Raw genomic sequence first — 285348 nt, forward strand, 5'->3', positions numbered from 1 at the left:
GCCACTCGTGCTCCCCCGCGGCGGAGCCGAGTGCGGCGGCGCTCTGCGCCGAGTACCTCTAAGCCGAAGGCTGATCTTCGGGATACCCTTATGGCTAGGAGGTCCTCGGCACACAAGTCCTGATGGGCGTGCTCCAGGACTTCGGAGGGCGGCCCCTACTGGGGTGGAGCGGCTTACACCGCGGTACCCGGTGACCGTCTCCCCTCGGTGCCCTCCGGGGATCTGTCTGTCAACCCTGCAGTTCCAGGGCACAGTAGGTCCCAGCGAGTGCTGTTCTCAGAGTTCCCTGCCGGTTCTGACTGCGGGCCTGAGAAACTCGCCTCAAGCGCCAGAGACCGCGTCTTCCTCCGGAGAGCCGCAGCAAGACAGTGGTCTGGCCATATCTCTAACACCAGAGGTCAGTCTCGAGAGACTGATTCCCTTAGTAGATCATCTGGCGGCCTAGCAGCGGCTGCCAGATGTGTCTCTTTGGGTCCTGCGGACGGTAGAGCGTGGTTATTCCATCCAGTTCGATGGGCCACCTCCGCCGTTCAACGGGGTTTGCGTGACTACGGTCCGCCCCGAGCAGGCTCTGGTTCTGGAACAAGAAGTCGAGAATTTAGTGAGGAAGGAAGCCATCGAGTTGGTTCCTCCTCACGAGACTCACGCCGGCTTCTACAGCCGATACTTCATTGTCCCAAAGAAGGATGGGGGGCTGAGGCCCATATTGGATCTGCGAGCTCTGAACCGCTCAGTCAGAAAGCTGAAGTTCAAGATGCTTACAGTCAGGCAGATTATATCTCAGATCAGGTCCGAGGACTGGTTTGTCTCGATAGATCTCAAAGATGCCTATTTCCATATATCCATCCTTCCCTCTCACAGGAAGTTCCTGAGGTTCGCTTTCGGGGGGAAAGCGAATCAGTATCGGGTTCTTCCTTTCGGCCTAGCACTCTCACCCCGCACTTTCACCAAGTGTGTGGATGCGGCACTGGTCCCGTTGCGACTGCAGGGCATCCCCATACTCAACTACATCGACGATTGGTTGATTCTCGCTCAGACAGAGCAGTTGGCGGTTCGGCATCGAGATGTCGTTCTCGCCCACATGAGAGAGTTGGGGTTGAGACTCAACGCCAAGAAAAGTGTGCTGTCTCCAGTTCAGAGAACCACTTATCTAGGCGTGGTATGGGATTCGACCACGATGCAGGCGTGGCTGACCCCTGCTCGGATCGAGTCGATTCTCACGGCAGTCAAGAGAGTGCGTCAAGGCCAGCCATTCACTGTCAAGCAGTTTCAGAGGCTGCTAGGGCTTATGGCAGCAGCGTCCAGCGTGATTCCTTCTGGCCTGCTGTACATGAGGCCCCTACAGTGGTGGCTCAAGAACAGGGGGGTCTCCTTGAGGGGAGACTCGCTCCGCGCTGTCAAAGTGTCACGCCGTGGTGTCCGTGCCTTAGACATGTGGAGAGATCCTCAGTTCTTGATTCAGAGCCCGGTGCTGGGAGCTCCGTGTCGCCGTGTCTCGCTAGTGACGGACGCATCCCTCACCGGTTGGGGTGCGGTCATGAGTGGCCACCCTGCCCGTGGTCTGTGGAGTCGACGCCACCAGTCGTGGCATATCAACCTGCTAGAGATCCTAGCTGTGTTCCGTGCACTCAAGCACTTCCTCCCGGACCTAAGAGACCGCCATGTGCTGGTGCGCACCGACAGCACGGCAGTAGTCTCTTATATCAACCACCAAGGAGGTCTGAGGTCGTGCCCCTTGTACAAGCTGGCGCGCCAGATCCTGGTGTGGGCCCAGGGCAAGCTCCTATCCTTGAGAGCTATTCACATCCCTGGGCATCTCAATGTGGGAGCAGACGTTCTGTCGAGGCAGGGGCTGAGGCCCGGGGAATGGATGCTTCACCCAGAGGTGGTGAAGCAGATCTGGAAGGTCTTTGGCCAGGCACAGGTGGACCTCTTCGCCACTCGAGAGTCAGCGCAATGTCCCCTCTGGTTCTCTCTAGCTCCGCCAGCCCCGCTGGGTCTGGATGCTATGGTACAGACGTGGCAGAGGCTGCGTCTGTACGCCTTCCCCCCGATCGCTCTGCTCCCGGGAGTTCTGGAGAGAGTGCGCTGGGACGCGGTCAGTCTACTGCTAGTAGCACCGTTCTGGCCGGGCCGAGTATGGTTCTCGGACCTGATTGCTCTTCTCGACGGCACCCCGTGGCCGGTGCCTGTCAGAAGAGATCTCCTCTCACAGGCAGGGGGCACCATTGTGCACCCCAGCCCGGAGCTATGGAAGCTGTGGGTATGGCCTCTGAGGGGGCGCAACTCGTAGCTTCCGGTCTGTCAACTGAGGTTGTTGAGACCCTCCTTCAATCCAGAGCTCCCTCTACGAGGAAACTGTATGCCCTGAAGTGGAAACTCTTCACTTCCTGGTGCGGAGACCGCCAATTTGACCCAGTTAACTGCCCAGTTGGTACAGTGCTGGAGTTCCTGCAGGCCCGGTTCTCCGCAGGGTTAACCTACTATCTACCTAAAGTCCCGACAGTCGTACCACAGACGGTCGTATTGCAGGCCTTCTGTCCTCCTCCCTTCAGGGAGCCTGACCAGGAGAAGCACCACTGTGTGTGCCCAGTGCGAGCACTGGGCGCATACATCCACAGAGCTGCCCTGTGGAGAAAGACGGACCAGTTGCTGGTATGCTATGGTCCACCTAAAAGGGGTCTTCCTGCTACGAAGCCCACTCTTAGTAGGTGGATTGTGGATGCTGTTAACCTTGCTTACGAGGCCTCTGGGCTTGCCCATCCGCTGGGAGTCAGAGCGCACTCAACTAGAGGTATGGCAGCCTCAAAGGCCCTTTGGGCAGGTGTCCCAATACGGGACATCTGCGACGCTGCGGGATGGTCCACGCCCCTGACCTTTGCGAGGTTTTACAACCTTGATGTCCGAGCCACTCCGGGCTCCTCTGTCCTCTTGTCCTGACACAGACAGGGACTTGTCAGTATGGAGGCGTTGGTATAGCGTTCCCATAGCGTCTTCGGACGCAGCTCGACGTTCCTGAAAGGGAACGACCTAGGTTACGTATGTAACCCAGGTTCCCTAAGGGAACGAGAGCTGCGTCTCGCAGCCATACTTCCGGCATCCCTGCCAGCGCTTGCTTCATGACATGGAGCTAACGCGGGCGCCGCCTCACGTGCTTATATACTTCCTGGTCGTGACGTCACCCCGCCCGTGACGCTTCGCCCTTCTATTGGACTGATTGCATACGATATTCAGAGCGGAATGACGCTGAGAGCGTTCCCATAGCGTCTTCGGACGCAGCTCTCGTTCCCTTAGGGAACCTGGGTTACATACGTAACCTAGGTCGGTTTTTCATAACTCCAAGAATAAAACATTTCCAAACTGGAAATCAAAAAGTTGGTGCATACGGGAGAAAATGTGGAAATGTAATGGCTGAGCATTTTCACATCTTTTGGGACTGTAATATTATTCGTACTTACTGGCAAGAGCTTAATAGAGAGATAAATGCAATAATGGGATTGAATCTTGAGTGTAATTTTAAAACAATATACTTGGGAATTTCTTCTTCAAAAATAACAAAGAAGGATGTATACCTCTTTAATATATTATTAGCAACCAGTAAGAAGGCCATTACAAGGAAATGGCTTAAAGAAAAATCCCCCATCTGTATGTGAATGGCAGGAAATTGTAATTGATGTGTACAGTATATGGAAGTACTGACCCTTTCCTTAAGACAACAATCTACAAAAATGTCATCATGCTGGGGGAAATGGTTGAGAAGAGGAGAAAAGTTTTAATCGGTTTTATTCTTCTTCTCCTCTTGTCTCTCTCTGTTATGTCATTTTATATGAATCTGAATCATTTTTGACTCCTAATCAATAAACTGTGTCAGATATGTAACTCTTAACATAACTCTGTATGGCTAAATCTGATCGAAAGCTAAATACTCATGAATACACTACAAGTTGTATTTGCTGACCGTTTGTATGCATATGTCTGTTATGTTTATAAGTTGCTCTTAGGAATGTGTTCTTTTGTTCTGTATTTGTTTGGGGGGGAAAATGGAGAAAAAAATAAAGTAAAAAAATAAAATGTACAATTTGGTCCAAAGGTTTGAGACCTAGTGATCGTGCTTCCATTGCTATTTAATCATTTAAAAAATTCTTTAATTTGTGGTATATTAGGTGGCAAAATGTATTATTGTAATTGTTGCATTGCAAAACACATTTTCTGCTATTCAGGTGGAATTGGGGTAAGGTTAGTGATAGATTTGGTGGTATGGATGGGTTTAATGGTGGGTTAACCAATAGAGGAAGGGTCAACAGTAACAGAAATTATTTACAGATGTAATAACATGCAGGCATTTTTTAAATACATGAACAAAATAAAAACATGTAATTACACAATAAGTGTATTTTATCAAATTATTACATTCAATTTTAGAAAATAGTAGTTGAAGACACTTAATATAACGTGGGCCCCAAATTTGAGTCAAAAATTTTATTTAAATTAATTTTATTAATTTTAAAACATCCTAGTAATTGGTGTCATGCATCTGATGAAAAAATACACATACGCTGATATTTAACTTATTTGATTTGTACACCCAAAATTGTGTAGAATCATATATATATATATATATATATATATATATATTGTTTTGTTTTTGAAAATCATAAAACTTCAATTCCATATTTAAATAAATTTGATTTCATTTTCTAAGGGTAGAGTTTTGGATCCCACTGTATATACATATTACTTAGACTAAATTCTAACATATTTCCCTGGCTCAGTATTAGGGCGCAAAGAAAAAAAAAAAAAAAACATTGATAATATCTACCTTAGTGTACCTATAAATACACCTTTGTGTTCACATTGTAATAGTTTTGGCATTTTGACATTTACATGAATCATTTGATTAGTTCTATTCAATACAAAAACACAGGCATTATGTCTAACATGACAAAGAATCAATGGAGATGGATGTTAGTGAGCTGCAGGGGGACATTAAGCATAATCTTAAACACAGACTGTTCATAAATCACAGATTGATTTGATAATCAAATCATAGCGCACTAATCAATTCAAACTCTGTTTTAGCTAATATAGTCTCTCAAAGGCATCTCAGAATCATCTCAAAGGGTAAAAGGCCATTGAGTAAGCATGTATATGTGTGTGTGTTTGTGAAAAGTGAAAATTAGATAATTACCATCAATGTTACCTTATCTCAGTCTCATATGTGTCTTATGCCTTTCTAATGTATTCGGTCTTTATTTATCTAGCGAACAATAAACAGGAGCTTTAAAGGAACCAGAATATCAGTGACTTGAGCTGGGCTCTTTTAACCTAGCAACCGCTCAGAACATCCCAGCAACTGCATAACAATGTCATAGCAACCACAAACAAAACCCTAGCATCATGGGGTCAGCTTTTGCATGTACCAGCACCACAAATGTATTCAGCTCAGGCAATTTAAACCTTCACCATCCTCCCCTGACTCTCACCAACAGAGAGAGTGGTTGTATTGTTAAATGAGATTTATCCCCCTTTACCAGTCTGCAGATACCCTCCTGCGGTGCAGGTTTTGAAGGTCAGTACAGTGGCACTGATGGCAGTAAAGTAAGTCATTCCTGGCTGCATTGTGACAGGTCTCAGGGTTCTGGGTCGCTCTCCTGGGAAGAGCAGGAAACTCAGAGGAGAAAATGTCAAAACCCACCAGGGACATGGAAACAATGACATATCCTTTTAACTATACAAGCACTCATCTTAATTGCACATACTGTTAGATCTTCTCCTATGGTTAATTAAGACACTCTGCAAACCAACAGATGCCTTGAGATATGGAATGATGAGTAGAGTCATTACGATTTTATAAACAAAAGAACGCAATTACTAAAAGTTAAGGAGACTGACCATATCTTTGTCTCAAACACATAAAATATTTATACATTTTGGGTATATTTAATGTTGTTGATAAATAAGGTTTCAATTTAAATACTATAAGTATTAATATTGTTGCATTTGAATGCTTCATTGTAGTTTTTACGCATACATTATTGTTTAGCACTAATAAAGAATAGAAAGCAAATCTATTTTTACTGAGTTCTGTGTATGAATTTTTAAAAGACACTGAGCTCTAAAGAGAGCTTGCAAATATTCATGCATTTGTAATGAAAGAAAACGAGCAACGAAATGCTGCCTTCCAGCTCTCTCCTCTTTCTCGTGTCTCACTCAGCTCTTCCAGTGCCGATAGAAGAGGTGTGTCTGTGTATTCTCAGCCTCCATAAACATCCTCTCGGAGATCATTTACTAGTAGCATATGTGCACACACAGCAGAGGCCGTCTCAAAGTAACACACAGCAGAGCCCCGAGCTCTAGCATACCACATATACTTCAGAGAACAGGATTGCATTGAAGAAGGACAACTGTCTGTGGAAATCATCAGAAAATTAATCTAAGACAAGTCTGTGCCACATTATTTTTTGTGAACAATTATTTTTTATTTTATTTAAAGGCAAACTCAAACACACACAAAAAAATATATAACATATAGTGATACAAAAACTACACATCAAAAAGAAGAAAAAAAACATGCACCGAGTGCACCCCGTGGACATAACCTGCAATTTGGGAAAGGTGATACATGCACACAGAAGTGCCCCAAAGGGGACAGACAAGGTCCAAGCAGCAATTTCAAATGGATCATCCGATGATCTGGGCTCTTTGAGGATGATGTGATTGTCTCCCAAATCCGATCAGAAATCAAGGTTTGTAAGTCACCACTGATGTCCTTAGACCGGATAGTTGTTATGGACAATGGTCTGCACGATTGTTCGAGGAGAAAAGAGCAAACAACTGAAGCAGAAACAACAGAATTATCAGTGAGGAGAATCACTTTTCACAAGGGATGTACAGGCAATTCTGTCAGCATTATCACCATTTCTGTCTAAAATGGAAATATTTAAATTTCTTCAAACAGTTATCAAAACACCTTTAGTTTTATTGTCAGTCACAGCAAAAGAGACCACCTCGTAATATTTATTATTGCATCTATGAACATCATCCTTCCACAAATAAGCTTTCTGGATCAAAGCAATGTCAACCTTTTTTCGTCGCAGTAATTCTAAAAAACTTGTACGTTTATGGGGGCCATTTAAACCATTGACATTACAACTTAGTATATTAATTTCAGTCATTACTATCAAACAAATAAGTGAACTGAACAAATGAGAGAAAGTTATACCACTGCAAATGACTTAACTCAAGTCTGCCTTTAAAAACCCATTAACATTAAGAAAACCCACCCCATAAAACTTTTACAGACTGGGGTGAAAACCCCAGGCTGCCGCAGTCCCCTGTCTTAATCAGTGATATAAGAGAACAGAATGACTTCGAATTTACACGAGTAATAAACTGGGGTAAAAAAAAAAAAAAAGTATGTATGTATACTTTCCATAACGAGGAAACAGACATAAATAATTGCATCATGTACATTGAAAACTGTACATTAGTGATACTAAGTTTCCTAGCTTACAGGAAGAACTGCCAGTAGCCAATTGTTACATGAAGTTCTAGATCAGTAAATCAAAAGTTGAGTCACACGGTATTATCAAACCTTTATGCCACATCCATCCCAGGAGAACGAGGAGCGGGAATGGAGCTCAGGAATTGACGCGCTTCGTCCGGTGAGTGCATTAGTTTGGTCTCGCCATGTTTCATGACGATCTTCAGAGTAGCTACTGAAGAAAGGTCTGCAGACCTGCCTCTTTCAATTCCTTCCGTGATCAGTTGAAGCTCTGGAGTAAACTCGATGTGCACGTTCGATCTCAATATCTCTGCCCGCAAGTGCTGGGATCCAGATCGGCAATGACTGTTTCAGAAAGCCAATCAGGTCATCCTTCTCGGCCCCTTCAGGTAGTCCCAACAACCGGAGATTACTGCGTCTGCTGCGGTCTTGTAAATCAGTCATCTGCTGCTCGAGGGCATCCAGATGGCCAGTGTGTTCGCCGATCACTTTTTTCTGCTCTCTCTGTTCCCCCGATTAAAAAGTCAACTTTAGAGCATATATTCTGGATTGTAGTCATGTGAGAGGCGAATTCGGTGCGCATTGCTGCTAATTCGGCCTTTAAAATGTCCTCAAATTGCTTTATAGTGATCGCCATATTGTCTTCCATGTCTCGGCCCACCGCGGCCACTGGTTTTGATGGTGAAAGATAAGCAAATTTCCGACTGTGTGACATCTCCAGATAACCGGCAAATGGAAAAACTACCCCAAATGTAAAAAAAGAAGACAAACAACAGTAAAAGACGGGTTATATACACGGAGCTTTGCTAATGTGCGTCTTGGCTCATGAAAGCGTCACGTGATCCCCCCACTTTTTATATTCTTAATGCTCTTCAATTCTTCAGTTTTCATATGACATTGCATATGATATTTGACAAAGGTGACAAATTAAAATATCTGTCTTTTTGTCTTCTAGATTCACAGGTCACACTACTGCTCAAAAGTTTGGGGTCGGTAAGATTTTTTTCTTTTAGAAATTAATAATATTATTCATCAAGGATGCATTTAATCAATCAAGTAAATGCATTTATAAATGTTAAATTCTATTTTAAATAAATGCTCTAAATGTTCTTTTAAACTTTCTGCTCATCGAGGAATGCTGAAAAATTGCATCACAGTTTCCACAAAAAGTTTCAGCAGCTCAACTGTTTTCAAGAGTAACCAAATCATCATATTAGAATGAAGACTGGATTAATGGCAGCTTTGCCATCACAGCAATAAATGACACCTGGAAATATATTAAAATAGAAAAGAGTTCTTTTTAATTGTAATAACTTAACAATATTGATGTTTTTACTTTATTTTTGATCAAATAAATTCAGCTTTGGTGAGCATGAGTGACTTTTATAATTTAAAAAATCTTATAAACCCCAAAACTTTAAACGGTAGTATATATTATGAATGGAATAGTTACATTTGGTTTTAATGTAAAAAAAAGACTAAGATATTTTTTAATGACTGAATTCACAACATAATAATAATTCACAACAATCTAAATATTTCATACTTAAAGTACCACTACTATTAAAAATGCATAACTGAAGAAAAAACACCATGTTACCTTGATGGAAACTTAACATCAGTAAACCACGGTGCCACCACAGTAATTTTTAGCAAACAGTATATTTAAAAAAAGAGTATTTAAAAATGTATTTGCTTTCAAAAGAGACATATTATAAGCCTTATTAGACCTCTGAAAAACAAATCACTGCAACTTTTACATAAGCCTTTAGATTCATGGTTAAAGATCCAGCCTTGTAATTGAAACATTGTAGATTCAAAGCCCAATAGGATGCCAAATCAGAGTTACATAGTAATCTTATATGGGGCACCAGACCAAAGTCACACGCTTGTGTACAGTTCACCTCACATGGGATATTCTCAGTCTCCTGTATCACGTCACGGAGAGAAATCCTATCTCTAATGCCAACCTTACATTAACCCAATGTTATCCTTCATCCTGGTGCATCCTGGTCAGAGCTAACATGTCCTTATGTCCAGCCTAAAGGTGTTGATCTCTGTACTTTCTGACTGTGGGGGCTTACTAATGCGCTAACGTATAGCTAAAGCCTCTCACACTGCGACCCGTGCTTAAGCTAAGGAATTCCTCTTGATGACTATCTAATATTCCCTCATAAAAGCAGAAGGAAATGACATTAAAAAGCATGAATAAATATCAGTAATTTTCTTCAAGGGCACTGAAGCTCATCTAGCCATAGAAGTGATTGGTATGAAAGGACCATAATGGTAGTCTTAAATTCTAACCTTCAGGTGTCAGCTTTCTCAGAAAGCTCTGGTCTCGGCTCATCCCTAGACCCTAAGCCACCTTGTTGGCATAATGCAGATTTAACTCCAGCCGATTAGCGTCTTAGCTTGTCTGTTAACATATATTGTGTCAAAGACTGTTAGTAGGATTTCGATTGTTCCAATGTACCAGTAATACAGTGATTATAGTCTTTAAAAAGATTTGTGTAGCTTGTTACAGCTGATCTTTGCTTTGTTATATTCTAAGTCATTTAGCAACTTTAGAGAGAAAACTTTGTACAGGTAGAATGGAAATATGTTGATATATCTTCCACTGCCTTACACACAGACATAAATAAGGGACATTAACCCCCCTTTTGGACTCAAACCCAAGAAATGGCATACCCAGACTAAAATTAATACCTTCATGAAACCTGTGGACTGCAAGCATAATTAATAGCTACCTGGTCTCATGGCATAAACGTACCAGGGCGCACTTTTTAGCAAGAAGCGAAATACTTTCCAATAAGTACATATCACTGCAGTTTCCAAAAGAAATGAACACTAGAGGCAGTAAAACTCTGACGCCTTTTATTCCTTTTCACACAAATTTACGATTAATAAAGCGTTTCGATTAATAAAGCATAATTTTCGCACAATTACTTGAAGAATATCATGCTATGTCATCAAAACAATATTAATATGCTGGGAAATTTGAAAACTGATGCTTTAGAACGTTAGCATCACACATATCCAGCTTCATATCTATGGGTTATCATAGACAGTAGGTTTGTTCGGTAGGTCACAGAGTACGGAGATGTACTTGAATCCCGTGTAACTATGGTTTGACAAAACAGTTCAAATCTGCATATAAGGAAGTTCAAATAAACATGGTTGCATCAACAATTGCGTTTTTATATCAGTTTTGCACTTGTTAACACTATCGGGTAGGTTTAGGGTTGGATTTGGTGTAGGGCATATTTCCAACACGATAGAGCATTCATTTTTAGCGACGGTACCCGGATATATGAATTCTGAACCATCGCGATACGTACCTGAAGCCACGTAATAAAAACACAGCAATACGTACCTATATCAACGTAACAAAAACGTGCCAAGGTTTATGTATTGAACCCGTGTTTTAGTGCCACTCAGAGGACATTTCTCTTTGAAACTGCAGCGAAACGTGCAGTAAGGTACTTAAAACGGTCTCGCTAAAAAGTGCACACAGGTACGTTTATGCCATGAGACCAGGTTGATTAATATGGAGCTGAAGTGAAGTGAAATATTTTCAGGGTTGAACCATGTGTTGCTAATAACTTTCACTCTTAAAAATTAAGCTTCCAAAAGGGGGTTTCACAGCGATGCCAGATAGAAGACCCATTTAGAAATTCAGAAAGAACCATTTGGTAAACAGTTCTTAAATAATTTTTATGTTGTGAAGAAGTTAATAAGAACGATTTTCCATCAGAAAGAATCTTAAGTACAATGGAAATGTTCCATAGATGTTAAAGGTTCTTCATACCACAGATGCCAAAAAATAAAAATGTATTTATAAGTATATAAAAAAGTATATCAGTTGTTTTAAACAAGTGGACAAAAATGATGTTATTAGCTTATGAATATCAAAAAGAAACACATTTTGACAATTATTTAACATATAATATCAATTTTGGCAAAGAAATATCGCACTTGTTGATCAAATTCGATTTTAAACACATCTATATATGTTCATTGATAAAACACAGAAATGACAGGCCACTTGTCCTGCTCATCTATTTCCACAGCGAATAGATCACCACATATCTCAAAAGCCCAGTTATCCACGATGCAACCAAATGTATTCTGGGGTTCTCCTCCAGACAAATTCACATTCATGCACAAATATGAATGTGCACATGACACTTCATAAGTCACTTTAACGTTTCATAAGTCACTTTTGCATTGCCACTTTAAAATTTTTATATATATATATGCCCTTATTTGTACAGTTTATTTACTAGTTAAATTTATTTTCTTTTGTATTTCTTCTCATTAATATTTTTTAAGGTCACTGGCTGCCGTACAAGCATTTCACTGCATATCGTACTGTGTATGACTGTGTATGTGACAAATAAAATTTGAATTTGATTTGATTTGAAATATATTCCCTGAATAGCATCCTAATTCAGGCTATCATAATTGTTTGTATCTGCATGGCCCTCCTTTTCTTATTTCGTGACACATAACAAGGAAAAGGAGAGAAATGTCAGTAGCAGTCATTTATTCACCCATCTTCCACTCTTAAATCACTAAGTGCGATAGACCTCTGACAGAATTTCAGCAGAAAGAGTGGGTAGTGACAGTGTGACAACCCTGGCCAAAATCGAGTTGTTTCTGGTTGGCTAGTGAGATGTCAGCCTTAGGCAATAAAAATAAACAGAAAGAAAAACCATCACTCTCCACTTTGGATAACTTCAGCAAGTCTGTTAGAGGATTGTTCACAGCTAGTATCTACAATAAACAGCCCTACAGCCTAGAACCAGCTGACAACCACGGGGCAGCAAACAATATAACCTGAACAAAAAGGATACAAATTAAGCTACTCAAGGAAAGGTCACCAAAACAATAGTATTGCCAAGAAACTATAACTGACCAGAAGGCCAATTACACACTGCAGCTACTGTAAATAGAGTTGAGTGCTTAATCCTGTTCAGAGTTCGGAATAGTCATTATATCTATAGTGTATACAAAAGTAAACTGAACAATTAATGTAATGGCGCAATATGGTGCAATTTTTGAATAATAATACACAGCGAATTCCGGAAATGTTGGGACAATTTTTAAATTTGATTAAAATTAAAACTAAAAGACTTTCAAATCACATGAGTCAATATTTTATTCACAATAGAACATGGAGAACATAACAAATGTTTAAACTGAGAAATTTTACAATTGTCTCCACTAAATGAGCTCATTTCAAATTTGATGCCTGCTACAGGTCTCAAAAAAGTTGGCAAGGGGGCAACAAAAGGCTGAAAAAGGAAGAAATTTTGAAAAGATTCAGCTGGGAGAACATCTAACACCTAATTATGTTAATTGGCAACAAGTCAGTAACATGATTAGCTTTAAAAGGGGTGTTTTAGGATGGCCGCACACTAGTGGATTTTAAGCCCGATTTTAAGGCCGATTTGCACCCCCGAAAGATTGGGGGGTGTGGCTCGATTTACCGCTTGTCGCAAGCAATTTTTTTTTTCCAAAAATCCTCTATTGTGTGGTGGCATTATGATTCTTTATCTGCTCCTGATCGAGACAGAGCGTCACCAAACTCAAACTCTTGATCGGGCTGTCTCTGATGTGATACCCACAATAGCCAATGAGAGCGAGCAAGTGTCACTCACTGGATGTTGCGAGCTTCTATAGCTGAAACCTAGCAGCCACAAACATGCTGTGAAAGCATAGAACATAATCCATATTCTTTTGTACACTTTGTTTTTCACTGTGAAACAGAACGCACGCCAGGAGAGCCAGCTGACAACGGCGATTGTCCTCTATTTGTTTTTCTTCTCTAGTCACGTTTGATCTCACGAGTCTCTGTGAGATCACGTGTCACTTAGAAATTGTTCCTACAATCTTCAAGTTTGCAGTCTCACGGTCTGGTCTAATCATCTAGTGTGCGCGTTCAGAGGATTATAAGTCTAAAAATCGGTTGAACTGTCTTCATGTCTATGGTCTCTTTTAAAATCGGTTTAGATTTGAAAATTGTCTAGTGTGCAGCCAGCTTTAGAGAGGCAGAGTCTCTCAGAAGCAAAGATGGGCAGAGGCTCTCCAATCTGTGAAAGAGTATGTAAAAAGATTGTGGAATACTTTAAAAACAACATTCCTCAACATCAAATTGCAAAGGCTTTGCAAATGTCATCCTCTACAGTGCATAACATCATCAAAAGATTCAGAGAAAATGGAGAAATCTCTGTGTGTAAGGGACAAGGCCAAAGACCTTTGTTGAATGCCCGTGGTCTTCGGGCCCTCAGACGACACTACATCACTCATCGGCATGATTCTGTAATTGACATTACTAAATGGGCCCAGGAATACTCCCAGAAACCACTGTCGGTAAACACAATCCACCGTACCATCTGCAGATGCCAACTAAAGCTCTATCATGCAAAAAGGAAGCCATATGTGAACATGGTCCAGAAGCACCGTCCAGAGCCATGTCCTGTGGGCCAAGGCTCATTTAAAATGGACTGTTTCAAAGTGGAAAAGTTTTCTATAGTCAGACGAGTCCAAATTTGACATTCTTGTTGAAAATCACGGACGCCGTGTCCTCCGGGCTAAAGAGTAGGGAGACCTTCCAGCATGTTATCAGCATTCAGTTCAAAAACCAGCAACTCTGATGGTATGGGGGTGCATAAGTGCATACGATATATAGAGCTTGCATGTTTTGAAAGCCACTATGCATGCTGAAAGGTATATAAAGGTTTTAGAGCAACATATGCTCCCCTCCAAACGACGTGTATTTTAGCAGGACAATGCAAAACCACATACTGCAGCTATTACAACAGCATGGGTTTGTAGTAGAAGAGTCCAGGTGCTGAATTGGCCTGCCTGCAGTCCAGATCTTTCACCTATAGAGAACATTTGGCGCATCATTAAACCAAAAACACGTCAAAGACAACCACAAACTCTTCAGCAGCAAATTCCAACACCAAAACTCCAGACACTCATAACCTCGATGCCCGATGCTTCAAACTGTTTTGAAAAGAAAAGGAGATGCTACACCATGATAAACATGCCCCCGTCCCAACTATTTTGAGACCAGTAGCAGGCATCAAATTTGAAATGAGCTCATTTTGTGCATAAAATTTGTAAAATGTCTCAGTTTAAACATTTGTTATGCTATCTATGTTCTATTGTGAATACAATATTGGCTCATGTGATTTGATCTTTTAGTTTTCATTTTATTAAAATTTAAAAAACGTCCCAATATTTCCGGAATTCAGGTTGTACATTGCCAGCCAATACTTCTGCCAAAAACAACTGACAACAAACAAGCTGCCACTAATCACATTTCTTGTTCACAAGACAGGACATATTGCTATGGTTAGCAATATCAACCATCACAAGTTTAGTGTTGGAGAAGCGACTCCTTTATTCTGCACACACAAAAAAAAAAATGTTTTCACTCAGGCAAATAAATGTAGTTTTCAATTATGTTAAGTGTGTACATTATTAGATGAATACATACATTTACTAACTCTTTATGATTAAATAATCTATCAATATTGTTTTATAATTATTCACCCCACTATGAAACAAAGTCTACTTTTCACAAAGAGGCTAGGATGAACATGGATGTAAGTGATTTCGTTGTCATGGAAATGACTCATCTCTTTAGAGATCAACCAATATATTTACATTTACACATATTCAATAAAAAAGAGATTTGATCATTCAAACAGCTCATCTGAAAAACATTTCTCTGGCACTCTGTAAGTCATCTACTGGGATTAAGTTTTTTAGAAAAATATTTTATTTTATTATATGTTACAAAATATAGCATAGACAGCCTTCAGATTTTTCTGTCACAGCTAAAAAAAATAATTCAATGACAGAAACGTTTCTGTTAACGTGACCTCTGGTATATATATAGACCATTTAAACTCACTACCAAAAAAAAATGTTTTTTTCATCATGTTAAGGCAAAAGAATAACCTCTGCATCGATATCTCCTATTTTCTGAACAACTGGTCTCTGTCACAATAATTGTTTCATGTTTTTCACTTCATTTCATTGCTTTCAATACCGAGGGTGTTCAAAATGAACATCACAAAACCATCCCTTAGTAAGACTGTTGATTTGTTACAGGGGGTAAATTGTCAGACTAATGGAATTACTGACTAATTATTTCATGTTATAAATCCACAGCCTTTGTCTATACTGTCACTTCACCTCTAAAAAGGATGGAAATAAAAGGGAAAAAATCTATTACTATGATTGCCAAGACAGTGATAAACCTCAGAGCAGGGCGAGAAAGAAAAAGATATGAAAAGATGAAGAAAGATGATTGTAAGCTGTGACAGGAAGAGTGTATTGATTGGCTTAGTGCGCTCATGGCTTTTAATTTCCCTGACTGGCTTTCCACCCTCAGTCTGTGATGGATGAGAGGAGGCTTCAATCACAATTCACAACCTGATGAGACACGTACGTGCACACACACTGACAACACATCACACATACAAAGAAAAATCCATTCTGTAACACACCGCATTAAGAGGTTTGCCAGAAGTAACTGCACTGTGCTGACTGTTGATCGAAAGCTACTGCAATTTAACACCATCTCAGCTTGACATGCATCCACATATGCACACGCAGCACAAAACACACCATAATATACTGTTACAGGGCTGCTTAATAATAATAATAATAGCAATAAATCCCACAAGTCTTTGCCATTTTGATTTATGGACAGTCATTTATTAGTCCAGAACAAACATTTACATATATGAATAACATATGAACCTATGAATAATTAACATATGAATAATTAACAGGCTCATTTCTTGTGGCCTTCTGATGAGGGTTGAGGTTCTTGCATCTCTAACCCTTCCAGTGCTCACAGAAAATTGGGCAGCACGAATTTCAGCATAGCATTCATCAAAACACCTTTTCTGCATTTTAATTTTTTTGAATCGGGGACACATTGGATGAGGTGATCTATCTTGTTCGATGGAGGGAGGCAAAGACATGAAGACATGAATTCTGATGAGTGGCGGGATCGGCTCAGAGGAGGGTGTGTGGATATGCACGGAGAGGCCGAGGTAATTAGAGGTCTTTTAAAGTAATTATTCAGTCATAACAGAGGGGATCTGAGAGGAGATGTTTAGTCCAGACCTCTCATGTGAAACACTAAGGGCCATACACTGATTATACACCATTACGCTGTACCACTCACACTGCAAATAATGTTTATGCTGATTTCTGCCTGTCCATGTGTGTATTTATGACCATGGATTTTATAATGGACATCTAGGGTTTCTTAAATGAAGATCTGCATTTATTTAAAAGCTTTTACTGATACCTTTGATCAATTTAATCCATCCTTGCTTAATAAAAGCATTCATTTCTTTAAAAAAATCTTACTGACTCCAAACGTTCGAACAGTAGGCTGTAAATATAGCTTGGGCATTTGGTTTCTAAATGAATTTCTATGGTTTCATGCTCTTGGCAGCCAACAATTCATTGCACAAAACACTGTGGTCATCCCAAACCATGTTTATCCTCATTGCGAGTCTGGGTCATATTTTCTTTTTTTGTTCTGGGTTTTGAAGATGCGAGCACATCACGTTATGTCCATGTTGGCAAATATACATAATTTGGCTGCTGCTATCAAGAGAAAGATGTTGTGCTCAAACTACAGTCAACAACAAAACCATAGTATGGGAAGCCTTTGCGGTAGCACTTTATTTTACAGTACGTGTACTTCCCTGGTACATACATGGTAAATATCTTGTACCTACAGGCAAATGAGTGGTAACACAAGGTACTTACATGAAGTGTATGTTCATGGTAACAAATAAGAAACACGGCTGTACTTAAAAGTCATACATGCTTGGTAATTAGTTTGTACATACAGACAAGTGTGGGTAAGAACGGTCACTTAGAGCTAGTGCCTATACATGGTAACTAATTAGATGCTTTACTGTACTTACTACTGTATATGCACGGTAAATATGTAGTACTTACGGACAAGTGGGTACAAACAGGCACGTCCTTACAATATCAGTATATGGTAACTAATAAGACACATTACTGTATATACTAATGATATGTACATGGTAAATGTGTAGCACCTACGGAAAAAATGTACATAAATGTACCATGTACAGTGCCCTCCATAAGTATAGGAACAGTGAAGACAAAATTGCTCTGTTGGCTGTGGAGTCAAGACATTTGCAAATATGATTAAAAGATGAATATGAGACAAAACTACAGAACGTCACATTTTATTATTAGCCGTTTCAACACAAACATGTTTTACCAAATAAAAAGAACAGCACTTTTAGAGTTCATCCCACTCATTGATGTGAGCATAAGTATTGGAACAGTTGAACATAAGGCAAATATAAAAGATTAAAAGCTATTATTTAGTTGCAGATCCCTTGCGCCCAATCACAGCAGTGAGTCTGTGACCCATAGACATCACCAGACTCTCGGTCTCATCTTTTGAAATACTTTTCCCAGCCTTTAATGCAGCCAATTCCAATTGTTGCTTGTTTTGGGGAGTTTCTACCTTTACTCTCCTCTCCAGCTGGTGAAATTCATGTTCAATCGGATTTAAATCTGGAGATTGACTTGGGCAATCTAAGACTTTCCATTTCTTTTCCCTTATAAATTCCTTGACTGAACTGGCAGGGTGTTTTGGGTCATTGTCCTGATGCAATATGAAGCACTTCCCAATGAATCTGGTGGCATTTTCTTGAATATTGGTAGGCAAGATGGTTTTGTACCCTCCCAAATTCATTCTGCTACTGTCATCATACATTAAGTCATCAGTAAAGTTGAGAAGGCCTGTTCCAGAGGCAGCCATGCATGCCCATGCCATGACACCACCTCCACCATGCTTTACAGATGAGGCTGTATGCTTGAGATAATTTGCAGTTCCCTTTTTTTCTCCACATTTTTGCTTTCCCATCAAAGGTTCGTCTTTGTCTTATCGGTCCATAAACACAGTTCCAGAACTCTTCTGGCTCACCTTTGTCCTTTTTTGCAAACTCTAATCTTGCCTTTCTATTTTTGGTGCTGGTCAGAGGTTTGCATCTTGCTGTGTAGCATCTGTAATTCTGTGTCAAATTCTCCTGAGGACAGTAGATTGTCAGAGCATCACCCCAGCTTTCTGGAAGTTGTTGGTGATTTTACAGACACGTCTTTTAGGATTCATTTTCACAGCTTTTATGATTTGTCTGTCATCAACTACTGTTGTATTCTCAGCCTATCAGTTCGTTGTTGGTTGCTGGTGTCGCTGGTGGTTTCCAAACTCTTGATTTCTCCATGCCCTTTGTTTTTGCTATAGCTCTAATTGACCTCCTCTTTTCTTTTAGCATCCAATTTGCTTGCTTTTCTCTCAAAGTCAGCTCCCTCGTCTTCATCCTGGTTTGTGTGTGTCATCATCGAATGCAATATTCAGAATACAGAAGTAATGGATATAACTGATACGACACATTCCCTGCTTTTAATATCTGAAGAATTAATGCAACAGGACACAGCTGATCACTTATAAAGACCTGTGAGGCAACTGTTCCAATACTTATGCTCACATCAGATAGAGGGATGAAACTCTAAAAGTGCTGATCTTCATATTTGCAAATGTCTTGACTCCACAGCCAACAGCAATTTTGTATTTACTGTTCCAATACTTTTGGAGGGCACTGTATATACATTAGTAAGTACAGTAAAGTATCTAATTAGTTATATGTACGGGCACTACCTGTAAGTGACCGTTCTTACCCACACTTGTCTGTTTGTATAAAGTAATTACCAAGCATGTATGACTGTTAAGTACAGCCATGTTTCTTATTTGTTACCATGAACATACAGTTCAGGTAAGTACCTTGTGTTACCACTTACCACTTATATTTGCCTGTAGGTACAAGATATTTACCATGTATGTACCAGGGAAGTACACATACTGTAAAATAAACCTTTAAAACTGTATTCATATTTATACAATTTTTTACAATGCAACTTAGACAGGCAACTATTTACTCTTTAGACAGGCAACTATTTACTCTGCTCAATAATTATTTCTTAAGTATGTCTGATGTTAGTTGTACTGTATTAGCAATGTTTTTACCCTTCTGTTCACAACTCGGATCTGAAGTGCATTTTTTTTGCTTCACAAACAGCCAGTTATGTAGCACAGTTTTAGGCAATGATGTTGTATGTTGTTCAAGATAGTGATGTTTCATGAAGTGCTTTTTGGCCTCAGGAGCACTGTACCAGGGGAAAATAAAGTCTAAATTAAATAACACAATGAAGGTCTGGGGAGCATTCACCATTTACAGATCAGCATTAGTAGCACAGAAGGGTTTGTACAGTGATAATCCTAAACCTTTTAACTCCGCTAACTTTATTCACTTTGATGATCAGACAAACCTCTCTGACCCACCTACGAATGGTAAGTGGATATAGGGTGGAAGGTTAATTCACAAGGGCAGTGCGGTGAAGTGACATTTCAGGACAGAACATTGGTATAAGGAGTGACAAAGAGGCTCACGCGGAAACTTTGCATGCAGAAATTTTCATAGATTAAATATATAGCTAACATTTTATAATAAGGTGTCATTTGTTAATTTTGGTTAATGTGTTAACTAACATGAACGAACAATGAACAATACATTTATTACACTATTTATCTTTGTTAGTTAATGAAAATACAGTCATTCATTGTTTGTTCATGATAGTTCACAGTGCATTAACTAATGTTAACAAACACAATTTGTGATTTTAATAATGCATTAGTAAATGCTGAAATTAACTAAGATTAATAAATGCTGTAGAAGTATTGCTCGTTATTAGTTCATGTTAACTAATGTAGTTAACTAATATTAACTAATGAAGCTTACTATAAAGTGTTACCAAAAAATAAATAAATCTCCCAATCATTTGGCACGTTCATTTTATTTTAGCTTTGGCTTTTGATATGGGGCACACACACACACACCAAAAAAAAACTGTACTGTTTTGCTCTTGAGTTTTTTTCCTGCATCACAGCTGTTTTGTAGATTTTACCCTCAAAAAATTGCCTGTATTTTTCCTATATTCCCATTCATTTTCGTTTTTTTTAATTTTTTTTTACCATGAACGCTATTTGACTATTTTTCATTTTTGTTTTATTTATTTAATTGTGTGTGTGTTCACTTAGCAAGTGCCACAAAAGTGTTTAATACCATTGTGATGAAGTTACGATTTATTTTATTTTATCTATTTTGGTCTAAAATGACCGAACAACACCAGAGGGTTAATTGCATCGTCTCTAGTGCTTTAATTGTGACATGGCACAGGATCTGGCATACTGCATACCATACTGTAGCCTGTTACAGCTGATTAGCACCACAGCTTTTCCACTTTCATAGGACATAGTACAGAATCCTGTAGAAACCTTTCCCCTTCCATCTGCTGGTTAAGGGTAAGTGGATAAGGTGATAATCCTTTTACAGTCAATACATTTAAAAAGAGCAAGACTATGAGAGATTTCCATAACAGCAAAATGTGTTACTTGTGTCCTAGAAGATTCTTCACAGCTGGAAAGTGAGGTAATGAAAAGAGACTAGGGGGATAAAAGAGAAATAAATGATAAAAGCAGGAGGACTGCGAGAGTAAAGGACAGGAAAAGATTGAAATGAGAAATTACAAAGAGCAGGAATAAAGGGTGCACTGAAAATGGTAATGCATAAGAATTGGCTTTTTTTAAGTCAAGTTTCAATAGAATGGCTTGCTCCAAGCTTAGCCCCCTTTTTTTCTTCTGCAATTATGTATTTTTAGAGTTGTACAGCGCTCATGAGTTTGAGCAGCATATCAAATATTCTGTGTAATCTGTTTGAATCTTGAGAAACTTCATAACATCCGACTACAGATACTGAAAAAGTAAAACTGTAAAACGTCCTTTCACTGTTTTGAAATATTTTCAACTAATTCAAAATTCTCTTTTTTGCGATACACACACACGCGCAGACCTCAGCTCATATGTTGTGTAACTATATATGTGAAAAATCACATAAAACTTTTTCTCTGTTTGTGGGAAAATATTGATCGCCCCTTTCATTTTTCACCCGGGGCAAAATTGAATTCTCTGCCTTGAAAATATTTGCCTCCCTTGAACAAATCAATTAATCTGTCCCTCCTGACTTACTCTCTGACTCGCTGAATTTGTCTGAAGTGGCCAGCACTTAAGAAAGCAGCTGCCTAACCCTATTAAGTTCTTCTGCAAAAGCCTGTTCTTTGGACTCCATTCAACTGTAAGAGCGTGTTGGGAATTTATCCAGTAAACTCCTTCTCCCTGACATCTTTACAATATATTACGTAATGAGCTGGGCACGACTGCTTCAATTACAAACAGTACAGTGCTTTTAACTCATTTGAACAAGCTCTACCTAAATATTCTTGAAATCTCTCTGATCTTTAGAGGATAACGGAAATGAAGCAATGAAGAAAGGGAGTATAGAGGTGAATGCTGGACACTCAAGAGTGCAGGGGCTTTGTTCTCACATTTGCACTTAGACTTTTCACCACCGGGGGACGGTGAGACAGACAAATACAGTCTTATACACCTTGTAACGTGTAGCCTTTTATTTGAATTCTATTTTAATGCAGTTTGTATTTACTTTTTGCTCTACGTCAATTTATACAACGTGTGAACATTTAACAGTTTTTATTGTAACCTGCTTATTAACTTATTGTCTTTAGCTAATGAATAATAGGCCTGCATTTATTTCTGAAAAATAATTAAATAATATCATAATTAATATGCAAGTATTAATCTGGGTTATTTAATTAGTTTTTTCACATGCACTCCATGCAGCAATGACTTACATTGACAGAGACAATAGATAGAATGGTAGAATAATAGATAGAACGACAGATAGTAGTAGTAATAATAATAATTATAATAAATTATTGTTATTACTGTTATACAAATAATAATAATATAAATTATTGTTATTACTGTTATAAAAATAATAATAATAGTAATAAATGTTCAGATAACAAAGATAATTACATTTAAAATAATATAAATAAATAAAAAGCAGCCATACTGGAGAATGAATCAAATGAAATTGATACTGAATAAAATATACCAGGTCTGTCTTTGTATGGCACATATCTCAATCAAATACTGCCCTCCCATGGCTTAACCATGTAACCATCAATACAATGCAAAGGGGATTTTTATTCTTTGTTGGTCATATATTTAGTTGCTAAAGGACACCCAGGTGTGTCTTAGTCCTGAACTGTGCAGTCTAACACAACCAAAGCACTAAAAAAATACTAAAAATATTTGTTCAAGCAGCAATGCAGCGTGGAACCTGGAGTCTTGGTTTCACTCTTACTGTTTATATATTTACAGGTTAGGATACATGATGCTTTCACATATAGATGAATGGACAGAGAAAGAACAAGAACAAGAACTAAACTAATTAAACTTTCTTTTTCAGTGCTGAAGTCTGAACTTAGACCTTCCTCATAGATAGGCAGCCAGACGGGATTTTCAAAAACACAGCACCTTGATGAATTATTAATAATATCAAGACTGCAGAGTCTTGGGGCAAACACACGAACACTGTTGATTCTCAGCTATTAAATTTTAATGTTCTATCAGTACTGTAATGTAGAAGATGGTGTGACCAGAGAGAGGAGAAAATAACAGAGAGAAAATAAAGGACACATCAGTTGAGCGTTAGAGGCCACGCCGAATCTCAAGAGAGACAAGAGTAGGAACATCTGTGTTTCTGGGGCTTGAGAAAAGAAAGGGAGCAGGGAGACCACCTGCAGGTGTGTTTGAGCATATGTACATGCAGGTGTGTATGTTTTGGAGGGGTTTCTCTCTCACCTTTCCCCAGGGAGCTGGGCTCTCGTGCAGGGAAGACAGGATCTTTTATCTTGGCTGATGTCCCAATCAATCAGAGTGACAGTGATGGAGACCCCAATGGCCAGACCCTCATATAGACCCAACTCTCCCATCTGTCATTATTAACCCCTACTGAGGGAGAGTTTTGAGATTTAACCACAACTATTTATTCAAACAACATGAGAGAAAAATAAAACCATTTCATAAACATTATCGTATCTACAAAGCAGTTCAACAGAGAAAGATACAGCAAGAAAAAAATGATTTTCTATACCAGTACCAGACCAGAAAGTTCACCTAAAGTTGACAAACTTTATAACTTTTTTATTTTATTTTATTTTCAATAATTGATTCTTATTGGTCAATCGTGGAATTCATGCTGTCAAATATGACTTCAAACACGGCGCAGAGTGCAAGAGGGCGGCTATATTTACAAAATCCACATATTTCTCACACTTATTTGCACGTTATGATTTACGTTTTATGTATTTTGAATATTAGGCTGCTTAGTTTGGAAGTGACCTTTGAGTAAGCGCCACACCTCACCTGCTCAGGCCTGCGATTTCCTACACGTTCTTGTTTCATGTCTTGTATATTTTCGTGAATTCTTTATCATAAAATAATTTAGCTAACTAAAATCAGTATTTCAAGACTATTTCTTTATATTAAAGTGAAAGTAAGCACAAAAAATACGAATCAAGTGTGTGAAAGACTTCTCTCTGCATGAACTCCACGTGCTAACAACGCAGTGCAAAGCGTCAAACACATACCGCTTCTCCAGAAGACTTTGGTTTTGTGGTCTTCCATTTGAAACATCAGGATATGTCACCCATTGTTTCTCAACCTCAACACAATTTCCTAATCGATCCATATTTAATATTAAACCAAACTTCCCTCCAATGAAATTCCAATGTGGGCGGAGTTACCTTGCTTCACCTGAATATAACCTGATTTTCCTACAAAACTATAATCATAGCTAATTAATAATATAGTTTTTTGTAAATGACTTGCTATAGTCCTCCAATCTACATGAAACTTTTGAATTCACATTTGAATTCTAACACTGAATTTCACAATGTATTCTGTCAAAATTTAAATTATTTAGTATCATATAAAATGATATTAAAATGAACTATTGAATCATTCATGTTCACAATCTGCAATGTACTCGGTTTCTGTCAGGTTCAGGCCTTCCTAATGACCCACCAGCCACAGTTCAGTCACAGTTTCTTTTCTGCTATCAGAACATGCTTTCAGATCCTTTCTTTCGCCATTTCCTTGGCATGCAGTATTAGGCGAGCTGAAATCCCAATACCCCACTCTATTTCTCTTCTCCACAGGCTAATTTATTGCTCTCAGCAACTGAACTTTCACACTATTTTCCTGGCAGGCAACATCAAGTCTGCACACTGTACAGGTTATGGGTGTGTGTGCACATTCATCACACAGAATAAGGCTCATTAAACGTGGCGCGTGGTACCACAGAGAGCAATTAGCCTATAATGCAACTTCCACCTGCCATTCTTCTATGCCATACTATAAGCAGGTAAAACTAATTGCTAACATCTAATATCAGATCAAACTAATGAAAGCATTTATTATGTATCCTATTATCTAGTGCACCTGAGTCAGTTTGGAAGGTTAACGTTCAACATGTGGCTCATGCTCGTAAATAAGATACAATGATTCATGTACCTGCGTGCAGACTTGTCACATTTAAATTGAATCAATAGGCAGTGAAACCTTTTCTTCCTTTCCATTTCTTCGAGAAAACTTGGAAGTGAAAAAAAAAAGTGAGAGGATTGGGGAAAATAAATTCTGAAATAGGGGAGAATTATTGCCCCCCTGAGGCCCTGCCCCCCTTCGCTTTTCTTCTGAAATCCATTTGGCCTGGCCCCCCCATTAGGCTGGCTGTCAGGCAGTGGATGCTGGGATGGGCGGCTGTGTAGAGAGAGGCAGGAATGGAATGAATTTACCCGGTCATGTAGAGCGGGTGTCAGAGGCAGACTCAGCCAGCAATCCATCAGTGGCACCAGCCTCCTGTCAGAGGGGGGAGGGCCGAGAGGAAGAGACACATTGGGTCATCGGAGCATCTTCATTCTCTAGCGGTTCGCGTGCCATGGGGATGGTAAGAGAGGGGGGTCTGTAGAGCAGGTGTAAGTGTGCACATTTTCAAAATGTATACTTTCTTAATAGGCCTGCTGATAGTGAATGAAGGCAAGACAGGGTCCAATTATCCTCTATGGTTAGCCAGCTAACCTTCGACCCCTTCGTCTTTGCCCTCAGGGCATAACAGCTCTCGAACATACGCTCAGCCCATCTAAGAGGCCCGGGAAAACACACTCACCAGAATCTAATGGACTTCATTACTTTGTCTTGTCAATGCCTAGCGTTGGCATGCTATGCCTGTTAAAATGGTGTTTACGTCTTATGCCGACAGTCTTCTGCATTCATTATGGCAATGAATTCCCTGAAACAAGCTCATGACAGGTGGGTGAGCAAATACCTAAATAACTGTCCATTAGGGATCCATTTAACATGCTTAAAGTAAGGGGAAATGAGCTGAGAGTGAATTTTTCAACGCTCTTCTTTATTTAAAACTTGCTTCCTATGCAACATTGAGCAGATTTAACTGCATCATGGAAAATGTCCCTAATTTTTAATATGGTTTTTATTTATTTTTTACTAAAGAACATCCAAGTGAAGTGTTTAATAGAGCTTTAGAGACCAACTACTTTTACATCTGTACTCTAAGTACAAGAAGAAATATATTTTTACAGTTTCACTTCTGCAGATAAGTATTATACTTTTGATATTCAGTGTTGTAGTTCTGTTCGTTCAAGCAATGGAAGACAGGCATGTTTTAAACTTGCTTGAAAAGTAATTTTTGCAATTCCATTCCAGATGAAAAGCATTCTCTTGAATGCAACACTATTATTCATTTGCTGTCAGCAACATCTTTGGTAGATCCAATTTAATGTCTCACATGAATAAATACAAGCCACATGCTGAGGTACTTTAAAAAATCTTTATTATTCATAAGGTAGGATTAACAACAAACATGCGTCTTACCACAATAGAAAATTGTAAGATATTGCACTGGTTTAACTCTAGCAGATTTTTTTCTTTGCCCATTTATTTTCACTTGTGTCTGTACAACCACATTGTCTCCTTTAGTCTTGGACAAAGCATGACTGACACATGGACAGTGCCCTAAATCCATAACACCACTGTATCACCATTGACTCCCTTGTTACTGAGTGTCAGATCTTAAAATACACACAATATCTAGTCATTGTCCCATTCCATCTATGCATCATGTCTAAGGCAGTGGCCATTGCACACCAAATAACTTCAATTCTTTTCATATTAAAGACACTCAGAACACCAGACTTAAAAATATTTACATGAAAGTAAACCATCCCATCTGTGCTGCCATTTGGGTCAAACACAAACAGACATTAGGAAAGGGCAGTGGTTGGACATCGAGTCTATAAGCGTGTTTATGGTAGGCAGATATAAGTAGTGCGTGTATGTGTGCTCCAAAGGTGTTTTCGTTCAAAGAGCCAAGCTATACCACAGGTGAGAGGTGGCGGCTAAATTTGCTCTAGACGGTGTGCGAGATTACATTTCACTAGTGCGTGCATGGTGGCATGTGGCTACGGGACATTGACGGATGACCACTGCAGGCTTTCTGACACCAGACTTCAGCTCAACAAATAGCCCAACCATCATCATCATCATCCCCATCACGTACATGAGAAGGCAGTTAGCGTTCACTTTTACAGCCCAAGGCAGCTCACGACTTTAGAAAAGGGAGCAGAGATGAATTTAACATTTACACACGGTTTTCATTTTTTGTTAAGAGCACAACAGGTAGAATGTGAAGCAGAGACTACATGTAAAAAATTAGTGAAAAACTAGATACTAGGCTTATCGAGTGAATGCAACAACTCCTTAATGTCTTTACACCCTGTAAAATCTCAAATGCAATACAGCCAGAAAGGAAATCACTAGTGGTCTGCCATCATCTAAGCTACAAAATGTGCCTGAACACTCGCACTACACGTATGACACATTTTTTAGACATAATGCACTAGTGTGCTGTTCACAAATGATCTTTCAAAACACATGTAAACATTTAAGGGCAGTTTCTATAAGCCCTCCCAATTTAGTTTAAATGGAGATTCATTTTGGGGTTTGAGAATGATAACTTTGGAGTGGGATTCAGTTGTAAGTCATCACTTGTGGACATAATGGTTAAGTGTTGTTCTTAACTGTGTATTTACGCCTTGACCACTAGTATGTAGGATGTTCTCTAGACCCAACAGGTCAAACACTCTAATAACCCTGACTGCCCACAGATGCATTTCCAACTTCATCCAAATGGCATTCTCACCACAAGTTCATTTATCACTGATCATGGTGCCCAGGTTAATTAGGTTAATCAGGAATTAAGCTTCAGGCTGCAATGCGATCAACAGCTCCATTCCTTAAAGTGTGCAAGACATCCATTCACATTTTGTATGGACAAAACATGAATAAGGTTATAGCGTAACTGTACATACCATCATCATGTGACTCAATCACAATCAGTTATAAAGACCAACTAAAAACACTTTACATTTCTATGTGGGCAAGGTCAAAAGGAGGGCAGGAGTGTGTTGGAAAGAGCCTTTACTTTAAGGATTGACTTGCTCTTAGCAACTAGACCTTTTATACAAGTGGCAAGTGTCGAACACTGAGAAAAAATGGAGAGGTAAACTGAGTGGAAACATACAGACAACTGGTTTTGATTATAGATGTAAAATGTGGTTAAAACATCAAAGTTCCACAGGTTAACCTTTAAATAAATTAGTGTGTTAACACATTATGTCAAGATAATATGACAACGTACCACAGTCTCACTTACTGGTCAAACCCCTCAAGACCCCAACTGGGATCTAACCGGATACTGTATTTATTGGTTTTCATATTATTGACACACAAAATAAAAAAGGGTTTGTGCAAATACATCTTTGCCTGGTATATGACGAAGGGCTGAATCAGACAGAGCTGATATGGCAAAGATAGGACACCAGTCAAAAACACACTCCCTATTGTTTAGGGCATAAAACTAACAAATAACAGACTTTTTTAAATATGCATTATATAAGAGCCCACACAAACAAACACTCAAACATGCTTCTGTACACAGGCACACGCACACACCACAGACAAGTCTGCTGAAATAAGAAAACAAAAAAGCAAACAAATATACAGAGACAACAGCTAATTGGTCCAGATATTAAAATGAGAGAAAATAAAACAGGCAAGCTGAAGAGCAAGAAATAAAATGGTCCGCTTGAAATTCTGAACAAAGACAAAACAAAACAAAACAAAACCTACACATAATGATGTGCAATTTACAAGTAATGTCTTTAGCTAAAATGTAGCTTGACATAACTTTATTGGGATCTGAATGATGGCCAAAGATCACATGATTTATTATACAGAGTAATTCCAAATAATTTCTAAAAACATGTTTATTTCTTATTAGAAACAATGAGTAACATGTAAAGAGGTAATTAATGCAATTAATGGCCATCATTCTCCCCATTATACATCCAAATTTCAGTTACCATATACAACATTAGTGATGGCTGTGCCAAAGGGAAAATCTCAGGTTGAATTTTCATAGACAAACATCTCACAGCTGTCCAACACAATTGAAAGCTGACACAAGTACAAGTGAGAAAGATGGAAAACGCAGTTTGGTTTTTCTTTATATACTACAGATGTGATGAAATCAACTTTGTGTGTTTGTGAAAATTGCTCGGGATACGCTACTCTTATTGCTGCAATATGTCTTCCTCCAAAGATGAACAGGCAGAAAGAAATACAAGTGAAATGCTGAGGTGTTGCTTTAAGGCACAACTATACCTACTACAAGAGAAGATTATTAAAGTAATATAAAGATAATATGAAGAGGTAATATACTGTAAGTGGACATGGTTTCTGTCTCTAAGGGCCCAGACCGAAGCAATTTTCCAGGTTTTCTAGCTGCTGAGAAAAATACTCAAAAAGAAGGAACAAGAAAAACTAACAATTATGAAGCCTCAGTTATTTAAATGGCAGAGCATAAAACATTCTGAAATTAAGCTGTTGAGATCATCTGTAAACACCTCCATCTCTTCCTCTGTCTTGTCTTTCCACAGTCTTTTCACAGGGATATTGACATTAAACAGGACAACTACTTTGTGTTACAATGTGTATTTGTCTGTCATAGCCAAGTTAAATTAAAGCTGGAGAAAGCTGGAGGTCTTTCTGCAAGGCTGCTACGTTGTCTTGTTGGATTTGTCTCGTGAAGTAGTGGAACTAGGCTTTGCTTGGGCCTGAGATTGTGCTTCAGACCTAGGCCTTGGTGCGGGGCCACTTCTCGGAGTCCCTGGTCTATCCTGATGTTCTTCCTCAGCTTGGGAGTTTGGAGGAATTGACCTTTTGGAAGTCCCTGGGACCTCTAAAGATCTCTGAGAAGTTGAGGCTGGCTCAGATTTAGATGATGTTTGTTTAGAGGGAGATTCAGTCAGCTGTGGAGACTGGGAGCCAGAAGCAGCAGATGGACTCAAGCGGTCAGGAGAATCAGGACGCTCCGGACGACATTCTTTTATCTTTGGGTGGGTGGGATCTGTCTGGGGACGCTGGTCCTTTGTCCGCTCTGAGGCCTCTTTAGTACCTGGGATGTTGAGTTTGACAGGGCCAGGCACATTCTTAGCCACAGTGGCCAGTTGAGACACAACTTTGTCCATTCCACTCTCAGAGGGAGTTGATGGAGAGGCTGCAGCAGCGGCAGTAGCAGCAGCGGCAGCCTGTCTGCGATTGTCAGCCTCCTTCATTTCCTTGGTGATGCCTCCAGTTGGTGTGGTAGCAACAGGGACATCCCTGGTCACTACAGAAGCAGTGCTAGGATCCATTTTACCACTGGTTTTGGACCTGGGCTCAGAAGTTTTGGGGGTCCTCCGAGGATCCAGTGGAGGTGTGGTGGGTTTGACAAATGGGTCTTTGTTGACAGAGGTAAAGGCGCTACCATGGGTGGAAAAGGTGCTGGATAGAGGGATGGGTTGAGGTGGAGAAGGCCTAACACTGAATTGAGAGTCCTGTGCCGTTGACCCTTTCTTTTTTGACTCTTCAGCTAGTGTTGAACTGGAGACTTGGGCCACAATAGAGGTTGTAGGATTCTGTTCTGGGGGCTTGGCTGTACCTTGCATTGACAGTGAGGCTGAAGTTTGTGTCTGAGATTGAGTGGTACTTTGGCTTTCTATCTGCAGTCCTCTGCTGGGCTGAGGTAAGCCTGGGGGTGCAACCGTTGAGGACAACAGTCCTAGTGTTGGTGGAGCTGCTGGTCCCATCCTGATTGTTTGGGGAGAGGCCATTACAGTAGTAGGCCTCAAGACATGGCTCGGAGGAACATAGCTTATCCTACGTCCATCTTGGCTATCTTCCGACCCCTCATCTGTCTCATCCTCTGAGGAGTCCACCTCGTGGATTGCATCCTGCTTTTGAAGAGACTCGCGACGCTCAGCACGATCCTGGCGTATGGCAGAGAGCTTGTCTTTCAGTTTACTCTTCCCAGAAATAAGTCCCAGAGTTCCAGTTCCAGACTCAGGACCTTCTTGCCTGCCCAGTTTACGAACTGAACTTTTCTGCAGGCTGCCCTTTTCTGCTGGAGACACTCTTCCTCCCATTAGAGTCTCACCAGCTGACTCCTGCAGGCTCTGTAGACTGGGGTCTCGCTGCAGCATCTCTTTTTTAAAATCTGAATGTGAGGTATCAAGACTGTGTTTGCGGCTGGCACCAACTGGCAGCTTTTTATCAGCAGCAGAGGATGGAGAAGGAGAGGAGGATGAAGAAGAAAGAGAGGATGCAAGCTTCTCAGCCGATTGGACACGTTTGAGCAGAGGAGAGCGAGGAGGGTCTGCACTCTTTGGGCGGGATATCTGTCTTACTAATGGAGGTGAAGAGTGGAGTTTGACAGGGAAAGACTGGCCTATTGAAGAAGTGATGAGTGAGTGGCTTGGCAGGGGTGAAGGAGAACGCTGTGGGGAGGTGCTCTGAGGGGTGGGCGATGGTGTACGAGCCAGAGGGGATAATGGGATATTGCCTGCTGACTTCCGGCGGGGGGAGCGGTACTGGCGCTGTAGTTTGGGAGCCAGACCATGCAAGGAGCTGGGTCTGATCTGACCAGAACTGGCAGGAGAGTTTGGCACACTGGAGCTAGGTGAGCTACTTTGGGAAGAGTTCCCACCAACTGCATTAAAGAAAGAGAAAGTTTAAGGTTAAAGATTAAAGATTAAACTTTTAAAAAGAAATATGAAGATCAATGAAATTACTTAAGACAGGATATTGATTTCATAATGGGGAACTAATTACAATAGTGTATCTAGATAACAACGTTAAAGGAAATGAGAAAATGATTTGAAATGACATTACATGCATCAAAATCATATTGGCATTAGTTTGTATGGAGCTTCACCTGAGTGGGCAGAGTCAGGTGTGGAACGACAGCCCTGTGTGGGTGAACGAGGGGACATGTGCGTGGGAGACCCTGGGACACTTTCACCTGATGAGACTGAGCGGTTCAGAGAGGACAGGCTACGACTGGTGTGGAGAAGGGTCGCCTGCTTGGTGATCTTACGAAACAGGGAGTTTCTCTTCTTACTGTAGTGGATATACAAGTATATACAAACCATAAATGGAACACCAAATATAAGTCTGAGGAACTGAAACGGGAAGAACTTTGTGTGACTTAAGCATTTGGATTTGATGGTAAACGTTAGGCTTCACCTGTCTTGTCCTTCTCTGGTTTTGGTTCTTTTGTTGCGCCGGGCCATTTTGGAATTGTGACTGGTTTTGCGTGCAGGGCCAACTTTAATAGATGTATTCTCAAAGGGCGTAGCAGAAATGGACACCTTACTTCCACTCTGCAACATAAAAAGAAATTAATCTGAAAATCATTCATTTCTAAAGCAACAATGTTCATCAGATTAGGGCTGCCAATGTACCTTGAGAATGAGCTCTACAACTTCTGTATGCACAAGTCCATGGACAGGCTCTCCATTAACATGTGTGATGAGATCTCCCTCTCTCAGTCCAGCCTCATGAGCAGGTCCCCCATCTTCTACGTGCTGCAAAGCAAATATTAGAGCACTCAAAAACAAAAACTGGTGCAGTCTAACTGCATCATGAAGAATAACAGAATCACCCATACTCATGCCATACTCACCCAAACCATGTGGTGCACAGTATAAATGTCTGTGTCTCCCATGTAAACCCTGATGGCACGCAGGGTGAAACCGTATTTCTTGCCAGCTCGGTGGATGACTATGGCGGGTTTGACACTGGAGACAGCTGGGGACAGGTCTCGGCTGGGTGAGGAGTCACGCGATGAGGGGTTAGACGAGAGAGAGTGAGGGGACATGGGGCTGACCAGAGGAGAGGCACCGTGGTGATCTGACATGACAAGAAAAAAGAAACTGTGCTGCAGTTAAAGTGTGACAGTCCATCACATACATTTTTTCTAAAAGATAGAGACAGCCAATTCAATCCAATGACTAGTAAGACATGGTCCATGTTGGTCCTGGTAAAATATTTCTATCAACAAGTCATAAGGATAGCAGAATAATTAGTATTGTTAATCTATCGTCATATGTCTTCCACAAAAGAACAATTTTTGCATGGCAAAATCACAATGATCATTGTGACTTACCAGTAGGGATCATAAGTGAGAGGGTAGTTGCTGAAGCTGACTTGATAACTTTGTTAAGTGGACGTGATGCGTGTTTCTCTGCATCTCCTGACAGTAGTCTGTGGCGAGCTCTACGAGCTGCCAAATCGCTGATGGCTTTAGGAGTAGAGTTTTCAGATCCTTCAGCACTGTAGCGAGAAGCTCGATCCAACACGTCACCAGAACTACCAGCTGAAATCAAACAAATGAAAAATTTGCAGAGATATGACAACAGAAAATAGCAACCTATCAGAATGGCCCATTATGGGACACTTCATTTCTAGTGATTATCATCAATTTGATTTCACAGATACTATTTAACTAAACTGAGCTAGACAATGACATCTCTGAATTCAATAATGAAATGCCTTTAACTGAAAATTGAGTGTTTAATCTTATTATTATACATTACTGATACGCTTTTTTTTTTTTTTTTTTTTTACACATCTCATTAAGTCTAGAGCCTGTCTTAAAAATATTTTTAACAATTTCCTGTTAAAGCTAGAACAGATATTAGTTCCCAGAATAATTCAAGACTGACGTGTGACTGTGGATTGGTTGATCTGGCTGGAAGTGGAGCCTGGTGTGGTTGGTGATTCATCCAGCCTGAGCTCTCTCTCCACAGGGAGCTCTGGTATGGCCTGAGGCAGATCTTCCCCACGAGGGCCCCTCACAGGTGTCTTCCTGCCCCCCACACCACCGTCCTCTTCGCTGGAAATGGCGAATCGAGGCATCTCGATGATGGCCGAGCAGCAGCGTCGACGTACAGTCAGAGGCGGGCTGGAGTCGCTCTCGGTGTGAGATGACTCGGAAACAGAGAGTCGCTTCCTTAGGCTACAAAAGACCAAACGTCCAGTTTATTACACCATGTTGAACAAACGGCGAATGTATTTTTAAAAAATACATGACTATGAAATCTATGATTTGTTTATCAGAATCATTTCAGGTTATTCACTCACATCTCAGGTGAGCCCACCAGCCAACTCCGGTCTCGAGACTTTAGGCCACTGAGACTATTAATACGCTCTCCTCCCTCTTCACTAAGACTGCGCTTAGTGGGAGGAGGGGTGCGCTTTTCCTCATGCAAGGAAAGACGCTCCATACTACTATATACCTGAAAAAGGCAGACCGACAGGTAGAGATGGAGAGGAGAAGACAGATTAAGTTCAAAAGGCAAACAGAAGAAAAAGCAATACTGAAAAGCAGTACTTTTGCTGTTGTTAAGAGTGTTAGCATGTGTTACTTCACACCTTGCTGAATCGTGGTGAACAGGAGGAGAACTGACGGATCTCCAGATGGTCATCATCATTTGTGTCGTCCTCTTCCTCCGAGTCCACGTGATGATACCGATCTGAGCGTGCTATAGGGTTGTAGAAAGAAATTTCAAATAGTGCTAAGAGAATGTAAACCCATGTGGTGTGCATCTGTATTGCAGGTAGAGAATAAAGTGTCTTTTTATAAATTTCTCTACAGTCTCTGCAGCCTGAATACGTACTGTCAAAGTAGCTAGTGTCATCCTCCGACTCCAGCTGAGGAATGAACTCTGCCTTCTGCCTCAGGAGACTGTTCCAGTCCAGACCAGTAAAGAAACGGTGCTGTTTCACCTCAAACGCACTCCCTGTAAGACAGGGAGAGAGAACATCTCTTCAAATATTTCTCAAAAAACAGAGATATAGGATAGCATTGAAAAAAGTCCTCTTTCTGTTCAGGTTCATTCATACACTATTAATCTCAGCAGATCAGTCAAGTCACTCTTCTAAGACTTAACCAGGGAGGAGATCAAAAAGAATTCAGAGTCTGTGTAAGTATTAGTTTGTGTGCTAGAGGACCTGTTCCCAGACGCTCCAGGGGGTTTTGCCGCAGTAGTTTGGAGATGAGATCTTGAGCATCTAGAGGCAAAGCTTCATCACCTTCTGGCCAGATTATCTCATCTATTGAATCACACATACAGAATCATATTTCTGAAAGTACTCTCAACAACAACAGAATTAGGTTCACAGAGTATTTTGATGGCACAAGAACAGCCTTAATTTAGGAGTGTATTAAGATTTTCAAAATGAATTACAGACCGGTAAAGCAGATTACACTGATTAGGAAAGTAAGACTAATAATAATAATAATTGACTTCACATACCATACAAGTCAAAAGTTTGGGCACTCAAATTTGTATAATGTTATACATCATGTTTCTCATGATGAAATTTTTAAGAAAATATTATTTTTGGCATTTTTTTCCAGATACGACACTAACCACTGATGACTTGTCCAAACAGTTCCTCAGGTGTATCCCCAAAGAAGGGAGCACATCCCACAAGAAACTCATACAAGATGACTCCCATAGCCCACCAGTCCACTGGCTTTCCATAGCCCTGCCTCAGAATGACTTCAGGCGCTATGTATTCAGGAGTACCACACACCTGATGGAGAGAGAAAGAAAGAGATTTTGAGACTCCACAGTTTCCTTTTAATAAATCAGTAAATAATGAAAGAGACAAAATGCAAAATCTCTTTACCTGTTTGTCCAGAAATTCTCGGGCATCTTTTTCAATGTGGCCCTCATATAGATTGGTTGTTAAGCTCATTAAACCAATCTTGGACAGGCCGAAATCTGTCAGTTTGATGTGTCCCATTGAAGTAATCAGGAGACTGTTGAAAAACAAGCCATTCTTTATTCTGACATCAGTGAATATGAAAAGGCCATCCATTTATCTAAAAAGCTATCTAAATCAAAGACAACTGATCTGTTCCAGCCTAACAAGCATGTTTTTATATTCTTAGAAAGTGAGATGGAATTTAAAGAATAAATGAAAAACCCTTAAATCAATGACAGAAAGTCAACTACAAACACTGTGGTTTGGTTTTACATGTGCTTACTTGTCAGGTTTGAGATCTCTGTGCACGATGCCGTAATTGTGAAGGTACTCCAGTGCTAGAACAGTCTCAGCAAAGTACATGCGTGCCATGTCCACAGGCAGAGCCCCAATGTGCTTCAGCAAAGTGGCACAGTCCCCACCTTCAGACACACACAAACACTTTCAACTACAGCATTACTCTGTGGTGCATCCTATAGTGATGTCCTCCATGAACATAGTCATCCTCCACAAAGTGTGTTTCTTACCCTCCACATACTCCATAACCATGCAAAGATGTCTCTTCGTCTCAAAAGAGCAGAACATGCTGACAACAAAAGGGTTCTCTGCAAATGTCAGGATGTCTCTTTCCACAAAGGCCTGCTGGATCTGGTTTCGCAGGATCAGGTTCTGCTTGTTGATCTTCTTTATGGCAAATCGCTGACGGGTCTCCTTATGCCTCACCAAAAACACAGCCCTGAGTGGAGAGAGGCATGTATTACTATTGAGCTTTTAATGGCCTTCTAACTCTATGATTATTAAAAAAAAGGGTAGAGAGCCAATTAGACAATTACACATTTCAAAGGTCTTAGGTATTTTTAGTAATTGCTGCAGTAGTGAAATCCTACTCTCTTACCCATAGGCTCCATTACTGATGAGTTTAATGGTCTCGAAGTCTTCCTCACGTGGAGTTTTAGTTTTGGATTGAGGCTGAGGCTGGAGTGGTTGTACGGTGGCTCCTCGACTCTGCATATGAATACAAGCACTTGGTCTTAGTGGAATGTTATTATACAGAATCAACAGAGTCATTGAAGACTTCAATTCTTTTAAAGACTCAATTCTGTTACTCACGTCTGTGGAATCTGTCTCTGTCTCTGGTGTTTCAGGGTTACCGCTGTCATAGCTGCTCAGCTGGGCCATTTCTAGAGAGCGAGTGTGAAAAAATGGAAAGAAAGCAAACAGATGTCATTGGAAAAACAACATAAATGTCATTGTAGTTCCTGATTTAACACAACAAACCTAATAACAGAGTTGCTTCATACAATCCCCAAAAGCTTTTGGACACTTATGCCACACTTAAAAATGTGTCAATGTATTAGATAAGAAAGCATTAAATCAAGTAGCATTTATTTCTGCAAATGACACAGTTTTATTTTTTTTGTATCTCGTACAACTTTTAAGTGTAGCCTACTGTTCAAATGCTTTTGAGGCCACTTTAAGTAGCATTCTTACCCTCAAGGGGGTCCCTGGTGAGGCCCAGCTGGCTGATGATGTATCGTGGGATGTCAGACTTGATGCCCTGACCTTCTTTAGCATGACCTTCAGCAGCCTCTAACAGGTGGTAGAACTCTTCTGGATCAAACTCCTACAACACACATAGGGAGAATATTCACATGACATGAATATTAAAATCTGACATCAACTCAGTCCCACTCAATCCCCAATCATTTAATTTATTCTAGAGATGTTACTCTATAATTAATTAAGGTATTGGAAACATTAACATTAATTTATTTTAGAGATATTACTCTATAATTACATTATAATACATATATAATTACAACATTTTTGTACATTTCTGATGCTGTCTGGAATATAGATCAAACATCAAATATGTCTGAACAAAATTTTCAAATAATGATAAACTTATTACTTGTTTTTTAAATCCTGATTTCAGACAAATATTTATAATCATTATATTCATAGGACTTCATCAACATTTTGTGACAGGTTAAAAGCGTCTTCTTATTCAGGGTCATTCACACAAAAAGTTGAAGTAATTCTACATATACAGTTTTTCTACAAAATATCATTAAAAAAAATTAAAGACTGGAAAGAAAATAAGAGCCAGCCAAACAAACAAACAAAAGGCCCAGCAAGGGCCAATATGACTGTCATTCATTTAATGAACAGTTTAGAATATTTTTTGTGCGTTTATTGAGGCAGGTTTGTATCCAGGTGCCACACTGAGGTATTTGGGATGCATTGTGCACACATGAAGCAGAATAGTTTAACAGCTCATTGCTCTCTCAGCTGCTGGTCCTCCATCAGTGCTGAGCTGAACTGTATGTTGTCATATTACTGAATGCACCATATTACTCAAAATACACATATGGCCACAGACATGGAGCCCTGCTGCTTTGTGTGGTAGTCAGCTTTTGTATTTACATGTCTTTCTATAATGTCTGGCGTGATTTTTTTTTAACAATACAGCAAATACATGCTTTACAATGTGGCCTTGGTTCAACATGCACATTTCCTCAAGGCAAATCTAGCGTTTTAATTATACGGTACTAAGCATGTGCTTCATTAACTATGGAAAAGCATAGTTTGCTCTGAAGCCTCAGTACAAATGATGTCCAGATTAGAGCCCTTTAAATGATCAGTTCTTACCAAACACTCCAGCAGACGGGCGGGTCGGGCGATGATTATCATCAGCTTTTTAACCAGCTGGGTGACAAATGTCACCTCCCCACTTTCTGAACGCTCATGAGCCTAGCAACAAACACAAAAAAAACAATAGATTTGAAATAGCATACTATCATACTAAATCACAGTATTCAGCGTGTACTTTTATGAATTGAACACCTTAATGATCTACATTTGTTAAAATGAACAATACATATTATATACAAATTAGAGCACACTGGGTGGAATATTATATCCTAAAATGTAATGCTTTTAACTTGACCTTCCGCTTTCACAGTGACAAATGAGTCAGAAGCAATACCACTGGAGATTTTTGATACTCAAAGCACTACAATAAGAGATAGCTGAATGAGGTGTACAAAGAGAGTACATAAAAAGGAAGAGTGTAAAGCAGCAGAAAGGAGAGAGTTCATCAATAGGATAGAGAAGACCTGTTCAGAGTAGATGGTTAAACAGCCGGCTGACAGTAATAGAGCCATCTCTGACAGACAGCACTGCCACCTCAGGGGATGTCTAATCAGCCTCTGAATAATTTATTCAGGTAATGAAACCGCCAGTGAATCACACACACTCAGTATAATAAAAGGTCTCTGCACTATGAGTAAATACACTATAGACAAACAGAAGTACTAGCAGTGAGAGATATAGGATAAGGGAGGGATCTGGTTTAGCATACCTTAAACTAGATGAAATGAGATACTCTATATTAAGTTATACATAAGGTCAATAAGGTCAAGCGAAGATAAGGTCAATAGAGGATTCTCAGGATTCCTCTAGGGCCAGACGTCATGGTGACAGCCAGGTCACAGCCAATGACCCAACCTTGAGATTGGCTCCTGTGGTTTTTAATGATGCAACCATGGGAGACTGAATGATACAGACTGGTCATTTAAAAAGGTAAAACTAGTCTGACCTTAAGACAAATGTCCAGTTTAATAAATAAAGCCTATAAATGAAGATAAAGATCTTATAGAAAGAGAACCAAAAGAAAAAAAAGAGAAGATGAAAGGAACTGTTACTAAAACATCGTACAATACGAATTAGGGATCAGTTATGAGCCAATACTAATGATTTTGTGTTCATTTATTACTATTGGTCAATATTAAATATATATTGGCAGTCATTTAATTAAGCACATTTTTTTCAATATAAAATAGTGTATAATTATAATCACGATCATATTATCAAAATCAGTATTATATTGCTGGTATCACCCAGAATGTTAATAACTAAATTCTGTAGTCATTAACTATAACGCTGACAAATATTAAAAATAACTTTCTACAGTTCACAATTTGATTAAAGTAAACAATAGCAGGTATCAGGCATGAAAATATTCTAGTCATAGTCCATGTTTTGAGTGGTAAATTTCATACCACTGGTGTGTCCACAATTCTAAAACATAAAACAGCAGCTATCAGACTATGACCTTCAATGCAACTCTGCAAAGTAAAAACAATCAGGAACTCAACTGTTAGATCCACATGGTTTCTGACCGCGCTCTGCTCCCAGCGCTCTAAAATCTGCTGAAGAACCTCCTCTTCCTCCAGCCGCCTCTGCCACGAAACACGGGACATCCTCTCAGCGAGCGAGGAAGCGTTAAATGGAGAAGTCAGGAATGCTTTTCTGAGCGCACCTGCTGAAGATGCGGTTTATACCGCGATCCCCGTCTGGCCCACCTGTCACCATCGGCTCCCAAACTAAATCAGCCAATTAGCACGGGCTGGATGATGTCATCCCTACTCGCCTGAATGCCAAGTACGGCTGCGGTGATGGCGCGGCGACTGCATGAGATCACGATGTGCACATTTTCGATTCTGGCAGGCAACAGCTACGGGATGGTAATGGACAACCAACCGAAAGAGGGGAAAACCTGACCTGATCCCTCCCTTCCATTCTCACTCCCTCCCTTTCTCTCTCTCCCGCCCCGCACCCTCCTCTTGGGTGCCTAGGATACTCATCCGTCACCAGTGGTGGTTACTGGAGTGTGAAATTAAAATCAGGAAGGTGCTGCACCCCCACTTCCAACCCTACACAACAAACACACACTCTGGTACATTCCTACACACACATGATTTGTGGAATCGGAATGGGACCTCTGGGAGTCATAACGCTGCCCCTGTGGCACTGTGACTGAGCTAATCAAGACATCAGCGACCTGTATCCTGACTAATGCAGATGTGACAGGTGACCACAGACCCAACAGAAGAACGAACAATCGTGAGGGAACCAAATTCACATGAGATAGAGCTGTTTATGACACCCCAGCTGTCTAGAGATGACCTCTGCCCTGATGTGATGACATCACCACTTTGGCAGACATAAATTTATGTTTAGGGATCCACAAGCAAGACCTTGCAGGACAAGGAGTCAATACCCTTGCTGACAACTCCTTACATACTCTCCACATCTTTGCATACTCACATCTTGGTGTAGCTTCTCAAGGTTCTCCTGTAGTTCGTAGAAATAGCGGGAGGTGATGAGACCCTCACGGGATTTGTCCAGGCAGTCCCGAGCCAATTCTATGACCTGGTGGTGGATGAAGCTCAGGACGCCGTCAGCTAAAGGCATGACTTTGTCAGGAGCTGAGGAGGATATGAAATCAGCCAGTCGTACCTCCATCTGAGCAGTAGCCTGTGGGACAGAAAGGTCCTGGTAAGTGCTAGGTTGAAAAAAAGGTCAAGCCATGGAGAAACAGAGACATCCAGCCACCCACAATTTGTTACTGTACATTTTTTCAAAAACACTTAATTGTTAGTTTCATTTATTAGTGGCCAAGCACCGAAGGTGCTTATGCACCTATTGTTTTTGTTGGCGTTATTATTATTCTTCTTCCGCTCTTGAGTCTATGGCAGCCCATAGAACCGATTGCGGGAAAGTTGTAAAATTTGGCACACTGATAGAGGACAGTCTCAATACTAACCACAGCAAGTTTGGAGTCTCTAACTAAAACTCTCTAGCGCCACCACTTGTCCAAAGTTTCAATCTTTTTATGCTAATAACCTTTGAACCGTTAACCACAAAATGAAAATTAATTTTTCTTCTGAATCCTTGGCTTAAGCGGAGTCAAATGAAGTCCAAAATTAAAAACTCATAAAGTTAATTTTTTTCGCCATTTTCAATTGTTCGTAAAACCTCGTCCTAGACGGTTCGTCCAATTTTCACCAAAATTGGCTCAGATCATATACAGACCATGCTGGCAGAAAGTTATGGAATTCAAGTCGATTCATCCAAGCGGTCTCGAATAACATTAACGAATTCGCCGAAAAGCACGCAAAAATGGATCTGATGCTATATCTCTGCAATGGTTTGGCGTATAAGCATGACCTGAGGCCACTGTGCCACCTAGTAGTCAGGAGATACGAAAAAAAAAAGCATATTTTTGCTTATAACTTGTGAATGGTTTGGCCAAAAATCACAAAAAAGGTCTCTTTACATTCGGTGCTTCTTGCCGAGTTTTCCCATGTCAGCCATTTTGGGCGTCGGCCATGTTGAATTATGTCGTAAAATGCTATATTTTACGAACGCACTGATGTATCGTTAGGAAACTTTGTATGGGTCATCAGCACGATGCCCTGAAGGAGCCTGAGAAGTTTTGAGGCAGCGCCACCTAGTGGTAAAATCAAATATTCACATGCTTATAACTTTGGGTGGGGTTGACTTATTTTCAGAGTCACCTTTTTAGACTCCTGAATCCTTGCCGAGTCCAGCGGTACCAAACTTGCCAGGTTTTGCCTTATGATTTGTGCTATGTTGCATTTTAGCGCTTAAAAAACATTTGCCAATATCTTAGAAACCGTTACTCCAATCGACACGAAACCACCGTAGGAAATTCAGAAACATAGTGTGCCGGCAATATACTAATGCCCAATTGACAAAATTTTGATAGTAAGTGGCACAAAAATGCAAACAAACTCATCAGTAAGTCATTTTTCATCTACTCGTATACAAACATGTCTATAACTCCAAAACAAAATGAGATATTTTCACTAAATTTGACACACATATGTATGGGCACATTCTAAGGACACATAAAAAAATTTGGCGGGATTGTGGCTCTAGGTGCCTCTCATTATTGCGCTATAATTGAACAAAACATGAAATTGCCATTGACTACAATAGAGTATTATGATATAAAATGCTATATTTTACGAATGCATTAGTGTACCATTTCGAAACTTTATATGTACCATTGAGACCATGACCTGAAAGTACTCTAAACGTTTTGAGACAGTGCTACCTTGTGGTCAAAAGTTATAATGAAATTTCTAATAAATGCTAATAGCTTTCTGTGAATTCTGCCTATTGTAATTAGTAAAGTAAATAGTGTAAAGACCATCGACTCTACCGTGCGACTCCACCGGGCAGGGACACCGGCAAGGGATAGTAGTAGCTTTTTATTTAATTTTTTTCATTGATATGTTTATTATTGAAATGTTGTTGTTATATGCATGTGTCAATTTTATTTAATTTCTTTATTTTCTTAAATATGTGGGTAGATAGTATTTATAGAGTTGTAACTTTTTAGTTTTAGTTACTTTTTCTTATTTGTAAGTCGCTTTGGACAAAAGCGTCTGCTAAATGACAAAAGTAAAAAAGTAAAGAGTGTAAAGACCATCGACTCTACCGTGCGACTCCACCGGGCAGGGACACCGGCAAGGGATAGTAGTAGCTTTTTATTTAATTTTTTTCATTGATATGTTTATTATTGAAATGTTGTTGTTATATGCATGTGTCAATTTTATTTAATTTCTTTATTTTCTTAAATATGTGGGTAGATAGTATTTATAGAGTTGTAACTTTTTAGTTTTAGTTACTTTTTCTTATTTGTAAGTCGCTTTGGACAAAAGCGTCTGCTAAATGACAAAAGTAAAGTAAAAGTAAAAAGTAATGAGACTGCCCTTTTGATTTTCTTTAAAAACATACTTTTTCTAACTCCTCCTAGACCGTTGGCCTGATTTTCACCAAAATCGAATCATATCATCTTCAGACTATGCTGACAAAACGTTTTAATAGACAAAATCGTTTTCGCATACCACAACAACGAATTTGAGGCATGATGCCAAAATGACACTTGAGGCTGTATCTCTGCAATGCTTTGGGATACTGACACCAAACTTTGCATGTGTAGTTGTCACCTCACACAAAACACACCACATCAATTTGATAACGGTGCCACCTGTTGGTCAAAAGGTAATAGTCATTACTAGTAGTTTTAAATTATTTTTCAGCCATTTGGACTACAATAATCTTAAAATGGCTTCAGTTACTCATTGCTGCAGTTGGTCTGATGCTCCATACTTAGCTCCTCATTTTGCCGCTGATGTGCTTGGCCCCGTAATTGCTGCTTACAGCTATATTTTATTTTTGTTGTTGTTCTTGCACCAATACAGCATACTTCTGTGTTTATAAAGACCCTTTCTCTCACCCACTTTTTGTTACAAGTTCTTTTATTTAAAAATTAAAGAAAATAAGTCACATTTGTTAATATTATCCCTATAGGCAATAAGAAAAAAAGTTTTTTTTTTTTTTTACAGGTATCAAGCAACAGAGAGTGATTTATTTATTATTTATTTATTGCTTCTATACATTCACGCTAATTAGTGTCTTGCTCTTTTTATTTTAATGTTAAACATTATTTATTTTTTTAATATGTATATTAATTAATATGTATATTATATATTTACATATGCATATTACATATTTAATATGTATACTAATTCATTAATATGACATTTTCTCTTTCTCTTCTGTCGCTCTGGTTAAAAAAGAGGCACTGTCTCATTTTGTGAAAATGAGACTATCCGGTATACTTGTGTTGTGCAAGTTCATCAGTTTTAGACCTCACCTTAGGGAAACGCTCCTTGTAGACATGGTTCATCATGACGATCTCATGGTCAAATGAAATAGGTGAGCGTCCAGGGCTGAAGAAGAGAATAAAGAAACAAAAATAAGTGGAGGAAGAAATCAAAAAATGGGACTTGGCCGTTTTTCTTTTTTTTTAACTAATCATAGCCTATATTTTCAACACTAATGTTCCTCTGCCTTCTTGCAGATGTTGTTTGGTGGCCTATACCTGTAATCTAACGTGGATGATAGACTGGATCACCTGTATTTTCTGACATATCCAACCTCATTCATGTCAAAGTAGCATCTTCAATCAGAGATGCTCCACAGAGAATACTGAGACGCACAACTTGGGTAGATAAGCAAGTACGTGCGCGTTTCAGTCAGGGACACTGATTACAAATGCAGCTGGGACCGCAAGAGTCACTCCTGTTAGTAAAGGTAAGCTGGTCATGTGACCTTGAGGATGAGGTAATGCTATAAGTCATCAATCGAAGGCTTGTGCTCCATATTAGACCTCCTGATAGAATGAAAACATACTAACAATAACACATCTGATCAACCTCCAGGGTGCTGTTGAGAAATGTGCCAACACACACTTACACACTAAATTGGCTCATCTACAGGCATGTCAGTATCGATAAGCGACGGGGAGAAATATTCTAGTCAAATCTTCAACTTACTTGAGAGCCATTTCAATCAAAAATTATGATCCGACCAGCGCTGCAGTAAAGGTTAACTCTGACAGAGATTGATTCGCAGCCGAAGGGAGCTGCATTAACAATCACACTGAGAATATTTCTCCTGCTGAGTGAGGTAGAGAGAAAAGACAAGGGGGGAAAAAAAAAAAATGCCTTAGAGCGGATCCTTTACTTTTATTAAATAAGGAATTTAGCGTGTGCAAAGAATCAATGTGAACCTCCTGCGGCGCAATAACATTCTGCATTTAGACAGATGATAATTAGTGAATGTAATTATTTTTCTCTGATGGATGCAGAAATGTCCTTGCAGCCCCAAAAATCATCATGTTTTTGAGAAATGACCTTGTAAAAAGATTCTCATTATAGTTTTTAGCCAAATGGATTTAATTGATGTAGATGTTCTGTTCAGGATCATACTGGAAAGAACAGTGGAAAGAACAGCTATTCATATGTGATTATGGGACAAAACAAAGACTGTTCACTTATTCTAGAAAGCATAAAAAGAGAAATAGAGGAGTAAAAAGAGAGGAATATATTTGAACACATTCCCTAAGTATGAAACTTTGACATACCTACACAATCTGATAATTGTGACTTTGTACTCACAATTCTTACATTTTCTCTCGCAATTGCAAGCTTACATCTCACAATTCGATCTCTTTTTTTCTCAGAATTGAGAGATATAAACTGGCAGTTGCAAATTATAAAGTCAGTGTTGCATGATATAAACTCAAATTTGTATGAAAAATGTTTTTGAAAAAGTTTATATCTTGCAAAATTAAGTCAGAATAGTGAGATACAGGCTAAACTCACAATTCTGAGAACATAAGAGTCTTTTTCCCCCTCAGACTTGGACTTTATGACTCACAATTTTGAGTTTTTAACTCCCAATTCTGAGAAAAAGGTCAGAATTGCGTGAAAAAAAGTTAGACTTGCGAGATTTCAACTCGCAACAAACTCGCATTTAGGCGAGAGCGAGAAACAACTCGCATGATAACTCACAATTGCGAGTTTATATCATGTAGTTCTGAGAAACAAGTCAGAATTGCAAGTTTGTATTATGCAATTCTGAGAAAAAAGTCAGAACTGCAAGCTAAAAAGTCTCAAATACCTTTTTTTTATTTTTTATCCAGTGGCGGAAATGAGCTTCCATAGATAGCTGTGCTCTTACTTTTCCAAGGAATTTTGACTTTTTTGTGTCTAAATATGCCCATGTCCTAATATACGGTTAACAAATAGCAGTCTATAAAATGTCAAATGTAGTATTCCTAAAACAGGAAGCAGACAACATCCAATTTTTCATTTAAATTTTTTAAAGGTGCATGTTACACCCACCAAGGGTGCATGTCTTTGATCAAAAACAGTAGAAATAAAATATTGTGAAATTTGACAATTTATTTAAAAGCATTTATTTAAAATAGAAATCTTCTGTAGCACAGTAGTGCATTCTGTCCGTATTCTATTCATGCACACAACATACTTTATTAAAGTATCTGTAAAGTATTTTGTCACAGGAGACGGCCTCGTATTTTGTCACTTACATCATCATGTTTAGGATATAATAAGGGAATAAAGACTGTAACCTCCAAAAGCACCCACAACATCATAGTGCTGAAAGTGTCGAGTGTTGAGAGAGATACTATCACATTAAACAAAAGGCAAACAAAGGAAGGGACTGCCAGAGAGAGAGAGAGAGAGAGAGGAGGGGAAGAGAGTGTGTAAATGTGTCACAGTTGAGCACAGAAATGACCTCTAAATCCCTCCGAGGAGCTGGAAACCAGGGAAATCAGCTAGTTAATTGGCCGTGACAGAGTGGTCTGCACTAACACAAACACACACACACAATTGGATGACATCACCAACAAAGCCACATACACCATCATAGTCATTTTATATTATGTGAAAGTGTAAATCAAAGTTAACGTTAATTTCAAGAAATAAAAAGCCAGCAGGAATCAAGAAAGTGACCGATGTATTCTGTCACTGAGGTATTTATTTAAATAATATTCTAATCTCCAGCTACTGCTACAAAATCACTTGACATATGGATGATGGATGGTGACCACTGTACGTTGAGCTCATTACTCCTCGAGTGTGTGTCTGAGTGAGTTAAAAGATATAAAGAGAAAGAATGATGGAGAACGGTGTATAACCCACGGCATGAAGAAACATCCCTGTCAATTCTCTCTGCATGTCTGCTGTCCGGGGCATAATTAGCATAATACTGCTCCATTTCCTCATCTCTAATTAACCAGTTCTAGCTTTGACTGCAAGTCCACTCTACCTCCCCCTCCGTCCAGTCGTTTCATCCTTCTCTCCCTTCATTCAACAGTAGAAATGGATAATCCTGGGAAACTGTAATCTGTAAAATGTGGCAATAGCAAACCTCTCTACCTCATCCAATATTTATGGATCTAATTCTGGAGTTCTGAACCCCCTGCTGTGTGTGTCTAGATACTAAAAGAGGCAAGGCCAGTGCTTCCTGAATAAGTCATCTTAACTGAAAAAAAGAAAGAGCCAGAGGGGAAAGAAAGAGAGGAAGAGAGATGTGTTTACAGATAAGAAGCTCATGAAGGAGGTCTCTTTTAGAGCATTGAGGAAGAAATGATTCAGTCTGTCAGGTCCTGGGCAGAAGTGTGAGTGACTAACATACAACTCTTCTGCAGAGAAAGAGAGTGGATGAGAATCAAAAGAAAAAAAATTAACATTTTATGTTGAAGCCTATTTTAGGACCATTCAGTTTTTATTTATGTATTTATTTATTTGGATAGCCTGACATATTTCTTATTTCTTAAAATATATTATATTATTTTCAAAAATACATTTCTCCTCTATCATTCACATTAACCAAGATGAATTTAGACATTTAACTTATGAGTTTGTTTTTTTAGTGGTGGTGATTCTCATTCTCTCATTATTGTAGTACAGTTTTTTGTTATGTTTTTAAATCACAGCATTAAAATAAGTAGAATTTAATTAAATCAGAATAAAGTCTGTGACATTTTTGGGATATTATTTTCACAACAACTACGCACGTCCCATCATTCTCATCAATCATGATGAATTTGGACATTTAATTTTTTTTGGTAATTTTCATTATTCTCTGTGCCTTTTCTTATTATTGTAATGTTTTCTTTTCTTTTTTTTAATCAAAGCATTAAAGTAGCGGAAATTCTTCCGAAATTTAGGGCCAGATTTACAAATTAAGGCGAACTACAGGAGAGCGCAATTCCAAAACAGCGCAGATGGGGGTGTTTCTGCAGGTGATTTACTAACAAAGCGCAAATTAAAGAACAAGACACAACATCTCATTTACATATCGACCAAAGCAATATACCAAGCGCAGCATAAATTAGTGTAGTCGCAAATAAACAGAGCTGATGCTAATCAGGTGCGGGTGATCTACTTATGACACAGGCGCAGATTGTTACATGTAATAATGACCAAAAATTTAAGTAAAATGGCCAAAAAATACGTTGCAAGGAGTTTTGATAGCCCTGGTATTGTGTGATTCCTCCTACTTGAGGGTTCCAAGTCGTTCTATATTTTCTGAAGCAAATTCAAAATAACTTGGTTTGGCAAACAATATGTTCGGATAATGTGTTCTTCTGGCATTCCAAATAAATTAATAAGTGTGGAAAAAAATCCTCTCCCTTCTACCACGCATTCTCTGTGGTGCCACCTCCTAGCAACAATTGCTGCCATTTCAAGTGCAAAATAGTTTAAGACGCTTTTTTTGGGCGTTAAATAATGGTGCAAATACCAGTCATTTGAGGAGCGCAAACATTAGTAAATCGCTTTGCGTGTGATTCATTATAATACTCTCCTCCCATAAATTTTGCATCTGAAAGGGAAACTCCTTGGATTACACATTCAGTAAGGTCAAGCACAAAAACAACTGTCCATGCCTTTTCAGTGCTAATTCACTGCACGTCTTTAGTAAATCTTGACAGTACTATTTTAACGCCAAAAGACAGTTTGTAAGTATACTTTTATGTAAGTTTCTTTTAAATTCAATAATTACAGATGCTTTGCTTTAAAGTAATGAGAACTGGTGGAATTAATTCATCAAATTCATTTCACAACTGAAAAATAATAGATTTCTCATGCGAATAAAAAGTTATTTATTTTATTTTTTTTGGGAGAAATATGACTTGGACACATTGACAGGCAGAGAGCAGCATAAAGAAAGTGTGAAGACAGAGGAGTGAAGAGGCATCAATGTGAAGGGCACAAAGGCTGAATAATATGTCTGCTACCTTGGAGGAGTCAAGAATCTAGAGAATGAGGTGTGGCAATTTCCTGTCAGAGCTCAAGATTTGGCCTTTAAAAGTGAATGAGTGAGAGCCTGATGGCCCAGCTGACATCCCAAACTCATAACATCATGTTCACTTGAAGGGCAACGTTTGATTGCTGCGAAATGGGAATCTGTAAGTGTTTGTACCTGAGACTGCGGGAGCGCGGCCGCATGGCTGGAGATCTTCTCCCATCCTCATCCGTGATGCTCTCCGAGCTGAAGTGTTTGGTGAGGAAATGCAGCTCATCTGCAGTGGGCTGGAAGGGCAACTGGTGCAGCTTCTCCTGAGATGAACATGATGACTGTGAGAAGCAGAGAGGGAGGGATTACAAGGATAGAAGGCATTGCATAGGCTGCCCTGACTGTCAATCAACTGCCTTTGTTGGCATAATGTTGTTGATTGTTAATTTGACTCTTGGCAGGACATTTTTCCTCAAAACATTCAGGCCAAATGGAAAAAAATACTGAGAATACAACTTAAAAATTTGCAGTAATATAGCTTTTTTAAAATAACCAACTAAGAAAATGTTAGGTTATATTATATTTCAACTAAGTTACTAATTATATTTTGCATAAAGGAAAAGAAGCCTAATTTTAGGACCATTAAGCCTTTCTGCATTGTGACATTATTTAACTTCTTATTACTTTAATACCAAAAGGAAAAAAGCATTATCATTACTATAAAACATAATGATAATTGCTATTAAAATAATGTCACACTGTAAAAAAAATCTTAAATGACCCTAACAATAGGCTCTATTTCCATTATGATATAATTTCTTATTTCTGGACATTTTTTGTGAGCTTCACCCAATTAAAAAAAATGACATTGGTTCTTAATGAGTAGATTTTTCCCCTTGTGTTTAGAGTTGAATAAAAGCTCTGCAGCCTTTAGAATAAAAATTTGGCCTAAACAAGAAAATGTCTTTTTAACTTTCTGCAGAGACTTTAATGGGGCTTGTGCGGTTTGAACTGATTCCCCAATGAAAGCAACAGCCAGACTGAGTTACAGTCAATTTTCGGGGACAGAACTCTTTTGAAGTGAATGCACTGATATGAAGCCACTGGCTTCACTTCAGGCTAAAGGTAGCTGCTTTGTACCTAGAGTTTATCCCACTGCAGAGTCAATAGGATAAACCTTCTGGGAATGTTAAGGCTTGGGATCAAATGCAATACCAAATAGACATGCATATATCTGAGGGTTGATACAACAACACAGAGGGACTACAGAAAGAACATGAGCACAAACACACACAGACACTCACTGAGACTGTTGAGCTGGGGGTGTTGGTTCCATAGCCAGAGGAGGGCAGAGAAGCAAGAGACCAGCGACGACCATCCGTCCTAAAAGGGTGGATATCGGAAAAATGAAAATCTGTTTTTTAAAAATTACTGCTGATATACTTCAAAGTACCAGCAGAAATAAGCAGCACTAAAGAGCTTTCAGAGAAGCAATGATAAACTATCACACAATCAGAGGAGAATAAAGCACCACAGATTAAAATATCCACATTAACTGACATTTGAGCAATAAACAATAACGATGATTATTACATTCAACTGTGCAGCTCAATAAGGCTGGCATACAAGAGCCATAAGCATCTGCGATAATGGCTAAGCTGTCTGTACAGGAACTTACATGTACTTTTATTGCAGATACACATATGAAGCCTTTTCATCCAAACGACACAGTGTGAATTCAATGGCTTTATGACTTTAAATCACACAACAGCAAAATGTTCACTTATCACTCAAACACATGAACCAATGATGATTGACATTAGGAATTTAACAGACTGTCAGCATCCCTTTACTTTGACAAAATAAGGAACTTTAATCTGCTTGACCCCTGATTGCAATGTGCAGTGTGCAAAACACACACAAGACTGCAATGATTTTAATACCAAATTACAAATAAGCAAACAAGCAAATAAACACACTAGTGTTCAAAAGTTTGGTGTCAGGAAGAGTTTTGAAAGAAATTATTACTTTTATTCAGCAAAGGTGCATCAAATTGATAAAAAGTGAATGTAAAGACATTTGTAATGTAACAAAAGTTTTCTATATCAAATAAATGCTGTTATTTTGGAATTTTTGAACCATCAAAGAATTAAAAAATGATCTGTTTCCACAAAACTACTAAGCAGCACAACTTTTCACAACACTGATAATAATAACAAATGTTTAGTGACCAGTAAATCAGCATATCTGAATGAATTCTGAAGGATTGTGTGACACTGGATTATATTTTGAAATATACTGAAATAGTAAACAGTCATTTTAAAGTCTATAATGTTACAATTACAATAAATTTCAAAATATTACTTCTTGTGCTATATTTTTGATTAAATAAATGCAGTCTTTGTGAGCATAAGTTAGTTCTTTCAAAAACATTTAAAAATGCACCAAAACCAGACTTTTGATTGGTAGTGTACATAATCATAAATCGTTCTGATGAAAAAAATATTCCACAAGAAAACCTGCATCCAAAATGTTGCCATATTTTTACTTATAAGTAAAAAGTATTTACTTTGTATAAACTATTTATTTTGGTGAAAAATAAAATGATTTATGCAAAGCACAGAAGTCTGTGGAATATTTTTGAAGATTAAGTATCAGTTCTAAGCACACAGTCAAGCTGTTTGTATCCAGCCAGCTGAAGGAGGTGGGATGATTAATAATTTATCATTCCGATACATGAATTAAGTTGTCTCAGATGTTTTTAAACAGATCTGACTGTCAGCTCTAATGAAATGGAAACATGATGGTTGGTATAAACAGCCATGCTGGAAGCACACACATGAAATTATGTTGTAAAGGTAGCGGGCGATTATTACCTGTCAGCCCTGTGTCCATGGCTGTATGGAAGAGAGTAAAGCATTAAAAAGTGATGCTGCGAGGGCATCTATGTGTGTGTGTGTGTGTGTGTGTATGTATATGCACTGATCTAATGTATCTCTCACTATGACCTTCACAAACTAGAAGTTTCAGCTCTTGCTCACGTTGAACGCAGAATTTATATACACCCGAACTGGATTCTTATTTCTAAAAACCACTTCCATTATCAGAGTGCTGTACTGTGTCCATTAGGTGGCACTGTTGGTCCATGAGCATTTTGGACTGAATGACTCAATGGTCTTGCTCTATGGCTGACATTCAAAAGAATCCTTTTAATTAAGCCTGGGGTCATCAGCTCTGTGTGTTCTCTCCCAGTTGTTAAAGCATTATCATCTTTTGCTGCTCAATTACCAATTCAGATTCACTCATTAAAATTCTTCGTGTCATTATTCAGAGCCACAGTGAAGGATTATGGGATATTACAAATTAATTGAAAGTGGGGTGCTTAATAACCAGCAGATGAGAAGCAAACTATGACAACAATATTTGCAAGAGGAGAGAAGAGATATTACTTACTCAAACTTTAATTTGGAAACATTTTAAAGCTCATTCCTAGAATGTGGAGTATTTTACGATTAAATGTTTTGAGCTATAAGATTCTGATAAAGTGTGAGAGATCGACCTGTGATGTCACTCACCTGCGAGCTGGCACAAAAGAGAAGTGGGCCACAGTGTTTGGAGAGAAATTACGTGGGCTGTCCAATGGGCTGCTTCCTGAAAGAGACCAAAAATGTGCCATTTAGTGAATTATTCACAACAATCAAGTTCAACTACCCATTATCAGGCCAGGCTGGTACAAATAACTGTCGAAATAAGCACAGACTTCATACTTCAGCCCACCAGGAGACACATTATGCCCGTCATAAATAAACGCAATTGCCCTAAGGGTCTTACCTCTTCTATCCTGCTCATCTTTCCCATTTATTTTATTCATCAAAGCCCTTTTGAGATAACAAAACCCTTTAGAAGAGTGGGCTTCTTATGTAGGCCGCATTGAGACCAGAGGTACAGGGATAAAACACACTTTAATCACGGTCTTTTTTTATTCTCCTGCACAGCTCTCTGAGAATAGATTAGTGCTTAGAGAGAAGCACTTACAATGTTTAAGTGCTTTAGACAACAGGCCTCTCCATTAAAAATGCCTCAAGTGGAGTGATATTGCATAATGAATGTTATTTAATGATTTACAGACCATGAGCAAAGAATCCTTTTTTGATTAACTCAAGCTCAAATTCATATTCAAGGGATTTTGCCAAGAACAGACTCTTTATCTCTATTCCACTGGTATTTAAAATGGCAAGAAGATTTCATATCCTGGGCTTGATCACTGTGTGGTACATCTTTACATCATAATTTAATATGAAATGCATAAAGAGTATAGCTTATAGATTAAAACGTACATGACTGCTATGACTAATGTTACTAGATAAAAAAAGAATAAAATTTGATCTAAAAACCACTATTGCTAGTCATGTGTGAATTAAGGAGCACAGATGCAGGTATCATCAATCAATCCAGTCAATCCGAGCAACGGGGCGCTCCTATCTGGACTGTGTAGTATGGCGCGGGTCACAATCCCCCATGCATTAATTATGCATTAATGCATTCATCAAGCGGCCTATGCCAAATCTTAAATATTAATGAAAGCATAACTCTTTGTCAGGAAGTGACTGCAGGAACAGCTGCGCACAGCTGGACTGGGACACGGAGCAGTGTGAATCTGTCATGGAGATGCATTCATTTAAAAGGAGATTCCCGTCACGGAGAGTGTAGGAGACGGCACAATGGTGTGCTACACAGTGAAGCACCTGCTTATTTTTCTTCACGAAGACTGTAGTGGATGAAGGATTCGCTGAAGAGATGCAGACACCCTCTCATACGATACACAGCCGAGAGAAGAAAACCAATCAGCACCCTGTTGAATTACACATGCTACGTTCACACCACAGCTGAATGTGGTACGAATGAGGTTTTTGGATGATTAGTGTGAAATATCACACAAATTGTGACATTTTCAACTTTCCTATGTGGAAATAAACTGCATACTGATTTTATATTTTTAAAATGTGACTTCAATAAGAACACAGAGGAATTCATGCAATGTTTAGTCGTTGTAACTCACCATTCTTTATAACTACTACATGATTCATTTATCCTTCCTTCACTCATAATAGCAATGTATATATTGCACAATATTAAGTAATATACAGAAAGGTCCAAAAAATACAATTACTATATACATCAAATGTTGTGTCACATTTGCTTTCAGAAAAAAAAAAAAGTGTTAAAATATGAATGGTAAATTTACAAAAGTGAAAGTCCACTGTTCTTTGAATTTATAATAATAATAATAATAATAATCTAAAAATTATATGAAATAATAACCATATCATATTAAATAATAATACAAAATGTATTAATTAAAAAACATAATAATAATTTTAAATAATAAAAACCATGACATCAGGCTTTACTTTTAACCAGGTAGCAGGATATAAAAAACAGTGCTGCTAACACATATATAGATTATCCGGTTATCCGGCTATCATAACAAATCAGATGTTTCCCCCACACAGTGATTAATTATTATTATTATTTACACAGATTAATCTAATATGCTTACTGAAACAGCAGCATCACATCAGTAGTGAGTTCTTTTCTTGTCTCAAGTGTAATGACACCTCACAAAGCACTGCAGTATCTAATTCTTGTGCTGCTGGTGTCATAACCTGGCAAACAGCTTCCTGAAACAGACTGTAATGAGCGCAGTGCAAACCCCCTGTTGACTGTGCTCAGTTGAGTTTGAAATAATTTAGCCTCCACTGCTTTTGTTGGCAGTCGCATTAGAATGCTGCTAATGGCTTTGAAGTGCTTAAAATGAAGCCGCATTTGGGTTAATGTTCCATTTTAGATTTGTTCATTTATATATTGCAACCTCACAACTTCAAGCGATGCCTTCCAAAACCTGCTTGATGCAGTATGGACCAACAAATCTCATGTGGGTTATATCAGGACTGGGCACTGCAAAGTACAAAGTCATTATAAAAACCCTGAATCTTAATTCTACAGTGTTAGAGTGTGCTAACCTACGCTCTTGGTGTCTCTCTTCAAACTACATGTACTGTTTGTTCTGGTGGTTTAATCCAGTAATTCAGTGAATAGATGGACTTGACAAGCAGACGTCAATGATCAGGACTGCAGCACATTATTTATCATTTATAAAGCCCTGCTGAACAGTGTGAACATGATGTGTGTGCTTTGTGTGCTCATCACCTGAGATCAGTTTTAAACACACATCTAGTCATCTCCTTAATCTCTCTCTCTCTAGACACACACAGAGAGAGAGAGAGAGAGAGAGAGAGAGAGAGAGAGAGAGAGAGAAAGAGAGTATTGCCTGCTGGTTTGACAGCTGATCTCTTCATTTCTCTTTCCTGCTCAGATTTTCCACAATGTGGAAGTGACACAAGGGATACACCCACTGGAGAAGCAGCACTTTTATTAAATCATCTTTTATCACCAGCTTCAGCTTTATTAAAGCATTACTGTGACAACTGAAGTGTTACATAGTGCTTTGCAAAGTATTAAGCATTTTTCTTGTTTTTCTGAATGACAAATCTCTGTTTTATTGTACAGTATTACTCTTTTTTACACAATGAAACTTTTATTGTCATTAGTTTTATAATTATAAAATATTTTAAACATATCTATAATCATAAAAGCTTGAATTATAAAATATAAAACATTAAAATAAATTTTACATATACAACATTCCAAACAAAATACTGAAAATAGTCATTTTCTTTAATAGCCTATTTTTAAGTAAAGTTTTAAGTTGTAACATTTTCCAAAAAGGATAATTTTGCTAACAGTAGTTAATGCATTAGCTATCATTACCTAACAATGAACCATTTTAAAGCATTTATTATTCTAAGCTAAATGTTAATGTGAATTATCAGGAATATATTTATAAACTCACACTAATAAATTCATTGTTGTATTGTTCATTGTTAGTTAACAACAACATAATATCCAATTCATTAACTAATGTTAGCACACTGAACTTAAGCAAATTACTTCATAATATCTGGTTTGCTGTTTGCAGTCACTGCCATGTTGAAATACTCCAAGCTCAAGTTTATTAGTGGACTGAGAGGTTCTACTGCAGCATTCCCTGTATTTTGCACCATCCATTCTTCCTTCTGTTTTAATAAAATGGCTAGTGCCCAAAGCATGAAACTACCATCATCATATTTCACTGTAGATATAGTGTTTTGTGGCCAGTGTTAGATATTAGATTTCAAGTAAATCGCATTGAATTTCAGTTAAAAAGCTATATATTGGTTCATTTGACCACAAAATATCTTTCCCACATCACAAATGGGTCAATATTATAGTTTTTGGCAAAACCCTGATGTGTTTTGACATCGTTTTTCTTGACTAATGGCTACTTTTAGCCACCCATAGATTCTTTCCTTATGAAACATTTCGTAATTTAGGCCTACTCTTCTTAGGAATGCTCTTCAACCTATTTATTTTCACAGCAGTTCTTTGGACTTGCAATCTAAATAATGATCCTTTAACTGTGGGGTTGTTATCCACATAGGCTATTGGCTACTTAATGATCATTCAATGTTATTTTAATGCACATGCAGAGGACAATACAGCAAATATGTCCCCATTAGAGCAACTGTCATTTGTGCTTCTGTAAAATTAAATGGTTGCTTACTCTCATTGACAATGCACTCACCACACATACACAACTACAAATCACTCATCTCATCTCTATGATGACTTAAAATGATCTTTTCCTTATATAAACACTAGTCTGGTCTGTGTGTATGTATAAAGCCCGGTACACACCAAGCCGACGCCGACGAACTAGTGGCGACGAAAGCAGACTGCAGGGTTGGCCGACGTCGGCGGGGTCTTTGTCCAAAGTTGCCCTGACACACCAAGCCGACGCTCGACAAACGATGGCCAAGTAGGGTTTTTTTCTCGCGCACTGGATCGACAGCTGAACAGCCAATCAGAATGATCAGATGGCCCGAATAACCGACGAGCTCCGACTCAACATGTCGAATCGACCGAAACAAGCCAACTTCAGCCGACGGCGCGGAACACACTGAGAAAACTGCCCGACAGCTGACCGTCAGCTTGTTGTGTACCGGGCTTAACACATGTATTTGATTTCCCGTGTTTTACAGGGAAAGGTTAATAAGAAGATTTTGAAACTCAGAATGACGTTTTTCAGACAAGATGGAAAGTATAAATCTGCTATCCCTAAGGAGGCATACAGAAAAATTGTATTAGAAAATGTCAACTGTCAATCCATTCATAATGCACATGAATTAGATGAGAAATCCCTACACCACATTAGAATTACTCTATGGCAAACTGAGATTTGATGGTTGCTATGGAGATTTAATGTAATATTTTGTGAACAGCTGCCACATCGCTTTCCATTTGTTTGTGCGACAAGACAAACAGCATGTGTGTGTCTTGTGAAGTGTGTGCAGTTTGTATGGCTCTAGTCCAGACTCTAGTAAAATGTCTACAGTCTACATAGCCATCTACCTACTAAGACAGCATCCTAACAGAAAAGACACCTTGAAAGTGACTGAAAATCTAAATAGGCATCAACACTTAAAGGACAACTCTGTCGATTTTCAACAAGCTTTGTATTGTTACAATATCAGTAGTATATGTAATAGATCAATCTGTACAATGTTACCTACACCCAGATATCTCAGTTTGTTTTTAGCACTTCTGCCAACAAATAAATGGAGGAAATGCAGAAAGAGACACTGCTGAAAATCAAGTTTGAAGTAGCATATGTTGCTAAGCTAACAACAGGAGACTAGCACAAACAAACTAAACTACTAAAAATGCATTTCTAATCATTATTTACTCAACTCTGACCTTCATCTTAAGTGATTTCCACTGAAATTTGCAATCAAAGTATCTTGTAAAGTAGCATAATGTTTCTGTCTATTGTTTGGAAGAGGTAGGCAATATCTTTTACCTGGGTGTCCGTGCAGAGGTGAATGGGGGCGAGGCAGAGTGGGAGAGGTGCTGGATGTCACTATCAAGCTCTTCCTATTGCTGGTCCGACAACTGTAGAAAAGAACCAAAAACAAATTCAGAATGCAGAATGCATTTATGCATAATATTGACTAAGTACAGTAGATGTATTGCACTATGGTGCCAAAGCTGTTATTGAAGATGATGATCTTTAGATTGAACCAAATGTAAAAACCCGAGTCAAGACATTGTAACATACTGAATCTGAGAGCATGCCCATTCAGAAAGATTACATACAGCAAAGTAGAAAGAGCTTCACCTCTCAATGGCAGTGGAGTCATATGGTCACTGTCTAATTCAGGTCACACAAACCTGTCTCATTTTATGAGGCTGAAAGTGCACAGTAATATCTGCTCTCTTTCTGGAGTAAATGCTAAAAGCCTCCAGCTCAAGCTGACAGGGAGAAAAACGGCCACCTACAGCTCAGAACTCAGCTCAAATGAACCTTGAGACCTCCAGCTAGGACAATACAGCCTCACGCTTCATTGCAGAGAGGAGAGATGACAGGCTGAACTTTCAGAACTGCAAGACGGCAAGCAGTGTAGTGAAAAGTAAGGGATGAGTGGTTATTGAATGTGAGCAAAATATTGACATGCACGCACACACAGCAGAGCGATCAGAAAGGCAAGCTGTGGCCTTTACATCACGCCACTGCTGAATCTACAGTCTATGCCATGACAAAAGAAGTTATATTTCGCCAGAGTTTTGAGCTTGCATATAAACTGACATAAAAAGCCTGTGCTCCCTGAAATAATGCTAAGACAAAACATAAGACAATGTTCTCACCAAAATTTATTTGAATCAACAGTAATAATCTTTCACTGAATAAACTCAGAATAGTCAAAATTAGTCAATAGTTACTGAATGCCAAATTCTGTCACATCCAACTTAAAACAAAGCAAGAACTGTTTTGTGTAGTTAGGGTTGTGAAACTTAAATCATTATTACTAACTGGTATAAAAATGCAAGTTCAAACAAACACAAACAATAATAATTTTAATAAAAAATATAAAATAAAAAAGCATACGCAAAACTGATGAAACGAACCTAAATGAAATATTTAAAACATTACAGCATGTTACCAAAACTATATATAGTATCCTTAAGCATTTTCATACATTTTTGGAGTTCCAAAAAAAGAGAGGTTTATATAATTAACTATATATAGTTTTGTTTTTACGAGTTCTACTCCCCTCTCTTGCTCCAAGCAGAGCAAGTGGGGGCACAGCTCTTACCACCTGGCCTTTGTTAAATGTGCTATAAGTCTTTAAAAACAAATGTACTGATATTCAAAGACAATACATTTTCAAGTATGACATAAGTGTCCAAAAACTTTTTCGGTAATGGGTATGGTGTGTATAAAAACTGACATCTGCATCTCACGCTGAAGGAAATTGGCCATGGCTGTGAGCATTTCACACATTTTACAGTATGTCATTCCTGTTCTGTGCCTTTTCCGACCATGACAATGACATTAAAAGTGTTTTAAAAGTAATTTTCTGGATAATTGCATGGATGCTTCTTGGTCCAAACAGTGTTGCAGAAAGAGTAACTATCACAGCAGAGACCAGCGCCACTTTCACAGTGGCAGCCATCACTCAGTGTGTAATGGAGGTTCAGAAGTGAGTAGAGTCACAGCGGGAGACATGGAGAAAAAGGGAAAGCAAGGGGTGGGAGGAAGAAGAAAAGCGAGAAACCAGGAGAAAATCGATGACTCACGAGCTAACGCTGGCACATTAATTCTTAAAGAAAGGCCTTTCTTCTAAAGTGGCTGATAAGAAAAGATTTATTGTTGTGCTGGCTTAAAGATTTGATTTTTTTTGGAGAAGAATGTTAGGTGTACGAGACATCAGAAAAGCACTGTGATGTTGTCTGCCATGTGCATGCTGACCGCAAAATGCTTAAAAACGGTAAGGATCAAGAATTCTCACATCTCCTACTCATGGGAGAAGCTATACCACATCCATTTATTCTACAAAAAAAAACCTCTAACGGCAGTGTGCTCTCATTCAGTCTGTTAGTGTCAAACCAATGCCAAGCAACCTGCAATATTAATGAGACTTCAATGGATTTATGCTGATATTAACAAAGAAGACCTGTACCATTTCATGCCCCAATAAAACAGGGCTTCTATAAAGTAGTCTTATCTAAAAGAGTGCTTACACTGACAACGATCTGCTGTGACCTCAAGCCATACATTTTCAATGAGAACTGGTGATTTCCAGAGACATAAGTGATAGCACCCACTGGTGACAAGATGAGAGTCTCAGGCAGAGAAAAAAAAACATATCTATGCAAATGTATAAGTTTTTGTGTATATGTATATATATATATATATATATATATATATATATATATATATATATATATATATATATATATATATATATATGCAGTTTCTTACAGGTACATTTTTCCATAAAGACACTTTTAATAAAGATATTTTCTCAAGAATTTATTATACACAAACAGCCACAACCTGTCAGTGCTGTCATGAAAGCTTAACGCAGCTGAACACAACCTGACAATGGCCAAGAAGCTGTTATCCAGAAAATTTCACATTGTTTAGGTGAGTGTGTGGGTGGATATTGACATGAATTAGCAATAATGAACAAAATGAAAGTGCATTTTGGAATAAATTGAGCTTGGATGTGAAACTCCGGGAGGTATGCTGCTGAAAAGAGCTGTACACTCTCATTAAAACATGATTCCATCATCAGAAAATAAAAAGCGGAAAAACATGGCGGCAAAAAGCCCCAGTACAATTTACATGCTAATAACATGAGCAGCTGTGCAGGGTTCACGCATGCGAAAAGAAAGTAATCCCTTAATTACACTAATTGCAGAGAGAATTGCTTCCCAGTGACTTCTAAACACCAAAAAATGTCAATTTTATTCACAAGCAAACTTGCTTGTTTTCATTTTCATCTGTGCTCATTTTAGTTTGTTTGAGTTGATTAAGCTTCATTTAAACTAATTTCTGGATTTGTTGTGGGCTGTTTTGAATGGCACATTATGTTTGGTAGAATGCGTTTATGTTTGGATACAATTAACAACATGAACGAAGTATATTTATGAATCTGGTGTCTCTAAGCTTTAGTCAACAGGTTATGTGTGTTTAAACTACAAATGATGCACCTTGCTAATCAGAGACTATATGCTTGTTTTAGATTTTCATTTAGTTCACATCAGTTCACACGCACATGCGGCTATCTGAAAGTGGGCCACTTGAACCAAGCAAAAGATAATCCACTCACTTATCCTAGATTAGATTGTACACAACAGCACAAATACTCTAGCATAAAGCCTACATTTGAGAATAAACACACTTGCAGGCATACTGCATAGCCTTGAGTACAAATCCTGTCGATAAAAGATGCAATAGTGAGGTGTTTGTGAGAAACTGTCAGAGCTTTTCCACTCTATCCATCTAAACTTGATTTTAGATAAGCCAGATAAGATGCTGTAAAGGCGGATCTTCATTCATGAGAAATGAAGCAGAGTCTCAGTAGATAACAGAAGGAAATTGCAGTTCTCCACACTGCTGGGCAGGATGATTTGAACTGAACTGCATTTACTTTGCTTTGTGTACTGAGCTGCAGAATAACACCATGTCCAGATGCAACCTGACAGGTTTCCAGTGACAAGTAATTTTTCTATTCTTGCTGAAAGCGAAGACAGCGCATGACGCCACACGATCACAGCCAATCAGAACTTATCTGAGGTTTAAGTTATGGGAAGCGTGATTCTGGACCAATGGGATTTCACTGTAGGTAGAACAGAAATCAAGCTGAAAAAATGTCTTGCTGGACAGATATAGGGGACAAACTTGGATTTTACACAATAGATAGTATTTATTGCTTGCCACTTTGTCGCATTGCACCTAGAGTTTCTTCACATCTGCACTTCAAAACATTGATGATTGTGACTGAAATTCCCTGTGAAATGACAGATGTTTATAGCCATATGTGCCTCCTAATAAAAATCTAAACACACCTATGTACACAGATTGATATCCCTCAACAGATGGTAAGTAATACACTTAGAAATGCACAAACAAACATGCATAAACAGAAAAGATAGTTAAAATATTATGGAAATATCAGTTCTGCTGTTTAGCATATCAAATGATTATCCACCTCATGGACTGAGGAAACAGAGTGGTTTTTGGACTCACACTGCCAAATGCCATGAGCTGAATGGTGTAATTGCCATGAGCAGATGCAAGGAGCCAATTAATACTGAACACTGCAATTATGAGCAAACACCTGCTAGCCTAGCACTCCACCCCACTCAACACTGTGGACAGGTTGAAAAGGGGAAAATGAGAAAATAAACAAATGCATAGTTATTATGTTGCCTGTGACATTCCTATGTGGGTAATTAAAATGCAAACAACCATCAACCACTGTCTGAAATACAATGAATCAATGACTGAGACCTGCTTAGATGTACTTAAGAAGGCTTTCCACAGGCTACGTGGCTATATTTAGCGCAAGAAAAGATGAAAGAGAAAAAGAGAGAAATCAAATCGCACATTCCATATCATCAAGGAAGAGGACAATTTAATAGTCTGAACGATATGAACTTGGTTCTGCTGAATGTTTCATGAGAGACTCAAAAGACTTTTTGCATGCGCACACAGACTGAAGTGTCATGGGGAGTGACTATAATGAGAAAGCTGAAGGGAGGCTGAACGATAGAGGCAGACATGGAGGCCACAGATGAAGAGATAGAATGATGGAAAGAAAAGAAGAAAGCATATAGGGAGATAAATGGTCTTTAGTTATTATTATACCCAGCAGTGGATGTAACAGCTTCACATGGGCTTAAAAAGCCACTGTTGAGAGGCTGTTAAGCCATTCTGCTCAGCTTTACATTTCTTTACATTTACTGTACACTTTATAACATGTTACACAGACCACATCAAGACATGATACCGCTGGGAAATTCTATAGTGGAGTCATGTGAGTTGATGCAAGTTGATAAGTGAGGCGTTAGACTGCAGCTAGTTCGGCAACACCAAGGGGACAGAGGAAGAGGAGACTGGTGAGTTATAACGGCTTCACAAACACACACACACACACATCAAACACTTCGTACTTGTACTCTGTGAAGAACACTTGCGTGAGAGCTCAAATGCTTGTCTTAGCAGAAATATTTATGTAAACAGTTTTTCTTTTCTAAAGTGGTTGTAAACAGGACAAAAGTGTGATGTCAAAATAAAATATATTTTAAATAACAAATATGTTCATTGAAAACAGTGTTGTTATTGTTAACTAAAATTAGAACTATTAAAAATACATTTAATTGAAAAAATAAATAAATAATAAAAATAGCCAGTCCTATATATATATATATATATATATATATATATATATATATATATATATATATATATATATATATATATATATATATATATATATATATATATATATATATATATATATATATATATTTGTTATATATATATATAAATAAATGTTATATGAAAACCGTAAATATATATTGAAATGTCACTTTGGTAATGGAAATCAAATAAATTTAAGATGAAAGGCTAATCTCACTCAAATTTAAATAAATTAAAGCAAATTAGAAATATAAACAAAACAAACAAACAAACAAACAAGCAACTAGTAAAATTACAAAAACAAACAAAATTACTAAAACTAAATTTAAAATTCATCTATCAATTTTCCAAACTGCTCTGTAGGATCATTAAAATTAAAATTAAATTTGAAAAAAATTAAATAAAAGACAATGCAAGATATGAATAAATACTATAAACATACATAAGAACAATAATGATTTAAAATGTTTTAAATTATTTGTTTACAATTATTACAATTCTATTTATAATTATTCGCATACATTTTTAACTACTGAAATACTTGAAATAAATAGAAATAAAAAAGCAAATCAACAGCAAATTTGTTTGTTGCAATATATAAATTGGTATCAAGAATCATGAAATTTCATTGATATCGGTACCAGAATACTGAAATGCTGTTATGATGACAACCCTAACTGGTGTGTGTGTCTGTGTGTCTGTGTATGTAGGTCCAGCTCAATCTGCTACAAGCGATGTATTCACAGGAGCCACAAACCCTCTCAACACATATACATTATATTAATAATATAGAGTTATCTTCTCAGAAAGGGCAGCAGGTTATCATAGGGACAGGGGTCAGGGTACCTGGATGGAGAGAATGAATGTACGTCACAAGATGCCAGACACCGTTATAATGACAACTGAAACAGGCCTGTTGACAGAACTTAAACTGAATTAGGAACTTGTGAATTATATAGAATCTGGAAATGATCACCAATACCCAGCCACAATACACTACCATTCAAAAGTATGGAGTCTTTTACTGTTTTTAAAAGAAGTCTCTTACGTTCATCAATGTTGCGTTTACTTCATAACTAAAATAAAACTGTACCACTGTGAAATATTATTGCAAATTTAAGATCAAGTAAATTTAAGATAAGTAATCACATTACTCCAGTCTTCAGTGACTCATGATCCTTAAGAAATATTTTTTTAATATTCTGATTTGGTGCTCAAAGAACATTTCTTATTATTCAGTGTTGAAAACAGTTGTGCTGCTTAATATTTATTTGAAATAGAAATCAAATGTAACGTCTTTACAGTCACTTCTGAACAAATGAATGTATCCTTTCTGAATAAAAGTATGTACGATAAAGTATAATAGCATATACAGAAAGCAAATGTGATTTTTTTTTATTTTTTTATTCTCCAATAAAAAAAAAATTGGATCATTTAGAAAAGTATCAGTGGACCTTTCCTTTACAAGACACGCAATTCAAAGTCTTAATCATACTTTCATGCATGATTCACACAAGGCTCACTGCGCACTGCACCAACGTCACAGCCACGGAATGATTCAGACATTTAACATCACTGTGAGAATGACACTACAGAGATAGACGTGGAGTGAAACAGATCACTCTACAACAGTCTCAGCTCTGTTGCTATGCAAGCACTGTGCCCTCCCCTCATCTGTCTCTCCAGGCTACAGGAAGACAGGAAGAACACAAGCAGGGAAGGATGGAAAGCAATTATAGATGATCTGTCTAACTCAACTGCACATTTGACCACATCTGCGAGCAAGTTTACTTCAGCATGGTAGGTCAGAGCAGAACAGTCCGCTCTCAAACATCATGTTGCTCTCTTGCATGTCTGGCCACGTCATAATTTGCGCCCCTGGCTGAAGGGCGGTCGTTATCTTTACGCACACTGACTGAGAGGAAGGAGGGTCTGAAATGAGCATGACCACCGAAATCCAGCAAAAAAAGAGAGAAAAATCACAGAGCTCACCAACATAAGCAAAACCTCAAGACAGCCTGCAGCATGCCATCAATTACAGCTCATATGACTGAAAAAAAACAAGTTACCTGACTCTCAAGAAAAGACAGAAAAGAAAACAGAGATGAGAATGGATAGCTGTACCTTTTGGATCGGCGGAGCATGCTTCTCTCCGGCAGGGAGAAATTGGAGAGAACGGTCCAGAAGGAATCAGACATGATATCGGTGCACTAACATGGCTGTCATCCAGAGATCAATTGCGGTAAAGTGCCAGAGAAGGAAGAACAGCTGGCTAAATGAGCGTGTTTCCTGTGACACTACTAGAGCTATCGTGAGATGCTGGCATGTGCTTTCTCTCTCCTCTACACCCTCCCTCCTCTCTTTCTCTCTCTCTAACTCAAACACACAGCAGTGCATGTATAAAGATACAGTAACACAACCTCTAAAATAAGCATATTACTGATGCGAGTGTCAGAGGCTGTTAGTAAAACTAAAAATAATGTGAGAAATAGTGATATGTTTTAATGCCAAATGATCTGTCAACCAGAAATGGCTGGATTTGTCAGTATTCAATACAACGTCCCAGGAGAAAGTGACAGAATGACAGGAGATTAAAGTGTGTGTGTGCACACACACACACACACACACACACACATATATGCAGGATTATTCGGTCAAATGGAACAAGCGGAAGAGAGATTTTTCTGTGTAGTCCAAACTGTTTCATCATTAGTCGATCAGGTCAAAGGACTCAACTGAAGGAGGAGGAAAAAAAGTGAAAAATGAGGAATCATAAGTTAAGCAAGGCCGGTTGAAATCATATGCGTGTCTGTGTGCATATGTGTGAGCAGTTTTGCAGCAGGGTAGATGCAGGCAGGCATGGCAGCACTGGGTCACCTTGAGCTAACCGACAACATGGGCTCAGTCGCTTCAGACACACATCAAAGAACAAACAGCTAGAGAGAAAACACCTCCACCCAATACCGCACACATTCATACACACCAAACAAACATAACAGCAGGCAACAGTGCTGACATTTTATATTTGACGGTATTTTCTCTGCGGAAGCAAGGTTTTTTTTTGGCTTCTGCAAAAAATCAAAAATAAAATAAAATTTAAAAATGTATAAATAAAACTACATTTTACAAAACAGAAGTATGAAACACTCATTTTGCTAAAACAAACAGTCCAACAGTGACACCAACTGATTAAGGCTCACAGGAAGGCAGCACCTCTTTGGCCTCCCTTGAGCTCATTGTATTGTCACTAGCCAAAAATACAGGTAACGAGAAGTGGTTATAGCTAAATATAGGTGGAGTCAAGTAAGAAGCATTCCTACAATGTTTCCATAGCGGGCGGATGGATGAAATGTGTATGCATTTCAAATTGGATGAAAGCTCTTATGTTATTGGTTCCCAATATTTACCTAATCAGAGCAATGGCAGTAACTTTTTAAATAAAAAAATAAGTAATTAAATAAATAAATAATAAAAAATGTAAATATAAAAATGTATATATATTCAATATATATATATATATATATATATATATATATATATATATGTATATATATATATATATATATATATATATACACACACATTTTATAATGTCTAGTTTTATTATATAACAAATCTACGCCTATGTAACATAAATGAATATTTCAATCAAATAAATAACGGAGTGTCTATTTACACTAAGTGCAAATAGCCCATCTTGTTGGCAAAGGCTATTTACACTAACTCCGCCCACTAACGTGTGATTGAGTTAGTCAACATTAAAAAAAGAGTTTTAGTTTAACATCAGTTTCAGTGGCGTAGATGGTAAGGCGCATGCATTTTGACGCGATCGACCAGAGTTCGAGCCCACCTTTTGCCAAACATTTTTTTCTCCCTTTTCAAATCTCATATCGCATCAGAAAGGCATTTATTTTCAATAAAAATGAAGGAAATAATCAAAAAGTTGAAAATAAAGTATCGGGTAGGGTTAGGGTAGGTGTAGGGAGGGCTTTATTGTCCCAATAAGGTGGCATCCATTTAATAAATTTGAATTAAAATTATAATTTACACTCAGTACGTTATTATTGCAAACTGTTTTATAATGTACTACAAAACTGAGGTGCAGATAATTGCCACTATTTGCAATAAGTAGTATAAATAGCAGAAAATCTTGCTATTTCAACAGTGTAAATAGCATCTATTGCTATTTGCACTTAGTGTAAATAGAATCCATCGCTATTTGCACTTAGTGCAAATAGCCGCTGCCAATAAATAATGGCTAATACCAGTATGAAATATCTACCAATATGTAGTTAATTCGTAAATGTAACATTTGCATTTTCAGTACTAGTGCAAAAACAGTAGACAAAAGCAGATTAATGCTCAATGAGCAGGTAATTACCAGGTTTATTGTTGTTTGTGTGCTTTAAAAAACATTTTTTTTAAATGCTAAAAGTCAGCATGATGGAAATTCTGTCTGAATGCACCTTAATAATTTGTTTCATTTTTATTTATTTATTTTTATTCGATAATAAAACGATTATCAATGCATCTTTTGTTTTAATACATATTTTCTTTTTTCTCACTATCCGACTATTAAGGCAAAGTATCTGTCCCATAATGAATTTACTTCCAAGATATTTTATTAATAAAACTAATGGAAGTGATTTGTCAAGTCTACAACAAGGTTACAAAGAACCAATAGGAAATGAAACGTACCTGTAGCAGCATACTTGTAGCAAATAAATACAGACTTATGCAAATTCTGAACCACTGACCCAGCGATGGAGAAAGGAAATAAGAAGAAGCTTTTGGAACAGTTCCCTGCCTCTCTCTTGGATGTCATGTTGAGTTGAGCTCTGAAAGGTTTTAAGACTTGATTTCCTGCAGCTTCTCTGTAGGTCTAAACCTGTGGGGAACTGCAAAACACAGCCTTTCCACTCATACGATAACATCTTTTAGAAATGGGAAATGGTGTCTGGTGCATTAAATCAATACACAGGGGAAATGAGGCTTCAAGGGAAAGGAAAATAATTTTGAGCACATTTTCTATTATTGTGATCACGATCAATAGAGGAAGACAGGCCAAAGGAAGGCAAGAAAACAGTTGTGCATGAAAAAAAACTAAGCAGACTGTAATGATTTCCTCAAGCTTTACTGAATGTGAATGGAAGGTCAGAGTTTCCACGTTGATCTTGATGATCACTGTGCTCTCTAAATATCCTAAAATGTGACCTTGCAATGCAAAAGACATGCACACATTGTGGTCCTACATTGTGAACGAAGATATTCTTAACCCACAAGTTAAAAACGACCGAGAGCAGACTGTGCTCAGCAATTTGTGTCATCAAACAAGAGATCAGTGAGGGATCAAGGTGAACACACACATACACACACACAGAGTCAATTGGGACAGAACATGGTGTTCTGACATTCCAGAGCAGCTCATTAGTGCAGAATCACTCTCATTATGCTCCACAGGCTTTGGACACACACACACACAGGTACACACACTCTTGTTAATGAGCAGGGCTTTCACAAACCATATCAAAGCTTATTGGCAAGTATATTTGCTCAATAAGGCTAGGCAATAATGCTAATAAATACATTATCATTCAAATGTTTGGGGTCAATAAAGGAATTCATACTATTATTGAACAAGGATTGTAAGTTGCTTGTAAATTGTTCATTTCTATTTCAATTATATTTCACAATATTCCTATTTTATTGTATTTTTGATAAACAGATGCAGCTTTGCTGAGCACAAGACTTTATACGTAAAAAAAAAAAAATCCTGCCTATGCTTTACTTCAAAGTTAAATAAAAACAAGCCAAGCAACAGGCCACTGAGGCAGCAGTTTCATCAATACAATAAATGCATATGATTAATTAGTTAAATCATACTGTATTCCCATAAAAGCAACATCATGAGTTGATTCTTAAAATATTATGACTAAGTAATGTTGCAACTTTATTATTTCGGTAGCCTAATAGATTCAAATCTTTAACAAAAAAATGATCTAGACAAATCGACAAAAATCTAGGTAAAAACCATAAAGTTATGTTTTCCACTGACTTCTTCACTAAATGAACACAAGGAAGCTTTGAGGGTGTTTTTGGGCCCCGAAAGGGTTTTGGCATATCCTGACATTTGTGCTTTTTTTCAGTTTCATATAAAAACATTAATGTTTGAAAATTGAAATCACTGCAATGTTGCTTGTATATTGTCAACAAAATAATTTGAATATAACATAAACAATAAATATATCGCCTGATTGTACTGCACTAGATTTAAAAAAGCCCAAAATACCCAAAATCTTAAACCATTTCACAAGCAAATATCCATCCATCCATAGTAGCAGAAACTGGCCCAGACAGAATAATCAGCCTACGGTTATTAACAACTAAGTAACCAATAGACATTTAGAATTTTTCCGGGTTGCTCAGCAAAGGAAGTCGTCATAGTTGGGTAAACTTCGAGAGCAGTAAATGGGAAAGTACCACAAATATATAATTTTTGCATTCCCATTCCCGGCAGACGGAAGAGAGAACGATGTCAAATTTACCGTCACCCCCATAGATGCATAGAAACACCCACGCATTTGCGTTAACTCGTTTTTTTTTTGTAATTTGATGCAGATGTGATAATACGATGTATAGTGTTATAAATGTACATACAATTTAAAAAAATATATATATAAATATAAAAAAACTTTATATTAGAGCAGTTATGAAGCTTATGACCGTTGAAACGCGTCATCACAGTCTTGAGAAAAGGGTCCACACAGGAAAAACTCTTTTATGCTTTAATCAAAAGAGACATAGTATATTTATATCATAAACAATCCCTTTGAGTAACCTGGGGTTAAGTGCATTGTTCAAGAGCACAGTGCTGAAGGCACAATGCAGGTACATGCAGCCTTCAGTCACCTGCCATGAGCATTTATCCACTAAACCATATCACCCTATTAGGAAAACCAATTAGATGAAACAGGAACCGCACATAGTTATACAGCATGCTGTTGAAAAGGAGGTTGGATCAGGAGCAAGTGCAAGTGCACTCTAACATCATAACCTTACCTCCACAAGAAGGGGTTGGCGCTGGGGGCAAGGACAGGGGCGGACGCAGGCCCCTCGGGTCCACCCAGGGACGGGAGGATGAGAGCAGATGGGGAGGTGGTAGGGGAGAGGAGATGCTGCAGGAGGCTGCTGTTGCCATGACAACGGTACTGAGCAGTTGGCCAGATTCTTTTAAGTGAATACGGCAAGAGAGGAGAGCAAGGAGTAATGTGAGTGGTAAAAAAAAAAAGAAAAGCTTTGAGTGTTTGTCCTTGTGAAGGGCAAGGAAAGGCAGGATGACCTACGGCAGTTCATAAACATGACCAAGGCAAAGGCTTAATATCACACCGTCAAATATTCTGTCTCAGTGTATATCCACACTTCAAACACTGTGAATTAAACTTTTCCTACCTCTCAGTTCCATGTCTACAGACTCTAAGAAAGCATGTGGTAAAACAAGATCCTGTTTTGAGCTCTTTGTATGAGAGTCAGTTGCCCTGGTATTCCTGAGAGATGCTGCTGACAGGCCGTTTCAGCAGTTCAGCACACGCACACTCAAGCTAAAGCTGGTTGGCACTAGGATAGGATGACAGTTATTTCAGGGTCTACCTCTGTTCCCTTTAGGCAACATTCTCAAGCAGAGAGAAAGGAGAGACTCCATTCTCCAACATCAAAACTTCCACAAAATGGGACATACACAGTTGAGGGGCAGAATCTTGCCCCCCCCAAACACAAAAGGTCTTTATACAACCATACCACAGTTCTGACTGTAACTGGCTATTTGGATGATTAATTTATATCTACTTCTCACTATTTAGCCTTATTCACACAATAGTGACATTACAGCACAATGCAACTAACAAAAAGATGTTTTCTATTTACTGTGCAAGCCATAAATCTTTGTGTGTTGGCCTAAGGAACTGTTGAATATATAAATGAAGCTAGAATACGATAAGTTGGAAAACAGATTTCATGCAAAAAATACAACCCATCACTAAAATATGAACAATATGTTGTCAGTCTACTAGAATGAAACTGTTATAGTGTTATAGTGTGTTAATAGTAGTATGACAGAGTAATACAGGAATACATCAAAATGCAAAACAATTTACAACCCTAGGATTTCTCCCTAGGGTTGAATGGTCTGTTATTGGCTTATTTGGAAGGGTCATGAATAATAATGCTGTGCTCTGCTCTGATTGGCTGTTTCACAGTGCGGCTCAATGTTGAGCTCTGCTCTAATTGGCTGTTTCACAGGGTGGCTTATTTCAGTAGCTCACACAGCAAGAAGGAAACACAGGGAGGAAAATATATATTTCAATATTTTCTCTCGCAGTTATACTGTCGGGTAATTATACTGTATATAAAATGAGGGCATCAGGGAGCTATTTTATTAGAACACGTTATTTGCTTTCCATGCCTTTCTAAATACAGACACCAACCCATCCCTGCACTTCACATCTCCTGCACAGCCTGGAACATAACATTCATTTCCATGATCTGCCATTTTCGCTGTTGTCCTCGCTTGTTTCGTGACAATACCTGTAGAACTTCTGATGATTCGGCTAGGCAGGTCCGGCTGGCCTAGAACATGGGCGTGTATATGCAAATGTTGGGGGCATAACTATTAATGATCACGACTGCTATGTCACAGTCGGTGTTATGTTCTGATTCACCTATTTTTCAGTGGTCTTTTTTATTCACAAGATTTACATAAGGAGGAAACAATGGTGTTTGAGGCTCACTGCATGTCATTTCCATGTACAGAACTGTTATTATTCAACTATGCCAAGGTAAATACAGTTTTCCATTCTATGGCACCTTTAAATTAGGATATTTAAGCAGCTTTTATAAAAATGCCTAAGAAAAAATAAATAAATCTTGAGACAAAACAATGGCACTGACATATTTTAACATATGTCAGTGCAAGTTATTTTCAGTTGAGAAAATATGCATTTTAGTCTGAGGCTGATGATACACTGGGCAACTTTTTGAGCAATGTTGCCAGGCAACGGGCAACCACAGGGCCCATGACCGAGCTAAGGTATCCAGATAGAATTTGTTACCTTTTCTCAATGGGAAAGTGGTCAAGCAACATTGCTCGAAAAAAATTCTGTCTGGCAAAATTGCTCAAATTTTTTTTTGCCTCGTATATCATCAGCCTGAGATTAGCCTTAAGCCTTATTTTTGAAAGCAGAGGTTAATGTAATAAAGTAAATGGATAAAAACCAACCGAGTTCTAAAAACTAAGGGGAACTCAGTCTGGAATTGAAAGTATGCCATCATGCTAGACAGGGAGCTGTTTCAGCCAGCCAAGACACAGATGTGCTCTCAGAGTGGAGTGGAGGGGGTAAAAGAAGCTGACCTGGCAAAAGCTGGTCTTTGACATGATTGAATCATGCACAAACACACAAACTCTGCTGAGTAAAAACTTCCCTTTGCTTGAATCTTTCTGCCATTCTGATGGGTTGTGTTTGGAGGCTGTAAACTGAGCTACACACTGTGGCTGTCAATCAACCAGACGAGAGCTAGAAATTCAGCCACTACTCAGAGCATGAGGGGAAAGCAGGTATCGGGTTCCCAGACAGACTGAGAGAGGGGAAACCTAGTGCTTAACCGTCAAGGGGGTCAGAGTCTGCGGTCTGTTTGTGTAAAGCTAATGCTGTGGTCATGTTTAGAAACCTCAACGCATAAAATTCATGCATTACAAAATGAGTGACAGTTAGCTGGATTCAAGTAAAAGTTTAAGAATAAGGAAAGAATTAAGCTTCTGTAAACAAACACAAGCAGAATTTGTGGGTTTATACCAGGGCTGCATGATTAATCAAAATAAAACAAATTGCGATATGGCTTAGTGTGCATATCAAATAGCAGATGCTGTGATTTAAATAAATTAATATACTGTATGTGCTGTGTGTTTTAAAGTGATGCAAGGCACTGTATTCTTTTACATCCGAGTAGCTCATGATCCAGTGTTTTCAATGTCTCAGATTGGCTTGGTTTGCAGTAAATGATGCTCAAAATCAACTCATCTGCTCTGAGTTTGAGTCGCTTATTAAATGCTTTCCTTACATGTAATGAGAAGTGCTTATAAACCAGCTACTGTCAACAAAATAAAAGCTTTAAGAGCTCCCTGCAGCTTCTTGCCAAAATTAAAAACTTGATGGTTTAACATTTGAAAATAGATCAATTAAGACAGTCATAAATATTAGTACTGTATTTACACAGATGTACATTAAAATTAAATTATTATTATATTTTTATTACTCATTTTTTACAGTGAATAGTAATAATAAAACAATAAAAAAATTTAATGTTCATATTTCTAAAATATAAATACAAATTTTGTTTGCCAAATTGTGCAGCCCTACCACAAGATCTAAATCAACTCTTACTGTAAGTGTAGGTTGGGGGCTCCAAGTCTTTCCTTTCTTTTCTTCATTTTCATGAGTAAGAACCATTTTCAGAACCATCAACTGTCAGATCACGATGTGTCTCAGCTTGTCCACGGCCGGAGTATCCACTTCTGTGTTAACTGAGGTCATGACAGTATTTGTTGTTAAACGAAAATCCTCTAAATCTGTATCCAGGAGCATTCTGTCTGTCTGAGGGCTGTGAAGTAACATGATACGCAAAGAGAATGTGAAGAGCGTGACGATCTAAATTAAAGGCAAATTAGAAGAAGTTTCACTCCCCTCCGAACTCGACTGATAGTGTGTGTGTGTATATGTTGGCAAGACAGTCAGAGACACACAAACACACCGAGTAATGAGGGAGAGGGCATTCTCGTGATATCACAAGACCCTGGGGAAGAGGTGCAGCTGTTGCCCCTACCTCACACCGGCCCATCTCTGTACACACAGTTCTGGAAACCAAGAGAATATCAGTGTCCAATCCACAGGTGAATGCTTTTGGCTAAATGTAGCCCCAAGGAGACAATAGGCAGGATCAGAGAGCAGAGAAACACCAACACAAACTTTAAGCCTGACCAATTCAACATTGACACACACTGCTGCAAGAAAGCCTAATGCAATTACACGGAGACAAGAGCTACAGCTCTTACGTGTATGCATAAAAGGATAGTTCACTTAAAAAAACTAAAAAACGAAATTCTGTCATGATTAATTCTTACGATTTTCTTTTACACTAATTTTGCTCTGTCAGACCCATATTATATGCAGTATGAAAAATGTATCCTCAAAATGAGATGTGCTTAAGATTACATTTAACAGTGTTAATTTATTATTTTTATTCATTATTAATGTTAATAATAATTGTTATTATTATTAATGTTTTTATAGATTACCGGGCATTAGATAACATAAAACGTAACCCTCATGGTGCTCTTTCATCCTTTGAACTTGACAAAGTTCATAAAGTTGCTTTAATCGTGTGGACAAAAGCAGAATGTTCGATTATACATCTTTTGTGTTTCAGAGAATAAAATCAGTTTTGACTGACATGAGTGTGAGTAAATAATTACAGAAGAAATCATTTAATTTCCTCTTTACAGAGTTCCCACACCAAGTGAAAAGGTGAGATGGAAAAGAAGGAGATATGAGAGGGTGAGTCACAAGGTACCAAAACCCTAAATGAATGAGTGCTAAAATGAGATTTCTCCAACAAGCAGTGTGGCTGAATAGAGGGTTTGATTCGATTAAGTCCTGTAATCCCGTGGCGGGTGGAACAAATTCCGTGAACCCTCACAAAAGCCTGCATTCTGCCCACCCCTGCCAGTCACTCTGAGCTATACAAAGGCGATAAAACCCTGAATGTGTATAAGAAAGAACACAACAACGGTTTGCTCACACTGCCTTTGCAGCTCTCAATACTACACCAAAATATTGTCTGCCATCCACTAAATCACATGATGCTGATATTGTGCTTTCTTATGATTGGCTGTAAAGAGCACATTCTTTGCTGGCACTAGGTTAAAAATAAATAGAAAGGAAGATATAGATAGGTGTGTCAGAACAGGAACCAAAATACTCAGCTGTCAGAAAAGGCCTTCAGTAATCTGCCTGTCACTGCCCTACCAGTCACCTACGACCCCCGTGATCCTGTCCATGTGCAGTAAACAGTGTTGACACTGTGATCTAGTAGGAATGCTAACCCTACTAATACAGCAGTGTGTGAAATATTAAACATGCAGCATTACCAGGCAATATACAGATGTAGGAAGGCTTTAAAGCTAGTCTGAAATAAATGACTGAAAATATTTCGGTTTTCTCTAAAGGTTAAGAGGTTATCAGTCATGATTCTGTAATGCTAATCTCACAATTGCAGCAGTGTTGTGTTGAATTATACATGATAATATTTCCTTAATATTTGCCAATCAAATCTGTTACTTTGAACTTGTCACAAGCAAAACAAAGTAACTGCAACATGAATAATACATACCTGAATTATTCAGTCCTTTAATTCCTTTTTACTGTATTTAGCTTTCTATTGTTTAATAACAATAAAACATTTCACACAAATGTTTCCTGTATTTTCCCCACCGTACTCTTTTAAAACAGATTTAAATCACACATAGGATGTCCTAAAAGTGTCATTAGTATAGGTGATCATAACTAAACATCTCTTTGCTGAATGGGCATAGCATCCTCTTCACAACATTTGTAATATAATTTCCCACGGTCTGATTATTCACAATAGACCATGGATTTCTCTATCCACAAGAAAAATAAGAAATTTGAGCACTTACAAACTGCCTCTTCTGGGAAGACTCAGCTCCTTCTGAAATAAAGAAAGAGAAGAAAAAAAGATGAATTCTGAATCAAATTCTACGACGTCTGGGTCACAAATATTACACAAATAACAGAACTTGTAAACTATATAATAGAAACCTCAATTTGATGCAGACTCTAAACCATCCACCAGGTGGCACAATTCAACCACCACAATTCAACTCTGGTCACATGGTATGAGCCATATTTACATAGTTTAGCTTGACTGAACTTGATTGAACAGACTTTTCTCTTTATCACTCAGTGTTATATTCAATATGATTCAACTAAAGATTAAGTGACACAATGGCCTGTATAAAACCACACATATAGAAGGCAAAAAGAAATACCACTAGATGGCAAACTTGAACCAATGTTACACACAGCTAGATTTACCTTCGAGCAGTGCATGCCTACTGTTAGCTGGACTGAGAAAAGACAACTGATTCAGGTCTGGAAGACCCACGGGACAGAAAGGACAGACAGAATAAGGCCATTCCATCTGTCGTCCATAGTCAATCTCCTCTCTAGTGCAAATATTCAATGCACAAACTCTTAAATTAAAACACTGTGTTTGAGAAACAGTGATCTATGAAGATAAAATGTTTAAATAATAATAGCGCTGTTATAGTTACTGTACTGAAGCCAATCAAATTTTCATTTTTTCTCCCCATTACAACACTGATGTTAGATGCACATCCCTAACTAGAAATATGTTTGATTAAATTTAAATTTATAAATTTGTGTGTGATTTACTTTCACTTTCAAATTAGCGGCAATTCGGCCTCAAGCAGTTGTTTGTTTTTAGTTTGCTTGAGTTTTCCCTCTTTCCCTCTGCTTTTAAATAGCTTGTAAAAGCACCGTGCGCATTTTACTTTCACTTTTAAATTAGCGGCAATTCGGCATCAATTGCTTGAATTCAATTTAAGCAACAACAAAATACAACGTAAAACATAACTTTTATTAACAAAACAAATAAAAATACACCATGCTATATGCCTAATATAAACTAACAACTGAAAATCGGTAAAGACTGAGGAACAAATAATTATAAAACGTAGAACGTTTATTAGCAATTAAGAAAGTTTGGAGGCATGGACTGCATACACCTTGATGTAAAATAATGTGGAAAATATCACAGTTTAAATAAAATAAAAATCAGCAAATACTGTGGAACCAAATAAATGAGAAATGAAAAAACTTCCAATATCACCTTAGATAAATGGCAGGTCAACAGGCTTTTCAAAATACAAAATAATTTTAAAACAGGCGCTTTTCCATTTGGTTTTGAAACTCTTCTGCTATCGTCTTGTCTATCTCACCTCACTCTTCTTGTCAGTCAGCTCGACTCACTCTCATGTGATAAATGAAATCTGATCTGTGATGCGCGACTGTTGTTCGTTCAGTGTGCTTCACTGAGCAGCCACGTTCAGTTTTAATTGTAATGTCTGTTCTCTAACTGAACTAAATGATTTTATTACTATTAAAAAAATCTAAATGATGGTGAGGGACGGTGCCACGGTGGGCAAGTGACGTAACCAGTGTTGCAGCTTAACACCAGTATCACCGCCAACACCGTCTCATCGCAGCAAGCCTAGTGTAGAGAGTTAAATCTTTCAATCAAAACAAAATCTGAGCAGCACATTAGCATTCTTGACAGATAAATAGCCAACTCAAACAATGGCTTTTAGATAAGTCATTAAACTCAATTATGGCATGTGTTTACAGGGCCCACCATCCATTAACAGTGTGGGTGTACGGGCAGGGGCCACATGCCGTACTGATCCTTACAGATTCAACTCATTCAGTTACACAAAGCAAGCGTTTGGTAGTGAGCACATTCTGTTGACACCATGTTTTTTTTTCATCTGGCTTAGCTGTCACTTTCAAATAGCTCAGCATTGAAATCAGAAGTGTACTGTAACAGTACACTTCTGTTTGTACAATACTGTTGTGTGACTGTACATGTTTCAGAGTTTTGTTACCGTTCTTTGCCCATCCTCCGCTATTTCCAGCACTTAATCAAGCCACTCTTCTTTAATACATGAGGACGTTTTATTTCACATGTCATTGCATTTGCGTCGTCTCTCGTGTTGAGCGCACCACAACCATTGAAGTATTCAGTTTCTACAGCGACTCATTTGGTGCATATCGTTCTCTTTCTATGAAACCTGTAAACCACATTCACCGGTTCTAACTCTGTCGTGACATCAGCTCGATAGCAGTTTGCCCGAGCATTGCTATTCTTTCCCTTTTACTGGCAGCAGTCAATCAAATGGCTTCCCAACTCATTTTTGTGTGCGCGAGGCACATTATTATTGGGGAAGTTGTGGCCTAATGGTTAGAGAGTCGGACTTGTAATCCGAAGGTTGCGGGTTCGAGTCTCGGGCCAGCAGGAATTGTAGGTGGGGGGAGTGAATGTCCAGCGCTCTCTCCACCCTCAATACCACGACTGAGGTGCCCTTGAGCAAGGCACCGAACCCCCAACTGCTCCCCGGGCGCTGCAGCATAAAATGGCTGCCCACTGCTCCGGGTGTGTGTTCACGGTGTGTGTGTGTTCACTGCTGTGTGTGTGCACGTTGGATGGGTTAAATGCAGAGCACGAATTCCGAGTATGGGTCACCATACTTGGCTGAATGTCACTTCACTCACTCACTCATTTCTTCTGCACGGCCGCGGCGGAAGAAGAGCGCGGTCGCGCGCATGCTCAGCTTAGAGGGAACATTGAGTGGAAGCCCTGTATTTAAGGTAGCCCGTCGGGCAGGGCAGCGATTCATTTTGGTAGCCCGACTGGAAAACACAATAGCCCCAGGACGTCGGGCTAGCGATCTTGCGAGCCCTGAGGTAGCTGGTAGAGCTTTTCAAGTGCACAGTAAGAAAAAAACAAAAAGAGGAAAAATGTATAATGCCCTGGCAAAAAAAAATTTCAGTACCTTTCCATGAGGTTTATGACCACTTCCTTCATTCCTCAAATAACAATGCAATACGTAACTCAAATCCATTACAGAAGAGTCCTTCATATTAACATGATACATTAGGGCTAGGCTGTATTTTTGTATTGTTTCCTTTGTGGTTATGCAAAACATGGCTAATTTATAATTTGTCTTTATAATATAACTACCTATTAAGATCTATATCTATAACAGCTGTTACACATACACAATACAATACAGCCTCTCAAATGTGACCCTGGACCACAAAACCAGTCATAAGTAGCATGGGTATATTTGTAGCAATCGCCAAAAACACATTGTATGGGTCAAAATTATCGATTTTTCTTTTACGCCAAAAATCAATATCTTATGTTCCATGAAGATATTTTGCAAATTTCCTACCATAAATATATCAAAACTTTCATTTTTGATTAGTAATATGCTTTGCTAAGGACTTCATTTGGACAGCTTTGAAGACAAATTTCTCAACATTTAGATTTTTTTTGCACCCTCAGATTCCATTTTCAAATAGTTGTATTAAATATTGTATTTATTCAGCTTTCAGGTGGTGTATAAGTAATGCATAACAGGTTTTGTAGTCCAGGGTCACAGATGTGATAGCAATGCTTCTAATTGTGGCTGTCAATGGACTGTTAAAGACATGTTGGTTCAGAATGATTCTTGTTTCAGTCCAATCTCTGGCTGAGAGTACAACTCATTTCAAGTGCACAAAAAAAAACCTTTAGCCTCACACTGAAATCAGCTCTTAGTACTGCAGGGATACTGGACAAAAGTGGAGAAAGAACATATTAGACAACAGAACAAATTCAACAGTGTACTGAGCAGGAGAGGAACAGCAGGGAAAATTATGAGGACAGAGTGAGCTGTAGCTGTATTCAGAGCGTGTCTGTGAGACATCTGTCTCCCCACATCGGTGGAAGACTGAGCCAGGCAACCTTCACGTCCTCCTGACCCATCTGCAGAATATTAACACAGCAACTTCTCAAAGTGCAGCCTTAGCAAAACACGAGCCTACTTTTTAATTAGCAACTCCACCGATACCAGCCTGATACGCCTGGAGGCTTCATATATGGCAGTTTTCCTGCTTTTCATGTCAACTTGAGATCACTTTCCCCTGTGCTGTCAGAAAAAGTGCATCTCTCCTTCTCTCTTGTCCTCTGTAACCATCTCCTCTCTCTCTCTCTCCATAACAAGCCTGAAGTGCTCATCAGTGCATTCCCACTGCTCTGACTGAACTCAGGTATAGATGCATCAGCCTTCAAGCACGGTAGATGGACTAAATCTTGTTAGCTTATGTGTAAGATGAAGTGAATATCTACACTCGTTGCCAAATCTGATTAGTTGTGGAGCAAAGCAGCGCTGTCTGATATCTGTATGGTATGTATGTGTGATAGTGTTCAGGGGAACTGAACCCAGCTGCGTTATGAGTGGCAGGAGGGTGAGCGTGCCATAGAAATCTTCATTCCTATTATCTGTAGCTCTGCTCTGAAGACAGAAAAAAATAAGGCAAAGCCATACTGAGGATGTTTTAAAAAAATAACCCAATGTAGACTTTTGAGACAGTACTTTGGAGGCTTCAGCGCACAGCCTAGGTTTAGTTCATCTCTACACTAGCGAGAAGTGCACTGTGATTGTGCAACACAACTAGATACTCTGATTATAATCATTGGAGCTGTCCACTGCCCCATTCATATTTCAGTAGTTCTACTCCAGACACTTTCCCCTTATCTATCTCTAATAACAACATTTTAAATTATTTTGAATCATTTTATTGTAAGATTGCTTTGCTTTTTTCTAATAAATTAATTACATGAACAACTACAAACGTTTATATCAAAGCAAGTTTGAGATGTTTCTATAAAACTGTCATTCAATAAACAGCAACATCCATTGGATGAACAAGGAACCTGTATAGAACACAAAGAGCTAGATAAAGCCCAGTTTAAACAGGACTAGTTTTCTAAATAATATCTAAGTTGTTTCTTGTATCAATTCAGATGGGACTAAGAATTCCATGTTTTTTACAGACAGATGTACAGATGTATTTATGTGCATAATGCATGATTTATATGTATATTTTAATGAAATATTTATTGATATAATTGTAATTTATTATAAATAAACTTCACGTGTTTATATAATTGGCTACTTATCAAAAACTACGCTGATACTAAAATGGCCAGTATTAGAAGTTTCCATGATTTGGCGCTCTTTGTTTATTTGACTTTTTTTTTTTTTTCTTTTCAGAGACAGTTCATAAAGAAATGTGCAGTATGTGGAAGAATGGTGCACAAACAGTAGCTCAGGTAAAAAAACAAAAAAAAACAAGAGAAGTGTTGGGACAGTACAGTATCAGCAATCACAGACATTCAGATGGGACCCTTCCCTAACCTAAACAACCAACAAAACAACAAAAACAGAAAATACATTTTTGGTATTAAGTCATATGATAAGCAGGATAATAAACTGGCCATCATCACAAAACAAAACCCTTAAATACAGACATTTGTCACAGCAAGACATAACCAACCAATTCCACCCTGAAACAATGACTGAGTAACTACACTGCATCTTCTACTTTTCCCTCTATACTTTGGGGAAAAGTAGACTGTGTGTTTCAGTCTCATACAAGTATTTAATACTGAAAAACAATGCTATCTGATGCGCTGAACTCTGTTCTGGCAGGCTGATTACATTAAGGCATATGGAGGGTGGGGTCTGAAGGAAACCAGGGAGCAGTTGCACAAAGCCACACATACACACAACAGCATGCTGGCCAAGGCTCTGTCATTGCCATGGGCTAAAAGGCTAGGCAATGAAATTAGCCAGAGTGACAGTTTGGAGCAGGTCCCCTGCTCTCCCACAAAGGCAATCTCCCCAATGGAGCCCATTAATATTTCTTAAGTTCATCCAGCATGACAGGAAGCCGCAGTGCAGGGAAATGTAATCAGGGAGATGGGCCGAAAGCAGCATCATGCTGCTCAAATGGACTCCTGGAGACAGTTAAAGCCATCAGGAGCTGCAGCAAGATAAGCAACTCTTTGTTTACACCGCTTTAAGAGCTTACCGGAGGTGGCAGGTTTCAGGTTTGAAGGAGTTAAACAGTATGTCGCATCACGATGCTGTGCAATTTTGTTGTGACCTTGGGTAGAGTTGAATCTGATGGGACAGGGTTATCCTGAGCAACAGTTTTATGTTTGACTGACAGCTCTAAATCTCTCCCCGATTAGTGCTGACTTGTGGTGTTGTGCCCTCCAGCATAGATTTCAAGCTAGCTGAGCTAATTACAAAACCCTCAGAGCTCTTGAGGCTAAGCAGCCATACATTAAGACAAAACACACACTGAACATTAGTTTAGCGTCATTAAGATTCATTACAGCCAGAGTCAAGCTCCACTTTCAGAGAACTGAAACAAACCAGAGCTGCTCTGACTGCAGGTCAAAATGCTAATTTGTCGTTGTGACTCCAAACACCAGCCAAGAACAACACCAGCCTCTCCTCACATTTCTATGGATACACTTCATATATATATTAATATACAAATGTTTTTAAAAAGTCCAAAAAGTACAGAAATTCTTTAATGATTTAATAAAAACACTTCTTGCTACATTATTTGAATAATTACATAATAATATGAGGCAAACAATATTGCTTTGGTCTACTAAGCAAAATTAAATCTATGGTTTTCTATTTATATTTTTAGGTTTTAAAATATAATTGTTTAAATATATATACACTTTTTTTTAAATGTATATCTGTGAAAATGAATTAAATTAATTGTTCACACTATCATTCAATTTTTTTATGTCTCTTATGCTCACAAAGACTGCATTTATTTGATTGAAGGAAGGAAATACAATATAAACAAATATTGTAAAATATTATTGCACTGCTACTGTCAGTTGTGAGCGAAAATATACATTTTAAATACTTTCTTTGAAAAAATCTTTTGAACAGAAGTATATAAACAATTGTTTTCTTTACAATAAAAATGTGGAACAATAGCTGGAGATTATACAGCTGTAATTTAACTCCAAGACAAATAAACTGTGGAAACAGACAAACAAAGTGGGATGAGTTATATGCTGAAGTTTAGTAGTATAAAATGATATATGGTACAGTAGTAACAAGGATGTTTGCTTAGCAAGCCCTACTAAAAAAAATGCAGCCACATGAACTTGATGCATAAAGAACTGTTGACAGCTTTCAAAGTGCTGACCAGTCCCAAGCTATGTACAGTGTCCAAAGGCTTCCAGGATGGAAACAGACAACTCTGGCCAAAAGGTCAGAGCACGCTGGTTCCCTCAAGACCTCACCAGGGACACTGGAGAGCCTCTGATGGTGACAGGCTGTGTGCAGGACAGCACTGCAACAACGGCGGCTCTTTCAGTCTTTGAGTGAATTGCTGGCATATTCCCTCAACAAAGAATTACAGATGCTGATGGATAAACTTGATGGATACCAATAATGCTCGCTTCTAAAATAGAAAATATGACATCAGTACTGTACATTAAACTGCTGCAACTTCAACCAATTAGGAGATATTTTATATTTAATGCACTGTTGTACGGAGCAGGCCAAAGAAATCTCACAGTGGGCGGTAGTAGAATGAAGCAGAACAAAATGCCCCGCTGCTGTTTGCTTGTTCAAATTAACAAGGAAGAGATAGCTTTTATCGCTTGTAGCTTTATCCAGTCACACCTGGTTAGGACATTTCATTACACCGGACTAATGAACTAATTACAGTGGGCCCAGGGGAGGCCTTGCTCCCGGTCTGAGTTTCTAGGGAAAGGACAGAGTTATGGAGCAACAGAAGCGCTGCAGAGATGAAAACATGCCACTAAAAGCTCAGCAAATATAACCAACAGCTTTGCAGCTGTACAGTAGAAAAATTAAATGTGGAATGCAAAATCTCTCTATTGACAACTATCGAATAATAGGTGTTCAAAGGCAAAACCTACATTGCTAAATTTTCACCAGCTAATTTTTATGGAGGCTTTTTGTCAGTGTCGGTGTCAGTCATACAATTTCATGCATCCTTGTAGAATAAAATACATACGATATAAAGGCAATTTGCATGCACAGTAGTAAACCTACATTAGTGTCCCATTGTGAACTCTTAGACAGCGACAAGCTTCCTGCCACTATACTTAAACAATAAAAGGTCAAGAGGGTGTAGTCTAGTGTTTGCATGAAGCAGATCTAAGGCTGATTAATCATTTCATGGAGCAAATGGGGCGTAGCACTAAGCCTGTCGAGACTAATTGCTTGCAATGAACAAGTAAACGAAAGTGATGGAGGTGAGAAAGAGAAAGAGAGGGAAAGGCAAATCAAAGAGTTATATGTACCAGGAGGATATTAATTAACTGGGTCATTGTAACACAGATAGAACAATATACATAAGGAGAATGTGGCAGAGCAGACATCGTTATAATGAGTGATTGAAAACTGTTGGGCTGGAACAGAGGATGATGGACTACTGGAAACTGTGCCAAACAACAAAAAAGCATAATAATATGTTTAGGTTTACAACGTACAAGTGCAGGATCATTAAGAGCGCCATAAAAACATAAAAAAAAAAAAAAGATTTTTATTCAGAATATGAATGATCTTTTCCCGTGTATTACTCACCATCATAAAGTGTTGCAGATGGTAACCAAGGGGTTGCTATGCGGTTTCTAACATCTCAGCATTCCCATAGTCATCATTTACAACAGAATGCATGGAATAGACTGAAAGCAGTTGCGTATGAGAGAAAAGTGTGTTTCATTTGGGTTGTAGCTCATTCATATTAATTGAAGTTGGTGCTGGGAGTATGTAGGACAGGAAGATGGCTGAGGCGGGGCCATGGGGAAGAGGTTTAGGAGAGGGAGAGAGTGAATAAAAGAACAGAGGGAGGGCAAGCGGAAGGATGCAGATAGAAATACTGTGAAACACTTCTGATAGAAGCAGCTGCAGATTTTAAGAGATGCCTCCATCATCATCACATACAAAGACAACTTGGCTGCCGCCAGCCGCCTGTCATACTGTGTGAGGAGGGCTAAAGCGACACAATTAGCAGTCGTGATATATGAGGATATCCTCGTGTTGTTAGACAGGAGCACCAAGTAATTATTCCAACTATTGTAGTACGCTTTTGGCAGAAGAGGACGTCTAGCCCTTAATTCACTCTTTCTGTCTTCTCCTGCGCTCCCTCACTCAGATGCTAATCTAGTGATCAGTCTAGCTATTCACACTGACGATCAAACTGTGGAAATTAAAAAAAAAACATGAAAAACCCCACTAATCCTAATTAGAATTTGCATATTCAAATTAAAACTACATTCCTCGATGAAATGTCTAAGTGGAGATAATGGAGAGTGAAGAAAAACACAATGCTGGAGTGAAGATTGGCAGATGTGGGTTTGTGTTTTTTTTTTTACCTTTGAAGAATTAAAATGCAGTAATGATGTACCAGCATGTCAAGCAGGAAGCGTGTTTGGCACTTCTGTGTGACAGTGTTGCTTTTACCTTTATTTGAACTTTAGCACTTTATGCTATCGGCAGCACTGTTTTCTCAACAGATCATTTTGCATTAGCATTGAGTTAACAGTACAATGCTGGAGCTACGTTCTGTCAGATCTCTGAAAAGCTCTCCACGTGCTGCAGCAGGTTGTCTCGTTGGTATATCTTGCCAGCTGAGATATTCAAAGAGACCTCATCCGTCTCCTACATATAGGGTGACAGTCGTCATCCCCCCTTTGCAAATGGAGGAGCTTCAAAACACAGTGTCGGCAGGATTGTTCGTTACCGCGTATTGCCTCACCACAATGGGGTTTGAACAAAACAGTGCAGAACTTGGTTTGATCGTAATGATATTCAATATTGTTTTGCTCTAAGTGACAGTTGCAGGAATAGAACATCACATTCATGAGTGGGAAAGTATAAAAAAAAAAAAAACTTGGCCGTTTGAGGTTACCAAATGCATTAAAAGAATCATACAGTGAAAAAACTTTAAACGTTGACCCATTTTTGAATGACTGAAAAGTCAGTGCTGTCACAAACTACATTAAGCATTATAGATGTAATATTTCCAGCTTCCTGCTAATTTTGCTTTGCAAAAAAAGGAATTGGTGATCAATAGAAAACTTGACACAAAAAATGTAATTACCTCCATCAAATGGAAAAAAAATTAAATGCAAAAATATAACAAATATACAGTGCCCTCCAAAAGTATTGGAACAGTAAAGACAAAATTGCTCTGTTGGCTGTGGAGTCAAGACATTTACAAATATGATTAAAAGATGAATATGAGACAAAACTACAGAATGTCACATTTTATTATTGGGTGATTCAACACAGAGATGATTTACCAGCTAAGAAGATCATTCTTAAACTGTAAATTATATTTTTAGTAAATATGACAATTTGGGTTCGGTAAGATTTTTTTTTTTTTGTAAGAATCAATACTTTTGTTCTGCAAGGATGCTTTGCAGGGTTAGTTCACTCATGTTTTACTCACCCTCAAAGCATCCTAGGTGTATATGACTTTCTTCTTTCAGACGAATCCAATTGGAGTTATATGAAAAAAATTCTTGCTCTTCCAAGCATTAGAATGGGAGTAGGCCGGTGTTTTTGTTCAACAGTCCAAAAGTACTCAAATATCGCACGCATCCATAATAAAACGTGCCTCACATGGCACCGGGGGGGTGAATAAAGGCCTCCTGTAGCAAATTGATGCGTTTTTGTAAGAAAAATATCCATATTTTTTCTCTTTTTTCTCACTTCTGCTGACTATCGTATGCAGAAGCTGTTTGGGTGGATGACGTAGGATGTATGCGTGCGTACACTTATAGAACTTAAGTTAATGATAATGTTTTATTTATTTATATATTTAGCTAGCTAGCATGTGGCCATATAACACTAAACACTTAAAATATAATGTTTATTTACCAAAAGGTTTGGAGAACGCATTGTGTAAAGGAAAAGTGTAAAGTGTACTTTAAATTATATAATGCTGCTAAACAAATCCCATGTTCCTCTAGGAGAGTAATGAAGTCATATTTGTCCCATCTTTGCTTCTGACATTCCCGCACTCTTCCTCCTGTCCCCTATGACTGCGAGTGAGTCTGACTTCATTACCAGTAGGCGAACAGGCACTTCTCCTGTCGTCAGTATTCGACTCCCAGGTGCTATCAAACACACAAGCATCTTCACTTTACACTTCTGGCATATCCGCCACCCCCCATAAACCCTGAACACAACAATGAAAATATAATGGGAAGAGAAAATAGACTGAGAAAACAGTAGAAGATGGCAACACGCCACACCCAGATGAATAAAAGAGCCAATGTAGAGAAAAAGCCATCAAGGCATGAAGCCCATGAACGTGCTATGGACGGCAGAAGAGACGCCAGATACACAGAGAGACAAAAGGAGCAATGGTGCTCATTACTAGGAGCTGAAGGAGAAACGGCTGTGTGAGGGTAAACGGAGGTCTGGCTCCCCAGGGAGGACATCACACAAGAGGCAGACGATCAAAAACCGTCCCCAACTGCGCAAACAGACAGACACGCTACCAACTACTGAGATCAGTGACTTCAAGTGCCAGACAAAAAGAAAAACGAGAAAGAAGAGAACAGAAGGGGGGCTGAAACAAAGCAAAGTGACTGTCACAGTATTATAGTTTCGATCAGGAGAGAATTGTTAGTTTTAAGTGTGATAAAGAAGTACACTGTCCTTGTTTGTCCAAATGTGTTGTTTTTGTGAAACTGTGTTTGGAAACAGTATTTAGCCTACGGCCAAGTGTGGGCAGGGGGCTGTCTAGACACTATTCTGACATTCTCCTCTATTCTTCACCCACAAACCAATAAAAACTGTCTTAATGGGCAAATTTTACTGACACTAGAAAATCAAGATCAGTGCAGAACTGATTTAGTTTCTCTATATCTGTGGCAGGCTTTTTATAAACGCGTATTTTTTATTGCTGCTTGTCTGGGTCCTTGATGAAGTGTCTGAAAGAGAACAGCTTCGGTAGGCACTTTATTTAAAAACTCTCGTTTAACACTAAAGCCAACATGAAATCAGAACTGACCCCATTTACTGTACTTTCTTAACACATGTTCCTGGTCTTATTATAAATGATTTATTAGGGCATGTCATTCCAAATGAATTTTGTGAAGAAAAAAAAAAAATAGTTTTGTATCTTTCATCAAAACGCAATGACTAATCATGGCTCTGAAATTACCTTCCTTTTCAGTTGATGAGGTCTAGTTCATGCAGATACAGAGAATGTTCAACAGCCAAATAGATAATGCATTTTGAGGCTACTATTGTACTTGATGCAAAACATGATGATAACGCAACGCTGTTAACAGTGCAATAAACATTATGGCAATAATAGCAAACAATAATATATTTGACAAAGAATAGGACATATTGAGACGCATACTCCACAATTGACTGGAAACTTGATCAGGCTCCATTCTGATTAACCCTAATTCAAGTCCCTCCCTACATTTTCTTCTTAGGTGAATATCTTGTTTCACCGTAAAATGTCACATTACATAAGCACAATTGGTTACAGTTTCATGCTGACTTTGGATCTTTTCCACAGCTTGTGATCTGCAATTATGATAAAACTGGATTTTTAACCCATTTGTCATTGATTGAATGTCTTTTACTATCTATCTTAATGGCTTATCTCAAAGACAAGGGGGACAACACTGATTAAGGCCGCTCGAAGAGCAGAATTCATTACCATGAAGTAATACTGTCTGCTGTGAAGCAACCAATCCAAGTCTGGGTTTGTGTATGTGTGCGTTTCAATCTCTGGCAGCTGAGTCCACTCTCTTTCTGGCATTTTCCCCTTCACCCCTCCTTCTCTATTCAATCGAAAACGATGATCTCATGCTCTCACGTTGGTCTCAAAGTGAGCTTATTGCTGTGCTCTTAATGCATTTATCCAAGTCTTTGACGGGGGGCTGGCAGCATTGCCTCACTACCCCAAGTAGGATCATGGTGAAATGTGTAATGTAGACAACAGTGCCTTCATTCACACCCCTTGCGCTTTCCAGGTTTGTTAAGCAGTCTCAACCATCTTAGGAAAAGACAAGGCTTTACTGTGCTGACAGAGCAACCAAAAGTATATAGCACAACAAATGGATGAGATGCAAACAGAATGTTGGAAAAAAATTTGATGGCATTTTATATTTTGTTCTTTTTCTTCCTTCTCTCATTTGTCTTGCCACAAGTACACAAACATACACATTTTTTTGCTATTTTTTGTTCCCTGGACGTTGATAATCAGATAATCATGAAACAGCGCTATCATATTACAAAAACATGCAAAACAAGTTCCAGGAAGGAACTTATTTTCAGAGAAACAGGTACTAGGAAAAAGGTAAAGTGAAAAAGATCTTACCACCTCTTGAGTGTTTAGAGTGCACTGTACCTGTTATGAGGACAGACAAAACTAGGACACAGGCATCTCTGCAGTCTGAACGACCTTACAAAGTGAGCTTACTTCAATCAATGTGCAGGGTACTAGAGGAATATGACTTCCACAGTGGTGGTGTTAATTCGAGCATGTCTCATGCAGGGGCTGAATAGGGGGTTAGGACAACGCATTGGGAAACATGGCACATCCATTCTAAACAGCTATTCTTAGTGTACACTAAGTGACTGCTGAAACTAATGGGCCTTTATCCTTTAATTATGATATCAAGATATTCTTTAGACTAATGCTGCATTAAAAGTGAGATATTAATGAGAATGTAAATCTCAGGGGAAACTAGACTAATGCCGGTTCTAATACATTGCTGAGTCATTAGAAACTATCCCTTTAGCTTCTTAGTAAGCGGCTGTTCTGATTAGAGTGCGGTCACGAGTTATTTAGCAGCTCAATAGCCATGAATGTTGTTTTCAGTGACAAAATACAATGCTGCGTCAGTAATCACAAACTGTCAGTCATGCCTCCAGCTAGGAATTGACTAAGAGACATAAAGAATCAAAATGACAAGATGTTGATTTGGAAATTCATGTTATGGTTTTCTGAGCTGAAGGTCACAAGAGCACATCAATAAAAAGAGAGCAGCAATAATGGGGTCCAAGCAGATTGTGAAACTGAAAAACATGACCACAATTGCCAAATTTCAATGTGGATGCTGTTGTGTTGGTAGTAAGCTTCAACATTATGCATGACAAATATCCTGTGGTTTAGACTTCAATGGCTTCAGAAAGCGTTCTATTACTCTAGCATGGAGATCATTCCTAGAAATTAAATATCATATCAAGCACGCAGCACAACAAAAGGGAAGATCTCTTTGTCATAGTTCTTTTGTTGCTTGATTGTTTTCTGTTGTTTGCTTGTTTTTTTACACCAAAATACAGATATAAATGTTGAGAAGATTAAGAACTTCATAAAGTATAGTAAAATGAAACATACACATATTGAAATATACTAACAAATCCAGTGACAAAAATTATACTTTTAGATGGCCCCAAAAATTTATTCTCACACAGCATTTTCTTTTAGTGAATTAAATCACTGCTTACAAAGCCTAAATTTCTCTCTTACCTGCCCAGCCTGAGATTCCCTGAGAATGCACAGTCTGACTCCGTACCAGCTCACTGAGTGCCTGCAGGCTAATGGCCTTCTGTTCTCATCACTATCTGTTGGTAGGATCCTGGAGCAGGCCATAACCCTCAGTGTCCAGCATGCACTCCAAACACCAGCCTTACACCATTCCTTTTAGAACAACTGTGCCTGACTGAGACACCTTGAAACCTTTTTGACTACTTTTAATCTGCTAAAGTAAAAGCAGATTACTTGTTTTGCAGCTGTTTTGCTTACACTGCCCCAATATGATAATTCCTTGATGAATTAGAACCTTTTGCTTCAGTATTGGTAGTCTGCCAGAAAACAGATTTAAAAAAAAAAACTGAAATAAGGTGTAAAAGAAAGTGGGAACCAGGAGACTGAGATTTAAAACAACAAAGGATTTCTACACACATACACTCCCTCTTGATGATCAGGAAGTTCTATGTTTGCTTTTTGTGTGTGTTATATATATATATATATATATATATATATATATATATATATATATATATATATATATATATATATATATATATATATATATATATATATATATATATACACACACACACACACACACACACATATATATATATACATATATATATATATATATATATATATATACACACACATACACACACACACACACACACACACACACATACATATATATAAAAAGTTGGTCCAGTTGAAAGAAGGGAGAGACAAGCTGTTTATCAGGGCCAGCAGTTGAAAGTGAGTAAGCATAAAGTGGGTCGTTGCACCAGACTGTTGCGGTTAATAAAAAGCAATAGGAGTCCAATGTGCCATTACAACCTCAACTACCTCCTAAAGATCTCATCCCCCAAAAGCTGCACCCTCTCCATCACCTCCTCCATTTCTTTTCCGATTCAATATAGCCTGCAGGTACAATCTCCTGATGTCTGAAATCCTCGCCAAACGCACCAGGGCATAAGAACAATATAACACTCTAACCTGTCAGGAAATGGGAGAAACACAAAGATCAAGATCATAGCGGCACCTCTACGCTCCACTCCTCCACAGCTCATCTGCACCTGAAGACCAAAAGCCCCAATACCTCTATCTGTAGCTCATCAACACAAACAATAGAGTTGGAGAACCGCGACCTCCATTCCCAGTGCTAACGTCTCAGTAAAGGGCAACTTTACCTTTTTTTATCTTAACAACCCATTCGAAGCAATATAGGGGCATCTATTACAGGTCCTTCTCAAAAAATTAGCATATTGTGATAAAGTTCATTATTTTCTGTAATGTACTGATAAACATTAGACTTTCATATATTTTAGATTCATTACAACACAACTGAAGTAGTTCAAGCCTTTTATTGTTTTAATATTGATGATTTTGGCATACAGCTCATGAAAACCCAAAATTCCTATCTCAAAAAATTAGCATATCATGAAAAGGTTCTCTAAACGAGCTATTAACCTAATCATCTGAATCAACTAATTAACTCTAAACACCTGCAAAAGATTCCTGAGGCTTTTAAAAACTCCCAGCCTGGTTCATTACTCAAAACTGCAATCATGGGTAAGACTGCCGACCTGACTGCTGTCCAGAAGGCCATCATTGACACCCTCAAGCAAGAGGGTAAGACACAGAAAGAAATTTCTGAACGAATAGGCTGTTCCCAGAGTGCTGTATCAAGGCACCTCAGTGGGAAGTCTGTGGGAAGGAAAAAGTGTGGCAGAAAACGCAGCACAACGAGAAGAGGTGACCGGACCCTGAGGAAGATTGTGGAGAAGGACCGATTCCAGACCTTGGGGGACCTGCGGAAGCAGTGGACTGAGTCTGGAGTAGAAACATCCAGAGCCACCGTGTACAGGCGTGTGCAGGAAATGGGCTACAGGTGCCGCATTCCCCAGGTCAAGCCACTTTTGAACCAGAAACAGCGGCAGAAGTGCCTGACCTGGGCTACAGAGAAGCAGCACTGGACTGTTGCTCAGTGGTCCAAAGTACTTTTTTCGGATGAAAGCAAATTTTGCATGTCATTCGGAAATCAAGGTGCCAGAGTCTGGAGGAAGACTGGGGAGAGGGAAATGCCAAAATGCCTGAAGTCCAGTGTCAAGTACCCACAGTCAGTGATGGTCTGGGGTGCCATGTCAGCTGCTGGTGTTGGTCCACTGTGTTTTATCAAGGGCAGGGTCAATGCAGCTAGCTATCAGGAGATTTTGGAGCACTTCATGCTTCCATCTGCTGAAAAGCTTTATGGAGATGAAGATTTCATTTTTCAGCACGACCTGGCACCTGCTCACAGTGCCAAAACCACTGGTAAATGGTATTATTGTGCTCAATTGGCCTGCCAACTCTCCTGACCTGAACCCCATAGAGAATCTGTGGGATATTGTGAAGAGAAAGTTGAGAGACGCAAGACCCAACACTCTGGATGAGCTTAAGGCCGCTATCGAAGCATCCTGGGCCTCCATAACACCTCAGCAGTGCCACAGGCTGATTGCCTCCATGCCACGCCGCATTGAAGCAGTCATTTCTGCAAAAGGACTCCCGACCAAGTATTGAGTGCATAAATGAACATAATGGCCATTCTTTTATTGGTCGGATGAAATATGCTAATTTTTTGAGATAGGAATTTTGGGTTTTCATGAGCTGTATGCCAAAATCATCAATATTAAAACAATAAAAGGCTTGAACTACTTCAGTTGTGTTGTAATGAATCTAAAATATATGAAAGTCTAATGTTTATCAGTACATTACAGAAAATAATTAACTTTATCACAATATGCTAATTTTTTGAGAAGGACCTGTAGTGTGTTATGTCACATCAGAGCATGTAACATGCAAACTGAAGTTCTATGAATACTTTCACTTAAGTAATCATGAGGAAAAATCAATCCTAACATCACCACAGATAAGAGCGACGAGCAAAAACAGCTTAATCAGCTTCTACCTCTCTGGAAAAAAAAAGAGATTATTTATTTCACTTTGAATTCAAATGAAATTCCACTTCTAATCCTTAGAACTGTGAGATGAGCTGGATGGACATGTTCATATTTTCTAAAGAAGTATTTCCAAAGAAGGAATAAAAGAGAGCACAAAACCTGAAATGATGTAACAGGACAAACTCTACTTAACCTTTGAAAATGACTGAAATACTAAGCTTTCATGTTTTTAAATAAGGTGTTTTTAAATAAGGATTTAAGACTGCAAAGTATTTAAAGGTTACATCATACATTTTTATTTATTTAATTTCAGGTTAACTTTAATGCTATTTCTTGCTAGTCAAGGTTTCTGGCAACAAAAAACGATTTAGTTTTACATTACCATTTTAAATGTAAAATGTAATACACTTTTACCCAATACAGTTTATATATTTTAGGGCTGGATATCATCTGGATATCATCAACTACCTCAAGAAACACTACACATTGTGATACACGTTGATCAAATACATTGTGTATAGAGAGCTTAAAATCCATATACCAATGCACTACAAAGCCAATGTTTATCTAACATGAATTGTGTTTGAAGCACTAAAATGATAATAACTGAACACCTGTGACTCCATATTCAAAATTAATGTGCCAGGTTGCTACATTGTTAAGCAAACAGCCTACACGTAAGCTACATTACTTGTCAGAAACATAGTTTATTCTGATTCATTAACAAATTAAAAACTTTGATGAGGGCCGTCACGCCATGCCTTAGTGCCTAATGAACCTTAGCTGTGACCAAAGAGTGTTTGATTGTCAGTGGCATGTGGATGACCACTGACACTGAGGAAAAAGCATTATACAGGCCTGGGCCTCAGGAGACCACTCAGAAGCATTACAGAGATTTAGTCTCCCCCTCAGCCTTTAACCTCTTCCCATAAACACTGCCAAATATGGCTTTCCAGGGCGTTGAGTCTCGCACTGGCCAGCAATATTGGGCTTGGTCCCCATGTGACTAACTGCCCAGACCACTTTAGAGCAATAAGGGGATGCGTGGCTTAAAGCCATAATGACCTATTCATCAGCAATCAGTCAATATGTTCATAAAAAATATGAATCTCAAAAGACCCCAAGTGAATATGTGCATAAACTACCATTCAAAAGTTTGGGGTAAGAAAAATGTTTTGTTTTTTAAGAAAATTAATACTTTTATTTAGGATGGATGCATTAAATTGATCAAAACTGACAGTAAAGAGTTTTACACTGTTACAAAAAATATCTAAAAATATATTTTACTGTATATATAAAATCATAAAAGTATATTTAGATCTCATTTGAAATTGTAATACAATTTCATAATATTACTGTTTTTATTGTAACTTTTAAATAAACGAGCACAGCCTTGGTGAGCATAAAAGACTTCTTTCAAAAATATCTTATTGATTCCAAATTTTTTGAACACTAGTGTATGTGTTTATAGTGGTGTTGTTCAGATTCTGCTGACAGACTCGGAGTGATTGTAGAAACAGGATATGAAGTTAAATGAGATGTTACAGCAGATAGCAGAATAAGGCCGCTGCTTCATCTCACTGTCCGGTTCTGGCAGACAGAAAGCCCTACGGTGGATTTACCGAGACAAAACCTCCCCACTGCACAGCTGAGTGAACAGACACAACACAGAGTTCAGCTCAACCACATCCATCCCCCACAGCCAACAGGCAAAAACACAGACACCCTAGCACAAAAGACAGCACTGAGAACCACAAAGTGCCTTAAAACCCCCACTATTACACAGAATGGAAAGGAACTGCGCCCGTGCTGCTCTTGATGCTTGTAACACAAAAGTAAGCACACCATCAGGAACAACAGACCTCCTGGATACAATAATACTTCAACAGCGAAATGCCTTTCCAATGAATGACACTTCAGTGCAATCTTGCACCGCTCCATTTCACATGAGCTTTTTAAATATTATCTGAATTACAACAGGACATTGTCCATTTTCTTTTCATCTTGTTTACCAACATCTTATCTTCCCCCTAAAAACCCTGCGGCCAAGGAGTTCAATTACACAATCAAATAACTTCTGCATTGTGTAGATAACGCTGTAGTTGATACTGAATATATGAAAAACAACATTATATATCTCTTGACAGTGCACTTGGCATCAAGGGGCGATGTTCTCAAATTTAACAGAGCAGCCGTCATCTACTCGGGTTAACTAGTGAATTGACAGTGAATGCAGTTACACAACACACTCTTGGATTGTTATAATATTACAGAAAAAAAACAAGACTGAAGAGTGGAAAGATGTGGGCGTGCAAAAAGCCAGGAATATATTTGTTGATGTGTGCGATTACACTCCCTAGTTTAGCATCTGCGTCAGGTGATTAAGTGTTAATTTGTGTCTATATATATACACAAGCATGTTTGTGTTGTGTCAGACAAGTCAAACCCAGAATGCCTCACACTGTTCTTGTCACACAGGGTGGGAGGAGGTGTGTACTGTACATGATAACTGCCCCGACAAAGAACTGAGTTTGGCCCCATGTAGAGGGGGATTTGAGGTTTACTACAGTAGTTATGGTTTCTGCTCCTCATTTCTAGCATTACTGGCAGTCTAAACCACTTTATCTGTTCACATTCTAACTTAGTCTGCTTCAATCTTTGTTCAGCTGTCCAAACAAAAAGTTTGTACCCATATAAAACATGTCATGATGATGACTATTGACACAGCTCCTGTAATTCAAAAAGGAAAGCTAGTAAGCAAATCATTCAAAGAATGAGAGACAGACAAGCAGATACAAGAAGGAAAAAATGCTGAATTTAGCCCTGAATTAATTTGAAATTAAGCACGGCAATCTGTTATCACCGAGACACATTAGAAAGGTTCACACTGCTTGACAAAACTGGATAATTTGATCCCAAGGCAGAGTTTTCTTGCTTTCTGCAGTGCTTAAAATGTATGAATGTGCTGACACATCACAGCAACAGTGAAAACTAAGAAAGGATGCTAATTGAAAGGATAAAATGTGACTAGTCGGACAGTTTAAACCGAAGCAAAACCTTTTGATTATGTTAGATGTATCATTCATCCTTACCTGAAGGCCTCTCCTCCTTAATATACTGGAGTCATCCATTTTATTGTCTTGTATCTGATCCCGACTTTAGTGAAGTTATCCTACTTTCCTATTCAAGGATAGTCTTCTACCCAAGATTTATCAGAATTCCATGAGGCACAAATGATCTGTCAGAGACCCGGCTTTGGTTATCAGTACTGGGAATTCGCTCTTTGCTGATGTCATGCTCATCCACAGCAAAAAAACAAATGTGATCATCCTATAAGATTAGCAAATGACTACTGAACAATTTTTCCCACTACTACAACAATCTTATTTGTAACTCTTCTCATCTAAAAGTGACGGGCACTCATGAAAACAACCATGTCCTAGTATAGATTTTTAACAGGTATTCCAAAAACTTAAAGCATACAGTTCAACATGAGGACATTTGAGTACGTCAACTGACAGCAGGAGAGCATTTCAGCACATGGCTCACATTCTTGTTCCCCGTTCACTGTTTGCTTCAGGCGAGTTCAGAGAAAGGATAGCTTTCAGAACAGTGCCTCAGTATCTCTCGGTATCTTCGCTTCCTTGGAATGACGAATGGCTGGAAAATATGCGTCTCCCTGAAACTCTTCCTTCATTCATCCATTCAGCTCAGGCGACCTCCACTATCATCAAAACATCTTTTCACCCCAGGCTTAAGGAATCACAACCAAGTTCTTTTCCTGTGTCTCTCTTTTACCTCACTCCGACCCACTCAGAGATTCCCAGATATCTTCATTTCTATGGAAACTACAGCCTCTGCATAAACGGTGGACAGTTAATGATAAAAATGGCACCTCAGGGGATGAAAATAGAAAAATATTCAGGCTAGCGCAGTCCTCCAGAGATGCAGAATCAGGCACAATGGACTGCATTAAACCGACTAAGTAAAGTTTAACCCCCCCAGTGCATCCATTTACCTAGTAGGTTAATTTAAGTGATCAAGTAAGTTGTTTAACTTGCTTCAGCCCGAGAGTGGCTAAAAGTGGAAGGGCGGAAACAAGCAGAGAATATTTTCAGCCTACACTCTTGAGATAATCTAGAAACAGTCAGTAGCAGCAGCAGAAGAACGCAGGCACTGGCTGCCCACTGACAGCACAAGGCAAACAACAACTCCAGTCAGAGCCGCATGGCTGGATTCCATTCCCCTCGGCCGAGAGGCCTCCGTCTCATTCGCCAGGAAGGCAGGCGAACGACAAAAGCCGTGCTGGCAGAGCTGTCTTTTCAGTGGCAGGTCATTGCTTGTCTGCTTTTTCTTCGCATATCTCCCCTGCTTTATTCAGCTTCCTCAGCTCAGCCTGATGAACTGGACTACAACCAAGGTTGTTCTCCCGAAAACGGTTGAGATCGGGTGACAAGATGAAAATTCCATGCAGGAAGAGTGTCACTCAGAATCTCCTCATCTTCTCCCCTGTCAAAGCGCTTGAAGCGGTCCGCTGTTTGTGAATGGGCTGCCTGCCGGAGGGGCTGCAACGGCAGAGTCACAATTCAGCTACATTCAATCTTGTCATTTAAATCTTCCGCTTGTACTGCCTTCTATTAGTGCACATGCAGGTGATTAAAGGAATAAAACAGCTGTATTTCTTTTCTTTGCTTGTGCTGTACATAGAAGCCTTCTGTATCTTCGGTTTCTCGCTCTCTTGTTCCTTGTAAACTCTCCTCCTCCTCTTCCCAGCGCCTCACTGCTGAATGCTGCTTTATCTGTCCTATCAGCCAGCAACACATCCAGCCAGCCAATCAGACGCACACAGACTCAGAGCTATTTGCATAATATGAATGGGGGAGCAAAAAGGCCCCACCCCTTCACTCCCTTCTGTGCCATTCTGCTCACAACGCTCTGCTTTACCCCAAAACGTAAAAAATACACATGCACACAAAAATACACATTTTCTCATCTTACAATTCAACCATACTGCTGCAACCAGGACAAAATTCCCTATTCTTTATGCCTCTCCTTCCTGTCCAAATATGGCATCTGTGTTTTGTACAAGGAAAATAAGTGAGCCTAATACCAGTATATTCAGTAATGACAGTCTAATGAGATTGTGCAGGGCTTTTCTTCAGTACAGTGATGCATTAGCAGCGGCTCAGTTCATCTCAAGGGACTGCAGGAACAAAAGCAAGAGGGATTATCGTCCATAGGCAGAACACTGCCATTGCCACTGCCATACATACAGTATATATGTGTATTAATCACCCACCTCTCCTCTCTCTCTCCCTGCCTCCGACATCATAGAAGAAACAGAACAGAATATCAAACACGGGCATAGAAGAAAATGCATGTGTAGTGGAGAGAGAGAGAGAGAGAGAGAGACGTGGAGAGAGAAGCTCTTTCCTCCCACACACACAGTGAAGAGCGGACAGAGAGTCATTATATGATCAGGTGAGTACCAGAGGAAAAGCAAATTATGTGTTTGGATGTGTGTGTGCACATACCTTTGTAGTAAGATCACATGCAAAACCATATTAACTTTAAGTGTGTAGGGTCAGAGTTTAGTGGAATGGACACCGTGAAAACAATGAACATACTAAACTCTTCATTCACAAGTAGTTAAAAAAAAAAAAAAAAAAGTAATTACTAGCTTTGTAATTTGTAATTGGCAGTTTTGTAATTACTTGGACTGTCAATTTAGTATGATTCATTCTAAACAAGAAATGAAAAAGAAAATTAATGCACTTAATCATGCTCACTGACCTATACATAAATGTAAAATATCTATTTAAAAAAAAAAAACTTTAAAAGACATTGATGGCAGCAACAGAATCTCTGAATATATTTTCCACAGAAAGATAACTGCATTTCTGACATATTTACTTAATAATTGATCACACATTACATTGTTCTTTTTCCAAACCCAAATTTTGCCTGTCCTTGTGATTCCACATGCAAAATGTCATGTGATAAAAAAATTTCCACAGTATTTTTTTCATTGCACATATGTTGATATACATGGATGTAAACATGTACTGGACCAAGCGAGAACCCACACACAATTACCCAAAATCAAATATTGAAAATACCAACGCTAATTCTAATATTTAATACTTAATGTCTATATGGCCCTGCAATTATGAGAGGAGAAATAATAGTGATTCAGTGATTCACAAAATAAATCAGTGACTGACTGTTTATTAACAAATAATTCTATATCTCCAAAAGAACCATTCCCATTCATACCTCCAATGTTCTATGTAGAAATTCCTAAATATAAACTCCAAAAAACTGCATGCAGCGTTAAATAAACTGTCCAGCTAAACAAGCAAGATAAAGCAGCTAATGTGACCTCATTGCACCCTTTACACACACTCTTAGATAGAGTCTCTAATTGATCACATCTAAGTTCAAGGATCAGTGGTGAAGTCAAGGACCAGAGAGGTAACATAGCCCATAGCTACAAGTCTTATCAATGACAACTGTTCTCTGAAAAAAGAGGCGCTATCTCATGTGTAGTTATCCAGTAACTGAAATTCTGCCAGTTTGCCAAAGGTGTGAGAATGAGGCATCTGTTATTGGAGGCAGCATACATTCCTTATATAAACATCTTCAGGAGTGTTTGAAGGATAGTGTGAAACATTGGGTCAAGTATTTTTAGCCAGTGTTAGCATAGTACAAACTGATTTATGTATCTAAATCAACATTAATAGAAATGATGCTGTACTGGGTAGTGTAAGTCAATCCATACTGTAAACATTTTATAGAGATCCTTCACAAGCCATTTAACTGTTATACATATGCTCTACGAAGACTGCTTAAAAATAGCTGGGTTTCCATCCAGGAATTTGTATGCCAGTTTTGGAATAATGCTTAAAATATGTTGGATGAAAACACCATTATTATTATTTTCATTTATATTTAAACTAATCTCTTTTTAATCTTGGATTCAAATGTATATTTAAAGAAATCTATTCAGTATGAAGACTGCAATGTAAATGCATTTACCAAATAAATTCCTAACTAAGATGAAAAGCAATAATATTTTAGCTAAATAACTTGCTCACAGAAAAAAGAAACCCTTTTCCAACCAATTTCCCTGAGAAGTGATGTTTTTGCTCTCTTGAACAAGCGGAATTGAAATTGTGCTTTATTCACAAATTGTTTCCAAATATTTAGAAATTTGTTGCATAAACTGAATTTACAGCAACATAGAAATGGACTCCACAATGTAAAAGAATGATTTTTGAGGTTGTAAATAAAACAAATTATTGGAGTACATTTTACAAGAAAATACAAATTCAGCTTTTCTACTCCAAAATTTTATGGTAAATTTAATGTGTTACTTGCCTTGTCATTGCAACTGACAGTTTCTACACTAAATCTTTTTTCAGTGTGATAAATGAGAGGGTGGACAGAGGTCACATGATTATGACTGCTTGAAATTTGAGTGTGTCCCACAATTAGGGTAAAATAAAGGACTTGAACCACATTTCACTTAGTTCAACACTGAGGCAGAAGAGTCATATTGCATTGTTAGAGACGGGAAGGAGGATTCAAATGAATTGTATGCTGTAAATATACATTACTAATGAACCCGCTTTATTGCAACATTCTGTAAGGCTTCAAATAACTGTATTACATTACCAATGTGAGTCTGGCGTTGTTACACTCGATGACCTGCACCTGGGAGGCCCTTCATGCAATTAAAAGCTGACGCATGACAAATATTCAGACTGTTCATGTAATAAGATAGTCCTGACCTAGCACACACTCCACAGACACTGCTCCTGTTTCAAACGAGACATGGACCCCACAAATCACATTCTGCGCTTTGGTCCTGAGGGACACAGCAGAAAATCTTATTGATCTATGCATGATTCTAGAAAAACAGACAGCACGTTCACTATTATTGATCTGAAGGGATCATGAGACTGACTAACGGTATGAATTCTTAAGGTTGCACGCTTAGGGCACAAGTATATGACACACTGCAAAACATCAGCATCAATATCTGAAGCTACAGGTGTGTTCAAAATAACATACTACCATATAAGCCCATTCTCATCAAGATGCATACACAATATACCTACATACAGCAATCATAGCATTTTCTTCTGCCACACTTTAAATTACATGTGAATGAGTCAGGGTGTTTGTACTACTCATTGAGTCATGGAGTGATGTTCCTGTGCCATTCGCTGGGCACGTAATGAGGGAGTCAAAGAGGGCTAAAAGCAAACCTGACAGCAGAAATGGATGCCATTAATCTAGTGCACCATTAAAAATCTGTGATAGATACTGCAAACAAAAATATTTAGACCTACCCGAGGGAAAGAGGAAAGCAAAAATTAATTTGATGCAACATAGCTACAGGAAAACATTGCTGTAAAATCAAATCTTATTCCAGAGCCGCCAGGGTTATAATTGGGTGTGCCTATTGAGAACTAAACCATAAATTAATGATGAAAGCACAGACATTAACTTGAAGGCTTTTCATTAGCATTTAGTAAATTAAGACAGGTTTGAAATATTCATTTAAAAGACATACAACATTACAAACAGGTTGCTGGCTTCATTTAAAAGCAAACAGGTGAATGAGAACTTGAACTGTAGGTAAAATGCATGAAGGAAAGTGAAATTGCATGCTATTAAATCTACACTACCAAAGCACTGAATCACACACTTTCAATTCCCACCGAATGTTAAAAAGATGTTCAAACTAAACCAGACGTCATCTGATTCCACTTGAGCAGTTTAATAGTGACGAGGGGCCATTGAGGGCAGGTTCTGATTAGAGAGCTGATCAGACTGCAGTAGAGGGTGTTATCGAGGGCTCAAAAGAGAGGCTCATGTCTCAAAGTTTCTGTGGAGAGCAGGCACAGGCTGCTTCCAAGAAACAGCATCGTCAGGGGCACATAATAATGAAGTGCTGAGCAAGCTTCAGGCCAAAAAAGTGCACACAAGCCATCTTTTTAACTTGGTGAGCTACGTTTTGCGAATCGTGCGAGTGTGTGCTTAACATGAGTGTTTATGAAGAGCTGGTAGAATAAGTCGAAAATTGTATTCCAGCATTAAATCCTGAAATAAATGAAATACCCAAAATACCCCTTATAGAAACATTTCCTATGAACCTCCTTGGGGGGGTGGGGGGGGATTTAAAATGACAATCTCCAGTGATTCATGGTCCACGGAAAATTCTGAATATGCTGAATTAGATTTTTTGCCTACCTTTTTAGAAATACTGCATATTTGGACAAAGTTCAAAAGTCTGAGGTCAGTAATATTTTTTTAGAATGTTTATAATGTTACAAAAATCATTGCAAATAAATGTGTTTATTTTAACCTTCTTTTAAAAAAATGCACTAAATTAGACTGATTTCTAACAAGTAATTTGATGTTGAAGACTGATACCTGCCAAAAATTCAGCTTTGCCATCACATAAGTACATTATAAAATATGTAAAAAATAATAATAAATTAAAACAGTTGTTTTAAATTGCAATAATCTTTCACAATAGTTCTGTTTTTGATCAAATAAATGCAGGATTGGTGAGCATAAGAGACTTTTTACATTGGTTATTGGCTTTTACATTGGTTATTGGCTTACATTGGTTATTGGCTATTTCTTGTTATTTTGTTTTATTACCTGTGTCCTGTCCTGTTACTGTCTTTCTGTTGCACTGTGGAGCTTCTGTCACTACAACAAATTCCTTGTATGTGTAAACATACTTGGCCAATAAAGCTCATTCTGATTCTGATTCTGATTCTCTTAAATAGTGTAGCAGGGAAGAAGCAATATTCAGATGTTGGGCTGTTTGAAAGCTCATATTACACACTTCATATTTAATAACCTCCTTCCTTTATGTGCACAACTAAACAAACAAGCTTCCTTTAGTTCCATAATGATGCAAGCATTTTCAAGAATCGGAGAGAACATCAAGATAGGTCCTATGATAATTTTTTTTTCTTTCTACTTTATCTCATCACTACTGAAAGTCTAGTCATTCAACTCAAAAGTTGTCAGCCCGCTCCCTCAGGCAAGCAGGAAAAAGTATGGCAGAGATTATTAAAAAAACAAATGCAATAAATCATTGACAAAGATGGCTTGTTGGTAAAACAGACAAGAAATTAAAGATTGAAAGGCTGACAGAAAGGCTGATGACCATACAACACGCATAACTGTTTCAACTTTTTTTTTTTTTATAAGAATGTGAAGACAATTCTGGAGCGTTGCCAGTAAAAGCACCGTCAAAGAGCACAAAAAAACGTTTAGGTTTAGCCTACTTTTCCACAACCGTTTACAAATGATAATTCTGTTTCTACAAAGCATTGTCATACAGGGAGAGATTAACATGTTTATGAGATAAAAGCCTGGAGCAGGGCTCTCTCTTCTTAAAAAGAACACTTTGAGCTAGAAAAGTTGATTTAGAAACAAATGGATAGAAAAAAACATATCTGCTGAGAAAAGAAAATGAATAACCACATTATTTAGCTGCATATTCATTTACATTTAAAAGAATTATGAGGAAGCTGTAGTGATTTCTCTGGACGATCAACCACATGGAATTATTATAACATCTGCTGGGTTCAGACTGAGGTTAAAAGCAAAGTGAGTTGATCTGCAAAGTTTATATATGTTCAGGGAGTGCATGTTGCAAGTTTTCAGTCAATTGCATCATTTTTCCTATCTTGTACCTATTGAAAAACATGATCGTTTTACTGCACTCAAACCCGCATAGGGAGTCGTATCACTAGCTAAGCACTTTCTTCAAGGATGTTTTTGGGTTTGGTAAGCATCCAGTCAGACCATCAATACCAGACTTCATCCAGCATAAGAAAGGCTCATCTATCACTGCTCATGAAATAAAGACCACTTATTCACCTGCTGACTACCAAATGCATGGGGGTAGTGGGAATGACAGAGCAGTTGCCATTTGTTAGTGATAAATCGAGTTTGCTACCTTGAGTGACTGATCCTACCCAGCACTGCTGTCAAAGGTGTTAAGAATACAGTAATTTTAAGCAGTGCAAGCCACAGAAGTTGTGAGTTTTTACAAATAAATATTTAATAAGTAACAGTTTTTGCTGTCTAGAATTCTTTTAACTAGAAATGCTCCAATCTCTGGATTATCTCTTAAATACTTGATTAAAACCTTTAAATGCATAAATAGTAAAAAACCAAAAAAAATTATTCTTTAAATCACTTACCCTCATGTCATTCTTTCTTCTGCAGAATAGAAAATATGATATTTTGAAGAATGCTGTTAACTAAATGCTGTTTTGGTTATCACCTGACTTCCATTGTATGGACAAAAAAACCCACACATTTCTCTATATGTCCTATATTAGGTTCCACAGAATACAGGTTTGGAACACCACGAGGTTGAGTAAATGAAGATAGAATTTTTTTCTAGATAGAATTCTATAGATTTCTATATAATCAAGACTGGTGTATCGCCCATTTCATATGACAAGAAACTGGTCATCAAATTTAGCTGTAAAAATCTCATTTACTTTATCGTATATAAAATATGTACAAAATGATTTCAGGCTGGAAAAAAAAACATGATTTTATCTGTTTATTTTGCGATAATGAACAGTCGACTGTATGTTATCCTGAGTTATTTAACAAAAATAAGTAGAACAAATGTATATGAAAAATTTTGATATTTGTTTTACTCTTTTTACAAATAACTATATGGTATTCACCTCAAGTAAACTCCACAGCTGAGCTCTCAAGTTAAGCAAAAGCACAAGACTGTGTGTACTCTCAGAGCTTAAAAATCCTCTCTCAACTGGAGAACGAACACCTTTAAATGAATGTCTGGAGGGCCGAAAACCTTGCTGGCAGGAAACTGCATCCACATTAAATTTGTAGCAGAGGAGAAAATGCAATAATTATTAATGGCTTAGAGCGTGAGTCAATAGCAGCCTGTAGGACACTGATGGATTGGCAGATAACAGTTTATTCAATGAGATTTTTTAAATAAAAAAATAAATTAAAAAAATACACATTATATTATGTTATATTATATTATATTATATCATATTAGGCCTATTTATGTATACATGTATACACACACACACACATTTACATTTAGTCATTCAGCAGACACTTTTATCGAAAGCAACTTACAAATGAGGACAAAGGAGGCAATCAAAATCAACAAAAGAGCAATGATACGCAAGTGCTATAACAAGTCTCAGTTAGCTTACCGCAGTACACGTAGCAAGGTTGTTTTTTTAAATGATATAATACAAAGAAAACAGATAGAATAAAAAAAAACAGTTGAGCGAGCTAGTGGTAGAGGCCTTTCATAATTGTATAATAAAAGAAAAGAAAACGGATAGAATACAAAAAGACTTGAAAATTTGAAAAGCGAGTGTTAGTTTATATATATATATATATATATATATATATATATATATATATATATATATATATATATATATATATATATATATATATATATATATATATATATATATATATATATATGTGTGTGTGTATATATGCATGTATATGTGTATGTATATATATATATACACACACACACACACACACAGAGAGAGAGAAGGTAATAGGATCTCAGAGGATGAAAAGATCAATAAATCTCAAATATCCACGCTGGGAAGTCTGTGATGGGTCAAGATCACAGGGAAGTGAAGAAAGGAGGAGTGAGGTAATACATCAGATGTACAAATAATACAGAGCCTACAAAGGAATCAATAGAGTATAGATTATTCTCTAGGCATCAATTCTATACACAGACTAAAAATAAGAAAAATGAAATAAACAGCCAACTCAAAAAATCTATTAAGTTTGATTGCTGATTTGCTGTAGGTGGGCATGAATAAACAACAAATCACATCAAATTATTTGGCAACATTAATAGATGCTGTAAGGGAAAGGTCCTGGGAAAGAATCTGATGAAAAAGTCAGAGATTTCTATCAAGGCAAAAATGCCTCATGAGATATTTCAGCCAAAAAGTTCTGCATTTATGGGAAGCTGGTGGGGCTTCACCATTACTGTGATAAATGAGACGGCTTTTTAGCACAAGAACTATCCTGACAGACAAGCAATAGAAGTGAATCAAGACAAAGTGTGATGTCATTTTATTGGATGCTTAATAGCTCTCTCTTAATTAAAACTCAAGTATAAATCACATCTATAGATAAATCACAGGGCAAACTAAAACTCCCACATATGCGACGTTAATGTAGAAGCACCAAGCATTTTCACAGCTACTGAGGTTTTTGCTGTGCAAAAACATTGAGTTAAATGTTCTTGACCCAGCAGTCAGTCAACATAAAATATGTTCTATTAGAATCACAAAAACATAATCACAAAATTACTGATTAGTTTCTGAATATACTGCAGCCTGGTGATAGACGGTCTCTTTCATCCTCCTGCCTCATTATAGAAGATGGAGCAACACAACCAACTCTGTCATTATGACATATTCCCCCTCTTTTTATGGTTCTCCGGAGAAAAGCTTCAGAGATGCTTTTATTCCTTACTGCAAAATTTTCAACGTAGCACTTTTTCTACAACTGAAAAGCCTAATAGCAGAATTATGTTTGTGCATAAGCGTCTGGAGGGATGTAAATGAAAAAGTGGAGCTTGTTTGCCTCAATGTCTGTTATTTCTTGGTTAGACATTGGGCTTATAAATGGTGCGAAATCTCGGCTTTGAAAGTGTGAGACTCCACAGCGCTGGATGGTAGTTAATTGACCAGACTTTCCATGAGGCGACTCTACCATTGCACCAACCGCAGATCTGCTTCCATACAACTAAATTAAACCAGCAGTGAGTAACATGGGACTGACATCAAATGCAATGGCTCTATTTATTGTGCAGATGACAAATATCAAACTATTTGTCCCAATGGGGTGAGCTTATTTACACAGTCTTACAGTGGCGTTCAATGAGACACAGGGCTGGCGGCTGTATTGACAGATTGTCCGAAGCTACAAGCAGGTTAATTAAAAGGGAGACATCAGTTCCTCTCTGGCTGATCCAGACTTGACTCAATCAATCGCTGTACAAACTCAATAACTGTTTTCTGGCCCATCACATCCTGTTTGAGACCATCTGATCAAATAGGCAAGAAGTTGGACACTGTCTCAGTATATTTAAGCCCATATTTGGATCTATGCTCCAAAAATCAAAATTAATAATGAATGAGAGTGTCTCAGCTGAAATAAGGAAACAACAGGGTCAGCAGTATGATTAGAAAGCTTGGTTTTTCTCTTCAGTAAGAATCAGAAAAGCATAGCAATTTTTTTTTTCCTATTAAAAATGATATTATCAGAACCATTATATTATCCTACAGTGTACATTTTGGATAAATCCAACTTTTATTTGTTGAATGCCACAGCAAGTCTGTCCCCATGTTTTCTCATTTACTGTGCAATAGTCACAAAAATGAAGATCCATTTTGATGCAACTACCTAGAACTATGTAAATGCAGATGCTGTTATAAAGTAAAGGATGGATGCGGACAGACACGCAGAGGATTCAGTCAGTTTAAATAAATAAGTCTCAACCCTCAAATATTGCAATTGATTGTAACTTAGAGTGACACAGAGCAACAGAGAAAAAAAAATGGAAATGTGAATCAATTCACAAAGAGACAACATTCATAACAGCCCTGACAGTTTCCACGGCAACCTCACGTGGCTTTTATCCATGGCAGTGTTGGCTGAAGAAATAGATCTGATCTATGAGTGAAATGGCATTCAGGTAGAGTTGACCTCAAATAAGCACCTGATGCCAGAGCACACAGACAGACACCAACAAAGATAAATTAAATGCAGGAGAAAGAAGAAAGTGCATGTGCTTTCATACAAGTCAGACTGAAAGAATCAAAATCATTTAAGCAACTAAGGGTGTATTCACACCAGGAAAGTCTCACTTACTTTGGTCCGGACCAAATAGAATGTTTTTTTTTTGTTTGTTTGGTGCAGTTTGCTTTCACACTGCCCTTTTTGCAAGTGAACCAGAAATTGTAAACAAAACCACACGTGTGCCAAGGTCATCCATTCATTGGACAGCAGTTCTCGAGAAGGGAAAACAGGAAGTGCAAAAACAGGCTAATCATGGAGATCTTTCGTAGTGCAATTTTTATTCTTTTACTGATTTGCTGTTATGAGATACTAACGGAATATGAAGAAACTTATGAGCATCAAATGAGACAATGTCATATGATGTAACTACGACTTGCCGAAAATAAAATCTATAGATACAAAATAGGCTACTTAAAGCATATCAAAATTTTAGTTTAAACATTTAACCTAGATAAATGTGAGCTAGGTGCATATCCAATCATTTATGCGGAGAGTGGAAGCTGAAACTCGCTTCAGGACATCAGTGGAAACAAATTATATACTCCGCAATTGTTGCTCATAAAGATAAGAATAATACATCGTTCGAAACTGTAAAGGGTCTATTTTTATTTGTGTGCACTCACAAGATCAAGAAGACGTAGTGCTTTTCTAAAATAAAGAAAACTAGTAGGATGCGCTTGCTGCCCCAGTCTTGAACAGGAGTGCTTCACAAAAATGAACCGAAAATCTGAATATTTTCCTTACAGACATGAATATATCTATAGAAATCTTTGAATTACTACAAAATGAAATAATTCATATCCAAAACAAAAACTTTCGTTATAATCTGTAAAGAAGCATTTCTTTCTAAAGAAGCATCCAATGAAGAGATGGCGAGTCAGCATTTTTAACTTCATCTTTGTGACACTGACTCTGAAAACACTAGTTTATTAATAAATAATTAAAATATCTCCTTACTATTTTCCCAAGACACATTCATTGTAGCTTTTGCTGGGGCTTTGCGGCAAGCTTTAGCCTATTTAGTGCGCTCATGTCACGTTGCTGAGGGCGCTATGGTCACGAAAACACATAATTTGCACGTCATTTTAAACACTGCGATTTAAAAACAAGCGATTTAAGCGACTGAAATGCAAACAACAGCACTACATGCGCGAGCTGTGTGTTTCCAAGCGTGCTTTCCGCAATTGGGTCGGATCGAGGCCGGTTCATATTCACACCTTAAACAGACAGTACCAGAGTTCGTTTGGAACCGAACCGAGACCACCTCTTCAGCTGGGTCTCGGTGCGGTTGTTTGGTGCGCACCAGAGTGCGATTGCTGTATTCACACCCGCCCAAAAGATCTGCACAAAAGGGGGAAATACACCCTAAGAAGGAATAGCATGATATAGAGACCTTTTAATAACGGCCAAGATTTCATTTGAAAATGCCAAGATTAAACTTACAAAACACTTCTGCGTTCACAGTAAAAAAAAGTCTTTCAGGCAACATATTTAAAGGTGGGGTATACATTTTTTCAAATACGCTTTAGAAAACGAGTCGGGGCCGAGTACGAAAACAAACTTGTAGCCAATCACCAGTAAGGGGCGTGTCTACGGTCATGACTCATGAAAACATCTGCGGAACAAAAGAAGGCTTACACCAGCCACGACAGTTGTCCTGTCCGGTCTGTCTACACTGGACACGACAAAGCGACCGTTGAAAATTATTTGAAATTTGTGTCAATATGTCATAAATAGAACGAGGCAGCAGTTTACTGTCGGGGATTTGGCGTGTCGCGGCGCAGCATCCAGTGTAGACAGCATCACTGATTATAATGAGTTCTATAGTATTTTGTTGCGCCACGCCACTCACGTCCGGTGTAGACACAGTGTTACGATAAGGCAAGAAGTAGGACCCGTGTAAATATCAGATCAGCTTTCCAGCGCTGGAGAGAACTCAAGGAGCGGGAAGGCCTGTGATCGGACGCCGAGGTTGCTTTGTTTCTTCTCGATAGGTGAGTAACATTGGTTTGTTTCACAGAACTAATCGTTTTGCTTTGTTTCACAGAACTAATTGTTGCCTGGGATGTGTACGTATGTGTAGAGGCGGAGTTATCAAAATAGAGGCGAGACCCTTTTGGGGTAGGGGCGTGTTTGTTTTGGTGATTTCAAATGTCAATATGGGCAACCAGAAATCGCTTACACCACCTGGGTCAACTGGAAATACATTGACTCACCAAACTGACATTAAATACTTTCATGATCTTGATGCAAAGAATATTCACAAGAATGAGAATGTTAAGACAGATTTTAGTATGTCTGCTAAATTTGAATCAGCCTGAATCAGCTCATATATGCAAATCAGTTGAAAGGTCTGATTCAGTGATTCATTTACAACATTTCTCAGTCTTCTTGAAGATTTTCTATGCTGCATTTGCTTCATATATTAAAATTGAATCTCAATTTAAACCATTTCCGATCTTTATATAGTTTAGTTAAATCACCCAGCCCCATCTATTAAAGCAGACCTATCATGCCCCTTTTTACAATATGTAATATAAGTTTCAGGTGTCCCCAGAATGTGTCTGTGATGGTTCGGCTCAAAATACCCCACAGATCCTTTATTATATTATTTTGAAAATGCCTATTTTGAGTGGAAGCAGAAACACACCGTTTTCGTGCATGTCTCTTTACATGCAAATGAACTCCTGCTTCCCGCCCCCTTTTCCAGAATAGGGCTATGCCTTTACAGCTCATTCCTCAGATAATCTGCCAAAAAACATTTGTTTGGTTTAGATTATGATGTCAATCACGCTGAAATCATTAAATTAGTTTAAACTTCTGATATACAGTTTTCTGAGCACACACATCCGAAGCACAGACACAGAAAGCGGCTGTCACACAGCGTGAGTTCTAAACTAATCTTTTTCATGTCTTTTTGCCCTTAAACTGTCAAATACACAAGTTTGTTAAAAACACACAAGTTGCAAAAACTGCTATCTTGTCTCCTCTGCGGGTGGGACTGTAAAGTGTTCTGTGCTCATAAGTGCAGCCGAAGACAGAACAGTTAGCATGCTTTCCTCAAATTTTTGCCACCGTTGTCATTTGCGAAAACACAATGGTGGCGCTGTGGGTGGAAACTTGCAGATTAAGGGGCGGTATTATTATAAGATCCCCTTTCTACATCACGGGGGGAGCGAAATCTGAGTGGCTCATTTTTTCACAAGTTTGCAGAGAAAGGCTTGTCAAACAAAATTTACTGGGTTGTTCTTTTTAATGTTTTATGGGTTGGTAGATGCACCGGGGACCCGTTTATAGCCCTTAAACACGGAAAAAGTCAGATTTTCATGATATGTGCCCTTTAACACAATTGACAGAAATTTGTATTTCTACTAAAACATCTGTTTTAAGATTCAAAGTCTCAGCTACCTGCTAAATTACACTATTTAAACACAAGGTCTGCACAAAAAGGTGAAACATAAATACGGTGTCAATAAATAACAATTAAGATGCAGAAGAACAGAAATGCCAGTGGGTTCAGACATGTACAGCAATATCATTCATCCAGCCAAAGGTTAACACAATCCAGTCAAGCCAAAGCCTTAGGCACAGACAATCATCTGCCAACATCATCTGCTTTATGCAAGAAAACCACCTCTAAGGCAAAGAGCCTGTTTAACAAATGCTAATAGATTTATACATATTTACAAGACAGCTGCATACTTTGAAAGCAGACACGCAGACCATATAGTCAAGCCCTTCATCACAAGAACATGAACTGTGTACACAGTATGAAGCATTGTACATGTAGTAAATACACAGATCCTTGAACAGATGGGTTGTGAGATCAGCAGGTGAGCTGAACCAGACATCGGTGCTTGCCTTAAGGCAGAATACAATCCACCACTGACAGCAATTAAACAGCCTCCCTGAGCACCCAGCTAATGCATTTCAAATCAAGCTCTCACAAAAACCATATCAAGCATGCTATTAGAGCACATAAACACATTATACAACACTTATTTTAATTTAACCACACGCTAATTGAGCCTCATACTCTAAATGCATGAATTCAAAGTAACAAGGTTGTAATATGGGCAAAAACAATGAGAATTCTATGACAACAATACTAGAGAGAGGGAAAGAACATACTACGACAGTCTGGCTCATAGCACTTGTTAAGCCTCTTGAGAGGAACAATAGCTATTTCCATCTCAAACTAATTTCAAAACTGACAAAACAAGATACCCCAGACCCAACGCCTTGTCATAGGAGAGAGATGAAGAGTGTATGATATTTAGGCTGGTGTGAGACTGTATCCTTATTATGACTGTTATATATATTATGTCTACGTATACGGTGCAAATGTTTGTGGTTGGTCATAGTTTTGAAATGTTTTAAAATAAATCTCTTATGCTTAACAAAGCTGTATTTATTTGATTAAAAATACAACAAAACCTGTAATATAGTCATTTTTTTATATTTTAATGTTATTACAGTCTTCAATGTCACATGATCTTTCAGAAATCTTTCTAATTTGCTGATTACCAATGCTGAAAAAGGCTGTATTGCTTAATATTTTTGTGAAAACTATTTAATTAATAGAAAGTTCAAAAGAAAAGCATTTATTTAAAAAATAAAATCTTTTCCAACAATGCATTTAATTCGTACTATCACTAGTGATCTAGTTAATGTTAGTCTAATGATCAACTGTTCATTACTAACACTATTTATTAACTATATATTAATTTATTCAAACAAAAGAAAATCTTACTGACCCCAAACTTTTGAACTTGTGTGTGTATATATATAAATTTTACATTATTTTTTAATTTATAAAAATTATTAAAAAAAAAAAAAAAACTTAACCAGTGTAGCTAAGTAGGGCTGGTAGTCATCTCTGCATATTAAGCTGGAAGTATTTTTCAAAAACTATTACACTCTTCACCTTTTGAAATTTGTGAAAAATGTAAAAACTACATACCACTGGGATTTCACAGTGAACAAAGGTTGAATTTTATGCCTTATTATTTGTACCTGTCAATCTCAGAGTCTGTCAGTAACACTCATGCAGTGGCAGAAGGACCAAAGAGCATGAAATGCAATCCCCATATTGTTAATTAAGGCACCTGCAGAAAATATGAAGCCAAATTCCCAGCACAAAAGATGAAAGTCTCTTGCACTCTTGCTTCAAAACACAAAGTGGAAAGGGTTTCCTTTAGGAATATGACTCGTTTAAGCCCTCCACCAGTACTGGTGCTCATAGTCCTTGAGGAACAGACATAGAAATAAGCAAAACAGGAACAAGAGAGCTTGCAAAAACAAAGCGAAAAACCTCGTCGGCCAATTCTTTTTGGAAAATGAGTTGCCGGAAGCCAAGAGTAATGTTGTGTTTATTGACTCTGTGCTCCAAATGTGCGCTGATCTCAAGCAGACGCGTTTAATTTTTCATATGCATCGTAATTGCTATCTGGACTCAGTCAACCAGAATCTCACCATGGGGAGGAAGATAGACAAAAGGGCTGCATGAGTCCTGTGGAGACCTGGGTAATTAACTAAATTTGGATCAGCTCATTTGAAAGGAACACCCAGTGTCGACAGTCTCAATTATGCACCTTAAAATGAATTCAACAAAATAACTCATAATAGACATACAGTATAAGCTTGCATTTGAAAGCTCAGATATTAATGACTAACAGAGTATTCAGAACTGGTTCATAATTACGAGGTCAAGCGGTCATTTCAGCTCTAGAACTTGTCATATTCTGACCAATTAAAGTTTGAATCCAGCTCCTGTGTGAGTTTTAAAAGGTCACAGCTTTGACAAATGAGGATAAGAACATGTTAGAAAGAAAAAAAGATACAGCAAGAGGAGGTGATGACAGCAGAGACAGTGGGAAAAATTAAGAGGTGGTAAGAAATAAAGAACATTTTTTGTTGACCGTTGCAGCATGTGCATTTTCAAAACATCAGCTTAAAAGGTCTGTTATTTTGCCTTTTAAACATACTGAGACGACTTTATGAGAACACCATGCCAAAAAAGGGCAAAGCCTTTTTGAGAGGTGCATAAATTAAAAATCAATAATAAATCAGATTGTATGTTACTTAAAAAAGGGTTTCTACTTTCAAGAGTTGAATCAAGAACTCCAAGGACAAAAACTACAGCAGCTGTGGTATTCCTAAAAAAGTAATTGGCATGATAAAAATTCAGTACATCATGGCACTAACAACACAATGGGTTTGATTCCCAGGAAATGCATGAACTGTTGGTACTTGCAATGCATTAGCATTTGCATAATTGTTTCAGGCCTAGGTCTGAAGAAGAAAATTACAATGAAAATGCTACATTGCTTTATTTTCCCAGTACATAAATGATTGGTTAGGAAAATTGTGCCAGTTTAGGACACACACTCTCATGTGAGGCTGTTACACAAGACCGACATCACACATTTGGGATTTTTGACTGTATCATCTCTTTGAGTGCCACGCTGTAACGCTGTTCTAGCCTAAATCCATTCTGCAGGATATAGGCTAAGTGTAACTATCCTCAGTTTCTGACTCCAAACACAATCAGGTACATCCAGTCTACTTTCAGAGATGAATTATGAATGTGTCCTGCTGGCTCAACAGGTGAAGTTATCAAGGGCAGTAAAAAGAAAAGTATCACTGTTTTTAGAATGCGTGTTTTCTCTTCTTGCTTCTCTCTCTTCACTGGCTATTGAATGCGTAACCTTGAAGAGAAAGCGTGAGTCAGCATCACTCCCTGTGGTGACAAGGACAATGGGAGCTTTGCAGTTTCTGTGTTTTCCTTTTGGATTTTAGAAGTAGCACTGACATATAAAATGACTGAAATCACTTTGATGTATATGTTTTAGGATTTATCTACCAGTGTGAATTAGTGATCAACCAATATAGTTTTTATTTATCTTATTTCATTTTATTTACTATTATGAATTTTTCGATGGATGATAATTATTTTTGGATAGGAACACATGCACAAAAAAATACAAAGATAATTTATGTAATTAAATTCATATTTATTTTACACAATGTATTAAAATTGATTAAATTCAATTATTTGAAAATTATTTGGAAACTTTTTTTTTTAATGTTTAAAATAGCAATATCTTGATTCTGTAATCCTACTGTGGCATTTTCCAAAAATTATAAATTGTTTAAAAACAAATAATAATAAAAATGAAATAAGCATTGTCATCAACAATGCAGTCAACAATCTGGTAGGTCTGCGCACAGTGGTAATCATTTTCTCAAATAAAGGGCAGGGAACACTAATTTTACAAATAGAACACTGTGAATATGACATAACAGCAAACATTATATAGTGCAGGATAATAGTTTACAGTTATGCTCAGGCACTGTCAAAAAAGTCCTACATTACACTGTAATGCCAAATATCTGTCGTCCACACTAGCGTCAACTGTAATAAATTGTTAGTGTAAATAATTAGTCATGTACATGATTCTAAACATTTTTCAAAAGGAGCACCATTAATTTCTTGATGGATAAGACTTTTAATAAGGAAATAATGACTGTGACTATTACATTATGCAGTACTTTCTCATTAACTGTTAAACTTTTTATGTAAGCCTTACTGTTATGTAAAGATTCACTGATTATCGTTTAGTGAGGCTAATACAATGTTTTTCAATAAGCAAAAAAAGACAAGCACAAATTGCTTGATGCTTATCTAAATGACAGTTGAACTGTCAATGCTAGCTCTTGTATTAAACTTAAAATGTGTTCTTTCTGTCAGCAAGATAGGCTAAAAACACTGCAAATAACATTGGCAAGATTTAGATCAGATATATATCTTTTTTTTTTTAAACGTTAAAAGGTGCTTTTTCCCTCCAGGTAAACTGCTAATATTTTGTTTCATTATTTTGCATCATAGATCACGATCAGGATCTGGGCCAAATGCAAGGAACATCAGATTAAAAGCCTGAAGACAGAAACAGAAGGTGCAAAGCAAAAAGCAAAAACAACTGTCATACCCAGATAAAGAAAACAAGCAGAGAGGGTAAATACAAAGCTAGGAGCAAAGCTACCGCTGCCATGAGTGTCGTCACCTTGGGTTGGTCGGCAGCACAGTGGAGGGTCTCTTTCAAATAATTATTCATAATTGCCTTTTGAATATTTAATCCTGTACATAGCCACTCACTTCGGCTGTTTGTGACCTTGATGATGGGAGATGAGCGAACATACTGGTCTGGTGTTTTTCTTTGTCTTCTTTCTGTCCGTTAAAGCCTATTGCCTCTGGGTAACATTTTTCAAAAATGAATCGATCAAGAAAGAGGTATAGGCGTGAGCTAAAATTTTTAAAGGATGGAACCAGATTTCACTCTCCCATTAAAAGATTACGTGACAAAGGATTGACTGTGTATTCATGAGAGCCGCAGCTACTTATGCGGGTCTCCAACTGCCTATAAAAGCTCCATTAACCACACTAAAGACCAGATTCCCTGGGAGGGGAAAACAAATCACCATTTAAAATATACAACCACTGCACAATTTAAGTCTGGTATCCTCTGTACAAAAGGCACTTTAACTAGGAATCTGCTTCTTTAGCCGTTCTTCTTTAGCTGATAAAATACAGTTTTAGATTTCAATAGCAGACTAGCTGTTAAATCTTAATATTTGAACATCAGGCTAGAACTTCAATAACATACACAAAAAATAAGAAACAGGAATGAATAAGAATATCGCCTACAGTACTAGAACAACCTTGCCTTTTCCCCCTGCCTATATGCAAATATTATGCAAATATCACGGTATGTTAATGCCACTGTTGACTTACTCCAGCCTCACTGCCATCTCAATTTAGACTGAGCACCAAAGGACGAAAACAAAATAACCTTTTTCTTCCCTGAAGGTGTGCCATTAAATGATGTGAACAGGCAACAGCGACCTGTGTGTGACCAAAAGACAATTTCCTGCTATCATATCCCTTAAAAACATAAGAAAGAACCAACTAACACAATTATACATATTGCACAAAATTATACATGTTGCTATGTAACAAATTACTCAGGTCCTCCCTTCAATGTAAATCTAATTGTTTAATCGTTTCATCGTGTCCTAGATGTAAGTCTGATCACTTACATAGGTAACAAGTTAAATACTTATGGCGTTTGCTAAAATCCCTTAGCTCAATGAGTAACACTATTTCCAGCACCTTGTCTGCCCCTTCTGGGTAACTTGTTGGCAGAACAATAAATCTTATGAAAACCAATCAGATGAATCACTTTGCATAATCAGTTATGGTTCACGTCACAAAAATCACATACCCAAAACAATTTTTTTTTAAATTTGCTTGCACACTCCACTCCATGCTTGTAGTTGGAAGGTAAACACCATCTGCCTGTCCTGCATGGTTCCTTTTAAGTCACTCCATTCGCTCTTCTACGTCTCTCCCACGTCTCACACAATAAAGCAGCACAGAAGCAGCACCCCCGGCCCTCACAGCCTGGATCTGAGGATTATGAACTACATCACCACAGGATAAACCAACACCGGGTCATTTCCTTTACCACATTATTACGTCTATGAATGAGAAGAAAAATAACATACTTGCAAAGCTCAGTGGCATTAGCCATAATTGTGTCAACCAGTAAAGATTTATATCCTGTTAAAAATGTTGGATATCAGTGGGCAGAATTGAAAATCCAGGGCAAGATTGGTCCCAAACAAGTCAAGATGAGGACCTGATAATCAGAGTCTTTCATTTGCTATGGATAATGAAATATTTTAGTTGACGTCTATCTGTCACGGTGCACACACGAGGGAGGACACAGGAACACGCAGACGAGGATGTAACTTCAAATCATAGTCTTTACTGATAACATCAAGGCAGGGCAAGACAAGGCAAGACTGACACAGACAGGAACACCGGGGAGTAACGAGTAGACCAGACCCAATCTAACTCAAGAGACAGGACTATAAATACACAGGTAAATCCTAGATAACGAGACAAACACAGCTGGACAAGAATTAACTAATGATTACATATAACAAGGACAGGAAACAAACCAAATATGGACACAAGAGGCGGGAACACATGACACACACGACAGAGGACTGACACTATCATGTTCCAAATAAAAAGAAAAAAATAATCAAATGAGATCAAGTAATTTTTATCTGTAATGTATTTAATTCACTAGATTGCCCAATAGATCATTTATAAAATTAATTATTTTTCATTACATTTTCCAGCCAAAATAGCTATTTTTGATGTATACCGTTACAGTAATATCAAATATTGATACTGTGATACAAGATTTCATACTGTCTCTCAATATTTTTTAAACTGTACTTCTATTGTCAACTCCATTCACCGCAATATGTCTACAACACATAATTTCCTAAAAACCAGTATGTGCATCTACAAAGAGTGAGACAGAAAAAAATATGATTTTGTAAATAAAGAAAAAGAAGCAGAAGCAGCTCAGCAGGTTATATACTAGCATTTTTTTTCTGGAAGCTGCTTTATATAGTATTGCAATCTATTTGAAAAATTATTTGTCAAACAGATTGCACTCATATGAAAATGAATAATTTTAAAACCTTGATATACTGCTGCATCATGATGGATATCATATTTATGATGCTGCTTACTTGATGCGCATAGGAATTTATCATCCAAAGGCTGTGTGTCATATAAAACAGTGATGAATTCAAATCAACAAGCCTTTAAATTACAGTTGAGATATGCTGATGCAGTCATTTTAATTGCACAAACAAACTTTATATTCTCCAGCATACTGGCACACAGTATAAAAGGAGTAGTCTTGCAAGTTGCAACTTTAAATAACTGTGGACTATTACATCTTAATATCAGCATGCTACTGTTTGCTGGCACATAACGCCTAATAAGCAGCAATTAGTGTGTTCATGGCTTCTCTTTCAACAGACAAGGCCTTTTAAATAGGGTCTGCTGAAGTACTGGCATATTAATTACTACTTTATTAGGACAGTGTGCTGCACTGCAGTGCTGAGTAAATTATTCATTTATAAACATAAGGGCTGAGATAATCACACAGCCCATGTGTAGCACTTTATCAATCGAAATTTGGACCGTTTAGTTTTACATCAGTGGGCAATGCTGGATGTGGGCAATGCTGCCACCTCATGGTTATAAACAACCATGAGCATCACAGAACTCTGTATTATGTACAAGGCTTTCTTCAAGTTCAGCATGCAAACAAGAGCAGTGTAAAGCAAATCCATGCAAACACATTGTGACTTGCAATTTTTCAGACAGTAGTGAACTTAAGGATCTGAAAATAGCAAACACAGTATAGGGAATCACGAATGCTTTACCTCTGTTTGCTACTGTTTACAGAACAAATCTCAAACCTGATTAGTATTAACAGGCCATTTCTATCTAGTAATCGTACTATACAGTCATTAAAAAGGTCCAGCATGCCACAAAAGACTACATCCAAAAAATTTCAATTGGGAATGTTCAAGTAGATCAATAAGAAAAAAAGATTTACACACACACACACACACTTATTACTAATAGTATGCAATTATATACTGTATATAATTATAAATTATTATATACTTATTATGTAATATAAATTAATCAACATATATAACCAAAACTTAATCATTGGGCTTCCCTTTTGCTGTTTTCCGATTTTCAATGGTGTAATACAAGGCTTGGACAGCAGATGTAGCTATTGCACTAGGCTTTAGATTGCACAACAAAATGATTGCAAACACATCTTCTGCACATACAGCAGGTACAAGACCTCATCAGATAAAGGTATATTGCTGTAATTGACACATATACTTTCTTCATTCTAAACCTCCATAAACTCACACAGACCAGCCACACCTAACACTGCCTTTGCATTAACTCAGATATACAACGAAAGTAAAACAGATCAATACAGAATTTCTGCGACGTGACCGGACTCAAGAGGTACTTGGAGTAAATTTGCATCTGTGAGCTACTGTATCCTATTCATTCATCAGCTTGCCATGTCAGTGGCAGTTATTTAAAATTCACTCCTTTGATTTTAACCTTTTGCCACCATTGTTATTTTAGTAGAATTGATTACTATACTATAACTGAATTATTTTCATTTTTATATTTTCTGTTTTCATTTTAATTTAAAGTATTTTTGTTGCATGTTTTTAAATGTCTATATAGCTTTTATTCATTTTTATTTTATTCTAGTTATAAGTTATGCTAAATGAAAATAAAGTTTTTGGTAAAACTTTAGAATAAGTTTCATTAGTTAACAACATTATTAAACATGAACTAAGAATGAACAATACTTCTACAGCATTTATTAATCTTAGTTAATGTTAATTTCAGCATTATTAAAACTATTACTAATAAAAATTATTACTAATGCATTATGTGTTAATGCACTGTGAACTAGCGAACAATGAACAACTATTTTCATTAACTAACATTAACAAAGATTAAATAGTGTAATCATTATTTGTTCATGTTAGTTAATACATTAACTAATGTTAACAAATGACACCTTATTGTAAAGTGTTACCAAGTTTTTTATTATTTTATTTAATTTCAGTTAACCTGAAATCCTTGACACTTTTACTTGCATTTGTAAGATTTTCACTTGCATTTTGGGTCATTTTGGACCCTGTGTTTGCATCTGCTCATGTTGGATGGAAACAGATAGAGTGGGTTCGTGCGCATGTGTGGTGCACATGCACTCACCAGTCCTGCAGTGAGAGAGGGGGCAGACTGGCCAAAGGATTGACTCCTCATGCGGACCAAGTTATTGGGTTCTCCTGAATGCTGCTGCCAGGCGAGCTGACTCACTCCACCGTGCATGCTGCTGGACAGAGGCAGAAGCTGCTTTCCTGCGGCACACAGAGGAAACAGAATTAGGACATAGTCGTTTCTTGTTGTATATGTGTCTGTGTTCTGTGGTCAAAACCAAATCAAAGCCAAGCCACAGATTCTCTCTGACAGCTTTTATATAATGTGAACCAAATTCTGCAGTCTTTGTAGATCGCTTATTGAATGAAAGCAAATTTGTGACCTTAAAAATTGCACAGAAGGTCAAATACTCTTGCTTCCATTGAAGCACATGGTGTGCTCAAATCATGTTGCATAACGTGATCATCAGGATTTACACAAATTTCTGAAGTTTTTAAAAGCAAAAGGGCGGGGGAGGGGGGATTCTCACCGGTGAGGATGCCGGCCATACTGCTGCGTCGGGCTCTGGTGTCATCCTGACTGAGCTGCCGCTGCAGTTTGATCTTTCCTGCGGCAGGAGACAGGTCGGGGTTACTCAGCTTCCTGAACAGCAGGGGAGGCGGCGCCGGCAGCTCCTGCTGAAACACAGAGATTAGAAGGTTTTTCTTCTTTTCAATGACAAGAGACTACTAAACCTTGGAATAAGACACCAATGTGGCACTGCAGCACACATTTTTATCCACCTATTTTTATGCGCATTTTGGAATAAAGCAAAAAAAATAACGCTGGATGGAAACCCCAAAATGCCCATAAATTCTGAAAATGCGCATAAAACACTTATATACACAATTGAGTAGGATACATTTATCTGATAAGAAAAATGTGCATAAACTACAATGGAAACACATTTACAGAATAAATTACACCTTGCGCATCAAAAAAGGTCACGTGACTTTGCACAATGGTACAGGATAACTTGAGGAACCAGTGGACTGATCTCGTCGCACAGCATCTGAAATATTGTTTTGGTCATTATGAAATGTCTGAGCAAAGTCTGTCATCAAAGTAAATCTGTATAACTGACTTATCCCCAAACAGCAGAAATCCACCCCCGAAAACAATGACCACATTTATTGCGTTTCGTCTGCTCGCTCGGAACCGCAAGTAATTCATCGTAAATTAAAATGATTAAATTAAGTGGCTTCTCTTACTTTTCTTAGTGATATATAGTGACAGTTTATCAGGAAGTGACGATTGTGTTCTCTTTGACAAGTTGGATGGAAACGGTGCTTTATTCACAAATGTTTTATGCGATTTTCAGATAAATTCAGTTAAATTCGGATCTTTGGATGGAAACATATCTAATGATGACTTGCTGCCAAGATTTAGGCTGGGGGGCATATTCTATTATTCACAATTCTTCAACGATTCTGAAACTCAGAAATTCAGAATTCATTTAGTTAGAAGTACAACTAGATTGCTTATCCATCTGAGGCAGACAAATTAGCAACTTGTGAAATGCAAATAAGAGCCATCCAGGTGTGAATGTTGCTAAGTTTATTGGGGTGGTGTTGGCACAGTGGATAAGACACATGCCTTTGGTGTGAGAGACCCGGGTTCGAATCCACTGTGAGACACCAATGTGTCCCTGAGCAAGACACTTAACCCCTAGTTGCTCCAGAGGCGTGCGACCTCTGACATATATAGCAATTGTAAGTCGCTTTGGATAAAAGCGTCAGCTAAATGAATAAATGTAAATGTATTCAATTTATGGGTTTTCTACACATTTAAGCATAATCAAGCTAAATGCAAAGGAAATAGACTAGGCAGTTTCATTTTTAAAGGCAACACATAATAATAAAAGAAAATACAACAAAGTTTTGCCTTGGCACAGCAGAACAATCAATAAGAAAAAGTGTGTTTTGACATGTGTCAAAAAAACAAAACAAAAAAAAACATCATGAGGTGTCTATAAATTATCATCCCAAGCCAGACACCTGCAACGGTTATTCTGTTGTCCTATATTTTGCTATCAGTACATTAACAAGCCACAAAAAGATAACAGCAATATGAAGCTGTCATCAGCACAAAAATTATGGCAGGACAACAGAACAATCAAATTTAAGAGGTAAGAAATATAGACCCAAACTGCCAGCCAAATAAATTTCTCTAAAGACGCCTGCAGATTCATTCATATTCCCTGTGTTCTTTGTCAGGATGGGAAACAGACGTTGCCATGGAAATCTGGCAGGAACTCTGCGCTGGTCACATCCTCTCTGTGGTGTCACGAAATTCCAGAAACATCTGGAAGGCCTGTTTGTATCAAACGTGCAGCGCTCATAAAACCACACCACAAGGCCTAAAAAGTAAAAAGCCTCAAAGCAAACAAACGTCAATGTTGTCACTAACTCACACACACACAGAGAGAGAGTGAGTGAAACAACAAACCAAATGCAATCCTACCAGTGACCACTGGAGACACAAGAAAAAAAATGACCCTGAAAGAATACAAAGGGTTGTAAACAAGTTTCACAATCACACTCAAATTCATTCACTACTGTTCAAAAATTGCTGTTTTATTTAAAAACTATTATTTTGCTAGTACACTTTAAATTGATCAAAAGGGACAGTAAAGGCAATTATAATGTTTTTATTTAAAACATATGCTGTCCTTTTGCACTTTGTATTCATCAGTGAATGCTGAAAATAAATGCATCACAGTTTCCACAAAAATACTAAGCAGCACAGCTGTTTTCACCATTGATAATATTAAGAAAGCATCAAATCAGCATAATAGAATAATTTCTGAAAAATCATGTGAAACTTCAGACTGAAGTAATGGCTGCTATTGCCATTACAGGAATAACATACATTTCACAATATAAGCAAAATAGTACATTAAGGAACACATTTTTTACTTCACACCACAAACACAATACTTTGCATCCCTTACCTTGCGCATGTTTGATTGCTCTTTCTTTGTTTTTAATTTATAGACACAAAGGTTCAGACAGGTCATTCAGTGGCACCAATTATCACTTATGCTATTCTTAAGATTGCTACATCTATCATATGCTCTCAGCTCCTAAAGTGCAGCTAAATTTACAGCCAACACCATCCATTTCTCCAACCGGCTATAGCCCAGGTGAGCAAGTGCACACTCCATCAATGACAGGCTGGACGATGCAGCCGTTGTTAAGTCCTGCCTGAGAGGACAGCATTGTGTGGCATGGGGGGTTGGGTGAGCATGACATCAGTGTGGAGTCCCGAGGCTAATCAGCTGAAGATCAGGGACACAGGTGAACACACGTGAGAAACAAGCCTGGGAGGGACACACTCACCTGCCTAGGGATATGCATTGCACACTTAAATTTTAACTCCGTTTTGATGGCCCGAGCAAGCAGCACTTGAGTCAATGGATCATTACTATGTTTGGAAAGAATGGAAGAATGTGAAATAACTAGTACTTTAACTGACAGCTGTATATAATAAAAAAAAAAAACACTCAAGAATGTTTGCGCATGGCTAATAATAACTACTGTGTAGAAAGCAGAAAGTGCACTTAAAAGGTATCATTCACACAAAGACAACAAGTCACCCTTGTGCTGTTCAAAAACCATATGACTTCCTTCTGTTTTTCTCTGAAAATCTTCCCCCTCCAGCGCAGCTCTCAACTATAATTTGCTTCTGCACAGGGTTAATATTAACTAAATCTAAACCATAAAAATCACTTTCACTGACAAACAATAACTGGAATAAAATATAAAAAAAAAACCTTAAACATTTAATTTTAGCTAAAGCTACAGTGCTAAAATAAATAAAACTAAAACTAAAAAAGACATAAAAATACGACAACATGGTTCTGCAACCATATAAAGGAGAGTAAATGAATATAGTTGTTTGCACCAGAATCACTGGTTCGGTCAGTCGTGTTTTGACTGAGCATGAAAGAGAAAACTACACAGTTAACTCATGACCTCAGAATCTAGAGGCCTTAATGACTCTCCAGTGAACACTGTATGTTTATACCCAGCTCACGTTGCACACTTGTAGCAGGGCTAATTTCACTTCCCCAGATGTTTTTCCAGAGGTCTCCTCTAATCAATCTCTCCAGCCCACTCTCACATCCAGGCATTTCTCTCCACTTAGACCCAATCAGACTGACTGATGGTAGCTCACTGCTCATGACTAAGAATGGATCAACAGTCTAGTGAAGAAAGATCACTGATCACTGGTAAAAGACAAGGGAAATGCATTGACTAATCACTGGAGATGACTGATTGGGTTTGACCTTATTTACAATTTTTTTTAACTGAATGGACTGAATGCAAGGGAGGATATGACATCGGAGGATCAGCAAGACAAAAAAGGGCTGAGAAATCACATTAGAATGGCAGAGGTATATCAATAGTTCAGGGAGACTATTATTTTGTGAGGCCAACAAGTAGCTCAATGCATATAACATAATATCATATCATATAGCACCAGTTTTTTTATTTTATATTTGCATAATGTTATATTATACTTTAATATTATATTATAAATATATAGTAAATTAAATATATAATATAAAATGAAATTTTTCTCTATATTATAATAATTTTATTATATTACATTATATATATTTTATAATATAATTATAATTTAACTTTGTAGTTTATATATATATATATATATATATATATATATATATATATATATATATATATATATATATATATATATATATATTTTTTTTTTTTTTTTTTTTTTTTTTATTAAATTATTTAACTTTGAAAGAAATGTGTATGCCCCTCTAAGCTTAATTTAAAAAATTAAGCTGAGCTTTAATTGGGTAACACTGAAAAAAAAAAAGTTTCTTCCTAAATTTGTCATTTAAAAGCACCACCACTACAGCCATACACATGCAGACAGAACTGTGAAATGTGACTGTCTGTAAAAGAAAGAAAAAAGACACAGACTGCCCTTGGTCAGGATGTGATGGATAAGAGTCGTCACTGTGCAGTCACATAAGGTCAGTGCTCAGCACTGTAGAACCACAGAAGAAAAAAAAAAAAAGTGTCTGAGCTGCAGCTTGCATATGAAACATAACGTTACAAGTAGCACACAGTGATTATTGAACAAAGACACATTTAACACTCTGACTTAAAAAGACTCTGGAGGAAGTGTCTAGGCAGAGGGAAGTCTGGGCATCTCTGCTTAGACTGCTGCCCCCGCAACCCGGCCCCGGATAAGCGGAAGAAGATGGATGGATGGATGGACGTACAGAGCTAAACTGCAAGCCAACTCCCAAGCCAACTGCAAACCTAACAGAACTAATCGGTTAGATCCTGTAATGTCACACTCCAGTGCCATGCCACCAGCAGCAGGACCTTTGCCCCATAGAAGCTGGGATTATAGAGCAGTGAGGACCTTCACTTCAGGGTCCAAGCGTAATGTTGCCATGCTTTAGTTGGTTTACAGAAAACCCAGAGCTAACCCACAGACAAAACAGTGCAAAACAGCCAACGTTAACACAAGAGTAACTCAATCAGGAGCAAGAATCTCCACAGAGAGAATGCTTAAAATCAGATCTCAGAGATATACTTTCAACACCTATGTTTGCAGACTCGGTTTAAAATTATTGATTGTGTTAGGCTGCTCGCAGAAGCATGACTGCTGACAAACAAAGCTGAGGTGTTGACTTGGGGGATGGAGGTGGGGGGGGGAGCACCTGCATCCCAGTCTTGCAGTAATCCTACTTAATAGTCACACAGCATTTTTTAATTAAGACACTAGATTAATTCAAATCCCCAGCAAGGACACAAAACTAAATAAAACAAAACAATAAAAAAACAATAAAATAAAATACAAAACAAAATAAAATAAAATAGAAGCCAAGGAGCCCGTTTCTTACGTCTAAAAGCAGTTTTGATATCTACTGTTGCAGAGAATAGACGTAGTCATACCAGCCAGCCCTTACTCACATTATTGCTCGAAGTCGTCATGTCTGACTTTCTAACCAAACAAAGCACTAGTTTGAAAGTGCCACAAGGGAAATTAACCTACAAATGGCTTATCCATAATTGTAACTGTCCATGAAACTGGTATAGGGGAAAGTATTTTAGCACAGAAAACACAAACCATTAACCAATGAAAGTAAGCTTGCGTGATGGCTTATTCACCTGCTAAGATTATTCTAGTAGCAAACTTTTGTTTCCAACCAAGCAATGAAAGAAATGGTGAAAAATAATAAAGTTAAAGTTGAGCCCTGCCTTAAAGAGTTTTGCTTCATACTCTGATCAATAAGAGTCAATAACAATGAATTGCATGAGAGAAAAATGTCTTGTGCCTTGATTTCAATAAAGTATAGATAATAATTCAAGGCAACTACAACTGCTAATGAACATGTTTAAAACATTTTCCTCCATTAACCTCCATTTTTGTCAGGTGTCATTGTGCAGCTCACTGGGTTCATAGCATCAGTGTGTTTGGGTTCAACATTGACTCATAAACTGTAATGAAATACAGGTTTATATCTGTAATCCATCAGTTCTGGCAGGGCATTTTCAAATCTAAACATTTGTGTCCAAGTGTGATTCACTCTTGCTTCAAGACAATTCAGGCTTTTTCTTTCCACCCACTCTGCTATCTAACTCCTGGTTCCACCCTGTGGAGAAAACACTGTTCTTATGAATACCAATGACAAAACAGACTGCAACCAGCTCTGCACTATACTCAGACACACAGGGGCCACTTTCTGTAACAACTTCTCTTTGAACAAACAGCAAATAGGACAGACAACGACAAATAGATGAGTAATGGCCAAGGAGCTATCAGAAGTCTGGCTGTAATTCCCAAATTTATGGCAATTAGCCTTTAAGAATAAGTAAAAAATGATAAATGATTTCCCTCATACAGCTGGAATAGTCCAACAACCTCCTGCTACATCCACACATCCACCAGTCAGAGCAGCACCCGCTGCGGTACACAAAACAGCTCATAAAACCAGTCAATCCCTCAGGAACACCAACATAAACACACTCACTCCGCCGGGCAGCCTGCCATGCCGTGGTCTAAGAGCTACTGGCCTTTCTGTTTGCCCAAGCAGGTGAGGTGTGCTATATACCAGATCAGAGTCCACAACCAGAGCCTAAACACTTCAAATAGAAGATAGCTGCTATTTATTTTCTACATGATGTCAGCAGCAATTCATGCCAAGCAGAAGAGATTTTATTATAGATAAGACTTCTCCAAATTTTATGTTTATTTTTGTCCCAATCAACTGCTTCTTCCAACTTAGTTCCTACTTACACATCTATTTAAATCTATTACTCAGACCTTACTATTATAGCACAACCCATTGATTTTATATAAATTTTATATAAATATAAGTATCTAGGGGTCAGAAGGGGAAGTAACAATATACATGCATTGTCTCAAAAAATAAAAATAAAGTACAACCCACAAGAGACACTATGAAATAAACATTTAGCATGGTTATCTGGAAACTTGGATTTCTGAGTCAACTCCTTTCAAGACATGAGTAAAATGGGTGAGTAAAAAAAAGGCCATTTATTTTCCAGAGGGTGGAAAATGGTCACATAAAGCTAAATTACAAATATTTTTGGTGCAAGAACCTTATAAGACATTATAAGAGGACCTTAAATGAAAACTAAAATAATAAAACGCCTTTGTGATACTACCTGATTCATTTTTCCACTCAGAAGAAATATAAAACTGTACAAATGCAGCACGTCCTCAACAGTGAAAAATGAATGATCGAGAACAATCAAAACTGCCATGGTGCTGAAAATTAAACCTTTGTGGAAGGAACTAAAACCAAGGAAAAATACATTCTGAAAAAAGATGGAACTTATGCAAACAAATATGGCTTCAGCCAGTTCCTCTACTTTCTATTCTCTCATTCTTCACTTATCCAGACACAAAATTGAAAAGAAGGGAAAAAATTTTTTTTTACTCTGATGACTTGGACAATCCTTAATCATCTCCAGCAGACCCGAGTACGTAATCCTATAATCCTCAATCTAATCCTCTCTGTTTCAACTTCCCAATGAGATGTGACTTATCGACGTTTGCGTGTGTCCATGTTTAGCGTGTAATGCCTACTGTACATGTGCACACAGCCAGAAACACAATGTCCCATTAGTCAGTTTGTAGTCTATGTGCTGATGTCTTCCAGATGTGCTCAAGGTATCCAGGGTCTGCTGAATGAAAGAGTGGATGTTTGTGCACTAACTCCATGGGAACGACAGGATGATGTTCTCATACGCTGGGGCTGAGCCAGGGTGTCGGCCCGACTAGCCAGCTGGGATGGCCTTGAGAAGTCATTCAAGAAAAGCTTGATACTAGCATTAACGTGGATATGTGAGAAACAGGTCAAACTGTACTTGAAAGTGGCAATGTCTTTGACGGCTGTGCTGTACAACATACACTATTGTTCAAAAGTATGAGGTCAATAAGTTTTTTTTTTTGAGAAGAAACTAAAAATCAATAGTCAGCAGGCCTGGGTACATTACTAAAAAACTGTAGTCCATTACTGATTCCAATTACATGAAAAAATTGTAGTTAGTACAATTAACGTAAGCTATTACATTACACATTTTACGGTCATCAGACATTTTTGATTACTTTTAGATTACTTTTAAGTCGTTTATCACAATGATTTAAATAGGCTTCGATTAATTGCACAGCCCTACATTAAACATTACATTATGTCAAGGTTTCCCAAACTGGAGTTCGTAAATTAATTGATTACGGATACATGCTTTGGTCTCACCCCTAATCAATAAAAAGTAACTGTAGTCTGATTACAAGTATTTTAAAATGTAATTTAATCTAACAAGTACATAATTTTTGGAATCTGATTATATAATCCAGATTACATGTAATCAGTTACTACCCAATTCTGATAGTCAGCAAAGATGCATTAAATTGATCAAATGTGACAGTAAAGACTATTACATTGCTACAAAAGTTTTAGATTTTTTTCATTCGAAATAAATGCTTTTTTCATTAAAGAATGAAAAAAAGAAAAATTCACAAAAATATTAAACAGCACCCATTTATAACATTGATAATAAGAAGAAATGTTTCTTGAACACCAAATCAGCATATTAGAACTATTTAAATTATTGTAATTTTTTTCAACAATATTTTTACTGTATTTTGATTAAATAAATGCAGCCTTTTGGGGCATAATAGACTTACTTCTTACCAACCCCAAAAAGCAGTGTACATAAAACTATTACTATAAATTCATCAATAAGAAAAATTATTAATTTGCTTATCTTTTTTTCTGTAGTTCATTTGACTGTTAAGGTCAATGAGCAACTCTGGACACTTTGTACTAGAGTAATTTGGCAGAGTTAGTCTTCTGTGGGAACTGTGCACAAACTAACATTAAGTCAAAAAACTAAAATTCCCCTTACAGTTCCTGGTTTCATAATTTCACAATATGATGCCTGCATCCAATTGTGTTAAATGAAACCACTGAATGTGCAAACACCTGGAGTATTACTGATATGTTTTCTCACTTCTAATCTAATGTTTCCATTTTCACAAAATGTATATGGTTGCACCCACAGCTTTTATGCATCCGTTACTTCACTTCCTGTAGTGATAAATGTGCAGTTATTATATTAGCATGGCACACATAATACTCAATAATGCTCTCTCAAGAGGCCATGTAGATGATATTTCATTTCATTTATTTAATCAAGGACAATGCACATTAATAATACATACAATATGTAAAATGCACCAGATTTAGCCAACACTGGCTAATTTTCATCCGTAGTCCCTTTTGGCAGGTTGATGTTAAGGACAGGAAGAAAATATAAACAAAAAATATTAACACACCAAATTAAGAACAAGAAGAAAATATGAAAGCAGAAGAAAAAATAAATAAATAAATAAAAAATAAACTAAGACTATTGAAACAGAATTACAGACTACCATACCATATCCATAAATCACTATAAATGATCATAATTTTGATGAGTCAATAACCATATTTTCAGCTTTTTCGAGAAACCAGTGTCCTGTTAAATGTTTTAATTCTTTCTGCTCTACTGGGAGTCTATTCCGCTCATGTGTTCCTCTAAAAGCAAAAGATAATTGACTAAAGGTAGTTCTTCTTAATGGCACATTACAACCACCTCTAATACCGGCACGTGTATTGCCTACCTGTTATCTGATCTATATAATCCTTAATCCTTATAGGTGGAGCAAAACCGTTTAAGAATTAATAAATCAAATTGAATCAAATGTTCCCAACTCAAAATAGAAAACTTAGTTAATATGCTACAATGGTGAAAACTGTTTGGTTTTTTATCCAAGACCTTAAGAGTTAGTTTATAAATAATTTCAACTGGTTTAAGAAAATACATATTTGTTTGAGTCCAGGTAGTCATGCAATATGTGATATGAGTAATAAATCACTGAATTCTTGAACAGAACTGCTGCTTCATTGGTCAAACTATTTCTAATAAATCTGAAATTTGCTCAATTAAATTTTGCTATATTTACCACTTTCTTCACATTTTTTAAAAGAAAGTTGAGAATCCAGTAGATGTTTTTGTTCCTGGACAAATACATCTGCTTTCACATCATAATCTGGCCTTTTAGTAAAAAAACATACAAACAGTTTTTCTGACATTAAGATGTAAACGTGAATTGATAAGCCATTGTGCAACTTGATTCATAGTGTCAGTCAATTTCTGTGAAGCCTGTTGTTGAATTTTTGCATGTACATATAACACAACATCATCCGCATAAATTGACAAAACATACATTTGGTAAATTATTTACATACATACTAAACAATAATGGGCCTAATATAGAACCTTGCGGAACTCCAATATTATAATCCAAGTAATCTGATGTAGCATTTATAACCCGTACACACTGTTTTCTATTTTCTAAATAAGATTTAAACCTCATAACAGCCTCAGTTGAAAAATTTAAATTTAATAACCGGGAAAGTAAAATCTCGTGATCTACAATTTCAAAAGCTTTCTTAAAATCCAGGAATACAGCACCAACTACTCCTCCTTTATCCATCAAAGATTTTATATTTCCCAACATAACACAATTTGCCGTTTCTGTAGAATATTATTTTCTAAAACTGAATTGCATAGGATAAAGGGAAAAGACACTATTATCGAGATATGAGATTATTTGCTCCGCTACCCATTTTTCAGCTGCTTTCGACATTACAGGGAGAATACTTATTGGTCTATAATTACTCATTTCTGTATAGCTTCTAGGGCTGTGTATTGGCAAGAATCTGGCGATACGATACGTATCACGATACAGGGGTTGCGATACGATATATTGCAATACATTGTGATACTGTAAGCAAGGTGATATATTGGGATATTTCTTATTTTAGGAATAGGATATATATTTTTTAGGAAAGCTGTCATTAACAATACACCACCATATGCAAACCTTAGCAAAAAATAAATAAATAATAGTTTAACCAGAACACACTGCAGAACACACTGGGATCTGCATTTGCAATAATCAGTCCTTACAACATTCAACATTATTGAACCACTTTTTGTGCAGTACAAGTAAAGGGGGAAATATTCAAGTGCTTGCATGATTCTTTAGTTAAATGTATGTATAAAATGTATTTTATAAAAAGATAAAAATATATATTTATAGACTCTACTTTAAAGTTTCACAGTTTAAGTTTACAATTGTGACATGCAATGGCATAACATTTGATCTGAACAAAAAATTAATATCTGCTTAATGAAAAATAAAGTGCTTGCAGGATTCCTAAAGAAAACAAAACAATTGTAAAACAATCAAATAAATACAGATGTTAAGCATTCTCAGAACTTTTCAACTTGGATTTCACAGGTTTTTCAGTTTGTATTTATGTTCCGCGTGGAATCGCCGAGACTGCGACGCGAGCACCGCCCCAACTGCACAAAACGCCCCTGAATTACGAGAGAAAGCTGCAGCTGCGCGGCGACTCTACCGCCCCCCGCACAAAGGCTCTTCAACGCGGAATGTGGCAAGCGGCAGAACCGAGGTTGCGCTCGCGCCGCGGTACCGGGGCGGACATTACCGCAAAAGCCCAAATGGTGCCACACTTCAGCTTTGTACATCGAAACGAGAACTGGAAAAATTCTTTCATCCTCCATTACTGGCAGCGAACTATATTAACACTAACATTAGTGGAGTGCCCTGATGCTAGTATTTCCTGTCACTGTTTAAGTTCAGAGATGAAGACTAGCGGTCGGGATATGAACTCAAAACGAAACAACTGCCATGAATCTTGTATGATTTTTTTTTTTTTTTTTTTCGATATTCCGTTTTGGAGAATCGATACAGTATCGCCAAACAAAATATCGCGATACTCACATGTATCAATATTTTCTTACACCCCTAATAGCTTCCAGATTTATGAACAGGAGTAATTACTCCAAATTTCCATGCCGAGGGAAAAATTCCTTGTGTTATCGATAGATTGATAATCTGAGTTCGAGGTCCGGTAAATAATTCTTTGTGTTTTTAAAAAAAAATAGTATCTAATCCATATTTATCTTTAGCTGTTGAATTTTTAAGTGAACTAATTATTCTATCAACTTCTCTATTTGACACCTGTTTAAGAGTAAACTTGGAAAAGACACCATCCATCAATGCAATGCATGGAATATCCGGACAAATAGACTTAGTAAGAACCCTTATTACATCTATAAAATAATTATTAAAAGTATTTGCTATCATAGCATGATCGCTAATTCATTTTCCTTCTAACTGTAGTTCTATATTTCTCATTTCTGATTTTTTTATGTTTTCCTGTTAAATTTCTCAGATTTTCCCATATCAATTTAGTATTTCCTTTTCCCTGCTCTATTATAGAAATATAAAAATTTGCTTTTGCTTTTCTAATCTTATTTGTTACTCTATTTCTTAATTTATTAAAATTTTGCTTCTCGCATTCCATCTTAGATTTTAAAAACTTTCAATGCGTTATCTCTTTGTTTCATAAGTGACCAAATATTTTAAATTAACCAAGGTAGGCAATTTTTCTTCCTTGGTATACTTTTAACTTGTCTCATAAAACTATTCACAATAGTTTGAATAACATCCATTAGAACATTTGTATCCCTTTCAACACAATTTTGAGAAAAATGTTCTTAACACTTTATATCTTCTAATGCCCTTGGTTTAAATCATTTTTTGGCATTCTAAAATTCCATGTTTTTCTATTCATAGTCTGATGGCTAAACCTCTTCTTTGTCAGTTTTCTTACTACCAAAGTTAAATTATGGTCTGACAATCCTGTAATCATATTAAAAGTCTTAAGTACGTAATCAGGTTTATTTGTAAAAATTAAATCAATTTGTGTTTCAGACGATCTAGTTAATTCTTGTGGGTCCTTTTACAAGCTGCTTCAAATCAAAGTTACTGGTTATATTTTTCAATTTCTTCCTTCCTGTTTTATCTGGCCAATTTACATTTAGGTCTTCAAGTAGAATAACTTCTTTGGTAAAATCACAATTTAAGAAGCTTATATAATTTATCATAAAATTCATTTTTTGCCGAAGGTGGCCGATAGACTGCTATAAATATAAAAGACATTTATGGACATTTTAAGTGTAGTTGGAAGAAAATGTGTTTTATAATTAAATGATTAAATTCAACGCAGCTCTAGAATTCAGTCTATGATATTATCTGACTTTTGTGTTCGGTTGTTTCTCACACAATTTAGCTCTAAATTCCTTTTCTGAATAAAACTCATTGTCAAAGAATGCCAACTGTACAAAAATCTGTCAACCATGATTGCCCAGGGCTTCACCTCTGAACTGTGAAAGAACTCTCATCAGAGCTTAAACTGCTAGGCACATGAGTAATGGTGCAGCAGTGCTTCTGCTATTCTGTTAAGTAATTGCGTGTTACACATTGTAACATGACTCTGCCAGTTCTCCAGTTGAACCTCACCACCCTCTAACTTCCAAAGCCAAAACAAACCAATAATGCTGCGTGCAATGGAGAAGTGAGAAGACAGACATTGAGCCAAGACCTGAATGTGAATTGGAAGATTGGAATTCTGACTTATTCAAAACAAAACCAGGCTTATTATTAGGCCACTGCCTTGTAACGCAGGCCAAGTTTCTTTGGACCAGTTCTCTATGAGCGGAGGTCTTGAATAATGGAAGTTTATGGAACCTTTACTGATTATTACATAAATGTCTGTTTGTCTCACAAAACTTCACAGAACAACCAAACAAAAGGAAAATTGTTTATAAGTGTTTTCTTGCCATACTAATTAAAAGAACACAGATGGTGTAAATCTGTTTCAGAGCGGTTTAAAAAATATTATTATCCATTAAAGTAGCCAAACTTGACAATTTATACTGCATGAGCCAGTGTTAAAGCATAAAATGGTGCATTTTTAAGAATTTTTCTTATATTTATAATAAAATATGTTTGCATATTCCTACATGTTCAATGCAGTGTTTCCCCTGCCATTATCTTAGGAGGGCAGCCTGCCCTCCCAACGGCCCCCCCGCCCCCCTTGAAGGTCAAGTTCATGTTATTTAATTTTGTTTTCTCTATAGCACCAGATCACAACAGAAGTCATTTAAAGTTACCTTTCCAATAGAACAGGTCTATACCTTGTTCTTTTATTAAACATACTTAAATAGCCTTACGTTATTTGTCTTATTTACACGACAGCATGTTATTTCTGTCTCTAACGTTACATAACATTTGCGCGCTCTGTATACGCACAGCGGAGTTCCGCCCCGATGTACACACAAGTGAGCCCACTCCCACTAGTATTTGTAAATATTAAGCCGCAAAACGACTTGTTAAATATGACTTCTGCCTGTCTCTGTTAATGTATGGCGCAGACGCGCGGTTTTGTTTGCTACTCATACAGAAGCGCGCGTGAAATTTGCGGTGATATTAACATCTTCCGCTTCACTAAATGAGGACATGAACAACATCCAGAACTGCTCTGAGAGTCACTTCATGAGCATTTACCGTTTCATTTGAGTAAAACTATCCTCATATCATATACACACAGAAATGTAAAGGTATTCACGACAACCCGTCAAAATAAAAGTTTGGGTTTTAATTGTAGACCTAGCGGCACAAATATATTCCTATTGTTCAGAAAGTACGTAATAGCATACTAAAATATATAAAAAAGGAATAATCATAAAATATGTCTTCAATGTTTTAATTGTAATATTAAATCCCCTTTATCCCCCCCCCCCAAATTTTTTTTTTTAATTTTCATTAATTTAAAGATAAATTAAATTAATATGTTTATGCCGGGAAAAAAACGGAACACCCTCAGCACCCCCACCCCGCCAAAGCCATAAACCTTGGGGAAACACTGCAATGTGTTACATTAAAGCTGCTTACTGTTTCAAAGAAAAAGGATTAGTCTCCTGAGACAAGTCCTGACAGATGCGGAAATTAAAGATGAGAATAGCGATTGAGAATGTTCTATCAAGACACAAAAGTCAGCTTTAGAATAGAGTCCTTCCAAATAGACTTAACATACCCAAGCAATAAACAAAATCTTTACTGCACACATGTATGTCTGTAAGATCTGATTAAAGGAGATGATTACATAGAAACAAATTCAAGACGTCTCTGTAGGGCCGAGGTCTAAGGTAATACCATGCACAGGCCCTGAGAGAATCTGCTGACTTTTTTTTTAAGCATTTTTGGCACTGATTTCTGCAGAATAGATTTATATATGGTCAAATATGTGAAATGGAGCTGAAAGTACTACTAACTTATTAATAGCCAGAAACATCATCAAATTAGTAACAATATTTACTGAACAAGCATTTAAGGAATTTTAGAAAGACTGTCTGTTTCCAACTCTATGGTAAACTACGGCTTTCTGTCCATGTGGACCTGTCCATGAGCAGAACTGCTGCTCCAGTGTTTAGAAAGGAGACAATCCTATCATTAGAAGTTCTACAGATGAATAAGTGGAGTTCCAGGATTAAGCTGGGACGTTGCAATGCTTTGTACAACATTACAGGGATATGATATCCCGGAAGGCAAGCCTCAAGTTTAGCCGCATCACCCACATCTGAATCTCTCAGAGGAGAGAAACACAACTGAGACTGGTCATTTAAAAGGGATTAATAAAGATCCGGCCACACATACAAGGGACTGATCTTTTGGGGCAAAAAAGAGAAAAAAAAAGCATGATGGCAACTGGCATTTATTTTCTCCCCCACACAAATTTATGCAAGTAGAAGTAGTTATTAATAATTTGAATTATTTATATACAAAAATTATATCATTTGATTTGATCAATAAATAATAACAGCAACAACGGTCCCACTTTATATTAGGTGGCCTTAACTACTATGTACTTGCATTTAAATTAATCATTTGATACAATGCACTTATTGCGTACATACGTGTTTTTACATTGTACTTATATTTTTTTTAAATACCTACATGTAGTTACATCTGTAATTAATTTCTGTAATTACATTTATAATTACTCTGTTGACCCATCCCTTACATCTTAACGCACCCTTAAACCTACCCATACCATCCAACCTGTCCCTAACCGTACCCATATCCCACCTCAATAGCAGCAAAAGTGTTTTGCAATACAATAAGTACATTGTACTTATTTTTTTGTACTTATAAGGTCACAGTCAGAAACCCTCTGACATGGTACATGCCGACTATATTATCCATAATATTGAAAGATGGGTTAATTCATGTTACTTGCAAACTTAAAAAAGGAGAAAAGAAGTTCATGCTAAACCATAAACATCCTCTGAAGGTTTTTATGAAAAAACAGGATCCATTGTTCAAATGAGCAATGTTTCTGCTAGAGGCAAACCCTGACCCTGACCTAGATTTACAGAGTTAAATGCAACAAAATGTCACAAGCCAGCAGTCCTGAAGAAAAGAACAAAACTATATTGCTCATTAGCCCTTAGTGGAATTTTCAGAGTAAATAAAGGAACAGAGTAGGATTACAGTGTTTCCCCAAGGTTTCCAGCTCGAGGGGGGGGATTCAGGTGGTTGACGTGACATTTTTGGGCTCAGTCCGCTGGATTCCGCTTTTTTATGTTTTAGTTTTTCTGGACTCCTTTTTAAAGGATTAGTTCACTTTTAAAAAAACTTTTGCTGATAATTTACTCACCCCCATGTCATCCAAGATGTCCATGTCTTTCTTTCTTCAGTCGAAAAGAAATTAAGGTTTTTGATGAAAACATTTCTCCATATAATTGACTTCAATGGGACCCAAACGGTTCAAGGTCCAAATGAAAAGTTAAAAGTTTCAGTGCAGCTTCAAAGGGCTTTAAACGATACCAGACGATGAATAAGGGTCTTATCTTATAAAAAAGTTTAAGTTTTATAAGCACAAATGCTCGCCTTGCTCTGTTCTGTGATGCGCGTTCATGACGTCACGTAATACGCAATTACGTTGAAAAGGTCACGCTTGATGTAGGCGGAAGTACCGAGTCAGTGTTTACAAATGTGCGGAAGGAGGACCATATACACATATTCAAATGTCTTTGTGTCAGTTTATCGTTTAAAATGCCCATTTCGTGTGCGTATCCTGGGTGTTTTAATATTAAAAAGCCTAAAAGAAAATTTTGGATTTTACATCAAGCGTGACCTTTTCAACGTAATTGCGTATTACGTGACGTCACGAACGCGCATCACAGAACAGAGCAAGGCGAGCATTTGTGCTTATAAAACGTAAACTTTTTTATTTATTTTTGAAATGACCGATCGTTTCGCTAGATAACACCCTTATTCATCGTCTGGTATCGTTTAAAGCCCTTTGAAGCTGCACTGAAACTGTCATTTGGACCTTGAACCGTTTGGGTCCCAATGAAGTCCATTATATGGAGAAATGTTTTCATCAAAAACCTTAATTTCTTTTCGACTGAAGAAAGAAAGACATGGACATCTTGGATGACATGGGGGTGAGTAAATTATCAGCAAAAGTTTTTTTAAAAGTGAACTAATCCTTTAATAGTTAAACTAAATTTTATTAAATCAAAAAACATGTATAATTAATTAAAATCATGGAACTTAAACAATTTCACATAAATTTATTAAAAGTTATTTTTTTTAAACTACATCCTTAGGGCCTTATGGAATGTTTTATTTCTTTTCACCATATGTTTTATTGTTACCAAATTCTCTGTTTTAGCATGTCTAAACATTTCAATGCATAAAAACTACTTAATTTATTCAAATTTACTTTTAAAATAGCCTTATGAAAAAATTTTTTTTTCCTCAGACATTCTGTGTTGTGTATTAAAAAAAATTCTGGTTATCAAATGAAGGCATAATACATTAATTTCTTTTATGTTTTAATTAGGCTATTGAAAATGTAACTTTATTTTTTGGCAAACAAAGGGGATTTACTGTTAACATTAAAACATGGAAGAAATGTTGTGTGATTATTCCTTAAAAATGAAAGTTTTAATAATTTTAGTAATATTATTAGTAGTATTATGTACATTCTACTGAACAATATCTCTGGCACAGTGTCTTCAAGTTAAACCGAACTTTTATTTTGACGGGTTGTCGTGAATACCTTTACATTTCTGTGTGATATGAGGCTAGTTTTACTCAAATGAAACAGTAAAATGAAGTGACTCTCAGAGCAATTTTGGAGATGTTGTTCATGTATTTATGTCTTCATTTAGTGAGACTGCAAATGCTGAAATCACTGCGAGCTGTGTGTGTGTAGTAAACAAAACCGAGTCAAAATGCCCTAGTCTTTGTTAACATAAACACGCAAAACAATATCAATATTTAAATAGTCTTTTTGTGGCTTAATATTTACATATACTACTCCATATTTAAGTGTAAACCCCTACTTTTAATGCATGAATTAATTCATTTAAAGTTTGACAAGTTCCGTGACATTCTGCGTTTTTATGACTGGATTCCGCGATTCTGTCCACATTTTCCACATCACGGATATAATAGGGTCCTACCTGAGTGGGACCCTAAAATAATGGCAGGGGAAACACTGGATTAGTAGAAATATAAACTGATCATGTGTTTAATTTCAATTTCAAACATGCAATCAATGAACATCCAATGTTCCTTTCATTCGGCCAATGTTAAGAGCAACTGAAGGCATATCTTCAGTTTGGTATTTTTTGTAACAAATCTAGTGACTATTAACAAATAGTGTTCAATTTAAATGAAAACTAATATTGGTTGGAAGCAAGCAAAGAATTTTAATACAGTTACTGAGACAAAACACACGATAAAGCAATAAGCTAGCATCAAAAAACTTGTCAGTAGTATTAAATAAAGTGAAGTTCTTACCATCTTTCTTTGGCTGGAATAGATAGTTTGTATCTTTGGTGAGAAAATAATACACCAACAACCCCACAACCCGTTCTTCTCCTCAGATAATATCAATATTGTGCGATGCTACTTTAGGACATTCAGCCACTGGAACTGGCACAAAACACAGATTGACTCATCTTTCTAAAAATATGCAATCCACAGTCCAGTGTACTGTAAAAAGTATGGGAAAACAATGAGTATTTATTTATACAGCTAGCTGGAGGGGTCAGCAATTTCACACCAATCAAAACACTTAGCCCAGAGCATCACTCCCCAACATGTGATGAGACTCCACAAGCTCAACACAGGTCATTACCAGAAGAAAAAAAGCCTTTGGATGGCCCGCTCCCCACTGTGCTTGATAGCATTGCCCTTTCACTGAGCTAATCAAGGGAAAAGTTCATAGGTCTGAGCCATAAGTACAGCATCGCTGTCTACAATGACTAACGAATTCATTACAGTGGGAACTAGACACAAGATAACTCTTCCAAACACTGGACAATGGCCCAAGAATGCAGTTTGTTAGGGTAACAGCATTTGGGTTTGCAGGAGCTCAATCTGCCTTGATCAGTACTTGATTTTCAACATGAGTCTGCATAGGAAATATACAAATGTGGTTAATTTGGTTTTTGGTTATTTGCTATGTAAAGTTTGAAATGTCTTTTAACAGTAAACTTGTCAGTGTGTTTTCTAGTCCACTGTTAATTATATAAAGCCAAGCAAACAATTAATACAGACAACTGCATGTTTCCATTCATATTGAAATGCTGTAATTGCTTTATTTTCCATGGGGCTGAATTTCAAACGTGCTGACAGGCGCAAAGAAAAGTCTCCCTCTGAAGGATTTTGCTACACGTCTATCAGAATCTTTGACAACAGCTGTGGCAACTTTTTTCATTAACCTCAAATGGTCTGAGGTTCTCGGCTAAGTGATCATCAGCTGGAGGTGGAATCAGAAATGAGATAGCTTTGCAGCTCTGCCAGCTGAACCCCATTAATACTGTGACAAATATCAGCATATCAAACTGTTTTAAAAATGCCTCAAAATGTGTGAAACACATTCACTAGGGAAGGCACTATAAAAAAAAATAAACCCTGACTTTTAACATAATATTTTGCGCTATACCTTAGTAAACTTTTGGATGTACAAATGTTTAATAACATTTTCTACATTTAACATTAGTAAAGATTCTAATTTCAGAGTAGGTAATGTAAAAATAAAAAATAAAAACAAGCAGACATAATGCTGATACTATATGAATGTTTGAAATATTAAAAATGGTTGAAATATAATGTGCATGCAATAATTACTGTACTATAAATGCAAACATAATTTCAAAAACAAATGAATTAGATTTATCTTGAAACAGGATTTTTTTTTAAAAGAGAGAACCATAATTGTTCTCTAAGAGATTAATTTAACAGTGCTCTATATGGTGTGATTGTGTCTGCAAAATGTAAGCAAGAAAAAACATTGTTTTGTTGTTCTCCAGTAACCCAACCCCCCCCCCCCCCCCCCCCCCATCTCTGTCTACCGTACCGACGGGATTAAAAAAAGAAGAGCAACTTCAAAACCTCCACAGTAATTAGAGGGCCATGGAGCGCGACACTCCAGACTCTCACACAATCTAGCACCTAGTTAGAAGACCCAACGATTAAATTGGATTTTACTTTGCATAAACTGATTAACATAAATAGCACATGATCATTTTCCATTCAGATCTATTTCCACAAAAATTAAGCCCATTGGTAATAAAAACCTCATCTTTACCATCTCATCAGAAGGACCAACTATACAATCCTCACACCATAAATTGTAGCTATGAATTTGTGAATATGTTTGCATGTTTTTATTCTTTCTACTCCTTGATTCCTTTAACTCAAACGTTAAGAATGTGATTGATGATATTGCTCCCATGAACGTCTGCAAGAAGAATAGAAGACAAAAATCAACATGGAGAAAATCAACAGCAGTTCAGAGCATGAAAAGACAATGCAGAAAAGCTGAGTGGATGTGGCGGAAGACGAAACTCGAAATTCACTATAGCGTCTATAAAAGTAGCCTTCATGCTATCAATGCGGAACTAGCCACAGCTAGACAGACCTTCTTCTCAAACCTTATAAACAGTAACTTAAACAACACTCGCACTCTTTTTGCTACTGTTGAGAGACTAACAAACCCCTCAAATCAGGTTCCCAGTGAAATGCTTTCCGACAGCAAATGCAATGAGTTTGCTTCCTTCTTTTCTGAGAAGATCAATAATATCAGAAAGGCGATTGGCACATCCTCAAGTTATGCAGAGGTCACACAGGTTCGACCGCAATTTCAAAAATAAGTAAATATGTCTGTTTTTGAAGCAATTGATAGCAAAATATTGGAAGAAATAGCAGGTTGACGATTTAAGGGGCTGTACTATTTTGACACACTTCCCACATCTTTTTTCAAAAGTGTGTTTAACTGTTTGGAAGCAGATCTCTTAAAAGTGGTCTAGAAGTGAGGTCTAAAAAGAACGCCTCACTTCTTTCTGGGACTTTTCCAAACTCCATGAAAACTGCAGTTGTTAAGCCCCTTCTGAAAAAGCGCAATCTTGATAACACCATATTGAGCAACTATAGACCAATATCAAATCTTCCTTTCACAAGTAAGATTATTGAAAAGTTCGTTTTTAATCAGCTGAACAATTACTTAAACTCAAATGGATATCTGGACAATTTTCAATCTGGTTTCCGAGCGCATCACAGCACTCATTAAGATAATAAATTATATTCGCTTTCATTCTGATTCAGGCAAAATATCAGTGCTGGTACTACTAGATCTTAGTGCTGCGTTTGACACTGTCGATCATAACATACTTCTAGAGAGACTGGAAAACTGGGTCGGGCTTTCTGGGATGGTACTCAAATGGTTCAGGTCATACTTAGAAGGGAGAGGTTATTTTGTGAGTATAGGAGAGCATAAGTCTAAGTGGACGTCCATGACATGCGGAGTCCCTCAAGGTTCAATTATTGCACCGCTCTTGTTTAGCCTGTATATGCTCCCACTAAGTCAGATAATGAGGAAGAACCAAATTTCCTATCACAGCTATGCTGATGATACCCAAATTTACCTAGCCTTATCTCCAAATGACTACAGCCCCATTGACTCCCTCTGCAAATAAATTGATGAAATTAACAGTTGGATGTGCCAAAACTTTCTTCAGTTAAACAAGGAGAAAACTGAAGTCATTGCATTTGGAAATAAAGATGAAGTTCTCTAGGGGTCAAACAACTAAAAATCAAGTCAAAAAAAGTGATTCTGGAGACAGACCTTAGTTTTAGTAGTCATGTCAAAGCAGTAACTAAATCAGCATACTATCATCTCAAAAACATTGCAAGAATTAGATGTTTCGTTTCCAGTCAAGATTTGGAGAAACTTGTTCATGCCTTTATCACCAGCAAGGTGGATTATTGTATAGGTCTCCTCACCGGCCTTCCAAAGACGACCATTAGACAGCTGCAGCTCATCCAGAACGCTGCTGCCAAGATTCTAACTAGAACCAGAAAATCTGAGCATATCACACCAGTCCTAAAGTCCTTACACTGGCTTCCAATAACATTTAGGATTGATTTTAAAGTTCTTTTACTCGTTTATAAATCACTAAATGGCCCAGGACCCAAATACATTGCAGACATGCTCACTGAATATAAACCTAACAGACCACTCAGATCATTAGGATTGAGTCAGTTAGAAATACATATAGGGTTCACACAAAACAAGGGGAGTCCGCTTTTAGCTATTACGCTGCGCACAGTTGGAACCAGCTTCCAGAAGAGATCAGATGTGCTAAAACATTAGCCACATTTAAATCCAGACTCAAAACTCATCTGTTTAGCTGTGCATTTTAGAGGGCTGCATTGGGATTGGGACCCAACGCAAATCTCGCGGGAGCGGGCGGTTTGAACTTTGCTGCGGGCGGGAATGGGCAGCTAAAAAAAAACACTGCGGGATCGGGAGGTAGCCTAGCGACATGATGTCATTGTCAACAAAATCAAAGTACTTGAAGTCTAAAGAAACGCGCGGTAGCCTAAGCGTTTTAGATGTCCCCGATAGCCCAGGCTATATTCATCTTCCCTACCAGTGCGTCAGAATACATGCAGGTCAGGGAAACAGAAGAAACAAACATGAATCTCTTTAATAATAGCAATACAATACGTTTTTTTTTTCCTGCGGGACGGGAGAAGACACAAAATCAATGCATCTCTATTATCGTGCGGGAATAAATTCTCAGAGTTTTGCGGGTGCGGGCGGGAGTGGACATACATATTGCGGGAGCGGGTGGGAGTGTAACACACACGTTGCGGGAGCGGGCGGTAATGGTCAGAATTTCGGCGGGCGCAGGCGGGAGCGGGATGAAGAAAACAGTCCCGCGCAGGGCTCTAGTGCATTTGTTGAATGAGCACTCTGCTATGTCCGAACTGATTGCACTGTACTTTCATTTTATATAATTTTCCTTGTTTTTATTGTTGTGATTATTATTGCTTGTTTTTATTGCTGTGATAATCATTTTCTATTCTTAACTGTTTTAAATTTCTTTTAATTCATTTTAAAAGTTTAAACTGAAGGCTAAAGTAAGTGCTGTGATGGTAAAGAGAATGTGGGCAAAGAAAGACAAGTGTGTTGGTTAATCAGTTTAAACTAGGACCTCTGAAATCTACAGTCAGGTCCATAAATATTGGGACATCGACACAATTCTAACATTTTTGGCTCTATACACCACCACAATGGATTTCAAATGAAACGAACAAGATGTGCTTTAACTGCAGACTGTCAGCTTTAATTTTAGGGTATTTACATACGAGTGCACATCTATAGATTGAGAGATGTGCACAGTCCGGGGGGGACAAAATGCATTCTCTAAGGCAATAAGAGCCCTAGAGGCAATTAGTGCATTTGAAGGTATAAATACAGAGAGAATGTGAGACGCTAGAATGTTTTTATTATTATTATAATTTTTTTTCTCTTTTTTTCAAACTCATTTTTATTGCTGTGATCAATATTATTTTTTATGACTATTTTACTTTCTTTCATGTAAAGCACTTTGAATTACCATTGTGTATGAAATGTGCTATATAAATAAACTTGCCTTGCCTATGTAGCAAAGCCTCTTCCATTTAATGATTCAGTGTTAAATCTCACACCCATCATTTCTCTCTTGCCTCCAGATATTAAATTTGAGGTGAACACACACAGCAGGTAGGAGAGGAGCTATAAGGTGAAAGAAAGAAAGAAAGAAAGAAAGAAAGAAAGAAAGAAAGAAAGAAAGAAAGAAAGAAAGAAAGAAAGAATCACTAAAAATCTAGAAGTAGGGTTGGGTATCGTTCAAAGATTTTCAATATCGATATCGATACCGATTCCTGAACGATACTTTTTACGATACCAATTTTAGGAAAACAGTTTTAATAAGATTACATTATCTCAAAAAACTTTGGTTTTATTTTTTTCAGCTTGTTGACATGTATACAGACTCAAAGACTCATCTCCTGAGCCACTGCACAAAGGAACAAAATATAGCCAACACAATAAATCAGTACAAATAATTTTAATAAAGCTCAAATAGTTTTCAGTTTACACTAGTGCGTGCTCGTTTTAAAACGCATAGCTCAGACAGAATCTATTTCATTTCTATTCATTTACTCTAGGTTGTTAAAGACTTGAAGATTTTTATCCACTTTCATAAGTGGGTGTTTTATTTTCTTTCGCCATATGTTCTATTGTTATTATAATTCTATGTTGTAGTATGTCTGATTATTTGAATGCATAAAAACTACTTAGTTTATTCAAATTTATTCTTAAAATAGCCTTATGAAATGTTTTCTTTTTCCTCAGAAATTCTGTGTTCTGTATCTGGTTTTCAAATGAAGGCATAAAACATTAATTTCATTTCTCTTTTAAATTATTGAAAATCAAACTTTATTTATTTTGGCAAACAAAATTTTACTATTAAAATTAAAACATGGAAGAAATGTTGTGTGATCATTACTTAAAAAATAAGAGTTTAATCATTTTAATAGTAGCCTAGTAGTAGCAGTATGTACACTGCTGAACAATATTAATATATTTCTGCCACAGTGTCTTCTAAAATAAACCATGACGTTAATGAGATTAACCCCTTAGGTATCAAAATTTGGTACCGAACGACAAGACGTTTTTCGATACTCTGTGGTATCGAGACAATTCGGTCGGTGCCGAAAAAGTATCGAACTTGATACCCAGCCCTATCTAGAAGTATATAAAATATAATAATGAGTTCAACACAACTTGTCTAGCAAAAGAGCGGATTTAAAATGCAGTAGGATTGCAGTGCATTATTAAAGTGAGTTTTTAACACGCATGCTGACTAGGCCCTGCTGATTATAATTTGTTTGGGCAATATTCTCAAACTACTACCCCAGTGCATTTTATCATTCAGCAATAATCAAATCAAATCCAATCCAATAAACTTTTACGTCCATTATCCTAAATCACCAAACACAGTGTGTAATGACTTTTTCCAAGCACCAACACTTCTGCAGTTCCTGTCCAATGGCTGCAGACAAAGCCCGTGAAAATGAGTTATTTGGCAACTGGTCCTAAGTTAGTCAAGCCTGCTCTGTTTTCATTCTTGATCTCTTAGTGCAGCTGATTAATGAAAAGACCAATTTCTGCTACACAGTGAGTGAGATGAAGCCTCTGAAAACAGCAGTGTCACTGGTGATGATGCTAATCTACACATTTACAGTAACTCAAAATAACACATACGGTACTTGATCCTTTTAGTTTGTTCCCTGTGGTCATCAAAGACTACTGAGTTTAGAGTCAGTTAAGATTGATGTACACAGGGGAATGTTTTCCATGTAAATGTGTGTGGCTCCCAGTTCTCAAACAGAATGTTAATCTGATTTGTACACAAACATCAAACTATCCAAATCCATCTGTGCGGCTGAAGTGTGTGAGAATAGGGGTGTGTGAGCCTGTGTGCATGTTTACATACAGAATTCAAACAGGAGGAGGCTACTAGTCTAACTCCTACATAAACTAACATTGTCAATGAAGCATGCAGTATATGACAATACAATTTGAAATGCGAGTTTGGCGGCACCCTGTATTGTTTTAACCCCAAAATCTGGCAAAAATCCCAGATTTTGATGTGTAATGTACACATGCCATGATCAGAGCAAAATGCAGCCCATTTTGTAAAAAGTGACAACATTCAGATCTCTTAGAGAAACTTTTATTTTTAAATTTTACCAAATTTGTATTTTAGTTCTGTCAAAGTTACTTTAAGATATTAACGAAAAATTATTTATGATTTTCATTTAATATATTAATACATTTACCTAATTTAAAATTATTCATTTCATTCTGCGATCATCTATCATTTATAGTGAGTGGGAAAAATATACAGTCAATGCAATAAAAAAAATGTTTAATAATTATTTTAATAATTTTCTTTACAACAATGCCAGAGCAAAAGCCAACATGTTGTCTCTGAATGCTGATAGGTTTTCTTAATTTAATCCCAATTATAGAAATCAGTATAAAAAAAATAATGAAATCATAATTCAATAAAAAATTGGAATCATTGTGTTTTGCATTTGCAGGAAAATATAGATGATATGATTTTTGCAACAACAATGTTATGTTGAAAGCATCGGAGAAATACAATAACTATCCCCATTCATTTTTTTAATTTCTCTCCCCTGGTTTAAATTTTAAGGCTGTTTTTGTGTTCCGGTTTGCAGGAATTCTTTGCGCAGTGCAGAGTCGGTTGGTCAGCTTATTGTTTTTCTGCATCATTACATTCTGCCTGTGGACAGCATCAATTCCAGCCTTGCCACAAACACTCTATAATGCAGGGTCACAATCAATACAGATTTGCGCACACAAACATACACACGTGCCCACAACCATGAATGTTGGGACTTATATATCCTGCCGGGTCAATTGTAATATTGTTGAGAACGGAGGCACAGATTTTTAAATCAACAAGAAATGATAAAACAAAATTAGTATAGATAAAAGGCTTCAGCCATATGTCTCAGCCAACTTTATCTAGATTTAATAAATGAAGAGTATATAGCACTTATCGGTGTCTATAAACACTGCCTCAAAATATGATACTCTATTAACATGTTAGTAATATTCATTCTGTATGTAAACCTGCATCTCGAAAGAATTAGGGCCTTCAGTCTATCTGTGTTTGCCTTATTATAACATGGATTAAGCAACGCCAAGGGTTGTAATCTAGAGGAATTTTAATTTATTACACACGGTGTGCAAACTCAGGGATAAAAGAAGCTGTCGAGTCGCTGTGCCTCTGAGTGGTTTTCATCTCTGCCACCAGCTCAAACAATGTGCGCTCAGCCATAATAATGGTGGTGCTGGAAAGCTTTCAATTTTGAGAAATGACTGATAACAGAAGAGAGAAGCTTCCTAGGTAGGGCCAATTAAGAGAAGAGTAGGAACAAAATAAAGGGAAAGCAGAGGAGATTAAAGTAAAATGGAGGGGAAAAAATGTATCCAATTAACAGAAAGAAAGATTTTTGAGTGATTTATATTTATTATTATTTGGAGGATGTCTTCATATTTCTAAGAAGTCTTCGAATGGCATTACTAGTGTGTTGAAAGGGAAGATGGAAGATAGGTTAGGATGCCACAGGAAACACAGAAGACTTACCTAAAAGAAGCATTAAGATAAATCCTTATAACACCAAGTAACTGAGCACTTTCCAGTCAACACAGACAAAATTGTTGCTGTGGTTTTAAAGTGACAGTTTACAAGCACTGGTATATTAAACTACTGAAATTTAAGAAACATGACGCAGTTGTGTGAACTGTCACTTTCCTGTTGTTGTTCAGCAGGAAAGCAAAGAATGCCAGGATGTTTTTTTACTAATGATGGTCCTTTATTAATGAGGTGAAAAGTATCAATGAACAAGAGACATTCAAAAATCCTAATTTCTTTGAATTACAGTGGTTTCCTTATGACAAGGAAAAACCTGATTCTACTTACTCAATTGCTCTTTGCCCTTTACACAACAGAATATTGAACCACTCCCCTCTCTAGTGACCGGTAGAACAGCCAAAGTGCTTTCCAGTGCATTAAAACAGCTGTTTTTCTGACATGTTCCCTAGTACATACACAGGCTGCTGCTTGTAGCATTCTTCCTCCTCTTCAGACCTACATCATGCTACAATGCTATTCTCCAGTAATCCCAGCCTTGTGCATTGATATGTCCTCAGGTCGGCCTGTCAGTAACACCACCAACATCATCTCACAACCAGACAGCACCGCTACAAGCAAAAACAATGCACGTGTCACTATTTTCTATTTATATGCTACGGCTGGAAAAAAGACAGTTGGGTTCTTTTGTTTATTGATCACATTCAACATCTTAAACATCTGCACAGAACAGAGGTGTTTAGTGATGTGTTTTGGACTGGTCAGTGGTACTAAAGCTGTGCCATAAAATGTCAGGGCTCATAAATGCATCAGTAATTTCCTGTCATTTATGACTGCAGAGTGCAGTTAGTGGCATGTGTACTATAAAACCTGGCATTCGCCACTGTTTTCATGCCTAATTTTCACATATGATAAAGGACTCAAAGAGGATACAACAAACAACATCTAATCATACAAACAAATTCACTGAAAAATCATCTGTTTTTGATAATGCTATAGTTGTTATAAAAATTAAGTTGCCTTTCAACCATCTCCAAAAAAGAACAGATCAGAAGTCATTCAGTTATATTTGAAAGCAGTACAAGAGCTAAGTGGAGTTCTGGGAACATGCATATGCAGAATTTTTTTGACCAATTTTGGCTTCAGATGTGTTGAAATATGACACTTTGTGGCCAGACCATATGCAACTGCAGGATTGGACGTGTTATATTCTAATCAAAACTATAAAAGTAGTGAAAAACAAAGTGAAAATTATTTTATTTTTTTTAAAGTATGTCTCCTAAACTATGTGTGTAAAATGGATGATTATTAACAAAATGTCTGAAGTAATCAGTTTGTAATTGTTAAGTAATACCATCTTTCTTTCAGACATATTGGATGTGATTTATTTGTGTATATGTGACGCTGGACCACAAAACCAGTCTTAAGTCGCTGGGGTATATTTGTAGCAATAGCCAGAAATACATTGGGTCAAAATTATTGATTTTTTTAGTGCCAGAAATCATTAGTACATTAAGTAATGTACTAATGATTTTAGTACAGAGGGTGGTGATGGCGCAGTGGATAAGACACATGCCTTTGGTGTGAGAGACCCGGGTTCGAATCCACTGTGTGACACCAATGTGTCCCTGAGCAAGACACTTAACCCCTAGTTGCTCCAGAGGCGTGCGACCTCTGACATATATAGCAATTGTAAGTTGCTTTGGATAAAAGCGTCAGCTAAATGAGTAAATGTAAGTAAAGATTATGTTCCATGAAGATATTTTGTAAATTTCCTACTGTAAATATCTCAAAACTTAATTTTTGATTAGTAATATGCATTGCTAAGAACTTCATTTGGACAACTAAAAGACGATTTTCTCAATATTTTGAGTTTTTTGCACCCTCAGATTTCAGATTTTCAAATAGTTGTATCTAGGCCAAATATTGTCCTATCCTAACAAACCATACATCAATGGAAAGCTTATTTATTGATGATGTATAAATCTTAGGGATGTAACGATTACCGGTTTGACGATAAATCATGATAAAATTCCCCGCGGTTAGTATTACCGTTTCATATTTTAATTATCATTAAAACCGTATTCGATTACCGTGATTTAAACAACTCGCGATAAATAAATACTGTCCGGCATAAAGCAGAGTTTTCAGTAACAGTCTCACGAGCGCACGGCAGCACAGTAGTTTCGTTCTGAGTGAAAACAGGGCGGAAAAGCTGGGAGGTTTTAAAAGAGTGCTAAGGGAATTATACAAATTAATATATCAATGAATTAATTATATGAATGTACCTCTGAAGGTTCGGACTGTCTTCAGAAACGATTTGATGGCATTTTGTTCTCATCTTCGCTCCATGTAATACCTAAAGGAAGTGTTCGCGGAGTTCACAGGAATCAGCTGTAATTCAGCTTTTCCGTATAAAGCGCCACCTGCTGCCAGAGAGTGGATTTACAGACACTTATTTACATTCAGTCTGTGTGCAGTTTCTGTCTGGCCAAAAAATTGACCAAATTTGCATGACCTGCTGTAAATTTTAACCGGTTGATGAAAAACAAACTTATGTACATTTAAACAATTCAGATATGCTATATAGAATTATTTATGGAGCAGGTAAAATACATATAATCATTTATTAATTATCATTTTAATTTAACTCTTTTCTTTAAAGGCTGAAATGTGTGGTCTACCTTTATGTTAAACTTTTTCAAAGCTTTATTTGAACATTTACATTATTTATTTGAACATGCTATTAAACTGGTGTCAGTCAAATTGTCATTTAAAATCCAGACCTCATTGGTAATGTTATTGTTTTAGTGATTATGCAAACAAAAAGTCATTTTATTTGCTGTTTGTTGATTTTTAAGTATGAAACTTGGTGAAGTGATTTATGTTTCGGTACTTTTTGAACATCTCCAGCACATTTTAACAATACCGTGATAATACTGATAACCGTGATAATTTTGGTCACTATAATCGTGATTAGAAATTTTCATACCGTTACATCCCTAATAAATCTATAACAAAATTGACTGGTTATGTGGTCTAGGGTCACATATAATCTTGCATTCATTATTCATTCAACCGTGGTGAATAAGAGGAGGCTAACTGTCAAGTTATGAGAGTGCACAAGCATATTGATGGCCTCAAATTATATTAATAGAGCTATACTAAAGACCACAGTCTCCTATTTTAATTTCATGCAGTCTTTAAATGATCCAATTCGGTTGAGCCAAGACCAACGAACACCTCTAAAATAAAGGCTGAGCACAGCAGAGTGAGACGAACTGAAACACCCCTGCTGTGTGACTAACTGCATGCAGCGGAGAGACAATGATCGCACTTTCTTCTCAGAGTCAGCATCTTCCTGCATTACAATTATAAAAATAACAATTTATCAATACTTCTAAAATCAATGTAGCAGTTTTTGGTCACATCGGTATTTTCTAGTAAATACACACTGAACACAAACATGGTTTTGTTTGTCAAATAAAATCTTTAGGTCTGAATGTCACAGTGTCATTTATATTGCAAGTGAAGAAATCAGATCCATTTGTTCATACAGCGCAGTCAATATCCAATATATCTACACTGGTTGTCATAGCAATACTGAGAATATGTGGAAATGGGAGCGAGCAAAAATGAGTGAATATGAAAACTCTGATTTTAATTGGATTTAAAACTAGACAAACATTCTTGATCAGGTGGCCATGACCTATTAAATGATAGTTCTGTGTAATGGGTTGAGTAGTGACAACTTCTTTTCCTTTTGCTTCATTATAGCTCTAGATGAAACCCTTCACTGACTCATTAAATAAACAGAAGCAATTTCCCAGTTATAGATTCACCCTATCATAAAGGCTAGAAGTTAAAGGATAATCTAAATGCTCTCTAATGAACTAAGACAGAAGTATTCAAGGCTATGTCACTTGAGGGCACTCGCCATAATGTTAAATGCTGAGCATACTGCAAACTAATTGGTGGGTATATCAGGCGCATCTTCTAGTGATGCAGATGCAACACCGGGCAGACAGAAATCTCTCAAAAGCAATGTAAACAGACACAGTACAGCACTTGCTTATTTTAGCCCTCATTTCAGTGTAAGTGTTAAGCATAGAGCTTACATGCCAAACGGGAACTAGTCCTTATTATATTAGTATCATCAACAACATGTTTTAACCCATTTTCCATTATCCAACCAAGTCCGGTTATGTCCGTTTATCTCTCAAATGATCAAAAATATTTATGCAAGTAAATGCAAGGATGAAAAGCTGATTTGGGCTAGGAGTTGCTTATGTAACTGCTTTTATGCGCCAGTCCAAGCCATCTGTGCTGGTCAAACAACTTTTACAATAAAGTGGTTCAACAACTACCGGGGAGAGGAACTCCTAAAACAAAGCTGAATCCCACAGATGTTTAGCTCACCCCTGAAAGGTTATTAGAAGGGAAAAAACTGTGCCTGTGAAGAAACACGAGCCAAACCTCTTAAGCTGTGTATTCCAATTCTGAATTATAGTAAAATAGGATTGGACAAAATGCTTTACTGCACATGGAGAATATTCAAAAGAGAGAATCAAGAGGGTGCAGTGGAGTTCATGGTAATACCAATCACTTGAACAGTGGACCCTCTTTGTTAAAACTAAATGCATTAACTATAATCACAATTTAAAATCCATGTCCAGACTTCTATAAACCCAAAGCCTTGAATTTTTTCTCTCTCTATCTCTCTCTCTCAATGGGAGGAGATTTGCTGTCAGGGCTCATTTTAATTTTCTGGCATGTTGGAAATCAACTGTTACTGTAGGGTGATTAATGCATCAATAATAAGATTTTTTTTCCAGAAAAATCTTACATTCTTAAAAATAAAAAGTTTTTTTAATGGCTTTAATGGTTCCATAAAGACTTTTTCACTGTACAAAATGTTCTTTAAAAAAAAATTAAATATTTAAATGCTCTGCATACTAAGACAAAATGGTTCTTTTAAGAACGGCTGACTGAAAGGTTCTCTGGGAATGCAAAAATGGTTCTTCTATGGCATTGCAGCAAAACCCCCATTTTGGAACCTTGATTTAAAAAAAAAAAAATAGGTAAAAATACTGGTCAGTTTTACTGTACCATATGTACATCTTGTCCTCCAAGTTGCAACCTATACCACTTGCACTTTTAGACACAAAGCCGTTCATTAAAAAAATAATAATACATGGAAACACTGAATTTTTACTTAACAAAAAGTGCAAAAAAGATAATCACTGCACTCGGCCAACTGGGTCAGGTTAAAAAGAAACCTGATGGTTCACCTGAAATGCACCACTCCCCTGATGATCTCATCATTTAAAACACTGAGCAACATTAACTGAATCGTTGACTTCCTCTTACTACAATGTGACTAGTATAGCAAAAAAAAAAAAAAAACCTACAAGAATACCAGAGTGAACACAAGGTTGACCTTTTGCTTGACATTCAGTCATTTAGCAGACTTACAAATGATGACAATAGAAGCAATTAAAAACAACACAAGAGCAATATTATGCAAGTGCTATGACAAGTCTCGGTTACACAGTAATTATATATATATATATATATATATATATATATATATATATATATATATATATATATATATATATATATACACACACACACACACACATACATACATACACATATAACAAAAAAAACAAGTAGATAGAATAGAGGGTCAAAGCAGACAGCTGCTCAGAAAAGACAAGAATCAGAGCAGCCAGTGCTATGTTATGATCTCACCATTTCTCACTTTATTATGGCCTGTACTTATCGGAACAATCTTGGAAGAATGTATTGCATCACGTCATTTTACAGCCTCCTAGATGGAATCACTTACATTATATTATTGCACATTATATTACACACACACTTTGGATAAAAGCAACTACCAAATATAATTTAACTTAATTATTAGATCTGCAAAATGGGGGAAATAATAAATAAAAATTAAATTAAATTTCAACATTTTGTTTTTTGCACTGGTACCCCAAATTAGGAAACACTTGTCCTTGTTTCAAAGTAGCAGTACTCTCTGTTTATTTCCTACCAATGTCTCTCTGCCCTCACCTGATGAATGATAACAGAAGACTCACATTGTCAAAAACAAGAAGCCAATAAAACTCTTGCAAAACAAACATAATGTGGGTAATAAACTTGAGCAAGTCCCATAAACGTACTCAAGTGTACAAAGCTAATTATACACAATACAAAAACACACAAAAACTATGATGTCCTGGGGTGTGTATTGTTTTTAATAATATTCCAGTCAAGTCTGGAATATAATGTAAATAAACAAACCAGTCTTACATAATTTAAACAAAATAAAGAAGATAGGAAGTACTCATCATCAACCAACTGAGCACTATGTAAAAAAAACTAAGCACACAACAGCAAAAAAAAAAAAAAAAAAACCTTTACACTCTTGCTCAGGATGTCTCTTCTGTCTATCACTTGATAAGCGTTCTTCGCAAGAGAAGTTTCAATGTCACTTGATCTATAAGGACAGATCCATCATGGTTGGACTGCATCCATACACTGCGCTCATTCTGCAGGGCAGCTGCGTCACATGCACCAGTATCTAATAAGGTCTGCATTCGTATTGTGGTATGTTTATCATGCATATTAAAATAACCATGCAAAGTATCCGTTAAACCGGATCGACTTTCCAGTGAAAGATCACTCACCTCGTCTTTTCCTTCAGTGCTGCTCTCCCGCTGCTCAGAGGTGCAGAGTTTCCTTTTGTTTTTGCTCTCAGTTCTCTTCATTCTGATGGATGGAGGTTGAGTAATACTCTACAATAGTAATATATCGGTGTCTGAATCCGGTGGTCAGTGAATTTAGATGGTGAAACCAACCTTGCTCTGATACATGGTGAGCAGACCTCTCCTCAACTTCAGTCCACAAACACAAAGACAGAATCAATGGAGCGCAGGTTCGACACCGTGGCTTCTGTGTTGCTGGCTCGACCTTAAGTTGCCATGGCAGCCCGGCAGTTTTCAGTCAATAACGTTATTATTTTGTCTTCAGTTTTACGTAAACTTTGCGGTTTTAGCGCGGCAAATCAACCGGCGGAACTCGCTAGCTCGCTAGCTGTTTGCTGATAAAGTTTGACAACATCCGCAAAATAAACGCCTTTCAGGTTTAAAAAAAATGAAGTAACTGTTAAAAACAACGTGTAAATATACTCGCCGGGCTCGTTTCTGTCAATGTGAGATTATAACGACAGGTCACCATTACGCTGAATAACGCGGCGTTTCCAACGTGCTTGCCGCAGTTTCAAGTCAGCCAGCGGATTGTCTCTTCTCTGTAAACTAATACTTTAGCATTCCGGGGTTATCTCAGCCAAAACAAAAACCTTAAAAAAACGCGATTTGTTCATCCAGTCAACTGCCTGACTGATACTTTGCCGCGGAGCCACAGCGCGAGCTCAACTGTTCATCATGTCTCGAGCGCGAGCTCTGTTTTGACACGGATCATTCTCTCATGCGGGGCTTTGCTCCTCCAGTCTCACTCTTCTCCGAACGTCAACCCGGCCGGTGAGGGGAAATGGCTCGGTGGCGAAAATAAGTGCTAATCAGAGCCGGTCCATGTCGGGAGGAAATCTAACAGCTTCCTGGAGCTCGGATCAAGTGAATTTTATGATCAAATGCTGATCTGAGTTCAGTCCGTTCGAGCAGAGTCCAAGTAGGGAGTCTTGCATATAGACTGGGGAGCTGATCTGAGTTCAGTATGTATGTCTCGCATTGCATATACACTAGAGGGCTGATCTGGGAACGTTGTTTCCTCCAATGGTATATAGAAGGGGTAAGTGAACTGCTCGGTTCTCGGGTTTTGTTTTTGCTGCCATCTGCAGACGAAAGCAATGTCTTTTTTGACAACCATGGCTGCATTTTCCTTCTGCATAAACATTAGACTGAAAGATAAAACAGTACAAGGTGAACAATTTAACTGAAAGTCTTTTATTGATATATATATATACGGAGAAAAAAGATGTCTCCGCAAATCTGAGCAGCAGGTTTAATTTCTTCTTTCTTAATTTATTTTTATTCTTCATTAAATTATATCCAATGACAAGTTCTCCATGTTATAGAATGTGTTTGTCCAAAGACGGTGAATTTGCAGGGAGTATTCGATTCTGAATAGTTTAGGCCATAAGATATATGGGTTTTAGGTTTGTATCAGATAAATGGTGTAGGAGGTCATAGCATGAAACAAAAAAGGCATGAAAGTCACAATAAATTGAAATAGAATGTAAAAAAACTCTATATGTTGATGGTTCTTAATTTAAAGTAGTGCTGTCAGATGATTAATCGCATCCAAAATAAAAGTTATTGTTTGCATAATATATGTATATTTATTATGTATATATAAATACACACACATACAGTATTTTTTTAACTATTAATCATTTGACAGTGCTAATTTAAAGTGAAGTTTTATACTAAAGTTTAATCATTGCCATCAAGTAATGTAGAATAATGAGCAAAGGTATTAAAAAATGAAAACTGAGTAGTATATGGATTTCATGTTTTTCCTAAAAATATAAACAAGACAACAGAGAAATAAGAAATTTTGAGAACTGAAAGTTGACTTATTCAATACAGATTTGAATTTGAAACATTTCAGCATTTGAACATTTCTAGCACTGTGGTCTATTTTTATTTTACAATATTTTACTTCAAACAATCTAACTTGATACAGTATGTGAATTCATATTAAAAGTGAGGAGAACTATTTTATCTGTAATGCCAATAACCTCCGGCAACAGGAAACTAAGTTTATATTTTATTTAAAGAAAGCAAATGTCATCAGAATTTAAAACTGAAAAAATAGCCAGAATAACCTTTAAACATGGAATATGCTGAAATATTATCAATGACACTTTTAACTTATTTCATATTAATGAATTGACAATACAAATGCACACAGTTCATTTATCAGTGAAATACTTCTTCTCAGGATAATACTGCTTAATGACAATAGTGCCCATCAAAGAGAAAAAGGCTACAACTGTGAGGATGGTCCTCAGGGCTTTAAACCAGCTGGGATATGTGGGCAGGAGGGACAGGTCATAATGCAATGCTATCCCAAGCCCCATTATCACAAGCACAGCAGACTGTGTAATGTCACGGCAAAAAAGCAGTGCTGTCCAAGCAATCAGAGAGGGAACCACACTGTTGGCTAAATTGAGCCAGTCAGGTTTTGCTGGACTCCCGGCAGGCAAGGCGAAACCCCAGCGTACCCCACCAAGAAAGGAAACAATAGACGCTCCGTATGCAACTTGAGCAAATGCAACTTCAGGAAGATACAGCTCTGTGACAGCCATAAGTAGAGGAGCAGAAACAAAAGGTATGAGACCAGATAATCCGAGATAGAGGACTGGCTTTGGAGCTTTCTTCAGGCCTCTCATGTCATAACGAACCAAATCAAGCTCTCTTGATGGACTCTCTTCCTGAGGACGTTTCTTCAGTCTATGTGCAGACCAGTGAAATGACTGGGCTCCCAGAACAGAACCAGCAACATGTCTTGGGGGCAGCTGTCCATATAAACCTCTAGTAAACAGTGTTGAACAGTGAGTGGTCCGCTGCCCTAAACAGGCAAAATTGCTGGACACCTGCAGGAGGCCACTCCACTGCATTCCCTGTAATTAGGGAGGAAATAAATGCAAGTTAAAACAATTAATTATTGATGAGAATTCCCACAATGGAAAACACATCACGTGTTGGAGGTCTATAACACAGAGTACTGTTATTCATTAGAAAAAAAAAATAGAAAATGCAACAAGCTATGACTGAGAGCAACAAAACCTGAAGTTCCTTTCTTTGGTTAAATGTTTCACTCACCCCAAAGTTACGAAGGATGTGACGTCCGATTATACTTGCCAGCATTTTACCTGCAATTCAAATAATAATAAAACATTATTAAACATATGTTTGAGGACAGTCATTGCAGTGCTGTCTGAATCAGATCCGTTTAAAGTTAAGCCGCAGAACTGAACTGTATATTACAAAAGCTAACATGCTAACTGTGCTCCCAACATTTGCAGTGCTTATCTGTCAGAAACAGATTCGACAGTAAACGGTCTCAGAAATAATGAAACATACCTTGATTTCATATCATATTGTCGTAAAATAAAACAGGGAGTTTTTATTTGTCAGCAGAAGGTCATTACAAGGCATGTGGCGATGCGAAGACAGACACAACATAACACGAAAAAGCCCAGAAAGGTCCTATAAAAGTCCTACGGAAGTGTCCAGATCATGTATTTAAATTTAGATTATAAACAATTTAGCATACCAGTAATTATAAAAAAGATACACTAGGCGTTGATGGAAAGGATGGAGTCTCATGGGAATGGAAGCAGTTTAAAGCTATACTTTAATTTTTTTTTTTAAATTTAAATGTCAAATATTATTTGTGGTTAAGTCTGACTGAAAATTAATACAGAAACATAAAATGTATTTATTTATTTAAATCCATTCTATTGCTATTTAAATTCAAGTATATTATGCAAATGTAATATATTTATTTAGTCATTTTTATATCATTTTATATAAATATATCAAATAGTTATTAAAATTTTATGCAAATGTCATACAAATAACATAAATTATTATTAGCAAAACAATTAATAATAATTATTGCTTGCAAAATGTTATTTTTAAGGGTCTGATGAAGCAGGTGGATCACTCATATGTGTTGGTCCTGTTCTAAGTGGTCACTCAAGGGCATCGGTTTTGATGGGTCATCCGTTTTCAGTTTTAACAAAGTGATATATTTTTAAAATATGTGTGGGTGATTATTGACACATCATAGTAATGGGATTTTACTGTTTCAGTGATACCTGATATTGTATTGTAAATTTAAATTGCTTTCCATAACTTCCGACAGGAAAGACACGATTCATCTGTTTGCTTTGCACACATTATGTTCACATAGATGTGTGTGCATTTTTCGGAAAGTCTATTAAGTTTATACACGCACATCTGGTTGTTTTTGCGATACTTCACGTCTAACAAAGCGTGAAATTACATCATTCCATTTCTGGTAGCAGAGCCAAATTTGCATTACCTGAGGGCAAGCAGTCTGCCATGTTGTTCACATAATATTGCGCTTGCTCTCTCTCTAATATTTTGTAAAAAAAATTAACTCGATATATTTAAAAAAGGGTGAAAACAACTTTATAAGTCTACACTTTGTGTGCGTCGAGCCCTCTCGTGAGTAAAGCCTCTAGCTAGCTGGCTTGAGCTGGGGGAATGTTGTGACGCTGGCTAGCGCGCTGTGCTCTGCGATCGATTAGCTCGTCTGTGCAGAAGTAGACAGGAACAAGCTAGATGGATCGGCAAAGTCGGAACGAGTGTGATTAAAAAACACAAACAAAATACAGAATCAGAAATACGACAATCTCCAAGCTGTCAAATTGACTTGACAAGCGGTGCATCATTGTCTTCGATTAACTTATTGGGATAGACAAGGGATCAAAAGGTAGGTGTATATCGAAATGTTTATTCGGTGGTTTGGTGTCGAGAGGGAGCCATTTTATAACACTTTATTTCTGCTCGGAATGCTAGCTTAGCCTAGCTCGCGCCGTGGCTAAAACAACACGCATTCCGTCACGACACAAGCCCGAGTCGTTATAATTCACCCCTATGTATCCGTCTAGTAATGCCTAAAAGTTCATTTGCACTAAAAGTTTGAATTTAAATACTCAACGTGGACTAAAAGGTTTCTGCACACATTGAATGGCCTACTATGCTAACTGTGCCGTGCTAGCGAGTGTTCAGCACGTAGAAAGACAAACAAGTATTTACTCGGTTCGTTTTTGTTTGTTAGTAATTTTAACTCATGTATGCTCCAGAATGTGTGGTTGAGCATATTAAACATTAGTTTGCAATTATCACGAATATATGTTAAAGTCTATTTTAGTTTATATTTTGCAGCTAACTCTTTTGCTAGTTGTACGCCTGCTTTTAGCTTTCCTTAACTTTACTTTCTACTTCAACTGTTTTGCATTATACAAATAACTTGTTCGTCTTACTGTAACGTTAGCTAGACAATTCACGGCCGTGGACAGGTAAATTACATACAAAATCCACCTGACAAAGGGATGATTATTCTTGTTAAAAGTGTACTTCACTCCGAAATGACAATTTGTGTCATAATTTACTCACTCTCATTTTGTTCCAAACCTATATGATTTACTTTACTCTGGGCAATAGAAAAAGAGATGTTTGGCAGAATGTTAGTGGCTGACAGTATCAGTTTATTCACTTTCACTCTTTTCCCATGCCGTGAAAGTCAAATGACAAGACGAGATGTTATTCTGCCTGTTTTCTCCATATGTGTTCCTCTGAGGGGGAAAACACATATACAGATTTTGAATATAGGGAAATGAGAAAATTATGGCAAGAATGTTATTTATTTTACGAATGAAGTTCGATATTCAATATTTTTATTGTAATAAAGTATCAGTTTAAAATTGAAGGTAGCTTATTGTGCTGACAAACTAAGTTTTTATGTTTTGGTGGATTTTAGGAGCCAGCATTTGGGCACTGGCAGATCACATGAACTTTTTTTTAAATAGACAAAGTACTTTGTGACTGTTCTTAAGCACAAATATGTGCACATATATTTCCAAATATAGTCTCAAAGTTTGAGGTAATAGAAACTGCATACATAATTATCTAAGATAACATCAAGAAAAACATCACTTAGAAAGTTTTAGACCTATAGCATGTCTCCCTGCAGAACATGCAATTGTGAGAAGAAATTACTTTTTCCAAATTATTGATTGCTGTGTGATCAATCAAATATTTGTTGTTTTACAGAGTTGGTCTGCAGAAAATTTGTGAAGATCTGGAGGAAGAACGAACCTCGAATTTTGACTGCAGGATTTTAAGAGACCTGAGATCTCCTAACATGCAATAATACAATCTGGGGTACTCCTGTTGTTTCTCATTGAATGTTCAAGGTTTGCTTGCACCTGGACGCTTGCGTTTTTGTTTCACTGAATTACCAATGCACGGTACACCGTGTTTAACAGGAATCTGTGCACTTTGGCTTCAAGTTACTCACCTGTGGAAGCTTCTTCGAATTTTATGAACTGGAAGGTTGGAAGTGTTGATAGAAGTCAAATCATAATTACTTTACATTTTTTCGGTAGCCTAACGTGATATTGGTTCACCAGCCATTTATCAACCATATGGGGCGAGAATTAAAGATGTCAGGATTTGATGGTTTTGTTCACTGAATCATCCAAAGTATGAGCTGTTGAAAGCAAAAGCAATTCTCATGACTTTATAACATAAAGCACTTCTAGCTATTGTGATGTGACAAATCAGCCCCCCTCCCCTTTTCGCCCTGACGTAGCACCTTCGCTGTTTTGATGAGGTGAACATATTCAGATCACCACTTTGTGCAAAACGGCTTTGTGTGGTACAAACCCACTCTCCATTTTTTATTGCTGTGTGTGTCTTCAGCCGAAAATGAGTTCGTAAAGGAGCTTCTGAGTGTCAGAGCAGGCACGACGTGCTGCTACCACAAGCACCCAGAATAAGAGACTGGACATTCCAAGACGCAAACAGAGTTTCTTTTCAGAACCCCTCGGATTTGCTTCATTTGTATCCAGTCAACCTGAATGCACGCAGTCATTGTCGGTGAACTAAGGGTGTCGTGGGGAGTCACTCTGGCATTACTGATCAAACACATCCTCTATTCTTCCGCAACTATACGCCACTGATCAAGAACAACACGTCTCCATCTCTTCCATCACCTTATAATTTTACCTCGGGCTGCACAAGTTTCACTTCCATCTCCTCCTTTGCACCATCCTGGAAACTGGAGTTTGTCTGTGACAGGAGTTGCGGTTGTCCTGAGGCTTCAAAGCCTGTGAAAGAGCGTTGGTTGGGCCCTCTACACAGATACAGCCAAGGACAGGGCCATCGAACTACAGAGCCTTTGTCTCTGGGGTAAGAAGCTACAACATTTTACTGGAACATTTTACTTTGCTTGGTATTGATTAATTTGTACCTTGAATAAGTTATCACTTATGTAATGGAATGTGAGGTTTGTCGTTAAGTAGAATGTATTGTTTTAAAATTAGTTCTTGTTGAGTCTAAGTGAATACAGACAATCATATCTAGACCAAGAGAGCCATAATACAGAAGTTTGTGTTTTTTGTTTTAATGTTTAACCAAAGAATGTACAAAAGGCATGACTTGTTTTCTCGTAAAATTGGCAGGAAATGAAAATCTGTGTTGAAAATTAATGTCATTGATCTTCTTGTGTTGTGTTAAATTTTTTATTAGCTTCATAATATTTAAATCACTGTCACTTGATCTTCTGGTGAAAATGACAGACTTTTCTCCGATAACATGTTGGACTTCTCTAATTATTTAGTCTGTTTAAACTCTGTCCATCCACATTCAAGTGGTTTTCTGATTGGTTCAAATGTGTGGACCAGCTCCTTCATTCTGTATAGAGAACGATGGACAACTTTTCTTGGTAACATCTGTCAAGCTGAGGGGCATATTTTATGCATGGTATTCCAAAAATCATTAGTAGATACTCTAATATGCAGATACGACTGTAAGCAAGCAATTTGTAGGTTGATATCCACAAAAAGGGTAAGCACTGGCCCTGCAGTGCTTTCAAAACATTTCTCATTTTCATTGAGTATCCTGATCAGCCTGACTCAGCAACATTGGCTTAACCAATGATATGAGTTTCAGGGCAAGACTATTTGTTTCCTGACCTTTGTCTGATGGGGGAATATTGAAAAATGCTTTAAAACAATCAATCTTTATGAATTTGGTGCTGGAGAAATGGCATTTTTCGTTTTTAAAGTCAGCTTTAAATCAAAATTCTTGTTTTTATGGAATATTGCAGCATTTTTAATGTATGATTCTTCCATGTACATGTTAATATGCCCTTGTAGTCTTTAATCAAAAACATTATTATCTCCTCCACTTCGCAACAATATCAAGGATGATGACGTGGACATCTGCTCAGCGAATGGGCAATAAAGTTATCCAATTGCTAGACGAGTTTCAAAACTTTTCCTCCTCCAACTTGCCACTCCAGTGTTTCACATACATTGATTTATTGGTCACAAATAGATTTTTCCAAAAGGCTTTAACTTTGTTGAATCAAAACGCAGTGAGGATGATTTACATGAATGGATTTTTGAAGGGAACTAACTGTTTTCAGAAGAGTTTTGATATTTTAATTATCTTTCTTATAATGTCACATTCATGAGTGCAGCGCTGCTTTGTTTACAGCCGTTACAGGGGAAACTGCTATTTCTGCCACTCTAAAAGCGCCTCCTGCTGGCAGAAAATGAATTAGCATTTTCTGTAAGACCATCTGCTGTTTTCGTTCCGTTTATATTTTCCCCAGGGGAAGTGCCACCACACATAGAGTTTAAGTCTGTGGGAAACACTGCACTCACATTCACAATCACAGCAATTAGCAAACAACAATGATCCAATCAAATTGTCCTGCCCTTTTTGTATTTGTCACAATAGGAAAGAAAAGATAATTGCAATTTCCGTTTCTTGCTGACTTTAAATAGGTTTGCATTAATGTGACGTACTTGTCTTAGTAGACTGTAATGATGTGATGTTTGTTGCTTACATTGTTAGTTCAGGCCATGAGGTTTGATGCCTCCATCCACTGACGGGAGACACTGGACCTAAATGGCGCAGCATGACTTTGTTCCTGCCTGGCTTAACTTCTCCACGCCTCAGCCCGCCAAGGTATTGTAATGGATTGTTGACTTTGTATTGACTTTGTGCTTTTTTTAAAAAATGTTTTTATTCAGGACAGTATGACTCAACGGCCAATCTTAGTTCTCTTGAGCCTAATCATTATTTTCTAAAATAAGGTTTTTAAAGCTGAAGCTGTCTGTTTAATTTGCATCTGTGATTTTTAGTCCCCTGCTGCCCCCCTTGAGAAGCATGGAGAGCACTTTCCCCGCGGAGACAGCCGGCCGGGAGTAAACCGCCGCAGGCACAATTCTTCCGATGGCTTTTTCAACAATGACCCACTAAGAGCACCTGGAGGTAGAGGAATATGCGTCTAACTCCTTTGCATGCAGAGTTAATCTGTTTCTTGTCTTGCCCTTTGTAATAGCTGTTCCTTTTCTCTTCAGGTGATGGGTGGCAGCAGCCATCTCTGTTGAGGCATGACTCTGTAGACTCTGGTGTTGCAAAGGGGAGTCAGGGGGGATTGGGAGGCGGACCAGGGTGGAAGGAGACCCCCAGCTGGCATGGGGCACAGAGGGGCCAGGAAGGTCCTCACCACCACCATGCTCGGCATATCAAACGTGTTGGAGGTGAAAGGGACAGACAAGGGGGTCATCGACAGCGTAATGGAAACTTTCATCCACGCAAAGGTGGCCCATATCAGGACCGATATTCTGATGAGGAGCGCAATGATGACAAGCTCAAGTTTGTTGATGAGGATTTTGTAAGTATTCTTTTCCTCTTGAGTTTGTTTACTTGTGTAGTGAGGTCACACCCTGCCAGGCATGAATTAACTGGTTGTGTCATTAGAGAGGTTCAGTTCTGTCATATTTTTCATGCCATTCATGAACCAACTGCATAGTTAGTTTGCATTCATGCTTTCTGATTTCATGTGAATTTCAGCCCTCCTTGAACCCAGAGACAACTGGAAAGCCAGCCAGTCAGCCTCGTGCTGTTGGGACTCCGGCAGGAGTATGGGGTAAAGTTGCTTTCATTAATTAAATCCCCTTCTTCCAGCTGCATAAAAAGTAAAATATTATGTTGCATTTATTGGCTTGTTCTGTACGTTTTTTTGCAACTTTTGTTATAGAGAACCCCCCTAGTGCTAAGCAGGCTATGTCTAAGATGCTGGTCATTAAGAAAATGTCTAAGGAGGATCCCAGTGCTGCATTTTCGGCTGGTTTTGCCAGTGCTGGCCCTCTGCCTGCCAATGGTTCTAAAGTCTCCATCCCTGGACCCAGCGTCTACAAGAATCTGGTCCCCAAACATGCCACTGCCCCCACCAAGGTACTAAGGCAATGAATCTGAAAATAGTACTTGTGTGAAGTTTGGGATTTGTTATAAAAGCTTATTGGATCACATCACTTATAGTGAAGACTAGGCTTTTTCTGAATTTTTTATTTCTATAATAATTGGGCAATTGTGTAATTTTCCATTTATGAATAAAACCTTTGCCTTCCTTTTTATAGCCTGGGCCATGGAAACCCAATGGAAGGGAAACTAAAGTGGGTTTGCATTTCTCTGGACGGGATTCGGCCTTCACCAGCCCAGTTTCTGTGACCAAACCTCTGACACCCGTCAGTGCACCTGCCCATGGCACTTCTAAAGAGGTAAAATAACAAAGTCAAGCTCGGAGACTGACTTTTTTTTTTTTTTTTTTTTTCTCCATTAAGCAAGCAGTGCATGTATTATTTCTACAGTAAATAGACCTTCGGTCACACTTTATTTTAATGTCTAGTTCTCACAATTAATTGCAACTTTTGCCTTATTAAACACTTAATTTGCTGCTTATTAATAGTTAGTAAGGTATGAGGTAGGATTAAGGGATTTAAAATTTGGTCATACAGAATAAGACAGTAATATGTGCTTTATAAGTACTACTAAACAGCCAGTATGCTAGTAATATGCATGCTAGTTAATAGTGAGAATTGGTCCTTAAAATTAAGTGTTACCAGACCTTCTAAATTCCTTTTAATCTTTTGCCAGTAAGGACCTAGTGCCCAACATTCCCAGAAAATATGATTGTAGTTGGCTTCATTTCAAAGCAAATGCTTTCATAGTATTATGTAATTCAGTCATTTACAAAACACCAACAGATGAAGATTGGTTAAAAATGTTTACAACACAGATCTTCTCTGCACTTCAGTATTCTGTTATTCATCAAACATATGTTATCATGTTTATCCGTAGGAAAACATCAATAATCAACACAGTTGCTTACCCAGCATTTTCTTATGTGGAACTCTCTCTCTCTCTCTCGCTCTCCAAAGCCGCCCTCAAGCACTACCCCTCCCATAGACATCACCCCCTCACGGCTAAAGCTGATGCGGCGCAGCACAGACCGTAAGAGTGAGTTCCTGCGTGGGCTAAAGGATGAGAGAAATGGGGATGCTAATGACTGCCACAGCCCAGGAGCTCCAGCAGAGGTGCAGATGAATTAATATATAATCTGTTGTATTTTAGGTTAATTAGTTTGCCATTATTTGCTCAGTTTAAAATGATGTAAAATTGGCTTATTAACAGATTTGGAAATTTCTTGCTTATACCAGTTCCAAATCTACCTACAATGTTTTCAATAGATTTTTATTTTGGGGTTAGAAAGTCAAATTTTGTAATGTATAAAAATCATTTTCATCTGTTTTGTTTGTCAGTAATATATTAGCCATCAGCAACCAGATTTTCAAAACAGATTAATAGTTTATTTCCATGATTTCAGTAAGTTTAGCAAGCAATTAACAGATTTGTTCAACCTTAAATTCATGTTTGCTGAGGTTTCATTTGTGGTTTATCTTTGTGTGTAGGGAGAGGGAAGTACCCCAGAACCAAAAGAGTTTGGAGAGAGTCATGAGAACGGCATCTCCCACTCTCTCAGTGACTCAGACCCAGAGCACTTGTCCAGTTCTCTGGAGGCGGAACACAGGTCAGAGCGACCACATACAAACACTTCAACACATTCGCCTCCATCAGACACTTATAAGCTCACTTCCAAATTCTAGTGAGCAGCCTACATGAGCAAATGTCTTCTATTAACTTAAAGGTATAGTCCACCCAAACACGAGTAATCTGTCATCATTTACTCACATTCATGTTATACACAAAAGATGTTTTAAAGAATCTTGGTAACTAAGTAGTTAAAGTGTTTGTTCCCATTGACTTGTATGGACCAAAAATATAATAAATGGGAACCGAAACAAAACATTCTTTAAAAATAGATTTTCAGGTCAGCAGAAAAACAAAATACATAAAGACTTGAAAGGACATGAGGTTAAGTAAATGATGACAGAATTATTAATTTGAGGTGGACTATCCTTTTAAATGGTGTATCATAGGTGACTGATCTGGATTGTTGTACATGGGCAGCAAGGTCATGTATCATAAATGTGACCCTGGACCACAAAACCAGTCATAAGGGTCAATTTTTCGAAACTGAGATTCATGCATAATCTGAAAGCTGAATAAGATGTCCATTGATATATGGTTTGTTATGATAGGAGAATATTTGGCCTAGATACAACTATTTGAATATATGGAATCTGAGGGTGCAAATAAATCCAAATATTGAGAAAATCGCCTTTAAAGTTGTCTAAATGAAGTTCTTAGCAATCAAAAATTAAGTTTTGTTTCATTTACAGTAGGAAATTTACAAAATATCTTCATGGAACATGATCTTTACTTGATGTCCTAATGATTTTTGGCATAAAAGAAAAATCAATAATTTTGACTCATACAATGTATTTTTGGCTATTTCTACAAATATACCCTTGCTACTTATGACTGGTTTTGTGGTCCAGGGTCACAAATAGCATTTCTTATGCACATGGAAGACAATTGAGTTCATAAGTTGCCTGATAGCATGTTTCTTAACTAGCACTGCAATATTCTAAGCATAAAGATACATTGTATTAATTAAACTTTTTATTAATTTCATTTTGCTTTTTGGTTGTGGAATAAATTCAAATTTTATGTATCTTAATACATTTTAATGTCTTTTTTTTTTTAAGTTGGTTTTATTTTATTTTATTTGCTTATTTGCAAGCAAAATTTTCTCGGTTCAACCACCACATTAAATTAATGTTTTCCACTGAGATTCATCACATTTCAAATTAATGATTGGATAAGGATATAATTTTGCCAAAACCACTTATCTTTGATAAATAACTGGCACACTTATCTTGTAATGCTACCTTCATAGGCTGCACACTAGGTTTTTTGAACAGAAAATATCCACAATCCACATACTCACACGTGGATCCTCTATGACAGGTTGCTGAAGGCAATGGGATGGCAAGAATACCCAGAAAATGATGATAACTTCCAGCCCCTCACTGAGGATGAACTCAGAGAGTTTCAAGCTAAAACTGAACAGGTATGGGAAATGTATACATTGTTGTTTAATGTGTATTCTTGGTTTAAATTGAAGCGCATCCTGCACATTTATAGGTCATTAACTTTGTGCCTGACTATATGTGTGTTTGCTCTCAGATGAAGAAGATTGGTCTGGGACGTAACGGTGTGCTCTTGAAGCCACGTAGTGTGACCCTGCTAACCTGGAGGAACGCCCCTAACCCTGGCCTGGAAGAGGGCTCTGAGTCTGAGACGAGCAGTAGCAGCCAGACCTCCGATGATGATGATACCTAATGTGGCTTTAAACACCCCTCCCACATTTCCCTTTCTCTCTTTCACTTAATCTGTCTCCTCCTCCACACCCATTTGTTTTAAACTAAAAGAAGAGAGAAGAGATTCTTTTCATGGACAAGGAACATCGGTCATATCCCAGGCGGAGAGAAAAAGAATTCACTTGTCAGCTCGTAGGCAGTGTCTTTTTGTTTGATTTTTCTTTTTTTTTCTTTTCCCTATCTCTCCTTGTCTGAATTTTGTTCTTTATCCTGAACTAGAAATGTCAAAGAAAGCCACACAGCACCCTCCACCAGATCTTTTTTATTTTTGCTTGGGAATAAAGACTAATTCATAATAATAACAACACCAATTATAACCGTGATTTAACGTGAAATATGGCATCATCTGAATGTTCTATAAAATGGCTGACACCTTTCTATTTTTTTTTTTCTTTTCGCGAGAACAATTCGTAGCATTAGTGTTAAGATGAAACAATCATTGTGAGCCGCTGACTGCGATGTTGCTCCCAGTCCCTCATAGAAATGAACTCAAGCCAGTCATCCCTGCAGCAAGGAAGAACTAAAGCAACACTGAATGGACTGTCAAATGCAATCTGGCAGCTAGAACATCAGTCCATTTCTGGCTCCAGTTCCAGCAAACTGCTCAATTTCACTCTTTTCATTCTGCAGAACCATACTAATATACCTGATTTCATATGTCTGCCAAGTACACATGTGAGAGAACCTTAAAGGATGTTTAAAAGTTAGATTTGAAACCTAGCTTGCGGAAGAGTTTGTCAGGAACTGCTTTTTGAATAAAGGTAACGTTTGGATGGAAGGGTCTATGTTTAATATGTTGCGTTCTGGGAAGCTAGACGAACATACAGATGTTCAGTTCATTGAGGTTGGGTTCTGTTTAGGAAAAATTGAAGTTCAAAAATCACAAACAGACTTCTTTCTTGCCCATATATGGTGTAAAAGTTTTTTTTTCCCTTTTACCTAAAAGCGGTTTGATTTAAACCATATTAAGATGCAGAACATTTCAGAGTTAATTCTATAGAAAACATTTTCATGCTTACAGAAATAATGCTGTGGCAATCATTTTCAATAGCTTTACATTCATTGCATGTAGATTGATGAGGTATTCAATAAACACAAGAAAGGTCTGATGGGCTTATTCCCTCACAAAACCCTAATAAAATCTACCCAATGGAATAGAAAGCATTAAACATTATTGGGCTTATGTAATGTTTACAATGCAGGAATTGATCTGAGCTGTCTATGATTTGTAATGACTGTGAACTTTGAGCGATTCAGTAAGATGGCTTGCACGCTTTGTTCTTTAAACAGTTCATTTGAGGTTCATTTTGGGCGCCAAGTTCTATCCCTGCTGCTGGCAGAGAAGTAGAGATCCATCTTTAAAAGTTCTTTATTTCATGAGGGACTGCTGGTGTAAATTGTGCATCTCCTTTTTTGTACCTTGTTTTTGCTGATAGGGTATAAAAATTGCTTTATCACAGATTTAAGTTTCTTTTTTAATTTTGGTACAGCTGTAAAAATTCCCACATAGTTTTTTTCTTTTGTTTGCATTATATTGTTTCTGCAGCCTTGATATTCAGGGTGGATTGTAAAAAATATAAGAATAAAAACTTGTGAGTTTTGGAAGATTAAGATTATTTTGATAACATTATTTACAGAGTTGAGAAGGTAAACGGTGTCATGTATGGGTTTATCTGTATGAGACGAAGCAGACGTAAACTACTGCATCATAATGAAAAGATCGGAGAAAAAAATTGTAATAAATATTTTGCATCAGTTTGCCAAACATGTCCAGGCTTTCGTTTTCTGCTGAAACACTTGGGGGAAACATTCTTCATGTTAAGGAGGGCAAATAGTAATGTTCAAAATATGCATGCAAAAGATCAAAATGATAAGCATTTAAACATTGAAGGGTTGGATTCTTCTTGCTAAGCTCATCCATTCTTCACCACTCCCTTTTTCCAAGGTGACTGTAACCAACAAACAAAACTTCAGTCAACAAATGCACTACATAAAAGGCAGACGTTCTAACAAAAAGTATATTTCTATTTTTTAAGAATCAGCCCAAATTAAAGTTTAAATAGGAACAATTTTTTTTTAATTCTACAGAGTAATTGCTGGAGAGATGGAAAGTTTAGGGGAGTTAATTTGTCGAAACTGTAAGATGGCATTCCATTCTACTGCACTCTTGGAAAAACATAAGGCCGAATTCTGCATTGGCACAGACCTAAAAGACCCAATCGCTCTATGGAGACAAAGGGGATTCACGCAAATGGAAAAAGCAGCTGTGAAGGTGGTGCATCCTACAAGGTCAAGGACACCTGATTTCATCTTTGTAAGTAGTTGAATAGTTGAATGCTATTTCATTATTCCAAAAAAACTCCAGTTGAACAATTGTTTTAATAAAATATATTGTGTATTATAAAAACATATCATTTAAATAAACAGTTCTGTATGTTTTATTTTCCATTTCATGTGTATCCTTATACATTACCATTCAAAAGCTTGGGGACAGTAAGATATTTCTGAAATTAATATTTTTATTTATAACAAGGATGAATTTTATCAAAAGTGACAGTAAAGACTTTTTTTTTTTTTGTTTATATTTAAAAAAATTTAAATTTCTATTCATCAAAGAATCCTGAAAAAAATAAGCAGCATAACTGTGTTTCAACACTGATAATATTAAGAAATGTTTAAGAAATATTAAACATTAATAAATAGCATATTATAAAGATTTCTGAATGATCATATGGCAATAAAGACTGGAGAAATGGCTGCTGAAAATTCAGCTTTGCTATCGCAGGAATAAATTAAATAGATTCAAACATTCATTTTAAATTGTAATATTTTCAAATTTTATTTATTTGTGACCCTGGACCACAAAACCAGTCATAAGTAGCAAAAGCCAACAATATGGGTCAAAATTTATTTATACCAAAAATCATTAGGATATATCATGTTCCATGGAGATATTTTGTATATTTCCTACTGTAAATATATCAAAACTTCATTTTTGAATAGTAATATGATTTTTTGCACCCTCAGATTCCAGGTTTTCAAATAGTTGTATCTCTCTAAATATTGTCCTAACAAACCATACACCATGGAAAGCTTATTTATTCACCTTTCAGATGATGTATTAATCTCAATTTTAAAAAAAATGCCAAAAAATGGGGGGGGGGGGGGCATACCTACCCAAAATGTTTGATTGGTAATCAAAGTAATAGTGTAAGTGTAAGTAAAGATGTTTCCATTGGTCAGCTGAAGGAAAAGAAAGATCATCAAGTGGATGAGAAAAAGAGTGCACAAGACAAACCACAGGACAATGTGTCAGAGAATACTGCTCTAAACAAACTCACTGAGGAGGTTCAAGACCACATACAAAGATAATAAATCTATAGTTGAAAGTGTTTTTTATGCTGCATCTGATTATCTTCTATTATAGTTTCAAAAACTGAGGATGTCGTTTGAACAAAACCTGCCCAGAAGACAGACAGAGGTTGGTTTGATATAGGCCAGTTCTAAAAATCTGTTTATAATGTGAATATTGTGTTAGCACCTGTGGTATTATGTGTTTTGGACATTGGGTAAGTGTTCTTCAGGTGTCTGAGGAGCAGACCTCACTCCAGCAGAGAGCTGATGAGCAAAGGGCTCTTCATGAGCAGAGACTGGCTGAGATCAGAGCACACAACAATCAGCTGGAGAAGCAGAGAGAGGGTAAGCTTCTCCTAGATCAGTTATAGAATAAGACTGAGAAAAATGTGCATCATTTTCAATAAAGCTGTATTTTTATTCATTATGCAAAAATGTGAAACTAAATGTATTTGGCACACTTAAAATGCTAGAAATTAATTTAGCTAAATTCTATTCCAAAAATGTTTTCAATGTCATTTCCACAAAAGATTGTTATTCAACACATCATCATTTGAGACACAAATAACAGAATTCACTTAGCAACTGCAAACTCGTGTTGTGATTTTTGAAACATCTCAAATACTAGACACGTTAATGTGAATTTCTTCTAAACTATTTTTTAATGATGTGTTCATTCCAGAAATAGAAGAGCGGTTTGCCGAGCTGGCAGGACGGGAGAGGACGGCTCATCATGAAGAAGTGCTGCAAGAACTGAGGTATCAGGAACAGAGAAACGAGGAGGTTCTGCATCAGCTCAGCTCTCACATCAATTCAATGAAAGCGTAAGAGAGAGTTGAGGGAAACAGGAAGTGTGCAGAGAAGCTATGAATCACTTGATGCATGTTTATACTGTGCTGATGTTGTAGGCCCAGTCCAAATGAAGTCCCCTCTAACACACCAGAGGAAAAGAAGACACAACATGTTGCTTTTGACTTGATCTCTTCTGTGGATGGACCTCTTTCTGCTCAGATAAAGTTGGTCATTTTAACTTTAAAAGATGTGAGGTAAAAAAATAAATCAACAACCATGTGTACTTATACATTAAAGGAAGTATGCAAGTGCAATAATATTAAGTCTTGGGAATTGTCTCTTTTGACTGGGACCAGTTAAGAACTGCCTAGAATCCACCTAATAACCCCAAAACAACTGCCTAGGAGTCACCCTGCATACTCTAAGCAACCATTTAATGACACCTTAGCAACCATCTAGAACACACTAGCACTGTGGTGCATTTGTTTTTGAAACAGAGCTTTGCGTTTGGCATACATGCAGTCTGGTGGTTCTGATCCAGAGGTTCTGGCCAATATGCATGACCTTCAAGCAGAGGCTCTTACACTGGAGCAGGCAAAACATAGAGCTGAAGGCAAGACAAAAGGAAGAAGTGAGTTGTACCATCATTGAACTGTGGCTGCAAATAGTATTTGGACACTTAAAAATGCCATTCAAAGGTTTGGGGTCAGTAAGAGTGATTGATTGATTGATTGATTGATTTTGATATTTATTTATTTATTTATTTATTTAGTAAATAATACTTTTCTCAGAAAGGGTTTAAATTGATCAAAAGTCACAGTATAGATTTAAGATGGTACAAAACATTTTTCAAATAAGTGCTTTCCATTCATTAAAGAATCCTGAAAAAAGCAGCACAACATTGATAATGATAAAAAAATTCCTGAGCACCAAATCAGCATAGAATTATAATTTTTGAAAGATCGTGTGACACTGAAGACTGGAGTTAATGGCTGCTGAAAATTCAGCATTGCATCACTGGAATAAATAAAAATTGTAATATATTTATTAAATATAAAACATTATTTATAATAGAAAACTGTATTTGATCAAATAAATGCATCCTTGGTAGACATTGACTTCTTTCAAAAACATCAAAATTCTTACCCCAAACTTTTGTCACTACTTACTTTGTTTGTCAACTTGAAAATGTCCAAATAGTCTTCATTTTGAACAATGAGTTGTATTTTATAAACTAATCCTATGACATTCATACATCTTGAAGTATTGCCTAAATGTCTGAATAATTTTTGTGGTTATTGTGCACTATTCTTTCAAGCCCCTGGGTCATATCTTGTTTCTGTCCCACCAGGGATGAAGTCTCCTCACAGAATGTTGGACCCTGATGTTCTTGCTGTGGAGCAGGAGAACCAGAGGCTTGAAGAGGAAATCTTCAGAATCCAGCTGGCCAGGGAGAAGAACAAAGGAGAGCACGGTATCACTGTTTCTCTCACATCTGACATCTTGAATATGACAAAGGGACGTTCAACATTTGATAGAAAATGTGTGTTCTGTCTCTAATTTGCATACTTATACAATTCACTAAAGGTATATGGGCATAATATTTGATGTTATTATAGAATATTTCTATGTGTATTATTTGAATGAATATTTTCTGGATCAGGGCTCATTGATATCCAGAAAGACCACATCCATCAAATGGCTAGCCTCCAAGCTGAGATCGCCTTTTTAAGGAGAGAAATAGAGAGACCACCAAGCCATCCTCAAGCTCCTCTGCCTGTTTTTCCTGGATCTACTATGGCCATAGCACACTCTGCTCTGCCACTGGTGAGCCAAAGCTTCAGTCATCTTAATTTATACTGATGTAAAATCTGTTTTTGAGAATGCACAAAATTCTCTCTGAGTGACAGTGATAGTGAGAATGATGATGGTATGGTGTATATGTATTTACCAATATTGCAGGATCAGAGTTCAAAACAGCATTCATTGATGGGTTCCCATGTAACTGACCTGATGGCAGCTCCCAGTCCTGCCCCTTATGATCCTGTGTAAGACACATTTTCACCTCGTCCTCTACTGATTCATTTTTCTTTTTCTCATATAGTCTCTATAGATGCACGCACGTCACACTAAATATATGACAATATGACTCAAGTTCAGCTGTTGTCTGAATGTGTGTACAGGGCTGGCTTTGTGATCTTCTATGACCTGGTGATGGGTGTTGAAGATACTTTGAGATCAGTGCGTTTATTGGCAGGGCTATATTTTAATGGACAGAAGTTGGGACAGACCACCCCAATGCCACCTGTGCAGTGCCAGCCAGCAGAACCATTACTGTCCACCAAGAGTCCTGGAAACTATGCCATACTGGCTGTTAAGCAACCTGTGCCAAGGTAGTTTGGTTCAGAGATAAATATGGACACAAAAGAGATGATATGAGTTCACGCTATTGAATTTGTGCTTTATTTCAGAGTACAGCCATCTCCAGATCTCTCTTTGGTCATAGAGATCCAGACTTCTAAAGGTCTGGATTTGTTCAACCATGAAACTGAGGGCTTGGTGACTTGTGGCTGGGCTAAGCTTGATCTCTTTGACCAGCACAACCAGGTTCACAGTGGTCACTGGAGGCTTCCCTTCCGCTCTCTCCCAGTTCAAGCATCCTTAAGTCCAGGTCAACTGAATTCTGTGCCACAAGTACGTTTGTCAAATACTAAGAGCTAAAAGCTTCAACTAGGCTAAATGTCCTACAGGAGTTATAATTTAATTAAATCTGACTAAATACTGTCATTTTTCCTTCTAAGCTGGGTAACATGGAACTTTGCCTGCGGGTAGCAAATTCTCATGATGGAGATGTACAGACCCTTGAAAAGATTGACCCCAACAACACCTATTAATACAAGTACATATCCACGGTATGAAAAATATTTGTCTTATGCTTTTTCACAGCAAAGTTTGCCAAGCATTTGAAAAGCTTACAGCATCAAGTGTTTTGTTTAGGTGGTCTTAAACACAATCATGGCAAACCAAGAACCATGTAATACATTGCAACCCTCATCCAATCCATTACCTTCATCACTGCCGCAGACGGATCATGTGTAAGAGACCAGTTGGAGGAAAATTGCATTACTTAAAGTACCATACAAATAAAGCCTGGGTTGTAAATTTAAACAAGTTTAAGTGACTATAAACAAATCTGTTTTGTCTTGCATTTGTTAGGAACTGTATTTTATGATACTGACAAAATTACTTGTCTTTTACATTGTGTACAAGCTTTTTTGTCTTCCCATTGTTTTAGCAACAATTTTATATGAAAGCTTTATAGTTATCACTATATCGAAAAATACTTGTAACATCTTACAGCTAATATTATAGCCATTATGATCATCATCCCATCATGAGTTCACAAGTTTCTGCCCATTGAATTGCCACGATTCCACTGGAGCGCTTGCTATATTTGGAGCAGAGCATCATTCAGAGGTAATAATATTGAAAGCCACATTCACATATGCAAATATCCTTTATTGAAAGTTTACTACAATTATACAAAAATTGGACAAAGAAAACGGGTTATTTACAAAACAAAGAGACAAAAGTTGTTCATGGAGAATATGAGGCAGGCATGCTCTGCTGGTTGGAAGGTAAGTGGTCAATCAGAAGATGCCCATCACGCTGACGTCTCCACAGAGGAAGAACTGGCTGGCTGCAAGAGAAAATTAAAGACTTTAAAACAAACAGGAGAAAAAAAATAAAATAAATTAAGTCCAAGCACTAAACTATTGCTAGACAAATAATACTACAGATGCAAAACCCCAACCAATTCCATTAGCTCAGCCAGTCAACCAATATTCAGATAAAGCAAACTTCCTCCAAGACAGGATTTTGCCAGTAGGTGTAAAAATGCATCCAGCCGAATCAGTCCTCTGAAGTTTAGTTTTTGACCCTTTTATTCAAACAAGGTTACGCCACCAGTATTTTAGAATCCAATGAACCTCACAATTATCACTAAAACTAACACTAGACTAAGTTCAAACATTAAAAGTCAGTAACAATTATGTTCAGATGAATAAAAGAATATACAATTGAATAGCACTTCAAGTTTCAGATAGGTCTAACAGGATTCAAATCAAAGAGATGGGCTACAAACTAAAGTCAAATAAAACACTGCATAATCTTCACTGTATAACTCATTTATAACACTACAGGAAGTTATTCAGTCAAGAGCAGTGAGTGGCTTTTTCACCTTTCCGTTTTGATTAAAATGAACAACAGCAGGTATTTTAGGCCACTGTCACTTTATGATCCAGTGTATAGATTAAATATGCTGCCACAGATTTAATTTTTGGTTTACATCCAGTTAAAACCTAACCGACGGTTTATGTAAATACTTGCCAAAACAGACGTTGACAATTTGGTGTAGATTTGCACAAGCTACAAGAGAGAACTTGCACGCTTTGTGCGCGCGAGTCTGTGCACGCGCACAGAAGAGCCAAACAGAGCTAGTTCACAGTTTCTTGTTTGAACATTAAAACGGTTTTAACATGTGAAAATTACGTTTGAGATGACGCTGCAGTGACAATTCTGTCAACTGTCCCAAGCATCTTTTATGCTGGCCCTGGGCTATCGAACAGTCCTAATTGTTGAGCCCTGTGACCGTATTAAAGGAAACAGCAGGTCTATCAACTCGCCTCCTGCTCCATTTTCTCCTGGACTCCATTGCCGTTGTGGGCAGAGTCACCGCTGCCATTAACTGAGGTCTCCTGTTTAGTCTTTTTAGCATCACTGTCCTTTTTTGGACTCTCCTCATCTGGTTTCCTCTGTGCAGGAATAAAGCAGGACAGAACACGGACTTATTTTCTGCACCAAACACCGATTCTCTACATGCTACTCAAGCACACATGGCCACTTCAACGCCAAGCTACAACTACAATGTGCCAAGCCACAATATTGAAGCACAAAACACCACAGAAGCACCAAGCAACAAACTTAATCTAGTTAGCAAATTCAGCTCATGAACCAGCATGCATAATTAACCTTAACTAAAGGGAAGGTAGCAATGCAGATGTCCCTTTATGGGCAGACTACCCTCATTCACTCCAGTTGTAAATGTTCATGCTAGTTTCCCCCCCAACCTTAGGACTACTGCAAAGGTTAAAATTACACTTCAGTGGATACTCACCTTTTTGCGAACAAGGTGCGAAATATCAGATGCAGATTTTGAGGAAGATGCACCATCAGCTGGCCTCACAGGAATCTGAAAAGACAGGCATTTAGGGTGGCATAATACATTATAGGCTTAAAGTACCCTTAAAGAGGATAGCTACCCCTTAGAACTTAGTTTGATATTCAAAATGAGGATGGCCACACTTCAGGAAGAGTTATGCCCCGTTTAAGAAATTGTAACAAAGTATCACCCATCCCTTATGATAAATTAAGGTAACATTAAGCATGCACACACCTGACTAGCAGTAGATGAGGATGGGCCGCCATTTTCTGCTGGGAAAGCAGATGAAGTGGATGCTCCTGCCTGTAACAAACAAATTCCAAACCATTCATCATTGCATCTATAGCTATTGTCATTGCATCCTGAATGACCCACATGCCCAACTTGATCGCCACCTTTTTTTGTGTGGTAAGAGCAGTACTATATTCATTAAGTGTATAATATAAGCCGATATCAGATTTGTCATCAGCCACTGCAAAGCACTGAACAATGGATAACATGCTTCCTGCATTTGCATTCTTGCCCTAATGCAACTCACAAGAGTCTGATGGATGGCCTCAGATGCTGCAGCAGCAGTCCTCTGGCTCTCCTTGGCATCTTCAATCTTCTCAGCGATTTCTGGTAGTAAATGTTTCAACTCCTCAAACTCGCTCTTCTCCTCCTTTGCTGCCTCTGCACCTTCCACCTTGTTTATTACCTCCTGAAGCATAGCTGGAGGAAGAGTGATGTGGAAATCAATTGAGAGTACCATGCTTACTCATGGCAACTAGTGTTATCAGAAAGCAAATTCTCAGTTAAAAAAAAAAAGAAAAAAAAAAGTTTTGCATGAGGACTGGCAAAACCCTCTGTGAAAATGTTCCTACCAAGACGGCTCTCTATGACTTTGATAGAGTTGGAGAAGTGCTCAATGGATTGGCTGTACTGGGCTGTGTAGCTGTAAGTTGTGCCCAGCTGGTAATGAGTCTCAGCCAGAAGACGACTATGAGAGGGAAGGAGTTTCAGTTGCAAGGTTAAACACTCATTGAAGTCCTCCAGGGCCTGGCTGTAGTTACCTACATAAAACAAAACAGACTAGTTAATGAAGAGTGAAGAATGACTACTGAAGGGTAACCTCAATTTTACGGCAACTTGTCAAACCCAAAAAGGTCCTTAAAATGAAGTCGTAGTTTCATCTGCTCCTACCACATACACACCTGACTCGGCTCCAACTTCTCCTAGTTTCAGGTAAATCTGTGCCGCCATTAGCTGATCTTCTTTGCAGTCTTTTCTTCAAACCAAATAAAAGATGTGCCTTTTGAAACGAAGCTTGTGCAAATGCATAATTCAAATAATCTAAAGTATGAAATGAGGGCATACCTTTTATAAATCACCTTTGCAACCTCAAGCATCTCCCAGGCCAACTGCAGGTTTCCAACTTCATCCTCCTCACTCTCCTAAAAGCACAAGGACACAACGATAAACCAGTAAAATCAATGAAGACAGGGACAAAAACAAAAAACCTTTACAATGGATTACAAACCTTATCCTTTGATTCACCCTCTGCATCCTCATCATCTTCATCCTCCTCATCATCATCGTCATCTAAAGCATAAGAGATGTTAACTCACTGACCTAATGTGAAATCCCATCACCTTGGACACCCTTAGTGACACTGCAGCTTAAAAGCTAAATACTCTATGGAACCACCAGTGTTTAGAAGATTCACCATGTGAACTTTAGCAAAAGTATTTAATACGTAAATCTTGTGCTCCCCAGAGTCCATGCTTCACTACCTCCGCCATCCTCTTCCATGGGTTCGTCGCTTCCATTTTTCTCCTCAACCTTTTCAGTTACTCCATTTGACTCGATGACAGCTTCCTTTTTAGAAGCACTTTCATCCACACCTTCTGACTTCTCAGCACCTTTTTTAGCAGGCTTCTCATTTTCAGCAGGTTTAACATGTTCAGCTTGTTTCTCATCTTGAGCAGGTTTTGCAAGGTTCTCATTTTCAGCAGGTTTTGCCTCGTGTTTAGCTGGTTTCTCAGTTTTAGGTGATGCTGCATCCCCTTCCACTGGTGCTTCAACCTTCTCCTTTACTTCCTCTTGGTTCTTCTGCTCACCGTCCCCCACCTCTTTTTCTACCTCTGACTGAGTTTTGTCCTCTGACATAGCATCATAAACCTGTGCTCGAAGCTCATCTCTGGTTTTCTCTGCATTATAGTACAAATGGAGGGATATTGCTAGGTTAGTTAGGCTGATGATACACTGAGCAACTTTGAGCAATTTTGCTTGGGCACCTTCCCACTGAGAATGGGTAACAAATTTCTATCTGGATACTTTAGATCAGTCATGGGCCCCATGTCTCACCTGGTTGCCCATTGACACCAACATTAACCAAAGTTGCCCAGCAATATTGCTCAATAAGCTGCCCCGTGTATCATCAGCCTTAGAGTCCCTCTTAATCAGAATCAAGTTATGTGTTGTCAATATGTGCTTGTTTGTGCAGAACATTGACATCTGCCAATTTGGTGGTTCTTTGGAAACAGCCTTTTTGCAAACGTGATGTCAGGCCCTGAGCATAGACAAGATGCACAAAATTAACAATTTTAACTGACAAACAAAACTTAAAATACAAACCATCCAAGTTGTCTGCGCTTTCAATCTTAGAGTCATTCTGTTTCTCGCCCTCTTCAGAGGATTCTTCTGGGACCCCTTCTAAAGCATTACCAAGCACTGTATTCTCCATCCTAAAGTAGTATTAAAAACAACAAAAGGTAAAGACAATCTGATACTTTTTTTTTTATAAATGTAATGCATTAAATTCTAATTAATCCAGATACCTGGCAAGCTCCAGAAGGGCTTTCCCACACAAGAAAAAAGCTTCACCACATTCATCAGCAGTGTCTCCATACTTTTCAGCCCTTAAGGGGGAAATGGGTTACATATGTAAACAGAGCATAATATTATAATGTGGCTAAACAAATGGCAGGTACCACAAATTATTTGCATAATTCATATGCATTACTATTCCTTCACCACTCACAGCATGGCACAAGCCTCCTGGAACACACCGACTGCAGACACAACATCACCCATCACTAAGTGCCGGTTGCCTGTGCCAATCAGCTTCTTTGCTTCCTCAGAAACATCGACGGAGCTACAAAAATAAACGAAAACGTGAGTGTAACAACTCATTTTAGTGAACTGAGCAGTTTTAATAAAACCAAGTCCAGATACAAACTCACCTGTCTGCAGCGCTTGACGAGCAAGGTTTCTCCTCCATACTGCAAAGACAAACAATACAAAAATAGTCATACATTATCAAAAAGTCTTACTTCGTCTGAAGAATACGTCCCATGAGAGCAAAAGCTCACTAAAGTTTGCTTCAGAAGTTCACTGCGAATGACTAACTTAAAGTTAGCACGATGCTACTATGACTGCCATTTCTTGACAGTGTAGCAACATTACACGCGTTTATGGCTAACATCTAACGTCACAGTTTAATGCCAGTGTAATATCCGAAGTGGGCAATTTAAAGTGAAACCTTTCAAACTTAATGCTTGACTTCGGCGCGTGTGCAGTCATTTCAATGCAGCGTCAAGCTCACCCACGGGCCATTTGACCGCGTGTCAGCAGAACGGGAATTTCCTCATGTAGGATATATAAACAAGTTAGCCGTTCATATTAAACCCTCTCCCGCCAAATGAGAGCAGCCAAACACAACTCGTCAACGGTGATGCCATCCCGTCGCGCGCGGGAGAAGAGCGAATAGAAGCACGAGGGCGACACATTTTTCCTGACAAGGACGGAGTCGCTGCAGCTTTGTTATCAAACGAAACCAGCCAAAACCTCTCACTCTGACTCCCTTTAACTTCTGCTTACTTCCCTGTAGCGCACTTAATTAAAATGGTATTTTACCTTTCGGCAGTTGAAGCAGCTGCTGTTTCCTCGGGCATTTTAATGCGTTAAATAAACTAAGCTGTAGTGTGCTGTTGGATGATGTGAGTACAGATGGCAGGTTTGTGAAGCTGTTCCTGAATTAGTCTTTGTTGGCGCCTTTAAATACGGATACAAGCCGCACTTCCGCTGAACTACGACCCTGTCACAAAAACGCGGGAGAATAAATTTAAAGGGCAAGTAACCATATTACGCTTTGCTAAAGCAAGAAGAACTAAAAGACTGTAATAAGTCTAACTGGACGAGATGAATGGAAAGTGTATTTGATCTAGATTTTTTGAGACTCATAAAAATATATATTTTTTTAAAAATATTTTTTGTATTAAATATATTTTTTAATAAAATTAAAATAGACCTTACTCACTTTCTTATTTAAAACATGTTCCTGGTATTATTATGAATAAAATATAATAAATTACATTCTATATTCTATAATAAAATGAATAATAATTCTAATAGTTATTATTATTATTATTATTATTATATAACAACTTTCCTCATTTCCTTTCCAAGAGGGAGGGTAGTATAAATATTTTGCCAATATGTATAATATATATATATATATATATATATATATCAGTCAGTCGATTAATTTTTTTGTAATGTAATTAATTATATAATGTGTCGATTAATCTAATTAATCACAAATTACATTTGGCTGTGAAAAAACCCCAAAAGATTATTTATTGCTATTTTTGTGTTAAATGAGAAAGCATTAAGTAGACATTATAAATAGTAGTTTTAGAAATAAATATTTAATTTGATTCAACATAAAATTTATTAAAACGTTCAACAAACATAAACATTTAGGCTAACATAAATTATGGAACAAAATAAGATAATTTGAGAAACATGTCAGGTTTTTTTTCCGTTCATGCAATGGAAGTCATTGGTAACCAAAACAGCTTTGTTACCAACAGTTTTCAAAATACCTTCTTTTATGTTCCACAAAAGAAAGTAGCTTAAGTCATCAGAATCAGAAGGAGCTTTATTGGCCAAGTATGTTTACACATACAAGGAATTTGTTGTAGTGACAGAAGCTCCACAGTGCAACAGAAAGACAGTAACAGGACAGGACACAGGTAATAAAAACAAAATAACAAGAATTAGCCAAAAACCAATGTACAAAGCAGCAAAAAAAAAAAACAAAACAATATATAACATATAATAGACAACTATGTATGTACAGGTCAAGTATGTGCAAAGGTTTGAGTAAATTATGACATATTAACATTTTTTGGGTGAACTATTCCTTGAAAGTTTTATTTATTTATTTCATTTTTTCCCCTTTTTTAAAAATGAAATTAATGAAAACATAAGAAACTAAAAATGCCAGCAGGTGGCGGTAAATGTCATGCATTCGAACGGCTGATTGATTCAGGAATGAAGTGAACGGCTCTCTCTTTATGAACGAGGCTTTGAATCATTGATTCACACGATTCGTTCAAAACGCAGATTCATTCTCAAGCTAAACACCGCTTTGTTGCTCGGAGACGCGCAACCTTTCTGCTTTCTGTGGCTTTATAGGTAATATTTTTGTTGGCAAAACTGAGCAAAAACAGACAATATTGTGTTTAAAATATTAACTTCTTATTTACTGTACTGTTGTATAAATTCACATTTGCACTCAGGACAAACAGCTCTCGTTGCTGGTGTGATGTCGCTTATCGTGATATATGAGACAAAAACTCACACAGGTGCATTTTTGCCCCAATATCTTGAATTTTGGGGCATAATTGCATTTATGGAGTTGTTGCCCTGCATCATTTTTGTCAAACATTAAAAACTTTGATTTCAAGCGAAAAATTATTTGAAAAATGAACAAAAAGACGAGACGGTGTATGAGGGAATGCCAGAAAGCTTTGCGAATGATAAAATTGAGATAAAAATGATTGTTGGATATAAAATTGTTCGTTCAAAGACGTTGATTGTTTATAGAAAAGTTTTTTTTATGCATATGGGTGGATTAGTGTAATGTGGGACACTGACTAATGTGGGACACCTAAACTACAGTGCATATCTCTTCTTTTATAACATTAAAGTGAACTTGATTGATGTTGAACTCAAGCAGGGGTTTCAAGTTATTGAAATCACTTGACTTTCTGAAAATTATGTCAGAAATATGGCCATAAAAATCATCAAACAGGAAGTACCTCTTGTAAAGTTCACTCAAAGGTCAGTGATATAGGATTTAGACAAAATTAATGTTAAGGATAATCTGTTATAAATAAAACAGTTATAAATTGTTATCAAATTATATATGTGATGTATTTGTACAACAAATGTTGCAATTATATTGTTCAAATGTATTAAGAATATTTTGTCGTCCCACTTTTGAAAAGGATGTTTCAAAAGTGAGACAGCACGTTTTGACTAATGTGGGACAGTCAATGTTATGTTTTGTTATTCAATTGATAAAATATGCATTAAGAAAGTTAAATTGCATACATGCAATTTTGTTAATTTTGGGGCTTATAATGCAGCAATATTATTTGTTCTAAGATACAGATTAAAAATTTTGAGACTAGAGGACAATAAAGTCTTGGACCATGATAAGGCCAGGACTGGCCAGGACTTCTAATTTCTGTTATGGAGTGTTTTTACCATTGCAATTTGCTTAACACGTGCTTTTGAAAATACATGTTCCATATTGTTACAGTGTGCAGAGTATAGAAGTTTAATAACAATTTTAAAGGCATTCCATGTTCCAAAGTTTGAATCTTTTTTAAATCATTTAGCTATGTTTATTAAGTCCAGTTTTATATTTTTGACTTCATTACGTGGTTATTATTATTGTTGCTGCCAGAAATCTGACTTAAAAAAAAATACATTCCTTTAAATAGGATAAGATTTCTGTGTTATGTATGTGCTTTTTTTTTTGTTATGATTTGCTTTGTTTGGGTTTTCGGATTGGTGGAGATTTCTCTGTAGAATCATGGGTGATGTAGTTTTTCACTAAGCATTTCGCTTTTAAAAGTGATAAGTTGTAATAATTCAGGCCAATCAATGGCTTTAATCAAAAGCATATACCATTAACCACCTAGCTCACAGGGCAGGTTTTTGTCAGTTAATTTATTGTTCAAAATCAATACCTTTATAGAGAAAATAGGATTTTTCCTGCTCCAACACACAAACCATGTAGTTTCAAATAAGCCTGAAAGACATGATTAGCTGGATCAGGTGTGTTTAACTAGGGTTGGAGTTAAACTCTACATGGCTGTGGCCCTCCAGGAACTGAGTTTGACACCCCTGCACTATAGAATGGCAGGAATGATTTTTAAGGCTGATGAGTACGGGGCAACTTTTTTTTTGCAGTGTTGATTAGGCACTTTCCCCTTGAGAATGGGTAACAAATTTCTATCTAAATACTTTAGATCAGTTGTGGGCCGTGTTTCACTGGTTTCCCATTGATGGTAACATTGCTCAAAAGGTTGCTCATCATCAGCATCATCCTGGTTTCCTCAGCAAAAAGTCAATAGTATTTTTCCATTGGTTTTGAGATAATTGCAGAAAGTAAGCTCTATAGTACTATTTAGCCACCAGCTTTTTTCAGACATGTACAGTAAAAACTTAAATTACAAGTGGGCTATTACAGACGTATTTAATGTTGCTGGTGTTAACCACAGACCATATTGCGACCATTTAACAACAACAAATAAACCTTGACTTTGGGACAATGGAACAGAATAAAAAAAAAAAAATGCTTATTCATTTCTGATTTTTAAGCAACACAATCATAAATGCTGTGACATATCTATCTGGAGATACCTCATTCAACCGCTCCATGAATGTCAACATGTCTGCCTTGGAACAGTCAACATTTCAGACACTGCTCATCACTAACAAATCAATGAATTTTCATAGAAAATGCGACAGCATAGTGCAGCCTACCTGTAAGAGCCATAAATATCTATGGTACAGTACACTGTTGATCAGTAATATTTGTGAAAGTTGTAACTAACATTCAATTTTTTTAATGCAGAATTATCTGATAAACTCAATTCTGTGTAATTCAGCTTCTAAAGACTTTCAGATAAACGCAAACAGTGAAAATTGGATGTGGAATTGGATCTCATTAGGATAATTAGAGACTGATTAATTGATGTCAAAATAACCTTAAGGGTCTTAAAAACATCCTTTATCTTCAAAATGTAAATTAGTTTTTTTAAAAGTGATAATCCAGGCATATTCATGACAAGTTTCATAAAATTCACCCATAAACATTGTGAATCAGCCCTTGTTCATTAAGTTTCATTCCACACGAAAAAAAAAAAAAGAGCACATTTCAATATGTAACAAAATGTTTTTATTATGTTTACAAGTATACAGAGTAGTGAATGGGCATCGGTTCCAAGGCACAGAATCACGCAGAAGGGTGTATTAATAGGGGTCATTAAACGGGTAGTGAGGATGTTCTGCATCCCGGGGGACAGATTTACCATCAACCTACAAAAACAGATTCAAATATATATTGTATGTAATCATAAACTACTTTTATGATTTGAATTTATGAATGCATTTGATTTGCAAAGTCTTAACACTCAGCAAACAGAAGCTTCAACATTATATTTCATTTTAAAGTAACCTTTGTTAATGGCCATGTAAACTTTGGTGCCATGTTGTATGATGTGGCTTACAGTAATGTAACTTACAGTAATGGTTGGCACAATGTAACGCCAGCCTCTGTGCAATGCTGTCACTTGATTCATTTCCTCCGGTTCAAGAGTGAAATCAAACACCTGTAAATGAGCAGAGCAAATGTATTGCATGGTTACAATACATGATCATAAACACTAGAACATGAAAGAGTAAAGAAAAACATGCAGAAACCTGGATATTCTCTTTGATCCGAGACTGTGTAATGCTCTTTGGGATAGTCACTACTCCTCGTTGAGTTTGCCACCTCAAAATATCAATGAAGAAATATTATGAAACAACCAGTGAAGAAATCATGCACAACTAGTGCAAAAACCTGAATTTACCTGATGATAATTTGTGCAGGAGTCTTGTTGTATTTCTTGGCTAGTGCAGCAATAGCTGGTTCCTCCAACAGCACAGGCTCCTCTGGATGCTTCCAGGCTCGGTCAGGAGATCCCAGCGGACTGTAGGCGGTCATCACCAAACCCCGATCCCGGCAGTGAGCCAACAGCTCAACCTGTGCAAGGTATGGATGGGACTCCACCTGCAAAACACTATCGTTACTCTACAAACTGATATAATGGACCACATAAATTATAACATCAAATTTTCTTCTGACCTGCAAAACAGTTGGTTTGATGCTTGCAACTGACAAGACGTCATCAATCTGCCTGCTATTGAAGTTCGAGAGCCCGATGGCCCTGACAAGGCCCTTTCCCACAAGTTTTTCCATAGCAGCCCATGTCAGCTTGTAGTCTATGTTGTCATACAGCAAGGTTCCATCCTCCTTCCTAGGAAAAGAGGTATCACCTCGCCTGGACAAAAATAAGATGATTAAACACTTGACTGGAATCTGGAAAAAAGCAGAGCACATTAAAGGGATAGTCCACCCAAAAATGAAAATTCTGTCCTATTTATTCACCCTCATTTCATTCCAACCTGTATAACTTTTTTCTTTGGAGGAAGATATTTTGGCAAATGTTGGTAGTAACCAAATCATTTCAGTTCCCATTGACTTCCATCATTTATTTTTTTGACCATACAATGAAAGTCAATGGGAACTAAAACTGTTTAGTAGCAACAGTCTTCAAAATACAACAGAATTTTAATTTTTGGGTGGACTATCCCTACTAATGAGCACTTCACAAAGATAAAGAAAACATCATGTTTATATTAGCAATAAACAAGATATCCTAAATAAGACTACTATAACAATGGACTATTACAGAGTCTTGCACACTTTAATCTCTTTTTTTTTAGATTTTAAAACTTAGTTCAGAGAAAATTAATTCAAAGTCATTCATACATAGTATTATGTTACTATGTACTATGTAGCAGTCATAGTCACTATGAAAAGAGCTGGAAGCTTACTGGAAGGCATATGGCCAATGGATGAGGTAAAGGTCTAGGTACTCCAGCTTCAAATCTTTTAACGTCTTTAAAAGAGATGGTTCCACATCATCTGGTTGGTGTTTTGTGTTCCACAGTTTGGAGGTCACAAATACATCCTCTCGCCTTATGCCCTGAAAGAAGACAACAGTTGTAAAGCACAAATGCAATATATATTTCAGTGTGTGGGCACGTGTTTCATGTTTGTAATCTACTTGGTTGACCTACTTTTTCAGGTCCCATCATTTCCTGAAATGCTTCACCAATCTCTGGCTCATTCCCATAAATGGGAGCACAGTCAATGTGCCGATAGCCAGATTGCAGTGCCCAAATAACTGCCTGTTTTACCTGCAATTGATAATATATTTATGCTAAATGCTTTCTGGAGTTCTACAAACATACACAATTATTTAAAGCAAAAGATTGCAGAAAATGTTGGATAATATACTGAAGAACTGTAGATACATTCTAAATACAGCATATTCAGATTCAAATTCAGTCATAATTACAGCTGATGCACAGAAATCTTACCTGTCCTGGTTCACTTTTCCACGTCCCAAGTCCCACATGGGGCATCTTTCGCCCAGTGTTGAGAACAGCAAAGTCATTCATACTCATCATGTGTGCCTTCAGAGAAAAGGAAACAAAGAACATAATTTTAACAGCGTCCATACATGGAACAGACTTTAGGATATTAAATCTACGATTTACTCCCTGTTCTAGTTAATCAATCTAAACCCTAAACACTCACAGAAAGGTTGCAGGAGGCGCAGTGCATGCAAACCGTTCAGTGCTCAAATTCAGGAACAGAATGAAAGGAAGTGTAACCTGCTGATTTATCAGCTGACTTCCACAGCAGCTCTAGCAGGATGTAAAATATTGCAAAACATCCTGGACTGCATTTTTGGGACAGCGTAACCTTTGGTTTAGCAAACATTATAAAATTAATAAATTAAATTAGTTTGAAACACTTTGTATTTTTATAAGGGAGTTTAAATCATGTCGAAATCACGTCCATTTAACCTCCATGCATTACTGACATACCCCCAGTCATTATTCTAGATCAGTTTGCTCTAAATTGTCTAGTTAGTGCTGTTGGATAACATACCATTCGACAGTATAACTTGGGAGAATGAATGACAAGACGTTGAATATGCTGCATTTCTTCCTGTAAAATCAGGTCAACTAGTGTCCCATGTGGCGCATCATAACAAGGAATATTCTTCCTAGGTCACGGATAGTTTTATATTATTTGTGCAGATACTTACAGTGTATTAATAGGTCAAGGAATTTCTCCGCTATATAACTATCCAGGATGATTAAAAATTATTTGAATATTTTCTCATAACGTTGACGTATTTACTTCCTTTTCGTCGTTCTCTTAAAAACATCCGTCAAAATAAAAGTCTCCATAATAATATTACAGCAATTTTCTCACCACCAGACTCTTTTCTAGGATAAAAATGTTCGCTATTTGCCAAATAAAAAAACATGTAATTTTAGTCACAGATCATATTAAATAGTATGATCAATCTGAAACTCGTTCGAATATCCTTTAATCTATAAAATCCACCACCCTTTGTACTCTTCTACGTCTTTTCTTTTGAAATTTAAAAGTAAAAGAGAAAGGTAGTGATGCTTGGTTTTGCTTATTACCCTACCTTATATTAAAAATAAATATGTCATCTCTCATGAAATTAAGTGCAATTTTACCCCAGAGCACTAAAACAGTATGGCGTGGTTTCAAAGACAGGGTTTGGACTAAACCAGGATTAGGCCATTTTTGATAAAAGTGCCTTAGTAAAAACACTACTGGTGTTCATCCTGACACAAAACAAAGGCCCTGATGTATTTTAAGATCTGTCAGTGAAAGTTTATTTTAGATGAAACAGCTCAGATTTACATTTAGTCTGGGACTAGGCTTAAGCATTGTCTGTGAAACCGGGGGTATGAGTGTTTATGTCCAGTCTTCTCTTGGCTTTAGCTGTTAAACTTCAATTCTGTCATAGAATAAAGCAGAATTCTCCAAATTCAGAGACTGAAATCATACCAAAATAACAGCAAAGGAATTTTTCTCGTAGACTGTTTCAATCATTGTTGTTATAACAGGAAAAATGGAAAGTACAATACATCAAACGTTTATTTTACACAGTACAGTTAATTCAGGATGGAAATTTCTGGTTGTAAATTTCAATTAAATGTATAAAACAGCATCAAAAACCTATGAAGATTAAACTGGGCTTGGGCAGTTTACACAGAATAAGATCAAGCTTTTTATGACAGAAATTGCACTGTATCTCCATATGTTACAGAGCACAATAATATCTATAAAAAAACAAAAAATTTGCACAGAAAACTGAGATCACTCGTTTCCTCTTCGACTTCTCTTGTGACTCTTCTTTGGCCGACTGGAACACAAAGAGACAATTTCACCATGAAACAAGAGAGTGAAAACAAAGACAATTATTTAACCCTCTGGTTGTGTTCGGATTCCCGTCACACTTGTGTTCCCGGTCAAAAATGACCGGACTCCAAACAATTGCTTATAAATCTCTCATTATGCTATATTGTCACCAAATATTGGATTCAATCTTTGTCAACTTGTTTTATTTCATTTAGTACTGGTTGTGTTTCTATTTGCATCTGATTAATTGTAGGCCTCATTTATTCGAAAGTAGGCACCTAATTTCTTGAGTGAAAAAAGCATTATGAATATTTTTCACAATGAGAAAAAATTATGAAATTTTACACCGTTTCTCACACTAGTGCGCTTTAATGTTTAATCAGGAAGTTTGCTTTTAAATGCTTTAATTTTGTACAAAATTGCACAAAGTTAAACTTGTCAAAAATGTCCGGTCATTGAAAGTGAATGGGGAAGAATGAAAGGAAGAGAAACAACTAGTGTTCAGGAGCATGTTGTGCTTCCAAACATAAAGGTCTTGGACCTGTGGACGCTATCACACACACACACGCGCACACACACACACGCATACAAACTATTGTGAGTATTACACCCATTTCATCCTACCCTGAACTGCATGCAATATGCTTTTATGATAACTCTCTCCCTCTCTCTCTCGCTCTCTCTCACACACACAAAACTCAAACTGCCTTGTCTTTAGCCTGCATTGACTTCAAAAGAATCTTTTCTATCATCACATATTCTAGATAAAACATGACAATAGGTTTTGAGGCTTTCATGTTCTTACAGAGTACTGGTGCTGTTTTTTGTGATCTTGCCCATTCACTTTCAATGGCCGGACATTTTTGAGAAGTATGACTCAGTCCAATTTTGTAAATGATAGAATACAAATAGAAACACAAAACCAGTCCTAAATGAAAGAAAACAAGTTGACAAAAAGAATGAACCCAATATTTGGTGATAATATAGCAAAATGCAAGATTTATAAGCAATTGTTTGGAGTCCAGTCATTTTTGACAGGGAACACCGCAAGTGTGAATTTTTGCAATTTTGTACAAAATAAAAGCATTTAAAAGCAAACTTCCTGATAAACATTAAAGAACAGTGTGATAAACAGTGCACATTTTTATTAATTTTTGTTTAATATTGTGAAAATTCTTCATAATTTTTTTTTTCCTCACTCAAAAACGATGTACCTACTCTCGGATAAATGAGGCTTATGATTAATCATATGCAAATAGAAACACAAAACCAGTCATAAATGAAAGAAAAAAGTTGACAAAAAGAATGACTCCAATATTTGGTGATAATATAGCATAATGAGAGATTTATAAGCAATTGTTTAGAGTCTGGTCATTTTTGACAGGGAACATCACAAGTGTTACAAGGTGAAATAAAACCCACATAAAATTATGAAAATTCAAAAAACAATTCTGAGAAGTACTTATACCCTATGTGAACAAAGTCAGTAAATTTGAGTCCAATGCGATAACGTTAACTAGTATTTTCGGGACAATCAATTTGACCCGAACACAACAAGAGGGTTAAATTCATTTAATATAAGTATTACCTTTCTGGGGACTTGGAGTGACTGCGATGCCGGTGACTTCTGTGGTGACCTGGAAGAAAATATGCCAATATTTCTTAATTATCAGTTTTGCCAATTACTGTAATTATTTTAAATAACAAATTATGGTGACTTATTTTCTTTGAGTACTTCAAAACAGCCTTGCTGTACCTGGAGATTTGGAGCGATGCCTTCTGTCCCTGGATCTGCTGCGGTGCCTGCGGGGACTTTTGCTGCGATGACGGTCCCGATCTCTATCACGTCTGGGTGATGGACTGAATGAATAGAGTAACAAATAGATGTATTATACTGTATAATCATCTAAAATAATATGCCCCACTAATAATGTGCCTAAACAATTTCATTATATACCTTCGTCTTTTAGGTGACCTGCTCCGTCTAAAATGAGGAAAAGAAAAAAAACAAGGAAGAGAACCAGAACATTAATTATTCATCTGTTAAGACAGAAACCTGAAATAATATAATCTTTATGGATGACTAGCACCATCACTGACCTTCTGGGTGAGCGGCTGCGTTTGTAGCGTGGAGAAGGAGACCTGCGTGGCCGGTCCACATCTCTATAACTTCTTCTGTGTGGCTCTGGTGTCTGCACTCTCTCTGGCTGCAGTACATATGGAGAGGTTGTGTTTAACAATCACAAATAATTATAACTATTAATAATAATAATTTTTGCTTGGATAGATTGTCAGACATTGTGAGTTCACTTTTACCTTCTCTTCTTCCTCATCCTCCTCATCACTGGTTTCCACCTCATCCAGATCTTCTTCCAGAGCACTAATACGAGTATCCAGCAGCTCAGCTTCCTCCAAAACCTGTCTCTTCTGTGAAAAAAAACAAACAAAAATAAATGAACATGGACACACTATTTTATAACATAAATGACTCAATACAATTCATATTACTTCAATGGCCAACATAAATGCATTCAGTTTATGTAAAATAAAATGCATGCATGCATGTATGTATGTGTGTATATGTATATATGTATGTGTGTATATATATATATATATATATATATATAAACACATAATAAGTCCAACCAACCTGAAGTCTAGGGAGGATGATGTCACACACTCGCTCTGCATGAAGCAGTTCATCTATAAACTCATCAACATGCATCAACTCAAACTCTGTGTAAAGAAGAAACGTTATTTGTAAATGTCTTTTTCAGCAAGAATAAATTATGTCATGCCACATACCCACTAAATATTCAAGAAAAATGCCCACCTCCATTTCTGTTCTGGCTTTTAATTTTTCTGTAGTCATTGTATAATGGTTCTAAATACTTGTAGCAATCTACAGAAGTTCCAGTCAGGCGCATATACGTCGCTCCAAGCAAACGGACATACCTGGAGGGGGAAAAGCAAATCAGTACTGCTACACACAGGAAAATGACAAACTGTATACAGACAGAGCAGTATTCGCATACTAACTTGAAGTCTTCATTCTTGATGAATTCCACAATAATGTCCTTTTCAGGCTGGATTTGCAGCATCTTTAGCGTCAGACATAAGAATGGAGTAGGCTTGATGTTTCCTCCATATACACCACCAACAAACTTCAGTTCCATTGCTTTGTCCACGACAAGTTCAGCTTGATTTTACAGAGGGAACAATATTAGTGACATTTAAAACAATGCTAGACACATTAATTCCAGAAATCCATACATGCATATGGAGAAATTTAAGATAAATGTTTTATAACAGACCATAACTCTGTCAAGCCTACAGCATCACATTTGATACATGACTTTCTGAAGTCTCTAAATTTCAACATGCACAAACCTTTGCTGAAAAACCTGTTGTACATGACTTCTGCCATCTGATTGATGTTAAATACTTGTATAATTACAAGTATAATTGTAAAAATGTCCACCTTTTGCTGTGGAATTTTTATTTATTTTTTAATTTGTTTTCACATTATACAGACTAGAAAAACAGAAATAACTAACCCCCCTTCCCCAAACACCAGACCTAAAGACAATATAGAATCAATCGTCCATAAAGAAAAAAATTAAATGCATGAAGTAAAGATATAATACAGGTTCCCTTTCTTTTGCATTGCTATATTGTGTGCTTCCATTTCCTCCACAAAATTTGAAAGGCTGCCAGATATTATAAAATGTCCCAATAGACCCTCTGATTGTATGTTTGATTTTCTCCAACTTAAGATGACCCATGACTTCTCTTATCCAGTGGTTATTTGTCGGTGGAATAGGGTCCTTCCATTTAAACAATATCAGTCTCCTATCCAAAGAGAGCCGAAGGCCAACATGTTAATTTCTCTTGTGTTGAGAAGGGTGTTTTCAGGGGCCACATCAAACAATGCAAGAAATGGGGATGGTTCGACTACCTCTCCAAATACCCCAGAAAAGGTCTCAAAAAATTAATCCAGAACATGCAAAGCCTTGGACATGTCCAGAACATGTGCAGCAAAGTGGCGGGAGCCTGCCTACATCGATCGCATATAGGGTCAATGTCAGCCTTAATCTTAGAAAGTCTGACCTTAGACCAGTGCAGACGATGAACAATTTTTAATTGTATTACAGCATGTCTGAGGCATATAGATGATGAAAAAATTCCTTGTATTATTTTGTGCCAAATTTCCTGAGATTGGTTCATTTAAATCTGTTTCCCATTTATTTTTAAGTAGGTCTAAGGGTGTTGAATCATACATGTTGAGTAGTTCATAAATCTTACTTATAGTCAAAATTCCAGAGCTGCAAGTACCTATAGAAGTGCGCTTTGGGAATGTCATATTTCTGTACCAGTTGTTCAAAGGAGGCGAAGTTTCCATCCATATAAAGATCAGACAGTGGGATCACGCCCTTTCTATCCCAGGCATCAAAAGCTTTGTCCATCATTGATGGGGCAAACATAACATAAACAATTTACATAATAAACATAATTTTTTTATGATTGGTGCAGCTTGCAATATATCTTTAAGGGAAAAGGACCGTCTAATCTGATTCCATATTTTAATTGAATGCATAACAACTGGATTAGGAGTCAAGCTAGAGATGGGCTGCGCAAATTGTAGTCTAGAACACAATAAGGCTGCCAGTGAGGCGGGCCCAACTGAAGCCCCCTCCAGAATTAACCATACAGGGGCAGAGGTGTCATTATTTATCCAGAATAACAATGCTCTTATGTTGGCTTCCCAATAGTAATTCATGAAGTTTGGGAGTGCCATCCCTTCCTTTGCACGAGGTCTCTGCAGTATACTTCTTTTTATCCTTGGTGTTTTTTTGTTCCAAATAAAGGCCGATATCTGATTATTTAGTTTGAAGAAAGATTGTGTTAAAAAAACGGAAGACACTGAAAAATATACAAAAACTTGGGCAGAACGTTCATCATTACCGCATTAATTCTTCCACCCAATGACAGAGGCAGGTGGTCCCAGCGTTCAAGATCTTGCTTCAAATTGGAGAGGCTGATAATTGGCCACATATAAATCTTTATAGTTATGTGTAACCCAAACTCCAAGGTACTTGAATTTCTTAGGGCTAATTTTAAAGGGAACTGAACCTAAAGATGATAGACTGACACAGTCACCAACAGGCATTAATTCACACTTCTGATCATTGACTTTATAGCCAGATATTTAGCCAAATTCTGTAAGTAGATTCAACAATTTGGGGAGACTTGAGAGGGGATGAGACAAGTATAATAACATATCATCCACATACAGCGAGACCTTATGTTCCAATCCTGCCTGCTGAATACCCTTGAGTCAGCTCTTTGCTCTTTTGGGGACAAAGAACAACCCTGTCTCGTGCCGCGTTGAAGCTCAAAGCAAGCGTATATATTATTGCTAGTGTGTACAGCAGCTTGCTGTGGAATTTTTTATGATTTTTTTAAAGAAAATGTAGGAATAACTTTAATATTTGAAAATGAACATTTACCAGATTGCAGCAACCATACTTTATCATCAATACATACTTTAAGAAAAATAATTTTAAAATGCAAGCATCAAATATGATACAACAGGCTTTTTGAGGAATATGTATTACTCAAACACCATTGTATTGCATTGCACTGCATGTTTTGACCTCCACACTCAAAATTAAACAAACTAATACTAGTATGAGCTTCATATTCTCCTATATGGAGCTAAAAAAATAATACAAACGTAAAACTATTTATTTATTTTGTTTAAGGTTACATAAACCATTCCATTTTAACACACATATTCGAAGTTATTCACTTCTGCTCTTTTACAGTCTATGCTTCTTCTACCGTATCAAGTCACATTACTAACGCTGCCAGCAGTAAACAATGAACAACAGCAGGTCAGCTTTAAATTAGATTAGATTAGAATTACCGTTACTTCGAGGTCATTTCTGAGAGGAAGGTAAATAACTAGCGTTGTTTTTAATGCCACATTAACAATTTCAGTGTGTAGTACAGCACACTTCGCTCACCTGTAAGTCCAAAACATTCCTCTTTCCAGTACTTGGACTCATAAATACGTGTTCGTATAATCTTCTCGACGAGATACTGAGGATTTGTTCCATGTATGCTATTGGCATCTTTTACCGTTCTATTAGCCATGGCTCAAAATTGTAAATGAACGAATGGATAATCGGAACGCTAACATGCCATGGAGAATATCGAAGAATGACTTCCGGGGAAAAGCGTGCGTCACATCCGTAAGGTCAAGCTGTATTTTGCTGTCCAATCAAAAACACCTCATACGTCATCTGCGCGCGAAAGAGTCGTCTGGTTTGTGTGATTGTGCTCTGTAACTGCTTTGTAAGATGCGTTCAACTTCATATATACATTAATTTATATTTCTGAGCGTTTATTGAGACGGAGACGGAATACTGTTGCCTAGGAGAATAATTTGATACGGTTGCAGAAATTATCGGCTGGTGAGTAAAGAAAGAGAGGTGCTGGGGTTTAAAACTGTGTAATTTAACTTACATAGTGAATTTTGATGTTTGATACCTTCTGTAAAGAACACGTGTTTTTAAAATTTATTTATTCTTACTTCTCCCTTACATATTTTTGCCTTTTCTGAAAAAACTAAATAAATAATAATATTTAAAAACTACCTTAGTTTTATTCCTGGTCGCAGTTTAAACCAGATTAACCTCCAAGTTCCAAATTCTGCAATTTTATATTTGTTTACATATATATATATATATATATATATATATATATATATATACACACACACACACACACACATATATATATATGCACACACACATACTTTTTAAAAATAATTTCTCTGTATCTTGTTTCCTGGTTGCCATTGTTACTGGTTTCACTATTAATTGCATAATATTAAATACATAATCGATGCTTTGCTTTACAGAACTCGTATCAGACCTGCACAATGAGCCGCTACATCACAAGACTGAGAATGAGAAGAACCTACAAATGGAATGGGAGACCAATTCGTGAAGACAGGAAGCTGAAAAGGCAATACTTTGAGTAAGTGTGCTTGCCACATTAAATCAAATCACAAGACAGTGATTCGAACAAATATAACTTGTAATTTAATTCTGAGGCTTTGTGAGTTAGAGTAGTCTCTATAAAATGTTTTTTTTAATTAGATGCCATCTTCTTATCCAGTAGTAATGGAAATTCAAATGGTCAAAAGATGTTTTAACTCTGAATTTAACGGCAATAATGCTTTGATTGATCCTCACACAGATCCATGTCCATTTGTGTGGAGGGAAAGACAGAAGATGCAACTGTGTCTTTAGGCCAGTACATTTTGATTGAGGGGGATTACGATGACAATCCCTTTGTGGCACGACTTTGCAAACTGTACACTGATGGTAGGAATATGCAGCGTTTTTATGCAAAAGGTGTATATTTGCATGCATTCTGAGTCAGACAGTAACCTGTGTTGGTTTATGTGACATTTGTACCCAGATTCAGGAAAGAAGAAAACCGCAGAAGTGCAGTGGTTTGTGCGGATGTGTGAAGTACCTCATAATAAACGCAAGCTCTTGGGCAGAGATCCCCATCCACAAGAGATATTTTTCTACCAGGACCACTCTTGTGATAATGAGGTGGATGGAGAGACCATTCTTGGAGCAGTACAGGTAAGCTAGCATGGTATGTTTGTAGGATTTAAATTATAAAGGGATTGCTCATATTTGCACATGATGAATGTACATCACACTACGATCAAGAAATGCTTGTGTAGTTGATTCAAATGATTTATTCTATATTTTAAATGTAAAAATGTTTTTTATTGTATTTGATAAAAGTACTTACTATTATTATGTTTTCTACTATATATGATTTAAAATGGTGTTTATATAATGAAATTTTATATGATTTTTTAAATAACATTAATAATAATAAATTATAATTGTTATTTCCATTATATCCACTAATAATTTATAACTTTAATTCTAGATTGAGTATGTCCCAGCTGAGGATTCTTTCCCAGAGGGCAAGAGCAAAGACATACTATTTGTCAAACTCTTGTGGGATACCAAATCCTTCAGAGAGTTGGATCCTGAGCTGATGCAGCCCCCTCAGAGCCCTAAATCGCCCCTACCATCTTCACGGGGCCCTCAGACTCGTGCTCTTCCAACCCCAGACCCCTCGGTAATGAAACGGGCCATGTCAGGCGCACTCACCCGTGGCAGCATGAGCACCGGCAAAATGAACTCCAGTGAAGCGGAGTCTCTTCATTCTGCCTCCAAACTCTCTGCAGCTAAAGCTCTTAGTGCAAAGAGGAGAAGCCGAGCTTCCTCTGGGCCACATGTTCGCAAGAAGCTGGACTTGTGCAGTGAGTGGCATCCATCCACATATATTTTGCTTTTAAAGGAATAGTTCACTCAAAAATTAAAATTTGTGGATAATTTACTACATCCAAGATGTAGATGAGTTAATTTCTTTATCAGAACAGATTTGGAGAAATTTAATGGCATCTCTTGCCCACTCTGTAGTGAATGGGTGCCGCCAGAATAAAAGTTCAAATACCTAATAAAAACATCACAATAATCCACAAGTAATTCGCACAACTCCAATGTATTGGGAGTCGAAAAGCAAAGTGTTTGCAATAAATTACCACAATTAAAGCAATTTAACTTTAAACCATTGCTTCTAACCAAAATAACAATCCATAATCTATAATAGCACTTCTTCCAGTAAAATCCATCACCTGTTGTCCTCTCACATCAAAATCTAACAACATATTTGTTAAGAACTGTTTTGGACAGTTTTTTGCTTCTAAATGGTGATTGAGCTGTGCATATTTCTCTCCTGATTTAGACAAGACAACTTATTTTTTCTTTGAGAAATAAATGTTATGGATAAAGAACTCGTATTTTATCCAGAAGCAAAATTTGAAGTTAAAAGGTCTTAATGATGGATTTATTTATCACAAACATGCTTTTTGCTTCAAAAGACATTAATTGATAGACTAGAGTTATGTGGATTACTTGGTGAGCGAGTGTCATTTTGTGTGAACTAAAGAGCAACTGTTTTTTATGGGGGAACTATTCCTTTAATGGTTTCAAAAGCACCAAACTGTACTGACCTATGTTTCTCTTACATTATGGTAGGTCCAATTAAAAACATGTCCCGAGATGATGTTCTGGGGGAGATTCTTGATGAACACACAGAGAAGACACTGACGTCTAAGTTGAACACATCTCCAATGGGTCGCTTCTCCATTTCTATTAGACTAACTCCACTAAATCTTAATGAGGAGGAGCGTGTCTCTCCTCTGTCCTCACACAGCCCAGATAAGCCCAAACTGACTGCACATGACAAAGACGATGCAACCAGGTACATGTATTTACATTGGAAATTATGTATTGGTTCGTTATGGTCTTATATATGGCTTAGTACTTCTACTTAGTACTGTGCTGATCGTTTTAGTTCAAACTAAATTATAAGTAGAGTCTAGTTATAAAAGTCCCGCTGCCCTCCTAGTGTCTTTCTTGGGGTGCAGCCAGTTGGGGATCATGATCCAGAGCCACTAATTAGCTCAAGCAGAACTCCCCGGAAGAGAGAGGCGACCCCTAGGAGAGTAGGTCTAAGAGGCCTGAAGTGAGTCATGTTCCTCTATTGCTCCACGGAGGGGATACAGACTCATTTTTTTTCTGGATGGGCTTTGGCTATCTTTATTAAACACAAAGGTCTTATGTGGCTTTATTTATTTTTTCAGACTTAATGCATTGTTTGAGCACACAACTACTTTCATCAAGACCAGTGCACCGGTGGCCACTACTTCACTTTCTTTATGCATTGATATGTTTAATTTGAGTTAATATGTTTAATATGTTTAATAAACGACCCATAGAGTAACCTAAATGTGTTTTTTCAAACAAGGGCAAGAACTCCATCCAGGAGGAAAGATTTAACTGCACTCAGAGAACCAGCACTGGCTGCTTTGTAAGTGTTGCAATTGCCTATTGTGATATTGCAATAAAAAAAAATGTGAAGTTTTGTGTACAGGTTTTAGAAATTGAAAAACATTTTAATCAGTTGACCAGTGGGGGGCAGCATATAACTTATAATTGTGTTGTCATACAGTAATTTAATTGCACTCATCCATGACCACTTCTTGAAGCAAGCAGACAAATTTCTCAACAGCCATGTTTAAAAATTCTTTCTGAATGCACATGTTTTATTTTAATGATATCTCTTACATTGTAAGGTGCATTTAAACTTGATTGGTTAGGGGCGTGTAATTGTAACTTGCAATGATATTAAAATCTGTTATATGACACGTTTGGAGAAAATCTGAGACTTTTAGCTGCACCATTTGGACAGTTTGACCTTATTTTCTAATCTATTAATTCAGTTATCCAGACCAAGTTGAAGTTATAGCATTTACCTCTTATATGATATTGTAATATTGTGAGGGTAATAGATTGTGGTTAAACCTGGAATGCATGCATACTACTTATCATAGTGTTATTTTGTTTCTCTCTTTTCTTCATATTCCTGTTAACAACTAATAGAGCTGAAGAGGAGCATGAAGATTCACCCATCCAGACTGCTGCCACTCCTCGCTCTAAAAGGAAATCTGCCCAACTTGTGTCCTCACGCATCAGAAAGCAGCTGTAGGTCCCACTAAGGCTGTGAATCTGTGAATTAAAATACACACATACATGCATACTTGGGGCTGTTCACACAGGATGCTTGCATTCAAGCTGCATTGTCTAACTCTGTTGTTTTGCATTTGATTAATCTACTTTTAATTAAATGATCCATGTTATTATCTGTTTTTACAGAAATTTGGTAGGCAATAATGTTGACCTGCTGTCAGATGATGAGGATGGTGATGGTGATGACTCCTTCGTACCTACTAAAACTGATCTGCAGAGTAGCAGCGATGAGGAAGAGGAGGCAAAGGTTGACAGCAAAGATGAGCTTATAATAAAGAAGCGTAGAGGATGCCGAACACCTCGATCTACAGAGAAAACCCGTGTCTCTGCTAGAACCCCACGGAAAACGCCCAGCAAGAAGGTTCAAAGAAGTTGATTTTTGCTATGTCTTCCTGCTAGCAGTAAATGTGTCTTCACAAAACCACATCTATATTTCAGATGAAGATAACACTATATGTGACGATTAATTTTTCTTTTAATTTTAACTCCAGACTGCTCCAGCCACCCCACGTACACCACGTCATGCCACTCCCAGCATACCTAGCAGGAGTGCACCGGCCAGGAAGCCAGGGAATGTTTTGGAAGAAGCACGGGCACGGTAAGCAACTCCACAGACTATAGTCCCATAAAGTTGTCTGTTTAACCAGCAAAACTACACATTTAAACAGTTTAAATGTTTGGAATCAATGGAATTTTAGAATATATTTAAATAAAAATATATTTTAAACTGCAATATTTCACAGTATTACAGTTTTACTATATATATATATATTTTTTTTAAATCAGTGTTTTATTTTTGCAACAGGTTACATGTTTCCTCTGTTCCTGAGTCTTTGCCGTGTCGAGAACAAGAGTTCCAGGACATCTACAACTTTGTGGAGAGTAAAGTCATTGATGGCACTGGAGGGTAAGATTCGGATTTAACATCCATCTTTTTTTCATAAAGGTCATAAAGGTTGTTTCTTTGTTTTTTAACAGGAAAAAAAAGTTCATAAAGTTAATGTTTCTTCTGCAGATGTATGTATATCTCAGGTGTTCCTGGTACTGGTAAAACTGCAACAGTACATGAGGTGATCCGGTCCCTTCAGCAGTCTGCTGAACAAGATGAGATCCCTCACTTCCACTTCATCGAGATCAATGGCATGAAAATGACAGACCCACACCAGGCTTATGTACAAATACTGCAGGTCTGTATGCTGTCTCCTCCCCTATAATTTTGTCAATTTCCTCCTTTTTTATAGTCTTATGTAGTATTTTCTATGAATTTATGCTCTGATTCTGCTCTGGTAGAAACTGACTGATCAAAAAGCAACACCTGATCATGCAGCTGCACTACTGGAGAAACGCTTCAGTGCTCCCGCACCCAAAAAAGAGACAACTGTGCTTCTAGTAGACGAGGTGAGACATTTGTTACTAGTGACACTAATAATGTCACCTATGTTGCATGTTTCTAGCTAATCGTTTATTGTGATTAGATGATCCAGATCGGTCTAGATTAGTCAGGTTCTCAACCTTTTTGACTTGAAAGGCCCCCAGCCTCCTGTTGGCCAACACAATATTCAAAGCCCCCCATCCCATAACTGCTATGACATTTTCAGTATTCCTTCTGTAATTATAAAGCTGCTTGTTTTCAAACTTTTTTTATAAACGGATTAAATTCATTTCACGATTTCAGACGTTTCAAGAACTGTATGCTCTTCAATAAAAACAATAGTTATTGAGGGAAAATAATAAATAGGATTTGAGTTGGTATCTTTGTGATTTATTAGTGTAATTATTTTTAAATTGTTCTGCAGGTCCCAAAAACCAGCTTGACCTCAAGCTCATATGAATTTTTTTTTTTCTCCAAAATACTGCTGGAATTTGTACTTTAAATATTATATCTGTGCAGTCTTCTCCGATCTGAAAGAATATCTCTTTTTATGCCTCATCTCTTTTTATTTATTAAATTTTTTTTTTTTCAGCTTGACCTCTTGTGGACCCGTAAACAAAATGTGATGTATAGCTTGTTTGATTGGCCAACAAGGCGCAATGCTCGTCTGGTGGTTCTTACCATTGCAAACACTATGGATTTGCCTGAGAGGATCATGATTAACCGTGTTGCCAGTCGACTGGTAAAACCATTTTACAACATAGAGATGCCATTCAGTTATGATTGAAAGGACTTTGGCTGCTGCAAATAATGGAAATAAAACGTGTTATTTGTTTATCTTCAGGGACTAACAAGAATGTCCTTCCAGCCATATACCTTTAAACAGCTACAACAGATCATCACATCGAGACTGAACAGAGTGAAGGCTTTTGAGGAAGATGCTCTCCAGCTAGTCTCAAGAAAGGTGTGAAACTATGTTATCTTGGGCATTGTGGGTTACCTCTTGAGTAGTCTCAGCCTCAGACGTCATGCCAACGGACCGGACCGTTGGCTAAAGGTCTGAAGGTCTGGCTACGCGAGACTACCTCTTGAACGCTCTAGTGGTCTCTGTACTGATTTTGGGCTACAAGATGATATTAATTTAAATGTACATGTGGTCATCTCATGTTGTTATGATGTATCAGTAAGAGATTGTGGTCTTCTAGGTGGCAGCGCTTTCAGGTGATGCACGACGTTGCCTTGATATCTGCAGACGGGCCACAGAGATTTGTGAGCTCTCTGGAAGTCAGAAGAACAGCAGTGGATTGGTGGGGATGAGTCATGTGATGCAGGCTATGGATGAGATGTTCTCCTCTTCCTACATTGCAGCTATCAGGTGAAAAGAAAAGTGAAAGAACTATCATCAGTTATATGCTTATTGTTCCTTAAGGTAATAAAAAAAACAGAAATCTAATAATTTGGCTCCAATCAGACTTCCATTCTTTTTAATTTTGTTATTGTAGGTGTGCTTCTGTACAGGAGCAGCTTTTCCTGAGGGCTGTTATTGCAGAGTTTCGTCGACTGGGTCTAGAAGAGGCCACTTTCCAACAGGTAGTTAGATTATTTATAACAACCCTCATTCTAATCATGATCTATATTATACTAAATAAAATTTCAGGAATTGTGTAACCTAAAAGAATGATTGTATGTTTAATTTCTTCTCCACAGGTGTTTGTTCAGCACCAGGCTCTGTGTCGTGTTGAGGGTTTGCAGCCGGTGAGTGTGTCTGAAGGACTGGCCGTCTGTCAGAGACTGGGTTCCTGTCGCCTGCTTCTCCTTGAGGGAAGCCGCCTGGACCTGTTTCTTCGTATCCGACTCAATGTTAGTCAGGACGATGTGCTTTATGCATTGAAGGCTGATTAAAACTCACCTACCAAGTCACACGCTCCAACTGGCAACCTGTGTGGATCCCCACTGTGTCTGTCCACTTTTTGAACGGTCAATGAGCAGATTTTACCTGGAGCTTCACAGTTAAATCCTTATAAATGGAATGTGAGAGATTGTCCCAAGTGTGTTTTGAATAAATTATTAAATTTTAATGCTTAAAATTATATGTGTAGTTCTATAAGTTTTAATTGTACATTTTGTGTATTCTAGCCACATTTGTGCTTTAGATCATGTCTTTCAGTTCACTCTTTAATGCATTTAGAATATTTTCACAAAGGCTTTATTCTAAAGCAGTTTTTATGTATTTTAGTGTGGGAAAGCAAGACTCACACATTTGTTGTTTATCATTTAATGACCGTCAAGGTAAAATGTACAATTTTTCATATGCCCAAAATGTTGGATATTTTTCAGGTTTTACTTGTGTGATGTCTTGATACAATAAAGCTATTGACTGATCAGACCTGATCATGAGACATAAATTGCTTTTTAATCAGTGTTACAAACAACATATTACAAGTATAACAAACATAATAATAGCTAAAGATTAATTAAAACAAATGTAGCTAAAATCTATAACATAGTTCAGTTTAAGGAATATTCAGGGTTAAATCACACACTTAAGCACTATACAAAATACCAATAACATCCTTAATAACAAAAAAAAAAGTATATATATATTTTTTTTTTAGGTATAGCAATAATACTTACCCATCATGTTAACATGAGGCTGGTGTGATGTTTTTTACCAACATTGTCTTTGCAAAGTGCAACCCTTAACTTTACCATATAAACCTGTTAACATTTGTATATCAACTTAAACACCAAGAAAAAAATAATTTATACTCCACAAATAGGAATGATGAACACAACCAAGATGTTGAAGAATCTAAAAGCTTCCAAAAAAGAATACAAATGTCACATTTTTGTTTTTGAAGCCACAAAATACCCCACAGACATCCATTAATGTACGTTTGAGTTTGCAAACCGATAAGCAAGTTGAACTTTGACAACATGCCATTGATGATTGTTTTCTATTTGTAAACTAAAGTTGCATTTCATCTAAAATATACAGTTTATATGATCCACATTCAGTTTCATATTATCTTCGAAGGTCTTTTGCAAGCCAGTAGTCTGACATTTGGCATGCCTAGATATTATTGAATGTTTTGGTTTGTGGTATGATGAAACTTAAGTGCAGTTCCTTCTTACTGATGATTAAGGTTTATGCATTGAACAATCTCCACTTAATTTGTCTGTTCCTTAAGGTCTCACATGCTGCTTCCCTCATTCCACAGAAACTTTGAATTTGTGAGTAAGGTTTCATCCAAAACTTTACATATATACATGCTTATGAACTTAATGACAAATTGAACCTCACACTCCACTTGCTTCATACGCTATTCCTGAGATCTCCATATTGGTATACTGGCGACAGGCTGAGTGATAGACTTCAAGATCAGACTGTTCTGCCAGAAGGAGATAGGATAGGTTTTGACCAGTCACTCCAGTCTCCACTGTACACCGATCCATTGGGTTGGGCTCGAACCTGGATAGTGTATTGACTCCCTCTGTGTACATCCAAGCAAGTGCTGGTCTTGGAACTGGGTGTTGTAAAATCCTACCACAGGAATTAGTTTCAGCATGTGTTATGTGGCTATTTAACACATCAGAGTAAAGAAAGTCATTAAATAACTGATATAAATGTGTTCATATCCATCTGTCCACTATCAATGAACACTGAGCTATTTAAATGCATTCAATTTCTCATTTCACGTGATTGAAACTCACCTTCCACTCACTCTCTCCTTCCCGCTGGTATCGGATCTGGTACTTAAGATACTGTGAGATCTTCAAAAAGGGTGGATCCCATGTCAAACAAAGCCGTTCTTCCTCCGGCTGTGCCTTCAGACCTTCTGGAGGGCTTGTTTGGACTGTCAAAAACAGCATAGAGACATTTGTGTAATATTACCCTTACAAAAAGTGCTGTGGTACAGTGCTGGTAAGCCTTTTAGAAACCATGCAACTGAGGTGAAGGAGACCTGGCATGGTTGCAACACTTTGCTTTGTGTCTGACACTCTGTGGTTTTTGAGTCATGTGTCTGAAATTTTGATATCATTTTCTCACATCTGTCACAAGTTGTGCTGAAATTTTTTTTTCTTATTTTTTACTTACTGCTGCTGTTCATACTGAAAGTTTCTGCATAAAACGTTCGACCGAATGGTTCCAATCCACCACGGAGGTAAAACTGATAGATACTGGACTCTTGCCCATACAAGACACATTGATGGATAGTGTCGTTGTCTCTGGAACACAACTTCCAGCTATCCCACAGACTTCTGAAACACCAGACAACAAGGACTGCAGTTAACAAACCAAACTAACTGCTATGCTGGGATTTCTATAAGATGTAACAAAACATGACACCTGATTTTTTGTCTGTAGTGGAAGCTGTATCTGCAGTCATCATAAATATCTTCTCTCCATCGGCATAATACTTGATGCAGATCTGGAGTGTGGCACCGCAAATTTATGTCACCTGAAAATTAGCCGGATACTGAAAGGTGACTGGACGTTTTACTGTTATTTTACCTAGATAAATTTCTTTGCTTGTAGTAGGGGATAGTTCACCTGAAAATGCACATCGTCATAAATTACTCACTCTCATGTTCCAAATGTCCATGACATATTTTTTTAAATGGAACGCAGAAGAGATAACCAGAATGACAGCTTCAGTCACCATTCACTTTCATTATAAGGGAAAAAATGCTAAGAAAGTGAAAGAGTTCCCAACATTTTGTCTAACATTGTGTCACTGAAAAAACGTCTATTTGACTTAGTTTACCAACACCAACCAAAACAAGCACTGCATCTAATAAAAGAGCGCACATTTTACAGAACTTTCATATTTAATGGTATTTAATTATTTGTAGATTAGATTAATAGATTGCACTGTTTGTAACAGGTTTGCAAAATGTGTCAAATACATGTTTGGACTGAGTTTGCCATTTTGACCAACAGCTGCAAATATGAGCAGTGCTGTCATTGGAAATCACCCCTAACAGATGAAAGGATAGTAAGACAAAGATATTGCTTTCCTCAGCGGACATTCAAAGTAATGTTTTATTGTGAATATGTGATTGAGCTGAAGAATGAATGCTGTATCAGATACAGGCAATCACACTCACTCAGTCCATCTCTCATAATACTCTACTCTACATAATACAGTGAACTTTTAATAAAGTAACACATAAAGTTTTCAATGAAGCAACTCAATGTGTTCAAACTTGTTTCTTATGTATTTACACACTCGTGCTGTCGAATTGTTGTATAAATGTAATATCACAAATGAGTTATATCACACAAGTAGCCGTGCGTTATGGCTGTATATGATTACCAACAGCCGAATCAAAGCCGTGCCGATATAAAGCCATATCACTCGTGTGATATCACTAATTTATTATAAACTATAGTAAACATAATATTTTAATATATTGTATCAAGACTAGTGCTGTCAAACGATTAATCATGATTAATCCCATCCAAATTAAAATTATTAAAAATAAATGTTTTTGTTTACATAATATATGTGTGCTGTGTATATTTAAATGTATATGTACATACAAATACACACACACATGTATATATGTTATATGTATGTATATGTATATATATATATATGCGTGTGTGTTAAAAATGTTGTTTATAAATTAAATGAATATAAATACAGACACGTAAATACATGTAAATATTTTCAAGATATATACTGTATGTGTGTATTTATATATACATAATAAATATACACAGAACACACATATATTATGCAAACAAAAACTTTTATTTTGGATGTGATTAATCGTTTGACAGCACTAATCAAGACATAATGTTTTAGTAATGAGTTCTAACTTTAAAAACGTTTAGCATAAAGAGGGATTCAGGCAACATTGCTTTGTCCTCTTGTGGAACACTTCCTCATTTTTCTGCTTAATTTTCTCATACAGTGTGCTGTGACAGAGGTTGTGTTGATTCTAAATGTGGAAACGGTCCTGCATTTCATTAAATCCAAACTTGAATAGTTGAATAAAAGTAGGCTAATTGGAAATATGGCAGAGATCACACAGTTTCAAGGGTCCAAATAAAGGTTGGTTTCACTCACACCACACTCTTTTCAGCTCTCACCTGCTGTTTGTGGCACCATAGCTGTTACAGGACTTGACCAGTCACTCCAAAAAACACCTCCAGGCTTGACTCTCATTTGTACTGTGCAGTTCTCTCCTGCTACCAGAGAGACAAGCTTATGGGAGTGTTTTGACACCTGTGAAGAGTGAGTGTAGACTGCATTTAATAAATGAACTGCTTCTCTATGTACTATTCATACAGTAATATTATGATAAGGGTATGTGTCAGACTCACCGGTTTAACTGTGCTTGATGTGTTTTTGGATCTGTAACGAACTTCATACTGCACGTTGCTTGTAAATAGTTTTATTTTTTTCCATTCAACTAACATTTGGCCCATGTCGCCAGTTAGATGAAGGGAAATATTTGTTGGAGGATACAGAAAAACTTGGAGAAAGACAAATATATTTCATTTTAATTCAGACACTATCAAGAATGAAAACTTCAAAGTAAATTGTTGTTGTTCTCCTGTTGCACTTACGCTGATCCTCCACACTGACTGTGCGATTGTAGATGGTTGTGTTGGTGTCTCTGTCTATCACTCTTAGGTGCATCTCGACATACATGAAGACGTCACTTGATGGGAATGTGCAAATATGCAGGACCTTTTTCTCCTCATAAGTTTGTTGTTTCAAATCACATATTTTTTCTTCTGATGATCTGTATGATAGAAACATGTTTGCTTGAAGCAGGTCCTCAACCACCATGGGTGATACATCCCCGCATCTCATTATTTTTCAGATTAAAAAAAATAAATAATAATTCTTCAGTCTTCAAATTCTTCAACAACACTCAACTTTACAGTAAATGATCCATTAATTTGAATTTAAGCTTAATATACAGTAGAAGATGAAAGTACTTAAAAAGTCCTTATTCATACATTTTGTAGGAAAAATAATAGGACTTTCCAGCAGGTGCTTCCCAAAAGCAAGTGAAGGCTTCTAGATCCCTGGTGAAACATTTTGGGTCCTTATCCATAGCCAAGAGAGAAAAATCTTGAGAATGAAAAAAATAGTCCATGTAGCTACAGTACTAATAAAATGCATAGTTTCATCTAGCATTCACTGAAGATTGTACACTTTGCTCTACTAAATGCACCCTCAACATTCATATCTTGAATTAACACTTTTTTTCACTACTAAAACACAACTATAACAGCTATAACAACACTTCAGCAGAATTAACTTAACAATAAATAGATAAGTGCACAATCAACTAAAATAAAAACGGACTAACTCTTGTGTCTTACCTTGCTTTGATAGGTGAAGCTCTAAATGCACCTGCTTGATCAGACAGGAAAGAAGTATCCACCAGGTGAGTGCTGAATCCATCATGTACACAGGGCATCCATACATATGACTTTTTAAATCTCTAGATATGTTAGTGTTCAGTATTTTATGTTTTTAGAAAAGGGCGGGGAGGGTGGTAGGTGGTCATCAGATGGGGCCCAAATGCAATAGGAAGTGCTTGCACTGGGGATTGAGGCAGGCATCCGGACTGACAAAGTGCCTCCTTCACACGCACATATATACAAGCGCTGACACAAAACTTGCAAAAAAAAAAAAAAAAACACCTTCAGTGTTCAAAAAAAAAAAGAAGCATTATATTATATATTACATAACAAAATGTTTAGAAGTATATGGTCCAGTTGAAGAGGTCACACTTCATATTTAACACCCCAGCTCTGACAAATTATAATATTGCTTTTTTGGTACTGTGTCTTTCAAACCATGAGAATCGCAATATTATCATTTCTGTCTAGAGTGCGGTTATGATAAACATACCCATGAAACTGGGTAAAATGTGAACATACTGATGCGTTTGACTCCTTTTGACTATATATACATATATATATATATATATATATATATATATATATATGTATGTTAAAGGCAGCTTGGTTCATTGACCAACAAAAGAAAGTAGCTAGATATATAATATTAAATGCAATACTTGTCTGTGGAGTTTAAGGGTCTGATGTCTGTGTGTGTGTGTGTGTGTGTGTGTGTGAGTTGGAGGAAACTGAGTTGCCATACCCTGACTGACAGCTCCTGGTCCTGTGGCAGAATAGGAGGAAATACCCTTGACAGATCAGCAAGCTGCAGCAGGGAAGGGGCCTGACCTCAACCCCACTACTTAAAGGAGCGAAAGAAAGAGTACTTTCTGTTCCATAGCATAATCTACGGTTGTCTCCAAATGTCTCTGAGATGAGTCCTGTCACCCCATAGATGCTTTATTTATCAAAGTAAAGACATTCTCTTAACGTACTTAAAATGATTACAGGATGGCTATAGTGTGTCATACATATGTAATATGTAAAAAACATAAAAAAGATCTTTAGCGGCTTTTTATGGTCTGATAAACAACATAAACATTATGTACAGAACTCACTCAAGCAAAACAAATGAGTTTCAATAAGGACAATACATCGCTTTCTCAAGTGCTACATTGAATAATACTGGCGTTTTTGTCCATGGAATGAACTGCGTTTGATGAACGTATATTTCAACAACCTCACACAATGATTTTCCCAATAAAAGATGGAAAAGAAGTTCAGTGCATGGTCCAGATCCCCACAGACCCAGTGTGCTACATCTGTAGCTTATATTGTAGGTTCCATTTCCTCTTGAGTAAACCAACATGTCCTGAGATACGAATCCTTCTAGAATCTAGAGTCACAGCTCATAAGAGTGTCCTTTCACAGTCTGTTTTCTATAGCCATGTGGTTTTGGTGGAGTGCCTCTTTGAACAATGGAACCTGACCACAGGGGAGTGACAGTAGCGTGAAGCCCTACTGTGATGAGCCTCCCTTGGGTTATGAACCCTTCTTGGGTCTGGGGGGGCTGGTAGTCAGGCCTCTTCAGCTGTAGCATCTATTCCAGCATAAGTGAAGTTCTCAAAGAGAGCCATGTTGACGTAGGCCTGGATGAAAGGTGAGAATTAGAGGTTGGTTGATGGCTACATGCTGAACTGCTACGTTTCTGCTATTTCCATGAAATGCACACTTTTACATAGCATATTAGAATGATTTCTGAAGAATCATATGACACTGAAGACTGGGGTAATGGCTGTTCAGCTTTGCCATCACAGGAATTAATTACATTTTAAACTATATTAAAATAGAGAACAGTTCTTGTAAATTGTAATAATATTTTACAATATTACTTATTTTATTGTATTTTTGATCAAATCAAATTGAGACCACCTATAACAACATAGCAATTCCCTTGGTAAAAAGCCACAAAACCTCTGCATGGTGGTCTGAGTTTTACATATGCAAGCATCAGTCTGTTTTTTCCTTACCTTCCGTGCCTCTTGCATCCTATTGAGCTGGACAGAAATTTGTGAAAATGGAGGTCGCTCATAGGGTCTATCTCGCCAGCACTGCCTCATAAGTTCATACCTATATGGATTATTAATTATTAATACAACTGCAGTCAATCAATATGGAAAATTACAACAAGAACGCATGAGTGTCTGTGCTTACACTTCATCATCACAGTTCCTGGGCTGCTCCATTCTGTAGCCCTGAGGAAGCTTCTCATAGAGCTCAGCACAGGTCATCCCACAGTATGGAGTCCCACCTTGAGGAGAACAGATTCATAGCGTTCATCTGGCTGAAACATGTTTATGATGCAGTAGACAACAATTTATTCAAATTGTTATGAACAAACTTACCTAAACTTACAATCTCCCACAGAAGAACCCCAAAAGACCACCTGAAAGACCAAGGCAGATATTTTAATAAAAAAATAATCAGGTTTAAGAAGAAAAAGATGTGTAAACAATGTGTAAAATCTCTCTGATGGCAGAAAACACAAGAACACATTGAACCTGAACTGCACTACCTTTCAAAATTTTTTGAAAGTCTCTTATGCTCATGAAGGCTGCATTTATGTGATGAAAAATACATTAAGAACAGTAATATTGTAAACTATTATTGCAATTATTACAAACTTTTTTATTTTAATATATTTATAGATATGATGGCAACACTCCAGTGTTCAATATAACATGATCTTTCAGAAAATATTCTAACACTCTGATTGGTGCTCAAGTAACATTGAGTAACATTTCTTACTATTATCATTGTTGAAAACAGGTAATATTTTTGTGTAAACAGTGATACATTTTTTTCCAGGATACTTTGATGGGTAGTTCAACAGCATTTATTTGAAATATTTAAACTTTAAAAAAAATTAAAGCATCCTAGCTGAAAAGTATTTAATTTATTTGAAAAAAATAAATAAAATATTGACCCCAAACGGTAGTGTAAAATTAGAGCAGTTATGGGGGATGAACTGCAGTTACTGTAGATTGCTATATGTTCAAGCTAACACTAATGTTTGAGTGTGGCAATCAAACTCAGGCTTTGTGGAAAATCAATAACAGGCTGATCTATTGGAGAAAACTATGCTTGTATGTCATGTCAGTCATATTGTTTTCAAAATGTTCAGTGCACAATGTTCTTGAGTGGGTAAAAATAGATCATTTTGGCAGAGGCACTGTGGTCTTGTGGAACATGCTACTCTAAATTTGAGCTTCCTGGTTTATGTTATCAGTTCCTTCCTGCTTATTTATCAGCTGTCCATTAAAAATTGAGAAGGATTAAGACTTGTTGTTTTGGATTGAAACTTATGGATGCCATAGCACTTGGTTGCATAGCACTATTTCTTTGAAAATTAATTATTTTATCTCACATTTTCTTAGAAAATAAAGAGTCAGGCAATAATATTTAATATTGTAATATTCAAGTAATAAGGCATGAGATGTTCAAAGTGATGTGTGATTCACATGTGCAAAAACCCCAGAATACTTACACATCACTCTTTGTGGTGTAGACACTGTAGTTTAGTGACTCGATGGCCATCCATCGCACAGGCAGTCTTCCCTGAGACAGAGAGCGAGAGAGCAACATTCAACCAGTTTTAAGAGTAATATACACACTATGCACTCAATAGGCTGAGTAAGTAAAGGCAAATGAGTTTTATCATCTCGTATCGTCCCACAGATATGGTACTCACCATGGTCTTTTTCACATACACCTCCTCGCCACGTGAGAGGCCAAAATCTGCGATTTTAGCAACTAGGTTATCTCCCACGAGTACATTTCTGGCTGCCAAATCTCTGTGGATGAACTGTTTATACACAAACAAGATAACCAGGCACAGAGATAAGCCATTTATATTAATGTGGCATAAAATCTACAATGGCTTCATTAAATTAAAAAAAAAAAAAATAATTAAATATGTAATTGAATAAAATAATTAATCATTTAGAAAATTATTGAAATCAAAGGCTAATAATGAAATAAAATGCATAACTGCAAAACAAAAACAACAAAAAAAATGACTGGGTCAATATGGCAATTAAAGGAATATTCCACCCAAAAATGAAAATTTGCTGAAAATGTGAACATCAGGTGTTTGACACCCATTCACTGCAGAGGATCCATTGGAGAGGAAGTGATGTAATTCTAAATTTCTCCAAATCTGTTCCCATGAAGAACAAGCCCATCTATATTATGGATGGCCTTAGGGTGAGCAAATTTTACATTTTCGAGAGAACTGTTCCTTTAATTTTGCCCATCAATCCATGGATTCTTAAATATACACCCCCATAATCTGAAAAACTTTATACCTGTTTGTCACTAAGGTAATGCATGCCAGTTGCTACATCAGCAGCAAACTGCAAGAGCTGCTGGGAGGTGAGTGTGGAGGCAGTTCCGTGCTCTTTGGCAAAGGCAGGATCGGTCTCTAGGACACGACTCTTTCTTAGGAAGTCCAAAAGATTTCCGTAAGGTGCATACTCAATGGCAATGTAAAGGTAACCTGTGGATAACAGAAGCTGTCACATATCTGCACCATTTAATAAATAAAAATGTATATGGCATCCGTGCCAAATAAATTACTTTGACAATAGGGATTTGAAGCTTTATTAACATTACTATTACTCTTCTAGATTTACATTAATCTAAATTATATTATCTGTCCTTATATCTAGGTAAAGCCAATAGGTGGCACACTCACCTCTGTTTTCACAGGCACCGATTAGATTAATTATGTTGGGATGCTGTCCCAATTTACACAGCACTTCTAATTCACCGGCAAAATCTCGATGGTCATTCTCTGAGGCGAACTCTGCAGGTGCACACAACGGACACACAAAATCACAATCATGTAAAAACAGACTTTGGCTAACAATGCTGTGTTGGCTTGTGTTCTTACCCTTGAGCATTTTAATCGCAGCACTCATTTTTATGCCATCTTTTTTGACCATGGCCTTGATGACCTGACCAAAGTTCCCTTCTCCAATGACATCTTCAAACTTAATGTCCTCCCACTCCAGTATGGGATAGGTGAGGGGCTCCGGGGAAGGCTTTGGTCGCCGGGTCAGTGTGAGAGTCCCCGAGTTGAACTGTAAGATAGTCTCTTCTCCCTGAGAATGCATGTGTTTACATTTATTGAAGAGTAATATATTTATGGCTATAGTACTTATAGTTGAGCCCACTAGAACTACATATTACAATGACATGAACTATATTGTTATATATTATTGATTAAAATATGATTTAAATGGTTAAACACTGTATAACTGTTACAGGGTTGACGAGACGTGAGACGTGCGGATCCATTTGCAAAGCTTTATTATGAAACATGGTCAAGACAGGCAGGGTCGAATAACCAGCAAACAGGTATGTTGAGGGCAAGACAGAAGAGTGGTCAGTAAACAGGCGTGGTCGACAATCGGCGTACAATATCCAAACAGGGCAAGGCAGAGAGAATAATCCAGGAACACGGGCAGGAATCAAAACACAGGCAAACTGACTAGAAAACAGGAAACCACTTGGTATGCAGACTAGGCTAACAATACTCGGCGGTGAGCAAGAGCAAGTCCCAGGCTTAAATAGAATGATGGTGATTGTGAAATGGTGATCAGGTGTGGGCGAAATAGTGAACAGCTGTGCAAGTCGTCAGTGCAATTGATTGTGGGAAATTGAGTCCAGTGTGCTGTGTAGTGTAAAAGTCCATGTGGTGAGCGGGTGACCTCTGGTGGTGAGTAAACTGAAGTGCATGGCCAGGATTCGTAACAATAACTGTTCAAAAGTTTGGGATCTGCAATTTGTTCTCAACAAAAACTGCATTTATTTGATTTATTTGAAAAAAAAAAAAGATAAAATTTGCAGTTTACAATTTAAGATAACTGTTTTGTATTGTAATATATTTTCAATTTTAATTTATTCCTGTGATGGCAAAGTTGAATTTTCAGCAGCCATTACTTCATTCTTCAGTGTCACATGATCCTTCAGAAATCATTCAAATATGCTGATTTGGTGCTCAATAATTATTATTATCAATGCTGAAAATTGTAATCAGCGCTGCTTAATATTAAAAAAAAACAAGATTCTTTGATGAATAGAAAGTTCAAAAGAAAAGCATTCAACATTTTTTTTTTGTTACAATGGAACAGTCTTTACTGTCAGTTTTTTGATCAATTGAATACATCCTTAATGAATAAAATATTCATTTCTTTCAGCAAAAATACTGCTGACCCCAAAATTTTAAATGGTAGTGTATAAACATAATCATAAAATTAATCATGTTATATAATTAATCATATAAAAAATATCTCGATGAAGTAGATGTAACTATCTGACTATGTTGAAGAATTAAAATATAAAGTAGATTTTGTGCCCAAAACTGTCCAAAACATTTTTGCTGCCGCTGTACATGCACATGCATAAGAGTAAAAATAAAGTAATAAAGTAAAGTGTCCACTCACCGATCCAGACTGATAGGTGAACGTCCGCTTTCTTTTAAGGACAGATTTACGAATGTAGAAGAGAATCAAAAGGGCCAGTAGGATGGTCACACAGGTCACAGCCACTGACCCAACCACAGCCCAAAGAAGCTGATGATCCTCAGCCACTGGCCGTCCAACTTGCTGAGTGGTAGGAATATAGTTGGAGAATCCTGCTTGATATGAAAAACAGTAAGTGCCTTGATATTTCGGCTTTACAGTATGTCTTTCTCACATTTATTCACTCTAGTCACTTACCATCTCCACGTGTCCTGACTAGTACAAACTTGCTCCACTCCCCTGGCACCTTGGAGAAAGCCCTCACCCTGAACTGGTATAATGTGCTGCCATTGAGGGATGTCACATCCTTCGTGGTTTTGTTGCCATCGTCTGTGTCCACCCAAGGATGAAAGCTGCTCTGCCCCACTGGCTGGTATTCAATGCTGTACTTCACAATGCCTCCATTGGGGTCCTCAGGTGGCTGCCAGTGAAGCCTGACTGCATTGATGGACAGAGCATCTGCCTGGACGTTCCTTGGAGAAGAAGGACCTGGAGAGAGATCATACGCAATTTTGCCACATCAATTTAATTTCTTGTGAGTTATTCCTTTGCACCACATCCTGTCTAACATCTAACATTCATGTGCTATTTTATAGTCAGTCACCTACTTGCGCCTACTTTGGGACATGCATGATTTCTGTTTACCCTGCTTATAGATGTGAATATGGTGGGGCTTTGAAGGGGGCCCATGGCTGCCACAGTTTATCAGCCGGACGACCACTTGGTAGTCCCTGTGATACTCCAGATTGTAGAGCTTGATGGAGAGCACATTAAGCAAGGTGGTTTCCTCATGCAGCTTCTCTCCATGTGGTCCATTGAGCTGTACTAAAAAGCCAGTGGCTTCACGAGACGTGCCAATCAGGGACCACCTGATGGTGGCATTACGGCCCTCCAATGAGCAGGAATCAATCTCCAGCCTGGCTGTGGGCTCTAGCGACACAGAATACGCAATCAGATGCTGTCCGCTGCAGCTGAGCTACGTAAAAGCTATAGTGGTCTCAGAGTCAGTCTTTCAGGGTCAAATATTGACTGAAAGTCAACAGTCAAAATATTGCTTATCTATAGACTTGTTTCCAGTCCAGTTTTTGCCAATCCATGTCAACCCCATCCAAACCTCCATCTTCAGCTCAAAGCTTCAGCCCACTCTTCTCCTCATAAAATGAGGAAATATGCCCCCACTTTTATTTAATCTGTTGAGATGTCAAGCTATCTCATCTCAACACATTTACTGAACGTTTATGGAACTTTATAATCTTTCCATCTGAACTTCAGCGTTGGATTTATTCTAAACAGATTTGATTTGAAATTATCTTTTTTTATGGATACTGGATATCCATGAATTTATTTTAGGCCAGATATTAAAATTCAGTTTGTTAATGATGGACTTGTGGACACAGACTCAGGATTGTTATTGTTAACTAAAACTATTTGAACTGCTAATTGAAATGAAGCTGATATATAATATATAAATACGAGATGAGAAAAGTTTAAAGACATAAAATTAATAAAAGTAAAACTGAATTACGAATGTATTAAAGCTATATAGAAATATATAAAAACCTATTAAAAATAACAAAAGCATAATTACAAAATTAAATTAAATTTAAATGAAAACTGAAAAACAAAATTCAACATACAGTTGGGCAAAAAAGTATTTAGTCAGCCACCAATTGTGCAAGTTCTCCCACTTAAAAAGATGAGAGAGGCCTGTAATTTTCATCATAGGTACACTTCAACTATGAGAGACAGAATGGGGGGAAAGAATCCAGGAAATCACATTGTAGGATTTTTAATGAATTAATTGGTAAATTCCTCAGTAAAATAAGTATTTGGTCACCTACAAACAAGCAAGATTTCTGGCTCTCACAGACCTGTAACTTCTTTAAGAGGCTCCTCTGTCCTCCACTCGTTACCTGTATTAATGGCACCTGTTTGAACTCGTTATCAGTATAAAAGACACCTGTCCACAACCTCAAACAGTCACACTCCAAACTCCACTATGGCCAAGACCAAAGACCTGTCGAAAGACACCAGAAACAAAATTGTAGACCTGCACCAGGCTGGGAAGACTGAATCTGCAATAGGCAAGCAGCTTGGTGTGAAGAAATCAACTGTGGGAGCAATTATTAGAAAATGGAAGACATACAAGACCACTGATAATCTCCCTCGATCTGGGGCTCCACGCAAGATCTCACGGGGGGACCTAGTGAATGACCTGCAGAGAGCTGGGACCAAAGTAACAAAGGCTACCATCAGTAACACACTACGCCGACAGGGACTCAAATCCTGCAGTGCCAGACGTGTCCCCCTGCTTAAGCCAGTACATGTCCGGGCCCGTCTGAAGTTTGCTAGAGAGCATTTGGATGATCCAGAAGAGGATTGGGAGAATGTCATATGGTCAGATGAAACCAAAATAGAACTTTTTGGTAAAAACTCAACTCGTCGTGTTTGGAGGAGAAAGAATGCTGAGTTGCATCCAAAGAACACCATACCTACTGTGAAGCATGGGGGTGGAAACATCATGCTTTGGGGCTGTTTTTCTGCAAAGGGACCAGGACGACTGATCCGTGTAAAGGAAAGAATGAATGGGGCCATGTATCGCGAGATTTTGAGTGAAAACCTCCTTCCATCAGCAAGGGCATTGAAGATGAAACGTGGCTGGGTCTTTCAGCATGACAATGATCCCAAACACACCGCCCGGGCAACGAAGGAGTGGCTTCGTAAGAAGCATTTCAAGGTCCTGGAGTGGCCTAGTCAGTCTCCAGATCTCAACCCCATAGAAAATCTTTGGAGGGAGTTGAAAGTCCGTGTTGCCCAGCGACAGCCCCAAAACATCACTGCTCTAGAGAAGATCTGCATGGAGGAATGGGCCAAAATACCAGCAACAGTGTGTGAAAACCTTGTGAAGACTTACAGAAAACATTTGACCTCTGTCATTGCCAACAAAGGGTATATAACAAAAGTATTGAGATGAACTTTTGTAATTGTCCAAATACTTATTTTCCACCATAATTTGCAAATAAATTCTTTAAAAATCAGACAATGTGATTTCCTGGATTCTTTCCCCCCCATTCTGTCTCTCATCGTTGAACCTATGATGAAAATTACAGGCCTCTCTCATTTTTTAAGTGGGAGAACTTGCACAATTGGTGGCTGATTAAATACTTTTTTGCCCAACTGTATTAATACTATGATAGTATATAAATGGCACTAAAATAACAATGGTTAGACAGTGGGGTAGGATGAGACACTAAGAAGTAGGACAGTGCCATGTTATTGCTAATCTTTTAATTACAATTACAATTCCATTAATTAGATTTAGGTTATCACATATTTAATATTTATCAGATGTATTTTACACTTACAATTAGGACATGTTTACTGAAGGCGTCTTTTGCCACAGGTAGAGGGCCATCTTAACAGTAATGGGGCAGTTTTGTACACCCTATACATCGTATTCCTGTACATGCTAAAATCAAATCTAAACATGTTCTTAAATGAGGCATTTATCCAATCTTTTCCTACAACCAAGTCATTTGCAATTCTAGTTTGATTGATTCTCACCTGGACAGTCAGTCTCCATGATTGCCTCTGGACCCAAAGGACCTTCTCCTCCGTCCCCTGGACGAGTGAGTTGTACACGGACATGGTATCTGGTTGAGGGCTTCAAATTCGGTAATGTGATTTGATCACTGCCATACACTAAAAAAGATGATATGTGTATGACTTTTATAGTATATTGATATGATTCTACACATTGGCATGAACATAATGCAGGAATTTCTAAAACCCGAAATGATTTTGGCAAAGTTACCTATAATGGAGGACCAGGAGTCTTCTGTATCCACTGGCTTGTAAAGTAGCTTAGTGGAAATGATGGGACCGTCACCCATATAAGTGTCCACTGGCTTAACAACCAGTTGTTTGCTACTAATCGACAGCGGTTTAGGAGCAGTGTTTGGGTAGGGTGGCTCTAGTTAACGACAAAGTGCAAATTTAAGGGTCTGTCACAACATCGCTAGAATGAATCCATTTTCAAATGAATCTCACCTTTCACAGTTAAGGTAAACTTGAAGGAATCCTGCCCACCATTGGTGGAGACTCGACATTCCCACAAACCATTATGCTCTGCAGACAGCCTTGGGATCTCAAAGTGAGCTGTGCTTTTTTTGGAGTCCATGGTAGTGTGGGATGCCTGAGAAATCAACAGCAGACAATCACAAAGACCGTCACATTAAAAAGACAGACACATTACTTTCTAACTTTTCATTTTACAAACATTCCTTTTTTCAGCTTCATATGCAACTTCTTATTAAGCTTCTTAAACTTTTGACTCTTTCACCTTAAGAACGGTGCTTTCCAGCTTGCGTAGCTCAATACTCATATGGCTAGGCAGTGGGTGGCCTGTTGCAGAACATGTGATCTTGTGGCTGGAGTTTAAGTTTCCCTCCAGGTTACTGGCCATGTCCAAAATCTCTGGTGCACGATCTGAAAGAGGGATAAGGTTGGATAAACGGTGCCAAGAGGAACAAACATTATAGATTTTAAAGCAGATGGAAAAGTAGTTTTGAAGGCTGACCTGATTTCTCACAGTATTGCCCTCTCCAGCCTGTAGGACATTGGCAGCCACTGAATCGATTGCATTTGCCTTTGTTCTTGCAGTTGCAACTTAAAAGACAGTCAGCGCCGTACATTCCTTCAAGACAGGCTATGAAAATAACATGGACAATTCTGTTTTTATTGTATATATCAACATAAAAACAAGAATTTAAAAAGGATTCCGTAAGTTGTTTTAGAGCCTGAGCTCTGACCTAAAAAAAATTAAGTGTTTGGAAATGTTTGTGTAACTATTTTTACAATTACTACCTTATTTCTTTATTCTTCATTTTCTTATGTCTGAAATTCTTACTTAATATCTAATATTATCTTACTTTATATTGCAACTTTATTTCTCTTAGCTGTGACATTAAATTCACAATTACAAATATTTTATAATGTGACTGCATCACACAATTTGATTTTATATCACTCTATTTCAGCTTTATTTCTCATAATTATGGCTATTTCCTGTATTTGCAGTTTTGTATTTCACAATATTACAGCGTGACTTCTTTTTTGTTGTTGTTGTTTTTTAAAAAACTTTATCTCACAATTACGTGTTTTATTTACTCCGAGGTGGAAACTGGTTTCCATAAAGACTAAAACAAATGGACAGAGCAGTAAGAAATGTTTATCTTGGTCAGACTGATGGAAGCTGAATTTTTACTGGCAGATTCCAGCAGCACCTGTTTAAACTTTAATTCAGAACTGAATCCTTTCTGCTGGGTCCAGATGATACTCTGCATGGAGAGAACAGTTATGAAAGGGATGTTATGTTAAACTCACGTTTACGACAGCGTTCTCCATGCCAGCCGCTGGCACAAGAACAGCCGTAAGGATCCGTGAGACAGAAACTCAAGCCCTGGCATCCATTCTCCAACTTACAGGATTCCTGGCAGTTCCTACCAAACATTCCTTCACGACAGGCTGCAAAACCAAAATCAGAAAAAAATTATTTGTATGTTTAAGTCCTTAAATGCATAGTCTCTACAGATGCAAATGATCAGTTTCATAGAAATGGTTTTCATTTACCTGTCTCACAGCGCGTCCCCATAAACCCCGGTGGGCAAACACAATCTCCATCTTTGTCATGGCACACGCCTCCATTCAAGCATTCGGGACAGTCTTTGTCACAGTCGGAGCCCCATTTATTCTTTGGACATTCTAGAAAATAAATGAAGCACTAGAATAGAAAATTCAAAGTTCTGAATATATTTAAATTGGTCATATGATAATGATTATGTTACCACGAACGATGAGGCGGATCCAGGCACTATAAAGAGCACTGTCCCCAACATAGCTGACACTGTAAATTCCTGTATGGCTTTCATCAACTTTCATCAGATCCAGAACTGCTGTGCGGTTTTGAACATCAGCAATAGGAGTCATGTAGAAGTAGTTACCTAAAACAAATCAGAATATTCTTGTTATAAATTGCTCATTCATTTACTGATTTTTGCTAATCCATTTACTGATCATCTTGTTGGAAACATCCTGCTGGAACCTCTGTTTTTCTACATGGCGTCCCATTTTGGAATGTAGTTTTTTTCATTTTTGTCTTTTTCTTTTGGATGTATATCATATTGAAACATATTTTCATGAATCTCATATTCTCATGCATAAAATGTTGCATACATGCTCTTTTGACATGCATCTTGCTAAATTATAAAGAATAAGATTAAAGATATACTGACCATTGAATTTCCAAGTAATGTCTCGTCTTTCTGTCCCAACAACATCCATGATTAGTTTCACTTCTTCTCCTTTACTGGCCGTCAGAGTGACTCTCACTGGTTTAAAGTGACCTTAAAAGATATATTAATAATAATAGTATTCTGGTATAACATCACATTTATGAAATCTTTTCTTCAGTCTGATTATTTGGTCAAATATATTTCAGGTTATTAATATATTTTAGATTAGATATTTCATTGAACAAAAACCTGTTTTGTGTTTTATATCAAACTGTTTAAGGTTTAAAGATTTCACTCAAACATGAAAATTCTGTCCTTATTTACTAACCCTCATGTCATTCCAAACTCGTATGACTTACTTTCTTCTGAAGAACACAAAAAAGATAGTTTTAAAAATGTCTCAAGGTTTGTTGTTTTTTGCTCAGTGTTGTTCTGAATTCCATTGACTCTCATTGTATGAGCAGAAACATTCTTCAAAATATATTCTTTTATGTCTTTTTTTTAATCACACAGGCTTGTAACATGAGGGTTAGTAAATGATGACAGAATTTATATTTTGGGTGAACTATACGTTATATATTTTTTCCCTGATCATGTCATCTTACCTTTGCTGTAGTTGTTGATGAGTGTAATGCTACCAGGTTGGTCAGAGCCCCTTTTTGAGTGACAGTAGAAAATCCCACTGTGGTCAAAGCCTGTAAATCCAGTAGCCACCACTTCTTTAGTCTGTGGCCTCTGCACATTAAAATGTGGCGAATCTGCACGAAGGACAATGCTGTTGTCCTTTGTGATGCTCAGCTGAATCCCGTCTGTATCACGCTCTCCAGAAATGCAGGAGAGGCAGAAATGATGAGCAGATGTGGCCCCGTTTGAGGTCATTGTGAGATCCAAGACTGCATCTGAGAGAGGACACATTTCACACAGATTAATGCAATGCAGTTTACTAAAATTGGACAACTATTGGAAAACAATTACTAGAGAGAACAAAAAAAATATTATTCAGTTAGTAAGTTAATATTCTCATCACTTAAGGGTGAAATTGTGAATATATTCAATACAGTTTCCTGTTTATTTACATTGATCACAAAATAACAACAACAATGGAGCCACTATAGAGGAACATTCACATTCCTGCTTTCACACATTTACCCTGGATTTCTGCCACTGTGTGCCCTTCTCAACACAAGAACAATATCAGGAAACAAAGAGGATCCAAAGCCATCATTCCACCATGAATACCATTAGATCCCATGTGCAAAATAATGAAAAAAGGACTAGTTGTCACATTTTTGACTCCAGTGAAGCCAATATCTATATAGGCACATGCATTAAAGTGTTGGCTACAGAAAAAAGAAAAAGCTTTTCACAAGAAAAACATTTTTGAACCCTGCTGTTCTTGTTGTCACACTACATACAGTAAGTTGCTACCATTGCTAAGGCTGAACCCATCATAAACAACCAGACAACAATAAAAATTGTGACAATATTAAAATAAAGTTACATCTACTTTCATTATAGTACAATTTACATGGCATTGTAAGAGCAGTTTTAATTGTGTGTGTGTGTGTGTGTGTGTGACTATATTGTGAGGATAAAACTGACAAAAATATTTGTGTGTGTGTGTGTGCATGTTTATGTGGTTTATGAGGACAAATTTGTATAATGACATGGGTATGACAGAGGTATTACACTAAGAAGGTGGTTTATGAGGACACTGCCTATGTCCCCGTAATTCAAAAGGCTTAAAAAACATACTAAATGGTGTTTTTTTTGAAAATCTAAAAATGCACAAAGTCTCCTGTGAGGGCTAAGTTTAGGTGTAGGGTTGGTGTAGGGCAATAGCACACACAGTTTGTTCAGTATAAAAACCATTACGCCTATGGAGAGTCCCCATAAACCACAAAAACCAACATGTGTGTGTGTGTGTGTGTGTTATATAGTATTGTGAGCATAGATTTGACAAATGTCATTCTAATATAGACCAAAATATTGTAGCTATATAATATTTGAAACCAACATACAAAATTAATGCTAGATGACTCACATTCTTCTGAATCAAAAACAGACATCTCAAATGAGATGGACTTGCGACAACTAACCCAATTCCCATACTAACTGTATTCTCCCAATCAGTCAATCAATCAATTAATAATTATTTTGAAATCAAGTCAAAAGAAAAACGACACTTTTTCTAGAGGGAAACTAACAACTAGTAGGCCTACTTACCAGATACGTCCACGAGGCACAAGAGGCAGATTAAATGCAGCATGACTGTAATCTTATGTTCACTGTCAGATAATCCGTTAAAAATGATCCAAATACAGGATTTGTCATTCCAGTGGGGTTTTCCAGCTCGCCAGCCGTCGCCGCGCGTAATTGCGCATTTCTACAATCACTGTGAATGAACGCGCACTGATGCACTCTGTGCGTGGAAATCTGTGCTGTTGACACGCTGAAAACTCAACTCTTCTGCTTACTCCACACTCATACTTTGGGTGGGAAAGGAAGGAAGAGGCGTAGGGGATGAGAGAGAGAGAGAGAGGATCAAACAGTTTGTACTATTTTCACTGGATTTCAGTTACACAAAACTGGATGTGTCTCACGGTTGTTCTATAATTATATAGCTGCAAAAAGTTTACTCTTACATTGTTATGTGTATTAAGCATAAAAATATATTTGTTTAAACCTTTTAACATTCTTAAAACAAAACCCACTCAACTGAGAAGCTAAATTGTACAAGAAGTAAACAAAAGTGACTGAATAGGAAAGTTGCATATAACAACACAGAAGCACAAGGATTTTATTTCATTATATTTATTTACCTTCTATTTCACAGCGTGTTTCTATTTTATTCATAACAGTGTTACAGTATATTAATGGGACTTTTATTATTATATTATATTATATTATTGAAAGGTCATTATCCCACATTGTAAAAAGTTTGCACTGTGTTAAGTGCACATATCTACCTTTAAAAAAACTGGTTATTAAGGAAGGAAAGTGCACCCAAAATGCTGTTTCATGTCAGCATGCTCAGAGGTTAAATGTGGACTGATTTACTGAGTCAGGTGATCTCACATTATGTGAAAATTCAGATGTTTCCTGTCAACTGTTCTTTTTCGGGCAGCTAATGATGCATGGGTACAGTCTGGATTTATATAGTGTAATAATATCCCCATCACTCAAGGCACCAAACTGTCATAACGAACAGAGATTACTGTCATACTCATAGCCATATTTGCCTATTGATGAATATGCTCCACAGTGATGTAGGTATCTTTTAACCACTTAAATCAGTCATAGCCAGGAAACAAGAAACAATCCCTGACTATATGTTTTGTCTAAATGGTCAGTCATCTCTAGTTTAATTGCAGAGGAAAAGCCCACCGCCGCACGTCTACAGACACATTTGCACATTCTTTGCACACTTCACTAATTTGTAGATGGATGGTTTTTGAAATGAGCACATATATGTTATCTGTCTGTTTCTTGAAAACATCATACAATCGAAGCTGACTCAGACTGACATTGTTCTGACTTTCCTGTTTTCCACTCCAAGAGCAAGGGACAGATAAAAAGTCATTTCTTTTTTTGCACACAGATAATAAAACAGAGTTTAGTTGTATATTTGTTAGTGCTGATTTAGACTTTTTAGAAATATCAAACATGTAGAAACGTTACATATCAAACATATCTATGAACTCTCCACTGCTCAGACACAAATAGCAGTTCATCTTCACAGGTCACACCTACTGCCTGCCCATTTGATCACATAAGTGAAACACAAGTGTAAACACCTTACATTTATCATCGCATTTTAAATACTTACAGTTACTGCAAAGAAAAACATTATGGCTAAGACCAAGAGTCTTTGGATGTACCGTAGTAATTATGATTATCTATTTGATAATATGTGAAAAATATGTATCATGGTTTCCACAAAATATTAAGTAGCATAGCTTAATTTCTATAATTATAATAGTAATAATATTTCTAGGGCACAAAATCAAGCATATTAGAATGATATCTGAAGGATCATGTGACACTGAAGACTGGAGTAAAACAGTGCCCTCCATAAGTATTGGAACAGTAAAGACAAAATTGCTCTGTTGGCTGTGGGTCAAGACATTTGCAAATATGATTAAAAGATGAATATGAGACAAAACTACAGAATGTCACATTTTATTATTAGCCGTTTCAACACATTTATGTTTTACCAAATAAACATTCTGTAGTTTTGTCTCATATTCATCATTTATTCATATTTGTAAATGTCTTGACTCCACAGCCAACAGAGCAATTTTGTCTTTACTGTACCAATACTTTTGGAGGGCACTGTAGCTGCTGAAAATTCAGCTTTGCCTTCACAGGAATAAATTACAATTTGCATCAGAACAACAAAGGTATCAAATCAAAGAACAAAGGTAATAGCAATAATTGTAGCTATATGGACTAGTCTATATTTAATTGATAATTTATGCAGTTAAGACTGTAAAGTGTTTGATAACTTTATTTCTGTATATTACCTACAAAAAAAAGGTCCTTCAAAGTTTTTTTGTTTTACATGTAGTTCATATGCTGAGATGGTTCTTTGCATTATACTTTTCCCCTGCCTTTTGTTTTTCAAATCTGTAACTGTTAAAGTCTGATTTCTGGTTTTCTGTAGCTCAAGACAGACTGTCAACATACTCTTAACAGGTAAATTATTAGATAAAAAATAGTTAAATTGTAACTTTCAAATTGTATTAACAATATAAAGATATTGATTAATGAAAATAAACTCTTATTAAAAAGGGTATTTATAACAGCAGGTCATACATAGGACTTTCAAAGCACGATTCTTTATGGAAACTTATAAAAAAGGGTTCTATTTAGCACCAAAAAGGATTCTGCTATTGTTTCAAGCCAAAGAACCCTAATTTGGTATTGTTTAGAACCATTTTTCTTAAGAGTGTACCTGTTAGACAGGTAGGATGGCCACATAAATTGTTATACTGGGTTTATGTGAAGATTGTTTTAAGTTCACTTAAATTAAAAGTTATTTTTAAAGCCTGATAAATGTTGAATTTGATTGTAGTTATACTCACATAGCTATTTTTTTGTATTGTTTTGAAACAATATTATGCAGGTGCAGTTCCACACATTACGGATGGCAAACCATGCAGGACAATTACGGGAAGCTCATTTGCTGTTAGAACCTGTTAACACTGGTGTTCCACCCTGTTAAGTAATTTTAAATAAAAATTTGAAAGCAACTTTAAATGTTTGGCATACCTTTGTCTTATTTTGTGAGCTGAGGAGCATTACCAGCATATATATGTTTTTGAGCAACATTTTTATATTATTTACCATACTGTTGGCACAAATGGGCACAAAAAAGTACCTGTTCTTAATAATCAAGATATATTCTATTCATTAATAATTGTTTTGTTTTTGTTTCAAGAATAAAAAATACCATTATGGCATAAGGGACATATACTATCTTATTATTGCTCATTATTGTTTAACATTTACATTATTAAAATTCTGTGGTAACTATGTATATGTCCCTAACAGGGTGGAATACATTCACAGCGAGTGTCTGAACAATATACCCATAATTCTTATTTTTTAAAGTCACTGAGCTTGACCAGTATGCGTTCCATATAGTTAAACATTTCACTATTTTGGTAGAATGCTAAAAACATGAAAACCATGTAAATTTGTTTTCCAAAAATTATGAAGCCAAAATGTTACCGGATACCAGGAATGACCCATATATGGCTCGAGAGTCTATGGTTTCTCAACAGACTGTGGAATATCAGTCAGTCCAGCAAAACGCCTCAGATTGACAGATATGTAAAAATAAAACAGGACTTTTCCGACTTTTGAGCGATTAGTTACAGTTTTGTACACATTGCAAACTCAAATGTATTCAAATGTATTTTCCCCTAAATCTAAATGCATTTAGTAAAAACAGCATTTAAATTATAATTTTGCTACAGTTTTTGCTTGGACATGTTAAACATATCTAATCAATTTTGGTAATACATTTTAATTTAAATTTTGCAACTTATAAAGCTTTAAAATATGTTTTTAATTTGCATATTAAAACTAGTGTAGAAAATGGCAAATTTAAATGATATAATTGAATTTTCATTTTAATTTTGCACTAAATGTTGCACATATGAATGGGAAAATACAGAAATACATTGCCATTTTGCATATTGCATTGCCATATTGCATATTACATTGAAAATTGAATTTAGCTACACATATGTTTTTATACAGTATGCCGGTTATATGCGTGAAACACTTTTGCCAAAATGTTGTAGTACCAGTATTCATATTCTAGGAATAAAAGAACACTATGCAAAAATATGATTTGCATTGTAGCTTTTGTAGTTTCCGTAGCATGTCTTGGGTAGAATGTGTTTGTGTTTTTGTATTGGGGGGTATGTGTATTTGTGTATATACTAAAACTGGCTGATAAAGCGTTGAAAGTGTTTGGACGAGGAAGCCGCACGGGAAAGTAGTAGACACTGTGTCAACATATTCTGTGGATGTGTGGAGCCAGGGTGGGAAAAAGAACAAGGTACTTAGAGGGACTAGATTTAACCACCGAACTCCCCCCAGACTGCCGCCTATTGTCCCAGTCACCTTTTGTAGTCCCGCAGTAATTGCTTTACCTCCTCTTTATTATGAAAGTGATGATGAATGCTGATTATTTTCTCTTGTCGGCAGACAAAGATTTTCCTTTGTGAGTTCAAGAGACAATGCACACACTGGCGACCAGTACACATGTAAAGGGAATCAAAAGGCTTTGTGTAACTTCAGTGTTTATTATTTGATGTTTTGCTTATGCTGAAGTGCTTTATGTTACCTTGCCACAACTTTATTGCCTAGTTACCTAAAAAAATACAATAAGGATTCATTATCTTTAAATGATAAACTATGATTATTTTTTTTGGTGTTTTCAAAGGGCCTGGCTAATTTGTTTTTAATAGTTGCTAGGTGGTTTCTATCAGAAGTCAAAATACCCCCAAGTAAGAGCAATAACAACAATATGCTCCTGTTCCTGCACTGCTAATAATAAGTCTCTTCATAAAAGTCTGGTGTTATATTTATTTGTAAAGTAAAAAATGATAATAAATACTATTTACATGAAATAAAATAGATAGATAGATAGATAGATAGATAGATAGATAGATAGATAGATAGATAGATAGATAGATAGATAGATAGATAGATAGATAAATGCATGCATACATACATAGTAGTTACATCACTTAAAAAAAAGAAGAAATATATAGTGCCGTTAAAATATTTGGGGTCAATAAAATAAAATAATTATTATAATAAAAATAAAACTTAAAATAAATAAAATAAATAAATAAATGCATAGATACATACTAGTCACATCACTTAAATAAACAATAATAATAATAATAACAATAATAATTATTATTAAAATAAATCTTAGAAATAAAAACTTACAAATAAAACTTTTATTCAGAAAGGATGCATTAAATTGAAGAAAATTACAGTAAAAACTTTTACATTTAGTGAGTAAAATTGTTGAAATCTCAAACATGGGAATAATTCAATCATAAACACAATATAACTATTTGTTCTTAAAAAATATTAATTACTATTTACATGAACTAAAATAAATGTTTCAAGTTAATTTAGAACGACAAGCAAAGAAACAAATAACAAATAAATAAATAAATACCAACATAAAATTTTAAAATTAATTAAAAAGAAAAAGTTATTTATGCATGAAATTCATTCACTACCATTCAAACGTTTGAAATCAGTTCAGCAAGGATGCTTTAAATTGACCATAAGTGACAGCGAAGACTTTTACATTGTTTAAGCAAGACAAATTGTGGGAATCTCATACATAAGCATGATTAAATCATGAATAAAGCTATAATTGTTATTGACTAGGGAGGGGACAACTGTGAGTGTTATTAGATGCATTGTGGCTATGTGAGAAAGTTTGTATTAAATTCCCATTTCCACCCATTGTGATGAGAGCTGGCAGGCCTCCACACGCACTGACTCACTCCTTGAGCGCTGGTGCATTGAATGTGTAAGTGTAAGAGTGTGAGCTGGTCTCATGGGCATGCAGCCCTGCTGAGGAAGCTCATCATGGGACCCATACCCCTATAGGTGCTCCATTATACCCTCAGGTCACTGCCAGAATTCCTCTCGCGATAGTGGGGCCAAAATTACGGCATCAGCCATAAAAACTCTTCTTGAAAATCTATCATCTCTTCCCACATGTCTTGAAATGATGTTTGTTGAAAACTCATACAAGTTCCCAATCAGCCCGATGGAACAATCATGTAAAAATTTCCATCTGGCATGGATGGGTTCTCCGTTCATATCCGTGAAATAATAAACACGGAGGTTTGAGGGAAAAGTAGATGTCTTTGTGTTTTTACCTAGTCAGCCAGATGTAGAGTGACAGAGATAAGAGGATCTGATAGGCTCAAGGATAGGAAAGCTGAAATAGGAGTATGGGGAGAGTGTAAGTACAAGAGAAAGAGAGAAAAACAAAGGACAAAGGAAGGGAAAAAGAGGTGAGAGGGTACATCCGCTCCTCAGCTTTTGTCTCAAGAGTGTGCACGTGTAGCCAGAGACATCTTCACCCTGCCCATTCTTACACTCTCAATTCATATTCCCTTTCATTTCTACACAAGCTATACAAATGCTTTTGGCATATTGTGGGCCGGTTTTAGGATGGATATACATGTATATCACTTATATGTCCATAAATTACACATATTTGTATGCGCTATATGTATATGACAATTTAGAGTATATATGGAAATTTGAAAAGTGACAATAAAGGCTTTTACATTATTATAAAATGTTCTGTTTCAAATAAATGCTGTTATTTTGACATTTTGATTAATCAAAGAATCATTGAATCCTTGACAACAGTTTGTAGAACTGTTTTAGACTGAAGTAATGGCTGCTGAAAATACTTTGCCGTCACATAATAAATTATATTAAACAATATTCAAATACAATTATTAAATTTTAAAAGGTTTTTACTATATTTTTGATCAAATAAATGCAGCCTGGGCAAGCATTTGTTTAAAAAATCTTACCTCAAGCTTTTGATTGGTAGTTTATCAACAACCCATTTGCACAGTCCATGAATTTGAACTCATAATTTGCTCTTTATGACTCTGGCTGTTGATTTACAGTTTTGCTTACATGGTTACCATTGTGGTTTTGAAATGTTAATATATAGGGCCTTATCTAAGAACAATAAACATCAGTCTAGCCTCTCATTTCCATGTTGGCTCAGGGTGTGGTAGTACAGTGGAAATCCATGTTCCTCACACAGCAGGGCATCTCGCCATGGGTCCCCGCTCTCTGCCAGCTCTACCACTGCCATTCACATCCATGTATAACATAGGACGGAGAGGCCGCGGGGGTCAGCGAGGAGTCACTACACAGACTGAATTTGGAGAGCACGATGGAGAGGATGGATGAAAGAATCCGCGCTTCCTACAGATCTGCTGCTGTTAGATCTGTTACATCTGTTTGTGTCATTTCTGACTATGTATAAATGAATGATTTAGACTGCTTCTGGCACACACTTAAAGCAAAAGATCAAGGAGACGGCCAAAATATGACTCTATTATGTTCAACATCAACAAATGGATATGACCCCAGTAGAAAATTATTTGAGTGTACAAGTTGTGATTTTGGAAATGTTTGGTTGATAGGTGAACACGTTTGACCCATTTTCCTCAATCAGTAAAGAATGCCGCATCATTAATTCAGATCGAATGTGAGGAAGTTCTAATCATAACAGGACTGAGTAGTTTAGTTTTGTAGAGACCCCTGGATGACTTATAATTCCACAACTGTTTTTAAACACACACACACACACACACACACACACACACACACGCACGTTTACTTAGCTATCTAACTGGGGACATTCCATAGGCATAATGGTTTTTATACTGTAGAAACTGTATGTGCTATTGCCCTACACCTAAACTTAGCCCTCACAGGAGACTTTCTGCATTTTTACAATTAAAAAAAAACTTTGTTTAGTTTATTTTTAAACCCGTTTTACAAATGAGGACATCCCCAGAGGGAGGTTTTTGGAGATTTTGTCAGATTTACCTCACTTTTGGGTACAAATTTGTCCCCAAAATATCCCACATGTTTGTTTTTGTGAAAAGTGGGGACATCCCATAGGCGTAATGGTTTTTATACTGTACAAACTGTATGTGCTACTGTCCTACACCTAAACTTAGCCCTCACAGGAGACTTTCTACTTTTCCCCCAAAAACCTCACTCTGTATGATTTATAAGAGTTTTGAAAAGTGAGGACATGGCTCAATGTCCTGAAAAGTCACCTTCACCTTGTAATACCTGTGTCATACCTGTGTCATTATACGTTTCACAAAAACACGCGCACACACACACACACACACACACACACACACACACAGAATAATGTTTCTATATGAGCATGGTCATTCCTGTTATAAAAAATTTATATGCAATAATTATTTATTTATCTGCCTGTTTGTCAATGAGGGATCCATCTATTTTTAATTTTAATTTTTATTTCGAATTTTTATTTTTAATGCCATTTTCTGCAGACTTGTCTTCAGACACGAACTCGTCACCCAAATAGCTTTTATTTTTAATTTGAATGATTTTTGAATATTTTGTCTTGAATATTTACTTAACTTATTTACACAACAAAACAAAAACATAAACAGAATAGATAAAATTCAGTCATTGCTCAGTGATGCTGTTTTATAAATATACATTACACAATGCAACACAAATTTTTTACAATTAATTTATTATGGTTCTTCTGTACTTATGTAGTGCTAATTATTATTATACTATTTATGTTTCCGTAGCATCAATATTTTAGTAAATATTTAGGTCAGGTCAATTTCAATCATTATGAAACATTGGTTTAGTACAGATACGTTTTTGTATTAATTTGCACGTTATTATTAAAGATATTTAGTTTTTTGCAATGATGGAGACATTCAAGAGTTTTCTGCAACATTATGAAATATTAATAATATTACAGTGGTTTCTGGAACATTCCAGAACAATGTGGAAATAAAGTCATAAAAGACAAAAATCATCCAAGGTGCACTTGTGAAGTTTTGGACGACTCATTACTCGATTTGGTAACTGTTTAGAAACAGTAAAAATCTACATTTAGAACACATTTATTGCTTCTGAAGGTTTACAAATGCTATTAAATCCAGTTGTGGTAACTCTGCATGACTGAATTGAAATTCTTTTGCTCAAATTTGGATGAAATGCATTAAAAATTTAAAGGGATAGTTCACCCAAAAATGAACATTCTGTCATTAATTACTCACCCTCTTGTTGTTCCAAACCTGTAAGACCTTCGTTCATCTTCGGAACACAAATTAAGATATTTTAATGAAATCTGAGAGCTTTCTGATCCTGAACAGACAGCAACAGACAAGGCCCAGGAAATACATTGTTAAAATAGTTACATCAGTGCTTCACCCTTCGGATTTCATCAGAAATATCTTAATTTGTATTCTGAAGAAGAACAAATGTCTTGCAAGTTTAGAACAACATTGGGGTGAGTAATTAATGACAGAATTTTTGGTGATTTTTCTTATTCAACATGATAAATAAACATTAAAAAATAAAAGTGAACTATAAAAACTTGTTTCATGTATTTTATCTCGAAAACTACTGTATTTATATACTTTTATCAAACAGCATAGTCAATTTTTTTAATTTTTTCAAACTAATACCAAAAAAATAAAAACAGCACAAATTTCATAAAATTCAGTTGCTATTAATTGCTGATATTTGTGTTACAATGATGTCACTTTAACTAACAGGTTAAGTAAGGGCATCTAAGTAATGAAATGATTTAAATTGAACAATTATTAATTGCGATATAATGATATACAGAAAACTAATATGGATACAATTTTTAAAGTTTTGAATTTTAACTTTTTTTTACTTTATCTTCAGAGATATATGATTAGGGCATGAAATGTACAGTAGGCCAGCACACAGTAAGACTGACCACGGACATGAGTACGATGTATAAAAAATACAGGAATTAATCAAAGAAGAAATATGACTAAAAATTAGTCATTCCAGACATAAAATGATACAATGAAAAATGTAAGAAGCGTACATGAGAGCGTGGTTAACAGCGGCAGTCACTGGAGACTCTGTGGCAGGAAGCAGTGCTGCGGGAGCTGATATGTGACCAGGAAACTGGCAGGAATCAAATAGTAAGCACGCAGAAACAGGAAGAACCGCTGGTCTCCTGTCTGAGTGTTTGCTCAGTCCACCACCCGGTTCCCATGAGACCCACTAGAAAACAGCTAGAGTAATGACCACTTGCCTCTGAACCAGCATGCACTGGGTCTGAACCAGAACTCACAACTTTATTTTTGAGTTCCTGCTGGTACAGTGGTGAGCATGCAGAACTAAACACTTCTGCACAATGCTTCTTAATGACATCCCAACGGCTGCTAAAATGACAGAATCAATCATGAGAGTCCTACTGGTGATTTTAATGAATGAACAGTATTGATGTCTGCTGCCATCAGTTTTATGTTTGAATGTAAGGTATTTCAAAGCTGCATAAAGCGGTACTCACAGCAGTGGTATGTATGTCCCCTGTCGTCCAGCAAGTAGTTTCATTCCCAGAAATTATTATTGCAAGGAACTTTCACTGACAATAGAAGCGTTGTTGTATTACTTACAATTCTATTTAAGTTTGAAGATTTTGAAACACATTTTTTTGTCTAAGAGCAACAGTTCCCTCTCATATCTTATTATTTGCCGAACCCCCTGTAATGTTTTCAAACTAATAAGGTCTTTATACACAGAAATTCATGGTCACTGTATATTACAATAAATAATTCATTTTGTGCTGTTGGGCAATATACTCAAAAATGTAGATAGCTAAGTAAGCTCCAAACTACTACTACTACTACTACTACAAACCTTTTTATGTGTGATATGTTAATAACAGTAAGCTGTTATACCAAGGAACCATTGTCTTGAACAATTAGTGGCATTTCGGCAACATTTCATGGGCAAAAAGGTATATTGTGACTAGTGTATTGATGTATTAAGCACAGATCACATTGAAGGGGAAATGTATGTGTGCACACACTGAGTGAGGCCAAGCAAAACACTCTGTTGATAAAATCACAATTAACGTACCACTAGGACAAATTACTTTTCTTTTGCAGGGAACTTGATTTTCAGCTGCCATTACCAAAGGAAATGAGTGTTTTGCAGATGCCAAAAGGGAGTGTGAGACCACCGAAGTGATCAGATGCATGGGCTTTCCCAGCTAAACAATAGGTCTGGTACGTGAGCCTGGTTCATATCATATAACAAAAACATTGGGTGGATTTGGTGCAAATTATAGAGATTAGTAAACATGGAGAGAAGAGAAAAACAAATTAACTTACATTTGGCAGATGCTTTTATGTAGTGACTTACATTGCATTTAAGCTATACATTTGATCAGTTCATGCATTCCCTAGGAATTGACCCTGTGACCTTGGTGTTGCAAGCATTATGATCTACTGTTTGAGCTACAGGAATGTATAATAAATGCAGTAATTACAGACAAATTTATTCCGTGTGGTTGTGGTGAGGGTGGAGAGAAAGCTTGTTAGTAATGTAAAAAAAATGGCGTTACATGCCAGATACTGACAGATGCTCTCATGCAAACAGCAATAACAGCAGTTTAAGTGGCAAACACGGACACCTTGACCATTTATGTCTCCAATAAGACAAACTGTCCATTGTTGTGGAGCTCAGGTTGTTTTTTCCTGTTAAAGAGAGTGAAGCCATCACAGCTGTACTCATACTATGCTGTGCTTTTCTATCCGTCCTTTCCTCTGATTTTTGTTGTTGTTGTTTTTTAACACATGCCAAGTCCTTGTCTGTGGTCAACAAAGAGTGAGTGTACTAATTTATGTAGATTATAGATTGTCCAGATCAGAGGTAATAAATATCCCTTAAGTAATTTGTATAAATGTTTTTTGTTAGTGCTTGTTGAAATATTTTAATTTCTTAGCATTTGATTAATTGTTTGTTTAAAACTTGAATTGTCAGTCCAAAAAACTGTTTGCCTTTTTGTTTTCTATAGCTTTAACAAAATATAGTTAAAATAGTTAAATTTAGTTAAGGTATAAATATGATAAATATGTATTTAAATATTAAAATCTAAAATATAGTTAAAAAATTAAATATCATATAATTAAATATAATTAAAAATAGTTATAGTTATACAACCTGAATTCTGGAAATTGTTTATTTTTTATTTGAATAAAATGAAAACTAAAATACTTTCAAATCACACGAGCCAATATTTTATTCACAATAGAACATAGATAACATATAAAATGTTTAAATTGAGAAATTTTACAATTTTATGCACAAAATGAGCTCATTTCATCTTTACTTCTGAGAGACTCTGCCTCTCTAAGACATCCCTTTTATAGCTAATCATGTTACAGACCTGATGTCAATTAACTTAATTAGTTGCTAGATGTTCTCCCAGCTGAATCTTTTCAAACTTTCTTGCTTTTTCATCCCTTTGTTGCCTCTGTGCCAACTTTTTTGAGACCCGTAGCAGGCATCAAATTTGAAATGAGCTCATTTAGTGGATAAAAGTGTAAAATTTCTCAGTTTAAACATTTATTATGTTCTCTATGATCTATTGTGAATATAATATTGGCTCATGTGATTTGAAAGTCTTTTAGTTTTCATTTTATTAAAATAAAAAAAAACGTCCCAACATATTACTTGTGTGTTAAGATATTTTGTGTCATCAGTTCAAATGTCAACTGCAAGGTGAAAAAGAAGCAGAGCTCCATTTGACATTCAGTTACAAATTAACTTTATCTGAGAATGACAAGCTAAAGACACACCTCCGGCAACCTTTGCACAACCTACCTGCCATTTCCTTAATCTTGGAAATGGCTAACAAAAATGAACCTGTCCATGTTAAAATGTGACGTCTGAGGAGAAAAACCATCAGTTTTGAGATATTCTAAATAACCAGAAGAGCCAAATCTCAGGTAAGTTGCCTCACAACATTTCTTTCACTGTATTCTGATGCTTACATTCATCTCTATATATGTATGTTAAATAGCTTTTTAACATGACAAAAGTAATGCAAAGCCCAACATATGATCTCTTTGGCACACATGAGCAGGAAGACAACATCTTAATACATCATTCAAGGTTGCTAGTTTAATATTTAATGATCTCACATTTCCACCTGCCAACCCTCATGTCATTTTACATTCTGTTGTCGACCACAACAAGCCAACTGCTAGGGAAGGTAAAGTGGGCTATTATGGGAATCAACATAACCGCACATAGGCTACTAGCTAAGCTGATGAATAAGACCTAATAACATTGTCTAATGTATCACAGGAACATTTGAAAAGGTAGGCCTAACCCATTTCCTAATGCATTTTGTGCAGCTACCTGCATTAAAAAATGTTAAGGATAAAAGTAAACATATAAGTTTTAATTTCTTATTAACTTTTCAGAAACTTCACGCAGGTAACAGTTCAAAGTTGTTTCACAACTCTAAATCAAAAGCTGTGTTGAACAGTATAGTCTTCAGATTTTTTTATATCCAAAAACAAAAATGCAAAGTCCTTAGTGCCAATGTAATCAGTAACACACCACCTAGGAGTAAATGGGGGAGGGTGTGTATGTAGTGTATACTTGATCTTGAGGAGGTCAAGTGAAAGACTCCTTTCTGCACCGTATTTCCGCAGTATGCTCTGACCCACACAGTGAGTCTGGGAAAGGATCTGGGGGCTGTTAGTTTGCAAGTAGCGTAAGAAGATAAAGATGAAGTCAGGATCCTATCAGTTCCTACCTCTACCACACCTTTTCTGAAGCTGTTTTTCTCACATTTATAATCATGCACACATGCAGACACTTCCAAGTTGGCTGACTCTCAGATCCTGCAGGTATGCTGTTACAGGGGGAGTCCTGAGACAGGAAGAGATAAAAGCAGCTCCTAAGGAGTGTTTACAGCCTGAAATTGATAGTGGAAGAGGGAGGGAATGAGAGGAAGGGCCCCTATAAAAAGTATTGAACCCTCTATGAAATGTGGCCCCTGTGGAAGCCACAAGGAGATAAGCAGGAAATGCTAAAGCATGTGAGATGGAACATTCAAGCACTCTCTGTTTCATACATAGGCACACATGTATTATTCCAACACATTCTCATGGCAGTTTGTAACTATATTACAATATCATTTGCATGTTTTTGTGCAAAATATAGTTTACAACATTTTGTTTTTATTCTGCTCTACTTACTTAAGATGGCAGTTAATCTTTAATTTTTAGTAAAATTGTTTTAAGATAACGGCAATGACAAGTATTATTAGATTTATGATTCATTTTCATCTAATATTTGCAATCATTAACAATCCAGAAGTACATTTTTTAGGTTATTTACCTGGTCGTTTGAACAAGTTCTTTGAAATGCATTGTAGTAGCACACATCAACTTTATTGTTTTGTATTGCACTTTTTGTACTTTATTACCCTTATTGCACCTTGTTATGTGACTCTCAGGAATCTTGGATTCTTATTGGTCAGTTTTAGCATTACATGGTTAAATATGTTTGTAGAATGATGACTAAACTACATAACTGACCACTGTCCCATGCAGGGAATTTCTTAAATAGATTGTGCTACTTGTCACGTTTCTGGTGGCTCATGCTTCTGGTATCACTCTTTCATCACATCAGTATTTCATGTCCATTTATTTATTTATTTGCTAAAAAGTGAAATGATGTCTAAAATAAACACATTCAGGGTATAAAAATCCAGGTGCTTTGTGTCAGGGTCCTGATCAGCCTTTTTAATTTGTGTGTTTTATATGCTTAAGGCTGTTGTTTGCTGTAGGGTTATGCTGAGTCTTGTGGTGGATCACTGAATGTGTCAGCAAGTTACAATTCCTGTTCCTGTTTCAGGAACCTACTGAATTTTAGATTTTTTTTTTTTCAAACCTTTTGCAATTTATAAGGTCATATAGGTTTATATATGGAGTACCGAAGGAATAATAACAAATACGTTATAGCCGTGTTTAATGAAGTATTCTATAAATGTGAACTTTCACATAACTTCATTCAAGGGGTAACAACAGAGTTTTTTCTAAGTGAAAATGATATCAACCTGACTATATTAGGTTGCACCAACAAATGTAAGTTTGTAAAAAGTTGTAAGTTTGTACCGTTTTTTTTAAATGTTGAAAATACATATTTGCAAGTTACAATGTGTGTGGGATGTTTTCTAATCTTTCCATTGTACTGACAGACAGTGTCAATAACCTGTCTTGACTACCCAATAAAGCAATAAAGCGAAGATTCATAAGATGTTATATAGTTATGAAATGGCACCAGAACTCAAGCTCTCGCAGTGCTGAAGGCCACTTCAGTGTATGTCATTTATCTTCTTTAATTGTGATTTCTGCAGGAAGCAGGAAAACATGCGGTCTGCTACACACACAGTGTGTGTGCTCCTGTGTTTTTGGGTCTCGGGATCATGCTACACACTCCAGACCATGGGCCCATGTATGATCAACAGAGAGACGGTGAGGAAAAAAACACACTCTGGCCTCTTTTGTTCCCTGAGCCAGAGCAAGTGCTGCTACATCAGGAGTATCCTGTTTGCAGGCACTTGTTTCCTGTTTTCGGTGACAGAGGTTTACCCAGTCTGTTAGTGGTTTATGTCGTGAGAAAATACATTTCTTATTTCTTGTTTGAAACCGCAAGTGGGTAATCTGCCTTTTTAAAATCTTAATTGAACAGGGCGAAATTATAGTATATGTAAATGCATGTGTTTTTTTTTTATCTTCATATGCCTAATGCTATTTAATTTGACTGTCGCAGATTCCAGAAGTAAGTTTCATAACCATATACCTCTTTATTCTTTCTACAGGCTGCATTTGACTGCAGTGGGAAAAGACTTACATCGGTACCAAAGCACATCTGGATGAATGTAACTGAACTGGACCTGTCTGACAATCTGTTAGACTTAACCCACAGTAACAGCTTCAATCGCCTCAACCTCTTCAGCCACTTAGTCTCACTGAATCTATCAGGAAACTATCTCCCCCTACTGTTAAAAGACCATCTCTACAGTCTTTCTTCTCTTAAAGTGCTAGACCTGAGTAGGTGTAAACTGGCCGCAGTGGAGGAAAATGCTCTGGTCAAGCTTTCCAGTTTACAGATGCTCCTCCTGGGGGACATTCAGTCGACTGCAGTCAAAGACCTGAGATTGAGTCCGTTTGTGGAACTCAGAGGACAACAGAATAACAGACAGAAAGTGGGAGACAGAGGAAAGATGATCAGAGCATCAAAGCGCATGGCACATGATGACCACAATGATGGTATGAATACTTTTATCTCGTCTGTATTACATTTTGTTTGTTACTTCGATTAGTGACGTATACTGTTGGAGTGAAAAGGAGAAATCTTTTACAAATCTAGTTTCTGTTCCATAGAAATGTATTCTTTGGTTTCATGTTGGTTTCATATGGATTTGAAATTTTTTTATGCCTTTTATTTCAAGACAAGATTTATTTGAGTGACTTTAAAAATGTCATGTGGCATCAAATAAAAAGTACAAAATTAATCATTATTTAAAAAAAATAAATACTGAATTATTGAATTCATGAATTATGACATTTAACAACCTAAACTTAACTTGACTTGTCATAAAAAGTCAAATGATCTGATATTTACATTTTTAAAACTTACTGACATTGCCAGTCACATAGCATTTCCTGTTACATGTTTTTTTTTCCCTACATAACTTTTGTCAACAAAGTTTTTCAAATATTATTAAGCAGTGTAGCCGTTTTATTATTTTTTCTTAAGAAATAACAATAGCCTACAACTACTACTAGCCTACTACTTTTTACTTTTTATGATATCAGTATAATTGAATCGAATGACATTTTTTTACTTTTTGCCCCCTCCAAAATAATACAAATGAAATGAACGTGAATGCAGACATTTTAAACCTGTACATCATAAAAGATGTGTGTTCAAGTCAATGTATGAGTGAATTGCATTTTTTTATGTATGTTGGAGAATTAGATGAGGACCAGCCATTTCTTAGTGACATTATATTTCTCTGCATTAATTATATTTATGGAAAAATAAGGTATTTGTGGGCCACAACATATTCTGATATAACATCTAACACACTTTAATTTCAATATCATGTTTTTCTAATGGCAGGATATTCTAAGGATGTCAACTATGGAGCCTTCCTTCGTAAACTACTCACAGCGGAGCCACTACCTACAAACAATACAATTAATGGTCAAAACCTTTTTTCCCCTTTAATCTAGTGTTAATCTATTATTACCTGTGATTATCAACATTTATAATCGTGCATACATCTGAAACTCAGCTAACCAATATAAATATCATTTTTAGGCACAAATATAAAAACAGACGATGATCCCAAAACATCTTCAGAAAGCTGGAAGGTCTTTGTGGCTGTTCTGGGGTCAGCTATCACACTCTCTGTCCTTATTGCTTTGATGGCCAAATGCAAAGTCGTGCACAAGTATCTGGCGAGCTACAGACACTCCAGGCTCAGCGAAGTAGACGCCACGAGTCAGTGTGACCCTGCAAATTTTGAGGTGGGATTCTCGACCCAGGGTGGCCCTGGGACTCGTGCAACTGCACCTACTCATGATACTGAACAGGATGATGACGGGTTTATTGAAGATAACTATATTCAAGCAAGTGAGAGTGAGAGAGCCGCAAGAGCAGCAGCACTGACTGATGATGAGGATGAAGAGGAAGAGATTGAATTTAGTATTGGCTAGTACTATTAAGTGTAATGTTATTAAATCTTATTTATAATAACTTGCATTAAGTAGGCCATAACAAACATTCAATACTCCATAATTACTAAACTAGTCATTGAATAATTCATAAAAAAAATATACAGTGGCCCTATTAAGTATTTAATACTTAATAGGGCCTTAAGCTTAAGCTTAATACAACACGGCCACACACACACACACACACACACACACACACACACACACACACACACACACACACACTCACTTTCACTTGGTGTAATACTTCCAATGAAATTCATATTTTGACATGTCCAAAAAGTTTCTAGAGCCAGTTTTTTTTTTTTTTACATTAGAAAATATGTGAATCAAAGTTGAATGACAATTGAATGTATAGTAGGCCTTGCAAAATAATAATCTGTTAATCATTTTATACAATGTTAACATTGTTAATGTTCAAATGCTAATATTAATAATCAATAACATTTAAATGTCTTTCTAGAATTTGCATACATTTACTTTTAATTGCGTTCTGGACCATATACATTTTGTCTTTTGTATGTTTGTATGTTTCACTTCATTTCTAAATTTTTTTTTTTTTTTTTAGAAAACGCTATTCTTTCATTGGCCACTGGGCGCCGCCTTTGTGCACTTTAGTCTAGAAATAAATATTACAATTTTACTACTGATATTATTATATCTTTTTGACATTGTTTATAAATGTTATATAATATAACACAAATTAAATATTATATGACATTCAGTCATCCTAAACGAATGGCTTTTTTATTTGTATCTACTTTTTAATAAAGGATTGTCACCTGAAAGTATTTGAAGTTTGCTTCACATTGCTTCTATATTACAACAGAGCGACACGACGCGACGAAACCGCGTAGATCGCTGGGTTAATTATAATGGCAGCGTTCTAGTTTTGACGCATCGCGTCTTTCGCAGTTTACAGAACAGCAACAAGCTCGAGCTGCACAACCGGTTAGACGCCTCCAAACCCGGAAGACGCGCGTAAGGGATGGGGATCTCTCATTTCTGTTGATCAAACTTTACCGAGATTCACAAAACTTCGACTCCTGTCAGTCACTTCTGGTCATACTACAGCTTTGATAAGGATGGCAGCGTCCGCGATCTTCATCCTGGACCTTAAAGGCAAGGTAAGAGCGCGTGCACCTGTCAGAGAAAGGTCGTACAGTTTATACTCTCTCAGACAGTGACACTTTATTTGAAACATATATGCTACAGATAATCGATGCTTATAGATCAGTTTCCAAAGTAAATTGTGTGTATTTACTCACTTGAAGGTTTCTAAAACAACTAATGGTGTAAATATGGCACAAGAGTGATACACCTCACTCTAAAGTTAACAGCACTTTCACTGAAGGCAACTGCAATGTTAATGTTTCACATATTGCGTTTTTTGTACTTAAAAGTTATATTTAAAAAGTTATTCCTGCGGAAAAAAAAGTTGATGCTTCCTCTGATGCTTCACATCAGTACCATTTTATAATTTGAAATATTATTACAATTTAAAACTGTACTGTTTTATATATTAAATATTTGTGATTTATTCCTGTGATGGTGAAGCTGAATTTCTTCAGTGTCACATGATCCTTCAGAAATCATTCAGATTAACATATTATTGTCAATGTTGAAACAAAGGGCTGCTTAGGTTTTTTTTGTGTAAACTGATTTTTTTTTTTTTATGAATAGAAAGTTTAAAAGAGCATATTTAAAATCTTTTGTAACATTATAAATGTCTTTGCAGCCATTTTTCAGTCGATGTAATGCATCCTTGCTGAATAAAAGTACTAATTTCTTTCTTTTGAATGATAGTGTATCATAGTTTCCACAGAAATTTTAAGCACCAAAAAATAAATGAAATAAAATAATAATAATTAAAAATATTCCTTGAGCGCCACATAATACTGGAATAAAGTCTGAAGGATCATGTGACACTAAGGACCTGGAATAATGGCTCTAGACAAAATTAAAAGCAGTCATTCTAAATAGTAATATTATTTCATAATATTGCTATTGTTTAATTTTTGATTAAATAAATGCAGCCTTGGTGAGTATAAGAGACTTTAAATAACATAAAAAATTAATTATATATCAAGAGGTGTAAATATAAAGAGAAGCTCTAAACACATTTGTAAAATGTCGAAAGTAGTAGTGGGTGGATGGGAGTGTTTACATTACAACAGAGCTTCAGGGTCTCAGTGGAATGGATTACCCTCCAATATACCCCTGGATTTTTGGCAGTGCTGATGAAAGCGGTCTTGTCTGTGCCCTAGAGCAATCCAATATCTCTATCTGAAGGAATACTTCAACACCAGCCACGTTAAAGTCAGACTTCACTGATCTTTTATTTTCACCATACTATAAACCCTGAATGTATCTGTCAGTGAAAAAGTGACCAGGACTTAAAACATTTGATTGTATCTTGAAGTGATTAATAGAAGTATTTGTGTAGATATTGTTTCATTGATCATACTGCTTGAGCTGTTAACAATATTCTCAGACTGGTTCGAGTCAATGAAAACAAACCTTGTGCTGTAAGTGTCCTTTGGCCTGAGAATTTATCACAAGTGTTTACTGCTTTTGAGGCTCATTTCGCATGATGACTGGGGCCAAAACATCTCTAAGAAAATTAAAAGATTCTCTCTATTTACTGAGAGAACCTCAAGGTTTTCCAGAGTTTTTAAATGACGTTTTATATGTCATATTAATATAGAACTCATTAATATTCCACTCATGTAAAGTAAGTGATGCAGTGGTGACAGAGCAGAACTGGGATACTCCGTTTAATGAAAATCTGGTGCTTTCAACTTTGTTTCCATCTCTAAGGTGCTCATATGTCGAAACTACATGGGCAATGTGGACACGAATGAGATTGACAACTTTATGGCCATAATGATGAAGAGAGAGGAAGATGCAGATTTGTCACCAGTGGTTATTCACGGCTCTACCCACTTCCTCTGGATCAAGCACAGCAACCTCTACTGTATCCTCCATATGCTTACATCTAAATGTAAAAGTATAACCTTTATTTGCCTTTATTAAAATATCACTTTATTTGTGAATATTTGCACTATTGTTGTTTCAGTAACAGCTCTACAAATGGGTAGCGTATTTACTACTTAACAGCTTTTACTCAGTGGTTGCAATAACAAAGAAGAATACAAATGCTGCTCTTGTATACTCCTTCCTGTACAAATTAGTGGAGGTAACTGTGTTTTATATTTATCAACATGACACCGCCTTCCATAAAATCTTACACAGCACTGTTGGCTGTGTAAACATTGACATTTCCTCATTATAACATATCCTTACCAAATTTGTGTACATTTAATGTAGTAGTCTTGTATTAACCATTTGTTTGCAGGTGTTCACTGAATATTTCAAGTCACTGGAAGAAGAGAGTATTCGAGACAATTTTGTGACAGTATATGAGCTAATGGATGAAGTCATGGACTATGGATTCCCTCAGACCACTGATAGCAAGATCTTACTAGAGTAGGTTCTGACAGACTTACCATTCAGTCCCCACTGCTCAGAGAACAATGTTCATCACTCACTAAAAGTGCTATGAGGGGTCATCGTTCACTATTCAAGCTCAGAGCTATTCATAAGTCACTGTATATGCTTTGTGCAGAGGGCAGAGTTTGACAAAATGCTGTTATATGTGTTTCATAATACTCATAGAGATGATAGGACCAGAGAAGTGCAATATATTGTCGTATATAAGCATAAAGAGACCTTTTTTATGTCAAATTAGTTGAAAATTCATACTGAATAGCACACATACACATCTACACTTCTCAGATTTTTGTTCTGAAAACAACATTCTCGCAGAATCAATTTGGAAGGAATTAGGGAAGTTATTTAATGAATATTTAGGGGTTTGTTTTGGTGTATTTACTTAGATGCTCTATGCACATACTATGTGTGTAATGTTTGCGTTCACATTCATTTCTATTCGCAGTTGTATGTATGATAGATGAAGGATTTGTGGTAGAGGGCTGCATTGGGATTGGGACCCGCCGGGTCCCGCGGGACCCAACGCAAATCTCGCGGGAGCGGGCGGTTTGAACTTTGCTGCGGGCGGGAATGGGCGGCTAAAAAAAAACACTGCGGGATCGGGAGGTAGCCTAGCGACATGATGTCATTGTCAACAAAATCAAAGTACTTGAAGTCTAAAGAAATGCGCGGTAGCCTAAGCGTTTTAGATGTCCCCGATAGCCCAGGCTATATTCATCTTCCCTACCAGTGCGTCAGAATACATGCAGGTCAGGGAAAGAAACAAACATGAATCTCTTTAATAATAGCAATACAATACGTTTTTTTCCCCCCGCGGGACGGGAGAAGACACACAATCAATGCATCTCTATTATCGTGCGGGAATAAATTCTCAGAGTTTTGCGGGTGCGGGCGGGAGTGGACATAAATATTGCGGGAGCGGGCGGGAGTGTAACACACACGTTGCGGGAGCGGGCGGTAATGGTCAGAAATTCGGCGGGCGCGGGCGGGAGCGGGATGAAAAAAACAGTCCCGCGCAGGGCTCTAATTTGTGGTAAGGTAAACATTGCAGATATATAAGTGATGGAAATACAAAAAAAGAAAAACAAGTTTAGGTGTTTGTCAGCCTGTCTGTCCCAATGGACAGCCATGTTCTTCCCATGAGTTCTAATAAGCACCAGAGATCTGTTTACATACTCACTGAAGTTACTTGCTTCACTGACTAGTGACAAATAATGATGCTGCTCATCATATTGATAATGGCTGACATGCACTGGTGGGCTCATGTAATATTGAATCTTTTTATTTTTAATTGTTATTTTCTTATGTTAGCATGTCCTGATGGCCTTCTTTCACTTCAAAACCAGGTACATCACCCAACAGGGGCATAAGCTGGAGGTGGGAGCGCCACGGCCCCCAGCTACAGTAACCAATGCTGTGTCTTGGAGGTCAGAGGGCATCAGATACAGGAAAAATGAAGTCTTCATGGATGTCATTGAGTCTGTCAACCTATTGGTGAGATGATTTTAATGTACTGTAGTGACAACATTCCTCAATCAGCCAATCAAATGATTGGGTTAGGGCTGGGGCTTCAACATCATTCTTTTAAACCTATGATTTTCTTATGACTTGAGGGGTTTGTAATGTTTTTAGAGGTTTTAGGACCAACAAAAGATGTTAATTCAGGAATACATTCTAATTGGTAAAATTAGTCATTGTAGATGTGCCTCATATTAATGTTAATTATTATATAATGCATCTATGCAATTAATACTCTTGAGTGATTAGTCCTTATCGAATTTCAGCACATGACACTAACAAAAATTTGAGGTCAATATTTTTTTTTTAAAGAAATTAATATTTCATTCAGCAAGAATGATGCAATAAATTTATCAAAATTGAGAGTAACGACTTCTACATTGTTTCAAATGATTTCTATAACATTCTGTCATTATGATTTTTAGATTAGCAATAAATAAATGCGGTTCTTTTGGACACTGTACTCATTAAAGTGTGCTGAAAAAAATGCATCACAGTTTCCACAAAAATATTAGGCAGCACATTTTTTTGTTTAAAGCTAATAAAGCACCAGGATATTAGAATGATTTTTGTAGTATTATATTTAATTGAAGACTAGAGTAATGGCTACTGAAAGTTTAGCTTTGCCAGGAATAAACTGCACTTTAAAATACATTTAAATACATTATGAAAAAATAACAGTTTAAGTAAATAAATTGCAATAAATAACAAAGGCATAACATGCATTACCTATTTGAATAAGTAAAAAGTAGCTTATATTATAGTGTAATATAAAAATGAGCATGTTACTTTCCTTGTTGTGGAAAAAAAACACTTTCCACATACTGGATCAGTTTTGCGTATTCAGTGCAGACATCAAACAGCCCACGCTATCGCTCCATCATCGTACTGTACCTTAGCCGACCTCCTTCATGTTCTCCAGGGTCAAGGGTTAGGTCTCCAGACTTCCTTAGATAGAGAGAGGGAGGAAGCAGCTGCCGTCTTTTAAGTTCTTGTTGCCTTTCTTTTCTGCTTAACTCTCAGCCCCCTGACTGGACTGGCTTTTGATGGATTCATTAGCGCTCCTCAGGGTCGGGGGTCTAAACGCTGCCAGACAGTAGCGTTGAGCAGCACCACTCTTCTGATTAAGAGCTAAATCATGTCTCATTGCTTTCTAATTGTGCATTGCTATTCATCCGTGCAGATTTCTCGCTCTGGCTTTTTCTGGCTCTTGTATCTGAGAGCCCTCGGAGGTATTGAATCAATGTGGACTTTTGAGGTTTAGATCTACCTTCTGAGTCCAGCTTGTATGCTTTTAATATTTTACCATAATATAATATATTACATTCTCATATCCATAGTTATCGCAGCATATTCAACCCTCTCTTTCCAAGAGCATTATGGCACAAATCACACGGTTACTGCCTTGCCCGACAGAGCGTAATAAATTGTAGATGGCAGTAATGGTGATGATGCAATATCGCACCTTGCCACTCTTGATTGTGCTTTGCATTTATCTTCTCTGTTTTTGTCCGTTATAGGTCAGTGCTACAGGCAGTGTTCTGCGTAGCGAGATTCTGGGCTGCGTCAAACTCAAAGTCGTTCTGTCAGGCATGCCTGAGTTAAGGCTGGGACTCAATGACAAAGTTCTCTTTGAGATCACAGGCCGTGAGTATACCTATCCATCTTAAAAACTGAAATGTCACTTTTTGAAACGAAAACAAATAATAATGATAAGAATGTCAAAACATAGAAATAAAGTTAAAAATAGTGCAAATAGTAACAAATCTTATTTTTCAAACTTAAAGGGGGTCATATGATGCGCTCTCATGTCTTCCTTTGTCTTTGGAGTGTTACAAACTGTTTTGTGCATATACAAGGTCTGCAAAGTTGCAAAGATTAAAGTCTCAAACCCAAAGAGGTATTCTTTATAAAAAGTTAAGACATCCTTCCTAAAACTGCTCATTCAAACACGCCCCCACATGTCTACGTCACGGTGTGGGAAGATTTGCATAACCCCGCCCAAATGTATACACACTGATAGAAGTACAGCGCAAATATTCGAGTGTGTGCAGCACATTTTACAGAGGACTATTTCCTGAACCTGGAAGAGTAGCCTACAATGTGAGGACACTATAAAGTGGGGCAATTCCAACGTCGCAAGGACAGTCTGGTGCTTCTGACTCACAGCCTGTAAGTACGTTTCGATTTTTAAAGAATTTGCTACTGACTATTCAAACACGAGTTTTGAGCAGTATAGAGTAGTGCTTGTTTTGGCATTTCTACGATTACAAATGCAGACAATGCGTAAAAAGACTGTATGAGTCATTATAATCAGTAATTATGTCCTCACTGGATGCAACAAATGCCTTGTTTAAACTGGGTTTTATTATTTTTGTCTTGTTGCGCCGGGACACGACATCACAATACGGTGAGGGGCGTAACATTTCCGTCACACTCTTGAGGTATTCGGCCGATCACAAAGCACCGGATATTTATATTTATATTTATTTATATTTATTCATTTAGCTGACGCTTTTATCCAAAGCGACTTACAATTGCTATATATGTCAGAGGTCGCACGCCTCTGGAGCAACTAGGGGTTAAGTGTCTTGCTCAGGGACACATTGGTGTCTCACAGTGGATTCGAACCCGGGTCTCTCACACCAAAGGCATGTGTCTTATCCACTGCGCCATCACCACCCACGGATAGCTGGCCAATCAGAGCACACCTCGCTTCGCAGAACGACGAGCTTTGTAAAAATCGACACGTTTCAGAAAGGTGGAGCATAGAGGAGCAACAATAATGTACAGTATGTGGAAAATAATGTGTTTTTTGAACCTCGAACCACGTACACACATTGCATTACACCAAATACACAAAATATTGTTCTTTTTAGCAACATCATATGACCCCTTTAAAAGGCTTATTTTCCCAATATGTAGATTTTTAAGTATATTTAAGTATAGCAGCTTAATTATAAACTTTCTTATAAGACTTGTCATAAACAGAAATGAACAAATCAACAGAAATTTCACCAACAAGAGGTTGAATGAGGACAACTCTGAAATAAATGAAAGCATGTTTCTGCATGTAAACCACAAAATGTACAAAATATATCAATATCACAATTAAATCTGTTTACAAGATTTCAAGGTTAATATTTACCTTTTTTCTGTCATTATTTCTCCATTTGCTTTTGGTGACACAAATGCTACATTTCAGTCTTAAAATGACCTTGTATTTTTATTTATTTTATTTTTTTTCCAAGTAGTGCAGAAAGAGACTCAATTTCAAGGGCTGCTAGTCAAGCAGTCAGTTGATTGTCTTAACCTATTTTATAGTAAGCATCTCTCTCATTTGCACTTGTTAGGTGAATTCCATTTTTCCGATTCTCTTGGTTAATCCCCACCCCAGGCCTAACCCAGCGGGTGTTAGTTTCACAGCAGGCCAGATCTCAGTTATGTATTCTGCATGTGCGGTATAAATGCACCTTGCATTCTAGAACAGAGGCGCTCTGGATTTACTCTACTACTGAAAGGGAATCGATATCAAATTAATTGAGTGATGATCTTCTGTTCAAAATAAATAAATATCAGTTTCATCCTTATAATTAGATGCATCTATTAACCAAGCTGTGCTGTGGGAGCTGATGACCTCCCCAACATTTTATAGACATTACAAGCTACCCTTTCAGTTTACTTCTACAGGAAACTGTTTTATCAGATACGGTTTCAGGGAAGTGAAAAAGACCTGGTTGTTTCCTGTGCCACTTCCCACTATAAAACTGAACTATGGCGCAAATTATTGTAAACACAGTTGAAGGTAAAAGGTGCCATACTGTTATTGCATCAGTTGAAGAAATCTCTTCTCAGCTCAGCAGTAGAATGAGAATTAGACAAGTGAAACACTGCCCTCCACAGACTCTAGATTGAAAATGCAAGTTTTTATTATGGTGAAGATTCAGTTATAGGACATTTAAGTGGACAAAAAAATAGTATTTTCTGTAATAATATTAAGGTTGATATGACACATTTTCACATTATAAAGTGATCAGTTGCATTTTATTTTCATTCATTCATTCATTTGAACCCTGTGATGCATGGATTTTAAGTCACAAATGGAAGATTTGTGGAGTATTTTAATCTGTTATTTTAAAATTGTTTAAACTATTTATACTATTGTAATATTTATTAATATACTATATTAATATAATATTTTGATTTGGTCATTTTAGTTTGTTATAATAATTTTGTTCTTTGGTCATTTTATATGTATTTTTATAAAAAAATAAAATCTGATATTTATGTTTAGTGATTTGAGTACTTTAACTTCAACTTACATTTTATAAATTAGCTCCCAAATCAACATTTCTATTTTTTTCATCTAATATATATTTACTTTTATTTCTATTTTCAGTTAGCAACAACTATTTTGAATAGTTTTCATTTACAAAAACAGAACTTGATCAGGGATGATGAAGACACACAACACACACACACACACACACACACACACACACACACACACACACACACACGTTGGTTTTTGTGGTTTATGGGGACTCTCCATAGGCGTAATGGTTTTTATACTGAACAAACTGTGTGTGCTATTGCCCTACACCAACCCTACACCTAAACTTAGCCCTCACAGGAGACTTTGTGCATTTTTAGATTTTCAAAAAAACACCATTTAGTATGTTTTTTAAGCCTTTTGAATTACAGGGACATAGGCAGTGTCCTCATAAACCACCTTCATATTGTAATACCTCTGTCATACCCATGTCATTATACAAATTTGTGTCCTCATAAACCACATAAACATGCACACACACACACATATACATACACACTAATATATATATAAATTTTGTACATTATATAGAGTTATTGATGTATGAATTATAGGTCAAACCTGCTATCTTTAGAGCACTTTTACAGCCGAGTCAAACGATGTGTACCTAAAAGTGTACATCTGCTTCTGAAGACCAACCACTTTCCCTGAAGCCTCTGCCTGTGGACCCTGGGGAGCCAATCAGAGAGCTATAAGAGAGCATCCTAACCTCTCCGACCTTTAATCCCCGCGGTTGATGTCATCAGTAGGTGCTGCAGCGGCTCCCAGCAGGTCTCATCTGCGGCAGAGGACACAGACACCCAGAGCTTCTGATCTGACCTCTGTGTTCCAGCTCAAACCTCTGAGAGCTCTTTCATGTTTCACTGTAAATGTCACTCCTGGATGGAGTGGAATACATTCATAAATATAAAGGGAGGCTCACACACGCACACATTGCTGCCGTGAGTGTGCTGTTGAAATCCCACTGCTCTCTGGTATTAGTGAGTTTTGTGGCTCAGAGGCCCTGAGTCATTAAGAAGCTCTTCTGTAGTCACTGCCTTTCCCTTTGCTGAGGTCAAACAAATAAACTACGTCCACACTTACCTGGGTGCACAGAAGTGCTATTGTTTGCAATTTCCAGGAAACACATTATGCTCTGTGTGAATGTGATGTGTGTGTGTGTGTGTGTGTGTAGCTTTCAACTTGATTAACTAGCTTTACACATTATAATCATCAGTGACCACTTTTCTTATATTAGAATTCACCCTGCTCTCACTGGGCTTCTGTTATGCTTTCTCTCAGGAGAGAAGAGCAAGTCTGTGGAGCTGGAAGATGTGAAATTTCATCAGTGTGTGCGTCTCTCTCGCTTTGAGAACGACAGGACTATCTCTTTCATCCCACCTGATGGAGAATCTGAACTAATGTCTTACAGACTCAACACCACGGTCAGTGCTGCATGTATACATCTCTCCGATCAATGAGTTTAGACATATTTTGTCAAAGGTATCTTAATAATGCATAGGAATTTAAAACAAAGTTTATGTGATTAATTCATGTGTTTATTGACTGATTGATTTGTAACATAGTTAAGTATTTTTTAGGGTTTTTTTGTGCCGTTGTAATGATGGGGTCTCAGTGAGATTTGTTTAAATAAAAACAGAAGAATCAAAGAACGTGGATATGATGAGAAAACAACACAAGAACTTCAAAGTAGATAACATACAAAGAATTTTTAATGAAAATAATTTGAAATTAAAAGACAAAATCAAGAAACAAAGGTTATGTTTTGAATGGCACTAGCTTACTGTATTACTTTTATTATTTCTGTAGTATATACTATGTATACTGTGAAAAGCATTTAAATTTATATTCCACTTCCAGTGTGAGGAAATTAATTGGAAGTAGTTACATAATTTTTTTGACTAATCTTTTTTTTTTTTTACTTTTTTTTTATACTAATAATTTTGCTTATCGTTTAAAGTTTATACAAAAATCGCATTCAAATGGACATGTTTTTTTTTTTTTTAATGTTAAAGATATATGATGCTATATATACACTACCTTTCAAAAGTTTGGAGTCATTAAGATTTTTAATGTTTTGAAGGAACGTTTTTTTTTTACTCTCAATGGCTGCATTTATTTGATAAGAAATACAGTTAAATCAGTAAGATTGTGAAATATTATTACATTATTTTATGTTATTTTTTGATGAATTGAAAGTTCAGAAGAACAACATTTATTTGAAATGGAAGTGTTTTGTAACATCATACTGTACATCCTTGACAAAAGTATTCATTTCTGTTCATTTCTATTAAGTGTTAATAAGCAAAACTACTAATTTCTTAAAAAAAAAATAATAATAAAAAAAAATGAATAAATTGTACTGACCCCAGGCTGTAGAATGGAAAATTGAAATGTATTTTTAACATTATAATTATTTTTGCTGTCACTTTCAAACATAAATTCATATATATATAAACCGTGCCCTCCATAAGTATAGGAACAGTAAAGACAAAATTCCTCTGTTGGCTGTGGAGTCAAGAATGTAGATGTCACATTTTGACTACAGAATGTCACATTTTATTATTAGCCATTTCAACACACACATGTTTTACCAAATAAAAAGAACAGTACTTTTAGAGTTCATCCCACTCATTGATGTGAGCATAAGTATTGGGACAGTTGAACATAAGGCAGATATAAAAGATTAAAAGCTATTATTTAGTTGCAGATCCCTTGCGCACAATCACAGCAGTGAGTCTGTGACCCATAGACATCACCAGACTCTTGGTCTCATCCTTTGAAATACTTTTCCCAGCCTTTAATGCAGCCAATTCCAATTGTTGTTTGTTTTGTTTTCTGCCTTTACTCTCCTCTCCAGCTGGTGAAATTCATGTTCAATCGGATTTAAATCTGGAGTTTGACTTGGGCAATCTAAGACTTCCCATTTCTTTGCCCTTATAAATTCCTTGACTGAACTGGCAGGGTGTTTTGGGTCATTGTCCTGATGCAATATGAAGCACTTCCCAATGAATCTGGTGGCATTTTCTTGAATATTGGTAGGCAAGATGGTTTTGTACCCTTCCAAATTCATTAAAGTTGAGAGGGCCTGTTCCAGAGGCAGCCATACATGCCCATGCCATGACACCATCTCCACCATGCTTTACAGATGAGGCTGTATGCTTGGGATCATTTGCAGTTCCTTTTTTTTCTCCACATTTTTGCTTTCCCATCACTTAGATAAAGGTTCATCTTTGTCTTATCGGTCCATAAACACAGTTCCAAAACTCCGGCTCACCTTTGTGCTTTTTTGCAAACTCTAATCTTGCCTTTCTATTTTTGGTGCTGGTCAGAGGTTTGCATCTTTAATTCTGTGTCAAAGTCTCCTGAGGACAGTAGATTGTCAGAGCATCACCCCAGCTTACTGGAAGTTGTTGGTGATTTTACAGACACGTCTTTTAGGGTTCATTTTCACAGCTTTTATGATTTGTCTGTCATCAACTACTGTTGCTTTCTCAGCCGATCAGGTTGTTGTTGGTTGCTGGTGTCGCTGGTGGTTTCCAAACTCTTGATTTCTCCATGCCCTTTGTTTTTGCTATAGCTCTAATTGACCTCCTCTTTTCTTTTAGCATCCAATTTGCTTGCTTTTCTCTCAAAGTCAGCTCCCTCATCTTCATCCTGGTTTGTGTGTGTCATCATCGAATGCAAGATTCAGAATGCAGAAGTAATGGATATAACTGATACGACACATTCCCTGCTTTTAATATCTGGAGAATTAATGCAACAGGACACAAGCTGATCACTTAGAAAGACCTGTGAGGCAACTTTTCCAATACTTATGCTCACATCAGATAGGGGGATGAAACTCTAAAAGTGCTGAACTTCTTAGCTGGTAAAACATCTATGTGTTGAATCACCCAATAATAAAATATGATCTTCTGTAGTTTTGTCTCATATTCATCTTTTAATCATATTTTATAAATGTCTCGACTCCACAGCCAACAGAGCAATTTTGTCTTTACTGCTCCAATACTTTTGGAGGGCACTGTATGTATATATTATATTGTAATATTACATTTTGAAAGGATGTTATGTTGTTGGAAGTATTACTGTATTTAATTTATTTAAGAAGATTATATGTCAAAAAGGCAAGTCGGTGGCTCAGTAAGTGGCGGCAGACTTACTGCTCTATTCTTTTCTCTGTCACTCCTATGTTCTGACAGGTGAAGCCTCTAATATGGATTGAGAGCGTAATAGAGAAGTTCTCTCACAGTCGAGTAGAGATCAAGGTTAAGGTAGAGCTGCACACATACACACAATCTACACACTCCACTGATTCTTGCTTTGCCTCCTCCAGCACACTCCTTGCTTTCAGTAATTAGCTTTCAGGCTTCTGTCCTGGGGAATGGCTGGACGTTTACCTGAGCTGTGTCCAAAGACTTGTCGGATTCAGACATAAACATGCTTTGTCCTATTGCCCTTGCCATACTAAAGCTTTAGTTTCTGAAAGTGTAGCTTTGGAAGTTTTACTTGGTGTGCGAAGTTATAGTTCCTCCACCTGTTCTCCAGGCCCGCAGTCAGTTCAAGAGCCGCTCCACTGCCAACAATGTGTCCATCTTAGTTCCTGTTCCCAGTGACGCTGACTCCCCCAAATTGAAGACCACCACGGGCCAGGCTAAATGGGTTCCTGAGAAGAGTGCTGTAGAATGGAACATCAAGTCCTTCCCTGTACGTACCATGCATGCTTTACTTATGTTTTTCAAGATGTTTGAGATCTTTGTGGCAAATAACTAACATTCAGATTTCTGAAAATCCTATTTTGAAATTTAAAAAACAACAACAAATCAATCAAATTGTTGCTGATTTCACAGTGACAACATAACAAATGTAAGTCCACTTCGCACTTTTAAGAGCCTTCCAAAAATATTGCTATTACTGGCAATAAAATGATAAAATATTTAGTTTAAATATTGATTGCAATTTTGTTTATATATTTTCATTTTATTATTTATTATTTGAGTTTAAATATTGCTTGTGAATTTTTGTTGTATGTATTTTACATTTTTACATTTTATTTTTCTTTTATGTCTTGTTTTTAATTTATTTTGTTTATTTTTGTGTATTTTTTTCCCTTTCCTCTTCAATTAAAGGCAAAAGCCCATAAAAAGAGTGTATATTCTAGTAGTATATATTCTGGAGTTTTGTGCTGTTGCAAGCCTTGTAGAGACAGGAAAGTTTGTATCGCCCACTTAGGAATATGACTCACAAGACTCATCTAGAACTGAACTGTTAATTAGGACTTAAGACTGAAGTGATGATTGTTGCAGTGTTAATTGGACAGTTAGATGTGTCAGAAACTAATGATGTGTCTTTACTTGTTGAAGGGCGGGAAAGAGTTCATGATGCGAGCTCATTTTGGACTGCCAAGCGTGGAAAGTGATGAACTCGAGGGCAAGCGACCAATCACAGTGAAGTTTGAGATTCCTTACTTCACAGTGTCAGGCATTCAGGTGCAGCAAAACACATTTGCCTCAAAATATTCTTGATAATTGTTACGATGCAGTTTTTTGTAATTCATTTTGTTTGTGTTTACAAACACAGGTGCGATACTTGAAGATTATCGAGAAGAGCGGATATCAGGCATTACCGTGGGTGCGTTATGTTACTCAGAGTGGAGGTGAGACATATTCAGAAATTCCCTCACGTTTACTCAAATATCGTTCTGATATAAAGTTTACCTTCACCCTGCATTAAAAGTTCAGTGAACATGAGCCTTACTCTGCCCCCCCCCCCCCACACACACACACAGTTTGAAATAGTGTAGACTATCAGTTTCCATTTGCATCAGCGACACCAGAGGAGAGAGAGAGAGTCAATCTAATCCCTCAGCCCTGTTCACTTATTCATAAGAAATGCAAAGCAGACATCAAATCTTAAACCACAATGGAATTCTTCAGATATATCCAAACATCCAAATGTCAATAACATATTCAAATGCTTTCAGTTCAACTTTCATGCACTCGTTATTTTATATATACAGTTTATTAGTTGTACTTTCTGACTTTGCTTGAACATTTTTGACAGATTATCAACTGAGGACCAACTGAGAGAGGACAGCGCCTGTGTTTGTTGTGTGTTCTGTCTGTCCTTTTTCATCTGTGAGACGGCTACTGCTTTTCACACAGCAGTTGGACTGCTATTGCTTTTATCTGAGATCAGGTTTTACAAATTAAACAAGGAAGTCAGACCGCAAAGTTACTAAGAAACCCCTATAAAACTATTGATTTTGGATTATAATCCAAAGGTTGTGTTACAGAAACATCCTAGAATCTAACCTATATATGTTCTATTTAAAAAGATCTTTCCATCCTCATGTTGTTCCAAGACTGTATGCATTTCTTTCTTTTATTCAAACACAAAAGAATCCATTCATACTGTGAAAGTCAGTATGATTTAATGTTGTTGTTGTTTTGGACCCCATTTACTTACATTGTATGGACAAAAGTGGTTTAAACAATTAAAATAACATTTTATATTCCACAAAAGAAAACAAAACAGACCAAGTTCAGGGTTATTAGCATTAACTAAATTTAGAACTATAATCATAAAAAATGCATTACTTGAAATAAAGTAAAACATTAACTGATATAAAATAAAACAAAAACATATTATTTTAGGAAGTTTAAGTTGAAGTACTAAAATAACTAAAACTAAATAAACTGAAACTTAATAAAACTATATAAAATGAGTAAAACACACAACAAAATGAGTAAAACTAACTAAAATTCAAATAAAAACAAATCAATAAAATTAATTCAAAATATTTAAACTACAATACTATATCAATGACTACATTTATATCCACCTTCGTTTGAGATTTAAACAATATTGTGATTAATCTTCACTTGATGTAAACACAATACTTTGATCAAATTGATTAAGCTCATAATTGTGGAAACGATAATTGAGTCCCACTTTATATTAGCTGGCCTTAACTACTATGTAATTACATTTAAATTAATTGTGATACAGTACACTTTTGTGTACATGTTTTTACATTGTACTTAATGTTTAAAAAAATACCTGCATGTAGTTACATCTGTAATTAATTTCTGTAATTATATTCATAGTTGTTTACTGTTGACTCATCCCTTACACCTTAACCTACTCTTAAACCTACCCATACCACCAAACCTGTCCCTAACCTTACCCATATCCCACCTCAATAGCAGCAAAAGTGTTTTGCAATACAATATGAACACGATAAGTACATTATACTTATTAGTATAATAGTAGTATGTATTATACTAATAATAGTATAATAGTATGTATTATACTATTATACTATTATTAGTATAATAGTATAATACATAGTAGTTAATGCCACCTAATATAAAGTGGGACCTTGGAAATAATCACATTTTTGGTGCACATGTAAATGTAGTCAGTGATACTAAAATAACACTGCAGATTTGGAACAACATAAGAGTGTTTTTCCTTTTTCAATTTTCATTTTTATTCGAATTATCTCTTTAACTTGTCAGATGTTCACTTAAGCTACTTATTTTCATTTCTGCTGTAGGTGGCGGGACTATCTCTCAGTGTAATATTATGATCTTATGTCTGTAGAGCTCTAAACACAACCACAGGCCTAATGAAATGAATACCTTGAGCTCAAAATCAATGATTTATAAGGCAGCGTACTGTTAGGACACTACTGTAACACTATATTTTCACCAGAGTGGCCCATATCTTTGTCTTTGGTTTGTTTGTGCTCACTCAATATACCACGAATGCCTACACACTTTTAACGGTAGAATGAAAAGCGCAAATGCTTAATGACATTACCATGAACCATTCAGCAAATAACTCGGCTGCATGTTGATGCTATATTAATTATGGTTGCGTTTGCTTCTTTAATCCCCAGCGGTCAACACATCTGATCACACATCATTTTTTGTATGTCATTGTAAGTGTTCATGCAGGGAAAATACTCTCAGATTTTCTTTCATTCAGCATGCATTGCACCACTTGTTTTATCAGTGCGACAGTTGTGTGTGTGTATGTGTGTGTGTGGAATACTGTCTGCTACCTCTGCAGAGGCAGCAGAATATATGATTTTTCACGTCAAAACGGCTTTCTTCCTCATTTATTTACCAAAGGTCAATGGCGTGACAACATCTGATATTTATTTCACACTGAATATGAAATATGTATTTTTGATCTTTTTTTATTGACAACTTTTTTGCTCAATACTATACTAAAGGTCATTGTGAGAAAATAAATGGATTTTTGTTTTGGCAAGCGTTTTTGTGATTATTTTCTGTGCTGTATGGAAAGGCCTATTTTTTTGTTTATTTACCTATGGATATCCAAGCTATTGAAATAAATTGCTGTTTTATGCAGGGGTATGAGTAAATGGATCAAATATGTTCTTTTTCAATCATCCATTGTATGCATTACTATTGTTGCTCGCCTTCATTCTTATCAGTCTTAACACATGACAGGGCAATAGATGGGTGACAATGGGTCACAGAGTCAGCTATTGTTTGCATAGTGACTGAGCAGCTGTTGCACAATAGCCAGCTTGTTGTGGGTGAGAACAGGCATTGCACAACACCACCCAGCCCATGATAACGGTCCCTCAGCCCATTACTGGCCCTTTCAGAAATGACTTCTGTCTTAAGAGTGCGGCCTATGGATGAATGACTCAGCTGCACTATTTCTCAAACACAATTTCTCAGATATACAAAAAGGACCAAACTTAAACATTTTAACAAGCCAGTAGCTTTCGGTTATTTCTAGATTCATTTTTTTTTTTAACCAAAAAATAATAACTATTGCATTGCAAAAAGAGCACACAAAGAATCTTATTTTATGATGACTCTTTAAACCAAATCCAGACTGTGTTTTGACCTCAAAATATATTTGGACATCTGATGCATGTATGTCAGTGCATACAAAACTAAATGATAATCAAAGTAGCATATGCAATCAAATATCCTTGACCTTTTCCTCAAGTTCACTTATTTGAGCCACTTTTGCAATGACTTGTAACCATTTTGTTCTAGGATCATTTTTAGTAGATGTTGAAGTCATGGTACGTCCACAATAGTGTTTTTAAACATTTTCCAGAAGTTACTGAAACATATGTAAACCCTTATATCACCTTGCTGCGTGGGCTTAAAATGTCATTTACGCTCACTGAGAAGATACAGAGAGACCAGATATAATAAGACACAATTATCATGCTATTATTAGCACAATCATTGTATCCAAAATGTTCCACCATTCACTGGTGCATGCAGGTTACACTTAAAATAGCCATTTAATGTATGGTCTAAAATGCATCTGTCATCAGCTGTTTTGCTGGAGGACAGCAATTGCAAGTATATATTCTGTCATCTTTGCAGGAGAAGACTGCACAGAGTAACATTTATGTATTGTATCACTATGAAATTGAATAGCATGCACAACAATGCCAGCTGGACCTTATATAATAAGATACAATTATCATGCTATTATTATTATGTACATATTCACTATATAAATGTGTTTTTAAATTTAGCTCCTCAATTGAAGGTTGCTTTGGATAAAAGTGTCTGCTAAATGAATGAATGTAAGTAAACGTAAATCCAGATTAATTTGGATGTAGCCTCAGTTACCTTTAAGTTCACACAGGTGTCCTACCAGCATAACCACAGGTGGAGCTCATTGCATTTACTTGGAACATAGTCTGCTAAGGTAAGTGTCAAAAGACCTTTTTTAATAATTTTATAATTTAAAACCTTTTAAACCTCTTTTGGCTAAATGGTTTGTGGGAATAGTGTGATTGAAATGTTTTCAAATGCCACTTGGTTTGATATTCAGCTACGAAATATACTGACATTCACATATATATTAAATGCATCCAAAGTTTTATTTTGCTGCCTGCTTTTCAAAAGTAATTTCTCCAAAGTTGTCAAGGCAGAGCCTGAATGTTTGTTTATTATGCGTACAAATTGAAATAGATTTCCACTAAATGGCTTCAACCAGCCATCTGTTTATCGCCATCTGTTTGTGAATATTTTTCATAAGCTCAGCTTCAATCAGCTTTCCTGTTTCTACAAAGAAAAATATCCCTCTTTTCATTAGAAACATTTACAAAAAAACACACACCCCAATCAATTCAAAATGCATTCACATCCTGCAGACTGACATTCTGATCTTTTATTTGCTCCATAGAATTGCCTGCACAGGTTGTAGTACAAATTCACACACAGGTGAATTCAGCTGACACAGTCAGTCAATGTGCGCATACATCAGAGCTCCTGAAAATCTGAAGACATCCCAAAATGAACAATCACTTGGTATGCTCACCATTGCCCACATAAATAAAGCAGTCAAGGACACACACATATTGTCCAATAGCGTTGGAGATAAAGCAGCAGGTTTTACCTAAAATCAATTAAAGATAAAATTTTAATTGCTTTTGTGCTTTTTCAGTACTTTTAACTGTACTTTATTGGAGTGATGCATGTAAAAGCTGAATGTTTGTGCTTAAATGTTTAATGCTTGGATCCTTGAGCCAAAATGTCATTGTAAATGTCACATATGATTTGTGACTAGTTTAATGGGTGCAAAGAATCACCGAGGGTATTGTTTTTTTTTCATCTCAGTTCCTGTTGAGTAAAAGAATGGTATATTTTTTATGTAGTCACAGTTATATCAGACGAGCCAGACTTGAAGCAGTCTCTCTTCTTGCTTGCATCTGGCCTGAAATGCTGAAGATTCCCACTGTCCTGTCCCACCGTCTCTGTCCCGGTCCTGACCTCTCTAAGAGGAAAACTACTGCAGCATAAATCCCGACCACTAACACTGTAAAACTCCCACCAACCAGCATCACCATCCCGGATATATACATGTCATTCAGTGCTTTCCCAGGTTTCGGCATGTGGTAGGACAGGGCCACATCCAGCAGGACAGCTCCACAAATGAGCAGAGATAACCCCGTGATCAACATGATGAGGACGTCAGATAAACCACCGCTTTTTAGCATGTTGATTCGCCGCCTGCTGCGCACACAATTCATGTCCTGGACAGCAGAACTCAGCAACTGCTTGAGGAGGACGGCTAGAGCGAGAAGGCAAAGAGCAGTTCCGGTGCCCAGTCGCCACTCGCTGGAAAGGCTGGTGGTGGTGGAAAGGAGGCATACACCACCCAGGCCGCAGCCTAAGATCAAGGCCACTGAAGCACAGTAGCATAATAAGGATTTGCGTGGCTCGTTGAACCACCAGAGCTCCACCTGCTCCTCCAGGAGGTTCTGCTGGATGCGAGCCGGGTCAGGATGAAAGTGGCCCCAAGGAGGGGAATAGTCCTCTAGTTCTGACATGATGTTCGCTACTAATGGTGCTCAAGACAGGCCCCAGCTGTGAGAAGACACTTGGTTATAGTTCCTGGAGAAAACAAGTTAGAAATTAGGTAAGATGATACCATGTGTGCAGATGACAAAATATACATAAATAAAAATCCAGATAAATTCATTATTTCATGTGGTTGCCAGAAATTCACATTAAAAATATATTTATAAATATATGTTTATTTCACAGTTCATAACTGAATATTTCATTATTTTTATCACTTATATTCTATAATATACCAATGCAAAATACCTGAACATATAAATCTGCTTTTGTATCCTAAAATACTTACCGATAACCAAAATAAAAATATGAAAAAGTAGTCAAATAAAATAAATGGACACATGATGAATTAAATAAAATATCATCAGGGTTAGCCATGCTATGAGTATAACACATATCACCAAAATAAAGCATTATCTAAATAACATAAATTATAACATTAAAATACTTTTGTGTACACAACTGATAATGAAAATAATAATAAAATATTTATAATTATTTATATAAAAATGATACATCACACAGGGACTCACAGAGATGTCTTTTTTACTTTTTTTTAAACCATGAATTTAATATCGTAATTCATACTTTTTAGTAAGTAATTTATATATATATGTATGTGTGTGTGTGTGTGTGTGTGTGTGTATGTGTGACCCTGGACCACAAAACCAGTCTTAAGTCGCTGGGGTATATTTGTAACAATAGCCAGAAATACATTGTATGGGTCAAAATTATTGATTTTTCTTTTATGCCAAAAATCATTAGGATATTAAGTAAAGATCATGTTCCATAAATATATTTTGTAAATTTCCTACCGCAAATATATCAAAACTTAAATTTTGATTAGTATATATATATATATATATATATATATACACATACATTTTGGTTTTAGGTTTTAGGGCAACTTTGATGACAGGTTTTGATCCACTTAAAATGTTGACTAGTGTATATAAGAAAAATATATCAATATGGCATTATAGTGAATAGTTTGTACTGTTACTGAAATACCTGTATTTTTTTTTCTTTTCTTTTTCGTTTGTTTGTTTTTTGGACAACAGATTTTTCAATGAAAAAACAAATCATCTGTGACTCAACTGGACTGATCACATCATTACCAAAGATGCATTTTAGAAGTTCCATCAAAAATTTGCTAAATTTGGCTTGAAAATCCAAGGGGTCAAAATGCCATCAATGTCACCGAACAAAACAGGAAAATAAGGTATGTTAATCTGCAACATACACTCCCCAAAATATGCAAAGTTCAACAAAATTCATTGCAAATATTATGTAAATTATTCAACAGGGTTTTAAAACAGCATTTTGGAGTCAGACCAGCTGCTTAATGGCTAAAACACTGCTTTTACATACTCTTTATAAAGCTGTTCTTAAAATCAATTTATGATGTGGTCAAACAATGAACACAAGGTTTAATTGAAACACTTGTGTTTAATCTAAAGCTTAATGTGGCTGGGGACGATCATGTGGATGTGTGTGGAGAGAGAATAAAGATTTTAAGTAGTGTGAGAAGACAATTTCCCTTCTGCTCAGGGGCTCAGGCATTAATTCCTTTACAAATGGTCTCTGCGGTCCCTGTGACCCTCAAGGTTGCAGGACAGACAGCTCGTCTTTACAATCCCGTAAGTGGCTTTGCCTTCAGAGTCAGCACTGCTGCACCAGCAAACTGCATCTGCTCCTCAACTACATTGCATACATTATAATAAAGGACAAAGGCAAACTGTTTTGCTTTTTATCACTAGCACACGTGTGGCCGTAGGGGTTGTGTACATGTACGTTTGTGAAGCTTTGATAATTAAGTCCCTGTAGACCTGAGTCTCATATCACTGACATACTGCTTCCCTGTGACTGAGGTGAGGCATGAAGAGGGAAAAATGAAAACAAGAAAGCCCATGAAAGCAAAAACACCAAAGTCCATGCTAAGATTACAATGTTGTAAATGGATAGTTTGCAAATTGAAAATTCTGTCGTTATTTTCTCACTCATGTTATTCCAAACCTGTATGGGTCCTTGTTTGTAGCAAAAAAGAGAAATTTTAAAGAATAACATTAGTTACTTTCTTCCAATGCCATTACAATGACCAGGGACTTTCAAGCTTCAAAAAGGAAACAAAAGAACCATAAATGTATCATCATAAAAGTAGCATTGTGGTACATAAGATTTGTGTGTAATAGCTTGTGAATCCCATCCTGGTTCTTCTTGGTTCTCTAATTTGTGAATGAATTACTCTTTTAAGTGAAATCTATTTTAATTAATCTATTGATCTATTGAACCAATCTGAAAGATTTGTCCATTGATCAGATTGATTCACTTTTTGATTTCAACTCACTGACTCACCGATTCTTTCAGTGTTTGCCTTCACTGGAAGGGATTATCAGTGAATAACAACTTTTTTTTTAAGTTCTCATATGACTTGGAATATAGTGTACATGTAATATGAACCACATTTTATGGTGTTTTTGAAGCTTTAAAGTTGCATTATGAATGCATTTTTTGTTTCATACAAGAGTAAAAGGTGAGTAAATTCTGACAGAATATTCATTTTGAGGTGAACTCTCCATATAAAATGAATAATAATTGTTAATGTTAATGATTTTCAAATTTTTTTGTACAATTTCTGCATCCCCTTTTTCCAGTTATGTTATAGAGTATACTGTAATTCAACCTGTCTTATCACATCTGCCCAGTCTAAACGATTTCCTGGTATGAGAGCTCTTCAATCAGATCAGCTTTTGAATCTTAGAACTTATCATGAATGTGATCTTAGATGGGTGCCTTGTGTTACATTGGAGATGTACTCACCCTTAAGAGTTAGAAAGTGTCTCTGATGAGAGTGTTTCTCCATGTGGCAGTTTATCATTCACTGTTGTGTTTACTTTCAGTTATTTCCTCGACAATGTTAGGAGAGAGAAAGGACAGCGAGGAAATATTCTATATCACCTCAGGGTTGGGACTTGATTTATTAATTATTATTAATTATTAGTAGTCAGATTCCTTTAAGCTGACATGAAAAAACCTTCTAAATGGCTGATCTGTCAGTGTAGCAGCCTTGGGACTGGACAGCCATCCAACTTAGCCCTCAATTTAAAAAAACAGTCCACAGTCAGTTTGCCTGCAAGGTCTCTCTGAGGTTATTTCATAGGCAAAATGTCCCTGGCTGTCAGTGCGTGAGTGATCCACAAACCAGGACAGAGGTGTTCAGGTTTAGGAGCATTCTGACAGTGTACCTCCTCCTCTTTCTTGGATCATGTTGCTGCTGGCTATTGAAGTTTGGTGGTTTTCTTGAAGATTTAGAGCAAACGGCATCTTTCCCGACAGGTGTGAATGCTGAGCATTGTGGCAGGCCAAGCGCGCCATTCATTCTCTAGTCAAGCGGTACACTGTTGTATCTCTGACTGCAGGTCTCTGATGTATCTGAAAAAGAAGCATTCATAAAGCAGGCTCTTGTCTTGTCTCCGGTCACCATACAACAGCTGATGCCTTGTCTAGCATACTCTTCTCTGCCTGGTTGCTAGACACAGACAATGGAGCAAGTCTCTGAGTTCTTCTCTTGGGTAGGATGAGACAGGTCACTATCTGTATGGAGACAAAGGAAGCAAAGAATTGACATTTAGATGTGAAGGGGATGTATAAAGGATATGCAGTACGTCTAATTCGTCAGGGTTTAATGAATTGCTTTTGGTTGTGAAGGAAGGAAACTGCTGTGAAGGGAGATCTGAACAGGGGCGGAGATTTCCATTTCCATATCGAGGGTTCATGTGAGAGAAACCTTTACGGCAAGGAGGAAATGGATGGAAAATCTCCAGAAAACATTCATGAAATATATATTTTTTTTATTTAAAGCTATTTTTCCAAGTTATATGAATATATTCTGAAGGCATGTTGAAAGTTCACTATATTCTCTATATTCAATGATAGAAGTTCTGATGGGCTGATTGTTAGCTTAGCAACATGCTAACTCCAAACTCTATCTGGAATAAATTATGAGTTGAGTTGCTGCCTATGTAGTGTGTTCCAAATCAATCACTTAAAAGTTTACATATTTGTCAGGATTGTTAGGCAGCTGCCTATGTGTAGTGTGCTAGATTTTGGAACAGACCACATTTTAGCAAGTCTTTTTCTTGCTCAAACGTTAAGTCATGTTCCCTGAAGATTAATACAGACAATGCTCATGGAATCACAAACACACAACAGACTAAACTCTATATTCTACTCATTAGTATTAAATGAGTTATGTTGTGCTGTACCTGAAAGGGAAGAAATGTATCACAAATTATAAGATTTGGGTCCTGGTGGGCCAAGAGTAAGTTGTTATGGTCATGCTACTTGCTGCCCCCCTCTCCTACCTGCTTAATCCACATTTTATCAGCCTGCACACATGGCTCAAGTTACTGTCAGGCATAACCTCAGGAACAAACCGCAAACAGCAGCTGGCCTGGACTTTGCCTTCTGAGCTGCATAAACCTCTCTTGCTATTTCAACTGAGAAATGCTCGCTGTTTCTCTGTTTCTGACTCAATTTCTGCATCTATCTTATCTCTTTTTTTTTTTCCTATGTTGCACTGCCGTTCTGTTGGCTGGGGAGGGATAGCCTTTTTGAAAAGCACAGCTCCCGTTCCCAGTGCTCTTTCTTTTCATCATAAAAGTTAACATATGCCACGTACCTTATTCCATCATTTCACTTCAAGACTCAGTGGTGTCATTACATCCTTTCCTTCCATCAGTACACTTTCCTCTAAAGAACACTCTTTCATTCCAACCCCTCACTGCAGCTTACCGCTACATTTGTAGGAGGAAACAGAACGCAAAATGACATTATAAAGACAGATTACTCAATCTTACTTAAAATCCCGGTGTTCTCTATGTATGATTAACTCGACAACAATAGACCTGGTATGACTTTTATGGGTATGCAAATAGTGCAGAAATATGAATCATATCTTTCTAGAAACCTTTGTGCATGTCAATAAAGGCTAAAAATATACAACATGACTTTTTCTGAATTCTGCAGTCTGAACGTGTCGATGTTAGCTGTCGAAAGTCAGAGGCAATCTGCAGATTTTTGGTATAAAGGATGGAATACACTACACGACTTTTAAATTGAAACACAAGGCATCAAATATTTGCCAGCTGAGGATCACACACTACCAGACTTTCAAATCACACCAAAAAAACGCAACCATACGCAATTTTCTGTGAAACACCAAATGCCCAAAATCTGGGCGCTGTTGGAAACTAGCAACCAGCCTAAAACTGAAATACTGTGCAAATAGTACATTTCAGCATTGGATTGACAGATTTCGCAAAAAAATTGTGTAGCATAGATGAGCAAAGTCTCTTTGGCTTCAGACTATGATTCCATCCAGTTGGAGGATATTGAACACATTTGATATTTTGAGCCGATTTTAGAGCACATATTACTTTTATTCATCACGCATCTCCTAGCAACAAGGTGCATGTTTCTGCAAGAGTTTGTTGTATTTGTAACAATGTGAAAAGCTGGTATTGTGTGATCCTCACTCATTTAGTATATGATGGCCAATATTACTGTGTACCCATTTTGGCAAGTGAATGATGCCTAATGTTCTCAGATCTGTTCAGATGTAGTGTGTTTCAGCCTTAAGAGTGCTATTTTGTCTGGTAAGGTCTAAGATGTTCTGTATTCATGGCTGTTCGGTGCTTGATTTTCCTGTTTTGGGCACAGCTGCAATATTAAGCACTAATTAAATCACCAATTAACAGGCCCGTTCACCCAGCTCCACACTGCTGACAAAAAGAAAAAACGTTTACCTCTCTTCCTGCCTATCTCTCTCCCCCTTTCATTCTCAAAACAGTGACAGCACCCAGAATATTCTGGCCTTGAGGACAGCAGAAATGTGAACATAATCCATACTGCAATACAAAAAAAGGGCAACTATCCAGCTTGGCCACTGAGCTCCATTTTCTCTAGCCTGCCCTCCATCTGTGACATAGACACCAACCCGGTTAAGACACCTGGACCAGCTCCTTCACTCTTAGGGCACGGTTTCATTCTCACTGGCTGTCTCTGTTTCTGTCACAGAATATTCTGAAATATACACTTTTGGGATGTTTGGATGTTACTGAGTGCTGTCATGCACCTGTCGTTTTTAAGAACTGTGTGTTTATAAGGGATCGCAGAGGAAAGGATAAGGAAGGAGCTCAGAATTTTTGGTTTGTTTGGCACCTGGAAGCATAAATTTGACATTCCTTTCATTCCGTGCAGATGCATTTATCAAAACTCTGTACCACGACTCCAAATAAGGTTGTTACTCCTTTATATAAAAAAAGGTGCTGGTGATACCATTCTACAGTAATGATATCAGATGGTGTTACCATGGAACTGAAAGACCATATTCTCCTACCTTTTTATTTATGTGGCACTCCAAGATACTTTAGAGAATACCTTGGAAATTTCATGGTACATTTGGTACTTTTTCTAGAACTATTTGACATTTATCTTTTTGTTTGTGCTTTTTGCTTTGTACTTGTTGTCTTGGCTACAGTATGGCTACTGTTATAATGTATCATTGTAGGTGTGTTTATTGCCATGGCCAACAATAAAGTAACAATAAAGCAATAAAATGTCATAAGACTGCTTAAATTGGATTTTATATCCATGATGTAATATCTTGTCAACATCTTCAATGTAGCCAAAAGACCATATTAACAAAGGTTTAATGGTAGAGAGAGGGTAACCATGATTAATTACTATCTTTTTTTCCTCTAAACTATTACAGTGTCACTGTAAAGCACTATTCACACTGAATCGCATTGAAAGGGCACCTACGGCATTAAAATAATTTGCTTCCCTTTTATTTTATGATACAGAATAAGAATAACTATTCAGATGGGAGGCATTACCTTTCTTTCACTATAGGCTGTTATAGAACTGTTACAGTTCTGCAGCTCCTCTTTAGTATTTTGTATTCATCTGACTATACAAGTTACTCTTTAAACCACAATATGTTTGACATGGACATCACAGCATCCACAAAGTGTTATCTGATAATTATATAAATTCCAAATACTATATAAATTTGTTTTCCTCAAAACTCAGAACATACGGATTGGTCATTTGTGGTGAAGGTTCATTTATTTATTTATTTTTTGTCCAGCTCAGGAATAAAATCAGAAATGGCATCATGTGACAATGATACTCCATACCTCTGACACCAAATAAGTAGTACATGTGTTTTTATCTGAAATATCTTTGTGCATTTGCCATGATGAGATATTCTGTTATAAGATGTGAAAAAAGAATAAAGTAATTAGTAATTAGATTATAATGTTAAAAAGGTATAAATACGTTATTAATAAGAAGGTAAGCTGTTGACATGCAGTATATACAGAAAATGTGATTTTATCTTGTAACACTGGTGAAACATTTCACACAGTATATGATGATAATATATTTAGAGTGCAAAGTCCAAAAATCCATATACAGAACAGAACAGTTAGTTACAGTCCTCTTGTTTTAGGAGAGATGTTTTTCTGTATAACATCACTCAGCTTGATTTGAGCCACTTGTGTGACATGAATTTGTAAACTATTTTCATTGGCAGAGAGAAAAAAAAGGATGTGAACTAGCTAAATTTTGTCTATGATACTGAACGGCACATCTCGGTCCCAGTTCTAGAACAACATGTTCATACCGAGTACAGAACTCTGGTTTGTGTGCTTAATTTACAATTTTATGATTCCCTGTCATATAATAAGCTAATTTTACGATCTGATATACAGAAATAAATATTGTATGTTTATTAATTTATTAATTTTAGGATGCTACAAAAAGATTACTTACCTTCCCCTCATTTTACACATCAGGACATAGCCTGCATTTCCAGAAGTGAAAGGCAAAGGCTACATACTTAAAAAAAAACCCTTAGAGAAGGAAGTCCTAAAACTCCAGTACAAAGTTTACATGTCCCGCGGTGCTCTATCAAGGTGTGGATCATCCTATCTGTCTTATACTTTTATAACTCATAATATATACATTTCTATTTAAACCTTAAATAATACGAAGGCGTGCTATGAGAACGTTTCCCTTCTTACCTGTGATGCTCTGGCAGGCAGCACACCATTCCGAACACACCAGCCACAAATACACACAGCAAGAAAAACACAGCCAATCCGTCTGAGAGGTGAAACGCGCTCAGTTAAAACAGATTTCAAGTTTAATGCAAGTCTCGCACAGTAATCCCGACCATATCAGGTTGTCGTTGCGAATGGCGTTGCAGGTGCACTGCTCGTTCATTCCGGACTTTTGCCCTCCGCTCGGAGGTGTGGTCTCTCCTCTCATTGCTACTCTGATCGCGGAGCGTGTAGTTCAGCTTGGAGTGTGTGTGTGTGACCTCGCCGCTCCTCTCCAGCGGGACACCTGCAGCAATAAGAAGCTTCTAGTCCGAAGGTTTGACGTTAAATGACGACAAATGGAAACACCAAACATCGTTCTATTTGTTCGTTCATTCTGCTTCGCGTTTCAAGCAATGCACGACAAAATATTCCTACCTGGAAATCATCCCGGAGTTACTTGCTGGAGTTACCGTGTCAGTGTTTATCAATATATCACTCAGGCTACTGCACGAATTGTGTTATTGAGGAGATTTTTATTCGCTTGGGAGAATTCACAAGTCATGGCGATTTTTCAGAATTTGACGTAGGCTATTTATCTCTAAACAATTAGGCAAATCAAGAAGTTTACTTTCAATTGACTATTTTATTATATAGCATATCATAAGCCTACAGAACAGTAAGCATTATTCGTGATAAATATATATTTAAAATACTAAGAATTTCCCATTTTATTTAAGTAGGCTATGTATTCGAATATTCAATGAGGAAAACGGGGCGGGACTTAATTTAATCACAGAGAATAAATGCTATCATAAATTGACGGTTTTGACGGGACGGTAGGGGGTTAAAAATAAGAGGGCTTGGTGATGCAGTGAAAAAGGAAAGTTGTTTCAGATGCAGAGCAAGTCATTACATTTTGATTAGTTTTTTTATGCAAATCACAAGCAGATCAGGAAGCATATATTAATAAAGTGAATAGCCTTATTCTGATTTCATGTTGACTTTAAAGTAATTGCCTCTCGTAATTGCATTAACATAAACGTTTTACTTTGCACTTTATCTGTTCTCATTAATTTCTATTAATTAATCCAGTTGATCTTAATGATTAATCAACAAATAATTTCATATGTGTATAGATTTTCAATTTATTAGATTATTTATACACCCAGCAGGGGCTGTAATAGAGCATAACTTGTGTTTTCCCATGCTAGAGCATTCTTTTAAAAGTGTTCTTATATAAAATATATGTTTCTTTTGACTTGAAATGTGTTTCGTCAGGCTACATTTTTTAAAAGCAATATTAGTATTTCTTCAGAAAAAAATACTGACATAAATTTCATTTTCCCCAAGGTTGGCACAGGTAGTAGCACTAAATATTGCTTATCTGAAAATGGTGACACCCAGTGGTTCGGTAAGGTGACACCTTACACAAGCATCACTCAGTCTATAGTCGATTACAGGACATGCAAGACCACAAACCACAGAAGTCTGATTTTCTAGAATATTTGCAGTGAACACAGATTGTGTGACATCTTTCTACCTGTGGATCTGAAATGTACAGTCAGTGAATACTGAAATACAGTCAGTGAATACTGTAATACTCAATGTAGTAAAGCGAACTAGTTTGATTGACTTCTTGATTTATCAGTACCTTTTATTAGAATAATAATGCATATTTGACAAAAAATATCACACACTTACTATGCACCCATATTAAAATGTAACTATTTCTACAGAGTCAGACACAGCAAAACATTGCAGCCAAGGAACACACAGTCTCTTAGCTAAAATTAAATTTTTTCTGTCTTATGACAAATGCGGGCTTCACCATATCATGCCTGATGTAATGGACTTTTGGAGCTTTGATATTGTCCCTGAAGCTTACATATTTATGAAAGTCATTCATGAACTTGTGCACCAGTCCCTCTTCATCACTCTCCTGTCAAGGGAAGGAAAAAAATACACACAGCACACTTTGTGCATCATCAGTGACATGAAGTTTGGGCTTGATTTGAGTGATGGTCTGCTCTTGGTGAGCCTTTCTGCTGTGGAAAGTGTCCAGTTCTTGCTCCATCCACCCAGAGGAAAGCTGCCCAAGCATCGATCTTTTTCTTCAGCCATTAGTGCTGATCTATTCCCCCTCTGCCTCATCCCGGGTTCATTTGTATTCTAATTGCCAGGCCTTGAAGTGACATGTATATGTTTCGTACAAGGCTGTTTTCTGTCAATGCTGTGCCAATACTAGTGTAGTGCTGTCTTCAGCTATGCTTTGATGTTTAATGTGGCATTTAAGCTTCAAGCAGGTCACATATAATGTATGTGTGTATATACTGGTTGTTCTGTAGGATGTTCATTAGGACATAAGTTAAGTTTGAAATATTTTCTATATGTGTGTTCACACTTAAAGACACTAGAGTTTGTGAGATCTGTGGTTAACCTCAGTGATCCATTCTAGCTATGCTTTGATGTCTTTTTGTACTTTTCTCTTTTAAAATGTAAGACCATCAAGTTAACTGAAAAAGCACTAATAAACATAGGAGTTGCCATAATCGCCATAATTTATTATGCACAGTATAATCAGGTGACTGATTTTGAAACCGAGTAGTTTTCTGTAAAGATAACAGGTTTGTATTAATAGTGAAATGTTTATTTGCAAATGCTAGCAATGCTAATGCGAAGGAGCAACAGCTCATTAGCATTTAAAGCAACACACTCAAAACAGCGCGTTTTGGCTCATACCTTAAAATGGTAATTTTAACAAGCTGTAAAGAATTATCTGTGGGATATATTGAGCTAAAACTTCACGCATACACTCTGGGGACATCAGAGACTTATTTTACATCTTGTAAAAATGGGCATGATAGGTCCTCTTTAACTCATTTTGTGTTGTTTTTTGTTGAATTTTGTTTAGTCCTGTTTTGTTTAGTCTTGTTTTTGTTTTGTCCAAACTGTTGGCAGGTCAAGTAATAATCTGAATTTCTTGGCCAAACTGGGCCACCAGAAAAATTGTGTGCCTCTACTGTTGTGCCTCATTTTTTTATTTATTAATTATTGTCTATGAAATTGGATTTCTGTCTTTGATAATTGGCCTAATTTTATTGCCAATTATGTTTGTAGCTTTCTTCACTCAATCCAATTTCTTCCCAAAGACGATAAAGCCCAGTCCAAGTCTGTGACATTTAAATGACAAAGTAAACTGTCAATTTAGTCTGTGTGACACTGAGCACAGAGTGTGTGCTCTCTTCCCTTTCATAATGCTGATGATAAAATATGGCACATCTTTTTAGGCAAGAATAGATGCATGCAGAATGTCACACATCAGTTGGGACACATCAACAAGCTTGTGTTGGCAGTTATTATTCACAGACAGTGCTGTGGTTGATGTTGGAGGCTTTGAGGAAGGAATAAAAGACAGGTAATAGATGTGCTCTGTCAAATGCTTTGGAGGGAGATACGCAGAGACAGCCGAGCAGTTACTGTTATCTTAAAATGAGTGTATGTGTGTGAGAGCGAGGACAAGAGATTATTAAAACAGATGTGTGTCTCCACATGCTGATGGTGTGCGATTATTCATTACTTGCAGGCTTGCTGCTGGCTCTCTGCTGAGAGCAAGTCCCAGAGTCACCTTGACTGAGCCTCATATAGAAATTTCACACTTATTACAACTGCTGCCGTGGCCCAATCTGTCTGAACCATGAGAGACATGAGGATTCTGTACTTAATATTTGATTTAAACCAAAATATGGTTGCATGCAATGCACATGTACTGTATATCTATATAGCACTAAAAGCTTTGTATATTTTTATGTAACTATATAACTTTAAAATATTTGGTTTTATTTTGGGTAACACTTTATTTTAAGGCGTCCTTGTTACACGTTACATGTACATATAATAACAATAAATTATATTGTTATTATATTATATATTACATGCAAGTAACCCTAACCCAAACCAAACAGTGTATAATTACACTGTAACAAGGACACCTTAAAATAAAATCTAACTTTTTGTTTAGACCAATCTTTATTGTTGTGCTTTGTTTTTTTGTTTTGTTTTTTTTTTAGAATTTATCAGTTATGTCCAACCAATGAAAGACATGATGATTCAGTACTTGATATATGATTTAAAGAACTATATTTGCTTTAAATACCAGTCATAAGTCACATGGGTATATTTGTAGCAATAACCAACTATACATTGTATGGGTCAAAATGACTGATTTTTCTTTTATGCCAAAAATTATTAGGATATTAAGTAAAGGTCATGTTCCATGAAGATATTTTGTAAATGTCCTACCGTAAATATATCAAAACTTAATTTTTGATTAGTAAATGTGCATTGCTAACTTTAAAGGATTTTCTCAATATTTATTTTTCACAATATGTTTTTTCCAGATTTTCAAATAGGTGTATCTCGGCCAAATATTGTCCTATCCTAACAAATCATACATCAATGCATCAATGGAAAGCTTATTTATTCAGCTTTCAGATGATGTCAATTTCCAAAAATTGACCCAGGTTTTGTGGTCCAGGGTCACATATGGTTTCATGCAATGAACATGTATGTGTTTATATTTGTATATGCTGCCATAAAAGGTCTTTTATCTCTGTCTACTGGGTGAGGATGTCTGCAGCTTCTGCTGGTCATATTTCACATGCTCAGTCCCCACATTCGCATCACTGATTCCTTTTTTATGAGCAGTTGAACCAAAGAAAGAGAGAGAAAATAGAGAAAACTGTCTATATAGGATGAGATGCTATGCTGGATCCCAGACCATTTATCTCTAAAATTTTGATCATAGTAAATATTACCATCCAGGGACTTAGAAGCAGCTATTGTATAGGACAGAAGGACAATGATAAATGAGGCTGTAAAATCCATGTAACTAGATTTTTTTGTGTGTTGCTCACAGTGCTTAAGCAATGCATACATTGATCCTTTCTAGATACTGTCCCACTGCTACAGCTCAAAAATCTGAATTTATAGTCTTCCTGAATTAAAATTCACACTGTGCGCTCTGGTCCCAGATGAACTGTGTTCTTGGTCAGCAGATATGTAGCAGAAACCCCTTACTCAAATCCTTTGAAATGAGCTGCTTCTTTTCAACAAAAACATGTTCTTCTTTAAGTACTCCTCTCTCTAATGTTTGCCTCTCTCTCTCTTTTTTTGCATAAAATTACATGATGGAAACATCAGAAAGAATGGATTGATAATGATAAACAATATATATTTTTTATTTATAGCAGTACAATTTACCCCAGTAGCAAAATTTAAGAAAATAATATTTAATCAGTTTTTTACTTGCTAAATGCTTTTGCTAAAAATGTTTAAACAATTTTTCTATTTTAATTTTTATAAGTATAAAAAATTATATATTTTTAATTTTAGATTTTGTTTGTGCTTTTTTTTCATTGCTGACTAAACTGAGAATTTTTTCTTACTTTCAGCATGAATCTCTGCCTTGTCATATTTGAAGCATAAAATATTGATAAGTGTAAGAAAGTGTAAACACCTGGTAGGCCAAGATATATTGAAAACTGTTATACCATAATGTTATGGAAAATTATGGGATATTTATTGTAAGCTTGCTGCAGTTATATCATCTGCAACTTCAAATGCAAGAGCTCTTTAAAGCAGGATGAATTCTGTTTGGCTGTCAATGTTTTTTTATAGTTCTGCTGGAAATATCAATCTGAAAGTGATTCCAATGAAATCATTCCTGACTATCGTTATATATGTGGTGTGGATTCTGCTATCTGTTTACATTTAGAACAATTTTTTTCTTTATCATTATTGTTATAGTTTTCAATGAACAGGGCTTAAATTTGGACTGTCAATACTTGCTGTGCACTATAAATACGTTTGATCTAAAAAAAGGGGGCGGGGCTTAAAGAAGGGTCAGTTCAGGGTCCTGAGAGGCAAAACAGGACCTCAGTAAAGTCAAGGAATGTAGTACAACAACTTCAAAACATCAAGGGAAATTGTATTTCCTTTTAACACATTCAAGATGATGAATGATCATATTTAAGATCTCTCTGTCAGTCCTCAGGCTGGTCTGTATCTCAGCTGACGTATATGTCCTAAATCTGTCTGTCTTCCAGCTCCTCCATGTGCCTCTTTAACAACTCAAACTCCCTACCTGGCTGGATGCTTGGTCTTCCTAAGAGTGTGTTTGTTTGTGTGTGTGTGTGAGCGAATAAGGGGGTGTGAGAAAGACCGCATGCTCCATTACTGCACAAAGCCTGTAGGGAACGGGGATGAAGAAAAGAAAATGATGATAATATTGAAGGTAGGAAGAAAACAAGAAACGGCTACGCAAGCAGAAAACTAGAAGGATAATGAAAAAAAGTGAAGAAATGGGAAAGCGTGCGAGAAAAGTCCAATATAGACAGAGACAAATCAAACACTGGCAGCACACTGACAGAGGGTAGAGTTCATATTGAGGACAGCTCATCCATAAACTGGACACTCTTATAAATCCTCATGTTTTTCTCTTAAGCCACTATCTCGAAGTCTAAGAAAGCCTCCTTCGTGCAACCGAGTGGTATTAATTGCATCAGGGAATAATAAGATTAATTTTGCAGGAGCTGGAGAGTAAAATAACAGTGATCATAGCCAGGCTTTCATCACTCTGTCTTTCATCCCGCCGCTCTCTCTAGCCCCTCCGGATTGATGGAAGCCGACATCGCATTTCTTTCACGATTGTGGTGATGTCCTCGGCGAAATGCCAGCATTTTCTTGATTAATCTGCCTGCTCTGTTCCAATTAGTGTCACAGCGGGAGAGAAATGCCATGTGTTTTAAATGGTCAGTTTTAGTACATGGGCCGGTTTTATGAGCTCGGCCTCCCGTGGACTTGCACAAACACTGTTTCCTTTTGGTGGGACAACTTGGGTGTGAAAAACAAAAATGATAACGGAAGATTACAAGGTATAGTAGCAGCCTGTCGAAGCGTATTATAAATAGGTACTTTCAATATGTGTGTGACCATCTTTTGTATTTCAAACCAGATTTGACATTTAGAATTTAAGCATTATGTTAAAAAATGTCCAAGTTTTAAAAAACTTGTTCAGGAGTGTGCGGTCCTGCTATTTATTATTAACTGCTCTTTTCTTTAAATGTTAGGTTATTAAATATTAAATGTCAATTTATGCATTTTGGCAGTTTATTATTTTTTTTAAAGATGTGAATAAACATCTTAAAAATCTAATAAATAGAATCCCAGTCAAAATGGGACCTACACCTTACCTAATATGTAACCCTGGACCACAAAACCAGTCTCTGGGGTATATTTGTAGCAATAGCCCAAAATACACTGTGTGGGTAAAAATGACTGATTTTTCTTTGATTAGTAAATGCTAAGGACAAATTTAAAGGCTATTTTCTAAATTTTTTGCACCCTCAGATTCCAGATATTCAAATAGGTGTATCTCGGCCAAATATTGTCCTATCCTAACAAACCATACATCAATGCATCAATGGAAAGCTTATTTATTCAGCTTTCAGATGATGTCAATTTCCAAAAATGGGCCCTTATTGACTGGTTTTGTGGTCCAGGGTCACATATGATAAAAATCCTTAAAAAAGTATTATTTCCAAAAATAATAAGCACAACTGTTTTCAACAACAATACCTTGATAATAAATATTTCTTGAGCACCAAATCAGCATATTATAATGATTTCTTAAAGGTATCATTCTTAAAATTCTGTCATCACTTACTCATCCTCAAGTTGTTGCAAACCTGTATGAAGTTCTCTCTGCTGAACACAAAAGAAGACATTCTGAAGGATGTTGGTAAACAGTTGACAGTAGCCATTGACTTCCATATTATGGAAAAAAAAAATACGATGGAAGTCAATGGCTACTGTCAACTGTTTGGTTACCAACATTCTTCAAAATATCTTCTTTAGTGTACAGCAGAATAAAGATATGTGTACAGGTTTGGAACAAGTAGAGGGTGAGTAAATGATGACAGAATTTTCATTTTTTGGTGAATTATACCTTTAAGGATCATGTGACACTGAAGACCGGAGTAATGGCTGCTGAAAATTTAGTTCATCACAGGAATAAACCACATTTTAAAATCTAAAAAAATTAAAATCCGACATAATTTCTCATTTCAAAATTAATATATTTTCAAACTTAAATTTGTTATTGTGTCCACAAACTCTCCATGTGTGACTGTGTTACGAATCCTGGCCATGCACTTCCGTTTACTCACCACCAGAGGTCACCCGCTCACCACATGGACTTTCACACTACACAGCACATTGGACTCCATTTCCCACCATCCATTGCACTCACTAATTACTCACAGCTGTTCACACTGATCACGCCCACACCTGAGTACCATCTCACAATCACACACACTATTTAAGCTTGGGACTTCCTCTGGCTCATGGCCAAGTATTGCTAACCCCGCTACTTTACCAAGCATTTTTAGTTTTCATAGTCTTTCCTTGCCTAGTTTATCTTGCTGTGTTTCCTGGATTTACCCTTCGCCTTGCCGTTTGGACACTGTTTACCTCTCGTTGGATTTTTGCTCGTTCTCCTGGATTGTCTCTCTGCCTCGCCCTTGTTGGATATTGTCTGCCGATCGTCGACCCACGTTTGCTCTATGGATTGCTCTGTCTTGCCCCTGCCATACCTGTTTGCCACTGTCTGACCCTGCCTGTTTTCTGACCATGTTTTATAATAAAGCTTTACGTATGGATCCGCATGTCTCATGTCTCGTCAGCCCCGTAACAGACTGCAAATAATGCTTTTCTACTGTGGCATTGATCACTTTTATTGCTGTTTGTCATCACTGGATAGAACAACATAGTGTACCTTTAAAAACTCAAGAACCTATAATTTCACATCAAAAATGTTTTTTAATCTCAGAAGAACCAATTATCCAACTAAAATCTTGCCAAATAAAGTAGAATGAATGTAAGATAATCTAATGGCCTAAGGTGCCCTTTGAAGTCATTCGAGTGCTATATCTCTGGTGAAAGTCCATCAGTGTGTTTAATCTGTCTTCACAAAATTAGTTCCCAGGCCAGTCATGAGCTTTCTTCAATGCTGACTCATCAACTTGCACAGCTGTACCAGCAGTACATGGTAACTCAACACACCATTCTGCCCAAACACATACACAAACGAGGGAAAAAACATAAATTGGTTCCTAAGCTCAACTAACAGTCCTGGGTCTTTGTAATTTCAGAAAGCTGTCTTCACCCCACAGCAAACATGCATTTCGGTTCTGATGAGACAGCAGGTCCTGTGTAACTACAGAGCTTAGCCATGCTCTCTGCCTCTGCTACTGGAGAGGATGTTCCATGCAAAACCAATCAACAGAAGACAAGCTTTATCCAAACTCTATGCTACAGGATGCACATATGGCAATAGAAGCACTTCCGTAGAATATAACTCCATATAACATTCCAATTGGCTAGTTAATTAGTTCACCCAAAAATGAAAATTTGGTCAATAATTACTCATCCTCATGTCATTTCAAACCCGTAAGTCTTCGCATTGAACACGCATGCATTTCACCTTGTTTACAATGATAAACTATTGCTAATAATATATATATATATATATATATATATATATATATATATATATGCAGCATAGCACATTTTTTCTTTAAACAACCATATATATATATATATAATTCACAACGGTCAAGATGGGGTTTTAACAAAAGTTGGATGTCTATGCAGTAGAAAGGCAAAAAATGGTGCTAGGAGTTTGTGACTTTTTTCAGATTTTGGAAAAACTGACTTTACATTTAGGAATTCAGTTTTTTGTTTCCACCACAAATAAAAGTTTTTGAGTTGTTTTACAAGTTTTACAAGAAAAAATGCTTCCATAGAAAACAAAAAGGTATAAGAAAACTTCAACACCTTCAAGCACTGGACTACAAACATACAATCTGTAGTTTTCACAAAAGCCCTGAACCTGTCAAAAGGTTTTTTTTTGGGACAACTTTAGGATTTTTGCAGACAATAATCTGAGATATCTTGGTGCAGGTAACACAGAAATATAATGGCTCAAAACATCAGACTGCAACTGCGATAATGAACAAAATATAGGTTTAAAGGATTAGAATAGTCCTTCTTTTAACTGCATAATCATCTAAATCTGGTCTTCAGGCACCAGTTTAGTGTGTCATTCTGACCACAGTTACAGCACATTAGCTTTCAGGTACAGTCGGCATCCCTCACCTTTGCAATTTCCGTCCAGACAGAGATGATGCCATACAGGCAGACTCTGTCAGTGCTTGCTGACCAGAGTCACGTAAGATGAACTAATCATCCCAGACACGATCTGATGCTCATCAGCCTGACTGGGTTCATAACTACAGCGGGACATGGGGATCTGTGTCAGTTGCTCAGAGGCACAGATACGCATCAGAATACAGAAACATGCCAGCTTTTAAGACATTTGTATTATAAATCCTTTTTTCACACTTAAAAAGAAACAAGCTCATAGTGAGAAGAAAAAAAACCCAGTGGTATAAAGTTGTATTGTTGTAAAGCAGCAAATGCCCCGTTGTGTAAATATACAATCTGATATGTTGAAAGATAGGCCTACGCTTATTTTTTCCTTGTCCTTGTCATCAGATTTCTCATATCAACACACAGTCCCAAAGCAAAGCCCAGTGAGAATGCTGTGATGTTTGTAACCAGTAGCAACTGAATTTGAGTCTGTGCCACACTTCAAGCTGTGAGAACATTTTTCTTAACACACGCACATAAATGTTACATTGACTCCGTTAAGCTGATTTATTTTTAAGGTCTCTTCAGATAAAAGGGATATGTGGTTAATTGAAAGTGCACTAGATTATGGATCAACTGGTGGGTTGTGACAGCAGGGAAAAACAATGCTAAATGCACATAAAATAATACGAGTTTTCAAACTTTCTGATGTCAAAACCCCCAAATATGTTGATATCGGGATACCTGATGATATTCAAATTTGGCCAACGACAGAGAAAGATCATTTTAATGTGCAATTGATGTAGTTATGACATGTACCAGCAGAGCGTAACATACTGTAAGCCAAAACGGGACCCCTTGTAATTGTGAAGAAGAAATTTAGCAATTCTATTTCTTTATCCACCTTAACATTCCTGTAAGAACGAGTGCAGCCATTTGCAAATTTTATGGGACTGGCTTCCGGTGTCATTGGCTTCTGGCTAGTTTTAGCTGTACAAAACAGCTTGTTTTGCCAATGGATATTGCAAACTGGTGTTGTCAGTCCTCTGTTGTGTGTGTCTTGTGTTTCCACGTGCTCCCTGTGTTTCCATGCCCTCGTCTAGTCTGATGTAATCAGTTAATTCTTGTCTAGCTGTGTTTGTCTGATTATCCCTTATATTTATAGTCCTGTCTGTTCTGTTAGATTTCATCTGGCCTACTCGTTACTCCCCGGTGTTCCTGTCTGTGTCTGCCTTGCCTTGCCGTGATGTCTTCATTAAAGACATATTATTTGAGTTTATATCCTCGTCTCCGTGTTCCTTGTTCCTCCCTGCTGTGTGCACCGTGACAGGTGTGTCTTACCATGTTATTTTAATGTATTATCTTAATTATGAGCACACTGGTTTGTAGTGCAAACAGTTTAGCACTTTGTTATTCTTCTCGTTATTTCCCTACAGCGGCTAGTGAACCAGAAGTCTTGCACATTCATAGAAAACGGCTTACTGGTTGGTTTGGCTGGCTGGCAAGACTATTTATTATTTTTGAAAAAAGTCTCCTGTGCTCACCAAGGATATCACCAAAACGTGATACATTTCTTTCAGGGTTCTTTGATGAATGAAACAGTTGCTTAATAGTTTTATGTGGAAACCATGATTTGAATTTAATGAATCTATACTGAATAAAAGTATTAATTTCTTCAGAAAAAAAAATCATACTTATTCCAATATTTTGGATGGTAGTGTATATTATCCTACATTTTATACACATTTCATCTGGTGTGGATTTCCATTTGTTTGCAGTTACTAATTCCTGAAATGAATAGATTCAAACAATTACACTTGCACTAGTAATGATTTGTACAAACAAATAATGATTAATGTCCCCAATAAGTAAAAAACAGCAAAACATTCCGAGACTGGAATGTGACTCACCGGATGATTCAGCATTTTTCATGCCTTATTCCACCACTGAGGAAGACCGCTTTGTGTCCCATAGGACACAGTTATTAGCTAGTAAAATTAGCCAGCCAATGAATCACACCAGCAGTTGCTCTCAGTCGATAAATGTAATGCTAGTTTGCTCGTGAGCATGTTTCACAAGCTCTCACACATAGCAACATCTATCCAGTGAAATCAATATTTTTAAGTCCCCTAATATTTACGAGTTTTGGGATTTGTGTTATTTGTCTGTAGAACACTAAATCACTAAAAGGCTTGCTTTCACATGCTGAATTTAAATGTTATTCTTCACCTGCTAACAATTCAGTTGGGATATGTTACTACAAAATAGGTGCTGTACCTGCTAAAAGCAGTTTAACATGTAACTGGTGTTCCAAGTTGGCGATCTAATTTGACACACTTAGATGCACACAAGCAGAAAAAAGAACAAGAGAAGAGAGATAAAAGGAGTTTGTTGTGTGTTCACTGAAGTACTACACAGTGTAG

The 285348-nt window shown here is 37.1% G+C and overlaps 13 protein-coding genes across 28 annotated transcripts; 5 read left to right on the plus strand and 8 right to left on the minus strand.

Annotated features, from left to right (window-relative positions):
- Positions 1 to 26409: 26409 nt before the first annotated feature.
- LOC306845392 (microtubule-associated serine/threonine-protein kinase 2-like) lies at positions 26410 to 156234 on the minus strand (the record flags this gene model as incomplete). Its single annotated transcript, XM_079378168.1, has 30 exons — positions 26410 to 31680; positions 31906 to 32090; positions 32217 to 32353; positions 32435 to 32557; positions 32656 to 32882; positions 33139 to 33348; positions 33698 to 33990; positions 34116 to 34270; positions 34407 to 34516; positions 34652 to 34774; positions 34986 to 35087; positions 35408 to 35573; positions 35670 to 35802; positions 36031 to 36169; positions 36275 to 36483; positions 36643 to 36752; positions 36858 to 36928; positions 37239 to 37371; positions 38400 to 38501; positions 40860 to 41069; positions 44284 to 44359; positions 49428 to 49582; positions 50546 to 50624; positions 52118 to 52138; positions 52817 to 52892; positions 58201 to 58292; positions 76358 to 76389; positions 121419 to 121564; positions 121894 to 122038; positions 156154 to 156234. The coding sequence occupies 30 exons, from the start codon at positions 156232 to 156234 to the stop codon at positions 29711 to 29713; spliced, it is 5811 nt and encodes a 1936-aa protein (XP_079234294.1). The 3' UTR covers positions 26410 to 29710.
- Positions 156235 to 157407: 1173 nt separating this feature from the next.
- Positions 157408 to 160767, minus strand: LOC306844613 (transmembrane protein 69-like). 2 transcript variants are annotated; one of them, XM_079376872.1, is made up of 3 exons: positions 160541 to 160767; positions 159313 to 159362; positions 157408 to 159110 (listed from the first exon to the last, which is right to left on the minus strand). In XM_079376872.1, the coding sequence occupies exons 1-3, from the start codon at positions 160560 to 160562 to the stop codon at positions 158400 to 158402; spliced, it is 783 nt and encodes a 260-aa protein (XP_079232998.1). In that variant the 5' UTR covers positions 160563 to 160767; the 3' UTR covers positions 157408 to 158399. The 2 variants fall into 2 exon arrangements, with proteins under 2 accessions (XP_079232998.1, XP_079232999.1); XM_079376873.1 differs by lacking the exon at positions 160541 to 160767 and adding an exon at positions 159574 to 159664 and having other exon boundaries at positions 157414 to 159110.
- On the plus strand, positions 160505 to 172328 carry LOC306844611 (vasculin-like protein 1). Its single transcript, XM_079376870.1, has 12 exons — positions 160505 to 160954; positions 162298 to 163437; positions 165112 to 165225; positions 165402 to 165531; positions 165621 to 165937; positions 166117 to 166192; positions 166304 to 166500; positions 166683 to 166823; positions 167484 to 167639; positions 168015 to 168133; positions 169477 to 169579; positions 169696 to 172328. The coding sequence occupies exons 3-12, from the start codon at positions 165166 to 165168 to the stop codon at positions 169849 to 169851; spliced, it is 1455 nt and encodes a 484-aa protein (XP_079232996.1). The 5' UTR covers positions 160505 to 160954; positions 162298 to 163437; positions 165112 to 165165; the 3' UTR covers positions 169852 to 172328.
- Positions 171994 to 176953, plus strand: LOC306844797 (coiled-coil domain-containing protein 17-like; the record flags this gene model as incomplete). Its single annotated transcript, XM_079377172.1, is given in 13 exon segments — positions 171994 to 172203; positions 173133 to 173237; positions 173474 to 173588; positions 173926 to 174067; positions 174152 to 174259; positions 174533 to 174666; positions 175387 to 175509; positions 175699 to 175862; positions 175998 to 176083; positions 176219 to 176428; positions 176507 to 176729; positions 176837 to 176926; positions 176930 to 176953. Coding segments are annotated over 13 exon segments (1734 nt in total).
- Positions 176954 to 177523: 570 nt separating this feature from the next.
- Positions 177524 to 183330, minus strand: LOC306844637 (histone-binding protein N1/N2-like). 7 transcript variants are annotated; one of them, XM_079376910.1, is made up of 15 exons: positions 183154 to 183330; positions 182481 to 182519; positions 182279 to 182392; positions 182076 to 182156; positions 181873 to 181982; positions 181029 to 181445; positions 180776 to 180837; positions 180613 to 180689; positions 180450 to 180523; positions 180120 to 180308; positions 179795 to 179967; positions 179491 to 179559; positions 179212 to 179286; positions 178721 to 178849; positions 177524 to 177735 (listed from the first exon to the last, which is right to left on the minus strand). In XM_079376910.1, the coding sequence occupies exons 1-15, from the start codon at positions 183189 to 183191 to the stop codon at positions 177700 to 177702; spliced, it is 1683 nt and encodes a 560-aa protein (XP_079233036.1). In that variant the 5' UTR covers positions 183192 to 183330; the 3' UTR covers positions 177524 to 177699. The 7 variants fall into 7 exon arrangements, with proteins under 7 accessions (XP_079233036.1, XP_079233035.1, XP_079233039.1 ...); XM_079376909.1 differs by lacking the exon at positions 183154 to 183330 and adding an exon at positions 182780 to 182936; XM_079376913.1 differs by lacking the exon at positions 181029 to 181445.
- Positions 183331 to 187478: 4148 nt separating this feature from the next.
- LOC306844570 (aldo-keto reductase family 1 member A1-B) lies at positions 187479 to 190609 on the minus strand. 3 transcript variants are annotated; one of them, XM_079376802.1, is made up of 9 exons: positions 190488 to 190609; positions 189751 to 189846; positions 189448 to 189567; positions 189202 to 189353; positions 188450 to 188645; positions 188175 to 188374; positions 188023 to 188095; positions 187845 to 187931; positions 187479 to 187638 (listed from the first exon to the last, which is right to left on the minus strand). In XM_079376802.1, exons 2-9 carry the CDS (start codon positions 189838 to 189840, stop codon positions 187573 to 187575), a joined length of 984 nt encoding a protein of 327 aa, XP_079232928.1. In that variant the 5' UTR covers positions 189841 to 189846; positions 190488 to 190609; the 3' UTR covers positions 187479 to 187572. The 3 variants fall into 3 exon arrangements, with proteins under 3 accessions (XP_079232928.1, XP_079232926.1, XP_079232927.1); XM_079376800.1 differs by having other exon boundaries at positions 190328 to 190598; XM_079376801.1 differs by lacking the exon at positions 190488 to 190609 and adding an exon at positions 189971 to 190080.
- Positions 190610 to 191074: 465 nt separating this feature from the next.
- On the minus strand, positions 191075 to 197867 carry LOC306844847 (pre-mRNA-splicing factor 38A-like). Its single transcript, XM_079377259.1, has 10 exons — positions 197653 to 197867; positions 194663 to 194822; positions 194457 to 194578; positions 194274 to 194359; positions 193940 to 194050; positions 193724 to 193830; positions 193581 to 193607; positions 193380 to 193483; positions 193212 to 193260; positions 191075 to 191627 (listed from the first exon to the last, which is right to left on the minus strand). The coding sequence occupies exons 1-10, from the start codon at positions 197780 to 197782 to the stop codon at positions 191582 to 191584; spliced, it is 942 nt and encodes a 313-aa protein (XP_079233385.1). The 5' UTR covers positions 197783 to 197867; the 3' UTR covers positions 191075 to 191581.
- A 55-nt stretch (positions 197868 to 197922) lies between these two features.
- On the plus strand, positions 197923 to 206094 carry LOC306845331 (origin recognition complex subunit 1-like). The gene is made up of 18 exons (XM_079378055.1): positions 197923 to 198102; positions 198552 to 198670; positions 198893 to 199020; positions 199118 to 199290; positions 199610 to 199988; positions 200767 to 200992; positions 201539 to 201601; positions 202174 to 202275; positions 202447 to 202681; positions 202812 to 202918; positions 203126 to 203227; positions 203336 to 203507; positions 203611 to 203718; positions 204285 to 204434; positions 204537 to 204656; positions 204898 to 205067; positions 205195 to 205282; positions 205400 to 206094. The coding sequence occupies exons 2-18, from the start codon at positions 198573 to 198575 to the stop codon at positions 205592 to 205594; spliced, it is 2616 nt and encodes an 871-aa protein (XP_079234181.1). The 5' UTR covers positions 197923 to 198102; positions 198552 to 198572; the 3' UTR covers positions 205595 to 206094.
- Positions 206084 to 211342, minus strand: LOC306845332 (thrombopoietin receptor-like). Its single transcript, XM_079378056.1, has 9 exons — positions 211044 to 211342; positions 210675 to 210789; positions 210276 to 210454; positions 210030 to 210181; positions 209796 to 209931; positions 208044 to 208155; positions 207792 to 207955; positions 207407 to 207549; positions 206084 to 207236 (listed from the first exon to the last, which is right to left on the minus strand). Exons 1-9 carry the CDS (start codon positions 211147 to 211149, stop codon positions 207075 to 207077), a joined length of 1269 nt encoding a protein of 422 aa, XP_079234182.1. The 5' UTR covers positions 211150 to 211342; the 3' UTR covers positions 206084 to 207074.
- Positions 211343 to 211957: 615 nt separating this feature from the next.
- Positions 211958 to 226440, minus strand: LOC306844560 (tyrosine-protein kinase receptor Tie-1-like). Of its 4 annotated transcripts, none has more exons than XM_079376783.1 (23): positions 226174 to 226440; positions 224553 to 224846; positions 223948 to 224058; positions 223501 to 223656; positions 223286 to 223417; positions 223040 to 223180; positions 222234 to 222362; positions 221997 to 222142; positions 221705 to 221849; positions 221469 to 221627; positions 221219 to 221356; positions 218300 to 218584; positions 217853 to 218143; positions 217577 to 217770; positions 216022 to 216232; positions 215824 to 215934; positions 215435 to 215625; positions 214819 to 214932; positions 214615 to 214685; positions 213473 to 213513; positions 213282 to 213378; positions 213098 to 213197; positions 211958 to 212716 (listed from the first exon to the last, which is right to left on the minus strand). In XM_079376783.1, the coding sequence occupies exons 1-23, from the start codon at positions 226214 to 226216 to the stop codon at positions 212645 to 212647; spliced, it is 3372 nt and encodes a 1123-aa protein (XP_079232909.1). In that variant the 5' UTR covers positions 226217 to 226440; the 3' UTR covers positions 211958 to 212644. The 4 variants fall into 4 exon arrangements, with proteins under 4 accessions (XP_079232909.1, XP_079232910.1, XP_079232912.1 ...); XM_079376784.1 differs by having other exon boundaries at positions 217577 to 217767; positions 226174 to 226418; XM_079376786.1 differs by lacking the exon at positions 218300 to 218584 and having other exon boundaries at positions 217577 to 217767; positions 226174 to 226418.
- A 12410-nt stretch (positions 226441 to 238850) lies between these two features.
- Positions 238851 to 244654, plus strand: LOC306845498 (uncharacterized protein). Of its 3 annotated transcripts, XM_079378345.1 has the most exons (5): positions 238851 to 239045; positions 241472 to 241589; positions 241937 to 242387; positions 243244 to 243327; positions 243445 to 244654. In XM_079378345.1, the coding sequence occupies exons 2-5, from the start codon at positions 241485 to 241487 to the stop codon at positions 243840 to 243842; spliced, it is 1038 nt and encodes a 345-aa protein (XP_079234471.1). In that variant the 5' UTR covers positions 238851 to 239045; positions 241472 to 241484; the 3' UTR covers positions 243843 to 244654. The 3 variants fall into 3 exon arrangements, with proteins under 3 accessions (XP_079234471.1, XP_079234473.1, XP_079234472.1); XM_079378347.1 differs by lacking the exons at positions 238851 to 239045; positions 241472 to 241589 and adding an exon at positions 241674 to 241773 and having other exon boundaries at positions 243445 to 244650; XM_079378346.1 differs by lacking the exons at positions 238851 to 239045; positions 241472 to 241589 and adding an exon at positions 241681 to 241769 and having other exon boundaries at positions 243445 to 244650.
- A 148-nt stretch (positions 244655 to 244802) lies between these two features.
- On the plus strand, positions 244803 to 261607 carry LOC306844653 (AP-1 complex subunit mu-1-like). 2 transcript variants are annotated; one of them, XM_079376943.1, is made up of 13 exons: positions 244803 to 244987; positions 246681 to 246837; positions 246992 to 247059; positions 247219 to 247349; positions 248720 to 248867; positions 250412 to 250538; positions 254506 to 254648; positions 257427 to 257498; positions 257773 to 257931; positions 258588 to 258713; positions 258805 to 258880; positions 259288 to 260487; positions 260558 to 261607. In XM_079376943.1, exons 1-12 carry the CDS (start codon positions 244946 to 244948, stop codon positions 259308 to 259310), a joined length of 1272 nt encoding a protein of 423 aa, XP_079233069.1. In that variant the 5' UTR covers positions 244803 to 244945; the 3' UTR covers positions 259311 to 260487; positions 260558 to 261607. The 2 variants fall into 2 exon arrangements, with proteins under 2 accessions (XP_079233069.1, XP_079233068.1); XM_079376942.1 differs by having other exon boundaries at positions 260566 to 261505.
- Positions 261608 to 263905: 2298 nt separating this feature from the next.
- LOC306844890 (transmembrane protein 125-like) lies at positions 263906 to 264574 on the minus strand (the record flags this gene model as incomplete). Its single annotated transcript, XM_079377317.1, has 1 exon — positions 263906 to 264574. The coding sequence occupies one exon, from the start codon at positions 264572 to 264574 to the stop codon at positions 263906 to 263908; it is 669 nt and encodes a 222-aa protein (XP_079233443.1).
- Positions 264575 to 285348: the final 20774 nt, after the last annotated feature.

Source organism: Barbus barbus (assembly GCF_936440315.1).
Source record: "Barbus barbus genome assembly, chromosome: 25".
NCBI lineage: Eukaryota > Metazoa > Chordata > Actinopteri > Cypriniformes > Cyprinidae > Barbus > Barbus barbus.

Bases quoted from the DNA above. Each gene is read 5' to 3' on its own strand.
- LOC306845331 (XM_079378055.1), top strand. From the start codon at position 198,573: ATGAGCCGCTACATCACAAGACTGAGAATGAGAAGAACCTACAAATGG. The intron at 202,682-202,811 runs GTTCAAAGAAGT...TTTTAACTCCAG, and splicing joins GGAAAACGCCCAGCAAGAAG to ACTGCTCCAGCCACCCCACG. The intron at 205,068-205,194 runs GTGAAAAGAAAA...TTGTTATTGTAG, and splicing joins TCCTACATTGCAGCTATCAG to GTGTGCTTCTGTACAGGAGC.
- LOC306844560 (XM_079376783.1), bottom strand. From the start codon at position 226,216: ATGCTGCATTTAATCTGCCTCTTGTGCCTCGTGGACGTATCTG. The intron at 222,143-222,233 runs GTCAGCCTTCAA...TCCCTCTTTCAG, and splicing joins GCAATACTGTGAGAAATCAG to ATCGTGCACCAGAGATTTTG. The intron at 215,626-215,823 runs GTGAGTGTGCCA...TGTTATCCACAG, and splicing joins CGGTGCCTGTGAAAACAGAG to GTTACCTTTACATTGCCATT.
- LOC306844637 (XM_079376909.1), bottom strand. From the start codon at position 182,820: ATGACTGCACACGCGCCGAAGTCAAGCATTAAGTTTGAAAG. The intron at 180,690-180,775 runs GTTTGTAATCCA...TTGTGCTTTTAG, and splicing joins AGGGTGAATCAAAGGATAAG to GAGAGTGAGGAGGATGAAGT. The intron at 177,736-178,720 runs GCGAGTTGATAG...TTTCTCTTGCAG, and splicing joins AGGAGAAAATGGAGCAGGAG to CCAGCCAGTTCTTCCTCTGT.
- LOC306844847 (XM_079377259.1), bottom strand. From the start codon at position 197,782: ATGGCTAATAGAACGGTAAAAGATGCCAATAGCATACATGGAACAAAT. The intron at 193,608-193,723 runs GTCAGTGATGGT...TCCTCATTTTAG, and splicing joins CGCAGCCGCTCACCCAGAAG to ACGGAGCAGGTCACCTAAAA. The intron at 191,628-193,211 runs GTAATACTTATA...TTTGTGTTCCAG, and splicing joins CACTCCAAGTCCCCAGAAAG to TCGGCCAAAGAAGAGTCACA.
- LOC306844653 (XM_079376943.1), top strand. From the start codon at position 244,946: ATGGCAGCGTCCGCGATCTTCATCCTGGACCTTAAAGGCAAG. The intron at 244,988-246,680 runs GTAAGAGCGCGT...TCCATCTCTAAG, and splicing joins TCCTGGACCTTAAAGGCAAG to GTGCTCATATGTCGAAACTA. The intron at 247,060-247,218 runs GTAACTGTGTTT...ATTTGTTTGCAG, and splicing joins TCCTGTACAAATTAGTGGAG to GTGTTCACTGAATATTTCAA.
- LOC306845332 (XM_079378056.1), bottom strand. From the start codon at position 211,149: ATGTATGGATGCCCTGTGTACATGATGGATTCAGCACTCACCTGGTGG. The intron at 210,455-210,674 runs GTATGAATAAGG...TCTATCATACAG, and splicing joins TATTATTTTTCCTACAAAAT to ATCATCAGAAGAAAAAATAT. The intron at 207,237-207,406 runs GTGAGTTTCAAT...TTCCTGTGGTAG, and splicing joins AAGGAGAGAGTGAGTGGAAG to GATTTTACAACACCCAGTTC.
- LOC306845498 (XM_079378345.1), top strand. From the start codon at position 241,485: ATGCGGTCTGCTACACACACAGTGTGTGTGCTCCTGTGTTTTTGGGTC. The intron at 241,590-241,936 runs GTGAGGAAAAAA...TTCTTTCTACAG, and splicing joins GTATGATCAACAGAGAGACG to GCTGCATTTGACTGCAGTGG. The intron at 243,328-243,444 runs GTCAAAACCTTT...TATCATTTTTAG, and splicing joins TACAAACAATACAATTAATG to GCACAAATATAAAAACAGAC.
- LOC306844611 (XM_079376870.1), top strand. From the start codon at position 165,166: ATGGCGCAGCATGACTTTGTTCCTGCCTGGCTTAACTTCTCCACGCCT. The intron at 165,532-165,620 runs GTAGAGGAATAT...TTTTCTCTTCAG, and splicing joins CCCACTAAGAGCACCTGGAG to GTGATGGGTGGCAGCAGCCA. The intron at 168,134-169,476 runs GTCAGAGCGACC...CCTCTATGACAG, and splicing joins TCTCTGGAGGCGGAACACAG to GTTGCTGAAGGCAATGGGAT.
- LOC306844613 (XM_079376872.1), bottom strand. From the start codon at position 160,562: ATGGCAGACTGCTTGCCCTCAG. The intron at 159,363-160,540 runs GTAATGCAAATT...TTTGAATTGCAG, and splicing joins GGCAGACTGCTTGCCCTCAG to GTAAAATGCTGGCAAGTATA. The intron at 159,111-159,312 runs GTGAGTGAAACA...CCCTAATTACAG, and splicing joins ACATCCTTCGTAACTTTGGG to GGAATGCAGTGGAGTGGCCT.
- LOC306844570 (XM_079376800.1), bottom strand. From the start codon at position 190,381: ATGCAGCATATTCAACGTCTTGTCATTCATTCTCCCAAGTTATACTGT. The intron at 189,568-189,750 runs GTAAGATTTCTG...TATCAATTGCAG, and splicing joins GGAAAAGTGAACCAGGACAG to GTAAAACAGGCAGTTATTTG. The intron at 189,354-189,447 runs GTAGGTCAACCA...GTCTTCTTTCAG, and splicing joins AAATGATGGGACCTGAAAAA to GGCATAAGGCGAGAGGATGT.